Source organism: Manihot esculenta, chromosome 2 (assembly GCF_001659605.2).
Source record: "Manihot esculenta cultivar AM560-2 chromosome 2, M.esculenta_v8, whole genome shotgun sequence".
NCBI lineage: Eukaryota > Viridiplantae > Streptophyta > Magnoliopsida > Malpighiales > Euphorbiaceae > Manihot > Manihot esculenta.
The window spans coordinates 5,549,196-5,777,724 of NC_035162.2; the positions used below are offsets into that span (position 1 = coordinate 5,549,196).

The 228,529-nt window shown below is 34.7% G+C and overlaps 33 protein-coding genes, 1 long non-coding RNA gene and 4 other non-coding genes across 53 annotated transcripts; 15 read left to right on the forward strand and 23 right to left on the reverse strand.

The window, feature by feature from the left end:
• Positions 1-2,185: 2,185 nt before the first annotated feature.
• Positions 2,186-5,405, reverse strand: LOC110608664 (histone chaperone ASF1B). Its single transcript, XM_021747943.2, has 3 exons — positions 4,930-5,405; positions 2,950-3,065; positions 2,186-2,843 (listed from the first exon to the last, which is right to left on the reverse strand). Exons 1-3 carry the CDS (start codon positions 5,036-5,038, stop codon positions 2,487-2,489), a joined length of 582 nt encoding a protein of 193 aa, XP_021603635.1. The 5' UTR covers positions 5,039-5,405; the 3' UTR covers positions 2,186-2,486.
• A 2,770-nt stretch (positions 5,406-8,175) lies between these two features.
• Positions 8,176-18,745, reverse strand: LOC110604547 (DNA ligase 6). Of its 5 annotated transcripts, XM_021742760.2 has the most exons (19): positions 16,151-18,742; positions 15,934-16,051; positions 15,712-15,793; positions 15,265-15,367; positions 15,041-15,137; positions 14,225-14,327; positions 13,371-13,496; positions 13,066-13,113; positions 12,867-12,964; positions 12,704-12,769; positions 11,833-11,992; positions 11,643-11,750; positions 10,418-10,467; positions 9,871-9,905; positions 9,679-9,740; positions 9,442-9,603; positions 9,267-9,355; positions 8,807-8,906; positions 8,176-8,591 (listed from the first exon to the last, which is right to left on the reverse strand). In XM_021742760.2, exons 1-19 carry the CDS (start codon positions 18,444-18,446, stop codon positions 8,277-8,279), a joined length of 4,218 nt encoding a protein of 1,405 aa, XP_021598452.1. In that variant the 5' UTR covers positions 18,447-18,742; the 3' UTR covers positions 8,176-8,276. The 5 variants fall into 5 exon arrangements, 4 of the variants coding, with proteins under 4 accessions (XP_021598452.1, XP_021598478.1, XP_021598470.1 ...); XM_021742786.2 differs by lacking the exons at positions 8,176-8,591; positions 8,807-8,906; positions 9,267-9,355; positions 10,418-10,467 and having other exon boundaries at positions 9,461-9,603; positions 16,151-18,745; XR_002486262.2 differs by lacking the exons at positions 8,176-8,591; positions 8,807-8,906; positions 9,267-9,355; positions 9,442-9,603; positions 9,679-9,740 and adding an exon at positions 11,425-11,504 and having other exon boundaries at positions 9,883-9,905; positions 16,151-18,745.
• A 651-nt stretch (positions 18,746-19,396) lies between these two features.
• Positions 19,397-20,313, reverse strand: LOC110609907. The gene has a single exon (XM_021749744.2). It carries the CDS (start codon positions 20,054-20,056, stop codon positions 19,550-19,552), a length of 507 nt encoding a protein of 168 aa, XP_021605436.1. The 5' UTR covers positions 20,057-20,313; the 3' UTR covers positions 19,397-19,549.
• A 1,829-nt stretch (positions 20,314-22,142) lies between these two features.
• On the reverse strand, positions 22,143-28,822 carry LOC110608500 (integrin-linked protein kinase 1). Of its 2 annotated transcripts, none has more exons than XM_021747742.2 (12): positions 28,657-28,822; positions 27,931-28,205; positions 27,397-27,489; positions 26,987-27,070; positions 25,757-25,848; positions 25,497-25,617; positions 25,158-25,237; positions 24,417-24,479; positions 23,721-23,812; positions 23,544-23,635; positions 22,759-22,868; positions 22,143-22,449 (listed from the first exon to the last, which is right to left on the reverse strand). In XM_021747742.2, exons 2-12 carry the CDS (start codon positions 28,186-28,188, stop codon positions 22,332-22,334), a joined length of 1,203 nt encoding a protein of 400 aa, XP_021603434.1. In that variant the 5' UTR covers positions 28,189-28,205; positions 28,657-28,822; the 3' UTR covers positions 22,143-22,331. The 2 variants fall into 2 exon arrangements, with proteins under 2 accessions (XP_021603434.1, XP_021603433.1); XM_021747741.2 differs by lacking the exon at positions 28,657-28,822 and adding an exon at positions 28,290-28,635.
• A 28,414-nt stretch (positions 28,823-57,236) lies between these two features.
• Positions 57,237-58,322, forward strand: LOC122722008. Its single transcript, XR_006348863.1, has 2 exons — positions 57,237-57,632; positions 58,035-58,322. It is a non-coding gene; the product is annotated as an uncharacterized LOC122722008 (long non-coding RNA).
• A 1,112-nt stretch (positions 58,323-59,434) lies between these two features.
• LOC110610092 lies at positions 59,435-60,507 on the reverse strand. Its single transcript, XM_021749961.2, has 2 exons — positions 60,076-60,507; positions 59,435-59,950 (listed from the first exon to the last, which is right to left on the reverse strand). Exons 1-2 carry the CDS (start codon positions 60,182-60,184, stop codon positions 59,682-59,684), a joined length of 378 nt encoding a protein of 125 aa, XP_021605653.1. The 5' UTR covers positions 60,185-60,507; the 3' UTR covers positions 59,435-59,681.
• A 1,379-nt stretch (positions 60,508-61,886) lies between these two features.
• Positions 61,887-63,451, reverse strand: LOC110608596. Its single transcript, XM_021747864.2, has 2 exons — positions 62,327-63,451; positions 61,887-62,209 (listed from the first exon to the last, which is right to left on the reverse strand). Exons 1-2 carry the CDS (start codon positions 62,430-62,432, stop codon positions 61,929-61,931), a joined length of 387 nt encoding a protein of 128 aa, XP_021603556.1. The 5' UTR covers positions 62,433-63,451; the 3' UTR covers positions 61,887-61,928.
• Positions 63,452-63,710: 259 nt separating this feature from the next.
• LOC110605374 lies at positions 63,711-67,021 on the reverse strand. 2 transcript variants are annotated; one of them, XM_021743912.2, is made up of 7 exons: positions 66,862-67,021; positions 66,377-66,475; positions 66,201-66,263; positions 66,064-66,111; positions 65,891-65,947; positions 64,073-64,139; positions 63,711-63,944 (listed from the first exon to the last, which is right to left on the reverse strand). In XM_021743912.2, exons 2-7 carry the CDS (start codon positions 66,464-66,466, stop codon positions 63,901-63,903), a joined length of 369 nt encoding a protein of 122 aa, XP_021599604.1. In that variant the 5' UTR covers positions 66,467-66,475; positions 66,862-67,021; the 3' UTR covers positions 63,711-63,900. The 2 variants fall into 2 exon arrangements, with proteins under 2 accessions (XP_021599604.1, XP_021599615.1); XM_021743923.2 differs by having other exon boundaries at positions 64,082-64,139; positions 66,862-67,020.
• Positions 67,022-73,433: 6,412 nt separating this feature from the next.
• Positions 73,434-78,196, reverse strand: LOC110607605. 2 transcript variants are annotated; one of them, XM_021746750.2, is made up of 8 exons: positions 77,805-78,196; positions 76,545-76,930; positions 75,472-75,543; positions 75,301-75,368; positions 75,041-75,191; positions 74,532-74,612; positions 74,342-74,431; positions 73,434-73,952 (listed from the first exon to the last, which is right to left on the reverse strand). In XM_021746750.2, exons 2-8 carry the CDS (start codon positions 76,797-76,799, stop codon positions 73,866-73,868), a joined length of 804 nt encoding a protein of 267 aa, XP_021602442.1. In that variant the 5' UTR covers positions 76,800-76,930; positions 77,805-78,196; the 3' UTR covers positions 73,434-73,865. The 2 variants fall into 2 exon arrangements, with proteins under 2 accessions (XP_021602442.1, XP_043808492.1); XM_043952557.1 differs by lacking the exon at positions 77,805-78,196 and adding an exon at positions 77,025-77,400.
• Positions 78,197-82,936: 4,740 nt separating this feature from the next.
• LOC110610098 (LIM domain-containing protein PLIM2b) lies at positions 82,937-84,400 on the forward strand. Its single transcript, XM_043954360.1, has 5 exons — positions 82,937-83,243; positions 83,360-83,459; positions 83,555-83,577; positions 83,673-83,762; positions 83,858-84,400. Exons 1-5 carry the CDS (start codon positions 83,109-83,111, stop codon positions 84,140-84,142), a joined length of 633 nt encoding a protein of 210 aa, XP_043810295.1. The 5' UTR covers positions 82,937-83,108; the 3' UTR covers positions 84,143-84,400.
• A 981-nt stretch (positions 84,401-85,381) lies between these two features.
• On the reverse strand, positions 85,382-85,729 carry LOC110604311. The gene has a single exon (XM_021742482.1). It carries the CDS (start codon positions 85,727-85,729, stop codon positions 85,382-85,384), a length of 348 nt encoding a protein of 115 aa, XP_021598174.1.
• Positions 85,730-87,503: 1,774 nt separating this feature from the next.
• On the reverse strand, positions 87,504-87,950 carry LOC110604327. The gene has a single exon (XM_021742483.1). The coding sequence runs from the start codon at positions 87,948-87,950 to the stop codon at positions 87,504-87,506; it is 447 nt and encodes a 148-aa protein (XP_021598175.1).
• Positions 87,951-89,169: 1,219 nt separating this feature from the next.
• On the reverse strand, positions 89,170-89,643 carry LOC110604363. The gene has a single exon (XM_021742500.2). It carries the CDS (start codon positions 89,641-89,643, stop codon positions 89,170-89,172), a length of 474 nt encoding a protein of 157 aa, XP_021598192.2.
• Positions 89,644-91,211: 1,568 nt separating this feature from the next.
• Positions 91,212-93,967, reverse strand: LOC110609013. 3 transcript variants are annotated; one of them, XM_043954039.1, is made up of 3 exons: positions 93,595-93,967; positions 92,993-93,193; positions 91,212-91,973 (listed from the first exon to the last, which is right to left on the reverse strand). In XM_043954039.1, exons 1-2 carry the CDS (start codon positions 93,851-93,853, stop codon positions 93,039-93,041), a joined length of 414 nt encoding a protein of 137 aa, XP_043809974.1. In that variant the 5' UTR covers positions 93,854-93,967; the 3' UTR covers positions 91,212-91,973; positions 92,993-93,038. The 3 variants fall into 3 exon arrangements, with proteins under 3 accessions (XP_043809974.1, XP_043809973.1, XP_021604010.1); XM_043954038.1 differs by having other exon boundaries at positions 91,212-91,984; XM_021748318.2 differs by having other exon boundaries at positions 91,212-91,485; positions 93,595-93,963.
• Positions 93,968-94,125: 158 nt separating this feature from the next.
• LOC110609012 (lisH domain-containing protein C1711.05) lies at positions 94,126-97,871 on the forward strand. Of its 2 annotated transcripts, none has more exons than XM_021748317.2 (4): positions 94,126-94,426; positions 94,685-95,046; positions 95,802-95,838; positions 97,027-97,871. In XM_021748317.2, the coding sequence occupies exons 1-4, from the start codon at positions 94,291-94,293 to the stop codon at positions 97,494-97,496; spliced, it is 1,005 nt and encodes a 334-aa protein (XP_021604009.1). In that variant the 5' UTR covers positions 94,126-94,290; the 3' UTR covers positions 97,497-97,871. The 2 variants fall into 2 exon arrangements, with proteins under 2 accessions (XP_021604009.1, XP_021604008.1); XM_021748316.2 differs by having other exon boundaries at positions 94,129-94,426; positions 97,021-97,871.
• A 1,498-nt stretch (positions 97,872-99,369) lies between these two features.
• LOC110609774 (ATP-dependent Clp protease proteolytic subunit 3, chloroplastic) lies at positions 99,370-104,389 on the reverse strand. The gene is made up of 5 exons (XM_021749569.2): positions 103,924-104,389; positions 103,122-103,236; positions 101,407-101,582; positions 99,895-99,990; positions 99,370-99,808 (listed from the first exon to the last, which is right to left on the reverse strand). The coding sequence occupies exons 1-5, from the start codon at positions 104,239-104,241 to the stop codon at positions 99,515-99,517; spliced, it is 999 nt and encodes a 332-aa protein (XP_021605261.1). The 5' UTR covers positions 104,242-104,389; the 3' UTR covers positions 99,370-99,514.
• A 395-nt stretch (positions 104,390-104,784) lies between these two features.
• On the forward strand, positions 104,785-107,965 carry LOC110603773 (putative E3 ubiquitin-protein ligase SINA-like 6). The gene is made up of 2 exons (XM_021741679.2): positions 104,785-105,235; positions 107,091-107,965. Exons 1-2 carry the CDS (start codon positions 104,843-104,845, stop codon positions 107,850-107,852), a joined length of 1,155 nt encoding a protein of 384 aa, XP_021597371.1. The 5' UTR covers positions 104,785-104,842; the 3' UTR covers positions 107,853-107,965.
• A 2,156-nt stretch (positions 107,966-110,121) lies between these two features.
• On the forward strand, positions 110,122-111,410 carry LOC110609990 (heavy metal-associated isoprenylated plant protein 21). Its single transcript, XM_021749841.2, has 3 exons — positions 110,122-110,280; positions 110,439-110,514; positions 111,052-111,410. Exons 1-3 carry the CDS (start codon positions 110,209-110,211, stop codon positions 111,342-111,344), a joined length of 441 nt encoding a protein of 146 aa, XP_021605533.1. The 5' UTR covers positions 110,122-110,208; the 3' UTR covers positions 111,345-111,410.
• Positions 111,411-114,382: 2,972 nt separating this feature from the next.
• Positions 114,383-115,747, forward strand: LOC110606686 (MYB-like transcription factor 4). The gene is made up of 3 exons (XM_021745612.2): positions 114,383-114,628; positions 114,729-114,858; positions 115,125-115,747. The coding sequence occupies exons 1-3, from the start codon at positions 114,499-114,501 to the stop codon at positions 115,540-115,542; spliced, it is 678 nt and encodes a 225-aa protein (XP_021601304.1). The 5' UTR covers positions 114,383-114,498; the 3' UTR covers positions 115,543-115,747.
• Positions 115,748-120,435: 4,688 nt separating this feature from the next.
• Positions 120,436-122,327, forward strand: LOC110608551 (uncharacterized protein At1g66480). The gene is made up of 2 exons (XM_021747805.2): positions 120,436-121,256; positions 121,959-122,327. Exons 1-2 carry the CDS (start codon positions 120,447-120,449, stop codon positions 122,016-122,018), a joined length of 870 nt encoding a protein of 289 aa, XP_021603497.1. The 5' UTR covers positions 120,436-120,446; the 3' UTR covers positions 122,019-122,327.
• A 903-nt stretch (positions 122,328-123,230) lies between these two features.
• LOC122722485 lies at positions 123,231-123,830 on the reverse strand. The gene has a single exon (XM_043953234.1). The coding sequence runs from the start codon at positions 123,665-123,667 to the stop codon at positions 123,443-123,445; it is 225 nt and encodes a 74-aa protein (XP_043809169.1). The 5' UTR covers positions 123,668-123,830; the 3' UTR covers positions 123,231-123,442.
• A 1,706-nt stretch (positions 123,831-125,536) lies between these two features.
• On the forward strand, positions 125,537-125,917 carry LOC122722051. The gene has a single exon (XM_043951628.1). The coding sequence runs from the start codon at positions 125,537-125,539 to the stop codon at positions 125,915-125,917; it is 381 nt and encodes a 126-aa protein (XP_043807563.1).
• A 2,849-nt stretch (positions 125,918-128,766) lies between these two features.
• On the reverse strand, positions 128,767-150,254 carry LOC110609116 (protease Do-like 7). The gene is made up of 24 exons (XM_021748464.2): positions 149,765-150,254; positions 148,436-148,506; positions 147,091-147,225; positions 146,099-146,157; positions 145,757-145,793; positions 144,978-145,103; positions 142,464-142,553; positions 139,770-139,835; positions 139,631-139,687; positions 139,483-139,548; positions 139,118-139,225; positions 137,299-137,379; positions 136,819-136,868; positions 134,688-134,853; positions 133,709-134,221; positions 132,510-132,692; positions 132,329-132,434; positions 131,854-132,024; positions 131,701-131,780; positions 131,399-131,626; positions 130,498-130,713; positions 130,216-130,373; positions 129,461-129,572; positions 128,767-129,290 (listed from the first exon to the last, which is right to left on the reverse strand). The coding sequence occupies exons 1-24, from the start codon at positions 150,051-150,053 to the stop codon at positions 129,126-129,128; spliced, it is 3,333 nt and encodes a 1,110-aa protein (XP_021604156.1). The 5' UTR covers positions 150,054-150,254; the 3' UTR covers positions 128,767-129,125.
• Positions 150,255-159,752: 9,498 nt separating this feature from the next.
• On the reverse strand, positions 159,753-163,116 carry LOC110609117 (U-box domain-containing protein 4). Its single transcript, XM_021748467.2, has 2 exons — positions 162,504-163,116; positions 159,753-160,910 (listed from the first exon to the last, which is right to left on the reverse strand). The coding sequence occupies exons 1-2, from the start codon at positions 162,800-162,802 to the stop codon at positions 160,058-160,060; spliced, it is 1,152 nt and encodes a 383-aa protein (XP_021604159.1). The 5' UTR covers positions 162,803-163,116; the 3' UTR covers positions 159,753-160,057.
• Positions 163,117-173,527: 10,411 nt separating this feature from the next.
• LOC110603633 (putative transcription factor bHLH086) lies at positions 173,528-175,234 on the reverse strand. Its single transcript, XM_021741434.2, has 5 exons — positions 174,569-175,234; positions 174,375-174,476; positions 174,216-174,281; positions 174,026-174,091; positions 173,528-173,937 (listed from the first exon to the last, which is right to left on the reverse strand). Exons 1-5 carry the CDS (start codon positions 175,190-175,192, stop codon positions 173,809-173,811), a joined length of 987 nt encoding a protein of 328 aa, XP_021597126.1. The 5' UTR covers positions 175,193-175,234; the 3' UTR covers positions 173,528-173,808.
• Positions 175,235-177,534: 2,300 nt separating this feature from the next.
• TRNAN-GUU lies at positions 177,535-177,608 on the forward strand. The gene has a single exon. It is a non-coding gene; the product is annotated as a tRNA-Asn (tRNA).
• Positions 177,609-177,689: 81 nt separating this feature from the next.
• On the reverse strand, positions 177,690-177,771 carry TRNAS-AGA. The gene has a single exon. It is a non-coding gene; the product is annotated as a tRNA-Ser (tRNA).
• A 561-nt stretch (positions 177,772-178,332) lies between these two features.
• TRNAN-GUU lies at positions 178,333-178,406 on the forward strand. Its single transcript has one exon. It is a non-coding gene; the product is annotated as a tRNA-Asn (tRNA).
• Positions 178,407-178,487: 81 nt separating this feature from the next.
• TRNAS-AGA lies at positions 178,488-178,569 on the reverse strand. The gene has a single exon. It is a non-coding gene; the product is annotated as a tRNA-Ser (tRNA).
• Positions 178,570-183,066: 4,497 nt separating this feature from the next.
• On the forward strand, positions 183,067-186,359 carry LOC110603167 (probable serine/threonine-protein kinase PBL7). The gene is made up of 6 exons (XM_021740866.2): positions 183,067-183,765; positions 183,864-184,121; positions 184,208-184,380; positions 184,468-184,547; positions 184,660-184,807; positions 185,839-186,359. The coding sequence occupies exons 1-6, from the start codon at positions 183,219-183,221 to the stop codon at positions 186,181-186,183; spliced, it is 1,551 nt and encodes a 516-aa protein (XP_021596558.1). The 5' UTR covers positions 183,067-183,218; the 3' UTR covers positions 186,184-186,359.
• Positions 186,360-186,750: 391 nt separating this feature from the next.
• LOC110604436 (probable fructokinase-6, chloroplastic) lies at positions 186,751-190,638 on the reverse strand. The gene is made up of 9 exons (XM_043951653.1): positions 190,464-190,638; positions 190,243-190,380; positions 189,286-189,578; positions 188,694-188,906; positions 188,391-188,587; positions 188,122-188,264; positions 187,429-187,499; positions 187,041-187,110; positions 186,751-186,929 (listed from the first exon to the last, which is right to left on the reverse strand). Exons 1-9 carry the CDS (start codon positions 190,636-190,638, stop codon positions 186,751-186,753), a joined length of 1,479 nt encoding a protein of 492 aa, XP_043807588.1.
• A 1,593-nt stretch (positions 190,639-192,231) lies between these two features.
• LOC110608491 (probable calcium-binding protein CML23) lies at positions 192,232-193,047 on the forward strand. The gene has a single exon (XM_021747733.2). The coding sequence runs from the start codon at positions 192,325-192,327 to the stop codon at positions 192,811-192,813; it is 489 nt and encodes a 162-aa protein (XP_021603425.1). The 5' UTR covers positions 192,232-192,324; the 3' UTR covers positions 192,814-193,047.
• A 1,759-nt stretch (positions 193,048-194,806) lies between these two features.
• LOC110610005 (MLP-like protein 34) lies at positions 194,807-195,883 on the forward strand. Its single transcript, XM_021749860.2, has 2 exons — positions 194,807-195,214; positions 195,495-195,883. Exons 1-2 carry the CDS (start codon positions 195,019-195,021, stop codon positions 195,749-195,751), a joined length of 453 nt encoding a protein of 150 aa, XP_021605552.1. The 5' UTR covers positions 194,807-195,018; the 3' UTR covers positions 195,752-195,883.
• A 178-nt stretch (positions 195,884-196,061) lies between these two features.
• LOC110610004 (protein C2-DOMAIN ABA-RELATED 4) lies at positions 196,062-198,149 on the reverse strand. The gene is made up of 3 exons (XM_021749859.2): positions 197,803-198,149; positions 197,031-197,126; positions 196,062-196,546 (listed from the first exon to the last, which is right to left on the reverse strand). The coding sequence occupies exons 1-3, from the start codon at positions 197,911-197,913 to the stop codon at positions 196,256-196,258; spliced, it is 498 nt and encodes a 165-aa protein (XP_021605551.1). The 5' UTR covers positions 197,914-198,149; the 3' UTR covers positions 196,062-196,255.
• A 1,647-nt stretch (positions 198,150-199,796) lies between these two features.
• On the forward strand, positions 199,797-206,106 carry LOC110609621 (protein PTST, chloroplastic). 6 transcript variants are annotated; one of them, XM_021749333.2, is made up of 9 exons: positions 199,797-200,055; positions 200,281-200,316; positions 200,653-200,935; positions 202,044-202,133; positions 202,732-202,866; positions 203,698-203,803; positions 204,383-204,471; positions 205,252-205,364; positions 205,775-206,106. In XM_021749333.2, the coding sequence occupies exons 2-9, from the start codon at positions 200,297-200,299 to the stop codon at positions 205,875-205,877; spliced, it is 939 nt and encodes a 312-aa protein (XP_021605025.1). In that variant the 5' UTR covers positions 199,797-200,055; positions 200,281-200,296; the 3' UTR covers positions 205,878-206,106. The 6 variants fall into 6 exon arrangements, with proteins under 6 accessions (XP_021605025.1, XP_021605024.1, XP_021605026.1 ...); XM_021749332.2 differs by having other exon boundaries at positions 200,287-200,316; positions 200,638-200,935; XM_021749334.2 differs by having other exon boundaries at positions 200,287-200,316.
• Positions 206,107-207,462: 1,356 nt separating this feature from the next.
• Positions 207,463-209,618, forward strand: LOC110604248 (uncharacterized protein At4g22758). Its single transcript, XM_021742400.2, has 2 exons — positions 207,463-208,825; positions 209,157-209,618. Exons 1-2 carry the CDS (start codon positions 208,570-208,572, stop codon positions 209,327-209,329), a joined length of 429 nt encoding a protein of 142 aa, XP_021598092.1. The 5' UTR covers positions 207,463-208,569; the 3' UTR covers positions 209,330-209,618.
• Positions 209,619-211,503: 1,885 nt separating this feature from the next.
• On the reverse strand, positions 211,504-214,113 carry LOC110609146 (DELLA protein GAI). The gene has a single exon (XM_021748508.2). The coding sequence runs from the start codon at positions 213,566-213,568 to the stop codon at positions 211,712-211,714; it is 1,857 nt and encodes a 618-aa protein (XP_021604200.1). The 5' UTR covers positions 213,569-214,113; the 3' UTR covers positions 211,504-211,711.
• Positions 214,114-221,163: 7,050 nt separating this feature from the next.
• Positions 221,164-222,566, reverse strand: LOC110608575 (geranylgeranyl pyrophosphate synthase 7, chloroplastic). Its single transcript, XM_021747840.2, has one exon. It carries the CDS (start codon positions 222,474-222,476, stop codon positions 221,355-221,357), a length of 1,122 nt encoding a protein of 373 aa, XP_021603532.1. The 5' UTR covers positions 222,477-222,566; the 3' UTR covers positions 221,164-221,354.
• Between the last annotated feature and the right edge of the window lie 5,963 nt (positions 222,567-228,529).

The window sequence follows — 228,529 nt, forward strand, 5'->3', positions numbered from 1 at the left end:
AAAAAAATAACTTTAACGAGTAATTTACAATGCTATCTTATATATTAAAAAATAATAATAATAACTATAAGAAGTAATTTTGAAATACACTTTCTCTCCTAAATTTGATAAGGGAAAATATTTTTTTTCTTTTTTTTTATTTTACTTTCCTTTCCAAAGAAGAGAAAGTATAATTTTTATTTTCTCCGAATTTATTTTTCTTTCCCTTCTATTTTTCACAAATTTAAATAAAAGATTAAAGTCTAAGGTTAGTGAAGTATGAATTAGTAATGGAATCCGTGGAATTAGATTCTCCATCATTTTCCATGTAATAAATTATAAATAAAATAATTTGATGACATCAGACGTACGGATTGTCTGTTATACAATAAAAGAATTAATCATAAAAATGGACTAATTTTCCCTTTTTTTTTATTTATAAAAAGGGTGTAAAATAATAAAATATAATGTGGCATAAAAATAATTGTAACATTAGTATGAGTAATCGTATCCATAAACATTAATAAATTTTATTTTGTATTATTAGATTAATTTTTCAATTTATATTTATAATTTAATATCTTGCAAATTAATATTAATATCTTCAGATGTGGATAGAGTAAATAAATAAATAAAATAATATAAATCGGATACCCTGGGTCAGCCGAATCCTCCTCCCAAGTGTGCGCTCGCCCTTTCCCAAGGTGCCCACAACGTCCAACTGTCCAACAGCAGAAAAATAATAATAATAAAAAGTGCAAAACGACAGCCCTTCAGAAGAGAAAGTTCAAAATACATTTTGTGAGCTGGACTTTGGAGTTTTTTAAGTTTTGGAAGCAATATACGCTTACAGTTTTATAACTCACCAATTGACGGTTTTCTGCCACTCACCAAATGACGGTGGGTGGTGGCGTTAGGCCAACAATCGTTCATAGCCTTTAAGTTGTGATCAATCTCTCCCTTCGTTTAGACAGATATCATTTCTCTCTATTTCTTCTTTTTCACCGGCACTTGTTTGATTCAAATTTTTTACTTTTTAAAAAATAATTTAATTATATTAAAGAAATAATAAACTCTAACTTCTCAAAAAATCTATAAAAAAAATCAATCAAACAAATATAATTTTAACATTTTTTAAAAATTTTAAATTATCTAATTGAGTTATCTGCAATCAAATAAGATTTAAAGTTAAATTTTTTTTTTAAAAAAAAAAATTAATTGTTTTTTACTCCTTTTCAACTCGACAATCTTTTCATTATAGAGTTGGATGTAAATATTATTTTTATTTTGTATTTTTTATTTTAAATCTAAATTTTATGGCAAAAATTTTACTAAAAAAATTGTTTTTTTTATTTGATTTTCACTCAGCATCCATGCTTCACCAACTTTTATTTTCTTTTTTGAGTAAAAAGGTTTTTCTTTAATAAAAAAAAAAAAACACAAATCTTTAAGAATTCTAGTTGATATGCTCATACAACAACCGACCTTTAAAACGAAAGATTTAAGCATTTGAGAAGTGTACCTTAATTCTTCAATATTTTTTTTCTAGCCTTTTGAGTACCAATGGAGAGCTAAACAAGCGGTCAAGAGGCTTTCAGAGTCTCCATCTTTACTAAGGTTCTTAGAGTTATAGGTCTTGGATATGTGCTTAATTGTGTTTTAGGTCTTTGCATTTCTTTTTTCAAACCTGTTCAAATATGACTGTAATTGGGCTTCAACCCAAAGTTCAATTCTAATGAATAATCCATCTTCTAAAAAAAATAAATAATCATAATTTGTCCAACTCAAATCAAAAGACTAAACGGAAGAAGATAATATTAAAATTTCTAATTGTATAGTATATTTTGTTAATAATAAATCAAATTTATATCAGGCCAAATGATCAATTATATTATATGATTAAATAATATATATATACATAAATATATTATATGACATTAGTTTCTTTTACCCATTTAGACAGGAAAAGACTCCTAACTTTAGGTAGCAACGCTTCTATTGGATAGGGTCTTTTTAAGGCAAAAATGAATTTTGAAGCGGTAAATTTATTTGAAAGAGACTTGTTAAAGTAAGATTTCAAAGATTTTGAATACCTCAACAAATCTCTTCTTTCAATCTATCAAATCCGTACCTCCCTTACACCTTATCTTTCTGTTAAAGAACATGCTTAATCCTTATAAATAAATGGTTTCAGCAAGCACGGAAATTAAATCAAAATAATGAATTTGAAATGTAACCTGATCGCAAACCCGAGCAATCCAATTAAGATACAGAGGCGTCAAATCTCAAAAGAGTGATACTGGTATAAAGCAAAAAAGGATCCTGTTAGAATCCAGGGAATCCACCATCACTTTCTCTCGACATTTCGTAAAGTTGAAAACCAGCTCCCCAATCCACATGCCATGTACGAAAATATCTGGCAAAGGTATCACTTGGATTGCTTGTCATAATATAAACTTGTATGGGAAACTCACAAGGCCATCAGTTAGTAAAATTGGTTATTAGATTTAAGATCCCTCTTTATCTGAAAAATGGTCAGAAGAAGGATGTAATTGTTCTTCATTCCCATCAGTTTCAGCGGGTTGATCATGTAGAGAAGGTTCCTCTGCACTTTCAGCGTTCTCGGGATAAAAATTGATGGGGAATTTTGTGACCCGTGGTTTGTCAGACAAAATGTTTCTCTGAACCTTATCAATTAACACTTTTGGTGGAGGTTCCTCTCTCAGCTGCTCATCTTCATAATCATTGTTAACATAGTAACCCACTCTAACAAATTCTTGACCCAGATAAGAGCAGGTCAACAAAAGCACTGTCACACCTATGATATCTTCTTCACGAATTTTTGAAGGATCTGGTGGGTCTGCCTGAAAGGCATTCAACGAAAAACATAAATCAGAGTGAGTTCAATTCACACAACATGAACAGGAGTCCAACATAAAGAGTTAACACACGGGTTTAACAAACAATTGCCTGCAAAACAAAACGATAGTTCCCGACATTGATAGGTCCAACAAGTACACTCTCCAAAAGTTGATCATACGTCTCATCCTCAGCTGATCCAACATAGATCAATTTCCACTCTAAATCTGCATTTAGATTGCAAATGAATTAGTCATATATGCAATAAACCAAACACACAAGACATGCATAAGAAATGGGCCTGGTAAGCATATGCTGTTCTGCCAATCCACACCATCTTAATAGTTTTGGATGCTCTATCCATTTTTTCTTGAGTATTTCAAAGGTACACTTTGGCACACTGAAGTCTGCTTAAATGGGAATAACAACTCATGATATCCTACAAAAATTCAAGCCAGAGTCTATTAAAACCTAAATTTGAGGTTCTCTAACCCTATTGCTTCCATTGGAAGAGCAAGTATACATTTCATTTCTTTCATATTATGCCTGCTACAGTTCAAACATCGCTTAGAGTGGTTGACTTGGTGTCAGATGAAACCAGTCATATCCCTGGATTTAGAAAAGGGCGATGGCAGTGTAAAATCAGTTATACTGCTACAATTGGATCCTGAAGGTTGATAGTTTGGGGAAAAGTCAATCAAGTTATGCAATGCATATTTGCAGTTGTTCCTTTAGCTGACTATTCACTCCATGGCAAGCTCCATAATGAAACTTTTGATGCATGAAAGCACAGTAGAAAACAACAAAGCTGAAAATCAACAAAATGTCTGACATTGAAGATTACATCTGACTAAAATCAGTCCCTAGCCCATTAAGCTTTCATCTCAATCTAGTTGAGGTTGGATATAGTGATCAGTGATCACATAAGATTAAGAAAGAAATATGCAATAATCACTCACAATCGAAAGGGATATTGTAAATTCCATGAAAATATAAAGCTAACTTGGCATCTAAAGTAAAAAAAAAAACATGTAAACTGCAGTTCTTGCACAAATGTGAAAGCCAAGTTGCTTTAAGTTTTTTCTTTGCATGCTTCCTTATTTAGATATAATTTTGTTCAGTATTATTGTTTGAGTTGTTATTAAGAAACCCATTAATTCAAAAATATTTATTAAAGACCTTTAAATTTGAATGACATTAAATTTCACATATTGTAATAATAATAACTTCAAAATACAGTTAAGCTGAGAAATTCAGAGCGGCAGAGCTTCCATTAAATCTTCCAAGTAAATATTATCATGGTCATGGAAGGTAGAAGTTCATAAGGCAGTCAATTTTTTGTGGGAAACTTAAAGCTGGATAGAAGCACAACAAGAACAGGCTTCCTAACCAGCCAACAAAATCCTTGCTGTTCAGAATTAGATTATAGTAAGTGAGATTGTGAACAAGAATTAGGATACAAGCTCTCTTTTCTTTCCTCAAACTTGTATTCTCCATAAGAATAACATTAAAAAATACATATAAAATTATTATATTTGACTCCCCAAAAATGCTAACCAGATGGAACAAACCATAAATATTCGCATAGCATAATTCTACAACTACTCTGAAAACGCAAGAAAACAATTTACCCACTAGATTAAATTACAATTATTCCATTGCTCTTGACGGTCAAGGAGAGAACCTAAGCCAACACCCAGCAATAGAAATATTTCTATGACCCTCTGCCGCAGTTTGCTCAATTAGATCTCAGATTTAACTCGTGATACCATAAATAACAGTGTATATTCAGAAGTCATAAATCCTTCATAATGTCAGTAATCACCATCACCCATTATAACATGTAGTAAATAAATTCTTAAGAGCTCTTTTAAGAAGTTATCGATTTTTCTCATCGAACTATCCCACCGTTAAGTGCATACTACACCAATTTTTCTAAACAACAGAACATACCCAATAACGGCCAACTTTGACAAGGAAAACAAACCGTAAAGTGATATTCATCCAAAATGAATAATATTTTCTTTTCCAAAAAAAACTGCAAATTTAAATAAAAAGGAATACAGAGGAGTAAAAGCCACAAAGAAATACCATCTTTAAGAGGAGTCAAGCACTCGTAAGAGATCTCGAACTGAAATGGGGACACAAACGGCGCCGGATTGTCCAGTACAGTAACGTTGGTGATATTCACAGCACTCATCGCGAAGGGGAAAAAAGATTCAAATTGAAACCCTAGATTGGAGAAGTTTCATGTAAAGGAGAAACAGAAGAAGAAAGACAAACAAGTGAACGATGTTAGAGGGAATTCAAAAAAATCCAAGCTTGGCAAAGAAACAGGCAATGTCAGGAGTATGAAGAAGAGCAGAAACAAGAAGGAAAGGGACAGCGAAGGAATTGGATAGCGGGTTAAATGGAAATAGGAGGAGAGGATTGAAGGTAAAGGGCATAGAGAATTGCAAATGGCGGGAGATGGGTATTGGATTTGGGTATGAAAAGAGGGAGCGGGAATGGAATTTCAGAGTTCAGACTAGGGCTTGGTTTGAAAATTTTGTTCTACTAACACTTGAGAATCTTACACCTAAAAAAATTAAAAATTTAGAATTTTCAAAAATAACTTGTGTTTAGAATAAAAAAATAATTTATTTTTATTATTTAATTTGAATTTAAAAATCAAACATATTAATAAATTTTCATTGTTTAACTTTAATTTATAAATAAAATATATTACAAATTCATGTTATTTTCAATTGGAATGGGAGTGAATAGAAGAATATATATTAATTTAAATAGAAAAAAGTCCATATTAAACCCTTATGAAATAATTAATAGTCAATCACTAAGTCCTGGTCAATTTTTTTAGCTATTTAAGCTCCGTATCAGTGGACTAAAAATTCTGTCCATCTCCAAAGATCAGTGCGGCGCTTAGCTTTCTCCCAAAATTAAGTCAGCCTTTCACCCCTTCGCTTACTCCGTGACAGATATCACAAGCTTCTCAACGAGCTCAATCGCAAGTGAGCTGTTCATAGTGCGACTGAGTTGTCCAAGTCATAATTGCAGGTTTCCTTCAAATCAGTTGAAAGCACCAGCATATAAGAAATGAAAAAGCGAAACGAGTGTGCGATGTAGGATAAAACTGTGCAAGAAGAGAAAGAGAAGGAACGAATATATGTAAAATTGGTAAGTAATTTGTAATCAAAGGTTTGGTATTGGAGATTAAGCTTTGAGGAAGATGATAGTAAGCAGAGTTGAGAAGACATCTGGAAGAGTGATTAACGTCAAGAATTTTGCTGTTTGGGTTTTGTGGATTACAAAAATACACTAGATTATTAGTTATTTTTTACAGAATTATTAAAAGAAGAAATGAGATTGTTAAGTGTGTTTTACAGTTTTAATTAAGATTAGTAAGTGTAAAGAGTTTAAATGGTCAAAAAGCTTGATGGCCTCTTGTCTTGTTCCATGACCTATTAGGCCCATCACCTACTTATAAATTAAGTCCTTCGACTTCCATTGCCAACTTGGCAAGAATTCGCCAACTCCCAACCTCCCATTTCCAAAGCATAACATATATTATGTGCTTTTCCAGTTTTGTTACGATACTTAATCAGTATTGAAATTAAATTTCTATTTTTTTTATTTTTAAAAATCAAATTTTAATATAATTATAATATCGTTTTAAATAATTTTAATACGATTTCAATTTCAATTTAAGTCTTTTATAACATTAAATAGTAAAAACCAACATCCAAATAGTAATAATATTAATATATATAATATACAATTCTCAATCAAAATATCATAGTATTTTATATTTTTTTTAAATCAACATGGTATTTTATATTTAGTTATTCATTATATCATTTTTATTCAAATGTGTTATGTGTAATATTAATATATATAAAAATATATTATATGATTCGCTCATATAATTTTTAATTATAAAATAATTAATATATTTATAGTTAAAATAATAATTAACAAAATAAATTATTTAAATTATATTTGTTAGAAATCTTTAATAATTAATTACAACATATCATTATTTTATGATATTATTAACAACATAAATAGTTAAGAGATAGAGTATATTTAAATTATATAAATAATTTAATTTATAAAAATAGTTAGATAATATTAAATATAAAAATAATATATATATATAGCATGCAAAAGAATTTTTTTTTAAAGTAAAATTATTTATTGTATTAATAAAATTCTATTAAATAAAAAGAAATATCATCCAAATCAGAGACGATTATACTTGATAGATTCTCTAACCAAAATATGAGCAATTAGAGTAATATTACGACGAACCCATTTAACAGAAATATCAGTTTTAAAGTCTAACAAATATTTATAATTATTCAAAATCAAACATCTATATAAGATAATTTGGCAAAAATACTATTCAAATGTCTGTCTAAATCCTGAATAAGATAATTTGGCAAAAATACTTCTAATTTTTTCTCATTTCTCGAGCATAACTTAAAAATATCTATTTTATTTATATTTTAATATTTTTATAATTTTTTATTATATATTATTTAACTATTTATAAAATTAATATTTAAATTCTTTAAATAGAATTATTTTTATTTATATTTTAATATATTTATAATTTTTTATTATATATTATTTAACTATTTATAAAATTAATATTTAAATTCTTTAAATAGAATTATATATTTTTAATATTATAATTTATGTGATTATAAAATATAAGATATATTATTAAAATTATATAATAAAATTATAATATCATTTTTTTAAAATGGAAATTTGAGAAAATAGAATTTAAAATGTAGATTTACTTGCTTACTATCTGACTAACTTTCGTTTGTGAATGGAAAATTATATTATTATTATTATTATTATATTATTATATTATTATTATTATATAATCGATTTTTTAGTATGATTTTTAAAAATAAATTAAAATTAAATAATTAAATAAATTCAATTTAATTTCTATAATATCTTTTTTTTTTTCGATTTAATTATTATGGAACCAAGAACCGTGAAATACTCTCGATTGTCCTTCACCACCGATTCTCTTAAAAGAAGGAGATCAACAATTATTTGTTTATTACCCGCCAAGAAACTGCTGGTGGTAACATTTTATGGTATCAAAATAAATCTTACTTGGCTGAGATTGCCTGGAAGATCGACCCTAAAAATTCAGGCTATGTCGTTGAGCCTGGTGCTCAGCAATGTTACATGTTCAGGATTATTTGCCATACTTTGCTCTGCCTTCTCTATTTTCTTTGTGCTCAGCATATTTCAAACATCAACAGCCATGGGCAATGCCACTGGGTGGTTGAAGATAAATTGCCGTCCACAGGAGAAATAATTGTTTTGTATTTGTATTAGACCCTGGCAGATCATCTTTCCACACTTGTACAAATTTTCAGACTACAAAATTTGCTAATTTACATGATAAGTTACTTGGCAGCTGTGCCTGTTACATTCATCTTCCGTGTTTGAGAATTAAACATTTCTGCAATATCTGCCGCTGTGCTACATTCCTCCGGATTTCTGTCTGACACAGGGCGAACAAATCTTGGAAATCTCATGGAGATGCCACGGGATGGATGAACTAAACCTATAGCAGCATGGTGAACTGGAGAAACAGTCAAGTCTGCACCGCGTATTGCCCAAACAAGTTCTGGAGAAAACCACAAATCTGGCACCTCCGAAGTTTGGTAGTAGGACGGCTTTTTCAACAATATTCTATCTTCAGAAAAGAATGCTTTCATCTGCAACTCCATTTTGAAACCAATTATTACCATAATGGAGGATAAGATGAGTCTCAAAAGGCACCAAAATCAAACTAGCCGTAATAAAATATTCAGTACAAATAATTTTAAGGCGCTTGGAATTTCACAAATGTGAGAATCCATACACAACTTGCCATCCGCTTTGCAACAAAATGCATGCATTAGACTATCAAACGACTATCAAATCCAATTACCTCAGTGTAAAATACATCTGAGAACCCAGACATGACACGGCAAACACTCTGGAAGTCCTCAGTCTCAGGGTTGTAACATGCCATGAGAAATGGACTATACCTGCAACATAATAAAAGTTCAATCAAATTGCCGGTAGCCTGCAACTTTAACATGACCAGATTGACAAGATGCAATTACAAAGCACATGAAATCAAAATGCCTTGATGCCTCGGTAACTTTTTAGTTTTTTTATTATTTTAATGATTTTGATGATTTTTCCAATCTCTAACTAATTGACCAATCATTTTAATGATTTTGAAATGACTTGAAAACTGTTACACCAGTTCTTAAGTGAGAAGTGATTTTTTTGTGCCATTGTATTACAAGGGATAAAAAAGGAGAGAAAAGCAGAAGCAACTACAGGAGAAAGCAATTTCCGGACAACCCAAGAAAATGTTAAAGAGAATTTTCTGTTCTCACCATCCTGCTTTTCTCCCATTACCATGCCAAGCACCAATGGGGACTAAATCAAGTGAGTCATTCAATCCTTCTACATAATCTCGCTTGACCTGCAAAGCAGTATTAATGCATGAAAAATCTTCATTTTCTTTCTTAGGCAGAATAATAACAAAATAATACAGTGAATGCGAAAAACCTTTAGCCATGTGTCTGTACGTTTTGAGGGAGAATATTCAGCATGAACATCTAAAGATTTCACCATAATTCCTTCACATGAGGAATGCCATGCTTCTTCAAGGAAAGAGTTTATCTTGGCCATTGTTACATCATTGGTCAAACAAGAATCATGAGTTTCAACCTACAAAACAAAAACTAGTATAACCAAATGAGAGAAAATGACTCACTGTGTGAACTGGTAATTTAAAGCAATTACCGTCATTTCCTTTGCGTACTCAAAATAGCCCATCCTCTCATCACAAAACAAATCCTTTAGGCCTGTGGTATTGTAGAAGCAAAACAATAGAAGAGGACGCAAGGATATAAAACCCACAAGTTGAAAGAAATAAGAATTTATTGCCCAGTAAAAACTAAAAATAAATTCATCAATGGTGTAAGAAATGTGTACGTTTCCTTCTTTGGCGAAGAGGAAGCTCCAGCAGCCTGCAAAATGAGAGTGATCATCATCATAAGCAACCATCTTTTCTTTTCTTTATTTTTCCATTTTTTTAAAAAGGAACAAAAGAAGAAAAAGATTGCAAGTTAGGCATTCACATTATAAAATGTAATATTGATTCAAGATTAAAACGATGAATTCTAGCATAAAAGTCATTCCAAATGGGGTGATACATAAAATGAAGGATGAAAAGAACAAGGGTGTTTTAAATTTTGGCTATTTCTATTTGCTATTGATACACAAATGTACTTATATACATGCATATATATGCTACAAACACCAGGAAATTTTGATCTGATAAATAGTACACAGGTAATTTGATCTGACAATTAGTACACAGGTCAATACAACTAAAAAAGGCAATCTCAAAGAAATCCCCATGAGAATATAAATGATCAACTTCTGGTCTGAAATTGACAATTGCTACATGTCATTATTCCTTGAACATATAAAAACATTAGACTTAAAAAAATTCCAAGGAAAGGTTCAAGGTAATTACTGTTCTCCATTAGCAAACATGATATCAAAGACAAATACACAAATATCAACCTGCACATGGTGGAAACACCAGAAAAAAGCAAAAAGTTCAGAACAGTGCCACATTGAAATGTAATTGACTAACACTTTAGTACTAAATCATAGAGGCAAACCATGTTAAGTGACCATACAATACAAAATTATCAACAATTACAAAGACAATGCCTATTTCTCATGTCAGGCATTTCCTCATGAAAACAAACCTAAGAGCACTGGTAAGGCTCTCCCCAAGGATTGCCTTGTGATCTTCGAATGTTGACAATTGCAATAATGGGGAGTGAAAAATATTAGATCCATCCAACAAAATCCAAATGACTATAACCAGAGATATAAATCTTGGGAGATTTTCTTTCATGTACCTAGATCATGCAAGTAAACTTAATTGCATTCTCTTTTAAAAGCACAAGTTTCATGTACATGATCATAACATCTTATCCACTCTTTGAATAATCACATGCACTTTACAAGGACTAAATTCTGTTTGTTTTCATATGTTCTCCATAATTGCTACTCTTGCTCATCTAAAACTTACCCTAATCCAAGTTTAAACAATTGCTAACATCTTACATTAGTTTAGATTCTAGAATGTAACTAAAAGAGCTTGCTCCTCATTCCACTCTTTGAACTTCAGACTTTCTGCCAGGATATTAAATGTGACTTTGGAGGAGAGCTATGGAAATAAAAGTTTTCTCCAAATCTAATCATGATACTTCATTATGTCTATTTATTTTTATGTTTGGGGGGGGGGGAGGTTGATGGAGTTACTTCAATCAGTGATGCTAGAATTCCACACCAATTTTCCCTGAGGCTGAGGGTAAGCTCAACAAGAGAAAAGGACATGTTCTTCTCCAGTTTTTTTGTTTTTCACAAATACAGGCACTGTAGACACATACATAAATATATACATACAAGCCAGAGGAGCACCGTGCTTCATAAGCATCAACATTGCAATAGTTACATACTACTTACCCTTTACCATTTTGGCATCTCTGCAGGAAGAATATGCATCACCAGCACCATATCACCTTCAACACTTATATTTGCACTAACTACAATTCAAAAAGAATGAATTTGTTCCTGGAACAGATAATCTAACAGCATTTTGCATTCATATCTTAACTCGATGATTACACTTATTCACGCATTTATACATATTGGACCACATCATGATTGACAAAAGATCAAACCTTTATATTATTCACTGTGATAAAGGAATCTTTGCTCCCTCTCTCCCTTGATGATAGTTCCTGGAATGACATGAGCTTGCAGCCATTTTTTCTATCAATTGCAACCACCTGGAAGCCAAAAGCACCAGCAACATAAATAACAGAATCTTATTCCAATTCACAGACACCTTCTGCCATAAGAAAATCTAACCTCTGCATCCACTATGAAAGTTACTGCAGCAGATTTACAAGATTCCTTCATTATATTGATCAAATCTGGAAATCTTGATGTTGTTTCATCCCCATTCCGTGAAAATACACGAAAAGTGTCATTTGGTAATTTGTGAATTTGGGCACGCTGACCATCATATCTGAAATTACAAACAGAGAGCATCCAATAATGATGTTGTCTAAAGAGGGGGGCAGGGGGAGAAGAGAAGAATCAGAAAATGCATATGTAAAATTTTTTATCTAATTGTTGGAAGGAACAACGAACTACTTGATACTTCTCTTTAAAAAACCACAAGCACATTAGTGAATAAATGCATGTAGCAAACAGATGATATCAATAATTTTCTAAGCTGCTGTTATTAAACAGTTTATCATGTAATAGCCACAATTTTTTGAATTGATTTATAGTTCCAAAATTTCTATGTTTTCCTGGACATGAATGAGTTGTCTTCTTATTGCTACATAAGCATAAAACTAAATTTAATGAGCATGCATGTACACAACAATATGGCTACATTTATTGAAAACTTGAACCTAAATCTACGGTCATCATAGACCAATAATTTCTAAATGCATGAAGTTCATAAATTGTCATTCTTGCCTATAATTTCTACGTGCATACTTCATACCTTTATGATGCATATGCTTTTAGAGATAAAAAATGGAAGTAGTGTTCAATAAATTGGAAACTTAAGAATAGAGTTAAGTGGCAATAACCAGCATTACAGTAAGAATTTGCAAGGATGTTATACGTTAACAAGCATATTCATAACTCCACCATCCAAAGATATCCAATGAAAAAAAAATAGAGCATCTTAAAGATGGACTAAGCTTGATGATGTGGGGCATACTTGTATTCACATGTAAAAGCTTTATCTTGAAAGAGTTTAACTGCTTGGGAAACTCCATTTGTAATTCTATCACAAGAGAACATGTACAATTAGCCAATACATCATTAGATTAAACATGTAACCTGCATAGTAACAAGTTCTAAGTGATTGAAAGAGTCTATACTTTGCCAGCATCGGTTTAATAGGTACTCCTGGCACCATAGACAAAGTTGATGATGAAAATTCAATGCCTTTGCTTATGAGTGAGGGAACGATCAAACCCTGTTAGAATATAGCAATGGAAAAAATAAATCTTTGAAGCATGTCAAAAAATACGTAAAAAAAACTCAGGAGGAGTGAGGATCTAAATACATACAACTCACCAAATCTGGAAGTATATTATATGCTTCTACGACTGCTGAGGAAAGGTACTAGAGAGTAAAGAAAGACAAGATTAGCAGCACAAATAGATAAAAAAAAATTCTGGACTAAGAAGTAATGCACACAGGTTGGAATTTTCACATGAATGACAACAAGTTGATTTTCCATCGCTATAAAATATATAAATATATATATATTCCTACTTACTTGTACATAATGTATAAATCATATCAAATTCAGTCACTATGGAGAGATGCAAACTTAGAGTACCAAAAATATTCATGCAACCTAAGAATAGAAATCAAACCTGAAGTTTCTCCTTCAAACTTTCAGCTTTTTGTTCATCGAAATTGACCAAGGAATTCATAGCAACAGCTTGAGCCAATGCAGGTAGAATAGTTCTCATCATAGCTCCAATCCGTAAGTTTCTTACCTATTCAGGAATACTTTAGACAGAATATGACTTCTCTAGCATACTATACTTAGAATATCATTTCAAGATCTAATTTCATGTCATCTGATGTTTACAAGCAGTGATTGAAAAAGTCTGGAAAATAACTCGTGTACAGTTTTCTCTCGGATTTATTTTTCCTTGAATGTTTGCTGAATCCATCAGAAAATCTAGAATAGAAAGATAAGTACTAAATAAATATGGCATTTAACCACCTAGAACTAAAAGCCCAGACTTCATCATTTTAAGGAGCCAAAAGATGGCCAAAGGAAATTGAATATCAGCTAATGTGATGCATACAGACAGAAAATCAAATAACTGTTCCATGATAATTCCTAAGCATGACAGAGTCCCAAGTGAAAAAAGAAAATCACAAGGGACAGAAATTAATAACAGTTCTAGATTTGTCCCTTCAAATAATGTATCCAGTTGAGAAAACTAATTATCAACATGAGATGGATAAGTGCAAGTACCATACATGTGAAAAAGATTACTGGATCCTAATGAAATCTCTGTCTTCCCTAACTTTTAGAACTTATAATTAATTACTAATCTAATTAGTTACATCAAATAATTAGCATGCTCCAAAAGTAATTTCCCCTATGTTACTTAATAAGAGCAAAAAATATCATACGCAGATTTGGAAGACATAAATTTCATATAAATACCATATAAAGTTATAGAACTGAGGACTTTGCAGAAACTATTACCAAAGTTCTAACAATAAACTTCATCTCCTTCTCCCTGCAAGAACGCATGAGATTTACAATGAGCCTCTTCTTTCGAAGAGTGCTTCCAGTACCTGTTTGCACACTGATGAATATTATGTGACAATAGTGAGTATGAAGTTAATGAAATGCATGCCAATAAGTTAGCCTCTAATTCCCTAAGTTAAATAGTGACATACACAAAAATTCTGGAAATATTAATTTAGAAGGTGTTGTATAGAATTCTAGCATAATTTTCTAAGAAGCAACCACTCTAGTTCTAACCAATAAATATTTTTAGGCTTTTAGCTAAACAAGCAATTGGATCTTTCAAGTTGATCAAAAATTTTCAAGCAATTCTCTGTTTGTTTAGAATGGGACATCAATTCAGAGAAAATCCCTTGTTTATCATTCACAAGAATGCACGCTAAAGTTTTGCATCTGAATTGTAAGTGGAATTGGCATTTGACAGTTGGCATCAATCTCGAATGAATACAACTGTAAAGAAATAGTTGATCTCTGCTACATGGCATAAATGTTTACAATTGAGTAATTGTTCTCGAAGAAGAAAAAGAAAGAAAGTAAACCACACTTGACCATGGAAATCCCAAACAACTCTAACATCCAACCTAATGTCAAGCAATAGAGAAAGATGATGTTCAAAAAACTAACAGAAGTTCAGCCTAAATTCCCGCCACCCACCTACACCAGGCATTACAGTCATCTTGTATGAGAATGATTAAGTCAAAAGTTCTTCATGCTTTGGAGAACAGTTATTAATACCTTATCTTTTGGAGAACAGAAAATAGTTATTAATACCTTATCTTTTGGAGAACAGAAAATACATCTTTTATGAGAAGGTGAGAAGGAGGAGCAAGTAATGTCTGTTTTTGTCGGCACATTTGAGCAACATCACCTTCACCCATCAATAGATCATCATGGTTTAGCACATTCTCCAAACAAGTCGTCAGAAAAAAGAAATGCAGTGATGGTGGAGGAAGAATTAGAAAAACATTCCCTAGAGTCTAGACATTTGTCCCTACCAAGATCCCCCATACTATTGTACATATCCCTTAGTTTAGACCGGTTTGTCCCACATGCCTCTTCTAGCGACGAAGTGACCAAGCCTCCACCAATGTTGAGCTCCTGCATCATTAGCACAACATTGGTATGCATTACTTTCTTGTGCTCCAGAGAACATAAACAAATCCTCAACCCTGAAGATATAAAAGCATGTCCATATTGCAGTTTTCTTTCTGGATATGCCAATTCAAGCCAAGTTAACTTAAATTACATATCATCATACCACAGATGTTCATTGTCAGAATATTTAACCCTAAGCATTCAGAATCAGAAATAATATGTCTCTTAGAGGGGAATAATTGCAACTAGCATTTGCATAATTAATCTTCAAGGGTTAGAAGATCATCAATATGATGTCTGCCCAGCCATATAATAAATTTTTTTAAAAAAAAGGAGAGTGCATTAACTATATTTTCATGGTCAGCAGCAATCTTGTTTGTGCACAGATACACAGCAGGTAGCAAATCCTCAGGAGACAACGCTAGCAAACTGCACACATGCAAAAATATTGCAAGCAACACATCTCCATTCGTTAATTAGTACTACATTCAAATTTCTTATTCCATAAGGATGAAAGTAACACTGGAAAAAAATTGAAATCAATGGAGAGGTAACTCTTGGCAGAAAACCTTCTAAACATATTGCACAACATGGAAGTAGCCTTGATCTTTCCCTTTTCCGCCTCAACTAGGTCAAATGTTTGTGCAAGATGGATATAGGGAGCAGGCTCTCCAATACTCCAGCATGCTGTGTATGAATCTCAGGATTTAGCTTCAGAGTTTAACACTATAGACAGAGAGAATAAAATATTCATAAGTCAAACAGCTCCAAAATGAAGAAACAGACCATGTTGTATGGGATTGTATTTTTCTGGTGGTAGTGAAACATAAGTAGCAGCGACATTTTCTTTCAATGATCTCTGTATGGACAGATCAACCATATGCTTTCCCTCCTCTGATACAGTTTTGTCCTGGGCAGAAGAGCACTCATGAATATTGCACTGAGGCTGAACCAAATTGTCTGATGCAACCAATTTCTCTACACTCTGATCAAAGTTACCTTCATTACCATAATGCACATCTAATGCCTTATTAATGTCTCCTTTGGTCCTCTCCATGATAACGGCAGCATAGCCTCTTGATGATTCATTACCGCCAATTATCTGAATAAACTGATATATCTCCTCTTTGTATGAGTTTGTATCATCATTCTGCAATGAATTTTCTTCCATAGATTGACCAGGTAAGAATTGGACCTCACTACCTTGAGAAACATCAGGAACGAGTTTATTAAAGAACCTTGTAATAGTAGACTGCCTTGGTCCACCAGATTCCAATTTTGAGTTCGTTTTTGCCTTCTTGCCAACACTCCTCTTCCTTTTTCCAAGAGTCATACCACTTTTGCTTGAAGGCTTTAAGTTTGATGACTTATAATTTTGACTCAAAGGAGTCGTCCCTGAAGTCTCTTGGCTATTCTTGATAGAAACTTGATTTGAAAGTGATTCAGATTCGTTGAGAGAATCAGTCTGAGAAGAACACATGGATGTCCTACAAGGAAAGATTTGTTGATGAAATTCTGTTTCGTGTTCATAAAAGTTTGAAACTGTATCAACAAAATTCCCTCCTGAGCTTTGAATCAAATCTAACATTTGGTCTCGAGTAACCCACGAGGGCAAAGAATCGCTAAGTTCTCGTATTATTTTTTCTGTTTCGTCATCATTTAGTATAGTTAAATTTTGTGAACCATGTTCTTGCAGAGTAGATGAAGAGTTCAAAACAACACCTGGATCCTTATCTTCAAGGGCTTTCACTTCAGATAAATTCCCATCTTCCTCTGGATCCATGCGCTCGTTCAACTCTACCACATCTTCCAATCCAGCCTTTTCATCATTCTCACATGATCCATGATGAAAAGCCATCAAAAACTCTTTCTTGTTAGCCATTTCGTCAACTAAACCAGCAAAATGCTTCTGAATTTTAATAGTGTGTTTACTGTTGAATTTTTCAATATCCACGCCAACTGTAGGAATGACACGCTTAGGTCTCAAGAACTTCACATACTCTCTAAGCTCATCATAATTTGAATGCTCACTGTATGGCACAAGATGGATCTCACATGAATCCTTTGACCTGACAGAGAATTTATGACGCTTCACTTCATAAGTCCATCCAGTTGGGACAAATCCAACAACCTTAGAATATCCTCTTTCCACCATTATTTCCTTCATTCTAACAAAATTTGGCCGAAAGTATGGCCATGTCTCTCCTAACACGTTCCACCCAACAACATGAACATCACTTTCATTCTCATCCTCTGTAAACACCCCACTTTCCCCGTGTCCCAAAACCCGCAAAACCTCCATCTTCCTCCCATCTACATGCACCTTTCTTTTACACCTTTGCGCAATCTCAAGCAAAATCCTCTCCTTCCCAACCACATAAGTCGCGACAAGAAACAACACGCTCTTTTCTTGAATCATAAAATCTCCCCTTATTCTCTTTATAACACTAACTATATGATCGATAGACTCCTGTTGCGAGGGAAAAAGGAATTTAGGATTACAATAAGTAGTATCCAAGAAAATCGCATCACAACCAACAAACTGACTAATTAAGCCATCCTCTTTCATCGAACTATGGTATCTAAAATCACCAGTATGAATATACATTTCAAACCCTTCTTGATCCTTACCAGGAACCTTAAACAAGAACTGCACCGCCCCCGGGCAGTGATTAGCATCAACTAATGTAACTTGAGAACCATCAATAATCACGGGCTCGAGCAGAGGCAATGGGAAGACGAACTGCGAGGGAATCTTGAGGACTTGGATGAGGAGATTGGCTGTTGTGGGGGAGCAGAAAATGAGGCCCTGAGACCAATTAGAAGAAAGGCCGGTGTAGTGGTCAGAGTGGAAATGGGAAAGAAAGTAGGTGATGGAGGAGGAGGTGGAGAAGCGGAAAGCGTCGACGAGGAAGCGAGTTCCGGGGATGAGCTTGGACAGTGGGAGAGAGGAGGGGAGAGGGAGCGAGGAGGGTTGGTCATGTGGAGGGATTCGGAGGGAGAGGGAAGCAAGAGAGTTGTGGTAAAGACGGAGAGAGTCTAGGGCTTCGGGTGGTTTGTCGGTGGATTTGCAGGCTTCCATTAGAATTTGGGGGCTTTTGAGAAAAGAAGCATTTTTTCGGCAAAAATTGGTGCGAGTTGAAGTTGCCTGTTAGAAATATTGGGGTTTGTGGTTGTTTTTATGCGGAGAATTTCGGAGCCAAGAGCCAGAGTTGAGGACTAGTGACCGATGGACTTGCAAAGATCTTACCATTTCCGAAGGAACTGGAATTACATTTCTTTTCTATTTCCATTCAAGAGTTCTTATGTGTTTCCACATCCCGACGAAGTGTGTTTGGTTGGCGAGAAAGTTTACCTGGGAAGCGAAATTGATCATTAAAAATGAGAATTTTATGATTATAAATATAAAATTAAATTAAAGAAATTTTTTGCCATATAAATAATTTCTTATATCATAAAGATGTGATTTGAAAATAATAATAATAATAATAATATGTGAAAATACCAAGATTTTCTTATCAATGTGATCATTTTTTCGAATATTTAAGGAGAAGATAAAGTTAGGTATATGTAAATGAAAATAAGTACCTTTTTTAAAGAAAAAATACTGTATAAATTATCAACATAGTCTAATTATACAAATATTAAACATTTTATTTAAATTAAAATTATAACATGCCATTTCCTTAATAAATAAATTATAACAGAAAAATATTTTACTACTAATAATTAAAATAAATAATTTGATACATTTAAAAAAAAATTATCATTATAAATAAAATAAATATTTATTAAAATTATTTTAATTCTTAATAAATCGATTATAAAATATTAAATAAATAAAAAATAATAACGGATGTGCTCCCATTAATAACCTTCTTCATTGATACACATCAATCAATAGCATTTTTTGAGTATTTGGACTTTTGCACCCAAATTAATTTATATATGCCAAGAAAATAACTAACAAATAAAAAAAACATTTTTCAATTTGTTCTTGTTTATGTCAATAACGGAAAATAAAAAAGAAAATGAGAAAATAATCGTATAGACAAATTTCATATGTTCTTTTTTTTTTTCTTTCATGTTTTTACAAATTATAGATTTTTCTTCACTGAAACATAATTTCTCTTTGATCCTCAAACAAAACCAGAACCCGAGAAACCATAGAAGAAGCCATGCCAGCTATCTTGAGCGAACTGGTTCTTCATCTATGGTCTCCAACAATGGCTTCCTTGACCTTGACATGGACATCCGATGCCTAAACTCCGGCGTTGAAACTTCTTCTATACCTTCCAAGCTCAGCCTAGGCACCGCCACTGCGTCCTCCGTAGTATCTGGTCGGACCCTAACTTTCCCGGCAGAAACTCGCTTCACTGCAGAGTTGGCCTTCATGAACAGAGCACCCAGGTCACTTGCTGTAACCACAGAGTTCTTTCTATTCATTGGAAACATAACGTACACATTTGCCTTTTGAAGGTCATCGTCTGCATTGAGAACGCAAAGTCTACGGCCAATTTTCAGGGACTTGGAGTTAACGATGAAGAAGTTTGGTGTCTCCATCATGAGTTCAGCGGCTTTGGTGGGTTGGTGGATATGCCGGATTTCACCTGATGGGAAGATCACTTTTGTTGATTTCGAGTTCTTGAGTAATAATGGATTTGATAGCTTGCAAGAGACGTGGTTTCCCATGATGAAGAAAGAAGATCGGCGAATCAAGAACTTCAAGCTCTGTCTTCGATATTATTCCCCGAGCAGGCAAAGACTGAATGTGATACTTGCAGAGAGGAAGAGCGAGATTGAGATGGACGAAGAAGAAGAAGAAAATGGGGGAAGATGGGTGAGCTGCAAAGGATGTTTTGACATGTTTATATATAGGCAAAGGTGGCTAAAACGACGATGTTGGGATGGCAGATTCGGACATTTGTGTTGGGCAACGCGTTAATGTAAAAAAGATTCTTTTTTTTTTTTTTTGGATAAGGGATTAATCATGTTTGGTTGACAGTAATCCATCATCTACGGCTAAAATACATGATGGGGGTGGTTGTGTTGAGAGCCTTGAGCCTTGATTATTAAGGGAAATTGGAAGACTATCACGCAATTAGAAGCGTAATTAAACTAGCAAAAAAATTCAGTATTTCTACAAGGAAATAAATCATCAGTTGACTATGATAAATACAGAAAGAAATAAACTATATCAATTGACGGTTATATTTTCACGAGATTTCCCTAGTCAAGAACAATTTCAGCATATCAAGGAGTGAAACTGGGAACAAATATTTTTATGTCTGAAAAAAATAGTTTAGAATTATCAAGTTATGTTGTTAATGTTAGTAACTTGACATGGAAAAAAATGGGCTGTGAGGAACAGAGGTAATTAAATAATAAAAAGTGAGGATTTGCTTAAAGACTTAGATATTATTATTAATGAATAGTATAAGTAATATGTGAGCAACAAGTAAGTTTAAATGTCGGTGTGGGCGTTGGTTAACCGAGTTTTATACACTTTTCCACGCTAAAACGCAAGCTCATCAACAACGTGCCAGGCCGCTACTGCATCACCTTCATCATTTGACTCATTTCCCACACCCACCATTACTGTTATCTCACTTTCCAGTTTCCTCCATAGACGTTCTCTGCCACCCCCTCACACATATACCAATAAGATTAATCTAATTGAATTACGTGATGCTGGTAATGCTATGCTAGCTGTTGGTGTATTATTCTTACTTGGCTTGGCTTGGCTGCACTCGTTTTGGCAGAGAGGATCGCACTCATTTCACGCCGTACTTCATCATTGTACCATTATTTTAGTTTCGCAGATTCCGTGGAGCTTCTGCCACACACACATCGCATAACCAGTGTTAGATCTGTTCAATTATCGTATGGAATTTGTTGGTTTAGGGTTTAATTATTGTTTGTTTTTTGTCATTTGCATTTGGGTTCTTTTTATAATTCTCGTTTTTTATGTGTATATTTTGCTTTTCTTCCAAGGAAAATTTATTTTGATGCTCATTATTATTGCTTTGACAGCAATCACAAGGCCATGATAAGCAGGCGAGCTGTAAAGACTGCGGACATATTGGTATGGAGGAAACCAGAAAAATATGGTTACCATCACACTCCATATTATTATAAATTAAATTCATGGTTCCAAAGGCAAGTTAGCGTTGATGATTGGTAGCTAGGCTAAGCTACAATTCAACACCAAAATTAAAAATAGTAAGTCAATTATTCGTTATTATTCTCATAAAAGCAACCCATTTTTTTAATTAATGTTTTATACTCTTTATATTATAAAGTAAATCATTGCATTCATTTGGTAGGATTTTTTTCCCCCTCATACGAAAGGAATATCATTAGACATTCAAACCATCATTTAGAAGAATTTATTTTCAACATAAATAAATTAAATTTAGAATCTGTTTATATCAAAATTCACTGGAAGTTATAATACCAAGCCCAATCATATAGAGTGATTTCCACTATACAAATACGCCTATGTGCCTATCCTGGATAAAAACAAATTATCCCAGCAGCTGCATCTTCTGTGCCACAGGATTTACAAGGAAATAATTTAGAATAAAAAAATATTACTCCAAATATTATTTACGAATTTAAATTTTTTAGGACTAAAAAAAGTTAAAATTTATGTTAATTAACTTTTGATATTTTTAATGAATATACTTATTAGCAATTTGGCATAACTATGTTGGATCATATATAAGGTATAGATAGCTACCATCGTGGGAGAAGCACACCGTCGGAAAGGATAATGTTACTGTCAAAAGTGTTGTATATAGAGAAATATACAACAAATTTATTGCACACTGTACAAGTAACTACTGCATCCTCAAGATGCAACACTTATTAACCTGCCAGTATTACCATTCATTCCCCCATTTTATAATTGTTTCATTAGGGATTTGGACCTGCAATTATTATCAATCTCACCTCCATTATCCATTCAACAGACAGGGCATCCGGCTCTCCCTAGGCTCGTGGAAACTTCTTCTAAGGTTTCTATGACAGCAGAAAATGAAGGGCTTGATTGAGGATCTTTGCTTGTGCAACGCTCTATCAGCCTGTAAATAGTACCGTGCATTTCAATTTTCCCCATATAAGTTTGTTATATTCCTTACAGCAAAGAGCCTGACACCAACTAAATATCAAACTAACACCAAATATATAAATCAATCACCTCATTTCACCCTGTTGCTTTTATCAGGGTATGCAAGTGCACAAACATAAGTTATGATACGAAGACTTAGAGATGACCGATATTTCCGAGGGTAGAATGATGGGAAGAAAACAATTTAAGCTCTTATCTTTTTCCACCAAATGAAGTATAATTAGTAAAGTGAAATTTGATATGAAAAATGAGATTCACTTACTGTTGAATTCTTTTAGGACAACGGCTGATCTGAAACTTCGGTTCAAAATCGACAGATTTGAGATTTATGAAGTCAAAGTTCATGTCGCTCAGGTGCCTTCCCTCTAACATCTGTAAAGTATTCATATTTATTAAATAGGTTCAACAAGGATCAGCTTAATGAAATTCTTAAAACCTACATACTGGTAATGGTATTATAAACTAACACAAGGAAAGAAGAAACTGAAAAAGGGAAACAAAAATCTGTCCTATCCTATTATTTCTCCATTTTCTCGGCAGATAAGTAGAATGGCATAATAATCATTTAATTTATAAAGATTCTAAAGTATCATCTCTATCTTCTTGATTTATTGCTCATTTTCAATATTTTAGAACACAAAAATCTTATCAATTAGCAAGTTACAATTCTCAGCAGTTCTCTAGATATCAATGGAACAGCATGCACAATTGTTGAGAATTTGGGTCTCAAGATATAGCTTCCGGTTACCAATATCAATAAGTGTCATTAGATGAGGAGTCATCAAGTTGCAAGGTCTTCGGATCGTTTCGCAACAAAATAGGACTCAGATTAACTACTATTTTCATTGTCAAAATCAATCTATGTTTCTCTTACGAGATTTGTATGATTTTGAAGTACATGTATCTTATTAAGTTAAGATGAAATTTCCTCATTGCTGGAGTAGGCAGATTGTGCGAATAGAATTGTTCGAAAAAAAAAGGAGTTTATGAACAGAATTGATCATCTTCAGAACTATAAAATGATGACCAACTTATCTAAATATGTACCTGATAAAATATGAATCCAAATCTGCAAATATCTTTCTTGGTGACATTTGATTGATAAATGCTGGTACCACTGGGATCATCCATTTTTTGGCCTTCAAAAAGCAAAAGGATTCTTAAGATGCAGTAACACTATTAAATGTGTGGCAAACAACAAACAACTAGATGGTGATAACATACATGTGTCTTGATTAGGATGAATTTGCTCATAGAACATTTGAACCCAATATTCACCAATCTTCAAGTGGTCACCTTCATCCTGTAACAAGTTTCTGCCTCCAAAAAGAAGAGGCCCACAAATCATTTTTGTTTACACAAAACTGCGATGGTTTGTAATGATTATTTTTGGTTGTTGATTGCTTCCCATCCTTAAATAAATGATAATACCTGTCCAACTTTATATATCATGTACAGAGTTTCACATAAAGTAATCACCATGTAACCCTGTTATATTCCCACCGGGGAGAAAGGACATAACCATAAATCTCTACCCACTAAAACAAAGGAGAAGAGACAATAACTTTGTCTCTACATTGTGCCTAGAGATACAACGCCACTTGAGTATGCTATAACCTCTAATTTAATTTTCAGTAGAGGAATCATATAATGTGATTCAAGCCTCCTGTTAATGTTGCCATCCAATGCAACACACAAATAGGGGGAATATATGACTTTTAACTTATTTATCACATCATCACTATAAGCATGAATCCAAGCCCCATAAAGTAAATAAGTATGGATTCACAGTTTCCAACTACCATTTTTTTAAATCGTTCTACCAGTGCTGCAATGAGGTCGCCTGCACATCCAATTAATACATCTTGCCACCATAGCTTGTTTATTAAGTCAATAATTAGGAGAAGCAAAGAAGCTAACCTGGGATCCAAATGATTGTGCACTATGGGTAAGGGCTTGTGCTCATGAAGATAATTCATTCCCCTGTCAATTATCTTAGGACATTAAACAAATCCATATTTGGTCTCTAAACCCCAAAAAGATAAGCAAAAAAGGGAAAACGAAGTTAATAATTCAGATAACTTGAAATCGCAGAACGTCATGACATGTGATATATATGGAAGATGGGCCATAAGGAATTTGTTTTCTGTGGAAAGCCTAATCCATGTATTATTTACATTTAAAGAATATCACTAATTAATGTAGCTGAAGATAATTTTTTGCCAATGGAGATGACAAGATGGACCCCTACAAAATGGAAAGGAACAACTTTATGAGGGAATGTCGTTGGCTAAATTATTAGCTGTCAAATCTATGTGTGATCATAATTATATGACTCCAGTGAGAAAATTCTCTGAGAGTAAACAAGTCAGACAGTGAGGTACAACATGATAAAAAGAAAATGAAACTTGGTTTAAGAGAATTTTAGACCATAAAGCGCCTACTAAAGAGATAAACATCTCTTCACTTATGCCTTATTTCTCTCTTTTTCTTGTGTTGCATTTCCTTTGTGCCAACAAGAATTGATAGGATGAAAATAATATGCTTGTTCAACAAAAGAAAGCAGAGATAGAAAATTTGGGAGGCATGAATTGGTTTAAAAAATTTTAACACTGTCAAGCAACCTCTACAACATGAATGCAGAGCAACAAAACAAATTACCTAGCAATGTCAAGTGCATAACGAAGAGCAGTAGGTAGGTCAAGTCGACCTTTTCGGCACAAGATATCATCTAAATTCCCCTACATCAGTGTAAGCAACAAAAAAGTCAGAAATCAGAACCATAAGCTTAGCACTTTACAATGATTAAAGGCTCTTAAGACCTAATAAGACTTGAGTATGAAAAGCTGTTAGTTCCAAGCTTATTAGATTATCTATCAGTTTTACATAATAAAATAGCCATTAGATGACTCAGGCATGTCTTAAGTGAATGATATCATTCCAATTGTCATTACTGAAAAGCAAATCTTCAAGGATAAATATGTCCATAGTAGGAATTACTTTTGACAGATACTCTGTGATGAGAATCATCTCCTCTCCATGAACAATTGAACCAAGAAACTGCAAAATATTAGGATGCCGGAGTTCTCGCAATCGAGTGTTGTCCTTGGCAGATAATTTCCTGCATTATGCTCATGAATAAATTTTCTGACATCCTAGAATTGCATAAATTGATCTTATCCTTGATCAAAGTGGAGGGAAAAAATAATAATTTAAACAAAAAGAGAATTAAAGGGAAGGTAAAGGTATAGCTGGCACACATTTTTACAGGATGGTAAATCTGACTCTTAATAACAGTTTTAACAACCCAGGTTCCACGCCATTTGACCTTGACTGATTCACCAAAGACACCCTGATAATCATCATCAGAAAAATTTCTATGACCAGTCAATTTCACAAGGAAAATTACATTATAAATGCCTTGTAAGGAACAATCATGCAACACAGATTACAGTAGATGAATTCTAAGCTAGCAAAAAATATACGATAAAAGCAGGAAAACCAAAGTGGGGAAAATTATGCAACCTGCATCGTATTATGGCCATTGCTTATCCAGTGGTTGATTGGCTTAAGTATGTGAACAATCTAAAATGCTTATTTCAATCCAATATACATAGCTTTAACCACTTCCTAGAAAGTCACAGAGCAATGAGTGAAATGGTAAATTTTCTCAATGATTTGCATTTGGATAGATAGTTTTCATCATCTTTGAGCATCAGTGAAATAGTTTGCTTACTGCATTTAGAAAAAAATCCTGTTGGAAAATTTTCAACCGTCTTTTATATTTTCCATCTAATTTTTTCAATTATTTCACAATCTTCAGAAGAGAATATGTTTGAGTGCCAGAAGTGGATTGAACTCTTCTTGCATAAAGCAGCAAAGCAGTATTGAAAAGAGTTCCCCTTTTTCAAATGTAAAGATCTATTTACCAGCAGTGAAACGGTGATGAATAACTATATTATCTTTGAAAATTATAATACTTCTAGATCTGAAAGTCTACAATATTGTAAGACGCAAGTATCAAGTAAAGCTCTGGCAAAAAAGAAAAAAGTATCAAGTAAAGGTTACCGAATCAGAAGGCCACAACAAATGTCATAAGCAGACATTTATTTGAAGTTACTCTGTGCATTGAATTTCATTATGGCAGCCAGTTCCTCAAGGTAGTTGACAAGGGGCATCTCTAACAACCAACCATCAAATTCATTGGGAACCAAGAGTCTACTTGAGACTAATACCCAGTGGACAGAATGATCCATATACAGGGGCATGTACTTGATGCTGGCATCTAGTATAAAATTTTCTCAAATTGGTTGTAGAGGTACCGTAAGGTACAACATCTCGCTTAAGCATAAGGGTTTTAGGATATTTTCTTTTCATTAGTAAATGGATGACATTCTTGCTTTAAATGATGAAATTTCTTAGTGTGAATTGGAGTGCTACATCCAAGGCTTTAAAATACTAGATCAAACTACTTGAGGAATAGCATATACCTGTTCAACTGTTGATGACCGCTCTGTGTTCAGTTCAGAAATATCAAAGTTCAGTTCATTGGAGTCTTGTTCATGTCTAACTGTCTGCAGAGGTGCAGAAAAAGTAAGAAATAAAACAAGCATCTCATAATGTCAGTAATAGTGAGACTTGCTGATCGAAATGGTTTGTGTAAGAATAGGATCATATTTGCACCCAGATATACTTAATTTCTAGAAATTCAAAAGTCGATGGTTGCACGCTTTGATCAAATTACTGGAATTCTTTACTAAGGCGTTAATCCTTTACATTGACAATTGAACTCTCTAGGTTCTCTCAAGTTTCAAACCCTATCCCACCACACTCCCCTATATACACACATTACCATCTTCTTTTAGTTACTCTTTTGATAAAAGAAAGATGATAAGATTACCATTGGTTGATCATTGATAAAATCCTTGCCACCATGTACTTCCAAGATTCTACATATATCCCGATGTCCATACAGTCTCGCGTCTGTCAAGGGCTTGACAAACAAAAAAGAGGTTGAATTAATGCTTGTAAAAAATTTCAAGTTCAGTTTACATATGAATTGGTTAATAGTGTAAAAATAGTCGCTGGTTTCCTATGCAAATAAACAACATTATGCTGCAATAGCAACAAAGAAATGAAAATTTTCCATGAACTTAACAGTTACATTCTATGCTCCTGTAATTTGATTCCTTATAGAAGTAACAGTTTATCAGTAGATTAGACGTCCACTGCTACTGGATTTATATAACCTGTTCAGTTCAGATTGGAAATGGAAATGAACGTCTAAATGCCAAAAATCTTGAAAATTCCAATTAGTCAAGTTATTCAAATAAAAAAAAATGTAAATAAGGAATTCTATTCCAAGAATTGCATCCCACACCCAATAAAAATAAAAAGAGGTTGAGAGGCAAGAGCATGGGGAGGGAGAGCTTACAGTCCGTTGCCAGCGGTCCTTGAGATTGACATTAGCTTTGTAGTGAAGAAGAAGCTCAACTATAGGAGCATGGCCCTCACTGGCTGCAAGATGCAAAGCAGTCCGTTTGTCATAGTCTTGCACGTTAGGAGAAGTACCTGCCCTCAGCATCTGATTCAGCCCAACCCTATCACCCCTTGATGCGAAACTCAAGAAATTCCCTATCAGTTGCATGTCAAAATCAGCTGAATTGTCGTCGACTTCCATCTGATTCATCATCTTAATCCGCAGAGAACCTGTAAAACATAAAAGGAAAGAAATTAGTAAGTTGAATAGAATTTGAAAATGCAGAAGTGCATACATGGTTGATGATCAAATACCCAATTTCAAAATCTTCAAAAGAGAGAGAAGAGAGGAGGGCTATTGATGGCTTAGCTTCTAGAGAGACGTTTTTAGGTGGGAAAATTGGGAGGCTCTTCCTATGTCAACACTGCTTGGGCTCAAGGCCTCACTTGTGTTTAAGTAGATTTTTTCTTTTAATACAATCCTGAAATTAGTATGTGTTGGAAAAATCGCCAGGAAAAACATTCATTCTGAACCCTCAAGATTCGAAAATTGTCTCCATCCAACAAGAACAAAGTAGAATCATTAGCAGATTTATATATATATATATATATATATACAAAAACACGATACAGCACATTTGAACCAACTGGAGCAAGCAATTGCAAGGGCAACGTAAATTACCAGATGAATAATTAAATAAACACAAATCAATGACTCCAGGTCAACACAATTTTCAATGGACATGGCTTCCTGTATCCATAATTCTTTGGCGTTTTCAGGAGTTTCGAATAGATTCATCTTTTTTTTTTGTCGGTAGCATGGAAGTCTTTAACACGGGCGGGAGATTTTAAATTTATGAATCAAGGGTTGGGAAAAGTTATTTGTCGATTTAGAATAGGGCGTCACAGCTCAGTCGAAAAATATATTTGACATCTATTTAATGGGAGCCAGGGCCTAGCGCCATTTAAGTGGGGCCGGATCAATAATTTAATTTTTTTTATTTTTTAATTATTAATATATTATAATAAAATATTTATATTAGATTAATATAATATATTATTATAATAATATTATAATTAAATAATAATAATTATAAATTTATTTATTATTAAATATATGTATAAGAGTATTAAATTAAATAATTAATAAAAAAATAGATAAATAAGTTGATTAATTAATATGAATATTTAAAATTAAATTATGTTGTGATTTAAATAATTAATAATAAATAAATTAATTAATATAAATATTTAAAATTATAAAAATTAAATTTATTTTTTATTTAACTGCTATTTAGAATTATAAAATAAAATTATATTGTTATTTAAATAATTAATAAAAAATAAATAAATTAATATAAATATTTAAAATTATAAAAATTAAATTATTTTTATTGAACTGCTATTTAAAATTATAGAATAAAATTATGCTGTGATTAAATATTATATACAATCGCTTAATTGTTTATAATTTATCAAAGATATTTTATTAATTTATTCTGCGATTAGATTAATTAATTAATTTACTTCTATTTGATAAATTATAAACAACTCTGTTTTCATATACATTTAATAGTAAGATAATATAATAATTTTAAATATTTTATACCAATCGTTTATAATTTATTAAAAAGAAAAAATAATTAAATTAAGTAATTAATTCAGTGAAACAATCTTGTATAGGTTTAATAGCAGGATAATATTATAATTTTAAATATTTTTATGCGCAATTGCTTTACTATTTATTTTTATAGTATTCTTATATATTAAAAATATTTTTATAAAATATAATAATTATTTATAATTAATCTTAATATTTTGTAAAGTTATGTAATAACATTCAATATATACAAAAAAAATACTGGTATTATTTAATTGCAGAATTACTGTAATACCCGGCTAGACTCCGGTATCGGAATTCCTACCGTCCGGTGGAAATCTCGGATGTCGGAGACCTCTAGAAGGGTAAAACCATGTTTTCATAAAATGTTTTAATGTATTTTATGTTTTAAGCGTGAAAAGGAAATGAGTTTTGAATGAAAATAGCTTTGGAGGAAAACCCAGGTTCGGCCGCCGAACCTCAAGTTCGGCCGCCGAACATGCAGGCGTTTCGGGTGTGCCTTAGGCCCCCGAAGGCATAAGTGAGGGAAGTCCAGGTTCGGCCGCCGAACCTCAAGTTCGGCCGCCGAACATGGCATGCATGCGGAGGCACGTTCGGCCCCCGAACGTGGCCTGGCCAGCCACTATAAAAGGGTCCCTTAGCCGAAAACGGGCGAGCTTTTCTCCCCATTGTCGGCCAAGGTGAGTTCTCCGCCGTCCCTCACCAATCTTGAGTCTTTTCCTTCAGATCTTTCAAGATTTTCACAAGTTTTTGCTTTCCTTTGAAGATTTTCAAGTTTTGAGCAAGTTTTGGACTTGGAGGCCCAAGGAGCTAAATCTCTCCCAACTCCAAGTTAGATCGCCTCTACTCTCGATCTTTAAGAGGTAAGAGTCGATCTCTAGCTTACATTATGTTTTAAGTAAGTTTTATGAAGATCTTTGGGGTAGAATGCATGTTTAGCTTATAGTTAGGTTTTTGAGTTTATGTTATGTTTTGAGCAATGTATGTTGGATTTGTGTTGCTTGATGTGTTGTAGTTGGGGTTTAAGGTAGTTTGAGACCCCTAGGAGCTTGTATGCATGTTTTGGTTGAGCAAAATGCATGATGGCATGAGTTTGAGGCATTTGTGCATATTTGAACCAAGTTTCTGCCCTTCGGGAGAAATCAGGTTCGGCAGCCGAAACGACTTTCGACCGCCGAACCCTCTTGTGGAGGCAGCCTTCGGCTGCCGAAGCTTGCCCCCGAAAGGAGACTTTCGTCTCTGTCTGGGAGTTTCGGCCGCCGAACATGCATGAGTTTCGCCTCTGTCTGGGAGTTTCGGCCGCCAAAGGTGCCGCCGAACCTGCCTGACTTTCGGCTCTGGAGGGACTTTCGGCCGCCGAACCTGCCGCCGAAAGTGCCCTGTCCAACCTTCTTTTACATGTTTTGCATGATTGTTTCATGATGTTCTAGGGGGTTTTTGGGGAGTAGTTTAGAGTTATGTTCATGTTTGGTTGGTCCCTCATTTGAGTCCACCTGTGTAGGTTCGGACCCGAGAAACCGAGAACCCCAGCAGTGAGTTCAGCTGCTTCTGAGTCAGTAGAGCTTCAGCTAGAGGTGAGTAGAATAACTCTTATGCTTTTAAATAATAAACCCGTTTTAGCATGATTCACGCATCATGAATGCCATGAGATATTTTAGGTTGTTTGCATTAGAAATCACGAATATGTTGCATTGCATAATATGTTGATGATGTGGATGCATGTTGAATGATCCTTTAGTCCTCGTATGTTATGATATGATGATGATACGGTACGAAAGACCAGTGAGGCCCATTCTACGCCCCTGGCACTATGTAAGAGAAAGACCAGTGAGGCCCATTCTACGCCCCTGGCATTATGGAATGTTATGTCATGCTATGTTATGATTATGTAAGAGAAAGACTAGTGAGGCCCATTCTACGCCCCTGGCACAGTTGGAACATGTAGAGGACTATTGGTGACAAATTCATCCTTGATGTGATTAGCTGTGATGTGATGCATTTCATGTTATCATATGTTTCAAATGCTTTATTTGTAATACCCGGCTAGACTCCGGTATCGGAATTCCTACCGTCCGGTGGAATCTCGGATGTCGGAAGCCTCTAGTAGGGTAGAAACATGTTTTCATAAAATGTTTTAAAGGTATTTCATGGTTTTAAGTATGAAAATTTAAATGAGTTTTTGCATGAAAAGTCTTTGGAGGAAAACCCAGGTTCGGCCGCCGAAAGTCAAGTTCGGCCGCCGAATATGCATGCGTTTTGGAGGCACGTTAGGCCCCCGAAAGCATGAGTGAGGGAAGTTCAGGTTCGGCCGCCGAAAGTCAAGTTCGGCCGCCGAACATGGCATGCGTGCGGAGGCACTTTCGGCCCCCGAACGTGGCCTGGCCAGCCACTATAAAAAGGGGCACTTAGCCGAAATGGGCGAGCTTTCTCCCATTTTCGGCCACAGCTAGCTTCCGACCGCCCTCTTCCAGATCTAGTGTTCTTCCTTCAAATCCCCACCTTTTTTTTTGAGTTTTCACCTCTCATTGAAGGTTTTGAACTTTTGAAACAAGTTTTGGAGCTTTGGGAACTCAGGAGCTCATTTTCGTGGATCTCCAAGTTTAGGTCGTCTCCCTCTCGATCTTCAAGAGGTAAGAGCCGATCTTAAGCTCCTTATATGTTTTAAGTAAGTTTTAAGTTGTTTTATGGGTAGAGATGCATGTTTAGGCTTGTTGATAAGTTTATGGGTTTTGATGTTTTGATGAACAATGTGTGTTGATTGTGTGTGTTTGAAGTGTTGTAGTTGGGGTATTTGATAGTTTGAGCCCCCTAGGAGCTTGTATGCTTGTGTATGAGTGTTGTAGAAGGGTTTTATGCATGATTAGGAAGTTTGGGAACCTTGGAGGCAAGAGGAGCCAAGTTTCTGCCCTTTGGCAGAAACCAGGTTCGGCAGCTGAAGGGAGTTTCGGCCGCCGAACATGGCTTGGGAGGCAGCTTTAGGCTGCCGAAGCTTGCTCCCGAAAGTTGGAGTTTCGGCTCTGTCCGAGACTTTCGGTCGCCGAAGGTGCCGCCGAACATGCATGAGTTTCGTCTCTGTCTGGGAGTTTCAGCCGCCGAACTTGCCTGACTTTCGGCTCTGGAGGCACTTCCGGCCGCCGAAGGTGCCGCCGAAAGTGCCCTGTCCAGCCTTTTCTTGCATGTTTTCTAGGGATGTTTTGAGGTGTTTTTAGGAGGTTTTTGGGGGTATGTTTAGAGTCTTGTTTATATTCGTTTGGTACCTCATCTAAGTCCACCTGTGTAGGTTCGGACCCGAGGAACCGAGACCCCCGGCAGTGAGATAGCTGCCTTTGTGTTGTTAAAGCTTCAGTCATCAGGTGAGTGGAATAACTCCTTAAGTTTTAAAGTAAAGTAAATGAATAAATGAATGAATCCTAAAGCATACTCATGCACCATTACTGCCATGCAATATTTCAGGATGTTTGCATTAGAATTCACGAATATGTTGCATTGCATAAATTGATGTTGATGTGGATGGTTGATTGGATGATCCATGGTCCTCGATATGTATGATGAGATATGGCATGTTATGTATGAAAGTCCAGGTTGTACCCATTCTACGTCCCTGGCACAAAGAAAGAGAAAGTCCGGTTGTACCCATTCTACGTCCCGGCATATTGGAATGTTATGTTATGATATGTTATGTAAGAGAAAGACCGGTTGACCCATTCTACGTCCCGGCACTTTGGAAAGGAAGAGGACTAATGGTGACAATACCATTCTTGACGTGATTAGCTGTGATGTGTTGCATTTCATGAAAGCATGAAAAAGAAAAAGAAAAAGTTGAATAATATGATGAAAAAAAAATAAAAAAAAATAATAATAATAATAAAAAGAATAATAAAATAAAATGAATAATAAATAATGAATAAGAATAAAGGAAATAATAAAATCAATGTTTTTAGTTTCTGCTCACTGGGCTTTATAGCTCACCCCCTCTCTCTTAACCCCAGTCTTGCAGGTGCAGAGTAGATAGAGAAGTCAGCAGAGTAAGAGAAGTTTATGTAATAGCTTAGTTGTGGACATGGTTTGTTTGTAATGTAAAAGTATGATATGTAATGTAATGAAAGTTTAATAGTGTGCTTGACTAGAATCTGTTGTATTCCCTGTACACATGGTCTTGTATGAGATATAATGTTTTTATGATGCCTATGTAACCCAAGCCTATGTTATGTTATGTTACCCCATTGGAGTATTTGATGAGGACTCCAATGAGGGGTTTATGTTATGTTTGTGCATGCACAGGCTAGGCTTGGCAAAGAAATGTTTGAATGAAAGAAAAGTTTTAAAATTTTTATGTATGTTGTTGACCATGTATGGGATTAAACAGGTTTACAGGATGTATGTTTGGCTTGCTACGGGTCCCGGCGGCCTTAAGCCGATCTGGATCCTAGCGCCGGTAGCGGTCCGGTTTCCGGGTCGTTACAGAGTGGTATCAGAGCCCTAGGTTCATATGGTCGGACCTGGAGTGTCGGGCTCATAGATGTTATAGAAAGTCAAGCACAATAGGAAATCATGTCCACTAGGATAGGATGTAGAGTTGTAATACCCGGCTAGATTCAGACATCGGAATTCCTACCGTCCGGGGGAGTTTGAGGATGTCAGAGGTCTCTGGAAGGGTAAGAGAAAGTTTTCTAAAATATTTTCAAGTGTTTTAAAGGTTTAGCGTAGAAAAGGATTGAGTTTTGAAGAGATATGGCCAAGGAGGCATTTTGCCATGTTCGGCCCCCTAAGGTTAAGTTCGGCCGCCTAAAGTTCCCTAGTTTCGGCCCCCGAAGGTTATGTTCGGCCCCCGAAGGTTGCATAGTTTTGCATGCGATTCGGCAGCCGAACCTGAGGCGGTTGTTCATCTATAAGGGCACCGAGTGGCAGAAAAAGGAGGAGGTTTCTTCTCTCCTTCTGACCTAGGTGAGGTCTTGATCTCCTTAAAGTATTTTCATGGTTTTTCTTCAAATCTTTCACGGTTGTACTGAGTTTTACCCTTGTTTTGAAGAGTTGTGAGCTTTAAACAAGGTTTTGGAGTTTGAAGCTTTTGAAGCTTGGTTTCTCCATATCTTTGAGTTTGGATCATCTCAGCCTTTGTTCTTCAAGAGGTAAGTGTTGATCCATGGTTCTTATGATGTTTTTATGCGTTTTGTAAAGGGAAAAGGGAGCTAGGCATGAGTTTGCATGAGATGTGCATCATAGGGTTTATGAATCCTTTATGTTTGTTGTGTGTCTTGTGAGCTTGTTTGTTGGAGTTTAAAGTTATGTGAAGCTCCCTTAGGCTTGTTGAAGTGTTTATGCATGTTTTAAAAGGGTTAAATGCATGTGTTGAGGTCTGAACAGGTGATGGAGGGACTGACAGGCGTCCTTGTGCACGAAACTGAGTTCTGGCTAAACTCAGGTTCGGCCCCCGAAAGTCCAAGTTAGGCCGCCGAACATGCCTGACTTTCGTCTCTGGAGGAGACATTCGGCCGCCGAAAGTGCTGCCGAAGGTGCCCTGTCCAGCCTTCCTTTGCTTGTTTTGCATGCATGTTTTGTGATGTTTTAGAGGGTTTTTGGAGAGATGTTCATAGTTATGTTAGAGTATGTTTGGTACCTCATTTGAGTCCTCCACTGTAGGATTGGACCCGAGGAACCAAGGTGTTTAGCAGTAGTAGCTGTTTCAGAGGTAGAGGTAGCCCAGAGGTAGCCAAGTAGAGGCTACAGGTGAGTGGAACTAACTGTACTATTTTACATTCAGAAATGACACGAATCTAGCATGATCCATGCATCATAAAATGCCATGTTATGTATTAGGTTGTATTGCACTAGATTCCACGAATATGCTGCATTGCATAAGCTGATATTTGTGTGGATGAATGTTGGATGATCCTTAGCCCTTGATAGAGCACAGATACAGAGTTGTGGCATGAGATAGCCATACCAGGTCGCCCCTGGTTAGTCCAGGTCGCTCCTGGTACTATGAGTAAGACAGCTGGGCTGTCAGATCAGAGCTCAGAGCAGTCCAGGTGAGGCCTAATCGCCCCTGGCACAGTTGGACATGTTATGATATGAGTTACTTCAGAGTAGTCCAGGTGAGGCCTCATCGCCCCTGGCACAGTTGGACATACTATTTTGTATGTAGAGGGCTATGGTGACAAGTTCATCCTTGAGATGATATGTTTGTGATGTGATGCATTTCATGAGAGCATGTAATGAATGAACTGTTTTTATTGTTCCTCCTCACTGGGCTCTAGAGCTCATCCCACTCCCTTGACCCCAGTTTTGCAGGTTCTGAGAGAGCTAGGAGAAGTCAAAGTCAGCAAGAGTACAGAGGACAGTTATGCATGAATGTATGTTGTAATAGGATAGTGGACATGATGTAATTGAAAGATTAGTTGTAATGTAATAGATAGATATGTACTGTCATATACTGGATAGACTTATGCTTTCCCTAGTGTCACTGCTATAGTGTGATGTGTGATTCATCCCTTGTACACAATCCTGTTTTACGTTTCTTGATGAGAAATGTGTGAGTTAGGCTTAATGTATGGCTTCGATGAGATACCAGTGGGATGTGTTACAGATTGTGTTAATCCCTGGACCACAGCAGATAGTAGTCCCTGGTACAGGCCCTGAGGGCCATTTCAGATTGACATTTCTGAGTAGCAGTGGTTAAGCCTACAGAGTTTTACAGGATTGTGAATATTGTTTTATATTATGAATGGGATTTATCAGGTACACAGAGAGTATAGTTGGCTGACTACGGGTCCCGGCGGCCTTAAGCCGATCTGGATCCTAGTGCCAGTGATGGTTCGGACCGTTACTGAGGGGTACCGGTTTCCGGGTCGTTACAAGAGTCCTGTCTAGAATGAAAGTATGTATGCCATGAGATATGCTATGAATATGATGTGTATATGATGTGGGTTCATGTGTTTCCACATGAACCATTTGATTCTAATGTTTTGTTATCTGTGCTGTTTTTCAGTAAACAGAATGCGAGGAACTCGTCGATCGGCTAGATTGACTAGAGTACCACCGGAGGATGAGGGCACGAGCGCCCGTCCTCCAGCATTGCCAAGGGCAATGTCAAGTAGGTCCAACAGGGACAGAGCAGTGGGAGACCCTAGAAGGTCTCTGGATCTGGGTAGAAGCAGATCAGTAAGAGGAACGGTTCAAGGAGGCAGGTCAGTGGATGTGGGAGAAGAGATGGATGTGGACCAGAGGAGGGATGGTAGTCTTGGTGTGAGCATGCCAGAAGAGGGCATGGGTGAGTCTCAGGGAGGCACTCAGGCCTCGGGGTTTGTTCCACCACCCCAGTACCCACCTTTTTCACCATACCCCGGGTATTCGATGGGAGGTACATCGGATTACCCCAGTTTTAATCCTTACCCTTCTCACATGCCATACCCACCTTTCTACCCACAGTATCCACAATACCCTATGTACCCACCTCAACCCTCCTATCCAGGCACAGCAAACTCTATCCCAGGGGATGTTGCACCACCACCACCAGCAGAACCCACAGTTCCAGAAACCCTAATACCTCAGCCTAGCTCATCTGGAGGGAGCAAAGTCAAGATGACCGACTACATGAAGTTGGGTGCTCCCCAGTTTGATACAGGTGATGATCTGTTTGTGTACCTGGAGAAGGTCAAAACAATTACAGATGAGATAGGGGCGGATGACAGTAGAGCCATTCAGATGGCTGGTTTCACTCTGAAATGCAAGAAGGCACGAGAGTGGTTCAAGAACTATGTGAAACCAAGGGTGGACAGTCTGTCATGGGAGGAGTTTGCGAATGAGTTCGCAGGATGGGTTTTCCCTGACAGTTCCAGGGAGCTGAAGATGATTGAGTTTGAACAGTTGAAGCAGACAGATGAGATGGGTGTCGATGAGTACACCGATAGATTCTTAGAGTTGTTGCTGTTTGCTGGGCAACATCTGGACACAGATCCGAAGAAGTCGAGGAGGTATATCATGAGGCTCAATTCCAGGTATTCCTCTTTGATTCAGTCAGCTGATAGAGAAAGTTTCCATGCCATTATAGACATGGCCAGGAGAATGGAGGCTAGTGCCATAATGGAGGGAAAAGTCAAGCAGTCAGTGGCACAACCTTCTGGTTCCAAGACCCCAGGTGGGGGAAGGATTGACCCTTCATCCTTGAGTTCAGGCAGTAAGAGGTGGAATAATACCACCAGGAAGACAAAGAAGAATAAGTTCTGGAGCAAAATCAAATCAGGTCTGGGATTAGGAGGTGGCTCAAGCTCTGGTGCTGATAACGCAGTTTGTGCGAGGTGTGGTAAGCTACACAGGGGGGTATGCCGGTTTGGGACGACAGCCTGCTACAGGTGTGGGCAAGAGGGACACATGTCTTGGGAGTGTCCGAGAGCAGTTCCTACGGCACAACCCCAGCAGACAGCTTCGGGTAGTGTGGCACAGCCAGCAGCTTCAGCCGCGACACAGGCTAGTGGCAGAGGCCGAGGGAGAGGGTCAGCCTCTTCTTCAACAGGTTACAGAGGGGAAGGTCCGTCAGCTCCAGCACGGATCTTCACGATGACGCAGCAAGAGGCGAATGCATCCAACACCGTGGTGTCAGGTAATATCATCATTGGTTGTTCAGATGTTTATGCCTTAATGGACCCGGGTGCATCCCATTCTTTTGTTTCTCCGAGAGCGGTCGAGAGGTTGGGTTTGATGGTCTCTGGGTTAGAGTGTCCCCTATGGGTCAGTGGACCCAAGTGTGACCCGTCAGTGGCAGAGTCAGTCTGCCAGTACAGTCCAGTTTTCATAGAGGGAAGATGCCTATCCGCCGACCTAGTGGTTCTAGACTTGACAGATTTTGACGTCATTCTAGGGATGGATTGGCTATCTACCCATGGTGCTACCTTGGATTGCAGAGACAAGGTAGTTAAGTTCAGATGTCAGGATGGGTCAGAGGTTGTCTTTAGAGGAGACAGGGGGAGTACACCTAGAGCTTTGATATCAGCCCTACAGGCTCGTAGGCTGCTCAGGAGGGGTTGTCAGGGTTATCTAGCTCATGTGAGAGAGCTAGACAGAGATGTCAGAGAGCCCGCCTCAGTGCCTGTGGTTAGAGAGTTCTTAGATGTTTTCCCAGACGAGCTGCCAGGTTTACCGCCTCCTAGGGAGATAGAGTTCGAAATAGAATTGATGCCAGGAACCAGACCGATCTCTATCCCTCCCTATAGGATGGCGCCAGCAGAGCTGAAGGAGCTTAAGGAATAGTTACAAGAGCTGGTAGATAAGGGTTTCATCCGACCGAGCACCTCACCTTGGGGTGCACCAGTCTTGTTTGTCAGAAAGAAGGATGGATCCTTTAGGCTTTGTATCGACTACAGACAGTTGAACAAAGTCACTACCAAGAATAGGTACCCTTTGCCAAGGATCGATGATCTATTTGACTAGTTAACAGGAGCAGGTTGTTTCTCCAAAATAGATCTGAGATCTGGGTACCATCAGCTGAGGATCTGAGATGAAGACGTACCGAAGACAGCTTTCAGGACCAGATATGGGCATTTTGAGTTCCTTGTAATGCCGTTCGGGTTGACCAACGCCCCTGCAGCATTCATGGATCTCATGAACAGAGTGTTTAGTCAGTACCTGGATCATTTCGTTATTGTCTTCATAGATGATATCCTAGTGTATTCTAGGAATGCAGAGGAGCATGCCCATCATCTGCGGTTGGTCTTGCAGACTTTGAGGGAACACGGCTTGTATGCCAAGTTCTCTAAATGTGAATTCTGGCTGAGGAGCATTTCGTTCTTGGGGCATATAGTGTCGGAGAATGGGATTGAGGTGGACCCCAAGAAGACAGAAACTGTGGCTAACTGGCCTAGACCCACTTCAGTGACAGAGATTAGAAGTTTCTTGGGTTTGGCAGGTTACTACAGGAGGTTCGTTCAGGACTTCTCTAAGATAGCAGCTCCTCTGACCAGACTAACCAGGAAGAATCAGAAGTTTCTGTGGACCGACCTGTGCGAAGAGAGTTTTGAAGAGCTTAAGAAGAGGTTGACTTCAGCACCAGTTTTAGCTCTGCCATCTAGTGATGAGGACTTTACAGTCTTTTGTGATGCGTCCCGTGTGGGACTGGGTTGTGTACTGATGCAGAATGAGAGGGTGATTGCTTATGCTTCGAGGCAGCTAAAGAAGCATGAGTTGAATTACCCCACACATGACCTTGAGATGGCAGCAGTAATCTTTGCACTCAAGATGTGGAGGCACTACCTCTATGGGGCAAAATGTGAGATCTTTACAGATCATAAGAGCCTGCAGTACATCCTGAGTCAAAGAGATTTGAATTTGAGACAGAGAAGGTGGGTGGAGCTGCTGAGTGACTATGATTGCAAGATTCAGTACCATCCGGGCAAGGCGAATGTCGTGGCAGACGCCCTAAGCCGGAAGTCACTAGGCAGTTTATCCCACATATCGGCAGAGAGGAGGCCAGTGGTGAAGGAATTCTACAAGCTTATTGAGGAAGGTCTACAGATGGAGTTGTCTGGTACAGGTGCCTTGGTGGCCCAGATGAGAGTGGCACCCGTGTTTCTGGAGCAGGTGGCTCAGAAACAGCATGAGGACCCAGAGTTAGTAAAGATTGCCAGGACTGTTCAATCAGGCAATGATAGTGAGTTCAGATTCGACAGCAAGGGGATCCTCCGCTATGGGAGCAGACTATGTGTACCAGATGACATAGGGTTAAAAGGAGACATTATGAGAGAGGCTCATAATGCAAGATACAGCATTCACCCCGGAGCCACCAAGATGTATCAAGATTTGAAGAAAGTTTATTGGTGGCCAGCGATGAAGAAAGAAGTGGCACAGTTTGTGTCAGCCTGTGAAGTGTGTCAGAGGGTGAAGCTGGAACATCAGAAGCCAGCTGAAATGCTTAACCCGCTACCGATTCCAGAATGGAAATGGGAAAATATAGCTATGGACTTCGTAGTAGGGTTACCGGCGGCGTCCAACAGAGTGGACTCCATATGGGTGATTGTGGACAGACTCACCAAATCTGCTCACTTCATCCCTGTCAGGAGTGGCTACTCTGTGGACAAGTTGGCGCAGGTGTATGTGGATGAGATCGTCAGGCTGCATGGGGTTCCTGTTTCGATAGTGTCAGATAGAGGGCCCCAGTTCACCTCCAGGTTTTGGCGGAGTCTGCAGAATGCTATGGGTACTAGGTTGGATTTCAGTACTGCCTTCCACCCCCAGACGGACGGACAGTCCGAAAGGACCATCCAGACTATCGAGGATATGCTTAGAATGTGTGTGCTGGACTTTGGCGGTTCTTGGAGGCAGCATCTACCTTTGGTGGAGTTTACCTACAATAACAGCCATCATGCTAGCATCGGGATGGCTCCATATGAAGCTTTGTACGGAAGGAAATGCAGATCACCTGTTTGCTGGGAGGAAGTTGGAGAAAAGGCCTTAGCAGGGCCTGAGCTAGTAGAGATCACCAGCAGGGTGGTACCCATAATCAGAGAGAGAATCAAGACTGCTACCAGCAGACAGAAGAGCTATGCAGACGTCCGCAGGAGACAGTTAGAGTTTCAGGAGGGGGATCTGGTATTGCTCAAGGTGTCTCCAATGAAGGGAGTGGTTCGCTTCGGGAAGAAAGGTAAACTAGCCCCACGATACATCGGACCCTTTGAAATCTTACAAAAGATTGGGAATGTGTCGTACAAGCTGGATTTACCTGCTTCAATGGCAAGAATCCATCCGATTTTCCATGTTTCGATGTTGAGGAAGTTTGTGTCAGATCCGAGCAAGGTTCTTAGTGAGCCTGATGTGGAGGTCCAAGAGGATCTCACCTATGTTGAACAGCCAGTATGGATCGTAGACACCCATATCAGAAAGTTAAGAAACAAGAAAATCCCGATGGTGAAAGTCCTGTGGAACCACCACAACTTGGAAGAATGCACTTGGGAGACACGGGAGTCTATGCTCCAGCAGTACCTTCATCTCTTTTAAGGTTAGATCCCTATGTGTTGATGTGCTATGTATGTATGTTATGTTTTATGCCATGTTATGTGTTGTTTGGTGAACATTCGGGGACGAATGTTCTTAAGGGGGGAAGAATGTAATACCCGGCTAGACTCCGGTATCGGAATTCCTACCGTCCGGTGGAATCTCGGATGTCGGAAGCCTCTAGTAGGGTAGAAACATGTTTTCATAAAATGTTTTAAAGGTATTTCATGGTTTTAAGTATGAAAATTTAAATGAGTTTTTGCATGAAAAGTCTTTGGAGGAAAACCCAGGTTCGGCCGCCGAAAGTCAAGTTCGGCCGCCGAATATGCATGCGTTTTGGAGGCACGTTAGGCCCCCGAAAGCATGAGTGAGGGAAGTTCAGGTTCGGCCGCCGAAAGTCAAGTTCGGCCGCCGAACATGGCATGCGTGCGGAGGCACTTTCGGCCCCCGAACGTGGCCTGGCCAGCCACTATAAAAAGGGGCACTTAGCCGAAATGGGCGAGCTTTCTCCCATTTTCGGCCACAGCTAGCTTTCGACCGCCCTCTTCCAGATCTAGTGTTCTTCCTTCAAATCCCCACCTTTTTTCTTGAGTTTTCACCTCTCATTGAAGGTTTTGAACTTTTGAAACAAGTTTTGGAGCTTTGGGAACTCAGGAGCTCATTTTCATGGATCTCCAAGTTTAGGTCGTCTCCCTCTCGATCTTCAAGAGGTAAGAGCCGATCTTAAGCTCCTTATATGTTTTAAGTAATTTTTAAGTTGTTTTATGGGTAGAGATGCATGTTTAGGCTTGTTGATGAGTTTATGGGTTTTGATGTTTTGATGAACAATGTGTGTTGATTGTGTGTGTTTGAAGTGTTGTAGTTAGGGTATTTGATAGTTTGAGACCCCTAGGAGCTTGTATGCTTGTGTATGAGTGTTGTAGAAGGGTTTTATGTATGATTAGGAAGTTTGGGAACCTTGGAGGCAAGAGGAGCCAAGTTTCTGCCCTTTGGCAGAAACCAGGTTCGGCAGCCGAAGGCAGTTTCGGCCGCCGAACATGGCTTGGGAGGCAGCTTTAGGCTGCCGAAGCTTGCTCCCGAAAGTTGGAGTTTCGGCTCTGTCCGAGACTTTCGGCCGCCGAAGGTGCCGCTGAACATGCATGAGTTTCGTCTCTGTCTGGGAGTTTCGGCCGCCGAAGGTGCCGCCGAACCTGCCTGACTTTCGGCTCTGGAGGCACTTCCGGCCGCCGAAGGTGCAGCCGAAAGTGCCCTGTCCAGCCTTTTCTTGTATGTTTTCTAGGGATGTTTTGAGGTGTTTTTAGGAGGTTTTTGGGGGTATGTTTAGAGTCTTGTTTATGTTCGTTTGGTACCTCATCTAAGTCCACCTGTGTAGGTTCGGACCCGAGGAACCGAGACCCCCGGCAGTGAGATAGCTGCCTTTGTGTTGTTAAAGCTTCAGTCATCAGGTGAGTGGAATAACTCCTTAAGTTTTAAAGTAAAGTAAATGAATAAATGAATGAATCCTAAAGCATACTCATGCACCATTACTGCCATGCAATATTTCAGGATGTTTGCATTAGAATTCACGAATATGTTGCATTGCATAAATTGATGTTGATGTGGATGGTTGATTGGATGATCCATGGTCCTCGATATGTATGATGAGATATGGCATGTTATGTATGAAAGTCCAGGTTGTACCCATTCTACGTCCCTGGCACAAAGAAAGAGAAAGTCCGGTTGTACCCATTCTACGTCCCGGCATATTGGAATGTTATGTTATGATATGTTATGTAAGAGAAAGACCGGTTGACCCATTCTACGTCCCGACACTTTGGAAAGGAAGAGGACTAATGGTGACAATACCATCCTTGACGTGATTAGCTGTGATGTGTTGCATTTCATGAAAGCATGAAAAAGAAAAAGAAAAAGTTGAATAATATGATGAAAAAATAAAATAAAATAAATAATAATAATAATAAAAAGAATAATAAAATAAAATGAATAATAAATAATGAATAAGAATAAAGGAAATAATAAAATCAATGTTTTTAGTTTCTGCTCACTGGGCTTTATAGCTCACCCCCTCTCCCCTAACCCCAGTCTTGCAGGTGCAGAGTAGATAGAGAAGTCAGCAGAGTAAGAGAAGTTTATGTAATAGCTTAGCTGTGGACATGGTTTGTTTGTAATGTAAAAGTATGATATGTAATGTAATGAAAGTTTAATAGTGTGCTTGACTAGAGTCTGTTGTATTCCCTGTACACATGGTCTTGTATGAGATATAATGTTTTTATGATGCCTATGTAACCCAAGCCTATGTTATGTTATGTTACCCCATTGGAGTATTTGATGAGGACTCCAATGAGGGGTTTATGTTATGTTTGTGCATGCACAGGCTAGGCTTGGCAAAGAAATGTTTGAATGAAAGAAAAGTTTTAAAATTTTTATGTATGTTGTTGACCATGTATGGGATTAAACAGGTTTACAGGATGTATGTTTGGCTTGCTACGGGTCCCGGCGGCCTTAAGCCGATCTGGATCCTAGCGCCGGTAGCGGTCCGGTTTCCGGGTCGTTACATTATTATTCTGCTCACTGGGCTCTAGTAGCTCACCCCTTTTCCCTAATCCCCCAGGATTGCAGGTACGGGCTAGACAGAGAAGTCAAGAAGAGTAAAGTCTTGTTTGTAATAGTTAGAAAGTGGACATGATAAATTGTAAGATGATGTAAAAGTTATGAATAGTTATGTCATGTATATGTTGATGATGAGATTGAGGTTTAGAAGTTGTGCTTGACCCTATGGATATGGTAATCCCTTTTTTATACATGATCTTAGATGTTTTATACTGCTTATGTAAACCAACTCAACACATGTTATGCCACCCATTGGGGGCATTGATGAGATCCCACAGAGGGGTTAAGTTTATGATTATGGCTATGTTCAGTGCATGTGCAGGTTGAGTTTGGTGTATGAGAAATGAATGAAAGAAAAGTTTTATTTTTTTTTTTATGTTGTTGATCATGTATGGGATTAAGCAGGTTCACAGGATGTATGTTTGGCTTGCTACGGGTCCCGGCGGCCTTAAGTCGACCCGGATCCTAGCGCCGGTAGCGGTCCGATTTTCGGGTCGTTACAGAATGGTATCAGAGCCCTAGGTTCATATGGTTGGACCTAGAGTGTCGGGCTCATAGAGGTTATAGAAGGTCAAGCACAATAGGAAGATCATGTCCACTAGGATAGGATGTGGAGTCCTGTCTTGCATGATGATGTGAAATGCCATGATTATATGCATGTGCATTAATGATATGATATGTATGTGATGAGGGTTCATGAGTGCCCACATGAACCATATGATGCTAATGTTTGCTTGTTGTGTACTATTTTTCAGAAAACAGGATGAGAGGAACTCGTCGATCTGCACGATTGACTGGAGTGCCACCTGAGGATGAGGGCATGAGCGCCCGTCCTCCTACATTGCCTAGGGCAATGTCTAGTAGGTCTAACAGAGAAAGAGCAGTAAGAGACCCTAGAAGGTCTTTGGATCTGGGTAGAAGCAGATCAGTCAGAGGAACAGTTCAGGGAGGAGTGTCTGAAGACATGGGAGATGATATGGATGTAGAGCAGAGAAGGGATGGCAGTTTGGGAGCTAGCATGTCAGAAGAGGGAATGGGAGAGTCCCAAGGAGGCACTCAGGCCTCGGGATTTGTTCAACCACCCCACTACCCACACTTCTCACCAAATCCCGGGTATTCGATGGGAGGTACATCGGATTATCTTAACTTCACCCCTTATCCCACACAGATGCCATACCCACCCTACTACCCACCATATTCACAATACCCAATGTATCCACCCCCACCTTACTATCCAAATCCAGCAAACCCTACCTCAGAAAATGTTGCACCACCTCCACCACCTACAGAACCAGCAGCCCCAGTTTCTCAACCTCCTAGACCTAGCTCAGCCAGTGGGAGCAAGGTCAAGATGACCGACTATATGAAACTGGGTGCTCCTCAGTATGAAAAAGGGGATGACCCATTTGTGTATCTTGAAAGGGTTAAGGTGATCACAGATGAGATTGGGGCTGATGACAGTAGAGCCATTCAGATGGCCGGGTTCACGCTTAAGTGCAAGAAGGCACGAGAGTGGTTCAAGAATTATGTGAACCCGAGGGTGGACAGCATGTCTTGGGAAGAGTTTGCAAACGAGTTTGCAGGATGGGCTTTCCCAGATAGTTCAAGGGAGCTGAAGATGATAGAGTTTGAGCAGTTGAGGCAGACTGATGAGTTGAGTGTAGAGGAGTTCACAGACAGATTCTTGGAACTGTTGCCATTTGCAGGGCAAAATCTTGACTCGGACCAGAAAAGGTCAAGGAGGTATATCATGAAACTCCACTCCAGATATTCCTCCTTGATCCAGTTAGCAGATAGGGAGAGCTTTCATGCCATAGTGGATATGGCCCGGAAAATGGAGGCCAGTGCCATCGTTCAGGGCACAGTTAAGCAGTCAGTGGCACAGCCTTCTGGTTCTAAGACCCCAGGCTCTTCTTCTTTCAGTGCAGCAGCTTCAGGCAGCAAGAGGTGGAGCAGTACCACCAAGAAGTCGAGGAAGAATAAGTTTTGGAACAAGGTCAAGTCCAGTCTGGGACTGGGGAGTGGCGCGAGTTCTGGTGCGGATAATGCAGTATGCAAGAAGTGTGGGAGACCGCACAAGGGAGTATGTCTGGTTGGGACGACAGCCTGCTTCAGATGTGGGCAGGAGGGACACATGGCTCGGGAGTGTCCTAGGGCAGCTTTTGGAGCACAGTCTCAGCAGACGGCTTCAGGTAGTGTAGCGCAGCTGTAACAGCCCGGAAACCGAACTGCTACCGGCACTAGGATCCAGATCGACTTAAGGTCGCCGGGACCCGTAGTAAACCTGCTATACTGTCTGTGTACCTGTGAAATCCCATACATGATCATACATTTTCTGTCAACCCATTAAAAACTTTTCTTTTCCTCCAGGGCTTAACCTGTGCATGCACTATTTCTGATCTATCAACTCATAATGTTAAGCCTGATTTTCTCATATTTATTAACAATAAAAAAAACATACATAAACTGATCATGTGTCTACAACAAGGGATTACAACTCTTATAAGTCAAGCACAAAGCTACACACTATACATTATCTCGTTACATGTACATGTCCACACTAGCTATTACATAACTCTTCTTCTTGCAAACCCTGCTGGACTCCCTCTGGACTCTGAACCTGCAAACCTGGGGGATAGGGGAGAGGGATGAGCTATACAAGCCCAATGAGCAGAACTATATAAACCATAAGTTGAAAACATGATCTCATGGAATGCACTACAGCACATCATCTCAGAGATAGACATGACCACCAAAAATCCCACTCAAAGGATGCCTGGCCTAGCCAGGTCTTACAACCTCAATCTGCCTGGCTCGGCCAGGTCTTACCACTCTGCCTGCCTGGCCCAGCCAGGTCTTACTATCTCTGCTGCCTGATCTAGTCAGGTCTTACCTACAGATGGCTGCCTGGCCCGGCCAGGTCTTATAACAGAGTTTGGGCTATTGGAGTCGCCTTGGTCTATCCACAGCCTCATACCCATCGTATTATGCAATGCGTCAACTTCGTGAAACTAATGCAAACACCCTACTATACTCTTATGATGCATGACATATGCTCAAAGCAGTTTAGTTCTGAAAAGAGAAGTTCCACTCACCTCTGGCTGACTCGGCAGGTTCTGAAACAGTGCTCACTGCTGCTCTCTGGGGTTCCTCTGGTCCGTACCTACACAGGTGGACTCAAATGAGGGACCAAACTAACTCAAGAACATCTCTAAGAAACTCCCCAAAAACCCTCTAAACGATCCTCAAACAATCATATAAAACATGCAAAAGAAAGCTGGACAGGGCATGTTCGGCGGCAGGTTCGGCGGCCGAAACCCCTCTCTAGAGACGAAACTCATGCATGTTCGGCGGCACCTTCGGCAGCTGAAAGTCTCGTCCAGAGACGAAACTCAACCTTCGGCGGCACTTTCGGCGGCCGAACCTTGCCTCCAGAGACGAAAGTTCCAAGTTTCGGGGGCAAGCTTTGGCAGCCGAAACTGCCTCCACAAGGGGTTCGGCGGCCGAACCTTCCTTCGGCGGCCGAACCTTCCTTCGGCGGCCGAACCTGGTTTTGCCCGCTGGGCAGAACCCTGCTCTGTTTCATGCAAACCTTTCCCCCAAACTTACCCAACATGCATATCAACTACTCCCAACTAGCACATACCATAAAACATGCATAAAAGGGCCTAAAACTCACTTATCACTCCAAGAAACATACAAACAACACTTAAACATGCTTAAACACAAAATCATGCAAAACCTCAACCAAAACCCTATTCATGCATACTATCCATACAACTCCCATAAAACCTTCAAAAATCAGTAAAAGAGGTTCTGGATCTTGACTTACCTCTTCCAAATAAGAGATCAAGTGATCCTAACGTGGAGATATGAAGAAAACCTCTTCCAAAGCTCCAAACTTCCAAACGTGCTATTTTTGCTCAAAACCTTCAAAACACACCAAAACTCTTAAAACCCTTGAAAGATTTGGTGAAAAATATCAAAAACATGAAAGTCAACTTGGGAGAGGCTGGAACTCACCTCTGGCTGCAAGTGGAGGAGAAATATCCTCCTTCCACCGACCTTTGGCCCTTTTATAGGTGGCTGGCCAGACCACCTTCGGCAGCCGAACGTGAATCCGAAACCATGCAATGTTCGGCGGCCGAAAGTGACCTTCGGCGGCCGAACCTTTGCATTTCTCCCTTATTGCTTTTCTTTTAAAACTCATTTCCTTACACACTTGAAAACATTCAAAACTCTTAAAATACACATGAAAACAAATGTCTTACCCTTCTCGAGGGTTCCGACACCCGAGATTCCACCAGACGACAGGAATTCTGAGGCCGGACTCGAGCCGGGTATTACAGCAGCCAGCAGCTCCAGCCACGACTCAGGCCAGTGGCAGAGGCAGAGGGAGAGGGTCAGCCTCTTCTTCAGCGGGTTTCAGAGATGAAGGTCCATCAGCTCCAGCACGGATCTTCACAATGACTCAACAGGAGGCAGATGCATCTAACACCGTGGTGGCAGGTAACTTAGTCATTGGTTGTTCAGATGTGTATGCCTTGATGAACCTTGGTGCATCTCATTCTGTTATTGCTTCGAGAGTCGTTCAGAGGTTGGGGTTGATGATCTCTGAGTTAGAGTGTCCTCTCTGGGTCAGTGGACCCAAGTGTGACCCATCAGTGGCAGAGTCAGTCTGCCAGTGCAGTCCAGTCTTTGTAGAGGGAAGATGCCTTTCCGCCGACCTTGTGGTTCTAGATTTGACAGATTTTGACGTCATTCTAGGGATGGACTGGTTATCTACCCATAGTGCTACCTTGGACTGCAGGGACAAGGTAGTCAAGTTCAGAGGTCAGGATGGGTCAGAGGTTGTCTTCAGGGGAGACAGGAGGGGTACACCTAGAAGTCTGATATCAGCTCTTCAGGCTCGTAGGTTGCTTAGGAAGGGATGTCAGGGGTATTTGGCTCATGTGAGAGAGCTTAGCAGTCAGGTTAGAGAACCCGCCTCGGTGCCAGTGGTTAGAGAGTTCCTAGACGTCTTCCCAGACGAGCTGCCAGGTTTACCACCTGCTAGGGAGATAGAGTTCGAGATAGAATTGATGCCTGAAACCCGACCGATCTCTATCCCTCCCTACAGGATGGCTCCAGCTGAGTTGAAGGAATTGAAAGAACAGTTGCAAGAGCTGGTAGAAAAGGGCTTCATCCGACCGAGCACTTCACCTTGGGGTGCACCAGTTTTGTTTGTGAGAAAGAAGGATGGATCCCTTAGACTTTGTATCGACTACAGGCAGTTGAACAAAGTCACTACCAAGAATAAGTACCCATTGCCAAGGATCGACGATCTATTTGACCAGCTAGCCGGAGCAGGTTGTTTCTCCAAAATAGATCTGAGATCGGGGTACCATCAGTTGAGGATCAGAGAAGATGATGTGCCAAAGACAGCTTTCAGGACCAGATATGGGCATTTTGAGTTCCTGGTAATGCCGTTCGGGTTAACCAACGCCCCTGCAGCATTCATGGATCTCATAAATAGAGTGTTTAGCCAGTACCTGGATCACTTTGTTATTGTCTTCATAGATGATATCTTGGTGTATTCCAGGAATGCAGAGGAGCATGCCCATCATCTAAGGTTGGTTCTGCAGACTTTGAGGGAACATGGCTTGTATGCCAAGTTCTCTAAGTGTGAGTTCTGGCTGAGGAGCATTTCGTTCTTGGGGCATGTAGTGTCAGAAAATGGAATAGAAGTGGACCCCAAGAAGACAGAAACTGTGGCTAACTGGCCTAGACCCACTTCAGTGACAGAGATCAGAAGTTTCTTGGGTTTGGCAGGTTACTACAGGAGGTTCATTCAGGACTTCTCGAAGATTGCAGCTCCTCTAACCAGGTTGACCAGGAAGAATAAGAAGTTTGTGTGGACCGACCAGTGCGAAGAGAGTTTTGAAGAGCTTAAGAAGAGGTTGACTTCAGCACCAATGTTAGCTCTGCCATCTAGTGATGAGGACTTTACAGTCTTTTGTGATGCGTCCCGTGTGGGACTGGGTTGTGTACTAATGCAGAACGAGAGGGTGATTGCTTATGCTTCCAGGCAGCTGAAGAAGCATGAGTTGAATTACCCCACACATGACCTTGAGATGGCAGCAGTAATCTTTGCACTCAAGATGTGGAGGCACTACCTCTATGGGGTAAAATGTGAGATCTTTACAGATCATAAGAGCCTACAGCACATCCTGAGTCAAAGAGATTTGAACTTGAGACAGAGGAGATGGGTAGAGCTGCTGAGTGACTACAATTGCAAGATTCAGTATCATCCGGGTAAGGCGAATGTTGTGGCAGACGCCCTAAGCCGGAAGTCACTAGGCAGTTTATCCCACATATCGGCAGAGAGGAGGCCAGTGGTGAAGGAGTTTTACAAGCTCGTTGAGGAAGGTCTACAGTTGGAGTTGTCTGGTACAGGTGCTTTGGTAGCCCAAATGAGAGTGGCACCCGTGTTTCTGGAGCAGGTGGCTCAGAAACAGCATGAGGACCCAGAGTTAGTGAAGATTGCCAGGACTGTTCAGTCAGGCAAAGATAGTGAGTTCAGATTCGACAGCAAAGGGATCCTCCGCTATGGGAGCAGACTATGTGTACCAGATGACATAGGGCTAAAAGGAGACATTATGAGGGAGGCTCATAATGCAAGATACAACGTTCACCCGGGAGCCACCAAGATGTATCAAGATTTGAAGAAGGTTTATTGGTGGCCAGCGATGAAGAAAGAAGTGGCACAGTTTGTGTCAGCCTGCGAAGTGTGTCAGAGGGTGAAGCTGGAACATCAGAAGCCGGCTGGAATGCTTAACCCGCTACCTATTCCAGAGTGGAAATGGGAGAATATAGCTATGGACTTCGTAGTGGGGTTACCGGCGGCGTCCAACAAATTGGACTCCATATGGGTGATTGTGGACAGACTCACCAAATCTGCTCACTTCATCCCTGTCAGGAGTGGCTATTATGTGGACAAGTTGGCGCAGGTGTATGTTGATGAGATCGTCAGGCTGCATGGGGTTCCTGTTTCAATAGTGTCTGATAAAGGGCCCCAGTTCACCTCCAGGTTTTGGCGGAGTCTGCAAAATGTCATGGGTACTAGATTGGATTTCAGTACTGCCTTCCACCCCCAGACGGACGGACAGTCTGAAAGGACCATCCAGACTATCGAGGATATGCTTAGAATGTGTGTGCTGGACTTTGGCGGTTCTTGGAGGCAGCATCTACCTTTGGTGGAGTTTGCCTACAATAACAGCCATCATGCTAGCATCAGGATGGCTCCATATGAAGCTTTATATGGGAGGAAGTGCAAGTCACCTGTTTGCTGGGAGGAAGTTGGAGAAAAGGCCTTGGCAGGGCCTGAGCTAGTAGAGATTACCAGCAGGGTGGTACCCATAATCAGAGAAAGGATCAAGACTGCTGCAAGCAGACAGAAGAGTTATGCAGACATCCGCAGAAGACAGGTAGAGTTTCAGGAGGGGGATCTGGTATTGCTCAAGGTGTCTCCAATGAAAGGGGTGGTTCGGTTCGGAAGGAAAGGTAAACTGGCTCCACGATACATCGGACCCTTTGAAGTCTTGCAAAAGATTGGGAATGTGTCGTACAAGCTGGATTTACCAGCTTCAATGGAAAGAATCCATCCGGTTTTCCATGTTTCCATGTTGAGAAAGTTCGTGTCAGATCCGGGCAAGGTTCTTAGTGAGCCTGATGTGGAGATCCAAGAGAATCTCACCTATGTTGAGCAGCCAGTATGGATCATAGACACCCAGATCAGAAAGCTAAGAAACAAGGAAATCTCGATGGTGAAAGTCTTGTGGAACCACCACAATATGGAAGAGTGCACCTGGGAGACACGGGAGTCCATGCTCCAGCAATACCCTTATATTTTCTAAGGTTAGTTCCTTGTGAGTTTTATGTGCTTTGTATGTATGTTATGTGTATGCCATGCTATGTGCTAGTTGAGGAACATTCGGGGACGAATGTTCTTAAGGGGGGGAGAATGTAATACCCGGCTAGACTCCGGTATCAGAATTCCTACCGTCCGGTGGAAATCTCGGATGTCGGAGACCTCTAGAAGGGTAAAACCATGTTTTCATAAAATGTTTTAATGTATTTTATGTTTTAAGCGTGAAAAGGAAATGAGTTTTGAATGAAAATAGCTTTGGAGGAAAACCCAGGTTCGGCCGCCGAACCTCAAGTTCGGCCGCCGAACATGCAGGCGTTTCGGGTGTGCCTTAGGCCCCCGAAGGCATAAGTGAGGGAAGTCCAGGTTCGGCCGCCGAACCTCAAGTTCGGCCGCCGAACATGGCATGCATGCGGAGGCACGTTCGGCCCCCGAACGTGGCCTGGCCAGCCACTATAAAAGGGTCCCTTAGCCGAAAACGGGCGAGCTTTTCTCCCCATTGTCGGCCAAAGTGAGTTCTCCGCCGTCCCTCACCAATCTTGAGTCTTTTTCTTCAGATCTTTCAAGATTTTCACAAGTTTTTGCTTTCCTTTGAAGATTTTCAAGTTTTGAGCAAGTTTTGGACTTGGAGGCCCAAGGAGCTAAATCTCTCCCAACTCCAAGTTAGATCGCCTCTACTCTCGATCTTCAAGAGGTAAGAGTCGATCTCTAGCTTACATTATGTTTTAAGTAAGTTTTATGAAGATCTTTGGGGTAGAATGCATGTTTAGCTTATAGTTAGGTTTTTGAGTTTATGTTATGTTTTGAGCAATGTATGTTGGATTTGTGTTGCTTGATGTGTTGTAGTTGGGGTTTAAGGTAGTTTGAGACCCCTAGGAGCTTGTATGCATGTTTTGGTTGAGCAAAATGCATGATGGCATGAGTTTGAGGCATTTTTGCATGTTTGAACCAAGTTTCTGCCCTTCGGGAGAAACCAGGTTCGGCAGCCGAAAGGACTTTCGGCCGTCGAACCCTCTTGTGGAGGCAGCCTTCGGCTGCCGAAGCTTGCCCCCGAAAGGAGACTTTCGTCTCTGTCTGGGAGTTTTGGCCGCCGAAAGTGCCGCCGAACATGCATGAGTTTCGCCTCTGTCTGGGAGTTTCGGCCGCCGAAGGTGCCGCCGAACCTGCCTGACTTTCGGCTCTAGAGGGACTTTCGGCCGCCGAACCTGCCGCCGAAAGTGCCCTGTCCAGCCTTCTTTTACATGTTTTGCATGATTGTTTCATGATGTTCTAGGGGGTTTTTGGGGAGTAGTTTAGAGTTATGTTCATATTTGGTTGGTCCCTCATTTGAGTCCACCTGTGTAGGTTCGGACCCGAGGAACCGAGGACCCCAGCAGTGAGTTCAGCTGCTTCTGAGTCAGTAGAGTTTCAGCTAGAGGTGAGTAGAATAACTCTTATGCTTTTAAATAATAAACCCGTTTTAGCATGATTCATGCATCATGAATGCCATGAGATATTTTAGGTTGTTTGCATTAGAAATCACGAATATGTTGCATTGCATAATATGTTGATGATGTGGATGAATGTTGAATGATCCTTTAGTCCTCATATGTTATGATATGATGATGATACGGTACGAAAGACCAGTTGTAACAGCCCGGAATGACCCACTAAACCTCTATGAGCCCAACTCTATCTATATAGGTCTGACCATGTGAACCTAGGCCTCTGATACCAATCTGTAACAGCCCGGAAACCGAACTGCTACCGGCACTAGGATCCAGATCGACTTAAGGTCGTCGGGACCCGTAGTAAGCCTGCTATACTGTCTGTGTACCTGTGAAATCCCATACATGATCATACATTTTCTGTCAACTCATTAAAACTTTTCTTTTCTCCAGGGCTTAACCTGTGCATGCACTATTTCTGGTCTATCAACTCATAATGTTAAGCCTGGTTTTCTCATATTCATACCAATAAAAGAAAACATACATAAACTGATCATGTGTCTACAACAAGGGATTACAACTCTTTTAAGTCAAGCACAAAGCTACACACTATACATTATCTCTTTACATGTACATATCCACACTAGCTATTATATAACTCTGCTTCTTGCAAACCCTGCTGGACTCCCTTTGGACTCTGAACCTGCAAACCTGGGGGATAGGGGAGAGGGATGAGCTATACAAGCCCAATGAGCAAAACTATATAAACCATAAGTTGAAAACATGATCTCATGGAATGCACTACATCACATCATCTCAGGGATAGACATGACCACCAACAATCCCACTCAAAGGATGCCTGGCCTAGCCAGGTCTTACAACCTCAATCTGCCTGGCCCGGCCAGGTCTTACCACTCTGCCTGCCTGGCCCAGCCAGGTCTTACTATCTCTGCTGCCTGATCTAGTCAGGTCTTACCTACAGATGGCTGCCTGGCCCGGCCAGGTCTTATAACAGAGTTTGGGCTATTGGAGTCGCCTTGGTCTATCCACAGCCTCATACACATCGTTTATGCAATGCGTCAACTTCGTGCAACTAATGCAAACACCCTACTATACTCTTATGATGCATGACATATGCTCAAAATAGTTTAGTTCTGAAAAGAGAAGTTCCACTCACCTCTGGCTGACTCGGCAGGTTCGGAAACAGTGCTCACTGCTGCTCTCTGGGGTTCCTCTGGTCCGTACCTACACAGGTGGACTCAAATGAGGGACCAAACTAACTCAAAAACGCCGCTCAGAAACTCCCCAAAAACCCTCTAGAAGATCCCCAAACAATCACATAAAACATGCAAAAGAAAGCTGGACGGGGCACTTTCGGCGGCCGAAACCCCTCTCCAGAGACGAAACTCATGCATGTTCGGCGGCACCTTCGGCGGCCGAAAGTCTCGTCCAGAGACGAAACTCAACCTTCGGCGGCACTTTCGGCGGCCGAACCTTGCCTCCAGAGACGAAAGTCCCAAGTTTCGGGGGCAAGCTTTGGCAGCCGAAACTGCCTCCACAAGGGGTTCGGCGGCCGAACCTTCCTTCAGCGGCCGAACCTGGTTTTGCTCGCTGGGCAGAACTCTGCTCTGTTTCATGCAAACCTTTCCCCCAAACTTACCCAACATGCATATCAACTACTCCCAACTAGCACATACCATAAAACATGCATAAAAGGGCCTAAAACTCACTTATCACCCCAAGAAACCTACAAACAACACTTTAACATGCTTAAACACAAAATCATGCAAAACCTCAACCAAAACCCTATTCATGCATACTATCCCTACAACTCCCATAAAACCTTCAAAAATCAGTAAAAGAGGTTCTGGATCTTGACTTACCTCTTCCAAACAAGAGATCAAGTGATCCTAACGTGGAGATATGAAGAACACCTCTTCCAAAGCTCCAAACTTCCAAACTTGCTATTTTTGCTCAAAACCTTCAAAACACACCAAAACTCTTAAAACCCTTGAAAGATTTGGTAAAAAACATGAAAAACATGAAAGTCAACTTGGGAGAGGCTGGAACTCACCTCTGGCTGCAAGTGGAGGAGAAATATCCTCCTTCCACCGACCTTTGGCCCTTAAATAGGTGGCTGGCCAGACCACCTTCGGCAGCCGAACGTGAATCCGAAACTATGCAATGTTCGGCGGCCGAAAGTGACCTTCGGCGGCCGAACCTTTGCATTTCTCCCTTATTGCTTTTCTTTCAAAACTCATTTCCTTTCACACTTGAAAACATGCAAAACTCTTAAAACACACATGAAAACATATGTCTTACCCTTCTCGAGGGTTCCGACGCTCGAGATTCCACCAGACGACAGGAATTCCGAGGCCGGACTCAAGCCGGGTATGACACCAGTGAGGCCCATTCTACGCCCCTGGCACTATGTAAGAGAAAGACCAGTGAGGCCCATTCTACGCCCCTGGCATTATGGAATGTTATGTCATGCTATGTTATGATTATGTAAGAGAAAGACCAGTGAGGCCCATTCTACGCCCCTGGCACAGTTGGAACATGTAGAGGACTATTGGTGACAAATTCATCCTTGATGTGATTAGCTGTGATGTGATGCATTTCATGTTATCATATGTTTCAAATGCTTTATTATTCTGCTCACTGGGCTCTAGTAGCTCACCCCTTTTCCCTAATCCCCCAGGATTGCAGGTACGGGCTAGACAGAGAAGTCAAGAAGAGTAAAGTCTTGTTTGTAATAGTTAGAAAGTGGACATGATAAATTGTAAGATGATGTAAAAGTTATGAATAGTTATGTCAAGTATATGTTGATGATGAGATTGAGGTTTAGAAGTTGTGCTTGACCCTATGGATATAGTAATCCCTTTTTTATACATGATCTTAGATGTTTTATACTGCTTATGTAAACCAACTCAACACATGTTATGCCACCCATTGGGGGCATTGATGAGATCCCACAGAGGGATTAAATTTATGATTATGGCTATGTTCAGTGCATGTGCAGGTTGAGTTTGGTGTATGAGACATGAATGAAAGAAAAGTTTTATTTTTTTTTATGTTGTTGATCATGTATGGGATTAAGCAAGTTCACAATATGTATGTTTGGCTTGCTACGGGTCCCGGCGGCCTTAAGTCGACCCGGATCCTAGCGCCGGTAGCGGTCCGATTTTCGGGTCGTTACAATTACTATATTAATCTATTAAACTAATAAAAAATTTTATCACTGGACAAATGTATACAGTATGATTGAATTATTTTTATATATCTAATCAAAACATAATATCAATTTTATAATTCTAAAATTATATGATATTAGTAATTTTTTATTTAAATATTAATAATAAAATCTATTAAATATTATTATATTAAAATTATAAAAAATATTTATTATTATAAAAATAGAATATAAATAATATTTTTAAATTAATATAATATAAATATTTTATTATAATATATTAATAATTAAAAAAATAAAAAAATTAAATCATTGACTGGCACCACTTTAATGGCACTAAACCAGAAATTTTTTTTTTTTAAAAAAAGTATCTGGCACTGGTTAAACAGGCGCCAAACTCATTTTTCGGCTACCATCTGGCGCTCCAATCCCAAATCCACAAATATTTTCTCCCCAACCCCTAATTCATAAATTTAAAACCTCTCACCCCTAAATTGGGAAAAAAGTGCCCTTTTAGCATGTTGTCTCCTGAGATCCCTTAGGTCACCGTAGATAGATAGTCTTCTTCAGGATTAGAAATTGCAGAGAAATCTGCAAGAAAAGAATATTGAATTACAAAATTTGGTCAGCTTAAACACTTGAGTGAAGCTGACTTACACAATGAACTATCTTTCTGGCCGAAGACCAGATGCAAATTCTCTGTTCTCCTTGTTATTTACCATCTCAATGCATGGAAGTACGAGTAATCAAACTATGTTTAGATGATGGAGTCGTCGACTGCACAGTACATAGCTAGGGAGGGAATCACCAAAAACATGCCATTTACTTGAGAGCTGGATGTGATCATGCGAGGGACTAACCAACTGAAGAAGAGAACTACAGAAAGCTCTCTCCTCCAATTTCCGTGTTCTAGATTTAGGTAACCCTTGCTATAATTATATTTCAAAGTTCATTATTTTTCTCCCAAAACTGTTGCAGAAGTTGGAATTGAACATTTATTCTGTTCAGACTATTGTCTTACCACCTGCTTTTCAGTTTGCTGCTAATTGAATTTATAAACTGACTTCTTAATGAGTTTTGAATGGTTTAAGGATCTATGCTCATACTGTCTAATAATTGACACAAGTAATTGTTTCAATCAACTACTTTCCGCATAATGTTTGTTTAGAATTTATCTTGGCACTTGCATTTGGTCTTTAGGTTGATGATGATCTCAAAACAAAATTAGAAAGATGGATAAAGGATCTTTAGATACTATTGGTTTGCATTTCCTGATAGTCCTAGAAAAAGGTAACTAGGAATATTGTCCCGACAATTTTAGGTGATTACATCATGCAAGAAGGATGAACTGCTTATAGAATTGGAAATTTTCAACTAGACTCAGGAGGGCCGAGTACATGGAGATCCTCCTGCATTCCGGTGTCTCAATCATGTTCAAACATATCACAGGTTCATGTTCGTTGGATCCATGGGTTCACGGTTGCTACCGTGGCATTCCTTTGGAGAGATGAATATTAGTTCGTGTGCTCAGGTTGTCTAATGCTTTGAAGATGGTAAATGTATCCGCTTATGCATTAGGCATCCGTTGAATACATAGTTTTTTTTTTTTTTGTGTTGACGGAAATGTATAAGAAGACAACTAATTATGATTATAATGACAACTTTGTTTATTTAATTAGTAACCATTCTTTAATTAACGGCTAATATTAGGTCAAATTAGCCCACAACATCAAACAAAATACACCTCCATCCTAACATTTTCCATTCAAAATAATTAAATTCTTGAAAACTAGTTGTTATTTGAATTGGTCAGGAACCTGAAATTTGAAAATGTCTTAGTATATTGTAGTTTAAAAAATTGACTAAGGCGGCTAAATAGGGGGTCGCCAACAAATTCACTGGCGGCTAATTATAGGATCAATAAATTAATTAAGTACAAACTAGCTAATTAAGTACTAATGCAATACATCATGATTCTATTCATCCAGCTGTAAAAATGCATATAATATAAAAAACTTTAAAAAAAAAAATATCGAGGCAAATTAAATTTTGAATTCTTTTCCTCAAAGGTTTTGAATAAATTACACGTATTTGGGAGTATTCGGTTGAAATTGAAAAAATCGATCAAATTGAATTAATTTAAAATTTTAATTTAATTTTTTATTCATTTTAGTTCGATTTGATTTTTAATTTTAAAAATTTTAGTTATTTATTGACTCAATTTTGATAAAAAAAAATCGAATCGATAGTATATTATTTTCAATAATATAAAAAGATTAGATCATATTAAAGTTAAAATATTCTAATTAAATTTTAAAATACTAAAAATAAAGGATAAAAAATAAAAAATTTATTATTTCAAACTAATCAAATCGAATTAAATCAGACTGCTTTGATTCAATTCGATTTCTAATCAAAATCAATTCGGTTTGATTTTTATAAATATCAAGACTTCAATTTTCAGTTTATTCAGTTCGGTTCGATTTTAAACCGAACCGACCGAATACTGAACATGCTTGAAACTTTTAATTAATTATGCCAACTTGTATATAAATTTCAGTATAATTAATATGAAACATAATTTTTATGGTTAGATTCTTTATATACCTCAGTTATATATATATGAGATTATTGTAGGAATACTAGTTACAAGTAATTTAAAAGAAATGATTAAGAGAATGATAAATACCCACTTGCCATAATTTGTTCTCATCTGGGAATTTGAAAGCTTTCCTTTGCTTAAAGAATTGGCAAACCAACCGCTGGATTACAGCCTCACCCTTTTCTTTACATTTGGCAAACCACAATAAGCTTTTTCTTCTTTTTTTTTTCAGCCATAAATGCATTAAATTAAATAATCAATTAATTAATTATAAGCTTCTAAGTTACAAACTTGAAAATCAAAGTAGTTCAAGCTGTGATGATCTATACAATTGGAATTAATAAATTGTACAAGTAATCATCATCATCATTGATTCAAATGAACTATGAGAGAAACAAGAAGAAGAATCAAAGTACCACTAACACAGGTGAAACCAATAGTTCTGAAAACCAATACAACAAGATCAAAAACCTGAGATAAACCCACTTGTTTCTTGTGCTTGTGATTATACACAGTTGAATAATTCCATCCATATTCACATCTGCAACACCTCTCAAATCTTTCCTTCGTTTTAACTTCCTGTATCCTCTCTCTCAGAACCCTCAGATTCGCTTCAACCATGTCACTCGAAATCCCTAAACAAGAAAACTTAAGAACCTGTAACCCACCATACATGTCCGTTGTATGTATATATATAAATATAGAACACACACAACATGCATATGTATACGTATAGCCATGTGGCTGCAGGGTTACGTACCTTCATCTTTAAAGCTCTGGGCTCTAACTTGCAAGGGCTGACGAGTGCTGATCAGCTTTGAAGATGCAGGCTTGATCCGAATTGCGCAGGAAGGTAGAAACGAAGCCATTATGATTATATATTGTCAGTAAGAAGCCAACCCACGAGATGGAATTGATTTTGATGAGATGGGTTTCTCTCCTTTCAACAAGTTTATTTGATTATCATGTAATGTAAGCGATCTGAATGTACTGCAAATCAGCTTATTTTCCGATACCCTGCTTTTTGTTTGACAATCTCTAGTTGAAGACAAGTGTGTATATATATATATATACATAGAGAGAGAGAGGCTACCTAAGCTGCTGAGCAAAAATCTATGCAAGTAAGTCCAAATAATAAATAAACAAACTTTGGTCTTATACGGGAGCAAGAAAACTGCCATTTCTTCTTTGAGAAGAAAATTTCAACTTCTTCTTTATATGTAAATTTTATTCATTTTCAAAAAATAAAAAAGTTGATTTCAATTTGAGCCTTTTCTACACTGACTTGTTTCATGTTTATTATGGATTTCAACCATGACAGTTACATTTTAACATAATTATATTAGTTTTTTATTTTATTTTTATTTAATTAAATTGATAAAAGAAATGAGATCAAAAAGTTTTTTTTTTTAAAAAAAATTATATATACAAAGAGCTAAGTCAATTTCTCCAAATATGATAATTTCCCATGAAAAACATTGCTATAAAATTAGTGGAGAGTTTTGTTTTTAGACACTATGCATTATATAATTTACATATAAAATAAATAAAATCACAAGTTTATATCTTAATTCCCCATTTCAAAAAAAAAAAAGTTTATATCTTAATTTTATAATAAATGAATCGAAATAAGAAAATTTTATAATTATATACAATAGCTAGACATTGTAATAAGTGTTTAATTCTTTTATTATTCTTTTTAAATATATTTATAGTATCATTGTTGTCCAAATTTTAATGATCTGGCAACTTATTATTCAAATAATATTTTTGTAATTAAATTTATTATTTAAAATGTTTATTATATTCTTTTTCTTTAATGTTTATGCATATCTCCCATTTGTGATCAATTTTTTAAAATCATTAAAAATTATATTATTATCCAGATGAAAAATATTAGATATGTGGAGTAATTAAGCATATGGATTAACTATTAATTAGTTAGCTTTCAAACTCTTTGGCTCTACTTTTAATAATAATTAGAGTGGTCAATTCAATTTGATTTAAAATAATTTATATTTTTTAAAAATCAAACTAATAATGTACATGTGCTTTTTTTTCCTGCAATTTAATTTATTCAAGCATTGAAATTGTATAAAATTATTTAAAGAACTATGACACTAGATAGGACACAATTGTCTTCAAATTTTTCCAATTTGGCATTTGTTTGTGATGCTTTCAAACAAAAATAAAGTATTTGATATGAAATGCTAATTAATTTTTTTTATATAAAAATATATGAATCATGAAGCAACTGTAAAATAAATTCACATTTTTTTCTTAAAAGAAAAGGACACAAAGCAAGTTGGAGCAAAGGAACTAGTAGTAATAGATGCCTACTCTCTAGAGGCTGATTGGTGAATGGCGACTAATCTTTCCATCAACTCAAGAATTTGAACTAATATTTACCAAAGGCAATATTAGCAATTAAATTTATTTCTCAGCTGTAAAAATTTTCAATTAATTAATTAAAAAAACTCATTTAAATCTGATTTACTATAAATTTAAGACTTACATATTTATGTATTAAATTTATAATGAATCGATTCTAAATAAAAATTATCCATTTTAATTCTGCCTAAAAAAGAATGATTTTTTAACTACGAGTTTCAGTTACTGATATAAATTCAAATGAACTACAAGAGAAACCAAAGAAAGGAAAATTGCCCCAGTGAGGCAGGTAATGCCAAAAGTGACACCTATAAGACCTGCAAGCTCAAAATATCCTAACAAGTCCTTCTCCTTTTTTACAATTTTCGAATTGAACCCAGATGGTTCATAATTCCATCCATGTTTGCATCTGCAACATCTCTCAATCCTTTCCTTTCTTCTGATCTCCTTTATCCTCAGTCTGAGAACTCTCATATCTGCATCCACCATGTTACTTGCTTTTACTGCCAACCCAAAGACAATAAGATTATTATTACTTGTACAAATAGCTTAAATTAATAGACTTGTAATATCTCCTTCTACTTATCATACAATTTTAAATTATCTATATGTATATATACCTCCATATCTCTTGCTTCGAGCTTGAACTTTGAGGTCGAGACGAAAAGCCTGCTTGAGAGATGGCTTGATTAGAGAAGCATATGATGAAGGTAGACAGGAAGCCATGCTTAAGCTTCAATAATAGAAATAGGGTAACCTCCTTTTGAGATTTAAGAAAAGAATAGCCTCATTACCATAGGATTCCTACATGTAGAGGAGATTAACGTTCTGAGGTCATCAAACAGGAAATATTTAAATAGTACAACGTAGAAGTTTACTCCATTTCCAAAGAATAAAATACGATTGGAGTCATAAAATCCAAAGGAAAGATCAATTAACAATAACGACGGCGATTAGCAGAGGAGATAATTGCATCGCGACAATTTTTAGTCACCATTTTTAATTGAATTTGATTTGATGTCGTCTGATCTAATTTCCAGTCTGCCCATGATAGAGTAAACAATAAAGTTAATTAATTTGAACCCATAAATGTTTTGAGAATGTATTTTTGTACTGAGTTCTTTTGGGGTTAATTTTTATTGAATCAAAATGGTAAAGAATTACTTTGGTTTTTTGATTTTCCGTTCAAGGATGGATTTAATATGAATAGATTATTTATTTTTATTAGAGGGAATAAAGAGATTTGATATGATACAGAGAGGCTAACATGATATGATAGGTTATTAGATAAAAATAAGAAGGCTTACAACGTTGATTTTACAGGTGCATCCTCATTAAAAAAAAAAAAAAAAAATTGGTTTTACAGGTGGAGTTAAGAATTTGGATGACGTTGATGTTATAAAAATGTGAAGTTTAATATTCCTCTCTCCTCCCATTCCAAATGAAGTTGCAAGAAAACTGTGCGTCGAGAACGCGCCATTGTCCAACCATCTGCAAGCTCAACTGGAGATAAATCCTGCAAATGTTGGAGGCTCCGAAATACAGGTGCTATACAGATATACCAGTTTGCTCCTTTTTTGTGTGTGTTTGTGGAAAATAGACGATCATTTGAGTGGAAATGACAGATTTATTGCGAGAATTTTGAATTTTATTGCATTTATATTACCGAAGGAAGGGTGAGAAAAACTCATTGTATACATAAAAAGCGGATAAGGAAAGGAAAGAAAATGTTATTGTCTATCAAAGGCGTAATAGTCCGGTTAAATTAAACTAAACAATTTTTATCATTTTTCACTTGATTCAAAAATAACAGGACGTGCAGTCCCGACTTGGATAATACACTTCTTCCAGCAAATGCAAAATGCCAATGCAACGATGGATTAGCAGCCTCAGCGATATTGAGGTTCCAAGGAAAATCGTGTCCATTGTTCCTCTAGTAATCGATTCTCTAATCATGGAGAACATCACTGTAGCTAGCCTAGCTGTATTTCAGGGGACTGAAAGTTGTTTTTGAATCAAGTAATATGAACTAACCGTTACATAAATTGTACACTCAACTAATGAAATGTGTCATTTTGTATTTTCAGCAATATCCAGACTTTATTCTTCCGAAATAACAGAAAATTACTCGTTGCCTATTAAGGTGAATAACAATCAGAATTCCTCACTCGATCAAAAGGCCAACAACAAATTCTCATTCATTTGCAGGTGCATCATCCCGTGGTGAGCTTCCTGTATCTGCATCACGACGAAGATAATTTTCCATTATTTCCTAACCGAAAAAAAAAAAAAAAAAAAAAAAAAGAAAAAACACAAAGCTTGATCACATGCACATTACAAACAATTTTGAGTCGAGCAACAATGACCTGGCATACCTTCACCATCTGATGGGGCATAGGGAGACTTCCGGTATCGTGTCTGCTGTTGTGTAGGCTAAAAGAAAACATACCAAAAAAGGGGGAAATAAGCACACAGAAAATGTAGAATATGATTCACAACTATGCAAGAGATTAGCAACAAAATCCTATTGCATCAATAACACTTCATGTGAAGGGTCTAGGGGAATGATTGAACAGGTAACCTCCCAACCATGTCTTATTTTCAGGCCAGCAAAAGAATTAGCATATAGGACTAAAGACCTCAAACTGTAAATTAAAGCGGTTAGTGTTTGTCCATGGCCAGTATGAAAAAAAAAATGCCATGTAGAAAGAACTTCCAATGCAAGCTAGAGATGAATTCAAGGCCTTAAGAACTAGTGAAAAACTAATAATAACAAAAAAAAAAAAAAATTCAACTCAGTATAAACATGTTGCTTTTAAACCTCACATCATTCAGGTTCATCCTGCTGCTTTCCGAATCAAACAAGTAGCAGTGGAGCACATACATCCAACATCAAACAAGAACATTCTTCCCAGTCCAACCAGGAATTAAGCAAAACAGTGAATAGATAAAATGGCAAGCTTAGACAAAATTATCTGCTCAGGCTCAAACATCTACACCAAGGATTGAAGAAACTTCCTGTATTCTTCTATCACATTCTAAATAATTCAATATGTACAATGCTTCTAAAAAAATTAAGATGAGTAGTTCTAACATCCTCTTTCAGTCTTGAATCACAGTAGCAAACAACCTTCTATAGAGCAATATTTGCTTCTTTTTTTTTGGGCAACATTAGGTTAAACATAATGTTTAAGAGAAACATAAAAGAACAGGCGACTTCTATTGAAGTTTATTAGGTCTTAAGATTTGGCTTTAGAATATAATGGCTAGAGGCCACAGATTTGAACTGGCTTGAGGCTATGTAATGTATAGCCTTACTCATTAACATTTAGGGCAAAGTAGGCATATATTCTGAGTAGACATTAATTCCCTCATAATCATCAGATTCTACACATCTTTTCATAAACAAGAAATAGATATCTTAAACAAGACTTAATATCATTAATGAATTCTCCTCTTCCTAAGAACACAAAATTTCCCCCTCTAGCTTCACTCCATAGCTCTACCATTTTACCAGCTTGAAATGAAGGCAGTAGCCTAGTTACAAAACAGTATCAAATACAGGTGACTTAGAAAGTGGTCTGATTCGGATTTTAATACACCTGGTTCATTGCCTGTCGTGATATAAGCAAAACCTCTAACATGCTGCTTTGCTATTTTATTTAAATTGCCAATGCCAAGCACAGTGATCAATGTGTCGTGAAGAGTGTTAAGTTTAGAAGCAACAATCAAATTCGGTGGAGGATTAAGGAGTGTCCCAACTTGTCCACTATAAAGGAACAAGAGCAGTCAGACAAACGGGGAACTTGACGAATTCTAAAACCAGAATTCTAATACATTCATCTCTTCATTTTCAGCTTCTTTTGAACCTGAAACCTTTCCAAGTTTTGGGGACATTAGAGCTTCTTTTTCTTTTCCCCATTTCTCTTTGGGTTTTCTTTGAATTGTTGGAAATTTGTCTCCCATAACTCTAGTGAAGATTAGTCCTTTTTCTTCCTTTATGCAATTATAAATAATAATACACTTTTAGGTAAAAGACTTTCAGCATATACTACTAACCAGAGCTATAGTAACATTGACAAATGATAATAAAATAATGGCTGGGCCTATAACAATGAAATTCAGAAAGCTCGATAAGAACTGCAGAGAAAAGAAGGAACTGGAAATGAGATTTTAAATGGTACCTGTAATTTTGGCCGAAGAGCTTCCAGAGGTCCTTTGGGTTTCTCAACACCACCTTGCTGTTAATGTCGGGAAAAAAAATGCACACATACAGATAAACGATATTAGGTAACCATCTAATTAGAAGTTCCACCAACTTTTCTATCTAAAGTAAATAACAGATCAATAGTAATACCTTTCCAAGTGCCCAATCTGCAGAATCAAAATAAGCCCGTTCATGGTCCTGACACCAAAATGAAAACTTAAGTTGGAAACTAGTACAGCTGCCAAGCCTCAATATATAAGTCGTAGCGAATGCTAACAAGAAATCACCTTAGAAATGAGTGGTGGCTTCTTGGGCATGATTCCTCCATATTTTTTCTTTACAACTTCTTCCTACACAAAACACCCAAAAACAAAAGAAGCTAGAAGAGTGAGATAGGGAAACTTCCTAGCATTTAATTCTAGGTCTTGAATAAAATCAATATCATGCTTAAATAAATCAGAACCTCCTGTTTAGATGAGGACATGGAACTTTTATCCTCGGGGACATTTCCATCAACCTGCTCTTGCTCTTTGACACCCTCCATCTCTGACATTATGTCCTTCTACAGCATTTCCATCCAAAACAAGTAATTTAAATTCGTTACCATATGAACAAACAAACTATAATGACAATAATAATGGAAGCTTAGCAAATTAAATTCCTGCCATAAATATTTCCTTCTATTATCCCAGAAGACAAAATCCATAACTGACTTGATTAATTAGCCATTTTCATATGCAATTACTATCGAATTTTCTTAAATTCACTTTCAAGCGCTAAGATTCTGCTAGATCTAAATAAAAATAAACAGCAAAATTCCTCTATCGAAACATGATATATAAGCGGATTATGTAAAAAGAGAGAGATTAAAAAAAGGGGAAAAAATGAAGATATGGATAGAACGGAACAGATTCAGTGAACGAGATCGAATACAGCATAGCTCCGTACCTCGGATCAAAGTTCCCAAAGAAAGAAAGCAAAATCCGGAGAGAGAGGTATTTTTGACTAATTGAGGGAACCTTTTTCAGATATAAATTAAAAAGCTATGAGATTAGAGGTGAATGGTGATGATCTGAAATTTCTGAATCTGATGAATCGAGAAAAAGTCGCCTACAACAAGGACTATGATAGAAACATAGTGCTGGTGCTTGATGACGTTGGATGAATGAATGCCGTAATTCTTCTGCTTATTTTTTTTTTTTTTTAGAAAAAGAGGGATAGAGCCCTTATTTTATTAATCTAGGCCATGAAAGCCCCAACCTATCAGCATCCAGTAAAAATTTAATAGTAACAGGAGGCCATTGATGAATTTTCAAATTAAAATCATCACCAATGGTTAAACTAGTCAAACGATCCGCTACCGCATTTGCTTCCCTGTAAATTTTTACAATCTTGACTTCCCAGCTTCTATTGATAAGATCACGACAATTCCTCACCAAATTAGCAACTCTAAAAACTCCTGAACCTCTACCTGCAAGTAAATCTAACGCGAGTTGAGAATCCGTTTGAACTTCAATCTTCTTCCACCCTGAATCCCATGCTAATACTAAAGCATAATATATTCCCCATAGCTCAGCTTCCATTGCTCCACAATTGCCCAAAAACCGTTGAAAGCCCAAAAGCCATCTACCTTCATTGTTTCGAAAACAACCTGCACAACTTGCCCTTCCTGCTGACAACAATGCACTACCATCGGAATTCACTACCACCCAGCCTGTTTCTGGCGGCTTCCACCCAACATACTTCAAAGACCGGCCTCTCGGTCCAGACCCAGCCTGCATCGAAAACCTCCATGCATGAATATATTCTTTTGCTCGAAGCTGAATAAAGGACGCATCAATAGTATCCTGGTCATTATTCTCATTAAAAACCAACAAGTTTCTTCGCTTCCATAACCACCAAACAGCCGAACTAAAAAGCACATCCCATGGTATTCCATTAGCCAATAACCCTACTTTTTCTATATTAGCAGATAGCCATAAAGGCACATTCAAAATATCAAAAAATGGAGAAACGAAATTGGTAGGTAAAAGGGAATTCCAAATTTGTTTCACATGTTGGCAATCTCGTAGAGCATGCAAAACAGATTCACTTGCAACTCCACAAAGAGGACATAAATCATAATCAATAAATTCTCGCTTTCGGCGTTGAACATTAACCATGATTTTCTCATGTGCCACTTCCCACAAAAACACTTGAATTCGCTGTGGCACCCTAACCTTCCACAGCCCTTGCCAATCCATATTAGATCCTGACACTTCTGAATAAAACGTATCAAACCCTGACTTAACTGTATATAAGCCAGAAGAAGAATGCTTCCACGCAAAACCATCCAAACACGACATATCATCAACTAAAGTAATTGATTGGAAATATAAAAGGACATCAGTAGGAAGAAGAGAATTTAAAATGTCCCAATTCCAGCCTACATTAGGAACCCAGAAATATCGAACACAAACCTGCATATTCAACTCAATCAACGGTTTAAGTGCAAAATTCCAAAGAGGCCCAACCGGAAGCCAATCATCCAGCCAAAATCTAGTGTGCATCCCATTATTCACATCTACAACTATCCCTTTTCGAAGTAGCTCCAAACCATAACAAAAAGATTTCCAATTGACTGAACCATTAGCTCGCTTAGCGACTTCCCAATGAACAAAACCCGACTCATATTTATTGAAAAGGCACCTAACCCACAAAGCTTGCGGATTCTTGTAAGCTCGCCAACACAACTTCCCTAATAGAGCCTGATTCATTTGTCGCATATTTCTGATGCCAAGACCACCTAACCGCTTCGGCAAGGACATTGTATCCCAATTAATCAGATGTACAGCTGGCTTCATATCCTTCCCATGCCAAATAAAGTTCCTGCATATTTTCTCTATTTCATTGCAAAGCGATATCGGTAAAAGAGCACTCTGCATCACAAAAACAGGAATAGCATTAAGAACTGATTGAACTAACGTTATTCGTCCAGCTTTTGATAGAGCTCTCGCCTTCCAGCCATCAAGTCTGCCTCTCATTTTATCCAAAATACTACTATATGTTGAGACTGAAATCCTCCCATGAATAGATGGCACACCCAAGTATTTTCCCAAATCAGCAGTCAAAGGAATACCTGACCTTGAAGACAAAAGTGACGCCAAATCACTATCAACAAAAGGCGACAAGTAAAGAGAAGACTTAGCTAAATTCACTTTCTGCCCGGAAGCCTTAGCAAAGTCATCCAAACATGATAAAATCAAATCCAACTGTTCCACAGAAGCTTCTGCGAACAAAACCATATCATCCGCGAACATAAGATGAGAAATCATCGGACCATTACTCGAGATAGGAATCGGCTTCCATTTGCCTTGACGAACAAGCTGTTTAAACATTCTCGAAAGTTGTTCAATACACATAACAAAAAGATATGAAGACATTGGATCGCCTTGTCGCACACCACGAGTCGGTTTAAAAGATTCTAACTTCTCACCATTCCATAACACTGACATAGAAGATGTTCTAACACAATTCATAATATTAGAAATCCAAGCATCGGAAAAGTGGTAAGAACCCAACACCCACTGAATAAAATCCCAATCTAGTCTATCATAAGCCTTTTCAAGATCAATTTTAATCGCCATAAAACCCCCTGACCGCTTAGACGTTCTCATAGTGTGCAAAACTTCTTGAAACACCACAATGTTATCAATAATTTGTCGGCCAGGAACGAAGCTACTTTGTTCCAATCCAATGAGAGAGCTCAAAACATCTTTCAATCTGTTAATCAACACTTTTGTAACAAGCTTATAGATCACGTTACATAAGCTAATTGGTCTGAACTGAGAAATAAATTCTGGACAAGCAATTTTAGGAATAAGAGTCAGCACCGTTTCATTAACTTCCTCTGGAAACTCCCTCCCGCCCAAGACCTCAATAATAAACGCTGAAACCTGTGAACCTACCGCAGACCAAGATTTCTGAAAGAAAACTGCTTGTAGACCATCGGGTCCTGGAGCCTTGTAAGGAGACATAAGGCGCAAAGCATCATATACTTCATCATGAGAAAAAGGACGATCCAGAAGCAACCGTTGAGAAGAAGAAAGAGCAGGCCCATCAGGTCTAACAAAATGGCTGCAGTCAACCGCCAAATCTTTCGAATACAGCTCCTGATAGTAACCGCTAGCAAGCTCTTTAAGTTGACTAGAATCTTCAATCCACACATTGTTCCCATTTCTCAGCTTGAGAATTTGCTGCTTCTTGCGTTTAATCACGGTAGAAAGATGATAAAACCTTGTATTTCTCTCACCAGAAACAATCCATTCCTCCCTAGATTGTTGAAACCAGTATAATTCTTCCTGCTTCAAAACATCTTCAAGCTGTCGTCTCAGATTAAATTCCAGCTTCACTAAACCTCTCGTTCGCCGGATAGCTAAGCTTTTTTGAACACCATCAATTCGACGGATCAACCTCTGCTTATTATGAAAAATATTCCCAAACTCAGATCGGTTCCATTGGCTTAATGAGTCTTTGGTTGATTTCAAATTATCAAATAAAGAAGTATTTTGCTTCCAACCACGGGAAACAACATCAACAAAATCTTTGTGAGCTGTCCAAGCCGCTTGAAAATGAAAACGACGAACAGAAGAATTTGTAACTCCAAAGCAATTCATAAAAATAGGACAATGATCAGAATGCAACTTTGGAGCATGAATAACTGTAGCTCTAGAAAATGTCATGCGCCAAATCTCAGTACACAAGCAACGGTCTAATCGAGCAGCTTTATAAGAAGAATTAATACCACCCTTACTCCAAGTAAAAGGGGTACCTTCAAAACCCAAATCAATAAGTGAGTTATCAAAAATCCATTGCCGAAAATCACTAGCCCCAATACTGTGAACATTAACATAGCCGGTTTGTTCATTCTCGCTTGTAAAAGAATTAAAATCTCCCAACAGTAACCAACTTTTCTCACTTCCATTGAAACCCAGAACCGAATGCCACAAACGTCTTCGTAAACTAATGTCAGGGCTGGCATACACAAAACTCACTAACCACGAGTCCCCATTATCAAGTAACACATTGCATGTAATAAATTGCGGATCTGTCGACACAAGCGTTAACTTAAAAAATATTTCTGACCATAAAATCCAGATGCCTCCACTGAAACCAAAAGTCTCGACACGAACCCAATTATCATAACCTAGCTGTTTACAAACATTATCAGCTGAATGGCCAGAAATTCGAGGCTCAACCAAACAAAAAATCTGAGGCTTATAGATACGATTGTATTCCTTAAAAGCTCTCAGAAAATTAGAAGAAGCAGCACCCTGACAATTCCAAACTCCAATAATCATTAAAAATAAGAGAGAAAAGAAAGCCACGAGGATGACTGAACCTATAATAGAACGAAAAATCTAGTAAGACCCCTCATTAGAAGGCATCTTACCAATTAAACCACTATTCTGAAATTCATTCAAGGAAGTCTGAGCAACAATTATCATCGCATCATCATCAAGATTCATATCCTGATTACCATCTCCATTAGCTGCTGGGATATTGGGACGGGTTGGATGAGGAAATGACGGATCATTAAAATTATCATGTTTATTCCTATCCAATTCTGTTTCTAAATTTGCAAGTCCCACCAATTTCGAGTTAGAAACAACCCAAGTCTTTGACTGATTCGTTCTATTATTCCCTTGAACAACTACATGGTCATCTTGTGCAGCAGCTTTTCTAGAAGATCCCCCTGATCCACTCGAAACCCCTCTAATTTTTAGAACTGAACTTTGCACAGCAGGCCCATTAGATCTCACATAGGAATCTAAAGCAATATTGGGAGTCTCCTCTCTTGTCACAGTAGAAACCACTTGACCCTTCCCTTTAGAATCCCGTAGCTTTTTCTTGCCCAAGACAGGACGAAAATCTTGTACCACTGGTGGAGTCGCATTATGTTCTATATGAGTCTCAGAATCCTGGAGAATAACTAGAGAACTAAAGGGGTTATTATTGGCCTTCATCGTTGATTTACCCTTGTTTGACTCCCTCGGACCATGATCACCTGACCCAAATTTAAATACAGGTTTTTCCTGAGGACGTTGATTACGTCTTCTATCTTTCTTAACCAGCATCCAATCACCAAAATCATCTAAAACAGCTGGATTAACCACCTGATTCTCGGGTAACTGAGCCACCTTAGGAGCAGGGTTACTATGAACCAAATTAGGCACATTCTCTACATTCTCTGGCTGCAACTCTTTCCGCAACGAAGGACAATTATCCTTCATATGCCCAAAAATTCCACATGAAAAACAAACCATATGCAACCCCTCATATTCAATACGTCGAACTCTCCGGTTCAGCTTGAATTTCGACAAAAGAGGCTTCGTAACATCAACTTCAACACATAATCTCGCAAAATGCCCTCTTGTCACTCGGCTAGTGTTATTATCCACTCTGATAGGATCTCCTATCTTCCTCCCCAATCGCATAAGAAAATCCTCATTAAAATATTCAATTGGAAGGCATGGAAATCGAACCCAAACTGCCAAGCGTTCCAAGGAAACATTAAATGGATCAAAATCCGGGCACCATTGGCGAACTGACAAATAATGATCAGCTATAATCCATGGTCCACCCTCCAGTGCAAAATCAAAATCTTCCCTACTATTAAATCGAGCAAGGAAAAAATCGTTGTCCAGAGCAATTAAGTCAATAGGGGATTTAGGTTTCCAGAGTTCCTTCACCCTTCGCGATAAATAGGCATACCCTATTGATCTTCCAATCAGCTTGATAATCAAGGAGTTCTTCCATGGTTTACAATAACGAGATTTCTCAATTTTAGTAAGTTTAATATTAGGGCACTTTTCATCCTCCTCATCCTCTTCCCCATCAGAAAGCTCATACGACTCCTCATCATTCACTTCAACTGTGTCAGCAATCACAGTCTCGTTATTAGGACTCCCATTGACTAGCATATCCCTAAACGAAGGACCCATTGGAGACGGTTGTCCAACAGACTCAAACTGTCTACCGTCTTGTTCTTCTAAAGAGAAACCTCCTTCACCATCTTTACGCTTCCTACGGCCATTATGTTGCAAAAGATCATCCTCTTCCATACCCTCATTGCCGGAATCTGACATTCCGGTGGAATCACAATCGGCAAAAGTTCTAGAGCTATTAATTCTTCTGCTTATTTAATTACTTTAAATCAATTATAAATTTAAATTTTAATTCAAAATATAAGGGGAAAAAAAAGAGTCTTATTTGCGAGAAATAATTCGAAATTGTTATGTTAATTATGTAATTATTTTACATTTTATTAAATTGGATGATAATTAATTTAATTATAATCAATTATATTAAATTAAATTTTTGTAACTGAAGTTCAATTTTTTAAGTAAATATAAAATATTTATAATTAAATTTCACAAAATTTTACAAATTCATCACATAGTTATTTTAAATATTATTACTAAAAATTTTACCCTTTTAAATACAAAAAAGTTATTATCCTCCAATTTAAAATTAAAAGATTGTAAAAAAAATCACTAAAATTAAATTAAAATCACTGATTTGTAGAGATACAATATGATGATTACTTTATATAAAAGCTGACATTGACACATTTAAGACAGAAAACACTCCCCATCATATGAACTATATATGTAAGTTGACATGTTTCAATTCATCTTCTGACAATAAACATCCTATTCTTTCTTCATTTCTGCCCTCCACTTCTCATAAGCAGCAGTTTCCATTTACTGCCTAAACTATCTGTACATACTTTTCATACTCGGATGATGATATGCTGATTTTACTGCAACATAAATTCCTGTTGATTTTTGCCACATTAAAGCAAGTCTGCTCACTTGGTATGGTGATAATGCAGCAGCTTTCTTCAGCAGCAAATGGAAACTGCAAGAACTGAAAGTTGATTCCCTCATCTTGTACACTTTGCGGTTTATTCACTGAACGTGAATAAACCGCGACTGAGGCTGAAGCTGTGGCAACTCATTTTCTTCATCTGATGCAGCAAGCGAGAATCGTGGATGCTAGTGTGTTGGATAACAGAAAACAAAAATGGTTAATGCGTAGAATTTTGAATGAAGGATAAACTGCACGGCTTTCTTGAATCATCACAGCATATGGAATCAAATTCAAGATTTGCCCAATTCAGGAAGTTTGGTAAGTGATAGATGTATGATTGGATGAGCCACTTTATACTTTTTAGTTTCATTGCTGAACAGGTATAGTACTAAGAAATCAGGCAGGCATTTCGAACTGCCTCAAACAGTTTGAAAGACATACAAGACATGGCAAGCACTGTCAGGACTTAGAATGTCAGCAGAATAATGCTAATTTGGGAGCTTTACTATGTAAGACAACAGCTTAATTAAGCAATATTTATTCAAAAATTTAGAAAAAATGAACCATCACTGACCTGCTGTTGACGGCGATGCTGGATAGCTGTGAAGGCCTTGACCATAACATAAATGGGCAGAAGAATCCCAATGGTCCTCAATATCAGTAACTGCATGCAAAAGGTGTCTTCAGATATTTATTCTGCAGTGTTTCCTAAACAGAATTTAGTCATTTTATGAAAAGAACAGATAATGTAGCCGCTGCCTCACCATGAACATTGTAGATGAGTAATCTCCAGCTCCACTAATAATGATTGGAAGAGTATGGCGTAAGACCAGAAGAATCATAAACTGCATACCAATATAAGTATATATAACTTTGTTGTAGGAACACCAGACGTCCAATTGTCAATAAACAAATATAAAACATGGTCATACACAATTCCAACAATGATAATGTCAAGAGTTAGATGCTTTAGCCCTTCTATACACTATTTGAGGATCATACTAGTATCTACTTTCTTGCCCTCTCACACGTATTGAAGAACTCTGTGTTTCGTTGGTTGCATATTTGTGATAACCTGCTTGATTATTTAGCAAAATCATTGATTGGATGCGTAGGCTTTGGGGAAAGTTTTGTCCAAGCTAAGAATGCCGAAGGATCTAAATTTGATCTCAATTGTTTATTTGTAAAAAACAATTCATCCAGTATGACTAAGTAATGTGTGTGCTGGCCCATGCGCAGATAGTGAGAGTGTGAGAAAGAGAAAGAGCTGTACAATAATAGCAACAATCCGACAGCACATCAGGCTTCTGGGAGAGGGAGCTGAATACTCATCAAAGTCAGAATCTATAAATTCATGGTCTGTGGTAACCATTGCTATAAATCCAGGATTATTTAAGTCCCTTCTGGTTATCTCCCAATTTCCCCTGAAATAGATGCAGTTATTTTATCAAATGAGTAAAGAGAAAAATAGAGATCACTACATCAATAAGGTATCTCAAAGGTGGGAGAGCATACACACTCAAGAATACATACCTGAAGTTCATAGGAACGCCACCATAATGAAACAAAGGAGGTGGTGCTGTATAACCTGGCTTAAATTGCTGCAATTTTGCAAATTTTGAGGTACACAAGCCTTATTTCAATTAATAGGAAGACAACATAGAAATAAGAGAATATATAATAGTATATAAAATTAAGGTACACCTGGTGACAGATCTCACAGACAGTATCACCCTTCTCATTGCACCACCTCTGTACACACTTGCGGTGAGCATACTGCAACACATAAAAGTAATAGAAACTAGTGACCACATCGTAACTATCTGAAATCAGCAGCAAATCTTTAATTTGCAAAAGAGGACTACAGTTTTAACCATCACCTCCGTCCATTTGTTTAGGCATATCAGGCAAAAATACAAACTATCATCAAAACACTTCATGTGAGTTCCAGTTAGGGATTTGCACAGTTTTATAAATAAAGGAATGTGATCTTAGACTAAGATATTTATTGCAGCTCATCTTCTTCTGTAGCATAACAGTGTATCTTACTCAAGCTTTAGTTACTCATCAATCTCTTACTCGTCATCTCCCTTCAAAGTGAAAGAGAGAGAGAGCAAGGCAAAATGACCTCCATGGTTCACTTTTGGGGAGGAGAATTCATCAAGCCTTCTATTTACATGGCATGTTCAGACCAAATTCAGCAACCCATTGGAATATCATTCAAATATGGTTTTCATATGCAGCATACTCCACCCGAATTTATAATTAACACAATGCTTATTCCAGTGCCAAGCAGGCTAATCTATTTTATCTAAGACTTCCTAGCAACAAAGAATTGCCACCTTTTTTACTTAGGATACATTTGACATGATGCATAAAAAATAAATAGTGTTATAGTGCCCATCACATTTTGTGTAATCACCATTATTTTAGAAATGAAATGCCATTATGCACCAAAATCTTAGTGATCATGATCACCATAGTTACTTTACTACCTAACTTCACTTCTATCACTACTGTCCAGCCCTGGTCCCTACCACCAATTCTTCTGCCTGTAGTCCCCCTCCACCCAATCTTTTCTTAATTGCATTATTCATCAATCTGTTGACCAGATTGCATTGCAGCACTTAATTTTAGGTATTTGGGGATATTATCAAAGGACCAAAACTATTTAAAAAAATTACAAAACCACAAACCATAACAGGTATCTTGACTCTTAATGAAAACAGTACAATTTCTAAATAATAATCAGCTGTGCCAATTAAACTACAACTGACCTTCAAGCTTCCACAACAAGAGCATGGTACCTCCATATTTGAGTCTTCGTCCTCATCATGACAAATCCTACACTCTACCAATTTTCTTGAAGATGACCTAAAATCTAAATCCATCCCCTGGGGTGAAAATTCAGTGATGTTAACTTGGCTTGCTGATGGAGTGGCTTGCTGCCAGCGGTTTCTGCTCTCAATAGCAGCTTCAAGGGTGGATTCAGTTAGCAACCGATCTACCAGTAACACAAAATGATCTCCCATCCTTCAAGTTGCATAATATAAATGGGTTTAGAAAAGTATGAAAACAGAACAGATACTGATATCCAAGCCAACCATATGTACAATCTCTTCTCCTTCACCAAAGACCAAGAAAATAATTACTGGAAAAATCCCTGCATTGCAGTTAAAATCCACGTAAGCTTTAAAGTTATAAACAGTAAAACAACATAATAATCAAAGAAAGAAAATTGATGAAATATCTATAACTGTTCAAAAAAAATAATCTGCAACCCATTTCTAGCATTTGCCTTAGTTTCTGAAAGAAAATCATAGGTATACAAACAAACATTTCAGAACAATATTTACTGTGCCTTTCTCTTGTTTTATGAGTAATTGAACAGTGTAGGAATATGAAATGTGAAAAGCACCTAACCTAGACTAGAAAACTATGTCACATGCTAACAATGAAACACAATGGAGACCTCAGAAAAAGGAGTTATGGTCACTAGTCAAAAGTATAATTCTCAACAGCATCAAAGCCAAATAACCACATGATAGCAAAAGATAAATTATACATACAAAGCCAAACAACAAAGAGATAAAGAGGAAATAGCTACACCTTTATCGACAAATGGAAAGATATGATAGATTTACTTTCAAAGAAGAAAACCCAGAAAGCAAAAGGCACAAATGAACAAAAAGAACAAAAAATATAACAATGCACATCAAAATTGAACGCACAATACAAACAATACTTGTGCATGCATAGACGTTAGACAGAGGAAATAATTGAAACCCATATTAATACAGATGCATCAAAATGAAGACCAGCAATAAAGATGGGAAAAAAATGACCCAAATCAGATAGACGACTGCGGTTAGCTTTAAAAACGCAGAGACATAGATGGGAAGAGAGGAATGTTGAAAAAACTGGAAAAAAAAAAAAAAAAGAAAAAAAACTATCACCTTGACAATTACAATCCCGAAAGTAAACAAGACGAATTAACGCATAAAGCTATTTAAGATGAGAAAGGGAGAGACGCTTACAAGAATGGGATTTCTGGAAAAGAAGAAAGCAACAATCTTTTCCTTTCTTCCTTGCGTTTGTTTCTGGAGAAGAAGCAAGAGATTGAGTGTCGTCGCTGTTGACGTCACAAATCCATTTTACTCGTACCTCAAAATCTACACATTTTTAATCAAATAAAAAATTTCTCTTCCTTTCTGAGTTGATATATGGGAAAGTGGGGGAATGGCGAGGGAAAGGTTAGAGATTCTAACGGCAAAAAAACCCACGACCGCCACGATTCCAGATTCCCTTCTTTATTTTGGTTTATTTAGCTTGTTTTATGTTTACTTCTTTTTCATCGTTGGATTATATGTCGAGTTATAATCCAACGTATCGGTGAGTCTCCTTTCGATGCGAGACATGGGCATTCTGACGATCATGTCTCTTTCTCTAGAAAAACATCGGCTTTTTGTAAGACTCATAATTAAAAATCTAAAATTATAATAATGCAATTCTAATTGTAATTATAGTTTTTCATTTTAAACATGTTAAATCCATATTAGAATTCCATTCTTTTATAAAAATAAAAATAAAATTTTAACACATCTATCGCAATTGTATCATATTTTTATTTTCTATATGTCCGAAAATGTCCTTTTCATTTTCGTTCTTATTGAAGTCAAAAAATTAAAAAATATATATTATAAAAAATAATGAAATTGAGTTTGAATTTTAGTTTATTTTAAATTTATTTAATAAATATTTTATAGACTAATTTGAAGATAAGAGAAAGTTTATAGCGGTCTGCATCCGACATTGTGATCCTTTATTTTCGGAGTGTGAGTGTTCGATTTTATTATTTTGTCTTTAAATTTTATTAGGAGGAAATTTTTCTTTTTGAATTTTGATTATATTTTATTTTTATTTTATTTATTTGTGATTTTTAATTTATTTTGGCTAGTGAAATTCAGCGGAGCAGTGACATCAACAGTAATTAACAACGAAATCATGTTTGTTTTTAGATTTGCAGTCGTTGATTTAATGGTGGCGCTACTGCATGTTTGGGTTCATGGTTGTCAAATGGCTCTCAATTCCTTCTATGGCTATAAATTCCTTCTATTTGTTGCTTCATATCATGTCTTGTGGTGGTTGTTGTCTTTTTAATCTAGCCAATGCCCTCATTGCTTTCTTATTGTTGTTGGTGTAGTCGTTGGCCTGGCTATATGTTAGGCGGTGCCATTGGCTGTGCTATGAGTTGTGGAACGGTTAGTGGTGTTGCGAGTCGGTAAGGTGCAAAGCCTCGGTCGATTAGGTCTGTCATTTACGTTGTTCACAGCTTGACTTGGAGCTGGTTTAGTTTGAGTTGGGTTTTAAATGGTTTTTTTGGGTGATTTATTCTTCCTGGGTTGAGTTTCTATATTTTATTGAAATTTGAGTTTGATTTTTTGCATTGGGTTTTGTTTTTGTTAACGATGGCCTATTAAATTATTTCAATGCAACTCCAATTGCATCCAAAAAAGAAAAATCCATTTAACACAATTAAATCAAAATTTTATGAAAGTTTTAATTTAATTTATTTTAAAAATGTGTTCCGTTAAGATGAATTTTTTATTAAATTGAGTTTTAAATACTTTATAAATAGCTAATTTATCCACAATTTTATTGTTTAAGACAATTTTTTATCGTAAGTCCACAATATGCGGAGGATTACCACTGTACAGTGTGGGGTATTGTTTCTGATCCATCGTATGTTTGCATCAGCATATTTGATTGTAATCACCGGCTGATATTTATTGTCTTAATTTTGTGGGCCATATTCAGATCCACTAAAAACGATGACCATTACCGACTCTTTTTATATATATAAAAAATATTATTATTAAATTACTAAATTTTAAAAAATTTAATTATTTAATCCTCAATACAAAATATTTTAATATTTTACAAAGCAAAACTCTTTAATCTTTACAAAATATATACATGTTTTAATGAATTTATTTTCTTTGTTGGATTAAATGTAAATAATTTTTGTTTGATAGACTTTGATGGATTGAATAGTTATGGAAAGTAATTAGTTAAAATAAACAAGTGTTGTAATATTCCTTCAAATATTTTGGTTATTCAATCCATTTTATTATAGGCATATCCTGCATATTTGACTAGTTATTAATACTTTCAATCAATGTATATTTATTATTGTTTCAAATATTAATAGTAAATAATTATAACTATTAATACATTTATGTTTGATGACCGCTGGACTTTATAACCCCGATATAAGGTCAAGTTCAATATGACAACTCTGATCCAAAAGTCAAAAGACCTCTTCAATGAATCGGTCTGGACCACACGACCTTGAGGTCGGACCTCACTTGAGCCTTAATCTCCCCACACCTAGCTTAGTTCTGAGACCTAGTAGGAAAAAGGACAACCGGCCCATCTCTCCAGTAGATTTGTTACATGCGTGCCAAGAAGAATTAAATAGCTGTTTAGTATGAAACAGACGTCTGACATTTTAGTACGTACGTATCCGTATGACAAAAACAGATGGCTAAATAGTGGCAAAACCGTTAAATATCATTAGCAGATAAAACAAAAGAATAAAAGGAGAGAAACACCCTCTTCTTAGATCAAGCTGACTCAACTATTGTAAACCATATTTTTTATAGATCTCAGAACATCAATATTGATTATATTTACACGTTAAAAAGTATAAATTTTTTTAATAAATCAGAAATTTTAAATAAATAAAGCGCTGAAATTGTCTTTATTTTCTTACGCCATAATATAAATATTCAATCTTAAATTAGTAATTTAATAATTTTAAATATTTATAAATAATTCATTAAAAAATTAATCTCTTTTAATCTTCGAATAAAAAAAAAAGAATGATCATATAAGGTGGATGTACATGGAAGTTGATGGTCGTGAAATCTGGAGGTAATTGAAATGGAAACACGTGAATAGTGATTTAATTCTTAGAGTTTTTAGAAGAAGTATTAGGCTAAACATTTGGCTTAGTAATAAGAGTAGTAATGGTGATGGATATATTTTTTGAGAATGCTAAGATTGCAGAGAGAGTTAATAGGTTTTTTTGAATGACTCATGTCGAGACTATAGACCTTTGAATATCGCGCACTTTTTTTACTTCATTGAACTAAAAATTCTCATTTATTATTAATAAATTTAACACAAATATTTAAAGAGTTCATATTTTATATGTTATCAGAAGTATTTACAAGCTTGGATATATAAACTCTTACCCTCCAAAATGTATTCAATCCTACGAAGTTGCAAGAAGCCCATGGCATAACAGTGCCAAATTCTCCCTAATTTCAACCTAGTTTGAAATTTAATATTTATGAAAGTTTTTTTTTTAATTTGTAAAATTTTTATTTAAAAAAATGAAATTATCTACAATTTTTTAAAAAAATTCATTTGATTTTTTATTTTTCAAAATGAAGCTTACTAAATAGAGTATAAATTTTATGTCAATCCATATTTTCAAATATTCATCCATTCCCTCTATCTATATATATTTCATTCAAAATTATAAGCACTTTCTTTTTTTAATGATAAAATTACTAATTAGTTTACTAAATATATGTGTACATTAAAAATAAAATTAATTAGTTCTAAATAATAATTTAATAAGATAAATTATATAAGTTTTAAGGAGAAATATGAGGTAGGGAGTATTAAAAAATAATAAATAAATTATTTTCACAATATTAATTACTCCCTTCATTTTTTCATCCATCTTGAATTATAAGTATTTTATTTTTTGAAATAGTAATTTATTGATTAATTTTCTAATATATATCCCTATTTAAATGTATTAAAAAATAAAACTTATTAGTTTTAATAGTCTATTAGTAATGGAACAATATGACTAAAAGTTATAGTAAAAAATATAACATAAAATGTATTATTTTTAATTATATTAATTATATATTTTTTAATTTATGTTATTTTTAAAAAAATAAAAGGGTATATATTTTCACTATATAATAACAAAAATAAATCTATTTTATTAAATAAAGGGAGTAAGATTTTGTAGTTTTGCTCCATAAATATATTAACTATTAAATGATGGTTATAGAAAAAAGAAGAAAAATAAAACTTTGGAACAAAAATACATGGACCTTGGAAATGTAAAAATGGATATAAAATCGTAGGGTTGCTGTTTTATATAAAGGACGTGAATTTTCAGGCTAAGAAAGATTGTGTTTTTATACCAAATTGGTGTCGGTGAGATGCATAATCTATTTAATAATTCACATGGCATCGCATCTCCCACAACCACTATTCCAACAAGTAGTTGTCAAAGAGGAATGGGAGATTGTGTGGACTATAGCACTCACATCAAGGTCATTCTAAGCATGTTGCAATTTCTCTTGGCAAGCCTACAGAGATTTATGCAAATCTTGCCAAGATGCGTCTTGTCAATTCATGGACTTAGGAGCTTGTCCTCCTAAAATTAAAATTTAAAATTCCTCGCAGGCTTAAAAATGAAAACAAAATAAAGGGGAAAAAGATTCGTTTGAGTTTCCGTGCACAGTGCTGCGTGTTGCTTGATTAGGGTGCCGCGCTTGCAAGTGAAGTTGGGACCAAATACATATTTTGTGACTATACGATCTTTGGCATCAACAAGGTGGTAAGTGCTCCCCGAACAACCGACTAAGCAAGTGAGGCTTTTGTGTTCTCATGAGGTAGGTCCTCATAATTTTTGGTCATCAATTCATTTTCCTGGGTTTGTCTGTTTTTGTTCAGGCTTTCCATTCTTATCCCTTTCCACAGCCAATTGGGTTCGATCAAACTGTGTTGGGCCTTCAGGATTCTGGCCTAATTGTGCTATAAACGAGGCCCAAGTTTCAAACTCACCCTATTTTAAGATAACATTATAACTCATTTTTAAATATTTCTTCAGGAATCACAAAGCTAAGTCCTCCACTCCTTCACCGCCTGATAAGATAATCTAATTCATCAACTAACACAAAATAAAAGGAAATCAGTTGTAGTTTATCCCTTTTATCAGGGACTTGCCTCTATTTTTAGAACACTAATTTTGATATTCTGAATCACTGCAACTACATATAAATATATACTGACCTTAAACAGCCTGCTTGCAGCAATTGTCAATCACAAGAAAAGAAAAAAAATATATAATAAAAAAAAGCAGCAACAAATTTGTGAGAGTTCAATTAACATTTCTATCTCAACTTTGTGAGATGGAGACTTGAGCTCCAAACTGTTTGTTGTTGGAACAAAAATAAAACCCCTTCAGAAGAAGTTTTTCTAGCTAATTCTTCTTAGCTTCTCATACACAGCACAAAATTACAACAATGGTTTTCAGTGGAACTACAGAGAAATGCAAGGCTTGCGATAAGACTGTTCATTTCATTGAAATGATTACAGCCGATGGAATTCCTTATCACAAGACATGCTTCAAGTGCAAGCACTGCAATGGACTTCTTGTGGTAAAATATATATATATATATATATAATAATTTTAATTTCTTATTCCGTTAAGTTTTTGTTTAACTTACAATGCATTCTGATAAATTTGTGGTGTTTATATATAATTTTGTCCTAGATGAGCAGCTATTCCTCAATGGATGGGGTCTTGTACTGCAAACCTCACTTTGAGCAATTATTCAAGGAGAATGGGAATTATAATAACAAATATTCATCATGTAATCTCTTCTGCTTTCTTTAATCTTTTTCTTTATTATTTTTTCCCTTGTGCTAATAATTTTCATTTTCCTCCAATCTGTGGCCGTTCATTCAGCTGGAGAAAAGAAAACTGCACAGGTGCACAGATTCTTTTCTTTTTCATATTCCTGGTTTTTCTTATGGAAATGTCCTTCATGTTCCTTAGCATTAAAGCTAATTTATCTTCGCTGCAGTCAAAGGCTCCAACCAAATTTTCCTCCATGTTCAGTGGCACTCAAGACAAGTGTGCACGCTGTCATAAAACTGCATACCCATTAGAGAAGGTGCATACAATATATTAATATATAGTTTCTCTATTTTTTTTTTCTGCAGTACTAAAAAAAGAAGCTTATCATTTTAAGCAAAATATTTGTAACAGGTGAGTGTGGAAGGAGAGTCGTATCACAAGACATGCTTCAGATGCTCCCATGGGGGTTGCTATCTCACAACCTCATCCTATGCTGCTCTAGATGGCGTTCTTTACTGCAAACCCCACTTTGCTCAGTTGTTCAAAGAGAAGGGCTCCTACAATCATATAAAAGTGAAGCAACATGAGGCAGAGGCAACAGAAGAGACAGAGAAACCTGGAGGGGAAGAAGAAACCAAAGCAACGCCTGCGCCAGAGCCAGAAACTGAGGAAGTTGCTGCACAAGACCAATCATAATCTATATGAATTGAATTTTCACAATATTAGCTCCATGTCAACCATGAACATTTTTGTTTGGGTAAAATTAGGGGCAAGGTGAAGGAGTTATATTGAATTAATTAATTTGTTATGAGAAGGGTATTCAAAATGTTAGTGCACGTTGATCCGATAGTGTTGCAGGGGATCTGCCTGCACCAGGACCTATTCTTTGTTTTATGATTTTTGCATTGCTGAGTGTGAATTTGCACTTAACTGAAATAAGAAATTTTTAGTTTCATTCGGTTTAGTTTGGGGCTATTTATTGTAATTTAAAAAAAATATTTAACACAAAGATAATATTGAAACGGCAGCTTTAATTTGTAGGGAAAATATAGGCCCAAACTAACAGAGCACAACTTTATTTATTTATTTAAGAAAAAGCTACCGGCATTATTGGTCATTGGAAGTTGATTTTAATTTAATATAATTAGATTTAACAAAGTAATTTATTTTGACTATAATTAAATCTTAACTTTTTTTTAATATATATTTTGAGAAATCGAATTCACTCAAAATCATTTTTAATATGATTTAATTCGATAACTAAAAACATTATTCGTTCAATAAACTTAGGTTAAATTCAACACTTTTCAAATTAAATATAATTTTTTGTTTAAATTTTATATTTTAAAAAAAAATAAAATTAAATATAATTTTATAAAAATTTATTAAATTATTTATTTATAAAATGAATTATGTAAAATAAAGAAAAATGACCATGAGACTCGTTATTGTTTATTCATGGAAATCAAGCTAAAGGCATCCTTAGCTTTTTGCCTCACTCATTCGTTTTCCCTTTTCCTCCTAAACACGTCTCTCATTTCTTTCAAGCAAAGAAACTGTGTGAGGTAAGGTTACCATATTGCTAAAACATGTCCCTTAAAAATGATAACTTCCAAGCACTAATTCTTACAACTAATGCCAACAGCTGTTTTAACTCTTAATACATATTTATCGTCTACCTTCCAAAAGTATATTTCCGACCGTCCATAATCAAATTGATAATAAACTCATGTTTCTATATATATGTATATATAAAGGAGGCTCTACTTTTAGCTTTATTATCAAAACATCTCATCATGAACTCACTAAACTTAGAAAGATAGAAAAACACAATTACATCGAACCATATATCATGCATTTTAGTGAGAAAAGGTCTGAATATTGTAAAGAGAAACCAGTGAATCAGATACAGAGTGAAAAAAGAGAGAGAGGGGATTAGCGAAGATGAAACACAGACAAAATTAATCTCATGGTGATCTCTACAGCGTAGGAGAAAACCACCCCAGTAGAGATGAGCACACACATGAAAAGAAGTGCTAGAATCCCTAAAGCTATACTTGGCCTAATATTCATCAAGAAATTTTGCAGCAACCCTACAGCTTCGCAAACATCAGTATTATAGTTATGATGTGCATAATATTGCTTCTCCCACTCCATCCAATGCGAAGGTGGGTAATCAAATTCCTCCATCATCTTCATCTCCCTCATACGTACTCTCAGTACAATCATGTTGTCATCCACGAGGCTACCCTGATCGTTATGGTCTGGTTTATTAAAGGCCATGGCTATGGTTAGTCCCCGACGTCGGCATGCTTTTCTGGAGAAGGGCTTTCGTGGAGTTAACTGCGGGGAGGAGAAAAGCTTTGTTGATTCCATTAGTGAAATAGCAAAAGAAGCTTATACCAAAGAGAAGAATGAATGGGGTATTTATAGTGAAGAATGGTTTCTGTAGAAAACCGAGTGCGTGGCATTATTGTTATTTAAGCGTGGCAATAAATAGATGGTGGCGTGTGGCTCAGACGAAATTCATGGGAAGAAGCAATTCTGATGGGGTTTATTATTTTGGTAAAGAAGAATGAAGAAGCAGCGAAGTAGTTTCTGTTTTCTACTTTAACGGAAAATAAATGGAAAGTGTATCGCAAAAGATGATACGCGTATGTCTTCATGTTCTCTTTTGTGTTTAAATATTTTTAACTAATAAAAAGTAATGTTCTGTTTTTTCTTTTTTAAAATTGTAATTTAAGATCTGCAAAATAGAATTAAAACTTCTCAATTTAATTAAATACATTTATCATGAAGCGTAAAAAAGTAATAATTTATTATTTCAATTCTAAATCATTTTATTTTGAAATAATTTGATATTATTATATATAAAAAAAATTCACTCAATTTAAAGTTTATTTTAATTTTATTTTCGATTTATGAAAGGCGAGCTTTTTGGTTGATTTCTTTATAATTTATTTTTTTCTCTTATTTTCTAGTTTATCTTATTCAAGCTTTTAGGAAAAGTCAGGTGTTCGCTTCTTTATTTCCCTTTACATTTGTTGATTTAAAATATGTTTTTAAATAATATTTAAAATAAAATCAGCCTTTTAATCCTAAAATTCAATAGCAGAAAACCAAAATCTGTTATTAGTGAAAATATTGGAAAGTCTACTGTTTTATTATGCATTATGACTTGGGATACATGATCGAGAAAGTTATCGGCGATATTTGAAACCCTAGCCCATAATTCAATTATAATTATCAATTCACAATGATTTTGTCACTAATTAAATCATCCATTAAATTTATGTTATTTAATGTTGAATTTGTAATAATCACTTTGAATTAATAAATAAATTTTAGCCGTCGATAATTTAGTTCAAGTATATTAAAATTAAATTAGAATATTTAGAGTTTAATCAACTCAAAAATAAAATAAATTTTAATGGTCTAATTAAAATAAAAAATAATATATAAATTGATTTTAATTATTATATTATTATTATTATTATCAAAATGTTAAATGATGATTAATTTTTAATCAATTTAAATGTGACCATTGCTGGTTAATTTAAATGATATTATTATATTTTTTTAAATAATGATTATATATAAGACTATGTGCACAGCATTATTTGACAAAAACAAAACACCTTTAAATTTATAAACATGGTAAAACTAGAAAGAGACAAAGATGTAATACTCATCCTAATACTGGTCCCACAAAACATCAACTATCAAGTAACTATAATTATTTACTTATTATTTTATTATTAATTTATATTCTATGTGCTAGCATTTATCTTAATCATTTGCGCTTACAATATCCTATCCCTTCTCACCGACGACAACCTCGACTCTTTCTCAGACAAGTATAAAGTCGGTAATAAACAAAAATAGTAACAAAACACAGACGAATTGTTCAAGGCTTATTCAATATATATACATATCTTTCATCAAAGTTTTGCAACTTCTAAACTGTAAATGCCTAAATGAAGGAGAGTAAAAGAAAAAAATTATAAGTTTAGGAAGATAGAGAACAGAGAAGAAAATAGAGATTTATTAATATTCATCAACTAAGATGTAAATGAAAACCAGATGTGATTTCCTTGGATATCTCTAGAGCATGACCCAACACCACTCCAGCAGATAATAGCACAGAGAAGGTGAGAGCTGCTAGGGTTCCTATGCCCAAACTAGGTCTAACATTCATCAAATAATTCTGCAACAACCCCATTGCCACACAAACATCTGCATGATAATGCACGTAATATTTCTTTTCCCAGTCCATCCAATCCGAACAAGGTTCATCATTATGACTCCTCTCTAACAATTCCATTTCCTTGATACGCATTCTTAACACGATCATGTTCTCGTCCACAGTGTGACCCCAGTAATTTCCTCCATTTAATCCTTCTTGTCTTGCCTTGACGACAACAGCCAGCCCATCTTTATTTTTCCGGCGAGAAAACGGTCGCCGTGAAAGCATGGGAGATGAGAACAACTGGGTTGCTTCCATTTTTGATGATGGCAATAAGTTGGGTTGGAGATGATTAGATGCACAATAGAATGAGAAGAAGACAGGCACGTTAATTTATAGGAGAGATAAAGCAAACACAAAAAAAAAAACAAAAAAAAAATCTTATGTTATTTTTATCACCCGCGTAGAAGAAAACATACGTAACCGTGTTGTGAATAGTAATGCAGCAACGCGTACGTGCACAGTATGATTTTCATTTTTTTTATGGTGATGTGGATTTTCCTTTTTAAAGAAAAGTGTTTATGGGGAAATATCTTGCTTTGTCATCATCTGATTAATTAATATGTCAATGATATTGACATCTAACTATCATATAAAAAGTAATTAATTATAATTAAGCTTAGCTAATTAATTGTTAGTTAAATAAACAAGTATATAAGTAATAAAAGGATGGGCATATTGGCAAATATTCTTTTAAAAATATTTATAATTTAGTATTTAAATATTATTATTATTAATAAATTCCGTTCTTAGAAATCTATTAATTTCTGTTAAAAATAGATAAAAAATAATAGATAAAAGATGAGAGAGAAAATTTTTAAAATTTAATTTTATCTTTAAATAAAATTTTTTATTTAGTTCTTGGATATCACTATTATTAACACGTCAGTTCATACATTTTTAAAAATTTATTAAAATATTTTTATTTTTTTTTATTTATTAAAATATTTTTATCATTTCTTTTCGTCAACGAAATATTTCCTCCTCTTCCTCTAAAAAAAAGAAAAAAAAAAAAAAGAAAAAGATGACGATGAAGGAGAAGAAGAAGAAAAAGAAAAAAAAGAAGATGAAGATGATGATGATGTTGAAGAAAAAGAATAATAAGAATAAAAATCGCTTCCTCCTCCTAACTAAAGAAAAATAAAAAAAATTGAAGAAAAATTAAAGAAGTAAAAGAAGAATCAAAGAAGGAGAGGAAGAATCAATGAAGAAGAAAAAACAAGAAGATGGGTAATTTATTTTTTTGCTATATTTTTAACGGTAAAAATAGACGGAATGACTATTTTGTTGACGGTAAGAAAAAGTAAAAATGTTTTAATAGTTTTTTAAAAATACAGAAACTAACTTATTAATAATGACAATATTTAAGGATTAAATTGTAAATTTTTAAAATTTTTATTATCACATGTATTTTAAATTTTTATTGTTGATCAAGGAAAGCAAATCTGTGCATCAAAATGATAGAAAATACATCAGATTAAAAATGGAACCCTGGAGGTGAAATCCCCTTAGCAATCTCCAAAGCAGAAAAGAAGAGTATACTAATTGAGATGGGCACACTCAACGCAACAATAGCAACCATCCCTAAAGCCAAAGTTGGCCTAGTATTCAAGAAATGGTTTTGCAACAACCCTACAACTTCATAAACAGTCTTATTATAATACAATAAATGTTTCTGCTCCCACTCCTTCCAATCTGAAGGCAATCTCTGATCGTCACCTCCACCAGTTTTCTGCATCATCTTCGCCTCTCTAATGCGCATTCTGAGAGTGATCATATCCTCATCCACAAGCCTACCCCAATAATCTCTCTCGTTCGATTCTCTTCTTGCAGCCTCTATTCTCATGCCAAGCAGTCTCTTACAATGAAAAAATGATCGTCTGAGTGAAGTGTTAGGTCGGAGAGGAAGAGCCGTAGCAAAGTAGTAACAAGGAAATTTAGCTGCTTCCATGGCAGTGTACTGAGAGGGCAAAGGTAAAGGATACTAATAATGAATTAGCAATTAAAGGGTCGGCGTAAAATCAGTGTTGAGGAAAGGGGCAGGGCCGTGTCGATAAGCCAAGGAAGTGTAATATGCACTTCAACCAAAAGAGAAAAGACAAAGACAGAGACAAAGACAAAAATAAAAAACAAAGACAAAGACAAATGCAATTATGATTTTGAATGATACATTGAAGGAGGACAATGTTCAATTATATAAAAGTTGATTAATTTGGTCACCTAATTAATGGTAAATTCGTGTTTTACCTTTATTATTTATTCATTCATATTAATTTGAGATAGAATTTTTGCATTGTTCTTAAATATATGAGGAGTTTTTTACGCCTAATCCATTAGGTATGTAACAATTTAATAAATGAGGAGTTTTTTAATGTACTCTACTCTACATGCAAAACAACAAAATTATAAAATTTAATTTAAAACGTAAAGATTAAAAGTTAATTTTCTAAAACTTTAATTAAAATACTAAAATTTCAAAGTTTTAAGCAATAAAATTGAAAAGCGTGCGTGTAATACTATGCATAAACTCAAATTTATAATTCGTTACATCAAATATTTATATTATAAATCTGTAAATATAAGTATTTTTTTTGAATAAATAAATCATTAAAAAGGGTCTCCGACTTTGCTTTAGCTGAAATTCATAGTTTGGTACCTTCATGGGCAAAATATGGGAATCCAAATTCAACCTATAGCACTTAAGACCAACTTAAGTAACATTAGCTAAGCTCGGTGATCTCTAGGATTGAAGATCAGCTGGAGCAAATTAAAGTAATAAGGTAGATTACATTTTGATTATTAAATTTTACCATTATTTTTTATATTTTTAAAATTAAACCTTAAATTTTTCTACAATTAACTACCATTTAATTTTATCGTTTCTTAAATTTCAAGATAATTAACAGATTAATTTTTATATTTTTAAAATTACACACTTAAAATTTTCTATAATTAATCCATTTATTATATAATTTTTTAATCCATTTTTTATAATTATATAAATAAATACATGAAAATATCTTTATTTTTTTTAAATTAAAAATATTAAAAATAAATTAAAATTTCATTCATTTTCTCTCATTAAAATTTAAACATTTTAATTTTTTTCATTTTAAAAAATACTTAAATCCCGTTAACTTTTAAATCCCTTTTAACACTTCTTATTATTTAATTTCAATTCATTAAATACTCTATTACTTAATAAATTTAAAATTTTTAAAAAATACTTATAATTTTTAAGAATTTTTAAATGATATTAAAATTTTAAAGAAGTATTTTGAAAAAAAAAGTTTGACCCCACTAATTTTAAATTAATGTCATGAGATTTAAGGATTCGATTTTAAGTTCATTATGCTAAAACTCAAAAACTAAAATATAGTTTACACAATATAAAATTATTCACCCATATTGGCAAGAATTTAAATATTCACAAGAGTATTTGAAATATTTAAAATGTTTATTTTTCATTTAACCCGTTGATTAATGAAATTATTCTGAACGGACAGATTATAAAGAAATTTAATTGTTTAATTTTAAAAATATTGAAATTATCCATTCATTATACTAAAATTAGGGATGAAAGTGTAATTTATCTCAATAATAATAATAATAATCATGTAGAAGCAACACGGTGTCAATCTTCCAAGGGGCTCAATGTTCATGTCTGTCCGTATATGCTTTAGCCAGAACTTCCATTTCTCCATCAGATTCTTCTTTAAGTTCTAATCCGATTCATCAACGGAATCAAATGCCTTTTCTCCTCATCAGTGCTTCCTTCACTCCCATTTCCTTCCTAAAGAGAAGCATACCCCGAAAAAAGAAATCATAGAATACCAAATGGTGTAGAAGAGGCATTGCTCCTGCAGCTAGTAAAAGACCAGACTCGCATGGAGGAATGCTTGTGAAGGCCCTGTTATGGGCAGGGCAAAGGAATTGATAAAAAATGCGAGAATCTGAGAGAAAAAGTTTGTCACCAATCTCATGGAACTTGACTACAAGGGTGATTCTGAAGTACAATTTTAATTTCTACTCAGAATCCCAATATAGGCCTCACCCCGCCCCCCCCCCATACTTGCCCTCTTTCACCGAGATTTTTTAATTGAAGAAAGTGTCTAAAGTCCAAAAAGCAGATTGTTGTCTTATGCTTTCACATAAAATCCTTTAGAATCCGACAAGAAGTTCAGACTTCAACTCAATAAATGTCAATCTTCATAGGAACACAATGGACAGAGCAAGAAAAGGGATTGCCAATTGCAGACTGGCAATATAAGGCTTAGTGTTCTGTGGCCACACTAACATCACATGAGAATTTCAAGTAAGAAGAAGTTTAACATCAAGAAGCACACCATTTTAAGGGGTATTGCTAGTTACAGATGCTAGCTAAACAAGGGAAAATAACTAGTAAAAATGAACAGGAAATGAATTCTTAATAGAAGAACAAAAAGGTGACTACTGTACATAAGAACTTGCACATAGTAGACCAACAAAAGAGTTCTTTTCAAAATAAAATATAAACTCAATGCATTACATTTAATTACTCTCTCCATCCCATAATTTTTGTCCATCTTTTCTTTTTTTGTTGTCCTAAAATTATTGTCCACTTTCCCTTTTTTTTTTAACTATAGTAACATATAAATTGACTATTATAACCCTATTTAATTTTGTCTTATTTCTAAAAAATCTCTCAAATATCTCTTAATATTTACTAAAAATTAATGTATTTAAGATGATTATATTTAGAAAGTTAATAAAAAAATTGTATTTCTTAATATGTGTGAAAAAGTATAATGGACAAAAATTATGGGGCAGATGGAGTATTTAATTTGTCATGTCTTTCTTGCAATTTATACATATTCCTAGCATGTCTCCTAGTCCTAGTAGCATCCAGAGCTGAGCCTCTTTATCAGGCTCACCCATACAAAATTCTTGAGCCTAAAACTAATCAGTTTATGAGTGAGGAACAAAATCAGAAACAGAGTGTGCAGTTGTAGAACCTGATTAGCTTTACTGCAAATTGAAAAGTACACAACAGAGCAATAGCTCATGCTGGAAAGCGCATGAAAATTTGAGCAACTAGGTTTTTTTTTATTTTGTTACATTTAATGGCATGAGGACGGGCAAAAGGAATGTGTTCCCACTAGTTATAAGGCTGTAAGTTGGTGAAACAGATGATGAAATATCCATATCTACAGTATTAGATCCTACAGCAGTGGCTAATTGAAATATCCATGCTCAAGAATACATAGTCTAGCATTTAAATATGGAAAAGCACATGTGACCAACAATCAAGAATTTCATACCAAAGAACAGAACCGTGTTTTGTTTGCAGAAAGATTGTCAACCATATCAATCATCATACGAGGAGTGAGAAGCAGCAGTACAGCCAGGGTCAAAAGGATCTTCAGATCCACAACAATGCCAGTATTGGAAAACCCGGCCCGAGTCAGGAGTATCCATAGTGCCTCCAGTATACACACTCTCAAACTTCCTCTTTGTTTCCCCTGAAAAGTTAAACTGGAGGAAGCTACAAACATCAGAAAATATGGTCTGTAGGTAACGCAAGAATACAGGAAATAAGATGCATCTGCAAAATATTCTCTACACTGGGAAAAAATCCCAGAAACAAATTCATCCCATTCAACAATTCAATGCCCAAATTTGAGCTCAAATATTGCAAAACTCAAGTGAACTCAACTCAACCTAATCCAGTCTTAGTGCAAATGTAGCTGGGACTATTATATGAATTCCAGTACATTGTAATTTGTATTCAACCCATTGCAAATCTACTGCGAGATTCAAATTGTTGCCCATTTACAGAACGAGGAAAGCACTAATATATCACCTAAAATCATGCTAGTGAATCAGAAACTTCTTTGGTGTCCTGAGAGCGGATGTTGATTACCTCCAAAATGGGCAGTGTGGAATCGACAAGCGCGAGGGTGATTGAGAGAAGGCTCAAATTGGGTTTTGCAGTTCTTGCATGTTCTGAGGGTCTCGCCGCCGTTGGAATTTATTATTGAACACCGAATTACAGGCAATCTTGGGGATTCCGTGCTCGAAACTAAGGTGGGACTCCGGCGGTGAAACTGGGGACAAAACGATGCGTTTCGATTGGAAGTAGATATGCGAGTGATTCCAGAGTCGGGAATCGCAAAGGCCATATTCTCTTCTTGCAATCTATATGGGGAAAAAATGGAGGCCTTGACTTGAATTTTTCCAGGCTAAAATTAAATGAAAGGATTTTAATTAATATTTTGAGAATATTTATAAAAAAATAAACATAAAAACAAAGAAGATGAAGAAAAATGGTGGTTAAAGAATAAACATGTTAATAACCGACAGCGACGGGCAAGGCGATTTTACTGTCCATTTTGACTTTGGGGCTCATTTGCTAACCTGCACTTTTTTTTAGTTTTTAATTTTTATTTTCATTTTTTTCCCGTCTCCTCTCCGGTATTATGCAACTCAAAAGACTTAACTGCCCTCATCTCCAGGATTGCCCCCAATCTTGTTCCCTGCAACTTACCGCCAAATCCCTAGAATTCTGGTTCTCAATTTTCTATCACATGGTCGTAGCAAGCTCAATTCAGCTTAAGAAATGGCCAGAAGCAATAACAGCAAGAATGAAGAGCCAAACACAGCTCCTGAACCAGATCTCTGGTATGATATAACCTTAGGCCGCTCCTTCAAAGACCACAACAATCATCCCTCTCCCAAGTTCTGCACTTTACGTTGTAAGTACCCTTAACCCTCAGAATCCATTTCCATTTCTCTACGCCGCTTGCTTTGATTTTTGGTCTTTAGAAAATTGAAGTGAACTCTTAACTGCGCTACAGTTAATTACGGTACAATTGAAAAAAAAAAATAGTGATAAAACGGATTAGATGTTTTTTATTATTGGACTTTAGCTAAGAAAACATGCTTATATTTTTTTTTTGTCGAAACTCTTTATTTTTTTGTGATTTATTTTTATTATTATTATTATTCTGTAGATGAATTTAAACCAGCTTCAATTGATAAGAGTCAACCAGGATCACTGCACAAGGGAAAAAATAACAAGGTTACTGTAGAGTATCACAACAACCAATATGGAAAACCCAAAGTAACCTTTGAGGGTGTAAGTGAAGATTACAAGGAAAATGATGCTGTGTTGTTCTTTGACGGTGAGACCTTTCGCTTGGAGCGGTTGCATCGTGCAGTGAAGAGATTGAGGCATGTTCGTTTACCTGGTGAGTCTGCAGCTGCCATGACATCGGCTACATTGGTTGCACCGGCAGTCGAAAACTATTCACCACCAGTTAATAAAGGAACAAATCAACAGTTTTTGAACAAAGTCGTGGCTCATCAAGTGCAAGTGAGTCTATTTGATTGTTCACCTTTTTTTTAAAACCTTTATATTACTAGTAACGATACAGATTTTGTACACAATACACGTTGAGTACATAAATCTTAGTTGTGATTTTTTTTCTCAAAGCTTCTATATAATGTTGAAGCTTTAATTTGTTTCTCCCCCTGAAAGTTCATAAGCTTCAGGTTTAGGACTGGTCAGCACTAGTTTGTGGCTAAGTGATAATTGCTCTCTCCCCTGCCATATATATTTTTCAAAATTGTATATTTAGCTCCCTAGCTAATGCTGGAATAGTACTTATGTTTGGCACTGCCGCCAGGCCTATGCTGCACAAAAAAGCTGATATCTGTTCCTAGTTTCCTGCAATCATATTGTAGCTTTTATACCTGGGACTTACATTTGTTCTGCAATCAATAAATCATCTCCATTATTTCTGTGTTCATTTGCTTTTAATGAATTCCTTGCTGCAACAGGGTTCAAATCATCTTCCTGTTTATAGGTTACTGTTTGCATGCCTACTACACATGTTGTGCTTACTTTCTCACTGCTTGTTCATAAACTGCACTAATTTACATCTACTCTGCTTATAATTTATTGAAACTCTCCAGCTGACCTTAGATACCAAGCTACCTTATATTATCTGGCTAATGAAACACTTCATGTTTCTGGGGTCTTAAAATGCATTTTATTGTGAAAGAAAGCCTTTTTGAGATAATGATTTCAGTGTTTCAACATATGTTGTTCCCAATGAAACTCTGCAGGTGGAACAGGTTGGCATTGGTGACTCAGAAAACTCTGGTATGTCTTCTTTTAGCTAATAATTGCTAGTGGAGTTACATTGATGGATATTATGATTTATTGATTGATATTTGATAATAGATGTAGGCTGAAGGTAGATAAGTTTAAACTAACTTGATTTTACTGATTGATATTATATATATGGCTTTTCTAACAAAAACTTTTTAGCAGTTCAAACAGACTAACCAGGAGCTAGTTTGTCCTATCACTGAGTTCTGATATTCTGCCTCTTGTATGCTATTTTAGTATCGACATGCATCAGTTTTTTTTAGTCTAAATTTCAATACTTGTTTACACTTGAGCTTGATCTGACAGCAAAGATGCATTAAGACCTTGAGAATCTATACTTTTTTATGTGTACATGCATACACACACAAAGAATAACAATACAACAACAACAACGTCATGAAATATGAAGAGCACATTAGCATTAATACATCTGCTTGTGGTTGTGGCATGATATAACAGATGAAAGCCCTTGCCTCGAGTCTGAGACTAATGATGAGGAAGCTTACTTTTTAAACAATTTTGAGTGCTATTTATGCAATATTTCCTGGTTTTTTTATGAGATTGATAATTGAATATTGAATCCAAAATTTCATTTGGAAAATCAATGATTAATTGGGAATTTTATGTTTTCCCTTGAATGGAATGTTAAAGGCTGATAATTATGGTTTCGTAAAGGCCCAAAACTACTGCACAATGTTCTGGTTAAGTTGTGCGTGCATAGAGAATTGTCTGGACTGCATATCCTTCTAAAAGATATCTTTATGCTGAAAAAAAATCCAACTTAACCCAACAAACTTGACCAAGCTTACCCAAAATACACTAGTTAGCCAAATTTTCAAATGAACAAAATTTACTAGAACGGATCTGATTAACAAACATGTTTCAACCTTTGGTTTAGGGTTGATCTTTCTATACTGGAACCTGAATTAACTTGACCTGAATCTGTCTCAACCCAAATCCATCTGCAATAAATGAGCAATCTTGCATTTTAGCTGACTAACGCAATTTCGTTCAAACTAAAATGACCAAAGTAATAGTGGGATGAGTCGGTTCTCTCTCTCTCTTTCTTCTTTTGCCTTCACCAAAACTTGATTTATAATGATCTGGCTACCAGCTCTATCATCATCTCTTCTTGATTATGTTGCTGTGGCTGACTCACTTCCCCTCTTCTAGTTGCAGAATCTGCAGAACAGAAGACACCGGAGCATCCATCAAACCTTCCTAATCCATCAGACATGCCACCAGAACTTAAGAATTATGAACATGAGGAGCATTTAGACATAGTCAATGATCATGATAATGATTGTGGAACAACCGACAAAGAAAATGAATCTGGAAAGGGATCACGCACATGTCTTGACATTGATATTAACTTGCCACATCAGGCTGATACAGATGATGAGATTGCTGATGTTGATATCAGTGATGATGAAGCTGACAAGGGCCCTAATGCTGCAGAAGCTCTTAGAGCTCAGGTCAATGCGGAAGTGATGAAAGAGCAAGCTTCAAGCTCAAGTACTAGCAGTGGAACTGACAGCAGCACAAGTGAGAATGGAAGTGGCAGTGGTAGTGGGAGTGGGAGTGAAAGCGGAAGTAGCAGTAGCAGTGATAGCGAAAGCAGTGACAGTGACTCGGTCACCTCCATCTGAATTACTTGAGTAATTTTGGTTCACTTAGATACTAAATTTAATGATGCTGGCTGATTTGATGTAGTTTAGGGCTTAGCACGCTGATCATATTGTTGGAATTAGTCATCCATTGTTATGTAGTATGAGTCTTGAGCCAAATGCACCACATGATTGTATAGAGTTAGGTTAAGATTTTAGATCAATTTGGTTTTCAGGGCGTCATTGTAATTCAGTGTATCTTTTAAATTCTCTAGGGCCATGTATTTTCTGAGATCTATTCTGTTGTCACTTAGATCCGATGTATGATATGTAAGGTAGATTGAAAGCTTGAAATGCATAACTGAAGGAAGTTATTCCGCAGTTGTTCCATAATGTGGATTTTTCCAATCCATGTGACGCCAGTTCGTAGTTTCAGTTTGGACTTGGCTTTTATATGCATAAATAGTTTAACTGAGGACAAAAGAAAGACTTCCTTCTTTGGTGCTTGTGTGGAATTTGAAACTTTTGAGGAGAGGCAGTTATCATGGTTTTAATTCATAATCTCATCATGAATTATAATGATCAATCAAATATCACTGCATGCAGCAGTAATATGTATTTATAGTATCAGATGATTAATGAAATAGTTAAAATAAGATGATGTTGTGTTGTGTCTCGGGACTCATCAATTCAAAGTGTAGTGAGAATGAGAGAAGAAATGATGTTTGGAAGAAGAGAGATGAGAGAGAAATAAAGAGATATGTAGCAGTTGAGAGAGTGAACAAGAGGAACTGTGAAAGCTTTCAGATTTTCTTTGACTGTAGTTCTGGTTCTTTTCAATACAACTTGCATTATTTTATACTTCAGCTTTTTTTGCTATATCTGTTACAGATTTGAACTTCCCTAACGACTATCCAACTTCTGCTGACTCTAGCTGATTCCGTGTCGTCATTGATAGTCGTCTAACTGTTATCAGTTCTAACAAGTTAGTTTTGGTTAGGATCAGAATGGGACCCTTTCATATGGGAACTTTGGTCAGAAAGTTTGAATCTTGGTAATGTATTCTGGCCCCAGTCGTCTGGATCGACTCTGTTTTGTCTTAATGTTTGCTAAATGCCCTGTGCCTGGCAATTGTCCTCTTTCACTGCCCTGTAGCTTCAATATGAATTCTCAAATGAACACCAAAACACCAACTTTTCCTGCAAGTTGGTGTCTGTACTTGAAACTGTATTATTCCATAATGGGAGAGAGTAGGAATTCAAAAAAAAAAAAAGGTGTTTCCTTGTATATGTCTTGGTTGTTTACTGGACCCTGCCAGTCTTATTTTACTGAAAATAAATGGGATAAAGATGGTGGACAATGTGCCTGCTACCTTCTCCATGCGTTGCCATTTGCATCATGTTCCAGTTTCCAGTCCCAGGCACTCAGACTCGTTGCTGTCGCCCTTTACCATGTTTCTTCAAAATTTTCCATCCATTTCTTTCAAGGAAAATCAAAGCGAAACCGGTGACAGTGACTCCATCCCCTCCATCAGAATGATATCAAGTCATTTTGCGACACATGAACACCGAGTTTGATAATCTGACTGATAAAGGAGTTCAGCGCTCAAATTTAGCATATAGATTGGAGAGAAGAGTAGAATTACAGAGATTAATCAACCTCGAGACAAGGGCACCAAATGATTTTACAGAGTTAACTAAAGATTTTTTAGCTTACTTTTTAAAACTAGTGAGATCAGTTTGGTTTTCAGAGGTTGATTGAAATGCAGTGCCTTCTTTCTGATATTGATTCTCATGTCACTTTGCACCCATTCTCGAGGTCAATCATGAGAATGACTCTACTTGTTTTTTAAATTTTTTCTGAGAACAAACTCTCACCGGATGAGATTTGACAAGTATATGTGTGTGGGTGCATGTATTTGAAGGAAAATTTTCTTATAAATATATTCATTTACAAAAATAAGTTCCCCACATTGTTCTCAAAATTTATACTTGTAAAATTCACTAATGCCAAATCTTAAACAGCATGACTGCTTTGAGACGAAAAAGACAAAGCTGAATTTATGTAGAAGTAGGTTCTTCCTTTTCTGGGTCCGTTCCTCTATCCTCATCACCTCCTTCAACTCCCACATATCCATTCTCCAAAATTTTGTGCTCTGAGGGCAGATTTTTCCTAGCTTTCTTGCTCCCTTCAGCTTTCCAAAATTCCCAAATCCGGGTCTTTGGTGGAGGTGAAGCATCTACCAGAGGTGCAACCAGTCCTGGTTTTCCATCATCAATCACTGCATCTACCAACCCATATTCTTTAGCTTGCCAAGCATCCATGAAATTATCACGATCAGTATCAACTTCAATCTGTGGATAACAAAATGGCAAGTTTAAAACAAACCAGCGATGCAATTGGAGGATGAAAGAGAACGGAAAATAATTTTACGCCTTACCTGCTCCACAGGCTTCCCAGTAGCTCTTGACATTATCTTGTTAAGCTTAATCTTGTGGTAATTCATTTCTCTTATCCGTATGCTCATCTCTGATGCCTGAGACCAAAAAATACAATTGCTCAAAAAGGAATGTCAAGAAATCTTGAGAAACCACCTTAATAGCACTAGTGTTCCTCCAATACCAAAGTATAAACTCACACCATGCTGAAACCTCTGAAAATTATTGATATAAGGCTTATATAATAAAGCAAGGATAAGTCCACGCCTTTTAAAAGTCAAATTATACCAGGACGACACAATTTAAATCAACACGTGTTAATTAAACATACAAAAAGCAAGGTAATACAACCCAGAGAGGGAGAGAGAGAGAGAGAGAGAGATAGAGAGAGGGGGGGGGGGGGGGTTAATCCTTAGCAAATGACTCCTAGTTCAAAAGCCTAAATTTCAGTGGAAGTTTAATTTTTCACTTCAGATCAGCCATCAAAACTAAGCAATAACCTATTAAGTGCAAGCAGTAGCAACTTAATTGAGTTGTGCTTAAGTTGTAACTCATCAGCAAAAGATAGTTCTCTAGCTTGAAAATCTAAAATAGGCCACCTGAACAGAAGAATTCAAAAAGTTCAACATATTTCTTATGTTTATATCTTCTTAATGGAAATTTTGTGTTGTAAATAAGGAGATTGGCAACCTAATATCACAAAATTATAAACTTGATCCAAGGTCAAGAAACAATTTTGGAATGAAAAATGAGAGAAGACCAACTATATTGCCACATAGGCCTAACCAAATTGCTAGTAGTTGGCAATGGCTATTATCCTTTCACTTACCAAGCACAGCAAAACATGGCAAGGGATTCAACCATTGAAACCTATACTGCTCTTATTTAAATCTCATATCCACCACATCAAAGATTAAACCTTTAAGTGAGATGAGCTAGTTGCCCAAGCCAACTACAGAAACAGCACAGATAAAGACCTATGAGAGCAAAACATCAATACAAAAGAAAATGATCCACCACCCCTGCCACTGATATCAACCACATGAATCATGGAAAAGAAAGCCTTAGAGTGGTAACGTATAAACTCCAACACTTTGAACTAAACTTGAAAAATGTTATAAGACAATGGAAGAGAAAAAAAATTAACATCAGACCACTGCAGCCTTCTGAAATACTTGCATCAAATTGTAACAAAAAATAAACCACTTTCCTGATCAAAATCTTTTCATGGGAAATACCAAACAAAAAGGGGTGCTTTGATATAGCATTTAAGTATCTAAAATTAGTTAGAATTAGCTTCATCCTTATATAAATCACTCTCTGAGAGTCAAGTTTAGTTGAATATTATAAGTGCTCTTCACTTGGGAGGGAAAGGAATTGTAACGTTACCACTGCTTTGAAATTTTAAAATTGAGGAAACTGTACTATCAGAAGTCCATGGATTGTATTCGCATCACTTAGTGCAAGGACTTCAAGGAAAAGAATACAAAGATAAGCAGCAATCAGATACTTACTTTGCCTCCAGCAGTTCCAAGTGGCTGATGGATCATCACTCTCCCATTGGGCATGCAGAACCTTTTGCCTTTGGAACCAGAAGCAAGAAGAAATGCTCCCATTGATGCAGCAAGCCCCAGGCAAATAGTTGAAACATCAGCCTTGCACAACTTCATTGCATCGTATATACCCAATCCTTTGTGCATAACAAATGAAGAAAAAAAGAGTCAGAAATTAATCAGGGCACTTGAGACCCAGTTATAGCTAAAATTAAAATAAATTAATCATGGTCGTGTTATAACTCCATTTAGGGCCTTTACCAAAAGTGTCACTTTAGATGGTAAAATTATAATGCTCATGTTCACGAAAGTCTAAGAAATAGCTTTTCACTGCCACTAGTGCGACTTATCCAACGCAATCCTTCACAACCAGAAAATGAGAATGGTTGATTTGTTGCTTGGCATATGAAACTTTCAAGTGCAACACAGAAAGTTCATTTCATAATCTATGGAAGAAGCCCCATCTCCAAGATGAACAACTCATCCCTACATTACTTTTATCTGACGATGTATAACAAGTGACTGATGCTTATTTGGACAAGGAAGGTTGCTTCAAATCCTAATGGTTCAATCGCATCGGTTAAATCTCCTTACCAAGAAGATAACACAAAAACTGATAGACATTGATTCAGTACAACTTTATAGAAGTAATTGCGCCCTTTTGATTTGTCCATGAAGATGCATAGTTGCATACACACAGGAAAAGTGGGGCCAGCATAATTACCCAGAAAGAAAACAAGTAGAAGAGAAAATTTTCCTGATATCAAGATTAACAAGAAGATATGTGATTACTGATTATAAGGTCCATAATCACTATTTACAGCTGGATGCAGCAGCAGCTACATGTGAAGCTGTTCCATTCCCTCTGGACATTCGCTTGCCCTCATAATTACTATGAAAATTGAAAAAAACCTCTGAGAAAAGAGGCCGGCTACAAAATTAACCAAGTCGAACCAAATCAGAGACACAAACTGGCAGTTAGTCCTGAGACTCTTACATCTCGAAATCCTGCAAAGCCTAACAAGAAAATATTTGGGCTATTCTTAAAATTCATGCCCATTATGGGTCTACTCAACTAAAACTAAACCCCAAAGTAACTAGGCCATATATATGGATCATTTTCTTCCATTTCACATGGTTTAGGGCTATATCTTCATAGGCCACTAAAATTTGTTTTTCCCTCTTCTTCCCTGGAGCATCTTAGTACTGCCCTCATTGTCTTATCTGTAAAATACAGTGTGCACAACCATTCTGTAATGGTGCATTTATTGATCTACAGTGTGAGTGTCCAAAACACCTAAACTCCCTTTATCAAATTTTCCTTTCTGGCGCCACTTCCACTTTCCTAATTGCGTTCATTTTTGAAGCTAAGACTAATTTTTGAAGCTAAGACTAATTTAGAACCAATCAAGAGGATGATATGATTGATGACTAAAATCTAACAGGTGATTTTAGGTTCGTTCAATCTAACTATTTTGAATCTTCTTATTTATTAGGAAACAAACATGTTTGTCAATCTTTCCTTCAATGTCTAGATCACTTTGAGTCCTTTCTCCTTCACAAACAGCTCCAAATAAACATCAAATCTTGGATCATTTAGGCTGATGATATATAAAGGGGAACCACAAAATTAGAGAACCAAAAATCAACCATGCCATGCAAACTTAAGAGCATACCAGCAGTAACAGAACCACCAGGTGAATTAATGAACAACTTGATGTCTTTTGTTGGGTCTTCAGCATCAAGGAATAAGAGCTGACTTATGACAAAATCTGCTGTCATATCATCTACCTGCCCAACATCAATGGAAGTAATTCAAACAAACTTTGTTTTAGTATTGAAGCACATATACACACCATGATAATTCAAATTTCACCAAAAAATTTCAGGTTTTGGGCTATCATTTGTGCATATACAGTAGCATTTAGAAGACCAGATAAAGGACAATTGCTCAAAGAAAGGTCCATACCAAATCTCATTTCTTTAAAAAGAAAAGTAATATGAGCAGTCAGCAATAATGAAACACAACCCAGACTCTGCATTTAAGGCCAAAACAACCTATTAAATAAATAGAGCCCCTGACAAGGATATCTCTAACAAAAGAAGTGTGATGCAAATAAACAAATAATGAATTAAACAAATATTTTACTGATCCAATAATTTGCTCCAAAAACCATGTTTACATGTATATATCCAATGAAAGACTATATTACAAATCTAACCGGAATCTGGAAACTTGCTCCCCATATCTCTAACAAAACAAGTATGCTGAACCTAACTCAAAAATCCACATCTCAAGCATACCTTTATACAAAATATGTAAAACGGAAATCAATAGAACTAATGATATCCACACATTAAAAAGCCAAGAGAAAGGAAAACCCACCTCCAAAATAATCAATGAGAACCAAAAACTGAATTCAAATAGAAAAACAGATCAATCTAACTTAAATACGAGTAGGGAGGCAAGAGCAAGACCTGAGAACCCAAGAAGATGATTCGTTGTCGGAGGAGCATGTTGGTCGTATCTAGCTCCTCGAATCTTGGCAGAGATGGAGCAGAAGTAGCAAAAGAAGAGAAATTCGCAACATCCCAATTACCGGATAAGGTCTGTCTTCTTGTACCCACATTCAAGGCCTTAACAGCCAAGGGCTTCCTTCTTCTACCAATAATGGGAGCTTTACCATCAGTGGTAACGACAGGAAGCAAAAGCTGCTTGTGGATAAAACTGTGACTGGAGAAGCAAAGAGGGCTTGTTGATTGAGATGCAGCTACACATGTTAAACCTCTCTCCATTTATTGAATCCGTAGAAAAATTTCCTTCCCCTTACTATCTCTTTCCTCGGAAAATGGCCAGTGACCGAATTCGTCTTATTGCAGGTCGCGATTAGGATTCGGCAGCAGCATATGCAGATAGAGAGACTGCAGTTCTCAGTGAGGCTATACGATGCCGTTTCATTCCTAATTTCTAATATCTGCGTGCAGCGATATTTTATTATTATAAGAATTATTATTATTACGAAACTTCTAAGCGATTTAACCAATTGGTTTCAACAACGGGCAATTTCAGAATTTTGTGATAAAGTGAGGAAAATTATCACTTAATTTTTATAATAAAAAAATTTATTAATTAATTTTTTAAAATTATAAAAAATAAATAATAAAATATTTAATAGTAAAATAATTAAAAAAATTAAATAATAAATTTTTTAAAATATTAAAATATTTTTAATATAAAATTAATTAATAATTTTTTTTATACTACATTAAATATTTGTTTTTTTAAATTAAAATCCAAAACTGTAAAAAGCAGAACGCCGCGTTTTTGAGAGCGTGATAAAACATGAGATGAGAAAAGAGCGATCGTGCTGAGAGGAAATAAAAAATTTACAGAGACATGGCGAGATTCTCAGTTGGCGGAGAAGCAGATGAGGGGCCAAGCAGTCCAAGGCGAAAGAGACAGAAGAACCGTGATTCTTCTGAACAACCGTCCTGGCATGATACAGAAGATGAAAATGTTGAAATAGTAGAGGAGGACGATGAGCTATTAGAGGAGGAAAATGACCAAAGTGAAGAACAACAACAAGAACGAGTTGAGGAACATGATTTGGACGAGGAAGAGGAAGGAGAAGAAGATGACATCTTGCTCACACCGATCGTCCTACCTAGATCATCTAATCGTCCTTCACCAGTCCGAAGCAGAAATGGGGCGATTTGCGTGACCCTAACAGACACAGAGGTGCTTGATTGTCCCATCTGCTACGATTCGTTGACCATTCCCGTCTTTCAGGTGTTCTTATATCTGCATGCAATGGATTACTGTTCTTTATTATCTTTATTGCATTTTTCCGCCTTTATGTTAAGTTGTCGTAATTGATTGTTCATTGTTGGCTTATCACATACAAGTTTGGTATATGTATTCTGTTTTCTTGTGCATTTTGGTGATATATATAGATTTTGCAGTATCTGTCTTATGAAATACTTGAAATTTCAGGGGTTTCTTGCTTTTGTATCTGGGTTTTAGTTGTTTATTGTGACTATTTGGTATGGAGAACTTTGAAATTTGACTTAGCTTCTTGCAAGTGTGTTCTCTTACCATATGTATTAAAAATTTTCTTTGTATTGTATGAAAGGAATTATGTTATGGTGTCCTTTGAATTAGAGATTAAGCTTTTCTATTTAAGGTGACTAAGAATATGGTCTTTTAATGATTTTGAAGGAGAAAGCATTCTTGGGTTCTAATGAGCTCTTTACTGTTGAATATTTACTTAAGCATCATTTGATTGATTGGATGAGGTTCGTAGTGTTCGAATGACAGCTCAAGCAAACAGAAAATGAGCGGGAATAAGATGCCTTTATTGATCATTGAGATGGTATTTATACAGGTGATATGAAAGCTAGCAACATGTGAAAAAGCAAAGCAGAAAAACGACTTTTCCCGCCTGGCAACTAAGAAAGAAAACAATTAACAAAACAGTGTAGCTTTTCTGTTTTCCCTTGGAACCAAAATGCAGTGTAGCTTCATTAAACCAAGCACATCGTATTGATTAGTTAACACAGTCTTTTCCACGATGGAGGTTTAGGTGTGAGGCAATTACTTTTGAGATACTGTTTTAGAAATCGCTCTGCAGATTCTTTTTCCGGAGAGCTATTAGGTTGAAGCATGCTATTAGCAAGCGGTGACTGGCGCAGAAAAATTTTGCATAGTTTTATGTGGTGGGTTTATGAATAGTTGCTTAATGTCGCTGTGATACTTTAGTAATGTGTTTCCTTGAATGTGGAGAATGTCAAGCTGGTCCTATTCTGAGAAGAAGTATTATGCAAAAATGCAGCTCCAGGGCCTGGTTTTTTTCTTTTTAATTGTGGGGAAAATGCTGAGGCTGTTGCTTATATTGGACTCTGATAAATACAAGTTTTGAAGCTTTGTTATGCATATTGGGTGGTGAACCTTTAGGATTTGCCCTATATAATACAGCTGGGTTGTGAGTGGGAGAAAATGCTTAGCTTATGAAATTTGAACACAGATTGGACTAAAATAAGAAAATATTTCAAAGGGAATTGGGGGTTATCTGTCCTGTGAATAGATTTGTCATTTGTGGATGAACTATGAAAGCAGCACCTAAGCCAGATACATCTAAAAGGATGTTATAGACCAAGAAGTTGAAAATTTTATTAGGAGGATTATACAAGGTGATGATGTGTGTATAAATGTGATGCTGAAGCTATGAATCAATCTTCTTCTGCACTAGCCAATTTTGAGGGGCATAGTTATCTTTAATTTTTCTTTTCTTTTCTTTTCTTATGTTTGGGGTTAGATGGGCAGTCTTAAATTCAGTTATATATTTACTTGAGAATTTGTATGGAAAGAAGTTAATTTTTCTTTCCTTTTCTTGTGTTTGGAGCAAGAAGTGAAGGTGGGTATTTATTTCCTACAGATCCCTGAATCATTAGATATCGATGATAGAAATAAGTGATATTTTACTTAGAAAGACTGGATTTGGTGTTATTTTACTCATAAAGTTAATTATGTGGCATTTGGTCCGTCAACTTCAATTTATATATTTTTGAACTTTTCTAATATATTTGGTTTATTTTGTAACATATATCTTTTTCATAACTATTTGCATGTTTTCTGGGCAACTCAGTGTGAAAATGGGCATACAGCTTGCTCTTCCTGCTGCAAAAAAATTGCAAATAAATGTCCTTCCTGCTCTTTGCCGATTGGATATAATCGATGTCGGGCCATTGAGAAGGTTCTTGAATCAGTTAAACTACCATGCCAAAATCTGATGTATGGGTGTGGAGAAATGGTTTTATACAGCAAGAAATTTGACCACGATAAGACCTGCACCCATGCACCCTGTTCATGCCCCCTATCAGGTTGCAATTTTATTGGCTCATCGAGACTGTTGTACCAGCATGTTACCCGTAAACACAAGGGTTCTGCTACACGCTTCCAATATGGTAACACCTTTCCTGTATTCTTCACTATTAATGATAAATCTCTTCTTCTTCAAGAAGAGAAAGGTGTTTTATTTGTCCTCAGCAATAAAGCTGAAATCCTTGGAAATGTGATCACTCTTAGTTGTATAGCTCCCTCGTCATCAGATGGGGAATACTTTTATGAGCTCACGGCAAAAATGGAGGGAAGTAGTCTTAAATTTCAGTCTTTTACAAAGAACATTCAGAAGGTTAATGATGAGGATATTCATGCGGAGGAATTCCTTGTTGTTCCAAATGTTTACTTTGGTTCTTATGGGCAGATCAGCCTGGACCTCATCATAAGGCGTTGTGATGGGTATCCTGCAAATGTTCAGAGAAGAACCAGAGCAAATGCTCAAAGTATCAGTACAAACATACAGAGAAGCACTGGTGCAAATACGCAAAGAAGTACAGGTGGTGTTTAATATGATCGTTAATTTTGTTCCTTAGTATATGCCCTTCACATTGGCTTATGTTGATGTTGGGTTACTCTTGTGCAGATGCTTTGAATTTGTAATGGTTTCTCTATTTTGCTCAAGTTCTATTGCTAGTAATTTTGTTTGATAAAGTTGTCACAAGGGAAAAAAAAGAGTATGTCCTAAAAGCATGGAGGCTCTATTTTATGTGCCAATATATTCAACTCGTGAAAAGTGTTATATGCTGCAGAATACTTTACAAGTCAATAAAACTAAGACTAGAGCCCAGGTTCAAAAGCTTATAAGAGAAGGCCTACAAGTTCAAACCTAGCACTAGGGAAAAAAAAACTAGAGAGGTGGTCTCAATCAGGCTCGCAGTCGACCACAAATCTAGAGATAAAGGGGAGCTGAATTAAGCAGGAAAAACTGTGACCTATTTGCACAAAAACTAGGCTTCAAAAACAAACACAGCCAGAATAAAGCATCCTTTAGAGCCTCAGGCTTGCTGGCTCAAGAACCAGTGAAAGCAACAAATCTTTGGAGAGGCGGCGCCCAACAGAATTCATAGCATTTGTAGTCTTATAGGTCAATTCCAGTCAGTCAGCAAGAACAGTTACACGACTCCGGAGATACCAGGCACAACTAAAAGATGGAACCCTCCACATTCCAACTCAAAGTAGCTTTTCTGGGGACCCTCTTCTTTGCAACTCCGAAAAGTCAGAACCGAACCTGCACGCAAACACATCAAGAGCATATCTACAAGAGAACACTTCAACCGCTGGTTGACCAATGAAAAGATCAATTGCCTCAGATAAACAAAAACAAGGATAGAGAAAACATCAGATCTCACTTTTTTGCTTTTTTTTGTGTGTGCGACTTAAGATGCTTTCATTTTGGGTGTTATTGTTCTTCTCATACACCCTTTGAGCCTACAGTAAAATTAAATAATTGATAAACACATTAAACGACCTCCGAAATGAAAATTTATAAATGAAGTCTTAAGAAAATCGAATCTGTGTATTGAATCGATTTTTTTTTTTTTGGACAGTTTCTTATAGTTCTACAGCAATTATATCTCAATACTATATTTCAATGAGCAGAATAAAAATATTAATAGACTATTATAATAATCAAACATTTCTATGTTATGGTAAAAAGAGATTCACATCTCCTCGGAAGCGTAATGCAGGCGGTACATGATTTCCCAAGTTTTTGATAGCTTACTTTTTCCCCACCTTCGTCTTTGTGGCGGATAAGATTCGACCCTAATCTCAGCGAGTAGGATTAGGCTCACTTTTTATAGGAAAAATAATTTATATTTAGAAAATATTTCTTTAAAATAAATTATTTTTATTATTTAATTGCAATTTAAAAAGTAAAAAATTGATAAATTTATATATAATAATGTTAATAAAATTTTAAAAATTCAAATTGAAAAGAGGAAAATAGTACAAACTTTGGATAGTATAAACCAAATATTTATATAAATAATGGGAGATTATTTAATGTAGATAATTGAACAAAGATGAAAGCTAACAGAAGAGAACTGTATTAGACAATAAACAATTAAGGAAATCCAAAAGCATGATTTCCAATCCAGGCACTTTATTAGCATGCATGGTTTGTGGGCTCTTTCTCCTTAATAAACACACATTTAATACTCATTATTTTCTTCTGTTAAAAATACACTATTTTCTTGTTTTGTTGTAATCATTAGTCTATTTTTACCGTTTAGTTTCATTAGAAGTAAATCATACACGCTTAGTTAAAATTTTATAAAAAAAAATATTTCCTTTATAATTTTATTTCAAAATTTATAATATCAATCATTAAATAAAAAAAAATAATATATTGTATTCACGTACTTAATTTAGTGGGTGGTAAATAATATAAGTATAGAAATTTCAAATTCCACTTTTCGATTTCCGATCTCTATTTAAAAAAAAATATTAATTTTTTTTTGAAGTCAAAAAAAAAAATAAAAAATAAAAAAAATAAAAAAAATATTAATTTTATCTCGTAAATTAGATTAATACAAAGAGTTAGATTCTATCTAAGTAAGCTATTGAGGTATTGAGTTTGAACCTTTTAAATTAAAATATATATATATATATATATATATATATATATATATATATATATATATATATATGACACCCATACACCAAAGAATCTATAATTTTCTGGGTTAAAAATACTCTAATTTTCTGGACAATACTCTGTTCATAACTCTGGTTTTACCTAACAACAACTTCCTATATATACCATGCCTTTCATTCTCATTATGTCCCTCGTATCACTCTCTCTCTCTCTCTCTCTCTCTCTCTCTGTTTGCCTGATTTCTTTCTAGCAACGAGAAGCAAAGATGGGTGCTCTTGATTACCTCTCTAACTTTTGTACTGTCACCACCACAAGAAGCAAACGCAAACCAATGCAGGTACTAATTATTAGCTTCTACCCTTTTTCCACTTCCTTTTGTTTTTTATCTGTAAAAGCGACCATCTCTCTCTCGCCTGTGTTGCTTCTTCAACTACTAAGTCAGTATATCTTTTTCTCTAAAAGATATGGGTTTCCTGTGTTTTTCTGGTTTTCCAGACAGTTGAAATCAAAGTGAAAATGGACTGTGATGGCTGCGAAAGAAGAGTTAAAAACGCTGTTAGCACCATGAAAGGTTCTTCTGTGAAGCTCTCCATCTCTCTCTCTTTGTCTGTGCTTCTTGCTTCACTTGAGATGAATTTTGTCTTTCCGAATCATAATACTCGCAGTGACATGTCAGAGAAGCAATCACCCAATTAAAGGAAAATTTAAAAATGATTAAAAAAAAAAGAATAAAAAGCACCATTTCTAAGAAAAAAATATAAGCTCTTTTTTCTTTGATCTCTACAAAATATCGTAACCGGAAACAACTGATCTGCTGTGACCCTTAGAAAAGATGAGAAACACAATATACTACCTGTAAGAATATTATCTTTTCGTCAATATGACAACTGACAAGTTAACCGTGTAAGAGCTCTTAGATAGATGGAGCTTGCTAGAATCTTTTGTTGTTACGCCTCCACGTATCTGCATACTCCAATATTTCCATCATGTTTATTAAATCCCATATATCTAGATTCCTTATCTTATTTTCATCTATTTTCCTTTTATTTATACTAAAAAAATCACTAGGTATAACAAAACACCCATATCCATGCATGTGTATATGCAGGTGTAAAGACGGTGGAAGTGAACAGAAAACAAAGCAGGGTAGTAGTAAGCGGATATGTTGATCCAAACAAGGTGTTAAAGAGAGTGAAGAGCACAGGAAAGAGAGCAGAATTTTGGCCATATATACCTCAACATCTAGTTTACTATCCATATGCAGCGGGTGCCTATGACAAAAAGGCACCAGCAGGCTATGTTCGCAATGTTGTGCAAGCTTTTCCAGCATCTAATGCTGCTGAGGACAACTTTGTATCTGTCTTTAGTGATGATAATGTCCATGCATGTTCTGTCATGTAATAACTTTTCATGAATTTCTGCAAAATGGGTTTGCTTTTCTTTTTGTAAGCAATTCCAGTTCCTTGTGTATGTTTGTGTTGCCTCTCTCTCTATCTCTCTTTCAATTTTTATTTTTTTGGTTAATATGTAATTAAAGTGTTGTTATTGTTATGTATACATATCAAATTTGGGGGTCTTCGATTTTCAAGACAATCCCCCAATTTGTGGCTTTAAGTTGAGTGGAGTGATGCAACGACGCATGAAGAAATACTGGTAATAATCTTATCCTTAATTTCCTTATAATATAATTTTTTTAATTAATTAATAATTACCATATAATTAGACGGCCACAACAAACCAGCTTTTAATCTTGTTCTAATTTTTTATTAATTACCGCCGTATATACTTTTTGTAACTTTATATCATAATCGATCCCAATACATTAAAATAAAATAACTTTCAAAATCTTTCTTTTCAACTTAACCACTTTGTGTCTTTGTAATGTAATCCTCTTCAATTATTTTTTTAATAAAAACAAAATAAATTATATTCGATTAAAAATTAATAAAATTTAGGAAGATTTATAATTTAATTATGCGTATTGCCATTATTAATAAGTCAGTACTTGTATTTTCAGAAATTTATTAAAATATTCTTATCTTTTTTCTCTCACAACGAAATAGTCTTTCCGTCTATTTTTACTGTTAAAAATATAACAAAAAACAAAATTACCCATTCTCTTCTCCTCCTTCTCCTTCGATTCTTCCTCTCTTCTTCTTTTTCTTTGTTTTTTTTTTCTTCTTTAAAAAGGAGGCAATTCTTCTTCTTCTTCATTATCATTTTCTTCTCCTCCTTCTTTCTCTTCTTCTTTTTTCTTCTTTTTCTTCTTTATTATCATCTTCATCTTTTTCTTTTTCTTCTTTTTTAAAGAAGAGGAGGAGAAAGAGAACTATTTTGTTGATAGGAAAAAACGATAAAAACGTTTTAATAGATCTGAGGAAAGATAAAGATATTTTAATAGATCTGAAAAAAGATAAGGACGTTTTAATTGATTTCTGAAAATATAGAAACTGACTTGTTAATAATGACAATACCTAGGAATTAAATAAGGGGTTTTATTTAAGAGCAAAATTGAGTTTTAAAAATTTTCTCTTTCATTTCTCATCCATTTTAATGGAAATGAGAACGGAATGACTATTTCGTTGACAGAGAAAAAATAAGAATATTTTAATAAAGTTTTAAAAATGAAGGGACTGACTTGTTAATAATAATAATATCCAAGGACTAAATAATAAATTTCTCTAAAATTTAATATCCCTACAGTTTATTTTGTTTAATTTTATATTAAATACATGGTTTTTTTGAACTGTCTCAATGTGATTTTTCTAATATTTAACTTTGTTTGAGACTGTGGAATTTTTAAAGAAAAATATTCAATTGCTTTGAAATGTAACATGTAAACATTAATTAATTTAAATTTTAATATCATTTAATTAATATATAGATTTTAGATTATTTATTGCTGATTATAATATGGGCATATGGCAATCATATGAAAGGACATAAATATAATTAATCTTCGTTGGAAGCAATGAGAGAGAGAATGATTACTGGAAGCACCATCCTTGGTTAGGATTCATGCTTTTTTTTATACAAAAGAAGCTTCTGCATATGCTTTTCAAGCCATTTTACAACCCTACTTTGAAACAATTGCTTAAATTAAGCGTAAAATTGAACCCACTAATCCAACCCACTACTTTATTCTATTAATTAATTAATTCAAATTCTTATACTCTCATCACAATCTCTATTTTAATCTTACATTAATGTCTCAGCAAGCTATTATTAAATAAATGATAAAAAGTACAAAGAAAGTATATTAGAAAAGAAAAAAAAAAAAAAAAAAGAAAACGCCTAAGAAAGAATTATACAGGATAATCGGAGAAATAGGCATGACTGTTAGATGGCCATAAACCAACCAGTCTAACTCAGAAATTTAAGAGAGAGAGAGAGTGAGAGGCCACAGATGTGTGTGAAATTTTTTTTATACATTTATTTATCTATATAATTTGTCTTAGAGGAGAAGAAATCCTATATTTTATAGCTAAGATTTTGTCAAACCTTTGCAAATTTTCAATCAAATCCTAAGTACAGGCCTTTTTCAAAGTCAAACTCTCTCTACAAATATATTATCAGCTTTTTTCACTTGTATTATTATATCTCAAGAGCTTTGTCATGCAAAATGTTCAATTTTCTTACAATGGGATAAATTAGTGTTATTAATTAGGTTTCCTCTATATTATATATATTTCCTATAAAAAATAATTGGATTCAGATGTGTGGAAGCATAAATGCCAATTAGGAGCTTTCAGAAAATTTTAACATAGATGAAGAACTTCGATCTTTCCCGTCAACACACCAAGAAAAATAAATAAGCTATTGATTAAACTCATGAACTGCAATACTGTAGGAGCTGAATGTTCATATTTATTCTGAGATAAAAATTGTGAAATCCCCACCACTTAATTCTTAATGTTAATTATAACTCAGTACTCTTCTGCTAAGTTGGCCTAATTATTTCTGAATTAATACTCCAATAAAGACCACACTTAACCTAATTTGAAGTTTGAAATTTAAAACCCATCTACCTAACTACCCAATTTGTGTGTGAAGTATGGTAGTAGGCAAATCGATTCCCTCACCAGCCAAAGCCAAAAATTAATTAGCTAGAGCTTTCCACTTTTCTTTTCTTCTTTTCTTTTCTTTTCTTTTCTAGCTGTGGTAAATAATGTCATCATCCTTCTTTATGCGTTATCCATTGATTATGAATAGCTATAATATGTGTTATAACATTTTTTCGTAATTAAGAGTGATCAATAATTCTTAAATGGGAAAGAGACAGATACTTAACGGTAAAAAGCAAGAGACTGAAATGATATATCCAGTCATACTGTTCCGTTACCGTGGGCATGGGGCATTTGCGAACCTCCACCTACACACCATAAACCACCAGTCCAAGTCAACCTTCCGGTCCTTCTCAGCTACATCTATAATAACTGCAAATGAACTTACTCACTCAGTCTTTGAATGGGCGTCTCTCCCTCTGTCTCGCTTTTCTCCAATCTCTGGAGGGCTTCAAACTTCACAAGGAAAGAGAGAGCAACTAAAGAAAGAAATGAGAAAACCTTGCTGTGATAAAGAAGGGAACAACAAAGGAGCTTGGTCCAAGCAAGAAGACCAGAAGCTCATCGATTACATTACAACTCATGGTGAAGGTTGCTGGCGTTCTCTCCCTAAGGCCGCAGGTATTTTTAATTTTTGGGTTTTACCAGAATAATAATAATAAAAAAACTTTAATATGTGTGCGCTAAATATGCTAACTTTATAGGTAAATTAATTATTCAGGATTGCACCGTTGTGGCAAAAGTTGCAGGTTAAGATGGATAAACTATCTTAGGCCAGACATCAAACGAGGCAACTTTGCTCAAGATGAGGAGGACCTTATTATCAGGCTCCATGCTCTCCTTGGCAACAGGTACTTTTCCTCTCCGGCCTCTCTTTTTATGGACAGATCACAATTTCTCAAACCCAAACCTTTTGCTAAAACACCTCGGTTTAAGAAAAATCCCAAATTTGAGTCTTCTCTTCTTTTCTTTCTATAAAGTAACAATTATAATTAGGGTTCATGAGTTTGATACAAAAACCCTTATGTATAGATATAATATATATACACATACACATGCACACAAGTGTATAAGGTCAAGGTAGAATGGTAACGGAATCATGTTTGTGGCCTGTTAGGTGGTCACTGATAGCTGGGCGACTGCCGGGGAGGACAGACAATGAGGTGAAGAACTATTGGAACTCTCATCTGAGGAAAAAACTAATAAACATGGGAATGGACCCAAACAATCATCGCCTTAACCAAATTCTTCCACGTCCCCAACCAGAGAGAGTTTCTTCTCCTGTTGATGAAAATATATGTAAAACCAAAAAATCTAAGGGCGATTATAATGATAGGACTTCTGATGCACCAAGTTCTCTCGAAGAGGATGAAACTGGTGCTGGTTCTTCTGATATAAATCTTGACCTCAACATTGCTGTTCCTTCTCCTGCTGTTAATACTGCAACTTTGGAAACTAGGCCAGAAAATTGCGATGCTTCTGCAACTGGTGAAGTACGAAGCGAAACATTACCTGCTCTACTTCTCTTCTTGTGAGCTAGCTAGCTAGCTATATATAGCCAGCAATCCAAATACATTAATTTAAGCTTTCCTGGTGGCTTTAGTGGGAATTAAAATTTAAAAAGGTTAACTAAGCTAGAAGAAAGAGTCTTTTACTGATATTAGTTATAGATCATTTAGTAATTGTAAACCTAATTTTGATGCATTTAAATATAATTAAATGACTAGCTGCCAAGGAATAGCGTGCTTTTAATTATGATACGAAGAAAACAAAGGATGGATATGATCACGTACACTTTTGCTTTCTATTGCTCAGTTTATCTTCTTTCGTTTCATGCCTAAGTTATAGCTGTATTTTGAGAATGCATCAATGGATTTTTGTAACATCTTTTTTTTTTTCATATTTTTTTTTATTATTATAAGTTAACTATTAGTTCTAACTGATAATTAAACTTAAAACCTCATGAGAATGCATAACATATTTAATTAATTTAATTAACAGTGCGTTATATTTTCAGTAAAATTAAATTATTAATTACTGAATTATTCAGTGTGATATGAAATGAAGGATGAAAGAGATAGGAACTTTAATTGTCCCTCCAAGGAGGGAAAATCTCATCTACAGCATGTGATTCTTAATTGCACGAAGTTTAGCTTGAGAATAAATTCAAGCAAGGCTTATGATATTTTCATATGAATTAAAAAAAAAAAAAACAGTTATAATACTCATAACAATAAATTTTATTATATCTTTATTTATATATTTAATTATTAAATTATTTTATCCGTCCATTTTTATTTATCAAATATTTTTATATGATAATTAAAAAAATAAATAAATCACAGAAATTGTAATAAAATACTGCATGAGTTAACTAAATTACCCTTTATATTGAAACAAATGAAAAATGAAAGTTAGTTGGGGGAAACGGATGATGATGAGTTAACTTCCATGCATTAATTAATTTGTCTCATAATTAGTGTTGTATAAATGCATAAGTGTGCATTTTACCAATTTATCCTTATAATGATTGTTGAGAATGCTAAAACGGTGTATTTTATGTATAAAATGGAGCACTTCACTAAAGCAGTAAAATGTTGCGCTTTGGGCTACAAAGAATCCGACGCCGTTTCATAATTATTCTCTTTGCTTCCAGAGGAATGATTGATTCATTCTCACAGCTGTATAATGGGCTTTCCTTTCTTTTAGGTCATTCTTTGTTGTGATTCTTTCTAAAGTGTTCAAAAGACTTGTATATATATGTGTGGGCACCCAAAATAATAACATATGAGAAAAATTCCTTCTCTCCTGCTGTTACTTCTGAACCTTAACCCTCTTTTCGTCTCTACTACCTCTGGCATCAAAACCTCTGCTGAAAACAAGGTTGGAGATAATATCTCAACCTTTATAACTCAGATACCTTTATAATCACCCTGGAATGACCCTTATCACTATAACACTGGATGTCAGTAATTACCTAACTTAGAGTATGTCCATAATCCTTGCAGTAAATGAGCAAAAGACAGATGCAAGCTTCATCAGATATGCCTTTAAGTGCTTGTATTGCAAGACACTAAGGATACTTGTTTTAAGCTATATGGATATCCTGAATGGTTTAAAGAGAAAAACAAGGAGAAGGTTGTTGCTGTATCACAGTAATATGAGTCTCCTCTTGATCTCATGAAGCCCAGAAATGATGAACTATCAAACATTTTATAAGTGCAGCATGAAATCCTGAAGTATATGAAGACCCAGCATGGTACCTCAAGTGTGAATGAAGCTGGTTGTGTTGCCTTTAATGATTTTGCAGGTTCTGAAACAATTTGCTACTCTAATAATCATAAGATTAATGATAGATACAGGAGTTACAACCCATATGTACTATGATTTTTCTCTGTTCACTGAACCCACTAACCTGAATATCAACTGTTTTATCAAATTTTCCAATGGCAAACACCTACTGATTCCATACCCCTTAAACTTAACTTTATCCTTCATAATGTTTTGTTTACTCCTAACTTCAAATATAATTTGCCTTCAATAAGCAAATTAACACAAGACTCAAACATCACAGTTCTGTTCACTAATACCTATTGCATTTTGCAGGACTTTCAGACCAGTAAAGCATTAGCTACTGGAACCCTACAAGATGGCTTATACAAGTTGGATTCTCAGCCCAAAAGGAGTTATCTACATATATGGAAACTACCTCTACTAAATAAAATTTGCAGAACATCCAGCAAAGATGAAAATACTTTTTAACATGCCAGGATGGGTTATTCCTCAAATACCAAGCTTTATCATATTCCTGAGATACATGTAAATAGTGATCCAACTGTGTGTGAGATATGCCTTTGACTAAGCAACAAAGACTTATATCTACCTCTATGCTTGAATTAATGCATATTGACTTGTAGGGACTTTACACTTTACACACAATCTGTGACACTAAATATGTTCTTATTGTGGTAGATAACTTCTTTATAGTAACTTGGACTTTCTTATTAAGAAATAAAATTAAAGTTTTTGATACTTTACATGACTTCATAATGATGGGACAAAACAGTTTCAGAAAATAATCATAAGGTCTGGAACAGAATTTGTAAATAAATTGTGTGCTCAATTTTTTAAAAGAAAATATATTTTGCATCAAAAAATATATCCATACACACCATAACAATGGTGAGTAGAGAGGAAATACAAGCAACTTGCATTGCTAGAATTCTTATGTTCCAATCACAGTTGCCAAAATATTTTTGAAGAGAATCAATTTTAACGGTCACACATCTCATAAATATTACACCAAATTCTATTTTGAATTAAAAAACTCCTCATGAAATTTTATTTGGAAAAAGATCAAATTATTTACATATTAAAGTATTTGATAGTTTATACTTCGTCATAAATCCAAAATCTTATCAAGTACAAAAGCATGGCTTTCACCGTTTGTGAGCTTAGATGGATAAAAGATATATTGCATAAATTTAATATTAAACCTCACGACTAAGCACTTCAACATTGATTGTCACATCGTGCAAAAACTGCTCAAACTGAGGTTTCATTCAGCCTCTACACATAGCCTCTCGCCTTCAGATCGCATACTTGTCCACCAAATCCTTGGGAGCATCACAATTCAATTTACTTCTGCGCAAGATGGGACTTCTGGACATCTCTTCATCTCCCTCTTGAGAGGGGGTGTTGAGAATACTAAAATTGTGTGTTTTACGAATAAAACGGAGCACTTCACTAAAGCAGTAAGATGTTGCGTTTTGGGCTACAAAGAACCCAACGCCGTTTCATAATTCTTCTCTTTGCTTCCAGAAGAATGATTGACGTGATTTATTCCTCTCTTAGCTCTCACAGCTATATAATGAGCTATCCTTTTTGTTGTAATTTCTTCTAGGTCATTCTTTGCTGTGATTCTTTCTAGAGTGTTCATAAGAATTGTATATATGAGAAAAATTCCTTCTCTCCATTTTTCTGTTCTTTGTTATTTTACAATGATCTTTAACACAAGGAACCAAAAATTAAAGAAAATCTGCAAGAGCATAGAAAGAGCAGAACATACATACTTATTTTTAATATTGTAAAATTTTTTAATTTTTTATAAATATTTTAAATATAATAATGATAAACCTATTACCGTCTTATTTGTAATGCATTTTAATTTTCTCAATATAAAATAACATCAATTTGAAATTTATCTTTTCAAAAGATAAACCTCATATAAATAAATAATCCCGCATAAGATTTTGATCTATTCATATATTCTATCCTAAAAGAAAATCCGCCGTTTAGGGAAGTGTGATATGATTGACCATTCCATTATTATAGCATGGCAACGGCATTTGGTTCTCTAGAACCTCGCTGGAATGCCAAATCAAACGTTTGACCAAACCGAGTCCTATGCACGCATTTGTCCTAACGAATACCTTATAAATGAAAAACTATATCTCTATTTCTCTATACTTCCAAGAAGATACCATGTGATGATCTTACCATAAAACTGACAATGACAATGACAAGACTAAGCAAAAATCCAACTTTTACGATTCAAATTAAACGGATTAATCAACTAAATATATTATTTCCTTTACCTCTTCAACTTTGGTTAATTCTTGGCCATGTCTATAATAATCCAAATATATCGCTTGCAAAACCCACCGACGGTGGATAATTATGTCACCCTCCCTTTTCCCACATATCCAATTCCAATTAAAAATCTTTTTGTTAACTAAACATTATTGCTTTAAGCAGAATTATTAATATTATTATTATTATTTCATTTCATATTATGTTTAATTAAAAACAAATCGTTGTTTAATTGAAAATATTTTTGTTATAATTTAGAGATCCGAGGGAATTCAAATAAAAAAGCTAAATCGATTGAGGGAGAACTATGCATTTTTCTTTTCTCAATCGTAATCCACCTCTGAGGTTAGCACGCTGGACATCGGAATGCGGAAGCTGCTATTTCTCGCAATGCTTATCCATTGGAGGGGTCCAGTTATCCCCACACCATCATTACTTTTTGCATGAAAATATATCAAGGATAATATTATCCCAATCCATCAACCCTTGCTTAATGGGAGTATAAAAAAGTTGATGTAATCCTTCTAATTATATATATATATATATATATATATATCACACCAACAAACAATGTCTTGATTTTTCTTTTAAAGGCTTTTTTCTTAATTATTACTGTTTAAGACAATTAATAATTTTAATAATGATTAATGGAAAATATAAATTTTATGAAAAGTTGATAATTTTATTAGAGTCCGTAATTGTTAACAAATTACATAAACCAAAATTAATTACTAATCTGAAGCAACAAGAAAACTTATACATGATGGATTTTTTAACAAAAAAAAAAATAACAACAGAAATTATTTGTGATGGTGGAATTTGAGTTTTCCCCTTGTGTAGATTTCACATGACTTTCTTAGAAATTTCTAATAAAAAGGAATTCTCATATTCACACCACACCAAACTTAAATTTAATTATACTGTAGTAACCCTTTTTTCAGCATCGCTCCCTTTCTATACCGGACATCTCAAATCACACACACATATATATATATATAAATGTCTTTTTTGCCACGATATTTTCTTATTGGAGCTGCTTATTTTTGAGAGATCAAACATAGAGATGGGAAACAGCATAGGCAGAGGAAGGAAGGCAAAGGTGATGAAGATTGACGGTGAAACGTTCAAGTTAAAGACTCCAGCGAGGGCATGTGACGTCGTCAAGGACTACCCAGGACATGTGCTTCTGGATTCGGAGGCCGTTAAGCATTTTGGTGTCCGTGCCAAACCATTAGATTCTGAACAGGAACTAAAGCCAAAGAAAATATATTTCCTGGTAGAATTGCCCAAGTTTCCTGAAGAGAAAAACACAAGCAGGAACACCAGGAGGGTACGCTCTGGAATTTACATGAGTGCTAAGGACAGGCTTGAGTGCCTGATGCTGTCTCGGAGATCTGTTTCTGACCTTTCTATTGCTAGATCGTTGTCTACTCAAGTTCCTGATGGGCCTTCTCCGGTCCGGCTGAAAATGAGGCTTCCTAAGGCTCAAGTTGAAAAACTGGTCGAGGAGAGCAAAGACGAATCAGAGGTGGCTGAAAAGATTGTTGATCTTTTCTTGGGAAATTCCGGCGAAATTAATGGCCGCGATGCTGACCGAAGGGAAGGTCAATGGAGGCCAGAACTTGGTAGCATAGGAGAGAATTTGAAGCCACGTGAGGTATGGATGGTTTCTTTGAACTTGATCAATTTAATCCAACCTGTCTTGCTTGCTCATCTTGTACACATACATGGCCGTCAATTAAGAGAAACTTAATCAATTGATAATGGTAATATACTAAGAAGGTTCTATGTTAAATTGCATCTCATAACTGGTACTCAGAGCTTATTACCAACTTGTTGCCACATCTTAGGAATAGGGAGATTTTTACAAGTAGCCATAATTTATCCAAGTTAAAATGTTTAAAGAAAAGAGTTGTCTCCAATATGTATATATGTAATTATACAGAGTATAATTAAGTATTATGTGTGCGTAATTATATATGTATGCTTTGAGAAATGGCAAGCATTCTGGGTAATGAAGATGACATAATTCCTACTCTCAACCTCCTTAAATCATAACAATGGACACAATTTGACAATCAAAGAAATGGGGGTTAAGTCAAATCCTAGTGCCTAAATTATGGCACAATTTATGGCATGAATCATCATTTTATAGGTACAAGTGGGTCACATTTCTTTGGGAAATACAACAATTTTTATGAAACGTTACAACCACCAAGTGTTTGGTTGTCCTTTGTGCCAGAATCAGAAAGTGACCTACAAACATCATGCTCTTAGGGAAATTCCCCTGATTAGCAACTAATTACAAAGTACTTGAAAGCATTGTTAACCCTCTGTTTTGTTTATATAAATTTTGCAGAAGCGAGTGAGTTTTAGTCCAGAAGGAGGAGAAATCAGATTAGGAGTAGCCTCCCATTAGCACTGATCATAAAGATTCAAGAGAAGGGCAGAATTGAGCATTTTTCAAGCATGCTTGTTATGTCACCGAATCCACATGTACATGTATATCCATTCTCATAGATATAGAAATCTGGAAAAATGTCCTAACCAAGGAAAAATCTTTCGAGAAATCGCCCAGTTGACTCGTTCTCATTCTGGGCTATGGTTCTGTTCTGCATCTCTCATTTGTTTTATTAAAAAAAAGCATCTCTCTTTTGTTTATTTATTTTTTTTAATTAACCTTAGGCCTTGTACACCTGTGTTAATTAGTAATCAAATTTTTTTTCCATTGTTGAGAAAAAAATTCGCGTCATTTGTGTTCCATCTTATACGAGGTACTAATTACTAGAGGTGGGTAAATTCAACATCTCTGCTCTGCATCAAGAAATTGGCCCACTAGCCAGAAACAACCGAACCGAATCGAAATATAAGCTACCTTTGGCTGAAAAAAATTATTATTTTATATTTCTAATTTAGCAAGAAATACAAATAGAGTTTGTGCTCAAATCGAATACGTATCGAATTTTACATTTTTTTAAAAAATGATTTCAGTGGCAGGGGTCTGGGCCAAGTGTTGTGCATGGACTGACCCAATAACTCTAGTCCCAAGGTCCAACCAAGCGCAATAAACTGACACCACCAGTCCCCAACAAGAACCTCAGCAGCAAAATAAAATTAAAAAAAAAAAAAAAAAAGACGACCCTCGGTCAAAATATTCCGACGATAAATTAGTGTTAAAATGAAATGGCTATCTTAACCAAGAGTTAAAAGTGAATCTTCTAAAACAGGAAGGAATTTTAAAAAAACAGAAGGGAAATTCATCTTTTAATTTAAATAAATTCTACAAAAATATACATAGAAAATGAATTGAAGGTGTAGACGCACGTACGAAATATTCCATTACAAAATTGTATATTATTAAGTTATTGAGCAGCAGCAGGCAATTTGAGATAGTAGACGATGGCCAACCAAGTTCTGCAGACTGCAGCTGTGGCATGGCAAGCACATGCTTATGACGGACCTGACCGTATGCAAAGTTGCTTTGTCAATTACAGCAAACTGCAATGACTTCTGTTTATAAATTAAGCGAAATTCGCGCATCCATCTCCAGGATCATTGCTAATATTGTTTTACATAACTTTCAGTATAATAACATATAACCTCAAAAGATATATAAACAAATCCCTTCAACTTCTTTAAAAGATGAACTTTATAATTGAACTCATTTGACAAGTAACAAAATAGCATCATTGTATTGCTTGTACGAAGCAATATTATTAAATTTCATATTTTCAAGACCAACAGACACTGATAAAACACACCCAAGCTCAAGTAAGACACGTGTGCTTGCTTAGGAAATAAAAAAAGAGAAGAAGAAGATGGTTGCGTGATCATAAGAAAGCATTAAATGGGTATTGCAGTGGTGACCGAAGGATAAATAACGGTAGCTGGATGGGCCATGATCCTGCGTCCACTCCTGTGTCTAAACAGGTAAACAAAAGCACCCACAGGCCATTCCACGATCGCCGCTGCAGCAAACGCCAAGAACCCAAGAGTTGGGCCGACCACCTTGCATCGACAAGGGTTGGCAGTCGTTCCACATTGGATACATACAGGAATCCCAGCCATATTGTTGGATGAAAAGAAAATATTACTGCAACAAGACTAAGGCTCCAAAGGACGAAAAGAAAAGAAGAGATTAGTGAGAACTGTAGAGACAGAAATAAGAGAGAAATAGAGAAGATAGCTTGCACGGTTCAACCAAAGGCCAACTTCAATCTGCTAAGAAACTGTCAATTCACTTGTTAATATATAGAGATGACCGATGAGAAGAGAAGGTGACAAGCAAGGCTGTGAGGGTCGGTGACAGTGATACGTGTTGTCACCAGAGAAAACCGAAGTGTACACGTGTTGTGTCCGCTCAGGTCAAGGAATGACACGTTTGCAGCTCTTTTTTTTTTTCTATTGTAAAATGTTTTGGGTCATCGGTCTATTTAATGGGAGGCCCAGCATTACATCTGGTTCAACTTAACCTAAAGGCCAATCACTAAATAAAGACTGGTTAACTGGCCCTGTTCATTTGGAATAGCAGACAGCTGATGGCTGTGCAGGTGGGCTTGGGCGTACAAATGTCTCTGTGGTCTATTGTCATTCATTAGAGACGAGAGTTGCCCAGATCATCTGGACCATTCTCGAATCCATCACTCTTCATTCATTTCATGAAGGTTTTATTCAAGTGCTGTACATAGATAACTTCCACACATTGGCTAAAAAAAATATTCCACAACAATATTCCTCAGCTCAGCTCAGCTGGCTGCTTGGTTGGGAGAATTCATTCTGCTACTAAAGAATGGTTCATTGCCTTCAATTAAAAAGTTTTTGCTTTTTCATCTTTTTACCAAGGGCATATGATTCGCTTTTTGTCTTTGAAATATATATATATATTATTACTTGGAGCAATCCTTATTAGCTTGTCTTAACAGACACCATTCTAAAAGAAAAGCTGTAAAATCAAATTATCCTTATTTTTTTAATTTTTTTTTTTCACTTGGAAAAACGCATTTTCACATAATTAGATTATTCCTGATTGAAAAAAAAAAAAATTGCTGTTCCACTCTTTTATCACCCACTTTCATAACTTGATTTTTGATAGGGTGAGATTATAGTTAATTGATATTGGTGATCAGATTCTGTTATTACTTTGGCATCCAGCAGTAGTTGGTTGGAAAGTGATCGCATACACTTATTTGATTAGGAAAAGCTTAGCCTATATGCTAAGCAACTTATCTCATCTTATCATTAATTTTTGCTTTATTTTTGTTTTGCATTATATGCATATGGTAGGTTTAATTACCTGATAATTGGTTGATAGACATGCTGAGTATTATAGTATCAGATACATAAATTTCAAAGATTAATTCAGTTAGCAATGAATTTACTCTTTTTTTTTTTTATTGATTATAATAAAACTTTAATTAAAAAAAATATAATTTAGACACGAAAACATTGTTTTGAGAGACAACTGAAAGCCAAAAGTTGAATGAAACAGCTAGAAGAATAATACCAGCCTAGCACTATCAAATATTTTGTCATAGAATCGACACGATTTTAAAAAAAAAATAGTAAATAAGAAAAAGAAAAAACCATAACTTTTTACCTCTAATTAAATTAGCCAACAAACCCCTTGCATGCCTAACCTGTATAATGAAAGAAAAAGAGAAAGAAGAAGAAGAAGAAGAAGAAGAGAAATAGGGTCCCCTACATTTACGACATCCACATGCAATTCGCTTTCAAGACATTGCAAACACATTCAGCTTTGCGTTTCTCGAAATAACTAAATTTACCTAACCACCTAATAACTCTGCCTCTGCCTGTGTCTTTGTGCACTGTCCATGCACCCCCCCCCCCCAGGCCCCAACGTATGATGCCTTAACCTCTTTTATAACCCTGCCTCTCTCCTCGCCTCTCCTCTTTCAAGCTTCATAGCTTCACTTCTCCATGAACCCTCAGATGCTTCTCATGGCTCTTCTTCTTTTCTTCATTTTATTTGCAGTTCCAAGCTGTGCTATTGTGACCAACAACCTTGACCAAGCGTTAGTGCCCCAAGAACCAGATACTGGAATAAAGTGTGAATCATGCCCTTGTGTTAACCCATGTGCCCTTCTGCCTCCTCCTCCTCCTCCACCACCAAAGTCCTCATACTGTCCTCCTCTGCCTCCTCCACCGCCAAGGTTCATTTATGTGACCGGTGTGCCTGGGAATTTTTATGTAACTGATTCTTATGATAATTGGAATTTTTACAGCGCTGCTACACAGAATGCTGTTGCAAAGTTGCTGCTTTTGGCTGGGTTTGGAGCTCTACTCTTTGTCATAATCTGATGATCATAATAATTTGTGGTTAAGTCTCTCTCTCTTAATTAGGTCTAGTTCTTGGTTTAATTAGACCATAATATTGTTTTAATATCAAAAGAATCTTCTTCCATTTAAATGTTTATCATATTTATCCAGTATATCAAGCAGGTAAACTTATAATATTTCATTTTTTTTAATTTCTTCAATACTAATTTCGCCCACCACTTAATTTTTACCAAAACTAAAAAGAAAATTCTTATTATTTATTACTTATATTTTATTTGATTCAAATCGGTAATGGAGGTAAACTTTTCAATAACTTACTAGATGATGGAAAGTAAGGAAATAGATGCTTTCAACTTTTCACAAGTTTTGTCACATGCACTTTTAGTTCAGTGCACTCATGCGCACTTGATCAGGTTCTTACGAAATTATAGCCTCTCAAGTTTAGTTGATTGAGAAGTTTGACTGGTTTTGCCTTGTTTTGGTTTCATCAACAGCTCCCAACTAGTGTATGTAAGAATAATAATCCCACACATAAGGGTCCTGTAAAGCACTCTCTGTCTAATCTTTACGATAACATTTTTATCACTACGGTGTTAGACATTCCGAATTTTATCAGTACGGTGTTCTACATTCCGAACTCAATAAATGGAATAAGTCAAGCAAAAATATCAATCAAATAGATACAATTTTAACATGTTTAAAAACTCAAAATTTTTAATTAAATTATTTCAACTAAACAAAATCTTAATTATTATTATTTTTCTGCATACATTTCTATAACTAACAAGTAGTTAGGACCTATATCCGTTAGTGGGTATGAGATTGGTTCAATATATTTGGGATTGATATCTTTTGCGTTATTACACTATCAAATTTTTAATACACCCATTTAATTTAATGAAAACGAAATCTGTCTTGAGCAACGAATCAGAGGGTTCCAAAACACACTATCATAGTATTATCAGCTTAATTGATCAGTCAATTGCAAATAAAAATCAGTCAGTTTATCAAACTTGATTATATACTTTACTTTCTTTTCTTTTCAACTTAAATGCCTAATGGATGAGTGGATGTATAGAAATTAATTAAGCATAAAAGAAGTTTATCATGTTTTATATATATTAAAAAAAAAAACCTTAATGAAATAATTGGCCACAAATTGCAATTATGGATTTAGAAATTTGACTTCAATTTAACTTTGAAACTCTAAACAAATTGAGGGTGGGGTAAGGGTGGCATAAAGAAATTGGTGCGTATTTATGGATGGGGGCAATTATTTTGGAGGGAGTAGGTGGGAGCTTGAGTCAGTGATGGCCACTGCTGTCTGCTGGAGCCAGGAGGCTGCAAGTGTGATAAATGAAGCTTCCCTTGCTTCCAAATCATACTGACTACTGCTCTACAACTCCGGAGGATTGGGCAGGCCCCTCTTATCTGCCACACTAACTAAATGATTTATTCTAACATGTTTGCAATTGTTAATCCAATCTCAAATGAGTCTGCTCTCATTTAGGGAATCTTATCTTTGAACTCGTTTATTAACTTTACCTTTCCGTTCAAAATTCTAATAACTTACAAAAGGGACTTCAAATCAACATATATCATGGACTAGCAATGGATGTGAAAGTTGCCAATTGCTCAACAAAATCATTGGTCTGCAATTTTAATAGAAAATGAGTCGCTTTCTCCTATATATTTGGTAACTCTGGCTTGGCTGAATGGCTGTGCCTGTAACATAGATCTTCATTCCCCATTTGTTGAGCAACAAACAGGTTTCTATTAAATTAATGATGGCTTTTCCTAAGGACATATTATTACTCTGCCTAGTATTGTTTTTCTCCTTCTCCTTATCCTCTTAAAGTGCAAGATGTATTAAGTGTAGTGTATTTATAAACTTAACCTGATAATAAGTGTATTTAAATAAATTTAAGAGATTTTAAATTTTATTTTTTTAATTTTTAATTTTCAGTTAAAATATTAAGTGTAGTTATATTATAAGTGAAACAGTTAAATATTAATTATTAATTTTAATAAAATTTAAATAAAATTTATCATAATCATCTATAATAATAAAATTAAAAATTATCAATGAAAATATATAATCCATTGGGGTATATTCCAGTATACGAATCTCATCAACTCCTCTATAACCCTTAAATTTATAGAAATTTAATTCAATTGACTTTTTTTTATATTTTTTTTATTTGAAATAAAAAAATAATTTTTTTTAATTTAAAAAATTTCCATTTAAAATTGCAAAAAATTTTATAAGAATTTATTAAATTTTTTTTTTTTTACAAAATAATTTAGTAAAAGTTTCTTTAATTTAAAGCCCGGCTCTGCCGTCAACCATCCCCCATTCCCCATCTTTGTCTTCGACCTTTTTTCTTTTGTTATGTTTCTTGTGCTTGTCTTTGATTTTTACTTCTACAGTGCTGTTCATGTTCTTGGTTTTAGTCTCCTTTCTTCGAGTGTTTAGTACCTAGCATGTGTCAGTACTTCTGTTGGGCGTTCAGAGGTCTTGGACAGGCTTGCATGTTGCAGTTGGCTTCCCTTGCAAATGAACTTCAAGGGGCAGTAGGAGAAAGGGTGCCCGTTGTGCCACGCTTAGTTCCCGGCTAGTCCAGCTCTAGCCCAAGTCCTCGCTGTCATAGTATTGTGGTTCAGTTTTATCCATCTCATCTGGATCTTGTCGTTGAAAGGGTAGCTTGAGCACAGCATGTGGTGTTGGCTATCCTTGCTGACGTCGATGATGAATGAACTCCCGGCCACAGACCAGGTGCTCTTAAAGCTGTACAGCTGCTAGAGATGGGGGGTTTTAGGTTACCCGTTGGGCATCGAGTCTGCACCTTTATCGGGTTAAGGATTAATAATTCATCTAATGAAATATCCTTTTTTAAAAAATTGAATGTACCGTGTACAGCAGCAAATTTGGCATAACTTATATTATGAATACACAAGAATAAAATTAAAAAGAGCCCCAAAGATTGTAGTTTTACCCCCCCCCCCCCCCCCCATCCACCCAAGCAATCAGTTCTACCATATAACTAGTTTTTCTAACATGTAATTGCACTGATTGCAAATAGGAAAGCTATAAGGTACAACACCGCTCTAGAACTATCAGACACCTAATTGTTGAACCTGCATTGCGCAGCTCTGAATACTCGTGTCGTACTTGTTCATAAAGAAAATGTAGGCAACTAGAGCACACTCCCTGATCATTTCTCTACTCCTAGTCCAGTGCCTTGATTGTCTGCCTACTCCACATTGCAGTAATGGGGTCAAATCTGAGTTCCCATGTAGGCCAGTAATGTAGATCTTGCTTCAATGTCAACACTCGAGGCTTCCCATTTAGGTGGACGGTCCTTACACGGACAAATTCCCCATGCCCTATTTCCTGATCAATTGTAACACCATAAATACAACCATGTGTTGTGACATTTAAGCAGTAATCTAAATCGGTAATTAAGGAATAGAAAAAAAAAAAACAAACACAAGTCTGTCTTCCTCTGATACTAGAGCTACAAATTCCAGGGTTACTTCCAAAGAGAAAGGAGGTAGGTATACCTTTGTCACGTCAATGAAAGCATCTAAATCAGGCGTGGGTCTCCCATTAATTTCAACTATCCATTGAAGAGCATAAAGACTATATCTGTGTGCAGGACTTCCATGACACCACCTGAAAAAAACATAGCAGTCATGATACATAAGCTGATATTTTCATGCATGCCCTATCAACTGTCTCCAAATTAAAGTATCAGTTGACGCATATCTCAATGTTGTCTCCTAATATTCCTGGAGAAGGCAAAAAAAATGAGTGGACTACAAAGAAACTAGGAAAAATGCAACCACCAGCTATTACTGGCGAGGGCTGAAGGCTGTTTCTAAACATAATTAAATACTTAGCAAGCTAGTCCTAACCCAACCTTACACTCATCATTCATCTCTCCCCATTGGGTAAAAATATCAAGGCTTCCATGTGAATTGGGAATTCACCCATCAGATATTTGAAAATACAATAAAAATAAAAGATAAAAGGGCTTCCTGTCCATACAGGATGCAAAAATGGGGCACCCTTTGTCCTTCAGAGCCTCTCGAAATAGTTTACTTGTGCAAAAAGGAAAAAAGGAGCAGCATGGCTTTAGATGTGCAAAGAGGCAGGTATTGTACCCAGCTTAGAGGCAGATGAGCTATAGCATATATAAACTCTATAAGAAAGCAGCATAATGCCTTAAGATCCCACCCCGTCACGCGAAATTCTATTCCCATGGCTGTCCCAAATCAAGGAAAGCTACAACTTTGCAGCTAAAAAAATTTCTTACCGAGCCACGTACACACCATGACCCTCTTCAGGAAGAAATCCAAGAGCACGCACTGCTGGATGAGGATCCTGAACAATACTACCACACCAATTCATTACACGTGTTGTACCATTCCCATCTCTAACATCTGTTCCCACAAAAAGATCTATTTCACGTCCCTGAGAAGAGAAAAAGAAAACATGGTCACATCATGACACTTACAATATATAGCCATACAATGTTGTTGGATAGCGAATGAGAGCAGAGAACAAAAGGGACACAGATCATATATCCCTTTCTTGCCTGTCGAAAAATAGTCATGTTAAGTTTCCCCTCATTGTCGCCAATCTCGTCCAAAGCTTGGCAAGCATTTTCTATGTCGCGGAAGCAAGTGACCGACTCTTTGTTTACTGCCACAACCATGTCCCCTTGTTCTAATAGATTTTCAGCTTTTGATCCAGCTAAGCAACCCTTGACACGCAAAACTTGTCTTCTAATTGGATCTTTCTTGACAAGAGCCTAAAAGAGATATCAACGAATGACAATTAGTCAATGACAAGGTAGCCATGTCCTACACTTTGATAAATATGTTAATGAAGTTCCAAGAACACTTATCCAGCTCAGGAGCCAAAAGAGTCGCCAACAAATAGTTGGAAGGTGACTTGTTTAAGTGCCCAACAGTATCACCATTGCATTAGTGAAATATCTTAAGCTAACAAAACAAGGACTACTAATTTATTAAGCATTATATTGTTTATCTTAAGTAAAATAAATAAATAAGTAAAAAGAAAAAGAAAAAAATATCAGACAACCACATTGTATGCAGCATACTCAAATCTCTTGTGCTTCTCCAAAGGGCATAGAAGAAATTGCAAATTTAAGAGACATTGTTCATTCACCAACCACAAATACTAGACCAAATTCCACAAATTTATGCACACTGGACCTCACATATTTACACTAGATGAAAAATTACTACATTGATTCTGGTCATTTCAGCTTATAGCCATCTAGAACTTAATGTTTTATGAAAACTCAATACCACAATTAAAATAATTTCCATTTAAATCCTGTGAAATACTGTTTACTCAAGGAAATAAAGGAAGAAATTGAACGATTTTCTTGAAGATCTTTCACTTCTACAGCAATCCAAATGCAAAACTATTCACATTACACAAGTGAGTGAGGTGCTGAGAAAACATACTTGGACCCAACTACTGCTCAAACCAAAACTCCGTGCCTTTGAAAGCAAAGTAGGATAAAGCTCAACCTCCAAAATCCTGACCAGAGGCATTGGCCTTCTGACACCATTTATGAGAAGAGGTGGTCCATTTGCACCACGAACAATTTTGTCAAGGACTTGACTGATTGTATAAATAGGGATACCTCTAACAAATTGATGATCTTCTGAGGTACTGCAACCATATTTCAACTGGATAGGGAACAAAGCATCAAAACACGTCAAAATAGGAAGCAGATTATAGGAATTCAATTAATAGTTGATACCTGCGTTGAAAAGCTTCCCCAGATAGCTTGAACCCTTCCATGCTCATCGGTTAGCACACCCGAATATGTGCTCCCAAAATCTGAAGAAGTGCAGAATGAAAATTTCAAAGCACAAAATCAAGGCTAGATGTTGACCAAGTACGAAGTACTCACCAGTATCAAGTTCAATAACTTCCATATTTGTTGCTCTGTACCGTGGGCAATCAGCTGAGCCAATATTCAAAGCAGCACAAGGGTTTGTCACAATGGATTTCCTAGACGTTACTTGTAGGCTTCTACTTAACCCCACAAGATAGACTGAATCCCCACGACGCAATGCCGGCTCTGTCCAAAATCATATCAGTCATTAAAAGAAAGCATTTTTCACAGAACAGCACCAGTATACTTGAGAAAAGATTGCATGGGAAGAAATGATAGAAATCAGTGTGGACCCTGCCTAGGAGGGCAAAAAGAATTCCATATTGAACTATAAAATTTTGCTAATCAACCAACCAAAGATGTCTGACTACGAAAGAAAAAAAAAAAAAAAAAGAAACCAAGAATACAGAAGTTTTTGAATCCAAGTTATACAACTCAAAAAAGGTTTGGTGCATCTTTAGCCCCAACTAATGCAGAAAGCTGATCCTACCAGGAAGCAATTCAGCAGCTCGAACCATTGAGGAACCAGCAGTTCCTAGGGCCGATGGGTCATAAGCAATGAGAGCATAATTGTGAACAGGATGGAGAAAAACCACCTGGAATGGAACATATGCATTAACCAAAGCACTGTGCAATTTATTTCTGAACTATTTACTTGAAAAAAGTTTTACCTCCCCTGGAATTTCAATAGGAAAAGCAGCAAAGGATAGCATCACATCCGATGCAGATATTGCAACAGTATTCCTATCAACTGCTACCAGTCCCATATCTTGAGAATGATAAACGATGATACCAGTCCCAAAGAAGTGTTGTGAATGGACACCATCAAGCATAATTGATGCAGGAACATGAACCTGCAAATACAAAGGTCAGTAGTGTAACTATATTACTTCTCACATGCAAAATAAGCTCTCATAAGAAAACAGATATACAAATAGAAAACACTGACATATGCTACAGATTCATTGGGATTGATCTATACAAACAAGAACACCTAAACAAATTGGAAAATTATTAATAGAATAATGGTGCTTAAAACTTGCACAGTATATTAACAATAAATAAGAGCTTCAAGAAGAAAATAAGGAAAAGTAGGAGCTCTCATTGCAGCATTATCAATGTCCTGAAGGTGTGCTAAATTGAAATAAATAATAGCAAGCCTCATGTCTTGCAGTGAACATCTGAAGCAACATTAAGACAATCAAAATGCCCAATATTATCATCACTATCAGAGAACAGACATCCCTCATGCAATCGGCACTAGAAGGTTAGTTTAAGCTGAATCATACTGAACAAAGCATCAAATACTCCAGAAAAATATATATATACACACATTAAACAAGGGGAAATAGAACAAAAACCATAAAATTACCTTAGACTTTTAACACAAGGTATAAGTAGCATTAAAATTTAGAAGAACAGAAAACACAGGAGTAAAGAACAAGAGAACAATTTACATTGTTTGGCTACAAAAAGCCTACATCCATGGACGCAGAACCCCAAAAGGGCTACATTTATTACTTTACATAATGCACAGAATTCCATATTTATAATGGAAGATACATAACATGTATGAAATTCTACCCATAAATAATAAATCACTCATAAGATTTTAACAATCAATCTCATGCTTTTCTCATAAGTATAAGATTCTCATAAATCACTCCTAGATTCTTCATTTTTCATTAATTCTAACAAGTAGAACTGTATTTTTCCTGAAGATTAATGCTCCACCACCTTGATCAGTAGCAGCATTTAATTAGAAGTGCAATAACATCTGACATTATTTTGTGATGAAAATAAATAAACGCCTAAAAAAGAAATGAAGGAAACCAAGTATGCAGTTGATTGAAGACACAACAGGATTTACCTCAAACATTACAAGAGTGGGCTCTATCACACTCTCTGCAAATGAAGCATTAGCTGGTGGTGCTGTTGTACCTTGATAGTTTCCTGCGACTTCATTCTCCACAGTACTTAGATTCTCCAACTTCACTTCTCCAATTTCACGCCGCAAGCAACCATTAGCAACAGCAATTTCGTTGGCAGGCAAATGTGATACCCTTTGTTTCTTTGTTCCAACATGTTCTTCCTGAGGATGTAATTCCCCAGACGATTGTTCAGAACTGATTTCCATACTGGTAATACCATCAACCATTTCTGGGTTCCCACCTTGATTTACATTTTCCACATGAGTTGTTTCTCCAACCAGTAAAATAGTTTGACTAGCTACGCCTTGTCCAATATCATTAACAGAAGATGATAGCTTCAGGGAATCAGGTTGAATAGCGGGCTTCGCTGTCCACAAACCTGTGCTGTCATCACGAGTGTATATCTGTGGAGGGGCATACCATTCATGGCGATCAACTGTAACCAGGACAGACTGCAAGCACAACAGGGGTCCACAAAAATCAACCAATATTCAATTCTGAATTAATCATATTCGCACAGAATAATGCAAATATATACATTAATCAAGGAGGGCAATCACTCAATAGCCCCCATTTTTAATTACAATACTACAGCAGTTGATCTGCGATGTACATATCTGAGAACTAAATTTTAAGTCAGGAAGAGTGAAAAGATGTAAATTTATGTTGTTGCTTTTCTGCCACCCTTAATTCAAAACTGCAATCCAATTGCCAGATAATTTTATGATTCAAGCAGATACACACCCACAAAGAGAGAATGGAGGCAAAGAGAGAGGGTGGGATAGACTAATTAGTATCATCTACTTAAAATCATAGGGTATGTATCATAGTAAGCGCAAAGCAGATACACCCATAACTACCACTGACTTGAGCAAAAAATGTCATTTGGTGAAAAATGTTACCACAGCCATCACATACCTTCCTTCGATGACGATCCATATAGCTTATATATTCTAATGGCACTCTTGCACCCCTAGAAAGCTTAGATAGGGCAGAGATTAGTTCATCAAGCTGTGATATCTCCTCACCAGCAAACTTCTTAATGATTGCATGACGTGGAACTCCAGCTCTAAATAGCATATATCTGCACTAAACAAATAAAACAGATTACTTAAATAGAAAGGGCAAATGTTTCATGCCAAACAAGACCAACTAAACAGAAAATGCAGTTACGCTTTTTGTTTTTTAAAAACTAAAACAGATTTTTTTTTTTTTTTTTGTTATTTATTTCTTAAAAACTGTTTTCTATAAAGATAAGTTTATAAATTTTTATATAAAAATAAATAATAAAATTACGTATTTTTTAAAATTCGATATTTAAAAATAAAACAAGAATACAAATAATTTTATAAATGTTGGCACATAAAAATAATAATAAATTATTTTTACAAAGCAGGCAAATTACTAGCAGGTCCACGTGGTATAGGAAAACTCATTAATTAGTCTCTTATTTTTAAAAATGCATTAAAATATTCTTGGGATTGTAAAAAGTCTACTGGTTAGTCATTCCATTAATTTTAACTGTTAAATGTTGCAAAAATAGAAAATTACTATTTAGTCTCTATGGTATAGGAAAACTCAATAATTAATTAATTTAAAAATATATATATTAAAACATCCTTAAAATTTTAAAAACTATAGTAATTAATCACTTTATCAATTTTAATTATTAAGTATTACAAAAAGTTTAAAATGCTCTCAACACAAAGAAATTAATTAGTAGATGTTTTACAAAATTTAAGGACTAGCTATTAAATTTTATCCTACCACATGAACTAAAGAGTAAAATACTTAATATTTAAACTAATAGAATGACTAATTAGTATATGTTTTAATATCTCAAGAACGCTTGAATGTATTTTTCAAAATCGATGCACCAATTAATAAGTTTTCCCATATTACATAAACTAAATAGTAAATTTTTCTTGCAACGAAAAATTGAAATGCCTTCAATATGAAGGGGATAATTAGTAGATATTTTTTACAAAACTGAGAGACCAACCAATAAATTTTTTCATAATACAGAAACTAAATAGTAAAATATTTAACTAAAACTAATAGCAAGACCAATTAGTAGTTTTTTTTTAAAATCTCAAGGACAATTTAATGTACTTTTCAAAATCAAGAATCCAATTAATGAGTTACCATATTACATGGACTAAATAGTAAACTTTTCTTATAATATTAAAATAAAAATATATTTTATAAATAAATTGAATGAATATGTATTTAAAAAAATGAATTTGATTGATGAAAATAAAATTTTGAAATTGTTAATGATAATTTGATAAAAATTACAAAGAAAAATAATAATTTGATAGAATTTGTAATAAGAAAACCAATATTTGTAGTTTTTAGTTTTTGGTGTTCTGATTTCAAAAACGTTTTCTAATAAGTAGTAAAAATAAAAATGCAACACTATAAACGAACAAGTTTCTTATTTTTTTTATCAAATAAAAAACAGAAAACATAAAACTAAAACAAACATACCCTAAAAGCTTCAAATATCCAAAACTAAGGGCTCACAGCTAGTTGAGATTGACCACATCAGTCCTTTTTAATTATGTTTTACTTAGGGTAAAGCTTTCTATGAGGTGCTGTGATATTAAATTATTGCTACTTACTCATTTTGGGTACAAATATCAATATTTTCACCCAAAAGCTATTTTAAAAGTCATGAAAGAACATGAGCTTCTCAATTCTTCAGCTAACTTTCATTTTGGGTATAAAATATCAACGTTTACACAAAAGATATTTAAACAATCATGAATATAGATGAGCTTCTCCTTCACGGGCTAGCTCTAGTAGGCCTAGCAAAGCATAGTTTTTAAAACCTCAGTTCCAGTAAATCTTTCATTAGAAGTAGCTGGAAATAGATTCACTGCAGATATCATGTCATAATTAAAGCCTTTCTCCTCACAACAAGCATGAAAAAAGGAACAATTACACAAAAAAAAGGGTAAATAAACCAATGCGCACACAAAAGTTCACAGGCACCGTATGCAGCACACCAGATTACTGATATGAACTTTTAAAACAATAAACCTACCCAGGTTCTGAAACATACACCAGACCACAGTGGAAACGAAAATTTCTGGCCTGTTTCAATCAAAAGGTAAATGTTCAAGACATTGGCAATAGAGCTAAAAATAAAAATAAACAAAACCAAACAAAAAAGAAAAAAATCAACTGTCACACCACTTAACTCTGGTGGAATAATAACCAAACCAAGGAAAAAGATTCATTTAGAGAATACACAAGGCAAAAAATGTAAGAAAAACATAGAACAGCAGGAAAACATGTGAGTTTATGTTCTGTTGTATGGAGTGCAGATGATAATACACCAAAAACAAGCAAGACAGAGATATAAAAATCAGCTCCTCAACTGGTCAAAATGACAAGCTAAGAAAGTACCATTTACCCAAACAATGCTCAACTTTACAGTACTTTTGAGTAATGAGAAAATCTGAGGTGTGAACAAAGCAGCCGTCACCTTATTACAAAGGAAAGGCTGCAAAATCCAACATACCTGTTGGTAAGACAGAGGATGTATCACTGCACCACTTACTTCTAAGAAATAGTCAGGAGTTATTGAATGTAAATCCTGAACCTGTAGCATAAACAACCTATCAGATTTAAAGAAAGAGAAAATATACAGTAACAATTTGAGCAAAGGTCAACTCCACATGAATAACAGCCACTCTACAACAAAGCAAACACTAACAGACATATATATCCAGACCTTTGTTGCAATAAAACAAAATCAACAGCCACCTTTCAGAAATTTATGCATGCAGACATGTAGTTTGAGTGACGATGTGGATGATGATAAGCTAGCAAACAAGCAGATAAACCAGCTTGTCCACCCAACTACTGACTGTCAAAGAAACCTATTTGTCAAAGCTATGATTGAAGAATGTATTTCATTGCCTGATCTCCTCCTCCTATGAACTCAACTTAATCTGATCCTTTTTTGGAAAGAATTCTCCTACTGTTGAAAAGGATCTACAGACAACTCATTTCTTCTATTACTTCCCTAATATGCACAAGTAGTATACTAAAGGATAATCATCATAGTGTTTCTATTTCTGAATCCATTGAAAATTCAGATAACAAAAGGTAATCATCACAATGGTTCTATTATTAAATCCATTTGAACACCTTTTGTCCACCATGGTAGTTGGTAGGCACTCCTTCCTTTAGCTAGGGTCATTAGCAACTGATTTACTTAATTAATAAGTGTTCCCACTATAATAGATAATGAAACAGTGTTCAGTGAAACCTACTATTCAGGGTAAAAAAGATGAGGAATAAAAATGACATCAAATCCTGAAAAACTAGGGCATTTCCCAGCAAATCTTGCTAAAATTAAGGCGAGTTGTACAATAAAATCTAAATGTTTACGCTTTTTCACGATAATGGCCAAATGTTTTAATCTTGGATAATAAAGTCCAAAAGCTTGTGAGACTAAGTACAACTATAGCCAAAGGGCAAAAATGAATTTGGAAAGTTAAGGAAAAATTACAATATAATCCCTGAACTTTGGTAACGCCTAGAACTTAGTTCATATATTTTCACAATCAAATAATTTAGTCTCACTTTTTATTTCATATACAAATTGGTCTATTCATCTAATTTTTCATCCAAATAACCATTAGTTTTAGCAAAAATGATCAGAACGCTTATATTTTTAATATGAAATAATTAATTCTTTTAGGTTTTGTTTCATTAATAAAATAGTACCTTCATTTAAATTTTATACTTAAAAGTAAATGTCACTTCTTATAAAATTATAAAGTTCATAAGATATATAAACTTTATATATAAAATGTAAAAATATTGATTTTACTTTTATCTTTATGCGTCCAGATCTTTTGGGTTTGAAGTTATTAAATTATTTTGTTGAATGAGTGAGGAAATTAATGGTAATTTAGACAGAAAATTGGACGGATAGACTAATTTGTATATATAATAAACAGTAAGGGACTAAATTATTTAATTTTCAAATACATGAAAGAAGTTGTAGGTTTTGCTAAAACTCGTACTATATTGTAATTTATTCTTTTTTCAAACTCAATTTTGGTCTTCAGTTATAATTATGAACAACTTCAAATGTTTGGATTTTATTATCCAAAATTAAAATGTTTGGCTATAATCATGAACACGCATAAATATTTGGCAAGAACAAACTGAAGCCAATGGGCTCCAAATAAAGTGATCACATGAGACAACTAAGATAACTATTTAAACATTTGTCTTCTAAAGAGAGAAGATACAACAAAGTTTAGTATGTTCAGCATTTAGCCAAAGAACAAGAACATTTAGCAGAAGAACAAGATAAGTCGTACCACCAAGTTTACAGTCAAGCAAGTGCCGCCCCTTTCAATTTGTAACTCAATCTTATGGTTAACAGAGTCATCAAGTAAAGTCTCCAGTTTCAGAAACTGTGTAGTCACCTGCAATAGGATTCATAGGTATTACAGGATATGAGAAGTAGCAAAGACATAAAAAAATTGTTCTGCATGAAAGCCTGAGAGACACACAAGACAGAAAAACAAAATTATTTAAGGAGAAATGGAGCAACAACATTGATTTTAGTTCAAGAGTTTTAAAATAAGTGATAACTATAGCAATCCTGTAATTAGAACACCCTAAAATAGAAATACATAGCTAGGAAAACATTAAGTTTTATGCGACTAAATCTATAACTTACCTCACCATTCACACGAATAAGCACATCACCTGGTCCCAATTGCATATGAGCTGGGCCACCTGGCACCTGAAAATGGGGAATAACTTATCCACACTTCCATTTTGTTGTTTGATTCAACAATTAAGACATTAAAAAAACACATGCTCACCACAGAGTCAACAACAAGCATTCCAGTTTCCCCTGGTGGAGATGCATGCCGTACAATCTTGCAGTCAAAAGATCAATAAGCTACTAAGGAAACACAACAGTTATCCATTCCAACAATAGAGCAGATGAACACTAGATACCTGCTCAGTTTCACTTTGAAGACCAAGCCGGCGTGTCTCATCAAATCCTTTATGAAGAAATGTCACCTATATCACAAAAAGCTGATGCCAAATCATAAAACAGTAATTCATCCAGCATCATGCAGAAATGCCACCATTTGACTATCACAAAATGTTCACATTAAATTAACAATTTCATTACATATAACCAAATTGATTGTCATAAATCATGTGCCCTTAACCATGCTTGGAACATGAAAAGCACCGACAGAAATACATGCATATGTGTGTGTGTGTGTGTGTAGACAAGCATATGATTGCAGAAAACACTAAATCCCCACAAGGAACAACTTTTTACAGCAATTTATTTTTTATGATTATGATTTTCTCCTCTCATTGATATGCATCAGCCAATATGGCAATTTTCAACAGAAAAGGACAAAGTACATAAATCTAGTCATGAACAACAACAACAATAACTAAGCATTAATCACAAGAAAAATTAGCTATGAACCTGTCAATTTGGTCCATCCAGTTCTCATTGAATTGACTGCCTGTAAATGAAGCCAATAATGACTAATGCTAATTCTTCTTGCCGTTCATGACTCCACATGGCGAGTGTTTAGTGACTCAGCTAATCTTAATCCCAATGTAGTAAGCATCAGCCATGTGGATGATGGATCATTTTCCTCCATTCCACTCAGTTTAAGGCTACATATTGAGAAAGGTATACATTGCTAAATCCTTCTTCACTACTTCAGGCCCTCCTCCCCCCCCCCCTTCATCTTCATCCTCATGACTTCAACAGACTAGACATTCCATTCCAGTGCATATATTGGGCTATGCCTATGATAGACATACCCAAACATTTCAATCAACAAACTCAAATTTTATCTTCAATTATTGCCAATTCCACAATCCTAGAAATGTACTCATTCCTTATCCAGTCCTTGTCTTCCATACGTCTAGCACTACTTTTCTGCAAGATCATTTCTTCACTTCCCAAATTGTAATCTTATAGAAATCTCCATTCAATTTAGCTGAGATTTATGATCACATAAGACCCCCATCAAATATCTCCATTTCATCCATCCTACTTTAATCTGATAGTTGACACCTTCCTCACTCTCACTATTACTTTGTACAGTAGAGTGTACATATCAAAATATACACTTCACATACATCCAGATTAACACTTCTTCCTTCATTGCTAAAATTGCAATGCATAAATTCTGTTTTAGTTTTATATAGCTTGACACCCTTAGGCCCAAGGATAATCCTCCATTGATCCAAAAAACTAACAATAGAGTTTAACAAAATTTCATAAGTTTGAGTCTTTACAAACATCATTATAGCTACTTTTGAGTTTTGACAAACATCGTCACTGCTACTCTACGACCAAAGGTCTACATCTTCATAATTAAATAAAACGGAGTTATTTCAACTAGCTACTCTCATCTTCCATGCAGAATCCTTGATTTTACCACAAGATATTTCTTGAAATTTCTATCAGATCAAATTAGGTATCCCACATTAGTTAAGGACCCATATTTCTCTAGTCCGCTATCTCCTCATAGATTATATGGACGTCTCCCCCTACTAATTAAGCTCTTAGGTTAGATGCATAAACATGGTATCGTAACCTATAAATCCTTTAATTTGTTACAACTCATAGTCATTCCCATGAGATACGGCCGTTTTGTTGCAGTCAAGCATGTTAAGCACCAGCCACCAGGTACTAAATATTTGTTGCAGAGTCAATCATGTTAAGCAACAGGTATTAAATATAGTCCTTCAAGTAACAGAATTTCGGATGGGTTATATGGTATTCATTGAGACAACACAGTAACTCAAATCTCGCAGTGAAAGAGCAGCATACATTTAAGCATTTAGTTGATTTAATACTATCAGCAGCATATGTTTAAGCATTTATAAGATTTAATACTATCAACCATTGATAAAATAAAGTCGCTAGTAATTTATATACAAGAGCGATTTTTGTTGTAAATATTGTAAAATTACTGCATAAATCGCATTTCAACATCCAGTAAAAAATTTCTTCAGATCTTCATTGAATCAAAAATTAAGTTTTGGTTCCTAGTTGATTTGAGTAATTCAAACTTTTTGGAAAAAGAAAAAAAATACAGAGTAATGGCACCCAAATTTTTCTGCTTCCATGGAACCAATTTTAAACCCTAGTTAAGCATGGTTTGTCATATTTCACTGGGGATAATAAAGGAGAGCCATTTTCTTTCTAAGAATGGAGAAACTAGGTAGTGAGATGATTAAATGGTGAGGTCGAGGTCTAAATAGACCTCTTAAAAGAATAACATATATACCTATGGATAGGATAAATAGAATCTTTTTTGTTGGACAAGAAAAGAACTAGTCAAAATCACATGTATAATTTATCTGAAAAAATTAGTCACTATCACATGTAGAACCAGAAGAAAGTTTCACAGTATGTATCACTGCTATACATATTTTCACTTAAAACAGGGAGGTAAGAAATGTGTAGATATTTCCCCAAATTGGAAGAGTTAAGTCACAGTTATGGACATGGTATCATTCACTATGACTCAAATTATAACTAAAAGAAATCAGGCCCAACATCCAGCAACAGATGTTCAACCGCTTGTTATTGGAATATTTAACCAGAATATAAATAAACTCGAATATTTGATCAGAATTCTGAAGGATAACATTACAACAAACCTGAAGCGTACCACGAGGTATAGGAACAGCCTCCCATTTATTTGTATAAGAATCTCTTTCCTTCTGAAGAAATCCTAGCGCCCTTACAACCTGCAAATTAAATGACAATGCGATTCAGCATCTAGAGAACAGTGTTTTTAGGCAAGAGGTGACACTTAGGCGACTTGGTACACTATCGCCTTAGGCAACAGGCAATGCCAGGGCCTTTTTGAAATGAGGCACCAAAGCCAAAACTTTTTATATGTTTTAAATACACACACACACACACACACACACACACGTTCTTTTAACATAAAAATATCACCCATTTAATCTAACTAAACAACTAAACCAAGCAACACCAACTATAAATTCAAAACAATCAAATTAAATAAATTAAATAAAGCAACAAAGCAACAACAATTAAACAAAGCCAAAGCCAAAACTTTTTATATGTTTTAAACACACACACACACACACACACACGTTCTTTTAGCATAAAAACATCACCCATTTAATCTAACTAAACAACTAAACCAAGAAACACCAACTATAAATTCAAAACAATCAAGTTAAATAAATTAAATAAAGCAACAAAGCAACAACAATTAAACAAAGCAACAATAATACAAGTATACAAAACCCATCTAAAATAAATTTAAAAAAATTATAATTTGTGAAATTCTAAAATTGAAAGCAATAGAACAACACCCATCTAAAATAAATAAGAAAGCAACCTATAATTTCTAAAAGTATACAATTATAAGCAATAAAATAACAAAAATACATAAATAAATTCACTCAAATTGCAGAAAGAAAAAAAGAAGAGGAGCTGCTCCCACCTATTTAGGTAAGGATAGAATAGAATGGAAGATGAGAAGAGAGAAAAGGAGGAAGAGAGAGAAAGGAAAAAAAGTAAGAAAAAAAAAGGTACTGCTTGCTGGGGTGCGGCAGCAGTGAGGAGGAGAAGAGAGGACGATAAGGAGAGAAGATGAAGAAGAAGAAGAGAGGAGAGAGACATACTAGCTGGTAGGAGAGCAAGAGTAGCGGTTTGGAGCTTCTTTGGCTGGTATAGAGGTCTTTGGTTGCTGGCTCTTGAAGTTTAATAAAATAAACTCTAGGGTTTAAAGTTTAAAAGCTTTCAAATTTAATAATAATAAGTGTCTATCAGAGGCAGGGCCTCAGGTGCCTCCTCTCAAAGGAGGGTGCCTCAGCCTGGTGAGGGAGGGTCACCTCGCCTTGCCTGGCGTCTTTCCTCACAACACTGCTTGAGAGTTCAGCTGAAATTAAAAGTCTGAAAAGGGATCAAAAAGTAAAAAATCTAATCAGGTTTAAGGAAAATGCCATGAGGTTCCCATCCACCTTATGTTTATAATCAAGTGTTTTTAGCATATCCTTAGCTAATTTCACTTTTGCTCTTTGAATTATAATGGATATAACTTCTGTAATCAATTATTACCTTTATCATCTTGCACATAAGATGGTCCTAAGACACCTGACTGCCCATTGCCATCATCAAAAATTGAAGTACTTAACTCTCAATCTAACGCAACAGCATAGAAGATAAAAGGGAAATAATTCAGCTATACAAATCAATCTGAAATTAAGAAGAATGAAAGACCCATTGGCCAAGGATTGTCAGAGTTGGCTGCTAATATCTGTGCAAAATTGACTACAGCTTCCTACCTCTCTAGCAACCTGTACAAGGCTGAGAGAAGTAATGACAGAGGTCCCAGAGCTAGCTTTCTTGTAAATTCCCTTGTCTTAATTAAATGATACAACTTAATCTATTCATGCTCCACAATCTCTTGTAAATTCTCATCTTTCCAGAACTAATTGCAGAGCTAGCTTTCTTGTGCGCTCTGCTCATCCAATAAATTCCAGAACTAATGACAGAGCTAGCTTTCTTGTGCACTCTGCTCATTCCAATAAATACTGAAACTAAAATCCAGATAAATGAATTTACACGAAAAATGACACATGGACCTAATATGGGAAGTCAGTGGCAGATCCTGAAAAATTTGGTCAGTGCAGACAATGCACAAAACACACATAAATATTTGTATAAATTAAAAAAAAAAATCACATATGCATATAAATAAAATAACGAATAAATCACTCACTCTACAAAGTGCAGACAGAGAAGTACTTGAGATTTATATAAATAGAAATAATTACATATGCCTAAAAATAAAAACTTAGGATAAATCACTAACTGTAAATAGTGGTGGCAATTTAAATGGCTGAGTGGGGACAATGAGAATTAATTGAGAGGGAGCAAATGTATAAAAGCACAAAACTCTATACAGTAAGGCCAATTTAAAGCAATTAAAGCAAACAACCCAAATAGTAAATGAAAAGCTGATAACTAATAATCCATAACTCATAGTCAATTGTGAGACTGAGAATCCATCCTTTCACACTTTTATGGGAGAGAGGATAATATCCAAACTTAAAATGCTAAGCATTTAATAATCAAAGCATTCATAGAGGTTAAGCAAACAAAATTAAAACATTAATAATAAAGACACTCACTCGTTCTAAAGGTAAGAAAAATGCAGAAGCACTAGAAGACTTGCTGCCAGCATTCAAGGCCACAGCCCTGCCTTGCCAATCAATCACTGGGGAACCACTTGAACCACCCTTAGTCCCAGATGCAGCCTAAAGGTAAAGATACAAGTCAAAACAATAATAATTGGCAAGTTGCAAGGTATTAGTAACATGCCACGAATTAACAATCTTGTACACAAGCTTAGCAAAATCAAGAGAAGTGTTCTAGATCACAACAACAACAACTAAGCCTTTATCCCAAACTAGTTGGAGCCATTCATATGGATCCTGTTCACCATTTAGCTTTATTTGAGACCAGTTCTTCAACACAAATACATACAAATTGTGACCCTTGATACACAATCATAAGCTGGTCCAACAAAAAGAGAGAAACAATGCACAAGCAAATCTACACAGCCAAGGTAGTTGACTGACTTATGAAGTCTAAGATTGCAAAGCAGTTAGAATAGCAAAACAGAAAAATTTACCATTTTGACTGAAGCAGAACTCACCTATTACTAATATCCATTGTCTAATGATGAATAAAAAAAATATATGTTGAATGAAAATTTTAAAAAGAAATTATAAATACTGCAAGTAATTAAGTTCACTTCCAAACAGCCATGAGATACCAATATTAATGTGGAGTTCCATGGTTGCATCATGCAAAAAAAATGAAATAATACTGATTAGGTGACCCACTTATTGAACTATTTGAAAATTCTCTCCATGTGATTGCTAGCATCAAGAATTGAGCTACTTACTTGCATGTAGAATGTATTGAAGTCATTATACCCATCCCTGCACCAAGGAACATTCATGGTTAACACAGTTCCAACAAGATCATCAACAAGATTAGCTCATACACAAATTATGTGTTTGGTTTGATATTGGGACTGTGCAATAGAATAAGAGGATAGAATTAACAAAAGAATGTTTCATCATCAAATTGAGCATGATCATATACATGATAATACAAATGCCAAAATATCAGTTTGCTATCATCCTTTCTCTATCTAAAATGACTCGAATAATATTCTCAAGAGATTAAATGATACATCCTGCCTTATAAGAATGGGAATACAACATTATTTAATTTAAAATACCTTTTGTAATGAGGTGCATCTCTATCCAAACGAGCAAGGGTACCGGCCAAAATAGAAACCTGCAATTAAATATTGAAAGCAACAAAGGAATATTGACGGGGATAGAAATTGGGAAGAAAAGCCATAAACAACAAGCTGGATTCCAGCAACAACAAAGTGCCAACACCTAGAGAAAGAGAGAAACATAATTGGACACATGTAAGAGAGACTAGCCAACAGAACCACATGAAAGAAGTAAATTTGCCCAAGATTAGCGGTTACAGATTCAAATCCATAACATTAGCACTTGCACAGCTGTCATAGATTAGTAGGTGCACTAAGGACATCTTTTTTTTTTTGCCAACTCTTGCCAGGTGCAGCAGCATAAGGGAATATGTGCATGGAGATTCTAAAACCTTAACAAATAAAGAGGAATTTCAGAAAGATGAATAAGATAAAGAAAGAAATATAGTAGCCAAAATCAAAAAATTTTCAAGATGCCCCTATGCTTAAAGGCCATAAAGGAAAAGTTCTCAATGAATTCCAGAAGGCAATGGGCATAGCAAAATGAGAATGTTAAGATGCTTATGCATAAGGCCAATATCAGATAATTTATAACTGTATTCGGGACAGATAATACATGCATTCAAGTTTAACGCACAAAAGGCCATGGTAAACAAGTACCAAGGTGTTAAAAAGGATCAAAACATTTTCTGGTTCAGCAGTAATGTTGTCACGGTGTGCAAAAATAAATTATTGAACTTTAATTGAGAATTGAGAAAGATTAAGAAAAATAACCAAGCATAAAGTTTTGGAAAACAAATTTTTATCCTTGAACCAAAAATTTTAGAAACAAAAGCCACAATGTCAATAATTAAAACATAATAACAAAACTGGTAATTTTCAAATTATAAAAACTAATTAAATTGTTGAACTTTCATAAGTGGACCATTAAAATGCAAATTTACATAATCCTTCAATTGAATAAAAATCCATATTCCATTCAAAGATACCTTTTCACCGCTATCATTACCAACAACCCTGATTTCAAGTCCAACACAAGCAGCCTCAGGAGCAAGAGGAATTTCCTCATAGTCCAGAAATTGAATTGCACCAGGATCATAACGAAAGAAGCCAAAATCATGAACCTAGAAAAAGTGCAAAATGTTAAAACCAAGTAACCAGGACTTACACACATCTACATTAGTGAGAATCACCCATACCATGGATGCAAATTTGTCCTAAAACCACAAACATTCAAGATACTTACACAGCATCTGCCTTTGTGCAAATAGTCAATAGGCCAAACATATTAACACAATGATCTATTAAGTGTTTTTTTTCCTTATTGTGAGTTGGAAATCCTTATAATACAGGATCAAAAGATAAAGATTATTTTAACTTAACCTAGTTCTATTTAGGATTGAGTCAATTTTATTGTTATCTATTGATTCTATTCTACAACATAATTTGGGCAGGGATTAGCTAGCTAAATCATTATAGCTATTCCCCTAAGTTCATGCCTAAGCTTTGAACCTTGTGCTAAGGCTACAATGCTCTTTGGCATTTAAATGTGCATAGCACCTTACAGTACTTGTTTTGATGGATATCAGCTATTTAATGCATTCTAATGGCAAAGACAGTGGATCATCTTTTATTGCATTGCACACTTGGTTATCTTTCTTCAGTATCAATCTGATGTTTCCAAGACATTTACTGAACCAAGGATCAATTGACACCAAGTACACTTACTGAGTCAACGTTTTATGAAGACTTGTGAAAAGGTTTGGTGCAGAGAGAAATACGTTGTTGATTTTACAAGTAAAATTGGAAAGAAAGAAAACAGCATTTCATGGATTTGCACACTTGAAACTAGAGATTAAGTATAGGAAATTCTGTCAACCTATTGTTCCTAGTTATCGGTCCCTTCAATGACTAATTTCTCAAACTCATTGTAGAATATATTCAATAGATCTCTTTGGATTCTTAAGTTTACATTTTTCCCCCTTTTTAACATAAATTTCTAATGCTTCTTTAGTAAATGCAACATGCAGATTTCACTACCCTCCAATGGTTTATTTTAAATAGTAATTGCTTGTTGTTTTAAAAAAGAAACAAAAAAGGTAAGACAGTACAATTTCAATCCCGTCCCTCAGGAAAAACCTAACAACTAAAGGCAGAACCAACAAAAAATACTTCTAGAGCAGATTTCCACCTCTATTTCAAATTCTCTCTTAACACAAAATCCCTTGTCATGCCAGGGAAAACATTGCTCATGTTTTTTCCAACAGAAACAAAAAGCATATCAATCACAAAAGATTCAAGCAACTAAATTTTAAAGAAAAAAGTTACACTTACAGGATCCCTATATACAGGATGCACAGGAATTTCTTCACGGTTTAGAAACATAGCCTCTGCAACTACAGGTCCTATGAAACAAAAAGAAAAAAGTAAATTTAAACCATTAAAAAAGAAATAGTTCCCTTGAGACTATATATTTTCGACCAAAATATTAAAAGGTTCTACATTGATAAGGATATATAACCACGATCCTTTGCTTGCTGGAAAGTAAAAGGAAAAAAGAAAAAGAAAAAGAAAAAGAAGAAGAAGATTAATTGATTCATCATATGTTTTTTTTTTTTTTGGTATGCCAGAAAATTTCATAATTTGCTTCTATAGTTGATTATGTAATACAACATAAATAGCACTATTTCCAGTACATTTGACAAAAAATATATATATGAATAGAATATGATAAAATTAAAAGACCAGTATTTTGACAATCAAATAACCATCTCGTAAGCTGCCCTAAGACACACACACACAATTCACTTCATCTCACTCTATATTATGAAGGAATGGTTGTATTATTTAATTCGGACAGACATTAAAGCAGTTCAAAAACTCCAGCATTAAGGTAAGCGAAATGCAGACACCACAATTTTAAACCTGCAATTAAGAAACCTCATAACCCAGGGGAAAGGAAGGGGATGCGGCTCTTCTTTATGATTGTGGCTGAGCCAAAACCATATTTCTAGAGCACGTCAGTTGATGCTATTGTTCAATAATAATTTCCCGTAAACACTTTGACAAGTAGGGTGCATGGAAATAGTCAACAGCAACTCAATTCCAACGAAGTCTAAAATCATTTTTTGTTCCACTCCCAGAAGAAAAGGGGAAGGAAAGTTAAAGGGGGTGTAAAATGAAAATCATCCCGGCATATGAACTTGCAGTTTAAATCATGTTGATATAACCTAGCAGCAGCAAAATAAATTCACTCTACAAAAACACTCCCTTTAATCGCTTTAGAACTCAAAAAGAAGAAGAAGAAGAAGTTTAGTTACTTCACTTCCCTATTTCCTCAAGCAGCAGCTAAGGTACATATGACACACTTTTTTGTCTTTCACATCCGAGTAAACTAACCGAAAAACCTCAACTTCCTTCATTTGACCATTCCCTCAAACAACAATCAAGATACGCGTGACAAAGTAGATAACCTGAATTGCTTTCCTCAAGCAACAACAAAAACGCATAAACATTTGTCGCTTTCACATGCTACACACAAACCCAAAATGTTAAAAATGTAGCACTCGTAACCCAAACAGGCAGAGATCAATTGAACCTCAATTAATATGCATTCACACAAACCAATTAGTTTTAACAATTTCAAAAACAAAATAAGTTTACCGGGCTTGACGACGTGGCGATTGGTGAGAATAATCCCTCTACGCTTATCGACCACAAACCCGGTGGCATAACTAACACCGGCAGATTCAGTGTCGAATGCGCGGCAAGCAGTTGTTCGCAGAACAACGACAGCAGGAACCACCTTGTTGAGAGCCTTCCGCCAGTCCTCAGCAGAGGCGACGTTTTCTCGAAAAGGCGGGTCGATCTCCATGCAGAGATCCTCCTTCATGGTGGATTCGAGGCCAGGCATCGCGGTATCTGATTCCAATCTCTCAAGCGGGTCCCCCATCCTCGTTGTTACTTTCTCTCTGGGGATTTTCTGGGGAAAGTGAGAGAAAACTGTTATTGGGGGTCAATGAGACGCGCGAGGAAGTGCTCAAGAGAGAGACTGAGCGAGGAAGTGTGCGTTTGTCACTCCTCAGTGTGAAGAGGGGAAATTCCTGATACGGCAATACAGCAATACAGCAGCCAGCTAGCAACTACCCGATTACTGAACGAAAATGGACACGTGTAAACAAATATAATACTATATTAAAATGCTGACTGTAACTTGCCAGAAAATATCAATGGGAGTTTCAATCTCTAAAATTTGAACTATGTTAGCGTTTTAGTGACCCCATTCATTTAAGCGAATAGCAACTATATATTAACTATTATTTTAGAAAAAATTATTTTTTAGTCATAAAATATAACATATTTAATAAATTTATTTTTAATTTTAAAAAATAAAATCTCAATTTTTAAATTTAATTCTGTCAAAATATAAAATTTTACTGTAAAAAATTTATATTAAATTAATATTTTTAACTTTTTATTTTTAATAATTTAAATTTTATATGTTTTAATTTTTTTTATATTTACTGAAATTAAAATTTAAATTTATTAAAATTTTTATTGAGTTTGAAATTTTTTTCCTTAAATTTTGATAAAATTAAACTTCAAAAATTAAATTACTGAATTCAAAATAGAGAGATAAATCTGTTAATTATGTAATATTTTAGAGATAAAAATATATTTTTTTTTTAATTTTTAAGAGAAATTCTTATAAATTTGTAAAAATTAAATTTCAAATATTAATATTAAGTTATAAAAAATATAATTTTGTCATTTTTCCTATATCAATAATATTTTTCATAAAAATATTTTAATTTTGATGAAATTAAATATCGAAAATATTGATTTTAAAAATAAAAAGATGAATATATTAATTCAAGAATAAAAAAGTAATTTTTATTATTTTATTCATTGACTATTAATTATCTTATTTTTAAATTAAAAAATGACAAATATTGGACAAATTACCTGAACTGATCATTGTTATTTCTCTTTTAATTTTTTATATAATTATAATTTTAGATAATTATTAAAATTTAATATAAATTATCAGTGAGAGTTGAGACCATTATTTCGACACATAATTAGCATTTGAATCTTTTACGGTAGACCAAAAATTAAATTTTCTATCAAAAACAAGTTCATAGGAAATTAAGCGAAAAGCCCAAATCCAGTAAATCAATTTTATGCAACTAATCAAGCTCCATTCCGTTAACCAGTTGAATCAAATTAAACTGGAATTACCGAAAATAAAATTCAACCCGAATCAGTAAAATTGGGCTCAAAATATTAGACAATGTATATATATTTTTTATTACTTATAAAAAATTATATCACTAATAATAATAATTAATCTTTTCGATAAATTTATCAAATAATAATTATAAATAATTTATTATCAATAAAGTTATAGTGAATTATCAAATTAAAATTAATCAAATTGATAAATTTAAAATTTTAAAATTATTATAAAGAACAATAGAATTGAAAATATTTTTTTCAAAATAACTGAATTTCATTAATTTGATAATCTTTATATAAAATAAACAAAAAAATAAAATTATAAAAATTTTTATTCATTTAAAATTATTACAAAAACATACAATATAAGAAATATCACACAACTTTAATTCTGATTATCATATAATTTTATAATATAAATTTATCATATAAAAAATAAAAACTGGTTAATATAAAATATTGCATTGAATTATTGCATAAAATTCATAGGGTTCAAAAGGAAAAATAACATAAATCCAAATATATAGAATAATGACATGAGATTTAAAAATTTGATGATAATCAAAATTAAAGAGACATGAAAATTAAGAATTAATAATATCACTAGTTTAGGAAGAAAATTATTTTGAGATTGTATAATAGATAATTATTAGATTGGGTTCCGTTTAATTTAAAAAATAACTATTAATAAATTTTAATTTGTAAATATAAAAAAATTAAAAAATAATTTTTAATTAAACTTTTATGTTTATTTAATAATTAGCAATTAATTTTGATGTTTCAATATTAGCTATGTTACAAATGATTAGAGATTAATATAAATTCAAGAAAAAGTTAAAATTTGTTATAAATATTTAAGAATATTTTATTTACCAAATTGAAATTATTACGCACTCTCCCACAATGAATTCTCTAGTTTTTACCTGATAAATCTTTTTCTCTTCCTCCTCCATGATAGATTTGGCTTTCTTCCGAATCCATCCTTGTTGGGCTCCCTGATGGTTCTGTTGAATGGGTCTCTCCATGTTCTATTTGATGAAAGAACCTGCAAAATAAGGAAAAACGGTCAGGGATCCTCCGGGGATACCCCGGCGGAGACCCTCCGACGTTCAAGTCAGGTTTCATGAATAAGAGTAGTACATTTAGGCAAGAGTTGTAGAGAGAAAATAAAATATGGAGCCTAGGAAGGAGAAAGAGGAAGTGAATCTGAGAGGAAGCCCCTTCCTCTCTACCTGTGATGTATACCTGTCTCTCTGCCACAGCGCTAGCTGTCTCTGTTACCCAGCTCCGTACGTACGGATGTGTCAGGCACCTACTCCATGCGTAACGGCCATTTACTTTCCCCCAGTACGCGTGTAAGTAAATCTGCTGGATATGTGGGCCGGACATCCCTTCTCATTGAACCCGGGCTCATGGTGGGCCCAGCCTCATAGTGGACCCAATTTATCATGCGTCTCCGGATCGGGGCTTGAGAGGCTGGATTGATCTTGCTTAAGGAGGGCATGGTGGGCTTTGGGCTATTTTTCTCCTCTTGGGCCCGGCCTCGCTTAGGGCAAAGGAAGCCCGGTGGTCATCAATTGCCTCTTTACTTCCTTGGCAGTTATTTCATGACTAGTGAGGGGGTAAATCCTTAAACTCTATTCATGACCGTGTGGTCTGAGAACTGCTCTTGCCGAAAGTATCCTTTCCTTGCCTTTTTATTATTTTTGTCTCTTTACTTTGATGTTCGAATGTATAGCGTTATGGAGATGTGTGTTCGATGACGAATGATATTTCACCTCGGCATGTATCTCATCATTATTTTTCACTTAGACAGTCTTCTGGCTTTATCAATTTTACTCAATTGATGGTCCAGGCCGGCTCTACTGAGACTTTGCTAGTCGGACTTATCCGGGCTGGGGGCTCGGAGTCTGATTAAACTCCTGACTTGCAAGTTTTTCTTATTCTTATGAGGGCATTTCTGTTTTTGGCTCATGACCTTGTCAGTGTTGCGAGCTCGGATATCTTGTCCCTCTTGAGATAACCTTCTGGCAGTCAGTGCGGTTTGAGCTGTGTGCCCCACCGGGGTAGAGAGCTCGGCCTTTTGTTGTTTTTCTCTTCCTGGGTCATCCTTGCTAAATGTTTGTTTATTACGAGTTAATCCGAGCCGTGAGCACGATCCTTCGCCTTCGTTTATCCTTTTATGCGTTCCTGCATTTGTGGGCCTTTCCGTAAAGGGAGCTCGGTTCTCTGTTATTTCTTCCGTACTTAGCTTTATTCTACTTGAGTGTTTTCATGTCGCTAGTTCACCCGATCTGGGATCTCGGTTTTTTGCTTTTTGCTTAGGCTTTCATGCCTATAGCTTGTGACGCTGCCTGTATCGCGAGCTCTGGAGTTCGGAATTTCACTTTCTTCATTTTGGTGCCCCAAGCTCTTTTGTGAAGTCGGACTTAATTTCTTATTTTCTTGTCAAGCCTTATAGGGGCTATGCTTCAGTCTGACTGCTTGTTTGTTCGGCTTTAACCTTTCTTTTATAGACTTATAGCCTTGCCGGTCCGGATATGAGGCCCCTCCAAGCTTCTGGGGAGGTCAACCCTGGATTGAAGAGGTCGGACTATCTGTTTTGGACTTGACCGTACTGCGGTTCGATTCTTTTATATCCTAATGAGTCAGGGCTTTCTATTGCCCCATTCGGCCGTTCAGAATGGTTTATTTAGCTTTTTACGTTGCTCTGGTCTCCTTGATTCTTTATCTGAGCAGTTGGCTCTCGTGTATGTATCGATTAGTTGGGTTTTTTGCCCCCGAGTGCTTTCTGGACTGTCTACCCTCGAGCGCAGTGTCAGCAGTTAATTCTCGAGGTCGGTGCCTCTTATGGTTGCCCCTGATTCTTTGTTTGGTGCTGTATTTTGGTATGCATTTTGCTTAGGATTCGCCTTGCCTTAATTCGGTCTGCCTATTGGGTTTACCAGTACCGAGCTCATTTATGCCTCAGTACCTTCTTGAGGTCAGCATGGCACTTTGGCGCTTTTGACTGTTGTGCGAGATCAAAGTCTCTTTACCTTGTGACTCGAGCTCCTTTGGGAGGTCGGAGTTTAGCTTTTCATTTATGGCCCCGTGCCTCAATCTTTTATGTGAGGTCGGAACTATGTTCTTATGAGTCGTTTTTGCGTGTGGTCGTTGTATACCGCTGTTTGCTGTGAGTATGTGATACCGGAAGACCTCTGAGGATCCTGGTCTTTGTTGCTCCGGGAGATCTTTGAGATCTTCGCCGGCCGTTATTTGCTCCGGGAGGTCTTTTGAGATCCTCGCCGGCCATTTTTGCTCCGGGAGGTCTTTTTGAGATCCTCGCCGGCCGTTTTTGCTACAGGAGATCTTACGGGATCCTGTCCGTTTTTGCTCCAGGAGGTCTTTTTGAGATCCTCGCCGGCCGTTTTTGCTCCAGGAGATCTTACGAGATCCTGGCCGTTTTTGCTCCGGGGAGATCTTGTTGATTCCGCCGGCCGTTTTTGCTCCAGGAGATCTTACGGGATCCTGGCCGTTTTTGCTCCGGGAGGTCTTTTTGAGATCCTCGCCGGCCGTTTTTGCTCCAGGAGATTTGACGAGATCCTGGCCGTTTTTGCTCCGGGGAGATCTTGTTGATCCCGCCGGCCGTTTTTGCTCCTTTTTGAGGTCTTGCGCAAGATTCAGGCTCATTGGCCTTACTGTCGCTTCGTCATCTCAGCTGGTTTTGTGCCTAACTGAGGTCTTGGACAAGATTCAGGCTCATTGGCCTTACTGTCATTTCGTCATCTCAGCTGGTTTTGTGGTGCCGGGGGCCTTTTAGGAGCCCGGCCACCTACCTCACTGAGGTCTTGCGCAAGATTCAGAATTCTTTCTGCAAAATAAGAGCTTGCACAGGGCGTATATAACGAGGATGCTCATTGTTAATTCAATAATATTCATCAATAAATAATATGTCGCACATGTCACTTTAACTTTACATTTCAGTTTTCAATTTATAAAATATTATGCTTGAACATGTAAAATATTGTGGAAAGTATAAGTATTATTTACACTTTATAATTCTGTAATCAATAATAACTGCAAAACGATAAATGAAAGTTGTGTAAAAGACTCTTGATTTTGAGGTTTGTCTAGTGGTGATGATGATTAATAATTAATTGCTTGCAGTAGTTGTGGATCATGCATAAGCTAATTTTAATAAATCATTTATGATGACATTATTGTAATATCTGTAAAGAATTTGGGTACTTACCTCCCAGTAATTAAGAGCCACGTCGACCACTTTTGCGTGAGTTGTGTTGACGCGTCACTTTATTCCAATCCTCTCAAACTCAATCTCAAAAAATTGATAATTTTGGTATTTGGCCGACCTGCTGTAGTCCGAGCTCCTCTCCTATCCACGGGAAAAAACCTCTGAGATCGCTTCCAGGGCGAATCTAGCAGGACCCACACATTCTGCTAAAGCCAATGGAATTTGGCTCCTCAAAACATCAAGCTCCTTTTTCTTGGCAATTGCGAACTCCCTTGAGTGCATTTTCAAGCAAAAGGATCTCAACAGCTGTAACAGCCCATCACCGTCATCCACCTCGCCATCAGGATGATCGGAGTTCTCGAGGGACTTGAGAGCGGCTTCTCTATGTTCATCCATGCGCTCGAGCGCGATCTCCACGCTTCCGTCAATAGTAACCTCACGCTTCTTGAGAGACGCGAGCTTAGCCTTGATATCATGGCCTAGGATTTGGAGATTGTGCTTGAGAGCTTCCGATTTCTTTTGGAGGTTCTGCTCAAGCGAGGTGATGCGGTCAAAAAGCTCCTTGTAAAGAAGAGTACAGCTTGTCATAAGCGAGGTCTGACGCTGGAAGTCGTCGAAGCTGGGGCAAGTCAACTCAGCTAACTCGCCTGGATCGGGGATCGACCCCATTACTGGTGAGAAACGGGCACCGGAAGTAACCCAGCGGAATCGAAGTTTGATTTGGTCACGTGCTTCAGAGGGAACGTCGAAGAAGAGGAAGATGAGATGTATGCATTCGAATCTTGAGGGCTGTCTGGCCGTTCGACTAAAAATACGAGACCTACTACTTCTTCCGACCTGGCCAATTGATGAATCTGGTGGTGTCTGCTTTAATTCTTGAAGGTTGTGGTTTCTTCAGTGTCGCAACGGCCTCACTTGTTGGAGCTCGACCAGACCAACGGCTTTCTCATCAGGTCGGTACATTTTTGGCAGCTCGAGCTCTTTCCACTTTTGCTATGGTCCCGATATCCCATCCTTGCAGCTCTTTGTCAAGCACGAAACGCAGGATCGTTTAAGGATTCACATCACTGATGCAGAGAAGAAAAGATGGGAAGTTCCATACGATCTATTGCCCAGAGAGCAACCGCCGGCACTGAAGCAAACAATTGGGAGATCGAGAAAGAATTTTATAACAGTTCAGGAATTCTCAGGCTCTGAACTTATCTTTTGCTACAAAGCGGACCCATTTGGTTTTGCTGTGAAGAGAAAAGCAAATGGGCAGACCCTTTTCAATACGAGCTCCGATGAATCAGTCACATTTGGAGAAATAGTCTTCAAAGACCAATATTTGGAGATATCCACAAAATTTGAAAAAATCATAACTTAGGCTATAAAATCCCATTTTTCAATCCGTTTGAATTTTTGTAACTTATATTTTTAGATCTTTCATTTTGATGAAAAATAATTTCAACATCACTTCTTTTGGAAAATTTTATTTTAGTCCCTAAAAATCAATTACTTAAAATTTGGCCATATCTAAAAAACTTTTAGAAATGAAAGAAACCTTGAGCCATCACAATTAATTAATTGAAATTCACAATGAAGAGAATTTAACAAAGTATAAACAAAAATACTTTCTTATCCCTTTCTTGTGGTATGCTTCCAAAATAGGCACTTTTCTCTTTTGAGATTGAAGCAATTTCATACTTGTTAGTAAGGGACTTACAAGCTCAACACAAACACTTTGAGGATGATTAGTAGCACACCAATTGTTTATTAATCATCAAAACAAAGATTAGAACATTTAGGTTCAACATATATATATACGGCCGACCTCAGAATTTCAACAAATACATATATTACTCACCCTTTTTTCCTTTTACAGAAAATATTCACCAGATTTCAAAGAAAAAAATCAGCCGTAATAAAATCTAATAAATATTAAAATAAATTATCTGAAAGACCATCAAAATATTATTTAGCACAATGAACCCTTCTTTTCAGCTGGGTTATCCGCTCAAACTTTCGTACCTTATGTGGATCTCAATGGGTGGATCTGGAAACTTTAGAGATAGTAAAATCTCTTTCGTCCCCACAGACGGCGCCATTTGATAAATCTTTTTCTCCTCCTCCTCCATGATAGATTTGGCTTTCTTCTGGGTCCATCCTTGTTGGGCTCCCTGATGGTTCAGTTGAATGGGTCTCTCCATGTTCTATTTGATAAAAGGACCTGCAAAATAAGGAAAAATGGTCAGGGGTCCTCCGGGGATGCCCCGGCGAAGACCCTCCGACGTTCAAGTCAGGTTTCATAAATAAGAGTAGTACATTTAGGCAAGAGTTGTAGAGAGAAAATAAAATATGGAGCCTAGGACGGAGAAAGAGGAAGTGAATCTGAGAGGAAGCCCCTTCCTCTCTACCTGTGATGTATACCTGTCTCTCTGCCACAGCGCTAGCTGTCTCTGTTACCCAGCTCCGTACGTACGGATGTATCAGGCACCTACTCCATGCGTAACGGCCATTTACTTTCCCCCAGTACGCGTGTAAGTAAATCTGCTGGATATGTGGGCCGGACATCCCTTCTCATTGAACCGGGCTCATGGTGGGCCCAGCCTCATAGTGGACCCAATTTATCTTGCGTCTCCGGATCGAGGCTTGAGAGGCTGGATTGATCTTGCTTAAGGAGGGTCTGGTGGGCTTTGGGCTATTATTCTCCTCTTGGGCCCGGCCTCGCTTAGGGCAAAGGAAGCCCGGTGGTCATCACTACATGTCGTAACGGATCATGAAAATTTCTTGCTTTCAGCTTTGCTGGAAATTGTGTAAAATGAAAGCAATGTTGCCAATAATTATCTGCAAATTTTATCATTGGTTAAAATTTCATATCTATTTCATTTTGTTATTGTCTTGTGTAGTTTAATTAACATTTCTTTTTCATTTATCGATCAAATTCTCAATTTAAATGAAAAAAAAAATTAATTACTTGGTTTTGTTATTACAATTTCAAAGTCAACAATGAAGAAGTTCACAAAAAAAATCCTGAATGAAGAATATATGAAAATTTTTATTGTATATATCAAGAATAATAGAATATACTAGTGTACTCTCAAAAATTAGTAACAAATATATTTTTAATATACACGCAAGTCCATAATGGACTAAATCAGTGAAGTCATCATCGATTAATAACACTACATTCTTAATTTTCAAAACATATTCTTAAATTGATGGCCACTAAATTATTTTTTTTAATCTTTTTATTGACTATTTATTATTTTCTAGTAATTTTTAAAAAATGCATACCGAACTTACCCTAGCAAGGCAGAGGATTCCGACCCAAAGAGTTGAATTGAGGATTGAAACAGAAGGAAAAAGGCACGTGAAAAGATTGGGACCGACCTAATCCAATGAAGGAAGCCACGAATAACGACTGACGACAAACGTCACCTTAGAAATTGACCACAAATGAAACCGTGGAGGCCGTCTAGATGCCAATGTTCTACCAGCATAGTGGGTATGAATCTGATAGCTTCCGTTTCCACCTTATGACCACAAACCCAAGTTTTAAGAAAACTAACAATCTGGGGTCTTCTTCTTTTTTTGTTAAAAAAAATCAATTAAAAGAATAATAAGAGAAAGTATTAATTGGGTAGGTGCATACCTGCAACGGCTTTCAACTCTTTTGCGTTCAAAGTTGCCAGTTCTCGTGATTAACTCTGCTTATCCTGCCTAACAAATGATTCTCAAAACCAGAACAAAGCAGCCTAACTTCCCCCGTTGGGAAAGAAAAATCTATGTGAAACCAATACAAGCAAAGACCAAATTTTTATCAAACGGACTCCAGATGTTGATGCTGACTTCATGCTCATCAATTTCGAAAAGTCTACCTCTTTATACTAGCGCTATCTATCAACGTCGTCATCAAGCAACTGCTAGCATAACAGCTGAAAGGAATTTAATTCTGGGTCAGAAGACAGGTCATGGTTTTGCTCAATGTATAATTTGGATGTGCATCCATTATTCAGATATAAAAGTAAATGACAAAGAAGCATATACTGGACATCCTTTAATGAGACTACCTGCACAAAATCTTTCCATATTGTCTGCTTCTTCTGTAAACAGAACGAGGGATAAAAACTATAATTGCAATAATGTAAAAACTAGAGTCGATTGTATGCTTCTAATACTTGTTTGAAAAGCACAAGGAAATTGCTCAGAAAAAATGAGCTTTTATTTATTTAATAAGATTGAGCTCTGACTTAGATTTAAACTTTTACTGAACAAAGTTCCATTCAATAGCTGAAATTTTGTACAAACAGCTATAAAATGTTAAAGCAGCTTCACATCATATTATTCACACTTACCAGTCACCTGATACCTACGCTAGGGCCTGGACTGGCATACTTCACTATACTAATTTTTTTCCTCGCTTTTTTACAAAGGAAAACCTTATCTCACAAACCCACATGAGAAAAGAAATATGAAAGGGGAAAGTTTGATAGCCATTTTCATCATTTAAGAGAAACTTCTGAAGTACAGCTGCTAATTGGCAGATCACTGGTTGTGCATACCATAGCCCTTTGCTGTAAATGTCTCAAGCTCTGTTCCATGCTAACTTGTACCATCTCAGCCAGCATTTTCTTTGCTTTACTAGATTGATCATCTCCATCTATCTGGGAGATAATGTTGCACACAATATTCTCTAGTGTGTCTGGCTGAAGCTCGGATCTCGGATATGGAGTATCTCTCAATAACTGTAACAGGGTTTGTGCCTTTATCTGAGACTTAGGCGTTCCTTGGACAGTGAGCTCCAGAAGTCCAGGGATCACACCTTCTCTCAGAATCGGTTCTCTATATTTACATCTATCACTCTGACACATGGTCAGTAATGCCCCAACTGCATGCTCTCGACTTTGGAGAGACCCATTCTCTAGTACTTCAACAACAGCAAGAACTCCACCTTCTTCAGATGTCAAAGCCGTTCTACCCTCATCAAAACCCACCATGGATTCTATGAGAGCACAACATTTTTCAGCCATTTTTGAAGATTTTTTACAAGTCTTCAGTAAACTAACTAGAGAAGGGATTGGATTGGTTTTAAGCACATTGCTGAGATTATCTGGGAGTGTTGAAAGATTAGAAAGAGCCATTACAGCATCAAACTTGGCTTGTGAACTTCCACTCCTAAGGATTTCCACAAGCAGGGGAATGGCACCAGAAGCACTTATAATCGGCTTGTTAGCGGTAGATGCAGATAGAGTAAGCAAAGATGCTGTTGCATACTCCTGTAAGTTTAAATTCTGTGACTGAAGAAAGCTGATTATCGGTTCTAAGGCTCCAGCTTCAACAATGCTTTTCTTGTTCCTGAAAAATAAGACTTGGTTAGATGAATTTGGAGAAAGTAAAACCATTAAAAGTGAAATTTGCGATGCCTAACCTCTTGTCAAACAGAGGGCATACAATAAAAGGCATCAACGTTAAGTCTCCATTGCAAAGTTAGCACAAACAAACAGTCCAGGTTTTAAACATCACAATACCAATACACAGTAGGATGGAGCAAATGGAAATTAAAAGACAGTAGCAAGTCAGTCAAACTCGGAATATGCACACAGCAACTTCCAAATAGTCGGGGATTAGCAAGATAAATATCTGCACCACGAGTACATTTGTACCACTATCACAATTCCTGAGATTTTTGCATCTGTTTGGAAATGAAATTTCAGTTTCTCAAAATGATCCAATTCCAATAAATGATGTCCTATAAAAGATGGAATATCAACTAAAATTACTTTCTTGATCTAGAGCCCAAAAAAATCTCTCTAGTTCAAGATTTTTATGCCAGCAGCAAAACCGAAATGATTTTCTTATCACATAGGTAATTGAATTTGTGGGGTCTCTGCTCCATCTTCGAGAACCTTCCTCTTATCTCCCCTAAAACTAAAGCAATGGAAAAGCTCCATCATCTAGGACCTAATGTAATTGCAAAACGAAAATGTTTGTAATTCGTGATAAACAACAACTTAATCCAAAATGAAAGGAAAGTGCCTCTCCCTGACCCTCTGTCCCTGTTCCTCACCAAACTGATCCCGTTATTGTGACATCATATCTTGAAAGAAAAGATAAAAGATAAAAGAAAAAGGCGAGGAGATTAAAAAAAGAAAAGGCGAAAGAGTGTCCTGGGAAGCAAAGAACCACCACCTCCGCTTCCAATCAAATGGTTTCAACGATAAAAGGATCCAATTCCTCCTTTATAAAGGGTTAACTGATTCGGAAAAGCACCGACACATTTTGATAACACCCAAAACAAATACATGACATTAATTTAATCATAACATGATTCAGGATATTTAACAGCTAAGGATCATTGAACCCTACAATCAACATGAAATTTTAAACCCCTCTTTTAGAAATCCAATTTCCAATAAAGCTACTTCAGAATTCCATGAATTAAATAACAAAACCTTTTACTTTTTCTGAAAAAAAAAATATTATTTGCCTTTATTGGTCAAGCGATCTGAGCAATAGAAATCCCATCAATTCGAAGCAAGAGAATATAAAGTGAATATGAAGGCATCAAAAAATACTAAAGAACAGATTCCAAAGGATTTTTAATTTTTTTATCATTCAAATTGAGGAATCCGAGGAGAAATCATATCTTCAAAGAAGAAAAAAGTTGGAGAAAGTGAAATATAGTTTAATTGCATTTCCAGTAAAGAATAATCAGCCTGAATTCTGTAATTCACCATCCTAAATAAAAGAAAATAGAATTCATATAAAATGATAAGAAAAAAAAATACCTGCTTAAATTCAAGTTGTAAGTTTCCAAATGAATAAATTAAATATATAAGAAAAGAAATCCGTAGAAAATTGATAAATTTGTCAATAAAAAGTTCAAGCTAAATTTGAAAAGTACGAAAAGAAAGAAAAAGAAGGAGGAGGAGGATAGAAGGAGCATACTTCTCGTCTTGGACAGCGAGATTGAGGAGTGCGAGAAGAGCGGCCTCATGGCACTCGGGTGAGTCAAGAACTCGGAGCATGGAAACAAGCGGGTTAACAGCCTGAGCAAGCTGTCGGCGACACCTCTGAGAAGTTTTAGTCAGCCGACGAATTTCTTTAGCAGCATCAACCTTGGAATCGAGGTCGTCGGATTTGATGAGACAGAGGGCTCGCTGCACAGCGGAACTGGCTGCTCGCGGCGTTTCGGTGTCGGGGGAGGAAGGGCAAGGGCTCTGCAAGTTCTCTGCGCAAGAATCCATTGGAAAAAAAAAAGGAAAAAAACAAGAGGAGAAAGAAAGCAAGTAAGTTGTATGCAAGGGAGAGAGAGAGAGAATTTATGAGAGAGAGAAAGAAACGTATGGTGGAGGAGGTTGAAGGGGTTGGCGTTAAGCAACAGTTAAAAATGGTAAGTTTAGAGAGAGAGAGAGAGAGAGAGAGAGAGAGGGCTTGCCTTTTTAGCTTTAGCTTTGGCTTTAGGTTTTATATTTAGAGAGAGGGTAGCTTGGATTTTCAACAGAATCCGAGTATATGGCCGTTAGTTGGTGGTGGTGGTAGTAGTGGGGTGGCGTGTTCTTTCTTCACTGCGCTTTGTAATTTCTTCAGTTAGGTGTTGCCTTTTATTTTGCCCAAACGTTTTCCAAATGCGCTACAACGGCTCAGCTGCCTACAGTAAGCAGTAAACGCCAGTCGATTTGATTTCGATTTAAATTAATTTTATAAATTCTATATTTTATAAATTATAATTGCAATTCAAAATTAAATAAAATCAATGTAAAATCTCTTTTTTTCCAAATGTTAAAATTGATATTCACTGCAAATTTATCGTAAATTTATATATATATGATATTGAAAATTTTGATATATTTTTAATTTATTAAAATCAGATACTCCTGTTTTTTTTATTTTACACAAATTAAAAAATAAAGATACTGAAATTTTAATAGAAATAGATATAAAAAAATAATATATTATCATTTAATTAAAATATCTATATAAACAACATTAAATAAATATTCTCTTTATTAAACAGTAATAAAAAATATTTAATAAATACTAAAATAACAAAACGACATTTATTTAAAAAAATTAAAAAAATTCCAAAGCAATGGCTAAAAATAGTGAACTATTTTATTTATTTTATTTTAATAAATCTACTTTATAGTGGATAAGGACATATATAATACGATAAATTTATTTATTTTTACATATCCTATTTTTTTATTTTTTACTTTTTTCAACGTCAAACTTAAAATTTGTAAATATTCAAAGATTATTGATTTAAAAGTATGCTCATTAGTATATAAATGAATTAATTTTCACATATTCAATAATTTTATAATTGTATACTAATTTTAATATAATAAAAACATTTAATAATTATTATTTTAAAAATATAATGAATGGAACTTTTAGTTATACAATCTATTTTTGCTTGTTTAGAAGGAAATACAAGATAATGAAAACTCTCTCTATATTCCTCTAACTCATTCTTATTAAAGACCTCCCTTCTGATTATTATAACAAGACGTTAGTTAAATTGGTCGAGATTTTGAACTTGACGAGGAGAGTGCAGTCCGAATAAATGATGATATTAAAAAAAGGGCAAGAAACACTAAACATAACGTTGTTACAAGTTTTATTTTTTCTCAACAATATGCCTCTAACAACACTTTTGTGAATGTTAATTTGATAAATAACAGTGAAGCGGTTCATCCCGTCAAATGTCGTGATAGCCGAAAGCAATGATCGTCATGTGTTGGAACTGCCGAGAACTCGGCAATTTTCGGACAATTAATACATTGAAAGATTTGGTTACTAGTTACAAGTCTGAATTTTTTATAAAAATAAAAACTCTTAGTTTTCATATGAAATTTTTTCGTAATTTTTTACATTTTGATGGTTGTTTCTCAGTTAATAGACAATAATTGAGATGAGACATTTCGTTAATGTAGAAGAGTCATGTGTCTGTTTCTGGGATAGACTTTTCTTTAAATTTTATTGATTCGGTTGTTTCGAAATGTAATATTCAATGGATATTTACCGGTTATTATGAGTTTCTGAAATCGCAACGATGACGTCAGTTTTGAAACCTTATTCAAGTTTTATATCGTAAAAACTCTCATTTGTGACTTTGTTCGGGAGATTTTAATGATTTATGTTCGAGAGATGAGAAAGAAGGAGGAACATATTTGCCAAATTATCTTATGCAATGATTTAGACGGACACTTGATGAATATTTTTGCCAAATTATCTTACGCAAGGGTTTGATTTTAAATGATTATAAATCTTTATTACACTATAAAACTGATATTTCAATTAGATAAATTCATCGCAATGTTTCTATTAGATATAATCTTTTCTCTGTTTGAAATTATATCATTTTTGTTTGATAGAATTTTATTAATACAATTATTAATATTACTTTAAAAAAATGTTAATGGTAGAATAAAAAAATATTTAAAAAATAATAATTTATTTGTAATAAATACTCACTCTTTATTTCTAAAAACCTTAATTTCATTAAACACAGCAATTTCAAGCACATTAATCAATAATTTAAAAAGTAATTGTCCATAACATTTTTCTAGAGAAATAATAATACTTTCAGCATAAATTTTTATTTATTTTTTTATTTTAAGATTAATGACTCTTATGGCTTATAAAAAAAAATTAACCATTATGTAATTCATTAAATTTTTATTAAATAAATAAAAAAAAGTGAAAAATAACAATCAAATCCAATAATTGTATACGTTGCAAGTATAAGTCAAGGACAAGGACATTCAAATCCTTGCTGTGTCTCATTTCGGACACCAAAGCTATTTTGGTTTGTCCATCGACACGTTTCCTTTATTTACTATTGATCGATTTACGGCACTTCCGATTCAAAATACGGACGGCATCATCATCATCTTATTTTTTAATTAATTAAAACTCAATCTGAAATTTTAATTTCTAAACTTATCGTTAATCCAATTTTATTAGTGTAATCCATTAATAGATATTGACTATAAAATATTGAAACCGTGTTTTAATTCCAATTAAAACTAAATACAAAACTATTAACTAATTTTGCAATTAATTAAAAATGTGAATTATATTTCCAACAGAATTTTACATGTAAAGAATTTTGATAAATTTTAGTGCATTGTATGACAAGGATGAATTCCTACCATGGCTTCCGGTAGCGTATTAAGAGTAACTAAAATACAAAGCATGCCAATAAAATTTATTTTTGAAAAAGTATTTTATATTTTATTTTCAACTATCTCATTAATAAAAAGTAACATAATTATTATGGCTGAATTTATTAACTTTTTTAATTAAATTGCGACTAAGAAAGTTAAAATATTATAATTATTAAAGTAACTATCAACTGATATTATTTTTATTTTAATTAAATTTTTATTTATATGCTTAACAATTTAAAATTAAACAATTTATTAAATTAATACAAATAAAGAGTTTTACACTACATTAATAACTGTTTACCTTCTAAAATCAATCGAGTACGTTCTGAATTCTAAGAATTTTATTAATATTATATATAAATTGTATGTAAAACATTTTATTAAAAATATTTAAAAAAAAAATAAAATATTTTTCGTAAATAAAGAGAATATTTCCATTTCTTGAATAGAACAGTACTTGAATTTGGGATAGAAGACCTCACGCACGATGCAACATTATATAGGTATAGATTGAATTGAACTTAATTTTATTATAAAAATCTAAATAAACGAAAAACATTTTTTTTAAACTAAATTTATGAAAAAATTAGATAATATTTTAAACATTTTTCAAGTGAAAATTACATATGCAAGACTTTAGCCAACCCCTCACGCCACCGTCCCCCGCCTTTTCCCTGCACATAAATCCGGACTCTGTCATTTCGTACAGTTGATTGTTGTTTTTTCCTTTTTCCAACTTCTTGGCCGACAATATTTAGCAACGGTCTGTGGTCCAAAATATAATGATATTTTTCTTCTTCCGACATTAGGCATGGCAAGCCGCCCAAACTATAATTACTTATTCAGAACATTTCAAAAAAATTGCTCATGATTTTTTTTTTAAAAAAATTATAATTTTAGCAAAAAAAAATTTTTTAACCTATTATTTGATTGGAGGGGTGATAGAGATTTTATTTACGCATAATTTGAAATTGTGAAATTTGGTGGTTTGAAATCACACTTTTTAAGTAAATTATTAAATTGCTAAAACTAAAATAAAATGGCAGAAGTAAATAATATTTGAGGGATCAAAAAATTATATAATAATAATTATAATATATAAAAAACTTGTATAAAGTCATATTTGCAAGGTTAAAATCTTTCAGAAATTATTATGGGGCAAAAATCATATTTCCACCATAATATGATTTTAATCTTTTAAATAAATAAAAGATTAAAGTAAATAAAAACATGTTTGCTATCAAAACAATAATAGAAAATAAAATGGAGTAATCAGATAAACTATCACATTAAAAGAAACTTGAAACTTGAAATTTGAAACTTGAAACTTGTCGCACAACATAATATTATAATTAGTCAATATTTTATAAAAATAATAGCTATTTATAAAGAAATTGCGGAGTTAAATTAGACATCCAAAATCAATAACGATAGAATGAGGGGAATTATTGTTCATGAATTACGATATCAATATAAATAATTTATTACTCTAATTTAAAATTAATAAATACATCTTTTAATCTTTAATAAAATTAATATTTTTTAATAAGTGTAATTTTTAATTGTGTCTTTATTTTCGTACTTGCCTCTACATTTTCTGCATTTATAAGTAACATTTATGTAAAATAATTACATATTTGTGAAGGTTGGATGCTAACTAGTAGCAATAAAAAGATTATGATATTTACTTACTTTCAAATAATATATTAAGCTTAAAATAAAAATTATTAATGTGTTACATAATAAAAAGTCATGTCTTATTTTGAAGGTCTTGAAATTTCAAAGTGAGAGAATAATTAAATTAGTATTAATGAAGAAATTAAGTTAAATAATTATTTACCAATATAGTATTTAAATGTGGCATGTATGTTCTACGTGCAGCCGTCATTTCAAATAACATAATAAAAAGAGAATCAGTAAAATGATAATTCTTACATAGACGGTGTTTAGATTAATTTAATTTATATAAGAACACATTTGTTTGATTAAAACTCTGGTCCTTTCCTTTAGTCAATGCCACTGACATTTTCTCAATATAAAAAGGAAGCCAAAACAAAACCAAATAAGTTAAGTAATTCTTTCTTTAGCTTCAAGAGATTTTCCAACAAGATGACTTTTCATATATCTTTTACCAAACAAAAGAAAATCAACTTCTCTTTTCTATTTTTTTTTTCATTTTATTATTTCGTTTGCCATATTTTCTTGATGTAATTTATCACCCACATGACTGAAATATAAATATAATAACTCCTTCTCAATTAAGAAAATTAATGCTACATGTGATTCACATATCTAAAGTGTAATAAATAAAAGTTGTTGTGCTAGATACTTTTGGATTACTTGGAAGTCACATAACAAAATAAATAAAAAGTAAAAATCCATATTGTGCATGTGTTGTTGCAGCATATATCCGTTTCCCTTAACTGTCGGCATGTCCATTTTTCAAGATATGGGCCCAATCCAAACCTACACAATTAAAAACCCTAAGCATAAACGGGCATTTACCCAATTGCAACGGACCCGATATCGCAACCAGACAGGGGGGATTAAGAATAAGACTGCTTGCTTAATTCGAATGAATGCACCCTACGGACAGGGTGTAATCGAATCGAACCGAGTCGAACTTTGTAAAACTCAAACTCGTTTATTAAAAAAGTTTGGAAGTTCGAGTTCCAGCTCTAATATTTGATTCGAGCTCGGCTCGAGAATTAAATATTATAATCGAGCTCGATTCGAGCTCGACTCGTGAAATACTCGTTCGATTTAATAATGAGTCTAATTCGAGCTCGAACTCGAAAAACTCGATTAAGAAACTCGTTAATAAAATTCGAGTTCGAACTCGGAAAACTCGATTAAAAAACTCGTTAAAAAAGCTCGAGACCGAGCTCAAAATTAAAAAGTTTGGTTTGAGTTCAAGTTCAGACTCGAACTCGAATTAATAATTACACTTTAATCAGTTTTTAATCATCATTAATTTAAATAATATAAAAAAAATAGAGTGTACATAAAAAAAATTACATAACACAATTTATAATTAAAATAACACAAATAAATATAAATTCAACAACATAATAAAATTAGATTACACACAAAATTTAATATCAAACGAATAAAGTTGATTCTAACTTCCAACAATTGAAACAAACTAATATAATTTAATTATCTTCATAATCAATGCTTGTTCAATTAGTTAACTTGAATTTCAACTTCAACATCCATATAACTTTAATTAATTATTATTAATATACTTTGATAATTATTATCATCTTTTATATTGTATGCTTAATTATATACAAAAAAATTTTATAATTATACTTTAATTTTAAAATGTATATAATTTTTACAACTCAATTTATCATATAGTACTATAATTTTAAAGAATACTTATTATAATAATTAATATTAATTATTTGTGATTATACATTAATTTTATGAAATCTTATTATAATAATTATATACAAAAGATTTTTATAATTTAATTTTAAAGAATACTAATTATAATAATTAATCTTAATTATTTGTAATTTTCAATACTATAATTTTAAAGTATTTATAATAGTTTAAATTTATAACTTTATAGTTATTTTTATTTTTTTAATAATATATGAACTTGTTCATAAATTTATTTAACGAATTAGTTCACCAATTTATTTAAACAATATTACTCACGAGCCTATTTAACGAGTCTGCTCGTGAGCCTTATCAACGAGCCAGCTCGCGAGCCTTCTCAACAAGCCAGCTCGCGAGCCTAAAAACGAGCCAGCTCGCGAGCCTAAAAACGAGTCAGCTCGCGAGCCTTAACGAGCCGAATACTATTGAGTTCAAGCTCGGCTCGTTTAAGTGACGAACCTCAAAATTGAGCTCGAGCTTGACTCGTTTAAAAAACGAGCCGAACTCGGTCGACCTTTTATCGAGTCGAGTCTCGAGTAGCTCACGAATAGCTTGGCTCATTTACAGCCCTACCTAAGGACCTCAACTAGCCACGCACAACTTTACATTCGGACATATTTATTCATTATTGTCAGATGATTATTTAATTTCTCTTAGACAACAATTATTTAATTTTCTTTCGACGCCCGTACTAATAGAGTCGTGACATAACTGAACTTACTTTTCTACTTTTTGTTACGTCAAATGAACTAAACTCTTCTTTGGCGAGTTCGAACACTCGATCGGTCCAATCTTGTGAATTAAATGGTATGTTGATGAGTCAAATTGCGTAATAAATTTTAATAAATTTTGAGTCTTTTTTTTTTTTTCAGGCTCCACAATTTAAATATAAAAAATCCAGGGATTATTATTTTGAAAATTGATTTAATAATACAAATCAAATAAAAGTGTCCTTCGCCATTATTGAGAAAATTTACTTTATTAGTTAAGTATTAGTCTAATCTGTAGAATAAGTTGCTTTTTCTTGATTAATCCATCCATCTATCTATCTAATCCAATAAATGAGTAAAAATGCGATTGTTGGAAAATGACTTATTTTGTTTACGAACTGCCCAAACAGATAAGGTGGAAAAGAAATTAATTTAGATGTAGATATTCTTAATTATAGAGTGCAAAACAACCATGCAAAATTATTGACGTGTCAAATTTGTGCAGAAGAGATTGTCCAACATCTAATTTTTCATGTCATTGATAGATCACACTCACAAGTCAATCTTGCATTTATAAACTTGGAAAATTCCACTCTCTCCATTTCCTTATGAATTTCTTTTCCTTTTTTTTTTACATAGACAAACATATATATAATCATACAAATTTTTAATAAAAACTCAATTTTACATAAAAATGAGTGTTATAATAATTAGTTGGTGGATAGCTTTCTCTGTTACGATAATAAAGCCTCTAGGTCAGAGGTTACTGATTTGATGTTAGCTACAGCAAAGTTCGTTAATCTGAGTTTTAGGATATATTATACTTGTTCTATTAATCGTGAATGAGGGAAAGGTAATGAATCGGATTAGTCCAGGTGTCGCTAAAATATGACAACGATTGTGATTATTTAATTAAAGGCATATAATATCCTTGTTTATTGGGATTTGCAATGATCTCATCTCAAGGATTTTACTTCTTAAAACGAATATTCTAATTAATTTATTTTTCTTCCATCTTCATCAACCAATCCAACGTGGCAATCTACCAATTAAATAATCCTTACCATTACATGATTTTAATTAAATATATTTATCATTACCAAAAAAATATCCCTAATTAAATTTTCCCATAATAGTGTGATTAAGAAAACGATTTTTTAATTTTTTTTAAAAATAAAATTCCTGATTATATTAATAAAATATTATTAAAATAGAGATTTCATTCTAAAGAGAGATATTATCATATCTAATAAATTTTATAATAAAAATATGAGCCGTTAGAGTGGCATAATGATAAACTCATCTAATAAAAATATGAATCTAACAAAAATTTATCATCATTCAAAATTAAATATAATTTAAAAATGTCTAAATGTGAAAACTGAAAAGTTTAAATTACATGTAAACAGTCTATAAAAATGCAGTTATTAAAATGTAAAAATTCTGTCACAAAAGGTAAATAATAATGGAGAGTTAAAATTTCAATAATTATCGGTATACTATTACCTTCTAATAAACTAGTAAACGAATATGCAAATATAAGTTTAAAGTCACAAATATATTTAAATTAAAAGTTAATAAATTAAATAATTAAATTTGATGTGCAAATGTTGATTAAATTGTAAAATGGGGTCAATATAGAATAATACATTGGCCCCCTAATTTTAATAAAAAATTAAGAACCAAACCTCAATATCTTAGGATCTCATTTTCTCAATGGGCTTCACAGATCTTCCTAACTCAAGCCTCTTGGCCCAGTGGCCTATCAAAATCTAAGTTTTAAAAATGATTTAAAAAAAAAAACGTATGTATAAGTGTAGTTGGCCGTACCAGTCTGTTTCCCACGTTGCAAAGCTATATGTCAACGAAAATTATTAATGTATACATAAATATTTAAATTACGTAAGGTATGTGTGTTGAATAACACGTGCATGGTGTGTCCATGGGAATTAAAGCAAGAGGAGAGAGCTATATTGAAAATGAATATATATGTAATCTGAGCTGGAAAATCCACCCTGTCATTCTCTTAATCACATGACTCCATCTACTCTTGCTCATGTGCTATTACGTGCCCTACCGTTTGTCTTAACTTTCTACTTTGATCATAGTCTTCTTTTGTTTTGCTGTCAATTTGCAGCAAGTGATATATATGATGTGAGGCTAAATTAAGCATATACATAGTGATGATCTGAGATCTAAAAAATAGGGTTTTACAATAGGTTCTGTAAAACTAAATAAATTTAAATCTAGAGGAGAGTATTTCTCCTTTTATATATATTTTTTTATCTACTAGTGACGTGTTAACAGAATTTATATCATTGGACCACCTGTCCCTGCTACGTTGATACGGACGTACGAGGGAATCAGATCTCTGTTCCATGCGTAACGGCCCCTGATTCTTCCCGGACGCACATGCGGATGGTCCCACAAGGCGAAGGGGCTGAATTTCTTCCTGGTTCTAAGCTGGGCCGGAGGATGAGGTTACAATTAGGCTCAGAAGGAATCTATCCATTGGGCTAAAAGAGCAGGCTTACCTGTTTTAAGGAGCTGATTGGAGCCCGGTCTTTGAACAGAATGGACTGGATCTGGTTCTTGGAGGGAGCCTACAAGCCTTCAAATTATAAGCTGCCCTAATAGGTCTGGTCTTAAACCGGGGTGAAAAAACCCAGTGATCATCACATAGAATTAAATCTCATCCATTGCCATTGAATAGACAAAACTCTGAAGTTGATGATTGCCATGTTTCCGTGCTTGATTGGTTTGGCCAATTTAAACCTTACTAAATTATTAATGTCAAATACTATATGAACGTTGAACTACACATACAATCATTTCATATTGATCAATTATTAATCATTGGAATTAAGCTGTCAAATTCATATATTAATTAATTATTATAAAAATTATAGAGATGGAATCAATGGTTGAGTTAGTTTTTTATTTAATTAAATTATAATGATAGACAATAGTACTAGATCTTATCTTGTTAATACTCAGAAAGACAAGCAAACACTAATCACTACGACATAATAAAGAAATTAAGATTACCCAATTAAGGGAAACAAGAGAATTTTAGATGCTTTTTGTATTTCACCTTCATGCTCTATTTCTAATAAATGAAATCTTTTTTTTTAATCCATAAAAGAAGCTGAGTGTTGAACAGTAAAAAAACAAAGGTGTAAAATGTTTATAACAACATAGTAATAACATTGTTATATGGGTTTATATAATTAGAGTAGTTTGAAGCTTGAACAGCGGTTTACATGGGATTGGAACATGTGATGGTTATTAAAAACATGTGGTTACTGGTCCCCTTTCTTTCTTTGTTGGAGAAAAATATGTAGTACTTTTACGAGAATAACTTAATTGGATACCTAACTACATACGTTGAACTAATGCAGCTAACACAAAATTCCAGTCTGCCATTCTCTATTTCACATGACCCTTCACCATTACTATAATTATTTTTATTAATCTGATCCATTCATCGAGTTTTGTTATACTGTAAATAGTAGATAGCACTCGTGCAGTGAAATTTTTAATGAATCAACATCTCTTTGTTCAGTGGAATTTCCGTTTCTTCAAAGCAAAGAAGAAAATAAGGTAATAATTGTTAGATTTGATCTATAAATAACAATGAGTAACGTTACATATGTCTTCATGCACATACCAAGAAAGAATTGTCTAGGGAAGAAATCATTACAAGTTTTTTTGTTGTCTTAGTACACTCAATTCATTACATCAGGAAAATATAGAATGTAATTTCATTACAAGATCTTATGAAGAAAACGTAACAAAAATATTATTGTTAGGTATTCGGATTTCCTTTCTCGGTTAATCCAACAATTATCTTTGCTAACTTCTAAAAGTAAGCTTCCAAAACAAAGCTTATTCTTTGCCTGAGAAGTTGTCTTCACAATATATTGTTACATATTTTCTTCTTCTTCATCTTCTTGGCTAATTATAAAGCATTAATCACTTTGAGCTTGAGCTGGAATTCCTGTCTTTCTGAGATGAAAGGATGGCATCAATGGCTTCCTTTACCTGGGATATATCAGGTGCTTTCCCACCTTGGGCCGGCCAAAATTCATCGGTTGCCAACACCTGCATCAGAAAATAGATGCAAAGAAATTGATCAGCTTAATTCTATGGTCTTTAATGGGAAAGAAGTAATATTGTTCTTGGTTTTTACCTTTACTTGCAGCTGTAGAAACTTGACATAACTAATGGCTTTCTCTAACATGGTAACCAAATCAACCTGCGCAGAACACATTGCCAAGAATCGGGAATACGATAATCAGAATAACTGATGGAATTTAGCGTCGAGAAAATAATCTCATCTGAAAGAAGAAACTATACATAGTGTTTGATAGTTTTTATACCTTTGAACCATTAGGCACCAGTTCCTGCAATACTTTAAGCCTCTCGCTAATCCGCTCTCGTCGATTCTGGGAAGATAAATATAAATCATCTCAGAAAACCAAATTCCGAGGTTGATTTTTCCTAATTTAGACACAAACTTTGGTTTAAATTAAACAAACCTTTGCTGCAATACTCTGCGGGTCCTTGGATGGAGAAGACTTAGGTTTTGGCTTCCTGGTTGCACCATTGCATGGCTTCTTCAGAGCCTGCATACTCTCTCCCTGAAGCCAATAGAAATTTTAGCTACTTGATAAGACCTCGGTTTCAACCATTAGAACAAGAGGGGAAAAATTAAAGGGAAGATAAAAAGTACCAAATTAGGACGCTTATGGAAGTTTACATCTTGTGTACCAGACTCTTGGACGACATCTGTAGCTATAGTCCCTTCAGAGTATAACCAATCCCCATGATTTTCCGTTTCAGTATTGGCCATGGAATTGAAGTTGCTAGCTGTTTGAAAGCAGTTGATTTCTTCCAACAAACGAGGATCCGTGTTACACTTTGGATTCATCTGATTCCGGTGGTAATTGTAATTGAAGTTCCCTTCCCAAGTTGTGTAGTCGTCTTGGTGACTAGTAGCCTGTGGATTGTTCTGCTGGAAGCTAAGCAAAGATCCATTAGCATGTACGAAATGATCGTACCCGCTGCGAAAATTGATCAAAGAATGAGCTTCCTCAGTTTGATGGCTTGTGGAATGAAAAATTAATTCATTAGAATTCGCACTGCTTGGACTGCCAAGAGAAGAAGAAGAATGTCTCACGGCTAAATTCTTGATGGTCAGCCCATTATTAGTCTTGTCGAAGCAATTGCTGCTTTCCCCTTCTTCAAGGACCATCTTCTTTTGGTTCTCATCATCAAAGCCATAAAGATCCACCGTCACGTTTTCATTATAGGCACAAGTCTGAACCGAACCCATACGGTACTTAGCAAGTGCCATTGAGAGAGAGAGAGAGAGAGATGAACTAGAATTGAGACTTAGTTCAAGCAGGTAGGCATATGGTGAAGACAGAAAGCTACGGCAAGGCCTATTTGTAGAGACCAAAAAAAATAATGGTACTACATAAATTAATGGTTAAATTTGATTGCAATCTTTTCTTTTAAAAAAAAAAATTAGTATAATAAAATTTTTTATCACTTCTTAATATTTATATTTGAAAAAATTTTATAAAAAAAATTATCTTAATTTTATTTTTTAAAAAGCTCTTTGATAAAGTGAAGAAAAAATAATATAACAATGAGAATTACTTTCTTTTAGCATTATACTAGATAATATATTCTCGATCGCACGTATGAATAAAATTGATAGAAATGAGAATGGTGTTTAGATAAATTTTTTTAAATAATATATGAAATTTCTAAAAAAATTAAAATTTTGACTATACAAGTAAAGTATTCAATAATTTGTTGGTAACTAAGTGAATTAATTTGATTAGAACAAATTTTAACTAGTAATTAACTGGTCCATGATTCTAGACGACAGTGTGAAACTGAGGATGGTTAAAAAGTCTAAGTAGCTATATGAACAAGGAAGGTAAGAGAAATATTTATTACATTTATATTGAATCAATGAACTTGCAAATTAAAGAACTCATATATACAATATATTTTATCTTTGTCTTGGAACTGTTAGCTGGCAGATAGAGGTGAATAAAAATGGAAGAAGAAGGGAGAAGGAGATCGATTAGGGCAAAGCAGCGAAGGGCTCGCCGGATCTTTTGCCATCGCACGTCTTTGAAGATTCCCAGATGGTTATAGTCTCACTTTCAAGAACCCATAGACTAATATTGAAGGGTGCTTCCTACACTGTTTCCTTCTTAATTGCTTCATCACGTGGTTTCATGCATTATTTAATATCTACATGTTACATTAATTCCATGCTTGATGTGTACACTAGCCAAGTCATTAATTGAAAGCTTGCTTCTTATAAAATTAATTAATCTTGCAACCAAACCCTGATTGGTTTGATGAGTCATCGTCAACTTCGAATATAGGAAAATTCTTTGCCATAGTTCAGTTTTGTTTACAGAATTCTTCTCTCATGTGGGTATGATTTTTTGTGATTATTGTTTGGAAACCCTCTTCCATCTTTTGAAGTTTAAGCCTTTTTAATGTTGCAGACACAGGGAGATTCCACAGATAAGAATGCCATTATATGATATACTCTTGATTTCCTGAAACTTAATTAGAATAAATATTATTGATAAATCCTATTAATTAACCATATGCTGACTAGGCATACACAACTCATCAATAGTAAATAAACTTGACAGGAATCAGATTTAATACTGCAAAGTTGGGAAAAGGTGGCTGCCCATCAACACAATTAAGTAGAGGTTTTGGAAGCCCAATGTAGATCGTCATCCACATGTACGTTCTACTTATCAGACAAGAGAACTGTGAAGCAGAGAAACTGAAGCTGGCATTGAAATAACAAGTATTCCTTGTCTCAAGGAGATGTGCTGTTTTCTTTTTCTTTTTTCTCAAACAATTTGGAATCCCAGTCCCTCATCCCAACCATGTGTTTCTAATTTTGTCTTGGTTCATCTTTATCTTCACGTCTAATTATTAAATGTTATCAAACTTTCTAATGATTGTCAATTAAATGTGATTATGTCAAGTCCAAACTATATGAAAATGAGTTTAATTATTGCATATTTTAACTTTAATTTTTATAATTAAAAAATAAAATAAAATCCTCATCATTCATAAAAGCCATGAAAGATATTGCTAGATCCCCCGTGTAAAAATAAATTTCTTAATTATATTAAGGTGTTCATCTAATATAATTTTTGTTAATTTAAATTATAGAGCTTATCATAATTATGTAATATATCATTTATTCATTAATTAGATACTAAGAGCTATTCAACGTTAAAAGAAGAAACTTACTATAGTATTCCATCAAAACCAATTTATTTTTAATAATTTTATCATTGTTATTATCAAATTTCCTTAAAATACATAACTTACAATATATCATGTGCGAGTTACTGCGTGTGGCGAGGAATGTGGTTGATCAATGGGCCTGAGTTTTTTGGTCAAATAAAAACTTGTAAAAGATAAAAAAAAAAAAGATTCAGAGCCCAAAAAGCATGAAAGATAAAAAGAGAAGGCCCAAGCAAACGCTCCTTAACTCACGAACAGAAAGTCCGGGCCCAGACTAGCATGCATGAAGATGGGAATATTATATATTTGGATGTGCCACTGCTGATCCTAGAAGCTGCCAGGGAGCCAAATATTATTTGATTTAGCTAAATTTTTACAAAAGCAAAATGCAAAGCTGGAATAGCTCAGTTGGTTAGAGCGTGTGGCTGTTAACCACAAGGTCGGAGGTTCAAGCCCTCCTTCTAGCGTGAACTCTCATTTTTGTCCCCCAGGTGAAAAGGCTTTTAGAGGCTTGGAGACAGCCTATGGGCTGCGAGCAAAAATGCAAACGTGAGCGGCAGGATTCGAACCTGCGCGGGCAGAGCCCACATGATTTCTAGTCATGCCCGATAACCACTCCGGCACGCCCACTTAGTCATGGCGGTACCAACAAAAACGTTAATTATCTGATGTCTCTATTCTAGATTTACATAAAAATTAATTTAATTGAAAATATAGAAATATATATTCATCCTCTGACTAAACTCAAAGCATTAAAGCACTTTGTTAGATGAATGTAAGGTAAATTATATTAATATTTATTATTCATTCCATCCTATGATTTTTTTTTCTTTTTATTTTAGTTATCTTAAAATCATTGTCTATTTCTCTTTTTATATTATGATTAATTTATAAATTGATTATTATAATTATATTATATTTTATTTTATTTTCAATATAATCTCTTTCATTAATTATTATTTTTTTAAATAAATATTCAAAATATCACTTAATATTTAATAAAATATAATATTTTTTAATAAGTATACAAAATTAATAAAAAATTATTTTTTAAATATATGTAAGAAAATAAAATATACACAAATTAGAGGAGAAAGGAGTAATATATGTGAATGTCGCATGCTAAAAGAATAAGGAATTGTAATCTGAATATGGATAGATGTAATTGAGTTTACAAAAGCAAACTGCAAAGCTGGAATAGCTCAGTTGGTTAGAGCGTGTGGCTGTTAACCACAAGGTCGGAGGTTCAAGCCCTCCTTCTAGCGTAACTTCTCATTTTTGTCCCCCAGGTGAAAAGGCTTTTGGAGGCTTGGAGACAGCCTATGGGCTGCGAGCAAAAATGCAAGCGTGAGCGGCAGGATTCGAACCTGCGCGGGCAGAGCCCACATGATTTCTAGTCATGCCCGATAACCACTCCGGCACGCCCACTTATACATGGTGGTATCAACAAAACCATTAATTATATAAATTAATTATTATTTTTCTAGATGAATATTCAAAACATCACTTAATATTTAATAAAATATAATATTTTTAAATAAATATAAAAAATAATAAAAAAAACTATCTTTTTTAAATATATATAAGAAAATAAAATAAAATTTATTGAATTAAATTAATTTTAAAATTTAATTTAATTTTTTATTTATTACAGTTTAATTTAATTTTTAATAAAATAAAATTTTAAAAACATAATAATATTTATTTAGTTATTGATAACTGCTTGGTCATTGTAAAAATATTAACTATATAAAGTTATTGACACGTCATGTGGCTTTGAGTGAAGCTAAATACAGCCCAATTTAAACTTAGCACTTGCATTTAGATAGGTTGATTGATGTGATGTAATTTTATATTTGAAGTGTGAGAAACACATTTAATAGCATCCGAGATCAACGATGCTCACCGCCACATGCTCCCCCCTTTTGTGGCTTTGCCTTCCACAAGCAATTCGAATACTGCCACCTTGTTATAGTTGGAGATTAAATCTCCGTGCACTTATTTTTTCAAAAGTTAAAGATTTCATTTATAAAATTACCTACAACCACTAACGTAAGAATTAAGGAAAATTAATACAGAATTACTGTTCTATTAAAAGACTATAATGCACCTCCAAAAGTTTCACTCACAATCACCATATTTATCTTTTACAAGACATAATTATGAAAAGAATAAATCTGCATAACTTAACTAAGAATTTATCACTAAAACACGTAAAAGGAAGAAAGGAGAGATCATACAGCAAAAGAAAAAAACCTTCTTAAATAAGCTTGTTGCACAAAGTTAAAAAAAAAACTTATTATGGGGTCACCCGTACGAGAGAAAAAGTGCGGGCGGAGGAAACTAACAGCTTTTTTGAGAAGAAGCTAATACATAATTGATATATTAACTAAAATATATTAATGTTGGTTTGTACGGTCTAATCATTTCATTTTTTTTTGGGACCCATTTTGGTCTGACGATATGGTGCATATATTGGGACCAAATAGATTAGGCTAAAAAATAGAGACAATGGCATGGTGGGGTCGCACGTGTGGAGAAGCCTAAGCCCTGCCTAACTAGTTCACCTATATTAGAGATTATTATTGAGAATTCCCAATTATATTGTTATAATTATTCTCTTTTGTGAGGCTTAAAATCATCATATCAATGCAATACCACACTTTTGATACTCCATAATATAATTATTGTTACTATTTTTGAAAATAATAAAATTTTATTTTTTTAAAACATATATAAAATATACAATAAGCTAGTATTAAATTACTAAACTAATAATTGTTTGTTGAAAGTTAAAACTATTAACAAGAGAATTTAAGACTTGAATATGATGTTTTACTTGTGGTCTAGTTTTAATTTCCGGAATTCCTTAGTGAAAAAGAAAAAAAAAATCATGAATTCTGACTGTGGAAGGTCACTCTCTAATGGAATATTCTTCTGGGATGGCGATGGTTAGTCTTGGCAATTAGCATTTAGATGCCAAAAGGACGCGGAGAAGTCCGGTGTGCCACTGATTGAAACAATTTGAAAGCCTCTCGCCGACAACCGAAAAAAAGCTATTACATGGCAACTGTTGGAATAATTTTAAACATATAATTAAACTCAATTTTATTAATACGGATTTGAATAGATTATAATTCAACGTATAATAGATTAAAGCTTATAAATAGTATTTGCGACTAAGTATAATTTTAGTCGAAATTTTTTAATAATTTATTTAAATAAATTATAAAAATTGAAAATAAAAAATTCACATAAAATTTTTTGAAATTTTTAAAGTATTTATATTAGAATAAACTTTAATTTAAATATAAAATATTTTAAAAGAGTATTTTGAAAAAAAATTAAAATTGATAAATTTTATTATAAATTAAATATTTTATACTTTGACACATGGTTAATTGATATATAAATATAATTTTTTATTATTTTCATTCAAACATATTAAAAAGTATTTTCAATATCGATTATTCTAAATTTTATATATTCTTTCATATTATTTCATAAATTTTAATATAAAATTTTTTAAAAAATTTATAAAATTATTGTTTATAATTTTTGTAATTTTATTGTATTTTAAAGATATATTACCATATAATAAATATAGCGAGAATAATTCACTCCCTAAAAAAAATATTTTCTTTCACACCTCAAAATCAATTTATATAGCGACCGTAATAATATTTTATATATAAAATATTTACTATTTACATTTATTTATGGTAATAATTAATTAAAAAATAAAAACATAAATTTATGATAGTATATATTGATTTAAAATATAGAATAATATAAATATTAAAATTTAAATAAATAATTATTAATAAAAAATATATTTTATATAAATTATTAATTAAAATATTAAATTTAATGCGTTTGATATTATTCAAATCAGTAATAATCAAATTTATAAGAATTTGGATGGTTTAAAATAAATAGTAATAGAACATCGTTCAGATATTGAAAATAATAATTAAAATTTTAAATTCAAGTATAATAATTTTGACAAATATTTCATTTGCTAAAATTTATTAAAATGAATGATGCATATTTTTTATCTAGAGCTCATAGTTGAATGGTTAAAATCATCGTATTTAATTGTAGGCGTTCGCAAAGTTTTTCAAGAGTTGTGTTTTTTTAGTTATCGTAAATTTTTTAAATGTTTCATATTAATATTATTTTATTGAGGATTTCAATATAAATTTATTTAATAATTTATTTGCAATTGTTATTATTATTGAAGAAAGTAGTTGAATTATAATATTTTCAATCTATCAGAGGTATAAAATAGCCGTCAGGAGCCAACCAAAGCTCCGCTACTGGTAAATCAACTATCCCTAACAATCAATTGTCATAGTTTAGAAGCCTAACGATTGTTTTACGGTGGAACTTGCTTGCTTCTAGATTTTATTTTGTTTTGGCTCCTTTAGCCCTTGGTGTGTATGACATCACTGCAAGTTTATTCTATGTTGAACTATTGGTATTTAGTGTTTTTTGGACTTTGCATGGTGATTGTGTGGTCGTACAACTTTTATTCTCGTTCAACTACCTTTGCATCAGTGGTGATGGAGATGGTTTGTGATGGTCCAACTCAGGTAATTCCAAAATCATCTCTAAGATTGAGCTATGGATTATGGGTTGATTTGTTAGGCCTAGATTTTCAACTGCTTTGTTATGCTCTTATTCCGCTATGATTTATAGTCTGTTAGGTTTTTAAATGCCAATTTTACTTGCATTAAAAAAAGCATGGTAGTTTTTTTTATTAAAAAAAAAAAGTTGATGTCAGCTTAGTATGGATAACATTAATGTTTATTTATTATTATTACTGTCATTATCGTCTGTTAATTTAATTGCAACCGTTGTTTTAGTTATTATTTACTTTATCTTATAATTTTTATTTATAATTATTTTAAAATTATTATTTATTTTTTAAATTATAATAATATAAAAATTGACTATTATAATTATATTTTTAAGAAATCTTTTAAAATCTTTTTAATATTTAATAAAATTTAATGTATTTAATATGAATATAATTAGAAAATTAATAAAAAATGATATTAAGACGTATAAAAAATCATGAAAAAAATATATTTTAATATTTACAATCAAGAATATTCTTAAATTAAAATTTTCAAATTAAAATATTATGTATATATATATACACAATTATGGCGATCATTTTACGGTTACTATTAGTTAGTAGTAAATCCAAGAAAATGATGTCATAAATTAGGGAAAACTATTAGCCGTTTTGATTTTGATGCGTCTTCAGTCAGGCGTGCATTTTTGCTTACCAAACAACGGAGAGGTGTGGAAGAAATTAGAATAGAAGGAAAATTAATTGGTTGTATAGAAGCTCAAATTGGCCTCAGCTTTTTTCGCTTCTATTTCGTGGTAATAACTACACGTAGCTCATTGATTTTAGAAGTCGAAGGTCTGCTGAAGACAAACTAAACTAGGCAAGCATCGTTGATTGCTTGCCGGGCGAAGGTTGTTGGGTTTCGGAAGGTGACCAAACAACATGCTCATCTTGGTAAGATTTGTGTTTTAATGATAATATTGGTAATAAAATCTTAGCATCTGTAGTCAATTTCTCAAAAAAGAGACAATTTCTCGAAAAACCCATAAAATCACACGCTTCATCTTTTTTGCTTTTTGTGCAATAATAATCTCAATATTAATTTGTAACGATTCTCGTTTCATATCCAAATACGAGGAAAGTTATCTAGCTCATTAACCCACAAGATTTTCTGGTTGGTACTACTGTCTCATTCTCTCTTTCTATGTATCTTGCTTCTGATTTTTCTTAATTTTATTTTTATAGTTTTTCTTCAAGGACCACACATGTCTACCTAAAATAATCAGCATTTACCTTTATATACCTTTGGTCTATTTCTCATCTGTCATCTCTCTCTCTCTCTCTCTCTCTCTCTCTCTCTCTCTCTCTCTGTTTGTCTGTGTCTCTCCGCGGATAAATTCTTTTCCACCCTTGAAGCAAAGCGGCTTTCACTTTTTAATATTCTCTCTTTATTGTTTCTGGGTTTCTGTGCTCTCATTGAGATCTGCTTTCAAGAATGGGTTTCTTTCAAAGCAGTTGTACAGACACAGCGGAGCCTCCAAATAGCATAATAGCTCTGCGCACTCCTTCCTCCACAGACACAGATCAGTACCGTGACCATAATGAGCTCAAGCTAAGAACCCTTTTGAGAAAGATGGTTTGGGAACTTGGCTTGCCCTGTTTTCTCCCAAATGGAAGCAACAAAAGCAACAAGAGCAGCAAAATCAGGAATGCTAATTTGGAGCACAATAAGGCATGGTTACTGGCAGAATCTGGTGGATGTGCTGGTCCGGAGTTAACAAATGCTGATCCACAATCAGTTCACTCTTCTTTCAGGTTCAGTTTGTGCTCTCAGGTCGAGCTCGAGTCAATGAACATGAATTCTTCAGCGTTTGCAACTGTTTTGTTGGTGAATCTGGATAATGGATTGAACGAGACTAGAGCTAAAGAACTCAAATGGAGGAGAATTCAGTCTCTGGAGAGGAATATCTCCCCGGTGGCAAATTCTTTGGTCAGATTTAGTTATAGCGAAATTCTTGCTGCTACCTGTAATTTCTCAAAGGGTACTAAATTTCTCGCTTTTTCTTCTGTTTTGGATTTTAATTTGGTATATTGCTTGAGTTTTTTACTCTCCTTCTCTCTCCCTATGGGCAATTGGTAGGTAGAGTTTTGGGAAGAGGAGCTTTGAGCTTTGTTTTTAGGGGTAGAGTTGGATTATTGCGGACGGCTGTAGCTATTAAGAGATTAGACAAGAAAGACAACGAATCTCCGAAAGCTTTTTGTAGAGAATTGATGATTGCTAGCTCTCTTCATAATCCAAATATTGTGCCCCTTGTTGGGTTTTGTATTGATCCGGAGGAGGGTTTGTTCTTGGTTTACCAGTTTGTCTCAGGTGGAAGCTTGGAGCGCCATTTGCATGGTAAATTTTCCATTACCTTGAGCAGGAATTTCAAATTTGATATTGAAATATGGAATTTCAGTGATTTATGGAATAGCCATTTGCAGAAAAGATGAGAGGAGGAAAGGGTGGTTCATCACTTCCTTGGTCGGTGAGGTACAAGGTGGCACTGGGAATTGCGCAGGCAATTGCATATTTGCATAATGGAACAGATAGATGTGTTGTTCACAGGGATATTAAACCCTCAAATATACTCCTTTCTTCCAAGAAAATACCTAAGGTAAGGGCATTTTTCTTATGGGTTACACTTATTGATTAGTCCATTCATGTTGTTATGATTGATTTATTGCGATGATGGTGTTTACAGTTGTGTGATTTTGGATTGGCTACTTGGACCTCTGCACCCTCAGTAACCTTCCTTTGCAAAACTGTCAAGGGAACATTTGGGTATGGTTTCTGGAAACTTATGGGAAAAGAATAAATACTTTCATCGTTAGTGATCTTGTTCAGCAAGAATTTCTATTCCTTTCATCTGCTGATATAAAATTTAAATCCACAGTTACCTAGCCCCTGAGTACTTCCAGCATGGGAAAGTATCTGATAAGACTGATGTTTATGCTTTCGGAGTGGTCCTTTTGGAACTAATAACAGGAAGGAAACCAATTGAAGCAAGAAGACCTCCGGGGGAAGAGAATTTGGTACTCTGGGTAGGTTATTGAACTAATTTCTTCTCCACTATTCATCAGCTTCTTTGACTTTGTTGTGCTTGAATGAATGGTCCTTGTAGAAGTTTCCATGAAGAAAAAGGGATAATCCTGTTACCTTTAAGTTCATTATGCCTAAATCTGGGACTGCATATTTACATTATGGAGTATGGACACCTAATTGGTGATTAGATTTTGATGGTGATTTCTGGATTATATGAACTCTTAAACTGGAAAATGTGCAAACATGACAAAGTGTTTCTAATTGTTACGCCTGACAGTATAGGGTGCTATGGTTTTAGACTTGATTTCTATGGCACTTTTCGGTGCCTCTTGGAAACAGGTAGAACTTCATGCATTGTATTTTGAAATGGACCATAAGTAAATGGATATCTTTTAGGATAAACTGGATCAATACCATGTTTTAACTTTTCAAATATTTTTCATTCAATTTGTGATGTCTTGTGCTAAAGTTGAAGTAATAAACGTTCCTCTTATTGTTTACCCCAATGTTGTCTGAAAATTGTCAAATTTGTTTCTGATTTTCTGAATTGGGTGAAGGATAAGGTTCATTTCCCCCCTCCTCCCCCCTTGTTGTTAATTGTTGTAAAAGTACCATCATTTCCAAACTTCATTGCCATTTTGACCTCCAAATTCTACTAAGTCTCATTTTAATTTGTTTTTGCTACAGAAAGTATATCACTCTTAGTAGAATTTGTTTGCACTATGAAAAGTAGTAGCATCGGGAAAATTTTATAAGAAAATTTTCATGAACCCCCCCCCCCCCCCCCCCCTTTTTTTTTCTCTTTTGGCAGAAAGAATTTGGACTTTGCCTGTCCAATATAGACTGAAGAACAGTTTGTGGTTTCTGTGAAGTGTGAGCCAATACTTTTGTAGAGGCTTGCGAAATTGTACCGCAATTGAACATGACATGAGTGCCTGTTGAATGCCTTGTTCTCTTATGATTAGAGCCTGACAGTGTTTTTTGTGACTAGCCCTGCATGGCATGATTGTGATGTAGACATCTTTTGCAGGCCAAACCTTTATTGCAGAAGGGAAAAGGAGCCATTACAGAGTTGCTTGACCCACATCTTAAATGCACTTCGAGAAAGACGACACAAATTACCCAGATGATTCAAGCAGCTGCTGCATGTATAAGTAATGAGGAATCTCGAAGGCCAAGCATCACTGAAATTATTGCTATACTGAGAGGTGAAGAGGAGCCAATTTACTACAATAAGAAGAAATCCAAAATTTCCGGAATTATAGAGTGCTACCCTCAAAAACAAGAGACAAAAAGTGAGATGAGTAATCACTTAGCTTTGGCAATGCTAGGAGTTTCAGAGTTTGAAGATGATGATCACCTTTGTTGTCGATGATGTATGGCCGTTTAACTATCTTTTTTTTTTCCATTCTCTTTTTGGGTTTATCTTATTTTGTTGCTTGTAGAGAAGTGGTAGAGATCATCAGAATAGAAAAAGTGTTGAAACTGTAAATAGGAAAAATTCACTGATAAATTGTTACATAGATTCCATTTGCTTGCCTGTTTTCCAAAGGAAGAGTGAAATCAGATTTTCATTCGTCTTTTTTGATCAACAGGATTCTTGAGTGCAGCTACATACCTCATGCAATTTGGGAGATAGAATTGCATTATTTTTACGTGCACGTAAATTCCTTTCACAGTCATGAATTAGCTCTATCCAGTATAGGAATTAGGGTGTCTCATTTGGTAAAATAACCATGTGCTACAACAATAAATTGATTGCTGAGGTGATGAATATAAAAATTGAAACACAACAAGCAGTTGTACCAAAACAAGACTCGGGATGAAAACTCATTTAGGATTCCTGTTCTCCTTTCACAGTCATAGAATAAATCATGCCCCACTATTAAGAACGCAAGACAAGGAATATAAAGGAAAGGAGTTGATGGGTTGGCAGTGACATCTAAATTTTGGCTACACCATGCGTTAGGCCACGATTGACTGTGGCGAAATCTGTGAACTTCTGTTGTGATATGAACCCATCACCATCAGTATCATTTTTAAAAACGTGAGCAAGTTCGCGTGTAATGCGAAATCCGGATTGAATCACGTTAAAATTCTCAACTGATTTTGGTCCCAATGCTATTAGTTAAAATTGGACCAATTATTCAAACAAAATTTAGTAAAATCAAGAGGGCAAATTGAATCCAGAATATCTACAATTAGCAGCCTCCACCACACAAGAATACTCACTCCAGATGAATGATGCCAGAATTTTTACAACCATGAAAATTTTGCCTTGCACTTGGATGTCCATAAACCACTACCATACAAGTATAAATCACAGTATCCATCGCCTACGTGCACGTAACACTTAAAGTAGAGAAAATTTTATTTATAATAAAAAAACTAATTTTAATATATTAATGATCCCGTCTCTGGCTTGTACGACAGAGAGTTATACGACGACTGACAGAAACTGAGAAAAAAGTTCCAGAACGACGAGAAATCAGACATCACAAACATTAGTAAGCTTATCTTGTGGGTGGTGTTCCCAGCATAGCCGCTTATATCAATAGTAGAACAAGGAAATGGGAATACTGAACATTCACTTCACGCTTTATATCAATAGTAGAACTACAAAAGCATCCCCAGCACCCGTAGTGTCCACAGCATCCACCTTTAGGCCCTTCACTCTTCCACTGAATTCCACTCATGTACAACACCGTCCAAGTTGGATACAAACAATCAAAAGATGGAATTATCACTATGCCAGAAAGATGCATCAAATGATATTTTAAAAGACTTCAAATTCATATATTTTGCAAAATATAACCATTGTTTTATTCTACAGATTTATGGACCAAATCCTCTAGATCGACTCATTAGAAAGCGTGTCTCTCATGCAGCCCTTGAACAAGATAACATTGGAAGCAGAGAGAATTTTCCAAATTGCTATTTGATGGTAGAATTAACAAGATAATGGTCATCTCACAGTTTCTTTAACTCTCTCTAAAGACCAAAACATGGTGAATTCATGAAGCCCATTTGCAATAGCGTAAATAATTTCCACATTAGTTGCACAATTTGAGAGTTGACGACTGAAACTTAGCCTAGTTATTCAATCACCTGGAGCCACAATCTAAGAAGTAAAGGAAAGTTCAATTTCAGGAATGACATTCAGTTATTAAGCTTCTCCCTTTCTAAGCTTTTTCTAAATTCGGATGCAAAACATGTTTTTATCATCTCCAATGGATATACTTGCTCATAAAAGAGGCCATCTTTCACTTTTTCGTCCAACTGAACACAAGAATAATGCAAAAATGTTTTTAACTTACCTTCGTGTAATACCTGCAACCATCTGCACCCTCGGTGACAAGAAGCATTTTAAGATTTGGATGGAATAGTTTTCTAACAACAGCATCATCATATGGATCTTCCCCTTTAGTTAAGAAAGAGATCTCTTCTTCACTTATCAGAAAGATATAATTTAGCAGAGGCCATTAGGATTGGTATTTGTATCTTAATGCCTCTCGAAAAGGGTATTGAAAATGATTAATAACAAGGACAGAGTTCTTAATCTACATTTAAAGGATTATTACCTTAATTACATCAGCAAGTTCCCAAATGCTCAGAATGCCTTCTCTGGCACTCTCAGCAGACGACCACAGTGGAAGCCTCAGGTTAGGATCATAGGACAGAAGGACACCAGCATCCTTTGCTGCTTTTGCTGCTGCAATGTGCGCTAACTTGCATGGCTCTGTTATAAGACTTACAGAGCCATAATGAAATATTTTTGCCTGCCATGGAACTGAAAATAGGAGAAATAAACCAAAGTTTTTAAGAGTTGAGATTTTGATCCATCAAGCGCAGATGCTGGCAAATAAAAGAAAAACGATCATTTACCTTCCTAATCATATTAAAATCAAGTTCATCTTCACGAAGCAACACATCAGCACTTGGATTACAGTAAAACATGAACTCACATTCTCCATCACTTCTCAATGTAACAAATGCAAAAGCAGTTCGTGCACCAGGATCAAAAAGCATCCCTTCATTGTTCACATTATTCTCCTTTAAAATATTGGCAAGCATGTATCCAAATTCATCTTCACCAACCTGTGCATGTTGCAGAGAAGATTTGAACCATCAAAGGTAAATTGAGAATTTCTTTTTAGGGGAGCTGAGGAAAAAGGGGTAAGTGGTTCATGAGATAACATCGCAATGTATCAATTTCAACATGGGGTGTGATATGCTACAAAATTCATGAACTTGAATTTCAGAATAAATGTAGTTTGAATCTTAAACCTCATATAGAGGTTTAATTAGAACACTTTGAAATCCTAGAATGCCTAGGTTACAATCTCAAGCCATGATCTGCCAAAGCTATTCTTTTCCAAATGGTTACATGGTCATTTAATTACGAATGTTACAAGTGCTACTTTCTTATATTTTTAAAAATGACAAGGTGACACTATGAATATAGTTAAAATGGTACCTTCCCAATAAAAGCAGAGCAACCGCCAAGACGAGCAACACCAACTGCAACATTTGCTGGTGCACCTCCTGGAGCCTTTTTAAATGCAGGTGCTTTAGCCAATGAAAGGCCACTGATGGTTGGGACAAAATGTATTAGCATTTCCCCAAAAAGAACCACAAGGAAGGAATCTTTTGTTTCATTTAACCCATTATCTGAAAATGCTTTACCTACAACATAAAAGTTAGAAGAAACCACAACAAATTTAACAGCTGCAGAAAGTTGGAAACAAGAAGAAAATGTTTGATTGTTAAAAAGTAATTATGTAAGTTAAGAGTTGATATATAAGATCCATGAATCAAGGATATGCACTTCAATATCCTAGAAATAGCATCTCCTGCCAGAAGAGACAATCTCAGGCTTCAGTTGAGATCGAACTTTAATGCATGGAATATAACCACCAAAAGAATAAAAAAAAAAAAAACTTATAATATCTTGGAATGCTCTGATCACAATAGACATAATTTAAAGAATTTCATGGGGAATTATTTGATAGTTACCTCAAATATTTCTACTGAAAGAGAAGAGAAAACTTTTTACTTGGTGACTTTCAGCTCCAAAATGGAAGCCTATTGCAGGAACTTGGAATATAATAACAGTCCTTTTGAATACAGATGCTCCTCAAGATATCAAATCTGATCTTTGAGCGGTATTTTTCTTAAACTCAAGTGAGTGATTGTTGGAGATAAACTTGACCTGATCACAGTTTTCAATGAAGTTAAACCCAAAAAAGCAGCTTCGTGAATGACCTGATGGCAAGATCCTGCTGATCAATCCTTGAATTTTAATCACATCCACAAAATTAATGAATTATGACAATCATGGGCTAGCTACCAACTTGCATTAAGCTTCTTTGGTAGAAGCATTTCTTGCAGCCATAAAGCATCTCTACTTTGACTCAGATAAGCTACTTATTACCTACAAGTACAACATCCCTAACAAGGAGAACTCCCCATATAGAAACAGCGAAAAGGCAACGGAACAACCAGATCAAAAAATTCAAGCAAATGGCAAGTAAATTTTCAGTGAGAATGAACATTCTAAAGTAACGTTCCCCTAACGATTATGAAGTAGCCATTAGATGTAGAAAACAAAAAGCATAAACTTTAACATTAAAATTGCAACAGAAAATACAAAACCGGCATTTGCAATTTCAAGAAATGAGATAGGTACTCTGGAAACTGCATCGAGGAATGGAAATGAGAAGAGAAGAAGAGAAACAAAGGCTCTAACATTCCCACGTCTGAAATTAACCGAATGACGAGAGTGCAAAGCCACACCAGCGAAGCAAAAGGCACTAGAGTGAAGAGCCATGCAGTTGAAATGAAAAGAAAGGAAAATTTCGCTTGATTGATGGGCCAAAAGCACCATATTTTAAGGTACACAATAGCAAAAACCTTAGTCGAGTGGCATTATTATTATTTTATATATATATATATAACGATAGAGAGGCATTAGAATTGATGGCTAGGAAATGGGAATAATATCAACATTGGAATTTAAAAAGGAATGGAAAGAAGAAACAAAAGAAAAAAGGTGGTTTGGGGAGTCATCCGATTTGCAGAGAAATAAAGAAGAGGGCAAATAGCGAAAGAAAGCAAAGTCAGCGTTGAACAGAAGTGTAAAGGTCATTGGGTCTCACTTTGGTGCCTCCTCTTGGGTCTTGGGTCTTGCTCTTGGACAACCAACCAACTTCGCTGCGTGGGACTGCAGCCATTTTCACTTGCCACTGATCATTCTACAATAACCAGACGCAGATTCTGCTAATTAACATATTCTCTTTGCAGATAATTTATTTTTCTTTTCATTAATCACCGCTTTTCTGTTTGAGATATAAAATCTGTATTGCAAAAGCAATATTTATTACTTTACATAATAATAAACAGTAAATAAATGAATTAAGAATATATTTAAAATATAAACTTTATTATTTTAATTAAAAAATAAAAAAATTATCATAGGTTTAGAAATTAATTCTTATCCATACTGTCATCGTATGTTTCAATTGAGCAAGCGTACCATGACGCACGGCTTGAGTGCACGGTAACATATTAAGTGAAGTTTGGACATATCTAAAAAAAAAAAGGCCTTCATGCTACCACAGAAGTCTAGAAAACCATCACCGCCGATTAGAAACCATTTCAACACGATCTCAGTCCACCAAAAGCACCAGTACCACAAACACATAGTTGACCTCAATTCTAGTAATTCAAGCAAGATAAAGTTTAAACCATCCTTATTCTTGAATTTAAGAAGATATTTTCAATAAAGATAAAAAAATATATATAAAGGAAAATAATCTTATAATAGGAGTCAACGTGTAAAAGAAATAAAAATTAAGAAAATTAAAAAAAAAATAAAGCAAAAATTGGTATTTTTGAATATAAAAAAAGATTAAATAAAGAAAAAGAAATCGAATAAAAATATAAAATGAAATGTGAAATTTAACGGTGAAGTTATAATAAATTAGGAGAAATAAAATAGTTAACATATTTATAGAAAATAGAATTCTGTTTTGAAAATTGAAAGAGTCTAAAATTATGTTATAAAATTTTATATATTATTTTTAAAAATATAAAAAAAAATTTATAAAAAATACATTATAAAATTACTTAAATAATCTCATTAATCCAGGTTAAGTGTGGATCAACTTCAGCCAAGCTTTTTCCTAATATAAATATCTTATAAACTTTTGTTATTGGGATTTCCACACATGACTAATACTTGCAAACACCGAAATATTTACTGTTTCCGTTGTGTACGTGTCAATACACTAATGGTTCTCTAACCCATCTCTCCACTTGCAGGCTGCAGCCAATGACGATCCACCTTAAAGTAGACATCGTGCTGATACCGATATTAAACCTCTCCACGCGTCTCGAGTCTAAACCGCGTTGACTGTAATAGAAGCCTCTCCAATGGTGTCTATATAGATAGATAGATATGTAACCTAGCCTAAGTAACTAGACTATAATTATTTTTCTCTCTCCACTCTCTGCAATGGCGAGATTAGATCACACAAGTCTCGTCGGCTCCATGGACGAAATACGACAAATATTCAACAAGTTCGACAAGAACGGCGACGGAAAGATCTCATCTTCCGAGGTTATAGATAGCTTGGGCGAGCTCGGCACCAAAATATCAACCGAGGAGGTCCACTGTATGATGCAAGAGTTTGACAAGGATGGAGATGGCCACATTGACCTTGACGAGTTCGTTGACTTCATTCAGCGCGGAGGAACGGGTAGCGGCGCTGAGGGAACAACGCAGCCCGACGGGGATAAGGAGCTCAAGGACGCTTTTGATCTGTACGATATTGACAATAATGGGTTGATTTCGGCAAGTGAATTGCACAAAGTTATGAGGATGCTTGGGCTTAAGAGCACGTTGAGAGACTGTACCAATATGATCCACCAGGTCGACCAAGATGGCGACGGCAACGTCAATTTCGAGGAGTTTAAGAAGATGATGACTAACGGGATAGTGTAAGATAAAACAACGGTTACTTGGTTTAGTTTGCATGTGTTAATGCGGCTATAGTTAATTTGGACCATTTATCGTGGTTTCTTTTTGTTATTTCTGGGTGGGAAGGCAGCAGAATAGTATTGGGATTAGGCGTAGGACTAGGGAAGAAGTCGACTTCCATAGCTGTTGATACTGTTTAGTCAAATTAATCTCGAAATCTCAAGCTTTTTACCCTTATTATCACAAGGAGGGACAGACTAATTGGTCGATTGATTTAGGTTAGTGATTTATTTTTTGCCTTAATATTTTTGACTATACGAGCCAATGTTTATTATGATAAATTAGTAGGTTGATTAGGACTGCTAAGAGAAATGGGGATTAATATGATTAACATCCCTTGTTTACGTGCATGAACAGCTCGCTGCCCTAATATAAACTCCTCCTGCCTTTATGCTTAATCTGCTTTGAGGGGTTTGGTAGGCATGCATGGCGTTAGAGCAATTTTTTAGGACTTTTCTGTAGCATTTCAGTGGGTATTTGCAATGAGAACTTGAATTCTTTCTTTTTTAGTTGAATTGGATGTCATTAGGGATTGCATTGCAGAAGGGAGAAAAGGGATAATTTGTGATTGGACCTTAAAAATAAAAAGTCAATTATGCATTTAATTTATCTTTTTTAACAAATTTTACAATATTTCTATTTGAAAAATTGAAACTGTCAATTCTTAATTTTCTTAATTACGAGTAAACAAAATATATTACCTCTATTATGTATTTAAGTAATTAGAAGAAATAAATTAATTAAACTATGTTTAAAATTATCCTTGACATTATCTAATCCTAATGATGTAAATAAATTGAGAAAGGGATAAGGTGATTTGGAGTATGGATTGCTAATTGGTATATTCTCTGGATCCAATTCCTTCATATATATATATATATTGAATTACATTGGTTTGACCTACAAAGTTTGTTTTTTTTTTTTAATTCAATAAGTTGAGTATGCTATTTATGCAAGTTATTTAAAAAATAATAATTCCTCTTTCTTATATTCTTGAATAGCAAGAAAGGAAAAAAAAAGTTATATTTTTGAATTGCAAGAAAGGGAAAGAGTGTATGTGTGAGATAAAGTGAAACACCTTATTCTTCTCTATATGGTCCTTTTTACTTCTTGGAAATGTCTCCATTTTAATATTTTTTCCCAAAATTTGGGCATACCTTCCTGACCAGTTGAATTATGTAAAATTAAAAATTATAATTTTATTTTCTCTTTAAAATTAAATAGTTTATGTTAGTAAATTATTATTAAAGCTATTTTTTAATAAATAATTGAGAGAATAAAATTTTGAGTTTGAGTCTACCAAATGAATTATATGCTTTTAACTTTTGAAATAAACTAAATTAATCTATTTTTAAATATATTAGATAAATATATGTTTATAAATAAATAATAAAATTACATATAAAATAAGTAAGCCTTACTTTTACGAGCAAGAGGAAGTCATATTCTTACTCATTTGGCGTCTCTGACACTTAAATCGATATCGAGAAAAAAGAGATAGACATAAAATCTATTTGAATCAACTAAATAGGCCGACCCATAAACACAACATTCAACTCGCGATTAGAGTAGGCCGTGCTGACCGAGGGACTGAACTTACCAGAATAGAATCTAACTCGTTTGATGTGGCGAGGAATAGGAGAGCAGGCCTACCTGTACCACAACCCTATCTGTACGAAGGAAAATTAAATGGCCTGACGAGAAGATAGACAGGCAGATACACTCGTACGTATGGCCCTGTGAGACAAAGACAAGTAGCACTGTAGTACAGTGACAGTTATGCATCACTAGAGGATAAAAGAAAAAGGAATAAAAAAGGGTAGCGTGACCCTCTGACTATGCTTTTCTAGATACACTAAAATCCTACTTTTTCTAAATTTTAGATCATATTATTAGTTGGTAAAATATGGAAGGTCCTTATTTGGAAACCAACCAAAAATAATAAAGATAAGCAAACGAAGATCGTAAAGTTTGAGTGTAGAAAAATCCCAAACCAAGCTGCATTATTGTTAAGTAGATACAAAACAAAACCCACTTGAAGTGGTCGCGTAGCCCACTTGACAAGATTCTAATAGCCTTTGAAAAGCGCATGACCACTGATTTTGTAAATAGAACATCTAATTCTCATCACCGTATCACTGCTCAAGTCGTTCTTGTGTTGGTTTAGTCATGGCTCAGCTTGCTCAGCTCTCAAAGCTCGAGAGGCAGATAGGAATCAAGAGTTCTCCAGACAAGTTCTATGGCTTCTTTAGAAATAATATGCCCCGTTTTCCTCAGATGTTTCAGAGTAACATTAAGAGCTTTGAAATTGTGGGAGGTGGAGAGCTCAAATCTGGCTCTGTTACTCGCTGGAAATATTGCCTTGGTAAGATGATTTTCATTTTCTATATCTATTACTCATGCAAGTTCTATTTTATATATTACAGATGTTCTATCAAACAAGCTTTTTCTTTTTACAAAAAGGGCCTTGGTGACTGATGCGTTTAACAACCCAAAGCAATATTTACACTGTATGGATGTGCATTATTATTATGAAAACTAAAAAAATTAAGTTTTTTCCTTAAATTAAAAGGACTATAATAAATTTAAGTCACATGCAGACGAATTTTGTAATCTAAAGTGAGTGGTATTGTGAATGGAGATAGATGGAAGTCCATTGATGGGAGCAAAAGTGAAGCTGGAAGCTATAGACGATGCAAGGAAGACAATGATTTTTGATGTTGTGGAAGGGGATGTATTGAAGATGTATAAGAGTTTCAAGGCCAAAGTTGAGATTGGTGCTGATTACGTGAAATGGAGTTTGGAGTATGAGAAGGCAAACAACAACATCCCTGACCCAGATGTCTACTTGGATATGGCAGCCAAGCTCTCCAAAGGAATAGATGCTCATCTTTCTAAATAAGTAGAGCTTCACAGAAGCGATTCAAGGTACATAAAGTTTATTTATAATCCTACTCATTGTAAGTTTGTAATAATCATCGGAATGTGGCATGTAGTTTTGTAATAAAGCAACAGGGATACCTTGATGCTACATCAATGCTTCTCAACAGCAGGCAATTGCAATGTGAAATCTTCATACACGTTTATTTGGACACCTTTTCACAGAGAAAATGAAAGACTATTGCAGTGTGTTTCATACAAGATCAGTGGGTAACTGGATTTGAGAAAGACTAGTCGGAGACGTTATAACCTTATCAGGTAGAATAAATAAGTAGGTAAAAAGAGAATTCTCAGTAAATGGAAGTTTCCATTTACCAAATTCAGATTATTGCAAGCTATGCAGAGCAATAAAGATAATAAATATTTGTCTACGGCTAACTTATGACGTCCTTGAAATCTCTACACATTGCAGCAAAGCAAAAAGCGTACATATATATATATATGTATAGGTAAGGGTAAGTGAAATCTAGACACCTCTAGAACCTGGAATATCAATCCACTGCAGCTGGAGTTCCACTTCGCCACACTCTACATTTCTCAGTCTAAGAAATATGTTCTGGACCACCTTGCCATTAACCCAGGTAATTTGGCTTTCTTCAGCTAGGCAATTTTGCCTGCTTGCTGGGATTCTTGTTATTATGCTTCCGCTGGGGAGGCCTTCCAGATGCATCTTTAAAACTTCCAGAAATGGACGGATATCAAACTCTGCATCTCCCATTTTGTCATCTCGGCTGAATGTGTCTTTGTCATAAACTCCCTGTGTTAATTACCACGAAAGAAGCAACTCACCAAATTGAACCAGAAAGCATCAAATTTCATAGTTAAGTATTCAACAAGCTAGAGAGGTTTCTTGTAAAGGAGCACCAAAGGGAATTTCTCACAGCGATTTACTCTAGTTGAGGCAAGCCAATTACAAGTTTTTCATCTTGATTTCTTTTGGTTGAATTCTCCTTTGCAAAACTGACTTAAACATTTTGATTTTAATACTCTAGTGTCAATATCTAATATTTTTACACTTGTTTTAAAAATATTTAGCACGTGATTTTAAACGTGTTAATTCAAGCGTTGCACAAGATGGTAGCTTATCCTTTACAGTTCTACACAAATGAAATCCACTTTAGAGTTTTCAGTTCTGACGGCATTAAGACAGACTCATTTCCCACTCAAACATGGAAATAGTCTTTATCCTTGTTTTCAGCAGATGAAGTCCAGTACAATGTCAAAAGAACTGTAATACTCACAATCTTGATTGGAAGATTTGGGTTATCAATGGAAATAGTCAAGTCTTCATTCCACTCAGGATTGACATTTTTCTTCACCACACGAGTCTTCACTTTCTGCAAAATACCAAAGTTTTTATAAAGATCAGTTGCAAAAAATAACAGGGAAAGCCAACTCAATTAAACTTTAATCATCAAAGGCTTCAGCCTAGTTTAGGAAAACAACATCAAGTCTGAAAATTTTATTCTCTTGCAATATTAGGATTCTGATGCACTAGTGTCTACAAAAATTACAAACATACACAAAGAAGGCAATTCTACTTTTTCTTTTTTCCGGGTAGATTTTCAAAGTGGATTAAAATCTAAATTGATTGGAAAGAAACCTTAAAACTTAGAAAAAGATAATCAAGACAACAAACAGGGAGAAGTTAAAAACAATAATCCGCTTTCGAGCTTTCCCCGTAGTTGGAGTGAATTTCAAAATTAACACAAAAATATCGGCTTTGAGGGACAAACAAGAAGTTAAAAAATCAAAATCAGGCAATGGAATCCACTGTTTCCTGTTTCGCAACAAAATGGTAGCAGATAATTAATTTTCGCAACTCAAGAAACCCATTAATATACCAGCACACAACTATTCAAAAGGAGTATAAAACCTCTGTACTTTTACAAGTAAGCAAGTCAAACTCAAACCCATCTATTAGAAGGAGAAGGAGAAGGAGAAGGAGAAGAAACAGAGATCACAGAAATTGAAGAAGATTGCAGGAGAAACAGGAAATGAAAATTTAATCACCTGTTTGCCCATCCTGACGACAACATAAGGATCGCTGCTCATCACATCTCTGATAGCAAGATTCACCCCTCTGTGCACATGAATTCTGAGAAGCCCCAATAGGTTTTCCATATCGAGAAACGAAAGAAAATCAAGCAAAGTCGCAGAAAGAAGAAGACAACAAACAAGAAAGAAGAAAATCAAACTAAAAAGATAGAAATTGAATGGATGACGGGAGGACTTAAATTCAGCAAGAAAGCTCAAAAGAGTAACGCAGCTTTTTCTTGGCTTCTCCCTGAGCGAATGGATTGTTGTGATTATGAATGGCGACCATAGTGCCGTGTTTATACCCACCAACTGATTATAGAAATGGTCGTATGTAGATACAAAGCCTGTAAATGTAAGAAAATAAAATTTAAAAAAATTCAAATGTAACAGTAGCACTTAATCGAGTAGGCAAAACTAGATAATCTTAAATCTCTCTGATGCAGTGAAACATTTATTTTAAATAAAATATATTTTAATTTCTAAAATTTAATATAATTTTTGAAATATTTAACCAAATATGGTAAGAATGGTTGGACTAAGATTTAAAAAAAAAAAAAACATTTTGGGAGAGTTTTGACCGTCTTGGAGAATAAGACAACACTGACGGGAAGACCGAAGGCTGCCTGACTTGTTTATTGTTTAACCCAGGTCTCATTATAAAGAAAAATTATGCAATACTTTCGACCGTGTTATCAAAACACCGTTCATTTCATATTCGGAAAAAAAGAAATTCACCGTTCGTTTAATAATTTTTATTAAAAAAAAAAGATAGTAGATATTTCTCAATTAATTATTAATTTATCATTCTAATTAAGAATGCTAATTTATATAATTATTGTACTATTTAATTTCTTAGTAAATAAAACTTAAAATGAAACGAATATTAGGTAAATACTCTATTTATCTATAAAAATAATTTTTTAAAAAATAAATTATATTTTAATATTTAAATTTTAATATTATTAATGAATTAATTTTTATATTTTAAAATTAAAAATTTAAACAAATAAAATATATTTATATGTGATGAATATTGCATTTCTAAATTTTGATTAACTAAGCAGGCTTACAATTACTATGCTGACCTCGCATGCATTGTAAAATTTAAAGGCAATAATTTTGTATGTTGTTATTTACAAGGTTTTTCTTTTTTAAGAATTTTGTCATTTACAAGGTTGCTTATAATTTAAGCAATTTAAAAGATAATGAAATTACCAAAATATAAATTTTCTTCATTATGGAACAAGTATTTATCGCTAATTACAAATAACAAAAAGATTTTCTCAGGTACAAAATACGTGATATAACTAATGCCACAAGTTTTATAATTAAAAAAATCACAAAATTTAGAATTGAAATCACTAGTTAAAAAAATAAAATACAAATCAATATATATAAAATTGGGTGTATAAATCATATTAAATAATAATATATTACATGCCACACTTTATTTATTACAAAAAATAAATAAATTTTTTATACTAAAATTTAGAATTGAAATCACTAGTTCACATGCTTTTGTTTTCTAAATTATGATTTAATGGAATAGACATAACATCGTTCTACAATTTATTATTAATTTTATTTATATTTATTTATTTAGATTTTGTTTATTTTAAAAAAAATTATGAAAAATGTTCCTTAAGAGAATAATTTACTTTTACTGTTTGGTAGTAATATTAGAAAACAAAATATATTAATAAATTTATTATAAATAATATTATTAAAGATTTTCAAATTTAAATGTTAAAATATGATGAATATATGCACGTCAACGCTTAGTCTAATGGAAAGTGCATCTTGAAAGGATTATCCCAATCCCTATTTTAAAAAAAAGAAAACATATGATGAATATATATATATTTTTTTTAATATGTTCACGGAAGAAACGGAGTGTTTTAAAAATGTAAAAAGTAACGGAAGTGGGTGAGCGTCTCTATCTTATAATAGATATGTAGAGGAAGCTTCGAGCAACGGGTTCTATTGGCCAATCTAATTTGGTGGATTCTTCCCTCTACCCCAGCTCCACTGTATCTCGCCCCATATTAATCACGTGCTCTCTCCTCCCGCCGTCCGTCTCTAATCCAGTCATTGTGAACCCCAAATTCAGATCTCTCATCACTCGCCACGTCGGGACACTCCTCGTCTCTCTCTCTCTCTCTATCACGCGCACGCTCACTCTCCCCCAGAGCTGAGTCTCAGCTTACTAAAAATATCTCCCTCTCGGTAAGTTCGCTTTTGATTTTTCCTTTATCTCTTTCTCTGTCTCCGTTGCTAGTTCTATATATAGAATTGGAATTCCGTCCCCAGATTTTATCTTCTAGAATGGGTTGCCACCGAGTGTTTTATCGATGATTCTACTTCTAGCAATGCATTTGTTGAATTATAATCTTTAGCATTTGTGCGTAAACGAGGCCTCTAACATTCTGTCTTTCTGCTTTGTCATTTTAGCAACAGGACAGTCATTATGAAGATTGGCACAACAATGTAAGCATCCATGACAAACATTTATTTGTTTTTGTGGAAACCAATCCCGTAAAAAACTTAATTGATCTTGTAATGGTGTTAAAGGCGACCATTATCTGATGGTGCACATTTTTACATGATATTTTTTGGCAGAACTTCATTTACTTTCTTTAAGCTGACCCCAATTAGATTAAAACTTATCACTTGCTTGTGATTAGCTCTTGTAGTTTGATTTTTGTCGGAAACATGGTGCTGTGCCCATTTTGGTAACTTTTTAGAAGATTAATTAAGGACCTTTTAGACACTTTCTTGTCATGCTTGCTTCTGCTATGATCATCATAGGTGTTGTAATGGCAGAAAAGTGCCTTGGTTTTCATGGAGTTTGCAAATGCTAGATTGGAAAAGTATACAGAAACTTCATTACAATGTGATTGCCTGCAATGTCAAGATGAGCCACCCAAGGTTGTCTTATCTGCATCCGGGTTCTGCAACCAAGAAATGGATGAGCCGTGAATTCTGGAGAACGTCTACCATGCCAATTGATTTGGGGGATTCTTCATCGATACAAACTGAAGATGAAGAGAATGGATCTACTGGTTCATCAGAGGACCTTCTTGCTCAACCATTGAGCAGTGATGATGTGAGCTTAATTTTGACTTTCTTGTTTTCTGATAAATATAGAAAAATAATCTCTTATATCCTGTAATTTCAAATTGACATGATGCCTAGGGCATGTTGTGTGTTTCTTTGTTAGAGGGAAAAATAATGTGCAAGTGGAAGGACTTTTAATGTCTATCGACTAGGATGTGATAACAGAAATGGTTAACCATGTCAAGGAATAGACCAATTTAGGATCTCCTTTTTGTATATAAAAAACGTACATAGCCATACTTTCGCTTCTCATATAATACAAGTGATGAATGATACCTGTATATGTCCTATAACATGGAAACACTCTTTCGTTTTATAATTTACCAAGGAGTAAGGAGTGATATAAAAGATGTCCACCATGTCAAGGGTAACACTGATTCAGGCCCTTCCTTTGTATATTACACTTGGCAATTGCCATAATAAATTTTGATGAAGTTGTAGGCTACAAAATCTTTTTTTTAAAAATGACTTTGATTGCATGATGTGTGAGCCACATACTGGAATTTGTAATCAAGGAATACATAATAGGGAGAAGGCATGAGCTACTATATTTTTATTAGAATATGTTGGCATCCTGATTATGCATTGAGGACATGCATTATATCTTTCTCTCTTCTGTTTATGCAGTTGCCTTTAAATGCAAATGAGTCGATGATCATGGAAGAGAAGTCTTCATGCTGTCTTTCTTTTTTTTGTTAGGAATACAAAATTTCAAATCCATTAGATGTCAGCTGTTTGCTAGTTGCTGTTGTGCACTCTGCACTTCTTGTGTGAAGTTCTACTTCCATTTATGCCTGTTTCAAGTGATTTTCATTGCACTGGTCTGGATTAACTTCATAGCGCTGATATTTGGTGTGCTAAACTCGATGCATGTCCTGAACTTATCACTGTAATCCTTGGTGCAGCATAATGTTTAATTGACTGTAGTGGCGACAGTAGCTAGTGTAAATGACATCGGATAATTGCAGTCAGTTTGAAATATTAATTTCTCTGTTATATATATTTACAAACACATGAAGGTTTGCAGTGCACACTACACACACAAAACCACATAACTTCTCCTCAATATTGAGACATATTCTGTAAACTTCTAACAGTTGAAGGCACTGCTAGCAGATTCTGAAAGAGAAAAGCTCATGAAAAAACTAAGTGAAGCCAATCAACATAATAGGTTCCTTAAAAGACAGGTTGGTATATGTCAAAATTTGAATATGGTTTTTATTTTAACTTTTAAAGAGAATATGATATTCTTGCTTTTCTTAACCTTTTTTCTCTGTTATGTATTGTATTTATATTACCATCTTTGGTTATATTTCTAATTTCTTCTATCAGTGTAAGATTCTCTATATGAATTGCATCCATGGTTTGCATTTCCATAGAAAATTTGCAATGTTTTTTATGTAACCCTCATGATATATATGTATGTGCATAAGTGAAGCCAAAATTAAATGAATTTTAGATCATGATATGTACATTTTACTTTTCTGACTATTGACAAGTAAAAAGATTGAAAATAAAGTACAAAATGTGTCCTTACAGAGAAAGGAAAGAGGCTAAAACCCCAAGTAAGATCCCAATGTTTTTGACATGTATAGTTTGACTTGCACCCCTTAATATTTTGGTCCTCATAACTGTATTCATATACTAAATAGATCCAATTCTTGACTTGACCTGAAAAGTCTTGATACTTGGGCTCTGTTTTCTAACTCTATTTTTATCATATGATTTAAACACACTATGTGGCATATCAGTACTCTAACCTATTTGCCCATGCTACATGTGCAGGATATTTTACATTATGATACATGCTTGAAAACTGATGACATCTTATTTTTGTTCGCTTCTCCACAGCTGCATGTAAAAGAAGATGAACTGGTTAACTGGAAAAATGAACTGGCTGTAATGGAACTTGAAATTCAGGTTCATGCTGTGCTATTTTGACTGTACTTTCATTAACAAAGTCATTCTCATTTTGCATCTAATACAAAAACAATTGTGAAATATGTTCATATTCAAAATAGACTTTCAAAATTCAATTGAATATTCTCTCACAGTTGTTGTGGGGACAAAAATAAATTAACTAGCGCCTGGGTTTGTAGTTTAATCCTTGATTTATGGGATAGTTAGGGAAAATTGCATTGTGGGCATAGAGTAGGGTTTGTTGAGAAAGGCTTGGATCTTTTGAGGTTTCATATGTGGCTTGATGCATCCAATTTGTCTGACATTTGCATATTAGAATCACTCTTAAAGACACTAAGAAAAATTATTATTTGCATGTAGCGTACTACATCTATCATATTTTATCCATCGGATATATTGTATGTTTGTCAACCCTTGTTTTATCTACCAAGCATCGCATATCATACTTCTTTCTACCAACTTTGTCCACCTGATTCATTAGTTCATTGGCTTCATTCCTATCTACCGATTTCACATGTTTATATATATATATATATATATATATATATATTGTTTCAAATGTCTACAATGCATAACATTTTATAGTAGCTAATTATCTGAAACTTCTTCTTTCTTCTTTTTCCCCTTCTTTTCTGTAAAAGTTGCAGTTGATTATTGAACTTGGTCTGTGTGTCTGACTTATTTATAATTTACAGATGTTGGGTAGTTTTTACATGTTCTGCATTGGGTGCTCTGTTCTTGCCATCAAGTTAGAACATCCGTTTGCATGCATTTGTTGTGTATCATCATCTAATTTCTATCATTAGATTTTAATTTGTTCTGGACAGACAGGCTTTAGTTAAGCTGGCAGAAGAAATAGCTCAATCTGACATTCCAGAAGGTTCAAGAAAGATAAATGGGAAATACATTCAATCTCACCTCCTTTCACGTTTAGAAGGTAGTATCATTTTTCTTTGCAAATCTTATATTGATAGGTTTCTTCCTTTCAAGATATTTTGTGCTAAAGTTATGTTATAAATTTGTTGATACTCTTTTAAGCCATGAAAAAACCCATACAGCCAAATTCCAAAATCTAGTCTAGTTCCATTTTTCTACTTTTTGTTTCCTTTCTCTCTCAGTTTTGGTATTAATTCCCCGTCTAGCTTCTGGCATTCTGTGATGTCTTTGAATTGAAAGGTTTGGGTTATGATGTGCATTCACTATTGGGCTAGTACAGTGATCAAGTGCATGCCTCATGACACAAAAGGTCAAGCATTCAAAGCTTGGCATCCTCTTCCCCTTTTCAAAATTTCCGGTGTACCAAAAGAAGAAGAGAAAAAAATATTAATGAGGCAGTTGGCAAATTGGACCTGCTTGCCTTTCTATATCAGTTTGTTGGTTTGAGGGTTCATCTTGCTTTTTCTTTTTGACATGATGGAGCATTCTAACAAATTTATTTGATAATTTGTTTCAATGAACTCATTCCTTTTCTTCACCCAACGATAGTTCAATTCCCCTCTTTTTTCTTGATGTAAAGCTGTCCATGAAAGATTGGAGGAACAAATAAAGGACATTGATGCTGTACAATCCAAGGAGGTTCACTTATTCTGGTGTGGCATGGCAGAGGTAAGCATACAAGAATACACCTTCATAAGCCTCAGAAATATTTCTCTGCTCACATTGGCTTGCCAAATAGTACGAGTGATTTGTCTGAAGGCTTGGGAATGTTTTGATGGGTCTATATGATACTTTATTGTTTCTTTTTATCATATTGACCTTAACTACTATTCCTCTGGCCCTCAACAACATCCCAATTCGATGACATTGAGGCAAAATCATAGGTTAAATTAATGCCATGGTGATTTGTTCTTATATACCTCTTTTCTTTCTCGTTCTTCTCTTTCTTGCATAATTAAGCATATTAGATTAAGTGATTCACAATTAGTTTGTAAAGCCCTAGAATCTTCTCTCTCTTTATGTTATATCAATATGTTGAAATATTCTCTTCATTCTCAAGTGTGACCATATGAAGGGGACCATTCTCATTCAATTATCCTCTTGGGTTATAAATTGCACTCCGTTATATTGATCAAGATGTTAGCTTAATAAAAGATTATTAAAAATCAGAATCCCAACAAATCTGCCTATCTATGCTTATTGAGAAGAGATCAAAACAATGCAATAACAATAGCTGAGGCTTATAAATGTGCTAGATGTTACATGGTTCAAAAATGACCCTTAGTGGATTTATTTTCTCTTTATTATGATGGGACATGGGAGAATAGATACACTTTTTTCTTCTGTTGTCTCCAAATTCCAGTATGAATATTATAATGTACTTAGTACAGTAGTTGAAATAAATTTTCAGAGGTTAATTTTACTGTAATATGGAACTTAATTTTTCAGAGTGTACAAGTAATGGGCTCCTTTGACGGTTGGAGTCTAGGGGAGCACTTATCACCGGAGTATGATGGTTCATTTACCAAGTTTACCACAACATTAATGCTTAGACCTGGAAGGTGAGTTGTTTTTCCCGTAAAAAAGGGAAACTACCGAAAGAAAAGGGGGAAAAAACTGAATGGCTTCACAATTTAACACACAGGGGATATTGCCTTAATTTTTGTCAATTTTTATATCCTGTATTATACTTCGTTAGCAAATATGGTGATTTGCTGTTAAATGATGCTGAATTGGTGATGATATGGCGGATATAGCACTGACGTGGCTGATGTAATATCAGTGACGTGACCTTACCACCATCATTTAATGGTAAACAACGATTTGGAGTATAAATTGGCAAAAACTAAAAAACAGTCCCGTGTGTATAAAACATCCTTCTTATTCTTTTTATTTTTTCTTTTTTGGTGTATACTTGTTCCTAACCTTTAGCTTCTTATTTTTACCTAATCTTTCAATCATGCTGTCAAAGGTATGAGATCAAGTTCTTGGTAGATGGAGAGTGGCAACTGTCTCCAGAATATCCTACGGTTGGCGAGGGACTAACCGAAAATAACTTGTTAGTTGTTGGGTGAGTAGGCGTCTGCAGGTCTCAGTTCCCAGTGTAAGCTGCATTTCTCTTGATGGATCTCTAGTAGGCTAGAGCTTATCATACGTTTTTATACTAAATGTATGCATGTGAATTGTAAATGCTTGGTATGTATTATGAGTAGATATGAAGAACGTTTGTTGGTTTGGACGATCAGATTCACTTGTTTTATGTGGCATCAACTCTTTACCTTCAATGAAGGTGACATCATTATATGCTGACTTCTTATGCGATGCAATGGATCACGCGTAACTTCACTTATTCTATTATCATTATTGCTCAGAAAGAAAATTAAATAATTGATCTCCACATTAATTGCAATCTTTATTTCAATTTTAATGCTATTATGAAAAAAATTTACATTCTGGTGAGTGATTTTATAAGTTTACAACTCATTGCAAGTCTTTTCTTGATTAGTTTATTATTGCATACGGAATCATGATGTTTTTGATACTTTCTCGGGAAATTATTATCGCTAAAATAAATAATAAACGTGATGATTCTCCTCTCCTCTCCTTACTTTATAATATAAAGGAAAAGTTTAGGTCTAAATGAGTGAGAGTGTAAATAAGAATTGGCCGTAATCCTACTTCCTGCGAAGAAGTCTCTTTCCCAGTCTCTCCAGTGGCTCCTCCAAACTCCAAAAGCTACCGTTGCCTTGGCCTTCACCCTTAAAAGAACCTTCAACTCTATAAGTGAAAATTTCCTTTTCAATATTTACTCAGAGGCTTTTATTTTCTTTCCTTTCCTATTTGGGCTTTTATTGATCAATCAATAAAGGAAAATGAAAAGTATGAAGAGAAATGATGCTACATTGGCAAAGAAAGTAAGGTAATTGCAAGAAGATGAGGTGTTTGATATCCATAGACTTTGCTGGGAATGGAGGATGATCTTGTTGCTGTGGTTATTAACACTGCTTTTAAGATTTATTTCAGCCAAGGCCGGCTTCCTATTTTGTTTGTTGCTATGCAAACAACTTCATTATTTATTTCTGAAATTCTCATCCATGAAAATTTACAATATATAAAATTTAAGAAATTAGTTTTACTTTGTAAAATTAAGAAATTAAATAATTACATTTTTATAAATGTTATATCTCAAAAGTTAATAGCAAAAAAGTCTTTTAATGCCAAATTATATATTTGACTTTGAATTTTTATTCTATTTTCACGTCCTATTTTTTATATACACATTTAACTAAAGTTATTAGTTTTATACAATTTATTCATATAACTCGAGCAGTTATAATAAATAAACTACAAATCGAGTCTTTTTTTTTTCTTTTAGTTCATTATATTTATGTGTAATTATTTTTTTTAAAGATAATTATATTATTATAATGTATGTTTACTTTTTAAATAATAATTTAATTTCTATGATTTAGTTGCAATATTTTTAAAAACCAATTATTTATAGTTTAAATACATAGTAATTAGTCCTTAGAAAATAATATAACAAGGGTATACTTTCACTGCTGGGACTAATTTGTATATTTTTTTAATTAACTTAATAATCGATTTTTTAAAATATAGTAAACTATTAATTAATCTAATTAAATAAATGAATACAATTATTGCTTTTCTTATCAAATTAAATGAATCAAATTATTTCTTTTTTATTTTTAAAGTGTTGTAAATAAATTTATATGTTTAATATTAAATTGCATGTCTACTGGGGTGAAAAGTTCCCAGCTATACTATGAGAAAATTATATAATATCAAGTGGATCGGCAAACATTTGAAACTTGAATTGCCAATTTTACCTAAATTATTCTCTCTAGAATTTAGAACCTCTTGTAATTTTTTATTTTTCCCACACAAAGATAGATCTCCCCACCATCAACTCCCCTACCATAACATTCAACAAATGAATTTTTATCTGCACAAAATTAATACAATCTTGGAATGACTGAACTAATACTATTTTTTAACAAATTCCCATTTTATATTATTCCCATCTATGCCTAAAAACTTTTCTTTATTACTTCCAACTTGTTGTTAAGTGTTGATTATGAAAAACCCTTCTCATGTAATTAACATATCTTTCCATAAAAATAAGAATTTTCCAAACAATACCCAACTCATTTTTGTTTAATTCCAACACACCTTGCCATATAATCATTCTTCCAAAATGGCAAAATACAAACTTTTTTTTTTATCCAAATGCTAAATTAAAATAAATTAGCATATTAAAAAAAAATAGTCAACCACATGTAGATGAGAGCTGAAAGTGCATAACTGCATACCTGAATAGATTGTTTCTTCTCTAGACAAGTCTGAAAGAATAACTCTTTCAATCTTATAAAAAAGCCTGAAGAGATAAAGAAACACCTCACATTTGTCTCTTCAAGCTCCAATATAAACCCTAAATTTATTTTTTCCTTCTTCTGCATATATTCCTCTTCGTAAAGAAACCCTAATCCCTTTTGTGTCTTCCCATACTATACCTTTCTTTGAATGGTCGAAACAACCAACGACTGGATGCACTTTCTCCTCGTAGAGCGTTTTCTTTACGCGCTCTCTTCCTTTGGCTCCTGCAAACAGGCTTGGTACTATCGTTGCCTTGGGCTTGACCCTTAGCTGCCCCCACCCCCTTTGGCTCTATAAATATCAGATAAATCAATCAAGAAAATTTTCTTTTCTTTTCTTTTCTCGAAGACCCAGGTGGAATCGGATAAGATGAAGAGAAATGTGAGTGAGAAATTGATGTTGCACAGGCAAAAAAAGAAGGGTGATGACAAGAAGAACAGGCTCTTGATAACTATTAACGTTCTTGGAAGTGCAGGGCCTATAAGGTTTGTGGTGAATGAAGATGATTCTGTTGCTGGGGTCATTGACACTGCTTTGAAGACTTATTCTCGAGAAGGTCGCCTTCCTGTTCTTGGCTCTGATATCAACAACTTCCTTCTCTACTGCGCAAATGCTGGTTCTGATGGTAATCATTTCTCTAAAATAACGTTGATTCCTTTTCTTTATTTATTGTATATCTTTTCTTCAACTGGTCCTTCATGTTTCTTCTTGAGTTATTCTTGTTGGTTTGCTTTGATTCTTGATATCATTAAATGATAGATTTTCCTTTCATGTCCTTGAGGCTCTTGTTTTCTTCTCTTTTCCTGTTCATTACTGGGTTTTAATTGGAATTCAAACCCATTAATCAAAGCTCGTTGGTCCAAGGTTGTTGCTCTGTGTGGCAAATGAATGACGTAATGCCTAAGATACGTTACTTGGAAATTTTGTTAATATTAATTAAGGATTTTGGCATGTAGCTCTGAATCCATGGGAGGCAATAGGATCAGGAGGAGGAAGGAACTTTGTGCTGTGCAAGAAGCAAGGGCAGCCACAGATGACCGAAGGGAGGTCGGAGATGATAGCCCACAAGGCATCTGGTTGGAAGGCGTGGCTGAATAAGTCCTTTAGTTTCAAGGTATTGTCTCACTGAGTTGGATTCCGTGCAAAACCTCCATGCACACTTCCTAAGTGATGTCAAAATGTTTAAAAATATTTAAATCCTGTACTGGGATATACATATACATATGGGGAAAACATAATAATAATAATAATAATTGTGAGTCAATACTCGACTGCTTGTCCATGGGGTAGATTGTGACGGTTCAAACTCGGGTATTTGATGTTGTTCTGTAATATTTATATATATATATCCATACAGAGAATAATATCTTTTTTGCATATCAATATTAGCATTTATATATATTCTGATATCTTATTGACTTGTTGAGTTGTGATTGCAAACTTTCTATTCATTTTGAAAGACTTGGTATTGTTAGAAAAAGGAATAAATGTGGAGACAGATTGGGAAGCCATTCCTATTGTCATGTGTATTTCATAATGGAATAAGAATACGAGTGAGTATTCCCTTTATATATGAATTCCTGGCTCAGTCTTTCAATTTGCACATCCTATTCCTATGAGAGTTTCCGTGTGATGGAAATACATTTTAAGGGGTAATGAAAATTGAGTCCAATATCAGAAGCAACTATTAAGGAAGAGGCTATCAAGGCAAAGTTTTGATTTCCACGTTAATTTAATGGGCTTTATTGCATTAATATGAAGATGGGTTGGCCCATAATTAAGGAAACCCATTAGTATAGTTGAGTGTAAATGTAACTAACAGAACAATTATCAAGATTAACCACCATGATCACATTGACAGGACATCCCTAATAGCAATGAATGAGAGATAGCTTTGATTGGCTAAGCTTTAGTTTCCCTGTCTGTTGAACAACACATAAACATTATCTTTTACTTTAATTTCTCTATCTTCATTATTAAGCCTTAAGTTATTTCAAAATCAATCAGATTTCAGTTGTTGAATTTAGCAAAACCCAACGCCATTGCTGTTTTCACAACTATTATTACTAACACCCTAATTTCTCTTTTTGAAAAAAGGCTTAGTATTATTATTCCAGCTCTAAATTAAATATAATAATTAAAAAGCAATTGATTTTTTAAACCACTCATTAAAGTTTTTCTAATTATAATTATTTATTATTCATTTTACATTGATATATTAACATTTTTATAATACATTGAAAAATGTGCAATAGCATGTGTAAAAGCTAATCTTTTTATATTATCGATGTAAAATTCATAATAAATATAACTCTAATTAATAAATTTGAATGCATTGTTAATTATATATTTATTTAGAGAATGAAATTCGGTAAAAAAAAAAAAAAAAAAAACTCTATAAATGAAATATACTATAGTGACGAGTGGGTTGACGGGCCGTCCCTGGCAATCAATGAAAGCAACCCGTTAGAAAAAATGTATATATATACAACTCACTTGTTTACACGCAATCCATAAATTAAAATAACAATTCAAGATTATTACTTAAATTAGATTCTTTAATGATGTCTGATTAATTAAAATAGATTTTAATTCTTTAGTATTTAAATTGTTTTCAGTACTACGAAAGATTTAAGTTTGAAATTCAGTTGGTGTAGGTTGTTAAAAAAAATAAAAAAACTCAATTAATATCCTTATAAGCCTATGATATATATATATTTGAATAGTAAAAAAATAGAATTTAAAATTTTTTAAATTTATTTAAATATATTTATTATCGAATTAAATGTGTGAATATTTATAATCATAGATTATAGCGTGAATTAATCAATTAAATGCATATTTTGAGCATAAAAATGTATAAACAAATCCAACTCGGCATGCCAACTAGCCGGTAGGTTAATTAAGGTAGTATTTATTTGTTCTTGTGAGTATTTAGTGCATAAAAAAAATTAATTTCCTTATGATTACATGACGTACAATAAGTCTTATTTCTGCCTCAAAGTGGTCCAATTTTTGCAGGCCTACAGAATATGCCTACATACACGCCACGGTTTCACCGCTTTTAAGTTCGGAAGTCAATTTCAATTAAATAATAATAAAATTTAAAACTCTTACCATTCATTTAATATGATTATTTTTTTAATAAAATGAAGCAATTTCTTAAATGATTTTATTTTTTAAAAAATTAAAAGAATTGATTTTTTTTATTTTAAATAAATAATATACTCCAAAATTCATTTTCTTTTTCTTATTAGAAAAAGTCTCAATTTATTTTACAAGTTAAATAGATACAGGTGCTCATTGATTAAAAAATTTATTAAAAAGAAAATCTAAGATTACATCAAGGAAAAAACAGGAGGAAAAAGGACCAAGAGTTGTCTAAAAAGGGCTACAAGTACACGCTTGATTGTTTTTAGTTGTTACCCTCCCGTGTCAAGTCTCACTCACACCCAGGGGTTTCGAGATTCACTGACTCGTAACATTAACTCACCACCTTAACCGAGTTGAATCATTCCTGCGAACCACCACCTAGTTTCCAAGCCGAGGTGGCAATAAGCGGCCTAGTATGCCACCCAAGCATCAGACATCCATTATTTTCCTCCACCCGATACCCATCACCACCTGCAAATAGCGCCAATAACATGCTAGCTTGTTTAAACGCGTTCGAACCAAGGTGAACCGGATCAAACCCAGCCGATTCTATTCGAGTTCGCCAATGACTCAAGGTCTCATGTCGCTCAACTCGGTCCGCCCCCTCGCAAGCCACCACGTTGCATATCTGCCTCCCCAAGTATAACTCCGACATAACCAGGTCCTGACTAGGCACAGCCAATCCAGATCCTTCTAAAGAGTCGAACAAACTGGAATAATAATGCAAAGCTTCAGTGAACCGGTCTACAAAAACCGAGCCGTTGTGGTTGGCTTCTTGTTCAACAATGGTCACAATCTTGGGCTTCATGGCCTTGATGGAGGAAAGAACCTTATCAATCCCACCTGGTCGGGCCAGGAGGCGATGAAGCTCGAATACTGAATTAACGGCAACAGTCTCCACCTCCGGAGGACGAAGGTCGAGCATTTCTGGCTGGAGATCCGCTAAACTGTTGGCTACAAAGCCGCGGAATTCGAATTCGACGCCAATAGTTTCGGCTAACTGCGCTAGCTTCCAACCCACTTGCTGTAAAGTGTCGGTGTTGTTTGGCTGCGGTGGGCCAATTCCAGTTAACCGAAAAGCCGGCGGCCCACCTGGGCGTAAAGCAAGCGCTTGCATGAGTGCCGGCCACTGCATCCCCTGCTTTAGGCCAAAATCGATCACATGAACTCTACTCGCAGTAGCAAAAGCTTCAAGAATTGCTTGATTAGCTGTGAAATGGGCGAATTTGAGGTAGGGACAGGTCTCGTAGAAATGCATCTCTAAAGTATCAGAATATGAAGGATCGAGGCATTCTTGTGGGTAGATTTTGTAAATGCGGCGAGCTAAGGCCTCGGCAAAATAAGTAGCCACTTTCCTCATAGAGCTAGCTTGAGACGCCGCAAGCAAGCCTATATGCTTCACAAGTGCCTCTGCGAGCTTAAGATTCTCCCGTTGAACTGCCTCTGCACAAGCCAATAGCGTGTGCACGAGACGGACTCCAGTCTCCTGCGAGTCAATTAAGACTACCGGCCGAGTTGGCTCAGATAAATTGCCTGAAACCGTAATTGTTGATGGCGGTGAGGAAGATGAAAACGAAGAAGAAGCAGCATCAGCTAAGAGAGGCGGCGTCGGATTTGAATTGGAGTTGGTATTGTTTCCCGTATCAGTATCAGGAGATGTTTTCATTCTCTTCCTGCTAATTTCCCTTTCTGATAATGAATCCGGTTGTGGATAAGCAGCCATACCAGGAATTGCTCTAAGATCATATTCAGAATCATCACTAAAAATTCCAGATGGGTGCAATTGAGGATTAGAGAAAGTGATTGTCGAAGAACCAAAAACAGAATCGTGTTGATTTTGAAGCATACCAGAGGCATCAAGACCTATGGGTACATTAAACTCAGAGAGAATGCTCTGAACCCAACCAGAGAGATCTGAGGGATTATAGTGTACAGTATCAGAACAAAGATGCGAAATCCCATCTTCTTGAGCAGTACCCATTACCATCTCAAGCTGTTCAAGCTTCTGGGCAATATCCGCCATGTCAGATGAGCGGACCTTGTAACCCAAAACGGCAAGCAATTCATCCATACCTCCGGGGTCTTGGTCTTCTTCCCATAATTTTCCTTTCCCCATTGAAGACGAAGATTCACCTTTATTTTCAGCATAGTTAGCATCATAGCCAGCAATGCCACAGCCAGCAGCACTGCAGCTTTCAGGGCGATCTCTCTTCATCTTCCTTCTCTTCTACGGTTGTAGAGATCAAATCACGGTGACATAGGGCTTAATGGCTCGCTTATTTCTCGCTTTTCCTTTTTTTAATTTATGGAGGGAATAATAGGACGGAGGGGAGGGGAGGGGAGAGGAGAGGAGATGGGTGCGACTTGCGAGGTCCAATGGAGGAACAAGAGAAGAGCATAGGTTTGATATGGAAAAGATAAGGAAACTGAACGGTAAGGCCATGATAAGGGGATTATTTATTTATTTATTTATTATAGCAGAATTATTTATTGTTTCTAAATTTTTTTTTTTTTTTGGGTTTGCTAAATACGAGGGTGATGGTTGATTCAGTTACGGCCCTAATTGCCGTCCACGCCCCTCCTAAATGAAGTGGGGAAGACCCTTTCTACTTCTTACATGACCACATGAAGACGATGTATGGTCAACTTTAGATTACACACACCGTCAATGAGAGTAACTACAGCCGCCAATCAGAGTGAGGTTAGTGTTAATTTCCAGCCACATGGTACTCTTTTATAGCACGTTGAATACACGATGACTCGGTGAGAAATTTAAAAAAAAAACGCAACTGTCCACAGTATAATGTATTTTTAGAAAATGGGGCCCACTGCACAGTGAGAGTATGAGATCAAGTGGGGAATTCAGACGTCAACATCGGTTTTAGGGACCATCCACACCACCACCACCATCACCCCTTTGTGGGACCCTTTCAAGGTTACGGATATTCAGGCTTAAAAGATAACGGCGTTACAAGTGAGCTGCGGCAATCCCTGGAGAGTCTTCTCCGTTCTGTGGACGTAAGTAGTGCGTACTCCGTTGTGTTGTTTTTTCGCCGTATGTTTGTTGCAGAGTAGTCTCTGTTTTTTTTTTTTCTTTCTGTGTTAAATTAGGCTAGAGTTCATCGGTACAGACTGGTTTCTGTGAAACGGTCTGTTAAAGGTTGACGTTATGGCATTTTGGATTCATTTATATTTAAAAAAAATCTCGAAATTAAATAAAAGAAAAAAGGGAAAATTATACTATACTGAAAGCAGGAGAAACAGCACTGACAGCTTCAACTCTCATGTTGGCCCATCACCATGTGATTCTGCCACGTTATGCAGATTCTCATCATACGGTGGTCCCCTCCACCATTTCCCATCCATCACCTTCACCTTGTTGTTTGTTAAATAGTACTGCGTTTTAGTTTATTTTATTTTTATTTACAGCTGTTATTTTTGTGATTTTTAAGCAAAGTTAGTGGCAGGTGCAATCCCGAAAGTGATCACTGTACCCTTCCTTGACCCGAACCTGGTGCTGGCCAATTGGCGGTTCTGGTTTGCTTTAAGGTTCCCATCAATTGTTTAGGTTTCAAATTTGAGGAACCCAAATGGATTGTTTATAGTTTTTGGACCATTGTAATATTAATTTCAATTTTCAGTTAATTTTGTTTAAATTAATTGACAGCCTATAAATAAATAATGATGGAAATTTCCTTTATAATGAAAAGAAGCGTAGGGATAGGTAGGGCAATGGCAATTTAGGTTAAAAATGAGGGCGACCCCAGGCAGGCTACACAGAGTTCTCCTGTGGGCTCTGGCAGGAGACAGAGTGTTATCCTGTATTGAGCACGGACCCCTACTGTTCCAAATAGAATAATTCTCCATCAATTTCACCCCTCTCCTTGCCATATTTAGAAGAGCACTCTCTCGTTACGACACATCAATTATTGATTTATATAGTATTTATTTTCTATTTTAAATAATTTATAATTTTTTTTATCTGATCTTATTGCTCATTCTGTAAAAGTAATATCCACATTTTAATTTTAATTTTAATTTTAATAGATCTTGCATCGTCCTAGTTACCATATGTACTAAGCAATAGGTGAAAGAAAAATAATTTATTTACTAATAAATTAAATTTATTTTGAAATGCTAGCTTTTATGCATGGTCCATATATTGTTGGTTTCTCTAATTTTGCTCAACTTTTTATACTTTTAGTAACTAACACCCATATGTAGTTTAAATTCATTTTTATAAATTTTTCCCATTTTAATATGCATAACCCGTTGAAGTTATAAAAAGATGTAGCCTCATCAATTAAAAAAAAAATTACATCAATGTATTAAAATATTATAAAGAAAAATTGATCATTATCATATTTTTTTCATTACACCGTATAGTGCAATCCTATATATTTCTCCAATTTAAATTGGTAATAACTATTTAATGACAAAATAAGCATAACCCATCTCATCAAAACTCATTCAAATCAAACATAAAATAAAATTAGAAAGATTGGTTCAACATTGGAGTTGTCAAAATCATAAAAACTCCATCACTTGTCCACCTCAATCCAAACCATCATCACATGGTTGTCTATTTCCTCTCTCACATTATGCCATGTTCCTAAATTACTATTAATTTTATTTATTTATTTATTTTTGAACACAGACTAGTACTTCAAAAATACTAGTCAATAGCTTTTGATTCCTTTGCTCTAAATTAAGATCTTCTCATAGGGATACCCTGTTGTCCTTTCACGTTAATCCCTCTATTATTTAATAATAATCAACTCTACTTGATTGTCGATCTTGGTGCATAGAATCATTCATTATTATTATATTAGCTTATACTTAATTTAATAATTTTTCATTAAGATGTGGTGAGAAATTTCTGAGACTTCACCAATCAATCTGTGTTGTAAAGATTAAAAATAAAAATGTCAGACTCACATCTCATAGACTGCACGAATACAATTGGACCCCTCTGGACCAATGATGGACGATCAGAAACCAACCCACCAACCTGCCCATCTCACTACAGCCAACTACGCATCAGATGCTCGTGATGGGGGACCCCTCCTTGTACCCATGGCCATGGATGCTCACATTTTCAGTTTTTTTTTTTTAAATATATATAAATTTCATTTAAATAGTTTATACTTTTAATGAACTCGTAATCATGTTATTTACATGTTATTTTCCTTAAAGAAAGTAATTTTTGTAAATTTTTATAAATTTAAGAGAAAATCCCAATTAAACAAGTTGATTATATCAACTTTATTATAATTTAAAATTCTTTGAGTTAAATTAACTCAAACTAAACAAGAGCTGAGTTAAACACCAAATTGTGTAGAGTTGCATGCCAAGTGCCAAACCCTTCCTAGCTAACCCATAAACATGCTCAGGCACAAAAAAAAAAAAAACATAAACATGCAATTTGTAGGACCATAGAGAGTGAAAGGTGCCCTAATCTGGCAATGCCATGTGATTTGGGGCACTTTTAATGGCTGTGAAGGTGACGCTGTATGGCAAAGGGGAAATTTAAATAACCATTATTAAACTGTGCCCACTGCAAGGACATTTCTTAACTGTTGGGTCGACAAAGCTGGAGTTACCCACCCTTTTAAAATAAATAAATAAATAATAATTTTTTTCCTGTAATTAAGTTCTAAGCTCCAGTTTAATGTAAAGCCTGTTCCATAGTAAATTGAGTATAATATATAAAAAGAACAACATCAAAGCTTGTTATATTATTCAATATCATACATAGTTGAGATGGAACTAATGTAGTTCCAACAATGTGTGGAGATTTGCAAGGGAATAATATAAGACTACAGTAAAGGAATAGTTGGACTAAAATTAAACTAGAATTCTTTCTACCCACAATACATTATTGTATTTGAAGGTAGTTTGATCAAATTTCACAAGATATTTTGAGAATCCCACAATTTCAAATTGACTTTTTTTTTTATGGGCAATGGCTTTTAAGGAACAGTAAAAAACAAAACAAATAGAGATGTCATGTCTATGTAGTCCAGAAGCCCATCAAAAACATTCAACTCAAGATTTTCCAAATCTTTAAAGTACTGTCTATTAGTATTAGCTTGTGGTGCACATTTTAAAAGCTTCACATGCCTTGCCTCCTCACAGCTAAAATTTGGATACCCCCTTTTCTCTCATATATAAGCAATTGAGCCTTCATTTTCCTACTACATATCATAGTAATAATTTCTTCATCTACTGCAGAGGAAGAAAGCTTTTGGTGCCTAGAAACAAAAGGATTAGGTATGATTTTAATTGAGACACCTCACAAGAAATTATACTTTAAGAGTTCAAACTCATAAAGGTGATAATGAAAAGATTAGTGTGTTAATGAATAATGATTGCTTATCCCAAAAAAATAAAAGAATAATGGTAAAGTTGTTGGGCATATGAGATAATTGAGGATAAGTTGAGCCATCATTCAATAATGGGATATGAAAAAACCACTTCTTACCTTAGCTGCCACTTCATTTTGCTTTTGGAGGAAGTCAAATTGTGTGTAGCTTTTCTATTTGTTTATCATAAAAGCAAAGACCATAAACTCAATTAATCCATTGAGGTAAAAGTTTAATCATCAAGTGATAAGATAATATCCTAGCATAATCTATTGCACTTTAAACTCTGGTCAATTTTGGGTTTCAGTTTCTTTTGCAAATTTCTCATTTTTTTAAAAATTTTTTTCTCACTGTTTTCCAGTCTTCCAAACACAATGAAGATTGCAGAGATTGCAATCTAAAGTGAAAGAGCCCATCTAAACTGCAAGGGCTGGATGAGCTAAGTTAGCTAACAAAAGATCTGGCCCATCTGGCAGAGAGAGTGTGTGTGTATGACTTGTTGTTTTGAGATTATTTTGTGGGCTTGCTTCAAAAAGCCCATAACTATTTTGCTGAATCACATATTTAATTAATTATAGTTTTGAAATTTAAAACTGACACCTCATCATATTTAACTTTTAAGATGAAACTAATATTTTTAAATTTAGTCCGGTCAATAAACAGGTGAAGGTAGAGAGTTAAAATTTTAAAAATTTAAAATTAAAATTTAGTTGATATATTATTAAATAAATAATAATAAATTATAATATTTTTTTATTATAATTAATATTTGTATATATTTCTATACATAATTTCAAAAATATTTTACTTGTATTTTAAGATTTAAATATTTTTAGAGATTCATTTAAAATTTTAATAAAACATTTAATTATATGTAAAATTTTAAATTAAAAGTTTATAATAAAAAATAAAAAATTTTGTATTTTTTTACTCTATAAAAATAAAAAAATAGAATAAAATAATAATTTAACTTACCTGATAAACTAAATCATTAATAATAATATCTAATATTTAAATTATAATTTATTATTTTTTTAGTTAGTAATTCATAATTAATTTGCTGAATTATAAGACAGGCGCTGGGTGGCGGTAAACATGACCATGGCTGGTTTCAAATTGGTTTCAGTATGAAAGTGGTTTAATTTATTTTTCAAATTAAATTAAATTTAAAACAGTCTAAAATAATTTTAAATTTTTAATGGTTTTGATTTGATTTTAATTAAATTTAAATTATAAACGGTTAATTTAATTTTAATTTTAAAAAATTAAATATATATTTTATTAAATATCTAAATTATTAAATATATTCATCTATATAATATAAAACTAAAATAATATATATATCATATAAAAATAAAATAATATTACATTTAAATGTAAATAATATTTTTTATAAGTTAAAAATAAATTTAAATTTAATTATTTAATAATTTAATTTATTTGTACATTAATTTAAGTGATATAATTTTTTAAAATAATTTATTTAAAAAATAAAAAATTAAACTGAAATTAAAGAATTCGACATTTTGATTCAATTCTGATTTTAATTTAAGAAAAACTATAACCCACCTTTTTAATTTAAAATTTCAGTTCAATTTAAAAATTAAAATTAATTTATTTATTTAATTTTAAATATAATGGATTTGATTCTGATTGGATTTATAGTCCAAAAGGGAACGTGGCCATGTTGGCCGCGTGTCTGGTTTAAATGCGCTTAAAGTTCAAAGCTGTATGCAAATTTCAATTCTAGTTTTGATATGTGAAATGGGAAGAGGCGGACAAAGCACGTGTGACTTGTTTATTTCATGTTATAAACTATATATGGAGAGGAGCATTAAGAAAAAATAATATTTTTCTTAGTCTCACTTAACTGTGAATATTAGTAATAATATATGAGCTGAATTTTATAAATTAAAATAAATATTTATGATTAATTTTAATTTAATTTAATTTAATTTCAAAATTTGAAATATGAGATCATTAAATTAAATAACAAAGGGCTTGTTTTTTAAATATTTTCTCACAAATTAATTAACCATCTCATCTCATGTTGAAAATTTCTTGCCATGGGGAAGCTTATTTTCCACAAAATATTAAAGAAAAAACATGTAAGTCACAATTACTGACGCAAGTAGCCGTTGACTAATCACAATGAGAAAACTGAGATAAAATATAAACAAATAAAACAAAAGAGGTGAAGATATAAAAGAAAAAATCCAAATGATTATTGGACCTCAACAACAAAATATTGAAAATTAATATTTTTCCCCTTCTGTTTCAGTTAATAATAATTAATAATTTCAAGAAAACAAATATTCTAAAATGACTGAATTTAAAAGTCCACCTATTCCCAATTCTTCAAATGCCTTCAGTGTGCCGTTTTTGACTGCCCAGAGGGAATCGGTGCTGGTCAGACTAGGCAACTATTTTTTTATTTATTTTTTATTTTTATTTCTGGCTTACAAGAGAAGGCGACTAGTTTAATCTTCAGTTATGGCAACTTGGAAATTGAGTTGTTATTTTTTTTTTAATTTAATGTTGATGGCTATTGCACCTTTGAATTCTTCGATTAACAGTTTAATGATTGAGTTTGTCTGTATTATTATATTCAAGTCATTTAAAATTGATGCTTTGCTATTTGTTTGATTGAATTTTCTTCATAAAATATTTAAAATCGATCTGATTAAATATTTAATATTTTTATATAATCAATTAATGTCAAATATTTTTATTATTTTTTATAAATTAGTGAATATAAAATGCCAACTCAATCTCACTGGATCGTATCTGCTTCAACTTAAATTTAAAATCAGTAAAAGGAAAAAAATAAAATAAAACGGCCATTTTCTTAGGGTAATAGTATGACTTTCTCTTCTTACCCATTTTACAATTAATAGTCAATATAGTTTCCATTTTTAATAATTATCAGAAGTTTTTACTATTTCAAACTTTGACAGTAGGGCATGAAGTGGAAATTTGTCTTTTTTAATAATTATCAGAAGTTTTTACTGTTTCAAACTTTGACTGTAGGGCATGAAGTGGAAATTTGTCTGTCACTGTTAATCCTTAATAAAAATATCTTTTGGAAAGAAATGTTATAATTTAAACCGTTACCCGTACTGTACATAAATATAAATATAAAACGAAAATACATAAAATTTAATAATTCATATAATTTTTTTTTTCACGGACTCACGAATTTAATTTGATGATAAATGCATTTGAGTAAATATGAGAGATTTCAGATTCTACTCTCCCAATATCCGATTCCAATTTTAAAAAAAAAAATTTTCATTGGATATCTATAAACACCCACATAATTAGAAATCATTAATATATTTTTAAAAATAGGAATTATGATAATTTAGGATGTTTCTAAATTAGCCAAGTGTACACCCACCATAATCTTATGCATTACTTAGAAAGAACCAATGAAGACATTAGATTTTGATAACTTGTCCAAATTGATGATGATGGTGAAGAAGGGTTCCCATCTTAATTCTCTTCTTCTCTAGCTACAACTTTTGAGTGCCCATTATCAACAAGCACAATGCATTTAAATCTTTAATTAAACCAACAGATGAAGACATTGACGGATACAAGTAAACATTACAAAATAATTAGGAAGTAACGAAATTAATTTTGTCGACTGGCAATATAGTGAGCGAAATGGTATAATGGAGCAGCCTTGGCAGCATCAAAATGAGCAAGTTCTTGATTTGCTTGATCCACCAACCTAGCAGCAAATTTCTTAGCCTCATCTATTCCCATCAGCTTTGGATATGTTGCTTTATCGCTTATCAGATCCTTGCCGGCCGTTTTTCCCAGCTCCTCCGATGACTTTGTCACGTCCAATATGTCATCTACAACTTGGAATAACAACCCTATGCACCTTGCGTATTTTCTAACTCTTTCTATGTTTTCGTCATCTGCTCCTCCAAGTATCGCCCCGCAAACAACTGCTGCTTCTAAAAGCTTCGATGTCTTGTTGATGTGAATGTACTCTAAGTCCTTTAAACTTACTTGTTTCCCCTCACTTTCGATGTCTACTATTTGCCCTGCCACTAGTCCTGCTGCTCCAACTGCTGATCCGAGCTCAGCAATGGCTCTAACCACTCGCTCAGGCGAGACGTTTTTGGTTGCTTTAGCCACATGCTCAAAGGAAAATGAGAGCAGAGCATCCCCGGCGAGAATGGCAGTTTCTTCGCCGAACATCTTGTGGTTTGTGGGTTTGCCTCGTCGAAGATCATCGTTGTCCATACAAGGAAGATCATCATGGATTAGAGACATGGTGTGGATCATTTCCATTGCACAAGCCGCTGGCATAGCTGTTGCTTCATCTCCTCCGACCAACTCACAAGCAGCAATACACAAGACTGGACGGACGCGCTTGCCGCCGGCAAGAAGAGAGTATCTCATAGCGTCATGGATTTTCAGAGGATGTTGCAGAGGAATAGCCTCATCAAGTGCCTTGTTGACATGCTTAGCCTTAGTTGCCATGTATTCTTGAAATGGGAATGCAGGAAGTTGGATCTTTGGTGAGATATCGTTGATGGATTTCTGAGCTTCCTCAAGTGGTTGCGCCAGGGAGGAGCTTGAAACGGAAACCACCAGGGTGCCGGCTTTCATCTTCATAGGCACAAGAAACTTGAGATTGCCACAAGGGATGGCCTTAGGAAGGTTCCTGAGGCCATTGAAGGAGGATTTCTTGATAAGAAGTGAATTATCATAGGTGGGGATGGTTGCAGAGAAGGCCATATTGGGAATCGAAATGGGATTTTCGTGCTAGAAATCCACCTCCTTTTCTTATTGTTCTAGTTGCCGATGAAGATTGACAAGGGTCTGAGGATACATTGCATGTATTTATATAGAGAGTGGACGAGAAAGAATTCAAAGTTAGTGTGCCGATACTATGCCTGCTGATCTATCTTTCTTTTTTTTTTTTTTTTTCCACATAAGGTTTTGGACTCTTGTGTTTATAAATACTAGTGATGGCTTTTTTTTTTTTTTTTTTTAAATATATTTTATGCATTAGAAAGGCGTTTAATTTTCTTTCTTTGTTATATAATTTTCCCTTCTTTTAGTTTGTAGAAAAGGAAATTTGTTTATATATAAAATTATAAATATATATATATAATTTTTTTAGGATCGTTGCTAGTTATTATATTGAAATGTGCGTTGAATTGCATGTGCAATTAGGATTTTCTGTTTTCGTTGAGCCACCATCGATGTCTCTCTGCTATGATTTTCTTTCGTTTTTTTAGGTTGGAAACAAGTAAATTAAATTAGAAATCAATTTTTGATTCTTTTCATAATTTTCCATAAGCATCTTGCAACAAACAATATCTTTTAACAGGATGAGAGATTATTTTCTATTTTTTTCATAGCATGTGATTTTTTTTTTAAACGTAATTATTAATTATTGATTTAATTTTTTAGGGTTACAGACAGCTTCTTTTTTGAATTATTAATCCGCCACCGCAATTAGAAAACTTCTCATTCCCTAACCAGAGTTGACTGCCATAATATAGTATTATGTTATCTGATGGAAGACAAATTATTAGATCCTTTTAAACTGCCATTTAATAATTCATAAAATAAAATTTAAATAAATTTAATTTTAATTTTAACTTTCATATAAGATTGATACACTAGTGGATGGTTTTAATTTTTTTAATGATTAAATGGTACTTTAGGATTATCTAATAATTTATTTAATAAGTATTTTTGGTATTTTAATACAAGTTATTTTGAAAAAATAAATTAAAATTATTTAAAATAATAAAAAAAGTGAATTATGCTCATTTTTTTAGATTTCATCATTATTAATTAATTTATAATCCTTCTATTTTAAGAAAGAAAATGCTTATCTTTCAATTTTATTTGCTATTTTGTCATTCTATCTACATTTAGAAATTTTCTTTTCCAGTCAGTTCAAGCTGGAAAAAGAAAATCTAAGGAGAAATAAAAATAATTATAAATTAAACTTTATCCTTATCTCCCAAATTTCTCTTCTCCGGAACAACGGTAAGCCATGGATTTTTCTCCACCGTTTAGGGAGAGAAATTGAAAAAAAAAAAAAAGAAAGATTTTTTAAAGCTTTACAATTAAATTATTAAGATTTAAGGGAGGGTCAAGACTAAAGCCATGAACGGTTTTTAAGAATTACGAGTTTCATTAAACAATCGTATTAAATTATATATATTGAAACTGAAAAAAAAAATCATACGGTAAAAATTTAAATAGTTTTGAATTAAATTTATTTAACTATTTAATTTTAATTATAATTTTTTATTAATAATCGAATTAAAATTGTACTGAACAATCTTAATTATATATTTATGTTTTTAAATAATGGAGCTAAGCACTCGATGTTGCTATTGAAATGAGAATGATTAAAATACAAATCAAGCAATATTTGACTATTAAGATATTCCATGAATAAGATGGAGCCTAAAGGATTAAACTAGAGATATCAATATAGAATTTCCAAAAGCAATACTATAAGCTTGTTGCCCTAGGACTACACTGTAAATTTATAATTGAAATTCGAATTTATTTTAAGAAAATGGCATCTATCTTAACTAATTAATTTAAACATTAGAAATTGAATACATAATATAAACTATACATACAAAAGATCAAATATTGGTGGGCATATGAAAGATGACTTATAAGTAACAAGCATATATAATTTGATTAAAGCAATGGCCTTATGCCACTACTCTAGTCTCGTCACGGATAGAGAGGTTTCCTTCTTTTGTAATGTAGCTTTCTTGGTAGGCAACACCTTTAGGCAATCAAAACACATATGAAAAAAAAAATTTAAAACCAAATATAGTAGTGTTTTAGGTTGAAGAGACTCAACATGAAGAAAAAGATAAAAAAGATATTAGATGTGATGTGATGTTATGTTATATATATGTTTTTGTTGTTAAAAAAAAAAAAACCTATATATGCGGATTGGTGCAATCTCACGTTGATATGAATTAATTATCAATTCACTATTGTATAATATTTTTCTCTCGATTGTTTAGACACTCCACCTTCTTTTTGATAGTATCATCTAATCTTTTTCTATTTTTCAGACAAAAATAGATAATCTTTTTTCTGATTTAACTATGGATTCTTCTCTCCTTATGGTTGATTTAGAGTATAGATATATGTTTTAAAAAAAATAATAAAAATCTACCCTATAATAATATATATTTTCATATCATAGATTAAATTTGTAATAAAATAGTAACTTATAATTATATACAGTTAGTAAATAAAGACTTTTTTATTTAATACCATTAAATAATATTAGTGTATAAAAAATAAAAAAGTATATTCTATTTTTATAAATTTTCAATTAAAGGGTATAAGCTTAAGTTCCTATGTATTCATAGCATTAGCCCAATAATACTGAACATTATAAATTTTGATGATATAAATAATTGAAAATATTTTATAATTGTCAAAGTAAATCTCACAAAAGCAAAAATTAAAAAATATATAATAAAAAAAAGAGAGGAACTAGCAAATTATCATACTGATCCATTCCATTCCTCAATTATTTTTTAATTGATCTAGCGCTAATAACTTTTCAATCCTTTGAGTGATAATCCATGAATATCTATAATGGTTAGCTCCAGAAGTCCAGCCCATGCTAGAGTGACTGGGCCTAGATCTAATTAGAAATCAAGATACGGCTCTATATTTTATAAAAATTCGGGTAGGATTTAGATAGGTCGAATTGGGTCAAAATCCGTTTGAGAAGACTCTAACCCCTTATACTCATTAGCTCACGTGAAACAATAGACCGCTTAATGTTTAACATTTTATCCTAATGGCGTCGTATGAAATTAAATAGATGTCTGACGAAAGAAAATGATAGAGTATTTTTGTACATACAACTAGAGTGAATGTGACAGAATGACACTAGAGCCGGATAACGATTATACATCACTAAAAGATAAAAAAGAAGAGGATAAAAGGATATGTAAGGAAAAGAGAAACGAAACTTACCAAAATGTACACCGAGTCTCAAATACCAAATATCAACTAGATAATCTCAAGAACAATAACGGTGAATGAATAGAAAAAATGAGAGAGGAAAGAAAAAGTTTAATAGAGAACCACACTGTATAATTCGCTAGCACATAATGTTCTCACATTTAAATGAGTTGATGAGCATCTGTAGCTCACATATTATAGTAGATTTGAGGGTGATCTAAATAGAGTAAATTTTTTTTATTTCTTTTTTTTTTAGAAAAATAGAACTCATGTTCATAATTAAATATTCAAATGACTTAGCATCAAAATTTAATGAGAACAATAGTGATATTCTGAGACCCAGAAAAATAAGGTTTTCGATGGTTGGGTAAGCTTGATCCATGAGAAGGATTTATTTCTCCTTTTATTTCTTTCTTCTTACTTGCTAGCGAAGCTTAACAGCCTCTTAGTTACAGTGACACCCATCTCTGTCAGACAGGATTATACGTACAGTAGTGTCAGTCTCCCTATCTATGTCAAACGGCCATTTAATGCTCTGGTACGCATGTACAAAGGGCTACGGGAGAATTGGGCCGGTTTGCTTCTCATCACGTCCCATCATCGAGCTAGTTTCCTCTTTTCCCGGCTTGAGCTCATGTATGACCCGGTCTGCTATGCATTCTGGAGCTCAAGCCAAAACTGTCGGGCAGGCCTGCTCAGGGTTGTTTCGAGTTCTGGGTCTGATCTACTCTTATGGACCCTGACTCGGCCTAGAGGAGGTGTGAGGGCCAGCGGTTATTAAATAGTATTTGCTAATGACTAATTTCTTCGTATCTACCCTACCAACTGAGGGATTGGAATGTTTTAAAGTCGTTGGGTTACTTAAAGAGGGGGATGAGTTTGAATATCAACTTTTGTTTGGGCTTGAAGTTGGTAATAACACTTTTACTAACTTCTTGGACATTATGAGTTACCTTATGCTTATTGTTTAGGGACTCTTTAGCAAAAAATGGGCCTATTATGTGGAACATGTGGAGCAGGAGAAGTCTTATTGTTTGGAAAAACCAAAATTCGACTAATCATGAAGTTGAAGGTTTTACAAGAATAGCAAATAGCTCAGTATAGTAATCTTATCTCTTTAGTTGCCCATGACAACTTCAAGTAGTTAGGTTGGATAAAACCAGTTGAAGAGTGGGTAAATTATGATGTTGATGCTGGTATTTCTAGAAAAGCCAATTTGACATTGTTTGCAATTGTCTTAAGGGACTCTGACGATAACTTCCTATTGAGCTGGTTACTATTTTCCCCTCTACAGTAGCTGAAGCTGAAGTTTGGTTTGTGCTTTAAGAGAGGCCTTGGTATGACTTCAAACAATTAATAGACAGGTTTTGATCCAGCTGTACAAAATTGAGTTTCTATTTTTTCTAAATAATTAACTGTTAAGCAATTTTGTAACATAATTATCAAATTAAAATTCGAATAAAAAATCAAAATCCTCATTTCACCAATTGAGAATATAATTGAATTATAAAATTCATTAAAATTTTTAAAATTAATTAAAAATATTTTTCTTAATAGAATAATATGTATGAATTATATTACATATTTTTTTAATAAATTATAAAATTTAAAATTATCGACGATAGTTATCATTATATATATTGAAAATATAAGATTAATGATCTCTTTTAAAATCTCTTTTAAATAATTAATGGTATTGGGTGAAAATTTTTTTAATTCACTTTATTCACTATCAATTTTTTTAATCTAGAGTCCCATTCTACATATCAATATCGACAACAAAGAAATTTATAATAAGAGGAAAATCCGTCGACTTAGCATGATCTAATTCAAAATTTTCACCCAATTGAGCGCGTCCGGTCTATTTTTTCACAGTAACGGAATTAATATAACTAACTCCCCAACTAACGAAGAGATCTTAGCGGAATTGCTATATTCTACGAGTCTCTTCCTTTTTGCGTATGGCATCACCACTCCCTTTGGCAGTATAAACTAATTCGGAAAGAACAAAAAAAAATGGATTCAGGAAGATTTACTTAATAAATCACTTTTTCAATAGTATGTTCCAAGTTCGTTTACGTTTAAATAATAAAAATCTGTTTTATGTTATATTTTATGAAAGATCCAACGTAGTTTTGTTTTATATGTATAGTACGGCAGATAGTATCAAAAATGAAATAAGTACTTCTCGGATTGAAGCAAATTACTATAATTTGCCTCCATCTATGTATCAGTCGACATTTTTTATATGCCAAAATAAATGCCTATATATCACAAATATATTTAAAATTTATTTCATAAATTCAAATTGATTTGTTAAAAAATAGAATCAAAGATCTTAAAGTGGTCTAGAATGGCAAGGGCATTGGAAATCTTATGTGACCAAGCCTATGGGGTTGAAGAATATCATAAGCCAATCTCATATGTGCATCGCAGCATATATGCGTTAACAGATTAGAAAATCTTAAACAGTCTGCTTGTAATTCCATTTTTCTTTCACAGCCTCACAATTTCTACATTGCACTTCACCATACCATATGGATTTGGAGCTGCAGCAAGGTGTTCCTCTTAACCTTATCTTTTGCTGCATCCAATTGATATTTCAGTGTCTTTCACTCGTATAACCTTTGATGAAAAAGACTGGTAATTAAGAATCAGAAACCGATAGGAAACTTGATCAAAGAATCTATTGCAGGTAAAGAGGGAAAGGGAGAGGATATTTGAGAGATCATCCATGGAGAATGATAAAAACTGATAAATAATTAAATTGTTACTTCTTGTCTGCTCATCGACGTGGATAAAATTTTAATTTC

What these genes read in the sequence shown, in the direction of transcription:
- LOC110608664 (XM_021747943.2), bottom strand. Translation starts at nt 5,038, where the DNA reads ATGAGTGCTGTGAATATCACCAACGTTACTGTACTGGACAATCCGGCG. An exon ending in CTTGACTCCTCTTAAAGATG is followed by an intron (nt 3,066 to 4,929) that starts GTATTTCTTTGT and finishes ATCTAAATGCAG; the next exon opens with ATTTAGAGTGGAAATTGATC. An exon ending in ACTATCGTTTTGTTTTGCAG is followed by an intron (nt 2,844 to 2,949) that starts GCAATTGTTTGT and finishes AATGCCTTTCAG; the next exon opens with GCAGACCCACCAGATCCTTC.
- LOC110604547 (XM_021742760.2), bottom strand. Translation starts at nt 18,446, where the DNA reads ATGGAAGCCTGCAAATCCACCGACAAACCACCCGAAGCCCTAGACTCT. An exon ending in CTGCTGACCATGAAAATATA is followed by an intron (nt 15,368 to 15,711) that starts GTTAATGCACTC and finishes CTAATGATGCAG; the next exon opens with GAGCTCAACATTGGTGGAGG. An exon ending in AATGGGAGAAAAGCAGGATG is followed by an intron (nt 8,907 to 9,266) that starts GTGAGAACAGAA and finishes ATTATGTTGCAG; the next exon opens with GTATAGTCCATTTCTCATGG.
- LOC110609907 (XM_021749744.2), bottom strand. Translation starts at nt 20,056, where the DNA reads ATGGGAAACCACGTCTCTTGCAAGCTATCAAATCCATTATTACTCAAG.
- LOC110608500 (XM_021747742.2), bottom strand. Translation starts at nt 28,188, where the DNA reads ATGATGAATCAGATGGAAGTCGACGACAATTCAGCTGATTTTGACATG. An exon ending in ATTTACCATCCTGTAAAAAT is followed by an intron (nt 25,618 to 25,756) that starts GTGTGCCAGCTA and finishes AGCATAATGCAG; the next exon opens with GAAATTATCTGCCAAGGACA. An exon ending in TTGGATTCATATTTTATCAG is followed by an intron (nt 22,869 to 23,543) that starts GTACATATTTAG and finishes AATACTTTACAG; the next exon opens with ATGTTAGAGGGAAGGCACCT.
- LOC110610092 (XM_021749961.2), bottom strand. Translation starts at nt 60,184, where the DNA reads ATGGCTTCGTTTCTACCTTCCTGCGCAATTCGGATCAAGCCTGCATCT. An exon ending in CCAGAGCTTTAAAGATGAAG is followed by an intron (nt 59,951 to 60,075) that starts GTACGTAACCCT and finishes TTTCTTGTTTAG; the next exon opens with GGATTTCGAGTGACATGGTT.
- LOC110608596 (XM_021747864.2), bottom strand. Translation starts at nt 62,432, where the DNA reads ATGGCTTCCTGTCTACCTTCATCATATGCTTCTCTAATCAAGCCATCT. An exon ending in TCGAAGCAAGAGATATGGAG is followed by an intron (nt 62,210 to 62,326) that starts GTATATATACAT and finishes TTGGGTTGGCAG; the next exon opens with TAAAAGCAAGTAACATGGTG.
- LOC110605374 (XM_021743912.2), bottom strand. Translation starts at nt 66,466, where the DNA reads ATGTCAGAGATGGAGGGTGTCAAAGAGCAAGAGCAGGTTGATGGAAAT. An exon ending in CAGATTGGGCACTTGGAAAG is followed by an intron (nt 65,948 to 66,063) that starts GTATTACTATTG and finishes CGACATTAACAG; the next exon opens with CAAGGTGGTGTTGAGAAACC. An exon ending in CTCTTCGGCCAAAATTACAG is followed by an intron (nt 64,140 to 65,890) that starts GTACCATTTAAA and finishes GTTTTCTTTTAG; the next exon opens with CCTACACAACAGCAGACACG.
- LOC110607605 (XM_021746750.2), bottom strand. Translation starts at nt 76,799, where the DNA reads ATGGGAGATCATTTTGTGTTACTGGTAGATCGGTTGCTAACTGAATCC. An exon ending in CTTGTTGTGGAAGCTTGAAG is followed by an intron (nt 75,544 to 76,544) that starts GTCAGTTGTAGT and finishes TATGTGTTGCAG; the next exon opens with TATGCTCACCGCAAGTGTGT. An exon ending in TCTGTGAGATCTGTCACCAG is followed by an intron (nt 75,369 to 75,471) that starts GTGTACCTTAAT and finishes GCAAAATTGCAG; the next exon opens with CAATTTAAGCCAGGTTATAC.
- LOC110610098 (XM_043954360.1), top strand. Translation starts at nt 83,109, where the DNA reads ATGGTTTTCAGTGGAACTACAGAGAAATGCAAGGCTTGCGATAAGACT. An exon ending in TAATAACAAATATTCATCAT is followed by an intron (nt 83,460 to 83,554) that starts GTAATCTCTTCT and finishes CCGTTCATTCAG; the next exon opens with CTGGAGAAAAGAAAACTGCA. An exon ending in GAGAAAAGAAAACTGCACAG is followed by an intron (nt 83,578 to 83,672) that starts GTGCACAGATTC and finishes TCTTCGCTGCAG; the next exon opens with TCAAAGGCTCCAACCAAATT.
- LOC110604311 (XM_021742482.1), bottom strand. Translation starts at nt 85,729, where the DNA reads ATGGCCTTTAATAAACCAGACCATAACGATCAGGGTAGCCTCGTGGAT.
- LOC110604327 (XM_021742483.1), bottom strand. Translation starts at nt 87,950, where the DNA reads ATGGAAGCAACCCAGTTGTTCTCATCTCCCATGCTTTCACGGCGACCG.
- LOC110604363 (XM_021742500.2), bottom strand. Translation starts at nt 89,643, where the DNA reads ATGGAAGCAGCTAAATTTCCTTGTTACTACTTTGCTACGGCTCTTCCT.
- LOC110609013 (XM_043954039.1), bottom strand. Translation starts at nt 93,853, where the DNA reads ATGGCCTTTGCGATTCCCGACTCTGGAATCACTCGCATATCTACTTCC. An exon ending in CCACACTGCCCATTTTGGAG is followed by an intron (nt 93,194 to 93,594) that starts GTAATCAACATC and finishes TTAACTTTTCAG; the next exon opens with GGGAAACAAAGAGGAAGTTT.
- LOC110609012 (XM_021748316.2), top strand. Translation starts at nt 94,291, where the DNA reads ATGGCCAGAAGCAATAACAGCAAGAATGAAGAGCCAAACACAGCTCCT. An exon ending in CAAGTTCTGCACTTTACGTT is followed by an intron (nt 94,427 to 94,684) that starts GTAAGTACCCTT and finishes ATTATTCTGTAG; the next exon opens with ATGAATTTAAACCAGCTTCA. An exon ending in TCGTGGCTCATCAAGTGCAA is followed by an intron (nt 95,047 to 95,801) that starts GTGAGTCTATTT and finishes GAAACTCTGCAG; the next exon opens with GTGGAACAGGTTGGCATTGG.
- LOC110609774 (XM_021749569.2), bottom strand. Translation starts at nt 104,241, where the DNA reads ATGGAGAGAGGTTTAACATGTGTAGCTGCATCTCAATCAACAAGCCCT. An exon ending in TCATCTTCTTGGGTTCTCAG is followed by an intron (nt 103,237 to 103,923) that starts GTCTTGCTCTTG and finishes GATGTTGGGCAG; the next exon opens with GTAGATGATATGACAGCAGA. An exon ending in TTGGAACTGCTGGAGGCAAA is followed by an intron (nt 99,991 to 101,406) that starts GTAAGTATCTGA and finishes TTTTGGTCTCAG; the next exon opens with GCATCAGAGATGAGCATACG.
- LOC110603773 (XM_021741679.2), top strand. Translation starts at nt 104,843, where the DNA reads ATGGCGAGATTCTCAGTTGGCGGAGAAGCAGATGAGGGGCCAAGCAGT. An exon ending in TGACCATTCCCGTCTTTCAG is followed by an intron (nt 105,236 to 107,090) that starts GTGTTCTTATAT and finishes TGGGCAACTCAG; the next exon opens with TGTGAAAATGGGCATACAGC.
- LOC110609990 (XM_021749841.2), top strand. Translation starts at nt 110,209, where the DNA reads ATGGGTGCTCTTGATTACCTCTCTAACTTTTGTACTGTCACCACCACA. An exon ending in GCAAACGCAAACCAATGCAG is followed by an intron (nt 110,281 to 110,438) that starts GTACTAATTATT and finishes CTGGTTTTCCAG; the next exon opens with ACAGTTGAAATCAAAGTGAA. An exon ending in CGCTGTTAGCACCATGAAAG is followed by an intron (nt 110,515 to 111,051) that starts GTTCTTCTGTGA and finishes GTGTATATGCAG; the next exon opens with GTGTAAAGACGGTGGAAGTG.
- LOC110606686 (XM_021745612.2), top strand. Translation starts at nt 114,499, where the DNA reads ATGAGAAAACCTTGCTGTGATAAAGAAGGGAACAACAAAGGAGCTTGG. An exon ending in TTCTCTCCCTAAGGCCGCAG is followed by an intron (nt 114,629 to 114,728) that starts GTATTTTTAATT and finishes TTAATTATTCAG; the next exon opens with GATTGCACCGTTGTGGCAAA. An exon ending in CATGCTCTCCTTGGCAACAG is followed by an intron (nt 114,859 to 115,124) that starts GTACTTTTCCTC and finishes GTGGCCTGTTAG; the next exon opens with GTGGTCACTGATAGCTGGGC.
- LOC110608551 (XM_021747805.2), top strand. Translation starts at nt 120,447, where the DNA reads ATGACTTTCTTAGAAATTTCTAATAAAAAGGAATTCTCATATTCACAC. An exon ending in AGAATTTGAAGCCACGTGAG is followed by an intron (nt 121,257 to 121,958) that starts GTATGGATGGTT and finishes TAAATTTTGCAG; the next exon opens with AAGCGAGTGAGTTTTAGTCC.
- LOC122722485 (XM_043953234.1), bottom strand. Translation starts at nt 123,667, where the DNA reads ATGGCTGGGATTCCTGTATGTATCCAATGTGGAACGACTGCCAACCCT.
- LOC122722051 (XM_043951628.1), top strand. Translation starts at nt 125,537, where the DNA reads ATGAACCCTCAGATGCTTCTCATGGCTCTTCTTCTTTTCTTCATTTTA.
- LOC110609116 (XM_021748464.2), bottom strand. Translation starts at nt 150,053, where the DNA reads ATGGGGGACCCGCTTGAGAGATTGGAATCAGATACCGCGATGCCTGGC. An exon ending in TGCTTGTTGTTGACTCTGTG is followed by an intron (nt 139,549 to 139,630) that starts GTGAGCATGTGT and finishes CCCCATTTTCAG; the next exon opens with GTGCCAGGTGGCCCAGCTCA. An exon ending in CATGGTGTGTACGTGGCTCG is followed by an intron (nt 129,573 to 130,215) that starts GTAAGAAATTTT and finishes TGTTTTTTTCAG; the next exon opens with GTGGTGTCATGGAAGTCCTG.
- LOC110609117 (XM_021748467.2), bottom strand. Translation starts at nt 162,802, where the DNA reads ATGGATTCTTGCGCAGAGAACTTGCAGAGCCCTTGCCCTTCCTCCCCC. An exon ending in CTCGCTGTCCAAGACGAGAA is followed by an intron (nt 160,911 to 162,503) that starts GTATGCTCCTTC and finishes CTTATTTTTCAG; the next exon opens with GAACAAGAAAAGCATTGTTG.
- LOC110603633 (XM_021741434.2), bottom strand. Translation starts at nt 175,192, where the DNA reads ATGGCACTTGCTAAGTACCGTATGGGTTCGGTTCAGACTTGTGCCTAT. An exon ending in TCCATAAGCGTCCTAATTTG is followed by an intron (nt 174,477 to 174,568) that starts GTACTTTTTATC and finishes TATTGGCTTCAG; the next exon opens with GGAGAGAGTATGCAGGCTCT. An exon ending in TGGTGCCTAATGGTTCAAAG is followed by an intron (nt 174,092 to 174,215) that starts GTATAAAAACTA and finishes TGTTCTGCGCAG; the next exon opens with GTTGATTTGGTTACCATGTT.
- LOC110603167 (XM_021740866.2), top strand. Translation starts at nt 183,219, where the DNA reads ATGGGTTTCTTTCAAAGCAGTTGTACAGACACAGCGGAGCCTCCAAAT. An exon ending in CTTGGAGCGCCATTTGCATG is followed by an intron (nt 184,122 to 184,207) that starts GTAAATTTTCCA and finishes AGCCATTTGCAG; the next exon opens with AAAAGATGAGAGGAGGAAAG. An exon ending in CTTCCAAGAAAATACCTAAG is followed by an intron (nt 184,381 to 184,467) that starts GTAAGGGCATTT and finishes TGGTGTTTACAG; the next exon opens with TTGTGTGATTTTGGATTGGC.
- LOC110604436 (XM_043951653.1), bottom strand. Translation starts at nt 190,638, where the DNA reads ATGGCTCTTCACTCTAGTGCCTTTTGCTTCGCTGGTGTGGCTTTGCAC. An exon ending in TCTTGAAATTGCAAATGCCG is followed by an intron (nt 190,381 to 190,463) that starts GTTTTGTATTTT and finishes CATAATCGTTAG; the next exon opens with GGGAACGTTACTTTAGAATG. An exon ending in GCTCTGCTTTTATTGGGAAG is followed by an intron (nt 188,907 to 189,285) that starts GTACCATTTTAA and finishes CAACATGCACAG; the next exon opens with GTTGGTGAAGATGAATTTGG.
- LOC110608491 (XM_021747733.2), top strand. Translation starts at nt 192,325, where the DNA reads ATGGCGAGATTAGATCACACAAGTCTCGTCGGCTCCATGGACGAAATA.
- LOC110610005 (XM_021749860.2), top strand. Translation starts at nt 195,019, where the DNA reads ATGGCTCAGCTTGCTCAGCTCTCAAAGCTCGAGAGGCAGATAGGAATC. An exon ending in TCGCTGGAAATATTGCCTTG is followed by an intron (nt 195,215 to 195,494) that starts GTAAGATGATTT and finishes GAATGGAGATAG; the next exon opens with ATGGAAGTCCATTGATGGGA.
- LOC110610004 (XM_021749859.2), bottom strand. Translation starts at nt 197,913, where the DNA reads ATGGAAAACCTATTGGGGCTTCTCAGAATTCATGTGCACAGAGGGGTG. An exon ending in TCGTCAGGATGGGCAAACAG is followed by an intron (nt 197,127 to 197,802) that starts GTGATTAAATTT and finishes GGTATTTTGCAG; the next exon opens with AAAGTGAAGACTCGTGTGGT. An exon ending in CAAATCTTCCAATCAAGATT is followed by an intron (nt 196,547 to 197,030) that starts GTGAGTATTACA and finishes TAATTAACACAG; the next exon opens with GGAGTTTATGACAAAGACAC.
- LOC110609621 (XM_021749332.2), top strand. Translation starts at nt 200,297, where the DNA reads ATGAAGATTGGCACAACAAT. An exon ending in ATGAAGATTGGCACAACAAT is followed by an intron (nt 200,317 to 200,637) that starts GTAAGCATCCAT and finishes TGATCATCATAG; the next exon opens with GTGTTGTAATGGCAGAAAAG. An exon ending in TCTGGTGTGGCATGGCAGAG is followed by an intron (nt 204,472 to 205,251) that starts GTAAGCATACAA and finishes TTAATTTTTCAG; the next exon opens with AGTGTACAAGTAATGGGCTC.
- LOC110604248 (XM_021742400.2), top strand. Translation starts at nt 208,570, where the DNA reads ATGAAGAGAAATGTGAGTGAGAAATTGATGTTGCACAGGCAAAAAAAG. An exon ending in CGCAAATGCTGGTTCTGATG is followed by an intron (nt 208,826 to 209,156) that starts GTAATCATTTCT and finishes TTTGGCATGTAG; the next exon opens with CTCTGAATCCATGGGAGGCA.
- LOC110609146 (XM_021748508.2), bottom strand. Translation starts at nt 213,568, where the DNA reads ATGAAGAGAGATCGCCCTGAAAGCTGCAGTGCTGCTGGCTGTGGCATT.
- LOC110608575 (XM_021747840.2), bottom strand. Translation starts at nt 222,476, where the DNA reads ATGGCCTTCTCTGCAACCATCCCCACCTATGATAATTCACTTCTTATC.